We start from the raw sequence: 288358 nt of genomic DNA, 5'->3' as shown, positions 1-288358 counted from the left end.
GGTTCGATCCCCGCCACTGCCTAAACTTTGATAAATAATCAGCATTGGCGGCCGAAGACTTCCGGCATAAGAAGTCAGCCTCATTCTGCCAACGGCCTTGGCAAAGAGGGCGGAGGAGCGGATAGAGGTTCAGGGCACTCTCTTGTCCTAGGGGTGGGAAATTGCCCCTAAAGGCGGAAGAATCAGCAATGATCAACGACATGAGGATGCAGAAGGCAATGGAAACCACTGCATTAAAGACATGTAACGTGTATCCACAGGACATGTGGCCTGTAATTGAAGAAGTGTCATGATGATCTCTCCATTGGCAAAAGATTCCGGAATAGTCCCCCATTCGGATCTCCGGGACATCTGCTAAGACATGAGGGAATGACTTCCATGGTACCAGAGGGAGCTGAAGAGGGCAAAAACTGTAGAGGAAGACAGAGATTGGAATACGTCAAGCAAATAATTGAGGACGTAGGTTGCAAGTGCTACTCTGAGATGAAGAGGTTAGCACAGGAAAGGAATTCGTGGCGGGCCGCATCAAACCAGTCAGTAGACTGATGACCAAAAAAAAAAAAAATTGCGTTTCAAGTAAGAATGAATGATAAGAAAGTGTACTCGGGCAGAAAGGTACTAAAGTAGCGTATCCAACGCGGCGTCGATGCAGTATGTCATCGAAGCGTGCAAAGAATAGGTATGAGGCTGAGAGCAGTTAGGTAGGAGTCAGTGCCTGTGCTACGATACTGAAAGACGCTGACTAGGATTTTAATGTGAATCACTGATTGAGTGACAACGTTTTCTTACCGTTTTTCTTTGTTATTTCGCAACACGTGAAGTGTAAGACGTGCAATGTAGACATCGCGTTGCAAGAGCGATGTCCTCGAGGCTTAGACGTCATAATAATTATTGCTTGTCCGAACTGTCCAAAAGTTATTATACCAAGCAGTACATTCACACAGATCGTATATGACGTCAACCGCCGAATCTCCTACCAATGCGCCTTCTTCGAGTACAGCTAAACGGAACTGTAAAGTTTTGTGCTTTCATGGAATTGCCATAACCGATATTTCAATCGGTCTTTGAGAAACTAGCGGATATAATTTCGACCGCAACGGCAACTGTACGACAGGCCAGCCCTGTGAGGGCACGGCCGAATTCCTTCCCCGTTCTTCCCTAATCCGATGAGACCGATGACCTCGTTGTCTGGTCTCCTTCCCCAAACAACCCAACCAAACCCAACCCAACCCAGTCCTGTGATGGTAGATTGATGGTCAGAGATATCTAAAAGTACAATTTTTTCGTTTGCTCATGTCTGTAACACATTCTAATACATCAAACGCGTTTTTCTCGAAATATTATTTTTCAACACGGAACGCAATATAGATCCAACAATTTTCAATCTTTTTATTTAATAATTTAGCCACGACCTTTAAATAATACTTCAAACCGAACCACGAAGGGGAAATCGATTAGCTAATTTAAGCAACAGTTATTTACAAATAACTATCACTTTTTCTGGTCAAAATTGAACGACTTTATTCAGACGCTCGCCAATTACACATAAATAATTTTTTCTGAAGTCGCCCACAAGGCTCACTAGCTACACCCATGTAGATTGCATACAGCAAATTGGCACCAGTTATAGTGCGTTCCGCACAACGCCTAAAATTCGACGTGGCTCGACAGAAATGCTACAGTGTCTTGATCTTGTAACATTTTCCAACAGCAAGTTTTGTCATGTACTTAAAAATGGTTCAAGTGGATCTGAGCACTATGGGACTTAACATCAGAGGTCCTCAGTCCCCTAGAACCCAGAACTACTTAAACCCAACTAACCAAAAGACATCACACACATCCATGCCCGAGGCAGGATTCGAAACTGCGACAGTAGCGGTCGCGAGGTTCCAAACTGAAGCGCCTAGAACCGCTCGGCCACACCGGCCGGCTAATATACTTACGCTCATGCTAAGTAACTACTCCAAGTATTATTTCCCCACTTCTTTCCCTTCCACCCGAAACATAAATGTAAAGAAAATGCTTTTACAGGCCATTAGAGTCGTTTACCCCTTAAATGTAACCGCGCAAGCTCTGAATTCTCTTATTTTATTACAATTATCATTTCTTGCTATGTAAGCGGGTGTCAACAAAATATTGTCGCATCTGGAGGAAAACTTTGGAGATTCGAATTTCGTGAAATGATCCCGCCGCAACGAAAAACGTCTGTGTTTTAATGACTGCCGCTCCAATTCACGTATCATATCCGTGATAATCTCTCCCATATCTCGAGATAACACAAAACAAACTGCTCCTCTTTGAACTTTTTCGATGTCCTCCGTCAATTCTATCTGTTGAGGATCCCGTACTCCACAGCAGTCCCCTATCAGAGGACGGAAAATCGTAGTGGAGGCAGTCTTTTTTAGTAGATCCGTTGCATAAATTTTCTGCCAATAACATACGGTCTTTGGTTTGCGTTCCCCAGTACATTATATGTGGGATCGTTCCAGTTTATTTTCAATTGTAAACCCCAAATATTTAGTGGATTCACAGCCTTTATATTTCTGTGATTTATCATGTAACTGAAATTTAACAGATTCCTTTTGGTACTCATTGGGATGACCTAACACATTTCATTATTTTCGGTCAATTGACACTTTCCACACCATACAGATATCTTGTCTAAATCATTTTACAGTTGGTTGTGATCTTCTGGTGACTTTCTACACAAAAAATGGCAGTATCATTTGCAAACTATCTAAGATGGCTCCTCAGATTGTCTCTGAAATGGTTCATATACATTCGGAAAAGTAGAGGACCTATTACACTTCCTTTGGGAACGCCAAATACCCCTTATGTTTTATTCGGTGACTTCTGTCAGTTACTACGAGTTGTGATCTTTCCAACAGGAAATCACGAGTCCAGTGGCATAAGTGAGAGGATATTCCACAGGCACGCAACTTGAATATAAATCGCTTCTGTGACACAGTATCAAAGGTATACCAAAAATCTAAAAACACGGAATCAATTTGACATCCCTGTCAATATTAGTCATTACTTCGTGAGAATAAAGAGCTACTTGTGTTTCACAAGAATATTTCCTGAATCCGTGCTGAGTGTATTTCAACGGATCGTTTCCCTCGAGGTAATTCAAAATATTTGAACCCAATATTTGTTCCACAATCCTACTACAAATGGAAGTCAGTGATCCGGATCTATAATTCATATGCTTACTCATACTTCCTTTCTTGGGTAATAGTGTGATCTGTGCAACTTTCCAGTCGTTAGATACAGGTCTTTTGTATATAACTGTTACGTACTGCACTATTACGTTAGCATACTCTGAAACGAATGTAACTGGTGTACGGTCTGTACGTGAGGACTTTCCTTTACTAAGTGATTTAAGCACGTTTGATAAACCGAGGATTTTTACTTCTAAGTTACTCATGTTGGCAGTAGTTCTTGATTAGAATTCTCGAATACTTACTTCGTCTTCTTTGGTGAAGCCATTTCGGAAAACTATATTTAGTAACTTCGTTTAGTGGCTCTGTTATCAGTAACAGTATATTAGTTATCGCAGGATGAAAGTATTAATTATATCCTGGCCCTGGTATCCTTCACATACGACCAGAACCTCTTTGGATATTCAGCCAGATTTGAGACAGAGTTTCGTAGCAGAAACACATTGAAGTTGACTTTAATTTTCGAGCTTCTGTAAAACATCGCCAATCTTGAGAGTTGGTGAGATTATTACAGTAATAAACTTATCATCTGCTTATTGTAACATTTCTCACATGTTGCTGTATGTGAAATGGAAACTTAGCAGCGCAATAAGCTACACAGATACGCTACCTAATTCAAAGTATCCAGACACTTTGACATGTAGGAGACATTAATACGAATTCTGTCCACATTTTTCCTTTATGACGGATTCACCTCTGCTCCAGACACTTCCAGTGAGGTCTCTAAACGTCTTTGGAGGAATGGCAGCGCATTCTTCCTCAACAGCTGAAACCAGAGAAGATAACGATACTGGACGCTGCGGTCTGAAGTCTTATCCCAATGTTTTTCCGTTGAGTTCAGCTCGGTAGTCTGAGCAGGCCACTCCATTCACGAGTGTTACTGCCTATAGATACAACTTCGTGACAGTGTGCATTGACATGGGAATACAAACCATCATCGTCTACGAGCCCTACTCTGCTGCAGGCAGTACACAATACTGTAAAATATGTCCATATCCTTCCACTCTTAGCGTTCCCTTAAGTGCAATAAGGGGATCATACGCTAACGATAAACAGTCTCGCACTGTAACATCACCTTCTGCGTAATTCACTCTTGCCACTACATTTGTTAGCAGGTAACGCTCTCCAGACATAATGCAATCGCTTCCTTCCGATAGCCGCAGCGCATAGCACGATTATCACTCCAAATCTCTTGCTTTCACTTATATACTGTCCAATGGCCTCACTCTTTACACCACCTCACTTGTCACTTAGCACTGACTATTGAATCGTGTTCCTAATAATGAGCAGCTTGATCATTGTATCCCTCCCTGTTTTTAGCTCCTTACACACAGTCACAATATTAGCTGGACTGCTGATGGCACTTTGAAATGCACAAGTGATTACTACTAGTGATTTAATTTTATGTGATTTTTACAACCACCCCCAGAAATGCTCGGAGGAACCTGTGATGTTCGTAGGATGTGCTTGGTCTTGTTTTAGCTATGGTTACTAATTCGCATTTCCATTTCACGGTGGATATGTGCAGAATTGGATGAGTTGACATGTCACTGATGGATTTGCTACTCAAGTGACATCCAACGATAAGTCCACGTTGTAAGTTATTGAGCTCACCTGACCACTCATTTCAGCTGTTATTGCACAACAAAATGATTATCGACACCTCTTGTATTGGCGGGTGGGCACTCGTGACATCTAGTAGCCACCTGTACAATCATTACACAGGCGTATCTGGATATTTTTTATGAGATACTCTGTAAGAAGACCGATTTAGTAATTTCGTGTCTGGATCACGCAAACGTAGAATATGTATTCTAATATAGATACAATGCATGGTACAAAGCACGCAACTAAGAAACACACTATTACAAACTGATAAAGCACAGTAAATTAGAACATATCAGTTCAGTATCAGACTACATGGTGTCCAATTGAGTTTCCCGCTACTTGGTCACTTGTTGGGAGTGTTGGGGCTAGGGGACAGTGTGAAATAGACGTAGTATGCTCTACTAAACTGTTGTCCGCAGCTGTGCTTGCAAATCAGTGGTTGTGTTATGATGAGTGATGGTGAGTGAGTGAGCCATTGTATGTACGATAACATCAGCTGCGCTCATGTGTCTGTCTGCTCAGCTCAGGTAACCACAGCTCATGACATTCGATCCGCGCTCCGCCAACCCCTCCCCTCCCCCCCCCCCCCCCCCACACACACATGCACACCCTTTAGAGCTCTCCCAAAGCACGATGCACCAGCACGTGCAGCGTCACTGGCGAGCAGAGCCTACAGGAGGCGCATGAGGAGCAGTGTGCACCTATGTATCATGCTACTGAAGTACCTATACAGTACACAATGTGTACATTACACGATAAACAATGTGAAAGCGAGACTAAACACGCTGAAGACTGCGTAAACTGCTATTCATTACTTCAAATCGTATCACATAGTAAATATATCAATAAATAAAAACATTTTCCCGAATATGGAAAAGATTAAAAGTCAAAGAGTAAACAAGTCTTTCAAAGAGTCAATATTTATCCCTAATCAAATTAATAATTATCTTGTATTACACACATTCTGAAGCCTATGTTCTTCCTCAGAGTTTAAGGTATCTCCACACCAAATTTCATCGAAATTGGTTTAGCGAGTTCGTTCTGAAAACGTAACAGACAGAGCTACTTTCGAATTTATAATGTCAGTGTGGATAAAACTTTAATTACTGTGCCTTTTTTCCGTGATCCGATTTTGATGAAATAAAGACGGTACCGTGAACCAATATATTCTCAAGTCACGGTATCTTCTTTACGTGTCATCCGATTTTCGTGAATTTAAGCCTGCACAGTGCTCCAATCTATGCTCACGTCACCATGAAAGAGATTAGTTTGTTTAAACAGACAAAGAAGCAGACATCAAATTTTTAGATCACGATATCTTCTTTTTCTATCATCCGATTTTGATGAGAAAATCGCATACCTTGCCCGAAGCTATGCTCAAATTACATGTGAAAATCCCATTAAAATTCCTCTAGTGGTTATAGCAGCGTGTTCAGACAGACAAACAGACAGGCACGACAGTTTTGCAGATTTATTGTAAGTGTACAGATAACACCGCAACCACAAGCATTACTGCTATTAGTCGAAAGGAAACCCTATCTTACTAATCAGTAATTGGTTGTCACCATGCTCGACTTCACTTGGTTGACAGACCTTCACGTCTACTATGGAAGATGAGCCATGATATGCCTCTATGAAATGTAATAAAAATAACCAGAGAAGGCAAAAAATTAGTCACTCCCGAGATCATCACGAAAATACCCTGTAACATCTCCTATGTACTACGTAATGGAGTCAGGTGGGCAAGGCACAGAGTCTACAGGTTTCTTCTGATATGCCATACCCAGATCAAGCCACTATTTAATGACTGTATCCCAAAGAGTGACGTAATTGTTGGGATTCTGACTGCTACGTTTCATCCGTTGTACCAAATGGACCCAGACATTTTATATTGGATTAAGGTACGTTATTTTGCCTGGCAGTTGCAATGTGATCGAACACCTGAGTGTCTGTCAACTGGAAACGTAAGTGTGCAGCCCTGTGAAATAACCTTCCTAGCCCATGTTCACATTATCATGAATGCTATGACTCAAGTCACGAAACGAAACTACCCCCATAATATCACAGAACCAACTCTAGCCTTAACTAGCCCTACATACTTTGGCACATCAATGCACTTGACACCTCGCATTATTTCAAAAGAGAAAGACTCATCTAACCACACTACATGCATCCAGTTAGTACAGTCCAGTTACAGCGTTGTTTTGGCTCGTCAAAGACATGTAGATTTATGTGATACTGTGAGCTTTTCCTTTTGAATGGTAGCCAATTACAAATCCACATTAAATGACGTTTCCTTTGCAATGTTCGCTCGGAATCTGGTGAGACGGACAATCATTCACTGACAGTAGCAATTCCTGTCAGATTTCAATCTGACTACTTTTGACATGACGTGGCAAATGTATCCTGTCCCTGTCAGTTGGGATCCCTTTCTATCCCTACATTTTCATATTGTGTTACGTAGTTGTGAGTGGTACAGCATTCTTTACACATATACTAGACGTTTCCCCATGGTTTCGATCTTGAATCCGTTCGACACACATATGGAACAAACCTCCTCCTGCCCTTTCTGTAACCATCTCTTCCTTCCTCTGGCCATTCAACTCATCCATCCACATCTATCTACATTCTCCTCCCCTCTTTCTCTCCTTTTCGTGTCCTCTTCCCCTCTCTTTGGTCGTTTTCTCCACCCCCTCTCTTTCACCGCACCTTCCTCTCCCTTCCCTCTGACCATATCGTCCTGCTCCCCTCTCTTTCTATCTCTTCCTCCCCCTCTCTTCCTGTCCATCTCTCCACTGCCCCATTACACCGCCTGCCTCATTCATCTCCCCCTCCTCCTCTCTCTCTCTGTCCATTTCCTGCTCTCCATATCCTGTCCATACACCCCTCCATCCATATCAAGCTGTCCCCCAGCAAGCTCATTGGCGTGTGTTTCGTTGCCTTTGCAAACAGTTCAGTGTAAGAGTCTGATACTACCCCAACAACACGCCTTCCAAGCAACGGGAAAAACACTCTTTTGCCCATATATCCGCTTGTATTAGACCTAAGAGGCTATAAACCTCACACTGTAGATACGTGTCAGCCCACTGTTTCTGAGCCAAAATGGGTTGAAATCGATCTAGTTATTAGGGATATCCCAGATATACACATATGCACTCTGTTTTTCTATGTTCGATGACAGAAAAAAGTACCAAAAATAATTAATGTAGAGTAATGAAATTTCGGAAAAACATTTTTTTTTTTTCATCAGTCTTTTTCTCACTGGTTTGATGCGACCCGCGCCGGCCCGAGTGGCCGTGCGGTTCTAGGCACTGCAGTCTGGAACCGAGCGACCGCTACGGTCGCAGGTTCGAATCCTGCCCCGGGTATGGATGTGTATGATGTCCTTAAGTTAGTTAGGTTTAATTAGTTCTAATTTCTAGGCGACTGATGACCTCAGAAGTTAAGTCATGTAGTGCTCAGAGCCATTTGAGCCATTTGATGCCACCCGCCATGAATTCCTCTGTTGAGCCAACCTCTTCATCTCAAACATTTGTATAGGTAACATATTTAAGTGATTAATATTGCAAGGTCATTGGTTAAGTAAGTGTGGGATAAGCCACTGAAAATGTGAAATGCTGGTACATTAATAGACGGTGTAGCCGACAGAATATTGGATGCAAGCATGGAAACATGCATGCATTGTGTTGTACAGGTGCAGGATGTCAGTTTATGGGATGGAGTTCCATGTCTGTTGCACTTTGTGCTCAGTGCAGGGATGGTTAATGCCATTGTGGATGACGCTGGATTGGAGACAGATCCGGTGATCGAGCACGCCAAGACAACATGTCGACAACCTGTAGAGCATGTTGGATTGCAACAGCCGTATGTGGGCGAGCATTATTGTATTGGAACCACTCCCTGAAATGTTGCTCAAGAATGACAGCACAAGAGGTCAAATCACCGGATTGGTGTAAAAGTTTTCAGTCATGGTACGTCAGGTAACCACGAGAGTGCTCCTGCTGTCATACGAAATCGCATCTCAGGCCATAACTCCTGGTGTAAGTCCAGTATGTCTAGCATGCAGGCCGATTGGTTGCAGGTCCTCAACTGGCCTCCATCTAACCAACACATGGCCATCACTGGCACACAGGCAGAACCGGCTTTCATCAGACAACACAACAGACCACTACCCTGTGAGCTCTAGGTTGGTTTTAGGTTAGTGTAATGCATGCTACTGGGGGTCTGGCTCGGAGTTGTCCTTGAAGTAACCGATGTGTAACACATCGTTGTGTGACTGTGGTAACAACCACTGCTCAGATTTCCCCTGCAGATGCAGTATATTGCGCCAGAGTCATGCACCGAAAACGATGGTCTATCCTGTCGGTATTGCAAGTGGCCTTTCGGAGCCTCATCTCCTTGCGACTATACAGCCTCGTGGCCCCCGCTACCAGCCAACATGTACGGTGCCTACTTTACTGCCAAGTGTTTCGGTGCCTACTTTACTGCCAAGTGTTTCTATAATGTCGCAGAAAGAACATTTAGCTCCTCCTGGCCCTATTACACAACTTCGTTCGAACTGTGAGTTGTTGATAATGGCGTCTTTGTCGCCTTACACAATTTCTTGACGCACCATGTCCCGCCTCAAAAGTAACTAATGCTTACGATCGTTACAATGTGTATTTAACCTGAACTTGATTTTCACCCTCATAGTGACGTTGCTAGTGCCACTGTTAAGCGACTGAAGCAAAATTCTAAAATACATAGTCTTTCAGATGAAGAAACACGCCTACCAACTTTCGTTTATGTCCCCCAAGTCCTTCTTGGTGCTGAAATTATTTTCCCGTCATTAGATATGACAGTCTGCTTTGATAGACCACAAACACGATTGTCCCCTTCATCAGACCCCTTGCTGAGCCATCTTACGTCGGCTCTGTACCGCCCGACTTGCATGTGCGTACTACTTCAGTATGGCTTACGTCAGCGACGGAGTGTTATACGAATGCCTACAACCATTTCACACTATCTACAGCTCATCAAAAAGTAGTGCTTTAAGAGGGTGGCTAATAGTTGGTTCCATTAGTTTATTGTAAGTGTAACGTGTTTCTAAACTGAAATTACTAACCCAGATTGACTGCATTTTTCAAATCTGTTTCTCGTCACCTCTAAGAGAACACAGAGGACATGTCGGTGGCCAGTAGTATTTCATATTCGATTTTTTTCACAGTTTTTCCATCGACTGTATGATCATCACTGAGATGAAAAATGCACTTTGTGAGAATCCTATTAATTGATCATATTCATGCTAGGCGATTCAAGATACACTCAGAATTTTAATACTATCTGCTAGCAGTTGTATAAAATTTTGCCGATTTCTCATAACTATGGCCTTTATTTTCTTGTGTCTGGATGAATTTTCTGCTGTGGTCTCTGATTTATGTAATCTCTTCTAAAGTTTTCGACCCAGTACTGGACGTTAACAGCTCCATTGTATCGAATCAATAGATGTTCGAGTGTGCACTTGCATGAACTGATAGGACAATGTAATGTGTATCTATATCCTTTACCTCACCAAGTCCGCCCCCGGTAGCTGAGTGGTCAGTGCGACAGAATGTCAATCCTAAGGGCCCGGGTTAGATTCCCGGCTAGGTCGGAGATTTTCTCCGCTCAGGGACTGGGTGTTGTGATGTACTAATCATCATCATCTCATCCCCATCGACGCGCAATTCGCCGAAATGGCGTCAAAGCGAAAGACTTGCACCCGGCGAACGGTCTATCCGACGGGAGGCATTAGTCACACCTCACCATAACTATCATCTTACAGTCCCCATCATCATAGTTTTATCTCCGTATTGGTGCAACATGTGCTCTCACTGCTCCCAACGTAAATTGTGTAATCGGTAGTGAGCATCCTGTGTGGAGTCCTTGTCTAACAATACTGGGGCGGTGAGGGATTGGTTAATTTTCATTCTGGTAGCAGTAGTAGCAACGCACCTCACGATCCATGATTGTATGTCGTTTTCAAAGCATAAAAATGCAAGTAGTACAAGAAAATTGGCCTTCCTGGCATGGCTGCCACATCACGAAATGTTTCCGTTATATTGGCAATTACAACGTTTTGATAATCATTCAAGTTTCCGTGAATAACTTGTTTTGACTGTGAATTGAGAACATAGATAAAAAGTTGAAATCAGTATTGAGACATATTATTAGATGAAAGTAATTTTTTTTTTTTTAGGTGGGAGAAGGTTGTTTCTCCATTAAGACGATGAAAACTTCCGTGAAATCAAGCGCAACCCACTTCCTCGTAATAGATCGTTTTAAATTTGCGTCAGTTTCGGTCCTGCGAGGATTCCACCAGTACCCGAGGATTTAGTAGGAGGAATTCGTTTCATTGTTGCAGTTTTTTCACATTGATTTATAGTTTACACTAGTTATTGATTATCTAAGTTTGTTTTCACATTCTGGTACGAAGTTTTCGGATAGCCAGGTTGGTACACGAATGTTTGGCGCTGCTGTATTAGTATACAGATCCCAGAAATGTCGTAAAACGTCATCTCCCCTTCGGTGTCGTATTTAAGGTCCTGCGTGTCTGTTAGCCATTTTATGACGCGAAATCGTGCGGAGTGATACTCTTTCATAACATAATGCATCGTGAACTTCTGAAATTTGATCTTATGGCATACACCTTTGTAACGATAGGTGTTAGCTGTGCAATGGTAGCTTTGAACGGTTTAATTCCTGCTATATTTCATTTTGTTTTGTGTATCGTCATAAGGCCCTCTGGCCGCTAACAAATCATTTAAGGAGGAGTGACGTCCCCATTGTATGATTCCTCTTGAAAATTGTTTTAACAGGCGTATAATGGTTGGTGTAACGTAGAACCAATCCTGAAAGTTGGATTAACCCTCAGTTCTGTTCGGGTCTTTATCGGGAATGGTTATGAATTTCGTTTCTTATTATTTAAATATCAAAATAACTTTATGAAAATGCAAGGGCAGTGCGTGGTTAAAAGAGTTTTGAAATATTTTAAGTCATCTGGTCATAAACCGTAAGAGGTACATACATTCGGTTCACAGTGACCCGACATTAATATGATTAATCTAAACTCAAATAGTTCCTGGTTGTCTCATATTTTATAGCAGTAATGACTTTCATTGATCATACTTACTCTCAACATTCAACAAGTCAACAAAGTCACTGCGTTTACAACAATGGGTCTGTCAGTGCGACTTGTCAACTGTTCGAATTATCCATTGTTTCTGCTCAGTTTGTGTTCTCTATCGTTTCTGATCGGTCTGAATTGTGACATTATGGCGATTACGTCATTGACTGACGCTGAGTTGGAGGAATTAGTAAAATAGCTTAACAGACGAAGGATCACTTTCCGAGCTCGAAGATCATATCAGTAATGCATCTGTAAGCGACTGTTCTGATGTCACTGATGACAGTGCACAGCCTGTTAAAAATATTGTACATACTTCTATTTTTAAAAACGAGAACGTAGAATGGCAGTTGCAACCACCAGCACAACACGGCCGCCTACCTACTTCGAACATCGATCAGGAATACCACAGGAGTTAACAGGTATGCAAGCAGCAGAATAAGTGATGTACACAGTTCATTTGAAGTATTGTGTTCTTTAGCACATCAGAATGAAATAAACGAGGTTTCAAACATTGAAGGGAAACGAATTTATGGTAAACAATGGACAAATATTGATGATTCTCTTTTCACGTTTTCTTAGGACTCTTATTCCATGCCGGTATATATCGCCCACGTGGGGAATCCGCAAAAAGTTTGTTGGATAACGATACTGGATGGAACATATTTCGATTAACCACGTCCCTAGATACATTCTGTAAAATATCGTGCGTCTTGCAATTTCATAAGAAACTTACAAGAGAGGAAAGACGACATACTGATAAACTCGCCGCAATTCGCAGTATCTGGGAAAAGTAGTTAGAAGTTCTTCCTAACCTGTATAATCCAGGGGAAAATGTAATCGTCGACGATCAGCTGGTAGCATTTAGAGGCCGCTGTCCATTCAAGCAGTACATCCCAAGGAAACCGGCAAAATATGGGATCAAGATATGGACTCTGTGTGACAGCAAATCTTCATATGTTCTGAAAGCCCAAATTTGTACATAAAAGGAGAGTGTAAAGGCACCAAGAAAAAATGAGGGAGTGAGAGTAGTTGCTGATCCTACCTCTGATGCGTGAGGTCAGAATGTAACATTTGACAATTTTTTTACGTCTTACAATTTGGGACAGTGACCCCGAAAAGGAAACTGACAACGTCTGATACCATACGTAAAAATAAACCATAGTTTCCACGAAATAGGACCAACAAGGAGGTTCATAGCTCTTCATTCTACTTCAGAAATGACACTACGTTGGACAATTATATTCCTAAGACAAATAAGAATTTTGTACTATTGAGCACTCTCTACCATGGTGCGAAATAAGTGACAGGGCTCATAAGAAGCCAAGAATGATTTTAGATTATAATTCACCCGAAGGGGCTGTAGACACACTGATTCAGCTAACGGGTTCATATACATGCAAACGGAAAACCAATAGATGGCCCATGATAGTTTTGTACAGTATTCTTGATGTTCTTGCTTATAAAGCATGTCTTATGGACATCGATTGTCCCTAACTGGAATGCAAGAAAATTGACAAGAAGCAGAATGTTTTTGGAGGAACTTGAAAAGTCACTGGTTTCAGAGCACTTTGCATCAAGAAAGCATTTCCCATGAACAGAAGATTCTTTGAGAATGGTCAGGAGCATACAAGAACCGTAAGGAGTGGCAGGTGCAGCTAAATCAGTAACAAACAAGAAACTCTACTAAACGTGCACGCTGTCAGTTCTGTCGTTCAAGCAATGACAATAAACAAACACGTTCTGTTGAAAGTGTAATAAACACGTACGCAAAATACACGTCACGTACTCCTGTCCCAACCGCAGTGAGTAAGAAGGAAAGAAAGCGGTATGGGCAGACGGACAGATGGGTGTTGAGAATGACTTTTAGGTGGAATCATCTGTTGTTCCTAATATATCCTGCATGAATATTAAAATAATAAATTTTCTTTAGTGAAGTTCTGTGTATTATTGTTATTATTATTATCGCTATGATCATTAACAACAAACTTTAATATAACAACAATGTCGATGGCTTACAACTGTACGAAAAATACGTGAGTGTAGAAGTTTTTTCCAGTATTTTGTTATTACATATATTAACCCAAAAAGTACATTTGTATAGCAAAAGTGAACAGAACAGCAGGGTTAAGAAGCGACAGAATGTCTATAGCTTTACTATATCTGTCGGAAAATGCGTCACTCGTTAAGCACGAAAGACCTCGCGATCTGTATTGTTTTTGTTTGCTTTGCTGCATAAATTATAATAGCAGGAATGGCCAGAACAACGAAACAAGATAATTTAACTATTGAATATGTGAGGTAAAAGGTCAGCCTGCGCTTTCATATGATCAAATCCGCTTGACCTATTATTTTCGACGTAGGTGAACGCCATTTGCATGGGATGGTCCCAATGTTACACGTAGCTGAATTTCTCATCTTTGACCAAGTTGCGTAACTCGAGGCAGTAATTTGAGTTTTAGTATCGTCTGTATATAACGCTGTTGAAGTTCCAGAAAGAGTTATGGATGCTTGCCAGCTGCGGAATAATGGTGCCAGTTGCATTTTAAAAAATTCGTTTCGTTCTAATTTCACACAATCGGGCATAAATTTTTATTATTTTTGTGTGTATATTTCTCACATAAGATTCCTCTTCCTGGTGAAAGTAGAGAAACTGCATTACACTATATTCCTTGTCTGTAGAAAGTACGGTGCCTGCGGTGTCGCCTGTATTTATAATGTAAACATGTTCGTATCCAATAATACAAGCAGCTGTTGGAGACGGTATCTCTTGCAACACAGCTATGTCCACCCCCTTCTTTCATAAATGATTCTTTAATTCTGGTAACTCTGCCGGAAAATGTTTGTTAAAATGTATGGGTGCTAGGTGGCACGTTTGTAGCACTGCACAGTATAATCGTCAGATCAACGCATGCTGGGATAAACATTTGAAATCGTTATTTGCTCATTCTGCGCATCAGTATTAACCTTTTGTAATTTACGGATGAGTGTGGTGGCAATATTATTTGTCAGTTTTGTTTTTGGTCATGACAGCGCTACTTTTTTGTCGTGTTTTCGCTTCGATTATTGTTTGTTTTCGCTGTCTGTATTGATTTTGTCCTGTTGGATGGATAACGTTCTTTTTGCTCTGGTGATGTGGGTGGATTCCTAATCAGGTGTGTGTCGTAGAGTATCGCACACGTTGTGTAGATACTACGCTCGCTTTATGTTTGGCGGATAAGTCACATTTTCGTAAATGATCTATGTTGGTACTTGCTGATCTGTTGTCTCGTTTAGGGTTGTGGCTAAGTCATTCTCGATGAGTTCTACTTCCGTCTGCAATTGCTGAAATGAATCTGGTAATGAGAGTCTCTGTGACTGTGAATACAGCCATTCTCTTAGATGAGGCCTCACATCGAAGCTTCCATTATTAGCCGAGACAGGGTCCCCTATTTCGTTATTGTTTCATATGTTCTACTGGACTTGTTTCAGCTCAATTGGGTGTTTTCATTGATTGAATTTTTCCGTGTGTAACGGTTGTCGCATGAGAGGTCATGGTGAGGATCCTCAGAGAACCTCCCACAGCGTCGGCTAGTTGTAATTAATTAGGTGACTGCCTGTTGTAGACGACAAGAGCGCAGGGCTCTATAACATTTATAGATGACTTGACATGTTTCGCAAGATCAAATCGTACAGAACTAGTTGCTTCAGGTATGTTAAAGTAACCACTCGTTGTCCTCTGTTATTGTAGTACTTGAAACACTTTACCATAATTTTTAGCGCCAATGGAGTCTGTTCATTTGCAATCTCTGTGGGTAACTTGTAAATTCCAACCATAGGGAAACCTAATCCCGCACTCGACACAGCCACACTAACTGCTTAAAAATCTACCTCATCTTCTCTGTTACCCACTATTCTGTGACATATTGTTTCGAAACTACCTACAAATACTTTCCAAGAAATGAAACTGCAATCCTGATACGTTTTCAGAGGTAAGATTCATAGTACTCACAAGCCAGTCAGCTTCGCACAAATTCTTGGTCTACTACAACGGAACGGAAATCCACAACGTACAGGTATTCCTTTCGATGAATGATTCCATGAGTAGCTAAAGTTTGTACTTACAAGCTGTTGTCTTCTGTCGCCGCTCTCTCTCTCTCTTGCCACCTGTACGCTGCCTTCCGCCAGCTGCTAATGAGTGTGCTCGACGCAAACTGCAGTACGCGAACCGGTGCGCAGTATGCTAGCGATGGTCGCTGCACAGTGGATGTGGCTACCATGCTCGTCACGCTATGTAGTTGAGGACATTAACTGCAAAGGAAATGGATACTTGGGTATGCAACATCACGTACTTCATAGCTCAATATCTTTTAACGCAGGTCTTAAACAGGAGGAGATTGTGATCATGAATAAGTTAACAGCAGGCCAGGTCATAAAAAAACTAGACAGAAGACAGCGCTTAAAGTTAATATCTTCTCTGAATAGAGATTGCTGTACATTTTATGATTACATCATGCATTTTTTACTGTAGTGTGTAAAATTCAAGGATAATGAAGTATGAAAACATTACACGAAGAACAAAAAGTTATAAATTATTTCTCCCTTTGGTTGATCCCAACGTTTCAAAAGTATAAAATTTGTAAATGTATTTCTAAGTTTATTTCGCTTTATCAGAGGGATCTAAGTTTGTAGGTCCTGCTTGAGTCAATAATTTAACTTTTTATGGAAAAATCTTTGAATGATACAATCTGCAATCTCATTATATGCATCATAATAAACTGTACAGAAATTAGTTTTACAAATTTTACTATTTTCGACGTTCATGTTCTCCACATAAAGTAACTTCACTTTAACTCATTCTCATGCTTCTGAATAATTTCCTTGTTTGTGTGGTCCATTGGCCGAAGCCATTTGAAACAAAATTTATAAAAATAATGATTATTGGAAAAGAAAAATTGAGGAACTCATTCATCAGACTTGTTTCCCTCTGACTTCAACTTATTCCCATACGTGCAGAAAATGATAGGCTTAAAATATTTTGTTTCCCATTTAAAGTTTTAAATTCCTTAGATGGGTAATTTGCAGACCTTCCTAAATTACACATCAGACATGGAATCTGTATTTATGGCAAAAGCGTTCCATTAAGTAAAGGGAACTAAAATAACCTCGTCAAAAAATAAGTTCTTTCTCAAAACACAGAACTCGTTCTTTTACTGTCAATCGAAGAACACATAACTTGGCATTCGTAGCTGTATGTGTTGACACACTGCTGCGGAAACTTTGAGATTCTCACGAGTTTAGCACCCACTACACGACAATCGAAACGGTGCTTCAGCCTGGGGGCTTCGGTGCTGCTTTTACCCTTTCGTTTTGACTGTCTAAAAATAGCCACAGTGATGATAAGTTAATAAGTGTTGGAGAAGTGTTCGAAATGTGTATTCTAATGCTCAGTAGCAGTTTTGCTCAAAGTAAACGCGAATTTTCAGGAAATAAATCCAAGACAGAGCATACCAGTTCCCTGCGTTATTGCAACAGGTGGAATGCGTTGAAAGCTAACCGTTGACTTTCAACTTTACTTATAGTTATAAACAGATGTACGATTATTTTTGAGGTGAGGCCCTGCGATAACGCTATCAGTCTCGGAGGGTTTTACCAAGCAAGTGCCGAACTTCCGCAAGTGCGACGTAGGTTCCCTAATTTCAGGAAATAAAAGACAGAGCATACCAGTTCCCTGCGCTATTGCAACAGGTGGAATGCGTTGAAAGCTAACCGTTGACTTTCAACTTTACTTATAGTTTTAAACAGATGTACGATTATTTTTGAGGTGAGGCCCTGCGATAGCGCTATCAGTCTCGGAGGATTTTACCAAGCAAGTGCCGAACTTCCGCAAGTGCGACGTAGGTTCCCTAATTTCAGGAAATAAATCCAAGACAGAGCATACCAGTTTCCTGCGCTATTGCAACAGGTGGAATGCGTTGAAAGCTAACCGTTGACTTTCAACTTTACTTATAGTTTTAAACAGATGTACGATTATTTTTGAGGTGAGGCCCTGCGATAACGCTATCAGTCTCGGAGGATTTTACCAAGCAAGTGCCGAACTTCCGCAAGTGCGACGTAGGTTCCCCAATTTCAGGAAATAAATCCAACACAGAGCATACCAGTTCCCTGCGCTATTGCAACAGGTGGAATGCGTTGAAAGCTAACCGTTGACTTTCAACTTTACTTATAGTTTTAAACAGATGTACGATTATTTTTGAGGTGAGGCCCTGCGATAACGTTATCAGCCTCGGGGGATTTTACCAAGCAAGTGCCGAACTTCCGCAAGTGCGACGTAGGTTCCCTTGATGTGTTTTATGAAGAAAAGTAATTCATTAAGCTTCATTTGGAATTCTTCATAGGTAACGAATGCTTAGTGTAATGAGTCCCATCATTTTGAGCAAGACTTGTGCGGTGCAAATCTCTTTGAAATCTTATTGAACCTAAGTATACGAGAAAATGAATTTTTTAGCACTGACAATGCTCGACGAAATTACATAGAAGGCCGATACGAGTTGTAGGTGCCTATGGAATCTGCGTTCAGTAATTAACCGCAACACCAGTGCTTATCGTGAAGCTGAAAATTTTACTTAAAATAGAGCATAGTGCGTGGTATGTTACTGCTCAACCTGGTAACTGCGACGCAGTAATTAATACCAAATCTGAAATATTATACAAATGTGTCTGTTGAGCAAACTCTGTGGAGCAAATTTGGGCTACCGACAGACTACTCCCTCCTAACGATACCGCAGACTTTATCAGACATGCAGCTGTGAGCGTACTGTAAGACTGCTCCATAAAATTATCAATAGCAATACCGCTACCAGGTGTCTAAGTATCGAACCGGAATTTCCCTATAGATGCTGCTAGCCGTCAGTGCAGAGACCGTAAGACAGCGTCTGCAGCGCCATCTGCTTCCTGTAACGGCTGGCGAGGAATGTCAGCCTCTTTCAAACCCGCAAAACATGTCGAGTTTTGTGCCTACGAACTACGATTTGCGGACACCGTTGGTTCTCTTATCATTTGAAGAAAACTGCTGCAGAATCGCATCCAATGCTTGTCGAAGTTTCGGCAAACATGATGTTCCGAAATCACAGCGTTTCGAGTGGAGCGCAGGAAACCATGGAAAACGTTCAAAGACAACGAATTGCATGCATTACTGGATGAAGATGATACTCAGACTCAACAGGAACTAGCGGATCAATTGAATGTGATGCAGAAAGGCGCTTTTCTTCGATTGAAAGCTATGTAAATGGTGCAGAAAGTGGGAAAATGGGTTCCACATTAACTGAATGAAAGATAACAAGCAAATCGAAAGACCCCTTGTGAAATTCTGGTCGCCAGATACAAAAGAAAGTCTTTTCTCCATTGAATAGTGACAGGTGATGAAAAATGGATCCTAAGCGTCGTAAATCATGGGTGAATCCAGGCAAACCATCGACATCCATTCCAAGACCCAATCGCTTTGAGAAGAAGACAATGTTCTGTGTTTGGCGGGATCAGAAGAATGTCATCTATTATGAGCTGGTAAAACCTGGTGAAACAGTTAACACTGATCGCTATCAACAGCAAATGATCGATTTCAGTCGAGCATTACGTGGAAAACTACTGGAATATAAAAAAAGGCAACACAAAGTCATATTTCTCTATGATAACGCCCCGTCAACACAGCAAAACGGATCAGGGAAACTATCGAGGTGTTCAGTTGGGAAATACTGGGGCATGTGGCTTATTCTCCAGACTTGGCTCCATCCGATTATCATCTATTTGCATCACTAGGACACGCTCCAGCCGAATAATGTTTGAATTCGTATGAAAATGTACAGAAATGGATCACTGACTCATTCGCTTCAAAAGAAGAAATCTTTTTCTTTGGCATGGCATTCATATCCCGCCAGAGAAGTAATGGAGATTATTTTGAGTAAAATATTGTTTGTCAGTTTCAAACAACAGACGTGTAGTTACTGCAACGAAATTCCGGTTTCATACTTTTACACCCGGTACACTGAAATCTCAGAGGCCCAGAGGTCGTTTCGAAGTTCTACTTGGGAAGTGCAGTCGACAGAACGTAAACTCACAGATGCCGTGCGTGATGACCTAACGCCTTTCCGCAATTTTTGCAAAGTATTAGCGCTTCTCTTATATCGTATGAAACTATACGGAATGATGTGTTGTGGATACTCTTCAATTTCATCTCGTGTTTCGTACTTCACCTGTGAACTGTGTCATGTAACCATATTGCGCAGAAGGAAAGCATCACTTTTTCAAACCCCCACGATTACCTGAAATTTTGCTCAGAGGTACATACAACCTTTCTCTGTAATGATCCGGCTGCACCCTTGGAGATGGCGAAGCTTCTAACAGCGAGGTGCCGACACATGCAAGAAAAAAGGTCAGAACTCAGTTCACGTGAGCTGTAAAGTGGGTTAGTGACGTCACATTGACATGAAATTTCACCACAATTCTGCTCAGTGCCATCGTGGATGCGTCACACGATAGGAAGTCATCACACCCGCTCTCGCCCACATTTAACCCCTTCTTTTCACGCGATGGCGCTCAGAACCGCCGCATCCAACGCTGAAATCATAGGGTTGTCTTATGAGTGTCAGAGGAAAACATTTAAGACATACCACCGCTCAGAACCAACACGAAAAGCCATGAGGCATAACGGACGTCGCCGAAATCACCCCTCTTCTAGGGGGTGTTAATTCCCACATATTTCGCAGTGCTATGAGCGACATGACGGCGATCCTATCAACGCTCCACAGTGCTGACACACCTCCGAGTACTCAACGCTACTCTAAGAACACCGCAGGACTGCACCCTCATTAAACGTAAACTGACCCCTTAGAAGCGTAGGTCAAAGCAACTATTGCGCTGACGGATACATTTTTAACGCGCTCAGTAATGGTGTGTGAGTGGCACCGAGTTAATTTCTAAATTTGCGTGATATTAGGAGATCCTTACCAGTTTTATTCATGCACTGATCAATGTTGCACCCCTTTGTGACGACGCCATAGGACAACGCGGAACAGGAGGGCTAAAACAGCTTTAACAAATTCTGCTGCTTGGGATAACGTTCAGATTTCGTCGAATGGCTTTGAATGGCAATTAGTGGTGCCACCCTGTATACCAGAACGAAAAATGCAGTCGCAGTACACTCCAGATCAATTTCAGTGGGGATCCAGCCCTACAAAGTCCTTGGAGTAGGGTTGAACAGTCTGGGAGTGTCAGAACTGTCGAAGTACGTCATCCTGTGGCGCATCACAGTTCGAACTATCGCTTTCGACCTCGAAATGTGTGGGAATCAACGGCTCGAGGGAAAGGGTTGTTCCATTGGTACCCGTTGTTACGCGTCCGGAAGACTTTTTGTGTCGATTCTGAGGTGGTGTGTTGATATTTTTCCCTCGTCCACCCATTAAAAAAAACGCGTGATATCAACGCTTGATGTCGCGGTTCTGACCTCCATTGCAGAGACGTCTGAAGTAATGGGTGAAATGTGGCTAAGAAAGGTTGAGGCGACCTCAGAATCGCGTGACGTGTTCACGATGGCGCTGGGCGGAAGTGTGGGGAATTTGGTGCTATTGTGGCTTCATTACCCACCTTACACCGTGTGTGAAGTGTCGCCGAGCCTCAGGGACGGTCGTAGGACGCCACACATTTGCATCATTACACAAGAAGGTTTCGGGTACCTTTTAGCCCAGTTTCAAAATTATGAGTCGCAAAGGCAGACAGTTTACCAGGTTTCGAAAAAGTGATACATTCTTTGCGCAGTATATTACCCGAGGTAAATAGGATAATTCAATCATTGAATATAAGGTGACTGAATTACTGTTCAAGAAGATAAGATAAACTTTTGAAGTAACACTCTATCCGTCTCATTATTTGTAAAATAGCGAGTGATGTTGACATTACGAAAATCCGCTGATAGAATCGTCATATCTAGCATTATCGTGGGAGGAAGGTTGCACTGTGAATAGTGCAGTTACAATATTGTACTCCACTGTCATAATGTGCCGGAAAATAAACCAGAAACTGGCGACCGCGATCTGCGAGTGGATCCAGCCCTGTATTGAGCTGTTAGTCACCCGTGACAGAATGCTGTGGTTGTTGCATTATGAGTGAAATTCGATTCAATGGTTGGAGAGAATACACCACGGTGACTGACACAATGTCCAGCTATTTTTGGTGGGTATCGTACATTAACACGATCTGTCCAGAATGAAAGCGACTAATTATGCAACTTCCCATTAACTAAGTAAAAATGCCTGTTTTCGAGGTGACAAGTATTCAGTTACATGTATAAACTATGTATCAACATTTAACATATTAGTGCAATGTTATTCACATTAACATTAAATGGATCGACTACGATTATTCGTTGATTCATACTATCCACCAACTGAACTAAGCGAGGGACACTAGCATTTACTGATTTAAAGGTTAAATTGAAATCTACACCTGAAAGATAGGACTCAGAGAACCGACAATTACCACACATAGTGTGTGACGTAACCTGAATCATTTTCTACTACAATTCATAGAGGGATTGAACCATACACAAAGTCAAATATAATAGAAAGCGAAATGACGAAACGTTAGAGTTCTTCAAAAATAACTGCACTGCAAAGCTTCTAGAACTTTCATAGTCTCTTTTCTTGTTCTGTCTCTCAAATACATTTAAGAAATACAATCTACCTATTCAAATACACTTTGCAAACTGCTTAAATACACATACCGTGAAATATACCAACGGATTTGGAGCTTGATTAACTTTTTGTCAGTAAGACTTGTACTCACTGTAATATCAGAATATTGACTGTCTTCCGCACATAGTGTATAGGAATTACTTTCAGCCTGATTGTTAAACTGCAGATATACTCTGTCACACGATATGACCTTCAGTAGCAGTTCAGCCAATGGATGAGGTCGTAGCTTAGAACTACGAACATGTATACTTTTGTACGCTGAAACTAGCAATATGATTCAACCTGAAGTAACGATTATGGTGTGTCCCACAAAATTAACAAACAGTATCTGCTATTTCCACCCCTTCCAGACTGATCAAGATGTGGAAAGAAATTAAAACCCAAGGTTTCTCAAATTGTCTAGATATAAAGTGCTCTCGAAACAAAGAATCTCTTGATATCACCACACCCTTAGAACCGGATTAAAATTATATATGTAAAAATACATTTTAATCAAGCTACTGGCTTTAACAAGCTTGATTAATAATTTTCAAATGCACATTCCAATACAGCATCAAGTTCGAGTAACAGTCCTATCTGACAGATTCATTTTTATTTAGTCTTGTATAGAATATGCTTCGCCTTTATTTATCAACAAAAGCCTGGTAAAGCTCTTACAGGTATTGGATTGGGTTACAACGACTCTCTTATGTCTCCACTGCTCGTATTTAAGAGAATACTCAATATTTCCAGTCAATTCGAAAAGTGACATTTCACGACTATAGCGTTTCCAAGAACCATAAGAACGAACCACAGTCGAGATACAGATGTCTTTTATCATTTGAAAGTTTCAAATGTTGAAGTTCTTCTCTTTTAATCAGGAATGGGACAAGAAAGTTTGAGGATATGCTGTACAACATACATGCCCGATTCTGCTCGTCCTACAATGAGGAGATAGGGATTCACACTACTTCATATTGAGTCGACATCTGATCAGAGATCTTCCTCCAAAAGCTGTTATCGATTGTTCAAAACAGAATGGAGCTCTGAAGTGCGCGGGTCAATTGACGGAAAGAAAGATTCTTGTTGAGAGAAACTGTATTCATCTCACTCCACGGAAAGGGAAACATTGTATTAACATGCAATTTTGTCATATGATGACATGATAGAGACAGTGGCTGTTATTTGAAGACAAATGTTGATGGTGTTAGGACAGCAACCAGCCACAAATTTAATTGGCTGGTTGCTGTCGTAACACCATCAACATTGTATTATCAGTCAATGTGGAAGTATCGCCTAGCACACCATTCGCGAGGATGAAGACCGGACTGGTTCGGCAGAGTCTAAGAGGCCTCTGCCATGGCATTTCATTGAATTTCTGTATAGATTAGCCATAGTAGCGTTCCAACCTAGCGTGGTAACGATTTCTTCTATTGGACTTCGATTTTTCGCTATGATGTTGAAGTAACCTCGTGAAGGTTCTCCATTACAGTACGAGAGGTCGGCAAGTCTGGGACAGAAGACAGAGGAAAGGCGACAGTGCTGTAAAAAAACTCAGTATTACTTCTGCTATCAGTTCTCTCCACCAGCGAAAGTTTCTCTGTCGGTAAAATATTTTCTCTTATCTGGTATTAGAACATCCACATTCAAGCCATTTTCGCTACAATAATCAATAATCTTGAAGTTCCTGTAGGCACTGCAGAATAATAAATACGTAATTCATCCTCGTTGAGGCAATGGCATTGTCAAGAGGGCGGAAGAGTGAACAGAGGTTACAGCATTGTCTGGCCCTCGGGGTGCAACACTGCGCATGAAAGGCGAGAGAATCAGTCCACTGGGGACCGAACCGCACAGTAACCCTGGGTTCGGTGTGGGGCGGCGGTGAGGTGTGGGGTTGTGTACCATTGAGGGCTACGGCGGGGACGAAGCCTCTCCGTTGTTTCTAGGACCCCAGTGCAGTACGTACATAAGATCAAATAATGCAGAAGGGATAGATAATAATCCATCAGAATTGCTAAAATCATTTGGGGAAGTGGCAAGGAAACCACTACTCTCGTTGCTGCGTGAATGTATGAAACTGACGGAATTCCATCAGACTTTCGGAAAAACGTCATCCACAGAATTGCAAAGATTGCAAAAGCTGATCAGCGCGAGAATGATCTTACAAGCAGCTTAACAGCTCCTCATCTAAGTTGCTGTCAAAAATAATATACAAAAGAATAGAAAAGGAAGTTGAGGATCTGTTAGATGACAATCATTTTGGCTTTAGCAAAGGTAAAGACACCAGAGAGGTGACATTGTGGTTGCGGGCTCTCAATCAATAATGAATGAAATGATGTGGGCCTCAACCACGTACCCTCCGACTCAGACTTGTAATATTAAAATTTTTGGCTGGTTTCGTTGTCTAGGGGCTGGGATACACAGTTGCCGCATTACAGGCCAAATACTGCTGAGTCTACAGTATGCGATAAGAATACACTGCAGAAGCCATGGAAATCACACAAGAGCACAGGTCGGCACTACGAAATATTTCTGTCCTCCGGACCACGCGCAAACTGCTCCACTGTTCAAGTCTTTCCGCCGACTCTACGTCGCGCCTTCACGTCCAGCACTTTCCGTGCTCTCTGCCGTACCGTCCAGCACTCACAGAACTACCTTCCATCCAGTCTCTCCATTCACGAGCGCTGTGATTGGTGAGAGCGCTCGCGACATATCTTCATACCAACGCACCCGCACAAACGTAATGAAACACATTCTAAGTACTGGATTTACATTTAAGTAACTTGAAATTAAATAAATATTGCTACTGCTGGACCACAAACACGCTCTAACACACATTATTAGATACATAAACAAAAATCAAATAGAGGAAATTCTGGAGTAGGTTTAATAATGAATAAAAAAATAGGAGTGCGGGTGAGCTACTACAAACAGCATAGTGAACGCATCACTGTGGCCAAGATAGACACGAGGCCCACGCATACTACAGTAGTACAAGTTTATATGCCAACTAGCACTGGAGATGACGAAGAGATTGCTGAGATGTATGATGCCATAAAAGAAATTGTTCAGATACTGAAGGGAGACGAAAATTTGATAGTCATGGGTGACTGGAATTAGACAGTAGGAAAAGGAAGAGAAGAAAATGTAGTAGGTGAATATGGATTGAGAGTAAGAAATGAAAGAGGAAGCCGCCTGGTAGAATTTTGCACACAGCATAACTTAATCATAGCTAAAACTTGGTTCAAGAAACATAAAAGAAGGTTAATACATAGAAGATTCCTGGAGATACCGGAAGGTATCAGATAGATGATACAATGATAAGACAGAGATTTAGGAACCAGGTTTTAAATTGTAATACATTTCCAGGGGCAGATGAGGACTCTGATCACAATCTATTGGTTATGAACTGTAGATTAAAACTGAAGAAACTGCAAAAAGATGGGAATTTAAGGAGATGAGACCCGGATAAACTGACTAAACCAGAGGTTGTAGAGTGTTTCAGGGAGAGCATAAGGGAAGGATTGACAGGAATCGGGGAAAGAAATACAGTAGAAGGAGAATGGGTGATGAAGTATGAGTGATGAAGTAGTGAGGGCAGCAGAGGATCAAGTAGGTAAAAAGACGAAGGCTAGTAGAAGAAATATTGAAATTAATTGATGAAAGGAGAAAATATAAAAATGCAGTAAATTAAGCAGGCAAAAAGGAATACAAACGTCTCCAGAATGAGATCGACAGGAAGTACAAAATGGCTAAGGATGTAGAGGCATATATCCCTAGGGGTAAGATAGGTACTGCCTACAGGAAAATTGAAGAGACCTTCGGAGAAAAGAGAACCACTTGTATGAATGTCACTGAAAGACGTAAGTCGAAACAAGGCCCCGGGAGTAGACAATATTCCATTAGAACTACTGACAGCCTTGGGAGAGCCAGTCCTGGCAAAACTCTACCATCTGGTGATCAAGATATATCGAGAAGAATATAATAATTCCAATCCAAAAGAAAGCAGGTGTTGACAGATTTGAAAATTACCGAACTATCAGATTAATAAGTCACAGCTGCAAGATACTAATGCGAATTCTTTACAACGAATGGAAAAACTGGTAGAAACAGGCCTCGGGGTAGATCAGTTTGTATTCCGTAGAAATGTTGGAACACGTGAGGCAATACTGACCCTACGACTTAACTTATAGGATAGATTAAGGAAAGGCAAACCTACGTTTCTAACATTTGTAGACTTAGAGAGAGCTTTTGACAATATTGACTGGAATACTCTATTTCAAATTCTGAAGGTGGCAGGGCTAAACTACAGGGAGCGAAAAGCTATTTACAATTTGTACAGAAATCAGATGGCAGTTATAAGAGTCGAGGGACATGAAAGGGAAGCAGTGGTTGGGAAAGGAGTGAGACAGCATTGTAGCCTATCCCCGATGTTATTCAATCTGTATATTGAGCAAGTAGTAAAGGAAACAAACGAAAAATCCATGGAGAAGAAATAAAAACATTGAGGTTCGTCGATGACATTGTAATTCTGTCACAGACAGCAAAGGATCTGGAAGAGCAGTTGAACGGAATGGACAGTGTCTTGAGAGGAGGATATAAGATGAACATCAACAAAAGCAAAACGAGGACAATGGAACGTAGTCGAATTAAGTCGGGCGATTCTGAGGGAATTAGATTGGAAAATCGTTGCTGGGTGTTACTTGTCTAATTTACAGTCAGATTCTAAAATTTAAACTAATAAAGACATTGAAAATCTGATTACACCATAAGAATCGTAGTGCAAATAATAGCAATGTACATGTTTCCTTTTGAGGTATCATGATTCATCTGGCCACTATTAATTTTTATATGAACTGTGAAATGTCTGTCATGATGGTTTCACAACGTCAGTCATCTTTGGCACTCTCGGCTCACAAGTCTCTCTCATTGACACAGCGTCACCCTGGAATTCCCAGCCATGCGGCTGACGATGCGCTGGGGCTTCCCCTCTCGTCCGGCTTGTCGCGTAATCCCCACCGCACACCCTTTTTACTTTATATGCAGTTTTTATGACATAATATTTTAATTAATTTTATATTGCTTATTGTTGCAAGCACTACTGATAAAATACGATTTTCACTATTAGTTTCTGCAGCTGAAACTATTTTAACTTTATGCACTTTGACCTATCATGTGGGGATACGCACAACACTGAAAGAATTCCTGCTGTGGACGTCCGAACTTTAATTTGCAAACTATTTTTATATAACACTGATCTGACTTGTTACATATGGAACATGGTATCATTACTGTAACTAATTGTGAAAAAAAATGCCCTTCGCTACTTTCATCTCTTGAATGCACAGAAAATTACTCTTATTGCCTGTTCGGAAGTTACAGTACGTTATGTTCACTAAACATAAACGCTGCAGGGGATTTTTTTAAATATATGAAGACTACTAACTGCCCCGACTAACATCAGAGTATGAAACAAAAAAAATGAAATTTAATTATTACGTTATTAGCGAGAACAGGTTTTGCACAGCAGTCTTTGATTACAGACAAGTAAAACCTTATCACTCATGAATTATTTACGAAACTGATAACATAATAGCAGCTGTCCATGTCCACCTTAAAGTGACATAATAAAACCCACAATTTCCCTCTGAAGTCTCCAGGAAGCTGCAAGAGATAATTTTAATGTACCGTTACCTGCCCGCTATATTGCAGGAAAACTGCTTTCATACAATTTAATTTGAATTTGCCGCGGCAGCGGCTCCCGCGATCGCTGCACGGCTCTGCGTCATGAAAAATTCCTAATATGCTGAAAATGGCTAAGAATGTGGAATGAAATCTTGGGCAAGCTAGCAATAAATTATTGTAATAGCTTTAACGATTTCTATATTCAAAAAATCCACTTAAATTGAACGTACACACATTTTACAAATATCAGCCTCCAATGGCGTCTTTCTCGATCAAAGGACAAACGAAGGCTACCTACGCATTCAAGCGAGCGACACAGGCTCTTGTAACTTTAACGGCTACAAGAAGACAGAGAGAGTACTGTTTTAACCTCCACTATTTATAGGCAATTTAATAAGCATCTTTGTAGATATTTTTCATTGTCTGCTTTGATACACACATTCGCCGACCACAGTCGTTATTTGTGAAATATAGATACATAAATATTGCACAAACATAAAAAATGAAAAATTATTACCTTTTATACATAATCTACAACCATTCATACAGCAATGAAATAATAATAATACAGATAAATGTTTATTTTTATTATTTTTTATATTCTACTGTCTTGCCAGGAGACGTCACAATGCCCCCTGGCAGCATATGACTAACATTGGCAAATGTTTGTCAATATGTTACCGTTGACGTCAACACAGTCCCTGTATATCACTTGGTGTTTTGAACATCAAGCTCATTTTGTTCACTATGTTCACACGGTAGTTTGTTTACACTGTCCAATACTATCTCCAGGAATGTATGTTGCTCTTCCACTTTGCGAGCTGACCGTATACCTAGTCCCAGGGTCATTACAGTTTTGGCTCCCCCATCTGGACTATGTACGTTCAGAAAACCTGGGAAACTGCGCCGGAGTCATGGCCATCTCGCTCGATTCGCAGTTTAACACAGTTCTCTCAGTTCACGAATGACGTGCGACGCTTGCCAAGTGTTCACAATTGAAGCACAAAACACAAGATTTATTCGTGAAAAAATGTTACAACACGGTACTTTTCGAGACTGTACGTTTATGAAATTCCACACCTGTGGTAATGCTCAAGTTTATGTTTTGGTGAAAGTACAGTATTGTGCATTAAATAATTCAAAGTAGTGTTATGACTTTGCCACTTAATTGTTGATTATAGAAATCCTACCAGGGCAATTTACGCATGTCAATTTATATTGCTAATACGAACAAAACATCTCACATATGGTGTCTAATAGGTTCACAGTTTGAGTTCATTACTGCAACAAATTAAAGTGTTCGTCACTTGATTTAAGTTCGTATTAGAAAAATCATTCTGATGTTCAGTTCATAAATATTGGAGTTCATGTTCAACGAAATGTTCACAATGACGTTGGACGGTGCGTGCGGTAGAGTGAGGTCAAAGTTGTGTCCCGGAGCGTCGGTTGGAACGCGATGCCTCAGTGACCATCGGAATCGACGCCGCATTGTCGCAGAAGCAGCGACGGTGCGGCGGTAAGTGGCGCCGGCGCAGTCGCGAGCTGAGCCGGCCTGTTCAGCTGTCGTGGCGTACGGCAGATGTTTCGCCCGCGATCAGCTGACTGCAGACCGCTTTGCACTCCCTTGTTGCTCCTCCGCACGGATCTCCGTCAAAATACATATAACAAACATTCCACCGTAGTATACTATCTTTAAGGATACACAATATAAGCTGTGGGAATAGAATGCAATTGGATTAATCAGCGTTTATTGTCCAGCAAGCCGTCGTTTCGCTGGTTTGCACAGAATGTTTTGGTGTGATAACGGTTTTCATGGCATGGCAATCGAACTGCGCTGTGACACTGCTATTAAGAGTTTATCACGCGCAAGTTGCACCACACACTTTTACTTCGTTTTCACGGGTGGTGCAGCGTCTCTCTACACATGAAATCATTTCCGTCCACACACACTGTTTCCGTCAAGCGATGTTTATTGTTATCGTCTCTGAACGGGCTACTACCTATTTCCTTACACACGGTAAGTTTGTTATTGTTTGAGCGCTGCGTTATAACAGTTTATAACTCAGCATTCGATTCACTTCGACGTATATATTGGTGCAGTTCCAACAGTCACTCTCTGTCCCTTCTACACACAATATTCCGTCTGTCTGCAAGGTTGCAGGTGTACACACAGTCTATCTGGAAGGCATGTTGTCCCTTCTTTACACAATTATTTTCACTCATGGTGAGTCCATTACATTTACAGTGTCCATTGCACCTTTCTTAACATTATTACAATGCATAAATGGCTTTTTTGCAATTACATGAAGGTATGTGAGTTTGTACACTAGTTTTTCCTATGTAGCTTGCCAAGTTATCACTCCTCTAGTGAACAGATCTTATCATGTTCATATCAGCTGGACCTGGGCATATTGTTCGATAAATACTTTTTTTTTTGTAGACAAAATTTGCATGAATAATTTGTCCCACAGGACTACAGTGTAGTTTCCGCATAGAATGTGTCAATTCGCATAAAGCGCATTTAATGTTCAAAGTCATGTATGAAATATACTGGCTTCAATTTAAGCACTGGTACGTACACAGGGTACGTCATATAAAATGGGTTCGGTTTAGATTTAATTTATTCAAGTGTCACTCTCATATCATTATTGGTGGTAATACTGTATACCTAATCGTCTTACGACTCAAAGTTACTTTCAATTAAATAAATATCCTCTCGAGGCATTACATTAACCTAATACAATTAAATCTATTATATTACTACATGCAAATTAATCATCAATTATTTATACACACAGTAATGAAAAATGACCCAGAAAATTGTTCAGTGCTTGATGAGCATGAAATAATTTTTACTGACACTAATCTGTTTGTAGGCAAGTCTTTATCTAGCGCATTATTACACTTTCTTGTGAGCCTTGCTCACACCGTAAATATTCTTTACTGTATTGATATTCAGAGATGAATATACACAAATTCATACTTAAAACTAAACACTCTTATATTCTAGGACACAAATGTAAAATTTTCTTACAGCTACTACTTACAAATTATTGTACTAATAAATTCACGTCTTTGCGTGGGTATAGTCCTTTGATTTGTCCCGTTTGTGGATGTGCCAAAAGATAACTACACCCATGTGGCACCTTGACTACTACAAAGGAACCTGAATATATTAATTGCCACTTACTGTTCCGTTTCATTGTGGCTGACGATTTAGGGTGGTTACGAATTAGTACCAAGTCCCTTACATTATATTTCTGGGTGTCCCTCACACCCCGATCACATTTTTGCTTCCTCTTTGCAGCACAGCTGTTTAGGTTGTCCCATACCTTTTTTGCTTTCTCCTCCTTTGTCTCCACTTTAGTGGGTAGTTTCGGGAGAGGCACAAGCCATTCATTTCGCGTCTTATTATCTGCCTTTATTACTTCTATAGGGGGGTATCCTGTACCGGAGTGGGGTGCTAGATTCTGTATTTCTACGAATTTCGGGATCAACTCAACCCATTTTGAGCGTCGATTTAAAATGTAGATCCTGATGAACTTACTTCATTCTTTAAAGGTTCTTTCGACTAAACTACCTTCGGGGTGGAACCCGGCTGCAAGGATATGCTGTATACTTGTTCTCTTAAGTAGTTCTTCCGGGTATGGCCAGTAAAGTAGGACGCATTATTAGTAATCACTGCTTCGTGTTTTCCTACCTGAGGCATGTATCCTTGATTAATACTCCTGACTATGCTCTTAGCTGTGGCTGATTTCATTGGAAAAATTTTCAAATACTTTGAAAGAATATCAAATACTACTAGTACGTATTTCATCCCTCCCCTAGCCATGGGATACGGACCTGCTATAGGATGGAGTTAAAATTTTCTCTGTTATCATGTTTTGCTTTCTGGAAAATAACACAAGCCCTCACTATTGCCTGTACTTGATGTTTTATTTTTGGAAAGTAGCAGTATCTCGCTATGAGCTCCGCACACTTTCCATTTCCTTCCTGTGTGGCCCCATGCCAAGTGCGTGTGCCATATTACTGTTCGGACTGACTGACTGGGTATACATACTGCCCAGCAGTCATCTATTACATTGCGTTTATGATACAAAATGTTATTCGCAATTTTGTAACTTTGCTGACCTTTATTGTTGATACCGGTTTCGATATTGTTAATAATTTCTCCCCACACAGGATCAGATCTTTGTAATTCATGCATTTTCTTGCACATGCATAGGAAATCCTTCCTATGCATGTGGTCCTGCTCTAGAAGCACTTTGTATTCGGCTGATTGTTCTAACATCTCAGCTAACTCCGGCAAGCCCACCGGCAGTCGTGGCAAAACATCTGCTGCTATATTGCCTCGACCTTTTATATACATTATCTTTATCTGAAATTCCTGTAAGGTTAGCATCCATCTCTTTAATCTGGGGTGCAATAACGTGCAGGACATTAAAAAACTTAATGCCTGGTGATCACTGTAAACCTTAATTTTCTTTCCGCATAGAAAACAAACTTTTTTACAGCCCAGACTACCGCGAGCGCTTCCAGTTCTGTCGCTGAGTAAGCTCTCTCGCAGCTAGTTAAAGTTCTACTAGCAAATCCGATAATGTTTATTGTAGCCGGATCGCTTCCTTCCTCCCATTGAAACAGACACGCGCCCAAGCCATAAGAACACGAGTCCGTCGCAAGACAAAAGTTTTTTGACATGTTCGGGTGTTGCAAGATGTTTACATTCACCAGGGCTGTTTTGATAGCTTCAAATGCTTGCTGGCACTTATCAGTCCACACCCACTGCACATTTTTTCGCAGTAAATTTAATAGTGATTCATCATTTAGTAACTGTTATGGGAAAAACCTCCTGAAAAAGGATGTAAGTCAAATAAATGCCTTTAATTGCTTCTTAGATCTTGGTCTCTGGAATTCTCGAAGTGTTTCTAATTTTTTATTGTCTGGGCTGATGCCGTGCGGCATGACATTATGGCCTAGGAATTTAATTCTGTTGCGCCCAATTTCGATTTCTCGAGGTTTGCTGGCACACCTGCCTGTTTAAATCTTTCTAAAACTCTACGAATTAATTGCATATGGTCATCCCAGGTAGCACTTGCTATTACCAAGTCATCAACGTATAATGTAATTCGTTCTAATAGGTCTGGTCCTAGTACCGTGTGTAATGCGGTAATAAACACTCCGGCACTTACATTCAATCCCAAGGGGAGTACTTCGAACTGATAACTTCGCCCTCCGAATACAAATCCTGTGTATTTTCTCGATTCTGGCGTAAGTGGGATCTGCCAGTGCGAACTTCGCAAATCAATCGAGCTTAAATACTGCACACCGTGAAATTTCTGCATTTGCTCATCTAAATTTTCGGGACGTGTTCTTACGGGTACAATAATCTTGTTGATGTCCCGTCCGTCCAAGACCAGACGAATTTTTCTATTGGCTTTCGCCACCGCTACGAGAGGGCTGCTATACGTAGACAGGGTTCGATGATATTCCACTCTAACATTCTTCGGATCCCTTTTGCCACTGCCTCCCTTCTCGACCATGGGATGGAGTAAGACGCTCGACAATAGGTTTTGTGGGGCGTTACTTCGATATGATAGTTATAACCCCTAATTACTCCTGGTCGTTCAGAAAATACCATGTTATATTCTGACAGTAGCTGCGTTAGCTGTTGTTTTTGTATACCATTTAAACTTTCAAAGTCTTGGACTTTATTCTGGAATGTATCTACATTTACTTCAAAATCATTAATTTCTTTATTGGGATAGTAAAGATCTGTCGTTGTTGAATTACTTTGTAAGTGCAGTACACACGGGTTCCGACCATTGATATTTATTCTGTTACAACATGGCACAAGTACCTCTTTCGATCGCATCATTGATAATTCAACCCTTCTGCCTTTATTAAGTACGCTTAGTTTTTCTACGGAGAGGTCGATCACTGCGTCCCTCTCACGGAGAAAATCTTCTCCCAGAATGCAGGTTAACCCCTTAACAACCAGGAACGAGCTCACTACGGCTACGTCCTCTTTACAAACTTCTACCTGCACCTGGCGCTTAATTAACTGTCTCTGTGCGCTTATGGCTCCAGACACCTTGCAGTTATTCACTGGGAAAGTCGGTATATTTCGCCCCTTCCCAAGTGCTTTATACAGTTCTGCACTCGTCGCACTGACCGAGGCACCTGTGTCAATGATTATGTTTATAGCGATATCGTAGACCTTTGCTTCTAGGATTGCTTGTATGTTTTCTTTATTATTCTTTGCGCATTCGTGCGGTTCTGTTGGGAGGTCGTGCTTCGTACTAATCCCGTCATTATAATGCAGCATTTTGATTCCAGGTATACTATCATCTGTGAGGCTCTCACTCAACCCCACGGCCAGCAACGGAGAGCATACCGTGGCCGATTCTAGTTTGCTCAACTATTTTCGTGCGAGGTGCATGGACGGTTGTTGTCCGTGATCTCTATAATATGAACATTTTTGCAGGCCGCCACGGCTGCGCGATAGGCGCGTTTTGCTGCGGTGGACTGTTGATATCGTACCTCTCGTTATTTTGTCGGTCTTGGTTCGGTCGGTGATTATTATTCCCGGCACGATTGTTTTCATTGTAAGGTCGTTTCATTGACCTCGTGCATTTTTTTAGCGGTTTGTCCGGAATCATATCTATCGTCAAATCTACGTATTCTATTATTTGACGGGTGACCATAACTATTTTGATTTCGGTTGTTGCTAGTACTCGGCTGATATTAATGCCTTTTATCACCACCCCCACCATTTCCATGGTTGTGGTTCGGTGCATTACCATTTCTACCTTGTATGCATCCTGAACCATTATTTCTTGCGTGTTCGCACACTGACTTCACGTCTCTCTGTATTAGGTCAATCGAATCTAGTACTGACAGGAAATGTTCCATGTCGTTTTCGGGAACGTTAATTAGATTTTGCTTAATGTGGGTAGGTAAATGTGATTTAAGTAGCATAATAAAGTCTCTCCACGATATAGGCTTGTCCCAGTAGCGCGTCTTGTTAATGTATTTTTCAAAATATCGTCTCAGATTTCCAAAATGTGTTGAATAAGGTTCAGGAATATAGACCTCCTTCCTAAACCACCCTTGGATGCAAGCCAACCGATATTTTGCTAAAAATGCCTTCTCAAATGGTGCGTATGTCATGCAGGTGTCCGCTACTTCAGTAGCCCATAATGCTGCGTCATCCTGAATATAGGACATGACATATTGTATTTTCTGCGCTTCATTCCATGCGCTTTGCAAGATTTTTCTGAAGCTTTTCATAAACACTACCGGATGTACTGACTTTCTTTAGGTAGTGAATGTCTGGAATTTTCTGTGCTTAATTAGAGTTTCTTCGACCAATATTTTTGAATTGTACGCATTTGCCCTTGGTGCATAGGCTGCCTGCTCTGATCTGGAGCTGCGGCTCTTGAAGGCATTGCCGCACGAAGACTCCTCATTATTGCGTCGCGCATACGTCAGTGCGTTACCAAAAACATTGGTTACTAGCGGCACACTTTCATTTTCGGCACATTTGCTACTATCGGCTAAACCTTTTTCCAAGTCTGATATCTGCCAATGCGGAATATCATCACTTAGTATTTGTTTGATAGTTTGAACATCACTCTGTACCTGACTGTTTCTTACAGCACTAAGTCCTTATCCTCAAAAGCTGCTTTTACCTTTGAATCAGTCTTTTTCTCGATTTCATTGTGTTTCGATTCTAACCAGGAATTAAACTGAGCCTCAGTTGTAGTAGCTTGTTCGTCCAGTTTGTGTTCGACAAGCTATGTAGAATCTAGTTCTAATTTTTCGATTCGGTTAGCTAAAATGCCCATTTCATCTACAGTGGTAGTATTCGCTAACTGCAGATTAATTACCTGCGCAGTTAACTCCTGTACAGCTTTAGGTACTGATTCATAGGTTTGTTTCATATTTGCTATCTCCTTTTGCACGGTTTCTAAGGACTGAACTACTTGTTGGTCACGCTCAGCTTTCTGGCGGTCCCGCTCAGCTTGCTGTGCAATGAAACTTCCGAATTTTTCATCCTTTTCCGACTGCTGGCGGTCCCACTCAGCTTGTTGGCAGAAAAAGGCTCCCAACTGCTTGTCCTTTTCTACTTGCTGTTGCGCTAACTTCGCCTGATAATTTAGCATGCTCTCTAACATAACCTGAAACGAATATCCACCAGGCTGGTTACCAATATTTGATTCCTGCTCTGCTGGTGGTTGTACTACTTCTTTTTCTATGTCTGCTTGGGCACTGGTGGATGGTGGCAACAGTTCCTGTGCCCCCGCCCCCACAGTTTCACAGGGTGTTTCCCCAAACAGATTGCTTGTATTCTCTAAAGCATTTGCTTCTATATTTACTGCACTGGTTAACTGATGTTCCTCAGTATCCATGTTGCCCGTGCGTCGCCTACGCAGTTTGACCGTATTTATGACTTCTAAGTTGGAAACAATATCTGTCGTCTTACTCGTTGCACACAAAATATATGAACTGGTGCACAATACACTACACAATGAAAAATTCTATCTACATTCAAACTCTGTCCCGTCGCAAACAACTATCTTTAAACTACACACACACCACTAGTGACATGAGATGACTTCACTGAAATTCATACTCTACTGACAGGACAACAGGCAAATTAACTTACCGTTAATTTGCATGGTTCTGATTTCGGCTGCTCCAGGCTATGTTGTTGCAATTCCTCTGTAGAATCAGTCTCTACTCGTTCAGTTTGCTCGCATTGGTGTAATTTTCATGCATTACTGCATGTATGATTCTTTCATGAAAACTACACCACTGCGAGCAAACTGAACGTGGCCAGTGCTCATTCGGGCCCCGCGCTTATGGGCGCCAAATTGTCGCGTAATCCCCACCGCACACCCTTTTTACTTTATATGCAGTTTATATGGCATAGTATTTCAATTAATTTTACAAGGTGTACGAAAAGTCTTTCCCTGATTACACATATTGATAACTCAGGCTAGAAGTAAGATACAAATGTGAAACTGGTGTCTAATTGTTTACAAACTATCAAAGTTTTTTTCACACATCAGTCAACTTCCACATGAGCACCCTTGGTAGCACGTAGCACATCTAGGCGATATTCAATTTCCGTCCACACATTAGCAAACATCACTGGAGGGATCGATTCAAGGACTGTGGTTATCCGTTACCGCATGGTTTCAAGATCTGGTACATGATTTCGGTAGACCCCGTCCTTGACATAACCCCATAAAAAGGAGTCTAATGGGGTTATGTCAGGAGAGCGTGGAGGCCAAACCGTTGGCCCATCACGACCAATCCATCGCCCTGGAAAGGTCATATCGAGATAGGCACGGACGTCCAAACCCCAATGAGGCAGTGCACCGTCTTGCTGAAACAAGACATCGGGGTGATACTGAAGCAGCTGAGGAACAGCATACAGTTGCAACATGTCCAGATACACTGCAGATGTGATGGTAGCCTCAGCGAAGAAGAATGGCCCGATAATTCTGTCGCTGGAGCTTCGAATTTGCCCTGCGTTGCACGATCCTCGTATGGCTTCATTCGAAGGACGGGGACCGTATCTTTGATCTTTCGTCGTCTTGTGTCGGGGTCCAAATCTTCAACCTCAGAAGTAACATCAGATAAATGTCTTACAACCCTATAAGGTCCATCTACATCTACATGATTACTCTGCAATTCACATTTAAGTGCTTGGCAGAGGGTTCATCGACCCACAATCATACTATCTCTCTACCATTCCACTCCCGAATAGCGCGCGGGAAAAACGAACACCTAAACCTTTCTGTTCGAGCTCTGATTTCTCTTATTTTATTTTGATGATAATTCCTACCTATGTAGGTTGGGCTCAACAAAATATTTTCGCATTTGGAAGAGAAAGTTGGTGACTGAAATTTCGTAAATAGATCTCGCCGCGACGAAAAACGTCTCTGCTTTAATGAGTTCATCCCAACTCGCGTATCATATCTGCCACACTCTCTCCCCTATTACGTGATAATACAAAACGAGCTGTCCTTTTTTGCACCCTTTCGATGTTCTCCGTCAATCCCACCTGGTAAGGATCCCACACCGCGCCGCAATATTCTAACAGAGGACGAACGAGTGTAGTGTATGCTGTCTCTTTAGTGGACTTGTTGCATCTTCTAAGTGCCCTGCCAATGAAACGCAACCTTTGGCTCGCCTTCCCCACAATATTATCTATGTGGTCTTTCCAACTGAAGTTGTTCGTAATTTTAACACCCAGGTACTTAGTGGAATTGACAGCCTTGAGAATTGTGCTATTTATCGATTGATGGAATTCCAACGGATTTCTTTTGCAACTCATGTGGATCACCTCGCACTTTTCGTTATTTAGTGTCAACTGCCACCTGCCACACCATACAGCAATCTTTTCTAAATCGCTTTGCAACTGATAGTGGTCTTCGGATGACGTTACTAGACGGTAAATTACAACACCATCTGCGAACAACCTAAGAGAACTGCTCAGATTGTCACCCAGGTCATTTATATAGATCAGGAACAGCAGAGGTCCCAGGACGCTTCCCTGGGGAACACCTGATATCACTTCAGCTTTACTCATTGATTTGCCGTCTATTACTACGAACGGCGACCATCCTGACAGGAAATCATGAATCCAGTAGCACAGCTGAGACGATACCCCATAGGCCCGCAGCTTGATTAGAAGTCGCTTGTGAGGAACGGTGTCAAAAGCTTTCCGGAAATCTAGAAACACGGAATCAACTTGAGATCCCCTGTCGATAGCGGGCATTACTTCGTGCGAATAAAGAGCTAGCTGCGTTGCACAAGAACAACGTTTTCTGATCCCATGCTGATTACGTATCAATAGATCGTTCCCTTCGAGGTGATTCATAATGTTTGAATACAGTATATGCTCGAAAACCCTCCTGCAAACTGACGTCAATGATATAGGTCTGTAGTTCGATGGATTACTCCTACTACCCTTCTTAAACACTGGTGCGACCTGCGCAACTTTCCAATCTGTAGGTACATATCTATTGGTGAGCGAGCGGTTGTATATGATTGTTAAGTAGCGCCTGAGGAGCTTCTCAGAGAGACAAACCTTCCGAACAGGAGTGAAGATCCAGACGAGGTCACCAGCCTGGTAGACAACAGGGCGATGGCTCGCGTCATACCTTTGGTGATCGTTTTCTTGAGCCTGTGTCATAGGCACAGTGTCGTACTTAAAATGCACTATTAGACACATTGTCTAAGGGTCAATATTGACCCATAGACAATGTGTGTAATAGTGTATTTTAAATACGACAGTATGCTATCTTAGGCACTGTATAACATTAAAACACTTGATAATGGCACTTTGAAACCGAAATCATGATCGTGTAAATGTAGCATTGCAAATAAAAACCAGTCTGACTTTAAAGATATGTATTATGACTGTGGCCCCACATCATGAAAAAAATTATTACAGTGTCCATCGTCGTAGTCGCCTCACTCGCATGCACCGGAAAAATGGCGTAAATCCTGTGGTGTCTTGTTTGGCGGTGTTGTAGGCAAACGGCACGAAAGGTGCCTCATCCCAGTTGCTCTGCTCAACATTGACGAACATTGATAGCATGTCGGGCAAAGTCTTATTAAGGCGTTCAGTAAGCCAGTTGGTTTGCGGATGGTAGGCAGTCGTCATGTGATGAGTAATGTTGCACCGACGGTTTATCTCTGTCGCAAGATTGGATCGAAAAGTTTTCCCTCGATCCGTAATTAACGACCGTGGGGCACCGTGTTTTAGTGCAATGTCTTCCACGATGAATTTGGCTATCTCGGATAATTCGGCTGTTTTCACGGCTTTTGTAATGGCATAGCATGTCAGATTGTCAGTGCAAACAATAACCCATCTATTGCCACTATCAGACGTTGCAAATCTTCCTAGGAGGTCAATCCCAACACGCTGAAAAGGCGTTTCGGCTGGTGGAATTTGTATGAGTCGGCCAGGTGGTTTCTGAGGAACTGCCTTTCTCCTCTGGCACTCTCATGAGTGCGACACATAGTGACGGACACTCCTAAATAAACCTGGCCAGAAAAATCTATTGCGGATTCTGTCGTAGATCTTAACAAAACCTAAGTGTCCGGCCTCAGGTGTGTCATGGAATTTCTGTAGAACATCTAAGTGCATGTGTTTAGGAATCACTGGTAGCCACCTCTTTCCATACGGATCAAAGTTTTCCTTGTAAAGTAATCCAATAACTAAAATTGTCCTTTCACATCTTCTGACCGATTTAAGGCATGCATAATTTGAGATATCTTGGGGTCCTTCTTCTGCTCAGCAGAGAGATCGTCGAGTGCAGCGAGACAGTCATTACCTTGATCAAAATCTTGATGCTCTTGCACAGGGTTTCTTGAGAGACAGTCGGCATCTTGGTGTTTTCTTCCACTTTTGTACACTACGGTAATGTCATACTCATGAAGACGTAGTGCCGACCTGCTGAGTCGTCCTGTTGGATCCTTAAGGCCTGTCAACCAACAAAGTGAATGATGGTCTGTAACAGCTGTGAATGGCCTTCGATAGAGACACTGTCGAAATTTGAACATGGCCCAGAGAATGGACCACTTAATACCTTCAGAAGAAGTTTGTCTCTGCGTCGTTTAATAGTTAACCGTATTATATGTTTTTCACTATTTTTGCATCAACCAAAAGCATCAGCGGAAACACACTCAACATTAAGGTGGGCTCCACTGTACTCCAGTACTTCGGATCAAGTTTTCTTCATTGTCAAGAATTCACCCTTCTTATATAAAGGAAAATGTATGAACTCCTCTGTCATGAGCTGTCATGTCTTAGTTATAAATTCTGAAACTTTTCATTTCAATAACGATGCCAGTCATCTACAATTAAAGACTATCACCGTAACCAATTCATTTGTATGGGTCTGTGTATCGCAAAGTGAAGACCCCTTCAAAACCACAACTTTGATGGGTTGTAACAGGCATTACCGTTTTGTCGTAACTAAACTTAAAATTTAGAAACTGTTGATTCGAGGAAGCGTAGTACACATTTTGTTTCGTTTTGTGTCATATTCAATATCAAATTGTAGTAAATTAAGTTGTGCTGGCTCTCTTGAAAACATATGCAATAATTACACTTAAATGTCGTAATGGAAAAATATGAGCATGTGTATCCTGACGTTAGTAGTTACAATTAACAGTTAGATTGGTAGTATTATGTTCGGTAGTGGAAACGGCGGCTCATCTAACGTCTGGTCAAAACGAAATACACTGCGGTGACGGAAGTCACGGGATACCGATATGCACAAATACAGATGGCGGCAGTATCGCATATACAAAGTATAACAGGGCCGAATATTGGCGGAGCTGTCATTTGGATTCAAATGGCTCGTGTGGAAAGGTGTCCGACGTGATCATGGCAGGACGGCGGGGATTTAACAGACTCCGGACGCCGAGCAGTAGTTGGAGCCAGGCACAAGAGGTGTTCCATTTCGGAGATCGTTAGGGAATTCAATATTTCGAGGTCCACAGTAAGGCGAGAATACCAAATTTCAGTCATTACCGCACGTCACGGACAACGCAGCGGCCGACGGCCTTCAGCAAATGGCTGAGCGCAGCGCCGTTTTCGTAGAATGGTCATTACTAACAGAGAAACAACACTGCCTGAAATCATCACAGAAATCAATGTGGGACGTATCCGTTACTGCACTGCGGGAAAATCGGCATTAATGGGCTATGGCAGCAGACGGCCGACGCGAGTGAGCCTTTGCTAACGGCACATCGCCTTCAGCACCTCTCCGGAGTTCGTGACCATGTCGGTTATACGCCAGACAACTATATAAGGGTGGCACGGTCAGATGAGTTCCGATTTCAGTTGATAAGAGCTGATGGAATGTGTGTATGAAATCTTACAAACTACTTAATCTAAATCTTACAAACTACTTAACCTAAATTATCCTACGGACAAACACACACACCCATGGCCAATGGAGGACTCTAACCTGCCCTGGGACCAGCCGCACAATCCATGACTGCAGCGCCTGAGACCGCTCGGCTAATACCGCGCGGCAGAGCTGATGGAGCTCGAGCGTGGCGTAGATCTCATGAAGCCGTGGACTCATGTTGTCAACAAGGCACTGTGCAAGCTGTTGGTGGCTCCATAATGGTGTGGGCTGTCCTCTTTCCAACTGAACCGATCATTGACTAGACATCGTTGTATTCGACTACTTGGGGACGATTCGCAGCCATTTGTGGACTTCATGTTCCCAAACAACGATAGAATTTTTACGGATGACAATGGGTCATCTCACCGGGCCACAATTGTTCGCCACTGGTTTGAACATTCTGGCGAATGATTTAGCCACCCAATCGCCTAATAAGTGAATCTCATGGAAAATTTGTGGGGCATAATCGAGAGGTGAGTTTGTGCACAAAATCCTGCACCGGGAACGCTTTTTCAATTATGCACGGCTATAGAGGCGGCGCGGCTCAGTATTTCTGCAGGGGACTTCCAACGACTTGTTGGGTCCATGCCACCTCGAGTTGCTGCACTACGCTGGTCAAAAGAAGGTCCGACACGATAATTGGAGGTGTCCCATAATTTTTGTCAATTCATGTGCTTGACGGTAACCTAATATGCTATGCCTAACTACAGGGTGGCGCACGAAATGTTTTACCAATTGTTTCTTTGACAATTTACGACGCTCATTAGATATCCCACTGGGATCTCTACAGCAGTACCAGCAGAGCTTGGAAAAACAAATCAGTTACGAAATGACGCGTAATTCACGATACTGCCGCTAGGAGACTGGTAAGCAGCAATGGCTGACAATGGAAGACTGAAGGCACAGCAACGATCGGGAATTGTGTTACTTTTTCATGAAACGAAAAGCCTTGTTGTGACTCAGAGGCGTTTTCGACAACAGTTTAACACACGATGGGTCCCTTGCAAGAAGACCATCCACAGGTTGTACGATATATATGCACAGGATGGAACAGTATTGGAAGCGAAGCGACCTCGGCCTAAGCCTGTTTGTTCGCCGGAGAATATTGAAGCGGTACGAGTTGCTGTACAGAGAAGTCCCGGGAAATCGTGTAGAAAGGCACCAGTGCAACTGGGAATATCCAGACACTCCGTTCAACGCAATCTTAAAAGTGACCTCCATATGTACTCATACAAGATGACCTGTGCACAGAAGCTCACTGAAGAACACAAGCAGCAGAGACTACCGTTTGCTCAGTGGGTGGAAGATAGGGAAGAAACTCTCAACAACGTTTGGTTTTCAGATGAGGCGCATTTTCATTTAGACGGTGTGGTTAACAAAGTGTACGCTTTTGGGCCACTGAAAACCCCCAACTGCTTCATGAACGACAACATTATGCTCCGAGGGTTACAGCATTGGCAGCAATTTCCAATCACGGAATTATTGGACCCTTTTTCTTTGAAGAAACTGTGAACAGCGAGCGTTATTTGAGCATCCTTCGCAATTGCTTCAGTCTACAGCTTCTTGGTACTGCTTTGCCCTTCAACACGCAGTGGTTCATGCAAGATGGAGCAAGGCCACATACTGCAAACACTGTGTTGGAGTTTTTACAGGAGCATTTCGACATGAGGATCATTTCACTCAGGTTTCCAGGTCGTTTGAATGACGGACAAAATTGGCCCCCCAATAGTCCAGACCTCAATCAATGTGACTTTTTTCTTTGGGGGTACCTAAAGGGAAAAATTTTCCCGAAACGTCCACATGATTTAATGGAGCTCTTCAAGCTGTTCAAGCTTGCAGTGAAATTACGGAAGACGTGTGCCGTAGCGTAATCACCAACTTCAGTGTTCGTTTGAGGGAAGTTAGGAAACGAAATGATGGACATATTGAGCATGTGCTGAGTTAGAACAAACCTCCATGGACGGCTCTTCATTGTAGTATATGTTCCTTTCTGATTTTATTGACAATAAAGTTTATATTTAAAAACAAAATGGTAACACGTTTCATGCGCCACCATGTATGATACCAAGCAACTGTGACTGGAAATATAAAAGTAGTGATCTGATAAACAGACGGCGTATTCTCGTGGAAGGCAGGCATCATTTGCTATGTAGAACGACGCGTCACGCACCCGTAATGTCAACACCACGCTTATGTATCCGGATTTAATAATAATTTACCTCTGTTTAATAACTGATTCCCCTTGGAACATTCCAGAAACTGGTACAGTTTGTTTGTCCATTTATAGAGAGAAAGCATCGTTTTTAAAAAAATACATAATTCCGTGTGATTTCAGTTTTTCACAGAGAGAGCGTTTTGATAAAACGAATGTGCAAAATATTTGTTGTCACCCTTGTAATGAAACTGAGTATACGATGGTTTACATCTTGAAATCAGCGCCATTACACGAGATGTGACGAAAGAAGCCAGAGGTGCTGGGTATTACATAAAGTAGCTGTATCGAGCCAGGAGGTGAAATGAGGTTTTTGTTTGAACTATCAGAACTTAAGGCCAGGATTTTGTATCGAAACTAAAGCAACTTTCTGGTACCGACGGATTAATTAACCTACTGCAAAACAAGTGTTGAATTCTGAGAGCATAAGAAACTCATCAGCTTAATTGCGATCGTGTCAGTGCAAAATGGAAGGAAAAAAGTTTGTTTTGTGAATGAAGTTAAAGTGTCTAACAAACTCTTAACTGAAGTTGCTTTTAGCACTCAGCTGTTGAGAGTGTAATTGGGAGGCAGTAAACGCTATTAAAGAAAAGAAATAAATCTGCTCAATTTCTAAATTTAAAACTACCACAGAAAAGTTCGAGACTTAAATATAATATGCATGTATTTGAATCATACCAAATAATAGCAGCATTTCATGTTAATGTGTAGTTAAAATAACTGATTATGTTATGTACAATGTCTATACGTGTACAAATGTTGCTTCAGAAGATCACAGGACATCCTTCGATTGACGGTAGGTTAATCTCTTAGTGAAGATCAAATAAATTTTAAGCTGTCGTTTATGGGTCATGTGCATCAATGCAGAACGCTGATCTTAGCAGGAAACGGGCCTTAGCCAAACAGTAGTTAATTAAAGTTCGAGTTCTAAGCCATCAGCGTAGCTTATCGATTCCAATTTACATGAGAGTTCAGGTACATGGACATAAATTTCGAAATGTTTGAACTGTTACTGTATACCGAGTGGCAATGAAAAGACGCTCGTCGTACCTAGGAGCATCAACTTCCTACGGCGACACACCCACATTTCATTTTCCTTTCTGCAGCTTAGCAACGTCTCCGATAAACATGGGGTCTTCGTCTTGAGGTTGTTCGTGATGGAAGATGTGAAAAGCACCGTATTTTGACGATACCAGGCAGAGAGGGTTAGTAACACTATACCAAAAACTACATTTGCTTTGATACGTTCTCTAAGCAAAGACTACTTAAACGTATTGGAGGAGTTCAAGTTTCATGTGTACTACATTCGAAGTTTCCGGCACTAGGACCGCTTGAATCTCGTATAAATCGTGTGCCATAGTTTCTTTACCAAAATGCAAACGTGAAAACGTACCTTTGACGGGGAGAGTAGTTATAGCAGCAATACGCTCCCTGCGTAGCGTTTTGGGGAGGGGGAAGGAATCGGGGGCAGGTAAGAAAGAACGTAAGCTATACATTGATATCTATTGATTAAAGTTCATTCCGCATATCTCTCCACCCAGCTTAAAAATCTTTCATTATCGATAATTCTCATAAAATAATTTTCCTTAAAAATGATAGCAGCATATGGCGATGACATTTTTGTTTTCAGTCTTCTTCTTGTTGAGAAGGTGTTGTGGTGGCCATTCGAATTGTGGTGTTCCAAATTTATACGGACACCAGCTTATCAGCGAAGCTGACTGAATGTATGGTGAATCTCGTTTATTTGTGTCGATTTTATTGATGAAACTGCATATGCATTGTGCTTATTATTAGAATTGTTTATGTGTAAGTTACTACGAAAAAGTATGTCGTTTCCCTGTTTCATATGTCCAGACGACGTGGGCAAGGCTTGGCAGATCGCGGAACGAGCCGAGCTGCGTGCGCCGGCCGCGGTGGCCGTGCGGTTCTGGCGCTGCAGTCCGGAACCGCGGGACTGCTACGGTCGCAGGTTCGAATCCTGCCTCGGGCATGGGTGTGTGTGATGTCCTTAGGTTAGTTAGGTTTAAGTAGTTCTAAGTTCTAGGGGACTTATGACCTAAGATGTTGAGTCCCATAGTGCTCAGAGCCATTTGAACCATTTGAACCGAGCTGCGTGCGTCTGGCCGCCAGTCACTGCGAAGCGGCAGCCGTGGCCATTCCGAGTCGCGCAAGCGTTGTCCACGGAACTCAAGCAAGCTATTATGCAAATAATTCTACACGTCGACTTTCAGTCGACATCTAACGTCGGTGTCACTAGCCTTCAAGTTATCAGATGTGCAATAAATAGGAGAGGGTGTGGGAATCACGGACGGTAGGTAATTGCTGTGTTAGAGGAGGATGGAAGATATTCCCAACAGCGCAGTCGTGAGTCGGACCTCACCTCTTCGCCGAACGAACAGTTGTGAATTGATGACGCTCTCGCTGTACTGCGTACGTTTACTTCAGAATTTTTTTAAAAATTTCGTGCAACGTATGAGTAAATTTGAATGGGTGTGTAATATTTTAGGTATGACACAGAAAAGCGTTATTCAGCAACCCTTTTAAGTAGTCGCCACGTGCATAATGCGATTGTAACCTCAAATAAAAATATTGCTTTCCTTTATCGTATGTGTTGGGTAAGCTCGGACGTTTGGGTGGTGTAATCCTGACCTTCCATAATTACCCCTACACAATTAATTACATCTGTTTTACATGTCAAGAAATTACCAAAGAAGACCGCACTGAGTAGCCGAGTGGTCTAGGGCGCCTTGCTGCGGTTCGCACGTCTTCCCCCATCGGAGGTTCGAGTCCTCCCTCGGGCATGAGTGTGACTGCTGTCCTTACCGTAAGTTAGTTTAAGTTAGATTAAGTGGTATGTCAGCCTTCGGACCGATGACCTCGGAAGTTTGGTGCCATAGGACCTTACCACCACCATCACTACCCAAAAAAGACGGAGACCAAATACTGATTAGACTACTCAGAGAGAGCCATTAAGGATGTCAAGAACAAAACACATTCACTAGGAGAAGCAACTGCTAGTTACAATCTCCCAAAAAGTACTATACAAGAACATCTCAAGAAAGAAGTTACACAGCAACCAAAACCTGGACGTAAGGCTATATTTTCGGAATAACAAGAAAGGGAATTAGAAGAACATATCTTAAAATGCTGTATACTCTTTGATGGGTTAACCACAGAGATGGAGCGGAGACTATCTTTCGAATTTGGTGACTTAAATAATATGAAGTATAATTCTGACAAAATGTCCTAAATGGCAGGGAAAGACTACTTCTACAGATTTAAAAGACGGATTCCTAATATTTCGCTACGGTAACCCGAGTATACTTCTATCAACAGAATTACAGCTTATAATGAAACGGAAGTGAAAATGTTCATCAGCAACTTGCAAGCTTTGCAAGAAAACACTACTTTGGTACTAGTAGTATTTACAATGGCGACGAGACGGCATTTCTAATGTTCAAAGAAATACAAGGATTTTGGCATCAAGGGACAGAAACAAGGGGCCATAGCAAGTGGTGAAAGAGACACTAAAACAACCCAGTAACCCCTGTAACTGTTTTAGACAAATCAATTCCACTTGAAGACATTGTTAGGTCTAATGTTCCCAAACTGCCACATCCGAAACGTAAAGAACATGTCAGAAAACAACATTTAGCTGTAATAACCAGTTCTCCTGTGAAAGATATTTTGGAGAAAAAGAAGAAAGAAAACAGTAAGGAGCAGATGAAAGAAAATGAACAGACAGTAGGTTCCACTAATGATAGGATAGACGTGCACAATATTCAAGCATTTGCATGTGATAAAATTTAGATGAGAATTCTAGAAAAGTATATTCCACTCAAGAAGAAAAAGGTCAATGAAGAAGCTGCAATGATGAATTAGTATTATTGCATATTTGTGAAGAAAAGTATGAAGATTCTCCCACTGAAGATCGGATAAAACGCTGATAATGTAATTTATGTGCCCGCGAAAACTGCACGATTGGTGAAAGTACGTCACGAGTACTTCAGCGATGATTAGACTACGTGCGAGATTACCTACACACCAACCGTAACTACCCCATGCTCTGTAGGTAACCCCGGAAACCAATATTTTGTTTTTCTGTTGACATCTGATTTTGTACTGAAAATTTATCTACGCTGATTATGCAAAATTAAGATTGATTGTTTTTAGTAAAGTTGTAGTAATAAATAGTATTCGTAATTTTATTTGGTTTCACTTTATTTCAGTCTCCATTAAGTGTTTGCGGTTGCTACGATGGACATTATTTGCAGAGTTCGAATGGTTCAAGTAGCTCTAAGCACTATGGGACTTAACATCTGAGGTCATCGGTCCCCTAGACTTAGAACTACTTAAACCTACCTAACCTAAGGATATCACACACATCCATGACCGAGGCAGGATTCGAACCTCCGACCGCAGCAGCAGAGAGGTTCCGGACTGAAGCGCCTACAACCGCTCGGTCACAGCGGCCGGCTTTTCAGAGTTCTTACTTTTAATAAGGTGCAATTGTAATTTGAGCTTTATTTTAAGTATCCACGGAGGCAGACAATTTTTTGATTCAAGTCTTCTCTGACTGGTTTGATGTGGTCCGCCACGGGTTTCTCTAATATGTTAACACTTTCATTCCAAAGTAGCAATTGCACTCTACCTCTTTGTTTATTTTCTGGGTGTATTACCTATCTCTGTCTTCCTCTGCCACTCCCTGTAGTACCAAGGACGCTGTTCCCTGATGTCTTAACAGAGGTCGCATGATCTAGTCAGTGTTTTCCTTGCACTCCTTTTCTCGCCGATTCTGCGGAGAACCTCCTCACTCCTTACCTTATCAGTTCATCCAATTTTCAGCATTCTTCTGTAACACCACATCTTAAGTGCTTCAGTTCTTTCCTGTCCCGTTTTTCCCAGTCAGTGTTTCACTACCACACTATACTATGCTCCAAACGTATGTTCTCATAAATTTCTTCATCATGTTTGATACTAGTAGATTTCTCTTAGCTCTCCGTCCATCATGGGTTATCTTTCTGCCTAGTTACCAGAATTCCGTAACTTAGTTTATTTCGTGATCCCAATTCTGATGTGCAATTTCTCGCTGTTCTCGTTTCTGCTACTTATTACTTTCGTCTTTCTTCGATGTATGTTCTGTAAACATTAGGACGCTATTTACATTTAACACATCCTGCAATTCTTCTTCACTTTCGCTAGTGATACCAACCTCATCCGCGGATGTTATCACTGATATTCTTTAACAATGCATTTTAATCCCACTATTGAATTTTCTTTTATTTCTATAGTTGTTTCTTTGTGGTATATATTGAAACGAAGGTGGTGAAAGGCTACATCCCTCCATTACACCCTCTTTAGTCCGAGCACGGTGCTCTTGATCTTCCGGTCATACTGTTTCTATTCGGTTCTTGTACATATTGTGAACTACTTCTCTTTCCTTATAGCTTACCCCAATTTTTCCCAGATTTTCGAACATCTTGCACCATCTGCCATTGTCGTTCACTTTTTACAAGTCTCAAATCCTATGAACGGGTCTTGCTTTTTCTTCTCTTGCTTCCATTATCAACCATGTGAGGTAACGGGGCCCTGGAAATATTGTATGTTCGGAGTTGGGGTGGCCGCACAGAACGCTCGTCAAAGCCGTGGCCCGGCAGCAAGCACGGGGTGGCGAACGTTAACCTGTGACGTCTCCTGGCAAGACAAACAAAATCGGTAGAATGTAAAATAATAATAAAAATAAACATTTATCTGTATTATAATTATTATTCTTATTATTATTTCATTACTGTATGAATGGTTGTAGATTATGTATAAAAGGAAATAATTTTTCATTTTTTATGTTTGTGCAATATTTATGTATCTATATTTCACAAATAACGACTGTGGTCGGCGAATATATGCATCAAAGCCGATAATGAAAAATAATTGCAAAGATGCTTATTAAATTGCCTATAAATAGTGGAGGTTAAAACAGTACTCTGTCTTCTTGTAGCCGTTGAAGTTGCAAGAGCCTGTGACGCTCGCTTGAATGCGTAGGTAGCCTTCGTCTGTCCTTTGATCGAGAAAGACGCCATTGGACGCTGATATTTGTAAAAGGAGTGTACATTCAATTTATGTTGATTTTTTGAATATAGAAATCGTTTAAGTTATTACCTGTAATAATTTATTGCTAGCTTGCCCAAGATTTCATTCCACATTCTTAGCCGTTTTCAGCATATTAGCAATTTTTCATGACGCAGGGCCGTGCAGCGATCGCGAGAGCCGCTGCCGCGGCAAATTCAAAATAAATTGAATGAAAGCAGTTTTCCCGCAACATAGCGGGCAGGTAACGGTACATTAAAATTATCTCTTTGAGCTTCCTGGAGACTTCAGAGGGAAATTGTGGGTTTTATTATGTCATTTTCAGGTGGACATGGGCAGCTGCTATTATGTAATCAGTTTCGTAAATAATTCATGAGTGATAAGGTTTTACTTGTGTGTAAACAAAGACTGCTGTGCAAAACCTGTTTTCGCTAGTAACATAATAATTAAATTTCATTTTTTTTTGTTTCATACTCTCATGTTAGTCGGGGCAGTTAATAGTCTTCATATATTTAAAAAAAATCCACTGCAGCGTTTATGTTTAGTGAACATAACATACTGTAACTTCCGTACAGGCAATAAGAGTAATTTTCAATGCATTTTTTTTTTCATATTTAGTTACAGTAATGATACCATGTTCCATATCTAACAAGCCAGATCAGTGTTATATAAAAATAGTTTGCAAATTAAAGATCGTACGTCCACAGCAGGAAATCTTTCAGTGTTGTGCGTATCCTCACATGATAGGTCAAAGTGCATAAAGTGACAATATTTTCAACTGCAGAAACTGATAGTGAAAATGGTTTATCAGTCGTGCTTGCAACAATAAGAAATATATAGGCTGTCCCAAAAAAACTTTCCCTGATTACGTAAATTGATAACTCGGGCTAGAAGTAAGATACAAATATGTAACTTGTGTCGAATTGTTTACAACTGTCAAAGATTTTTTCTGTTTTAGGTTCGCAGTACGTAAGTAGTGGATGAGGTGCAATGCCCAAGAAGCCATGTTAACCAATCAGGAGAAGGCACAGTGTGTCCTGTGGTACCATGAGACACGATCACCAACCACAGTGCAGAGACACTTCCAGACAACATTTGGAAGGAATCCACCTGATGCCAAGAGCATTAAAGCCTGGTATGAGAAGTTCAAGAACGCAGGATCGGTTGCTCACCTTCCGAGGTCTGGTCGACCAAGAACCTCAGCAGACAGGGTGGAAGCTGTAAGGCAGTCTTTTCTGCGAAGTCCGGAGAAATCGGTGCGCAGGGCCTCACGTGAATTACAGATGAGAAAAAGCTCTCTCCATGACATTTTACTCAAACGTTTATTGTTTCGTGCATACAAAGTGAAAATCGTTCAGGCCTTGTTGCCCAATGACAGCACACGTCGATATGACTTTGCGATCGAAATGCTATCACGTATTGAGGACGATGATGGTTATCTCAAACGAATTGCCTTTTCCGACGAAGCGATCTTTTTTGTCAGTGGAGTAGTGAATCGCCATAATGTTCGCATTTGGGGTTCACAACCCCCTGGCGAGGTCATGGAGTGCACCAGAGGCAGTCCAAACGTGAATGTTTGGCGGAAAGGTGACGAAGAAAGTCGCAGCAAAAGAAGTTCTAAGAAGGTCAACGCCAGGGCGAGCATCAGTCATCGGGGGTCGGTGTATGCAGGACCGATGACTCGTTCCCGGACTAGGAGGACGTAACACCGAGACGCTGGTGTCTTAAGGAGGGAGCAAGGTCGTTGAACAAGCTGAGTAACACCGTGGTGTAGTGGTTATGACACTGAACTGTTGCATGGAGGGTAGTGAGTTCAGTCACCTACACTGTACAATTTTATTTCTATATTCGGTTCGAGTACATTCTAGAAGTATCCATAAATTCAAGAATCGTTGTACTGGAATTTTCTATAGTTGTATATATACTGTATGTATTCTGGCCAGAGGCAATTCGCCCCACACTCTTGTATGTGCAGTTGCTGAATAAACCTTAGCTAAGCGAAGTTAATCTTCGTTATTCATCTAATTACACCTTCTTCTGCGTGAAAATATAAACTGTCGAATCTTACCTTGATCCACCCTCGATAGATAGTTCCACTCATTGTGAAGCTTGCCTGCTCGTTCCTTGTTGGCTGTGATAGCCGTTTGCTGTAGCTCTCAGCTTACCTTGAATTTCTGACAATTGTATATTTTCTGAAGGTCATTGTCAACATTTCTCCTAATCTGTACCAGTTCGGGAGCTACGTTTAAATTGCATGTACTCCCAACATATCTTGTAGTTTAGACAACTGTCTAGACCAGTTGGGAGCTACGTTTAAATTGGATGTATTCCCAAATTATCTTGTATTTTACACAATTGTATTTTTGTTGAAGAATCATTTTCACTGTTTTTTGGAATGTACCGGTTGGAATTTATATTTAAATTTTATACCTTCCCACTTGATCTGTTTAGAGGGACTTTGTGTTGTTTTGCTTAAGGGATTTTTTTATTAAGGTTTATGCGTTGTTAAGCAGCCTTGCAACAGCCACAATCAGTGGCGTAACTTGTGATTCTTTTCTGTAATTGCATGGGTGTTATTCAATTGTGTAATGGTTGACTAAATCTGGAAATGGTTAGTACATTTAACGACTGCCATTGCAATTCACTTTGTTGGTAAAACTGTTTGTTGAACCTGCTTGCAGCCATACCCACTTGGAGTGACTTTACTAGTTTTTTGGGACCCGTATACTTCCGGTACCAAACCTGCTCTTAGTGGTATAATTTGTTAAGAATTTTTTCAATGAATTGAGCCTGTTCAAGTTTCTAAGATTCTGAGAATTGTGATGCTTTCAAAAAGTTTTTTTTAAAATTGTAATGACAATATTTGTGTTAAGTAATAAAGTGTATTCCATGAAACAACAGATGTCGAAAGATGAGAGACCACCTTCCATGTGTTTTCTTTAAAACCATCTCAGTCCTAGTTGTGAGGTACCAAATAGAAGTTGTTAATTTCTAATAAGGAAGTATTAAAACTTCCGTTAAATACACCATACATTATTTATAAGGAAGAGACACGTGGAACGGAGTCTCGCGAATCCATTTCCCCCCTTTTATACAGGCTGTGCAAATTAATGATCAGCTTCTATGGAAAATAAAAACTAGATATACATTGTACAAAGTCAACAGAGTTCCGTGACTGCCGATCGTTGATATTTGAAACATATTGAAATGTGACGTAAATCTTCTATGCATAAATTATGAGTTATTATACACATAATACGTTGTTCTTTAACAGTGCAAGATACCAACATACGGCATTGGTTACTCAAACAGCGGCTTTAACATACGTATGAACGTTTAAGTTGATCATAGACTCGAAATCTGGTGCAACTTGTGAAATAATGTTATTCTTGGTATAAGAAGTAGAATCATTAATTCAACTAAAGTTGCCTTGTGTTAGGATTGGTAAATTAACACAGAAACACCAAATGTGTCACGCTTTATTCAACAGTACCTATGTATAACGTTTTGGATAACAGTTTCAGAAAAGTATCACTGTTTCATATGTGTCCCAGCGATGTTTGGATCATGCAGCATTACGATGTCGTCAAATTAGCATGTCGTAAAAGTATCACATAGAGGTCTACGTTGATAATTAAGAATACTAAAGATTACGATCTTTTTGAGCCTATTGAAATAAAAACAGGTATTCTCAGCAAAGTGACAAAGTGAGTTACGTAAACACTGATGAAGTAATGAGCCATCTCCACAAAAACAAGACATTATACACTGACATGAGTTGACTAATAGGCGACAGCCTGTAAAATGTAAAATCAAGCCTACCTTCGCTTTTGGAATACAAGTGAAGATCTTTTGTAATATCTTGCTATATGGCTATTTCGCCATAAACTAGTGTTTATCTAAATGACAAAAGAAACTTTGACAGGCTGTGAAACGTGCTTTTATGTAACATCTTTTACACGGATAAACTTGAAGCAATATGTTACTAAAAAAATGACTGTGGTCCCAATAAACCAATGACGAAATTCTTTGGCGTAAGTTTTTACCAGGCTTGTATTTCTTTTAAGACTGTTGCAATGGCGATTACTCACTTTTAATCAGTAGCGTTTTATATTCAGTAAGTACCTCTAAGAAGGATTGGTTACAATTCTGATGCCTGAGAAGAGAAATACTATGATCAGGAAATTTGAAATGATGATTACAACACAAATAAAAAAATAAGGTTATTAAGGTGGCCTTTGTTGAAACCTTACAGATAGAGCTGTCTTCCAGTCCATGCTGCTGTTTGAAACACAGCAGACGAATTCATTCCAGGAGAGTTATGGAGTCAATAGTGCGACACATAGTGACGCGCACTCCTAAATAAACCTGACCAGAAAAATCTCTCGTGGATTCTATCATATGTCTTATTAATTCCTAAATGTCCGGCCTCAGGTGTGTCATGTAATTTCTGTAGAACATTTAAGAGCATGTGTTTAGGAATCACTGGTAGCCACCTCTTTCCAAACGGATCAAAGTTTTTCGTGCAAAGTAATCCGTTAACTACTTTAAATTGTCCTTTCAAATCCTCTGACTGATCTAAGGCAAGCATAATTTGAGATATCTTGGGGTCCTTCCTCTGCTCAGCAGAGAGATCCTGGAGTGCTGCGAGACAGTCAAAGTCTTGATGGTCTTGCATAAGGTTTCTTGAGAGACAGTCGGCATCTGGGTGTTTTCTTCCACTTTTGTGCACTGTGGTAATGTCATACTCTAGAAGACGTATTGCCCACCTGGCGAGTCGTCCTGTTGGATCCTTAAGACCTATCAGCCAACAAAGTGAATGATGGTCTGCAACAACTGTGAATGGCCTTCCATAGAGATACTGTCGAAATTTGCACATGGCCCAGATCACAGGAAGACTTTCTCTTTCTGTAGTTGAGTAGTTTCTCTCGGCTTTTGTAAGTGTCCTAGATGCATAGCCTATAACCCTTTCTATTTCATCCGAAATGTGAACCAGAACAGCACCGATCCCATACCTGCTGGCATATGCGTGTAGTTCTATAGGTGCTCTTTCATCATACAGACCGAGTACAGGGTCAGTCGTCAGAGCTTTTCGCAGCACATCGAAAGAATATTGTTGAGCACAACCCCAGATGAATTTAGCATCAGTTAACAAACCTTAGAGTGGCCTGACTTTGATAAAAACTCTTTGATAAAACGACGGTAATAAGAACATAATCTGAGGAAGCTTCCCACATCTCTAATACTTTTACGAATAGGAAATTCCGCTACAGATCTCACCTTTTCTGGGTATGGCCGCATATCTTCGTTTGACACAAGGTGTCCTAGTATTTTGATGTCTTTTGCTCCAAAGAGACACTTACTTGGATTAAGTTTCAGTCCACCTTGTTGGAGAAACTTACGAATGACCCTCAGCCTTTTTATATGTCCATCAAATGTCTCAGAGAACACTATAATGTCATATAAATAACAAAGACATATCGTCCACTTCATATGACGTAGAAGACTATCCATCATCCTTTCAAAAGTTGCTGGTGCATTACACAAACCAAGCGGCATTACCTTAAACTCACACGGGCACTCAGGGGTGATGAAAGCAGTTTTCTCACGATCAGTCTCATCTACTTCGATTTGCCAGTATTCCATGGTTGAGGAAAACTTAGGCCCCTTCAGATAATCTGGTGTATCGTCAATTCGTTGAAGCGGCTAAACGTACCTTACTAAGCTTCCTGTAATCTACACAAAAGCGCCAACTGCTATCCTTCTTCCTGACGAGGACCACAGGTGACGACCATGGGCTCTGCGAACGCTGAATGACGTCATTCTTCATCATTTCCTCTACTTCGTCGCTAATTATTCGACGTTCCGTTGCTGACACACGGTATGCTCTCTGGCTTATTGGTTGATGGTCTCCAGTGCTAATCCGGTGCTTCGCCGTCGATTTGTCTAATTTGCTCTTCACATCAGAAACTCTTGAAGAATGGCAAGTAGCTTCTTCTGTTGTTCCTTAGCGAGATCTGGTGATAGTGGAGCTAGAAGATCTTGTCTCGTAGTGGTAGGTCTAATTTCGCCCACAGACTCGGCATGGGAGGTTTCTATGACGCTCAGCTGTTCTTCAATGAACGTCTCAGCGTTTGCTACGCACATGCGTCTTGGAAGGATCTGCGTTCCTTGGCGACAGTAAACCATCCACAATTCACCGAATCCGTTCTTAAACGAGCCGACAGAGGCTGGGATGACCAAGTTATTCTTCAGTGGTATGATTCTCTTGCATTGCACCACAAGATCCATGGGTTGTTACATGGCATGACACTTGACAGTTACCTTTCTAGCGCTGACTGCAGGAATGATCACTTCATTCATCACACATAGTCTCCACACACTCGGATGCGCATCTTCCTGTCCACAGTATCTCGTCTAGCATAATCTTCGAGCGACCAAAATCTATAATTGCCTCAGAATCTTTCAAAAAGTCCCATCCGAGAATGACGTCATGACTATAATCTTTTAAGACGATGAATTCTAAGGGCTGTGTATGTCCACTTATACCCAAACGAATAGTACATCTTCCTGTAGGTTTTACATATTTTCCATTAGCCACCATCACGAGAGACATTATGCTGTCGACGAATACGGTTTGCTGCAACTGGCGACGGGACTTCTCCGAAATGACTGAATATGATGCTCCAGAGTCCACAAGAGTTTGGGCTGGTCGACCATCCATTAGCATATCAACGCAGTTTCCTATCATTTTTGTAGTGATTGATGGCGGAGAATTTTTCCCTTCGGCGGCCTCACCTCCAAGGAAGGTCGCACCCTTTAGTTTTCCTGGTTGCGGCTGCTAGGTGATTGGCTGGAGCTTCTAAACGGCGATGGAGACGTTGATCGGCGTGTTTGGGTGCGTCCCCTCCAGCGGCTAGCTTGCGGCGATAGTGACCTACGTCGTCCTGCACCCCCATCTTCTTATTCATCTTCGTCGTCCCACAGTTGGCGTCGGCTAAGATCGGTATGCTGTCTTCGGGTGCGGGCGTCATCAAATATTCGCCGCCTTTCTCGACAATAGCGCATCACATGTCCCGGTCGTCCGCAGTGGAAACATACTGATTGGTTATCCTGGGTCTTCCAGTCGTCAGTCTTCCTTGGTGCTCAAACAGGTTCCTCATTCGGTTTTGTAGGAACGTAACTTCACCTGGGTCTCGACTTTTTCACTGTTTTAAAGGGAAATGAAGGACGAGAGATTGAGTTCAATGTCTGTTCCACTTCCTCCCTTATGACCTCTTGAAGTGTCCCGTTCTTTTTTGCTCGCCGTGCAATTCAAGTGCCTTCTGGACTTCCTCCCTCACTATCTGACGAAGAACACCTTTGAAATCAGTTGCTTCCTCCATCACAGACATCGATACGACGTTTGGAAGCCGTTCAAACTTTTTGTGTGTAATTCTTTTTTGATGCATTGTCTTGATATCCTGGTACCATTTTATGAAGTCGTCTGCTGTCAAAACCTCCTTCGGGAATAAGGCTTGATACATGTCCTCAGCAACACCCTTCATGAGATTGCAACCTTAGCGTCCTCCTTCATTCTACGATCCACTATTTTACACGGTTCCAAGACGTCTTGAATGTAGGATGCTGTAGTTTCTCCCGGACGCTGTGCCCTGCACTTTAATTTACCTTCAGCCTTACACTTCTGTCGTCGTGTATTGCCAAAATACTTGCCCAGTTCCGCCTGGAATACTTCCCAGCTTGTGAACTTCTCCTCGATGTTCTCATACCACTGCTTGGCAGTGCCCTCCAAGTAGAAAAATATGAGTACGTGAGCCAAACACATGGTGTCCTCCTATTTGTTAAATTTGAATATACGCTCATACACCTTCAGCTGCTTGTTTGGATCTTGACAACCGTCACCAGAGAACCGGAAGGATGTCTTATGTGGTGGCACACAGTTGCTGTCATCGTAAGGTCCTGTTCTTCTTCTGTCTCCGGTAGACTGCGATCTGGATCGAACTCGGGTTTCTCGCCACTTAAACGGCGGCTCTGTCGTGGCCTGATGGGAGCCACTGTGTCGTCGATAATGTTCCAGTACCCAGCGTCTCCACCAGAATAATGTCACGTAGAAGAAGGTGTAATTAGATGAATGACGAACACTAACTTCACTTAACGAAGGTTTATTCAGCACTTGCAGATACAAGACCGCGGAGCGAACTGCCTCAGGTCAGAACACATGCAGTATACAGGGTGAGTCACCTAACAGTACCGCTGGATATATTTCGTAAACCCACATGGTAATGTACATGTGCATCAGTGAAAAAGACCAATAAAAAGGTGTTAGCATGTGGATGTAATGTGCTGTTCCAGTCTCTTCTGTACCTAAGGTCCATCATCGTTCCCTTTGCATTGGTACGTAATTCGGTGCTCTCCGATACATACGATCGATCACCGGAGGAGTGGTTCTCAAGCGTCAAATTTAGGTTACAATATCGCCAGACGTAATTAACATTTTACAATGCAACAAACGGCACTGAGTACGTATTTGTTTATATGTTCAGATGTGCTAACAAAACTAATGGGGTTCCATTTAAAAAAACGTAGATTTGTGTTAAAAACATACTTCCGTGCATTTTTTTATGGTTTGTATTAAACAATTACACTAGCCCCTCTCCTCACGTTCGGTCTGTGGAATCGATTCGTCAGTATTTGATGTGGTTTACGAAATATATCCAGCGGTAACGTTAGGTGACTCACCCTGTATATACAGCTATAGCGCATTCCAGTAGAATGATTCTTGATGTTTATGGATATTTCTCGAATGTACTCGAACCGAATATAGAAATCAAAACTGTAGAACCCAGGTGAGTTTTGAACTCATGACCCTCCATGCAATAGTTCAGTATCATAACCACTACACCACGGTGCTACTCATCTTCTTTGCGACAATGTTGATAACAGGCCTTAAACTTCAGGCTGGCTGAGCTTGGTGATATCAACGACCTTCCCCGAGTCCAGCTCCGGGCTGCACCAGTCTTGCTATCGCAGCGATGCATGCTGTGACGTAGCGTTGGAATGCCCTTCCTTCTGCCGCGGGTGGCTGGCGGCGCCCGGCTGGCTGTCCGGCTCGGCGGACAGCAGGCCACTGCGCATGGGAGGCTCCGCGTTGGAGTCTTGGTGCTGTCGGCACGAGAAGCATTCTCGTAGTGCAGAGTGCACTCTCTCCCACCTCGTCTTCTTCCCTGCTCTTCCTGGTGGCTCGCCCGCGGGGGACGGGCGGAACGGGCTGCAATCTCCCAGTGTCGTCGGCTCATCCGGTTGTGAAGGCAGATGCACAGGGCCTAGGCCCCGCACGGTCTCGACAACGGGTCACTGATGTGGTCAGCATTGGCAGCGAGTGAGTCTGCCGCGATGTCTGCTAATCCTGGGATGATGATTGACGGCGGCAGCAGAGAGGACCAGAGCTGGTACTGTCCCCTCACGTCTGCTGCTGGATGGGCCGCCCTTACTGCAACATCTACTTAACAAAGATTAACATGTCGATCACCAAGCTGAGCGCTACACAGTACACATCTAACTGCAAGTCTAACTGCGAATGCCCTGTTGGTAACAAAGCTGTCGTACTTAAAGGAAGCACGAGCGACGTCCTGTCGTCATGCTCCTTTGTAATGAACGCATTCGTTCCACTTATACTGCTGACTTATCTGTCGTACTCGCCCCTTAGGTGTTCTTTTTTTTTTTTTTTTATTTATTTATTGTTCCGTGGGACCACATTTAGGAGAAGTCTCCATGGTCATGGAACGAGTCAATACATGAAATTATAACACGATTGTAGAAACAGATAAAATGAAATATAAGAAACATATTCAGGCGACAAGTCGTTAGTTTAAATAAAGAAAATCAAGAATGTAACACTGGAATTTGCTTAATTTTTTATCTCTTCCAGGAGCTCCTCGACAGAATAGAAGGAGTGAGCCATGAGGAAACTCTTCAGTTTAGACTTAAAAGTGTTTGGGCTACTGCTAAGATTTTTGAGTTCTTGTGGTAGCTTATTGAAAATGGATGCAGCAGAATACTGCACTCCTTTCTGCACAAGAGTCAAGGAAGTGCATTCCACATGCAGATTTGATTTCTGCCTAGTATTAACTGAGTGAAAGCTGCTAACTCTTGGGAATAAGCTAATGTTGCTAACAACAAACGACATTAACGAAAATACATACTGCGAGGGCAATGTCAAAATTCCCAGACTATTGAATAGGGGTCGACAAGAGGTTTTCGAACTTACACCATACATAGCTCGAACAGCCCGTTTTTGAGCCAAAAATACCCTTTTTGAATCAGAAGAATTACCCCAAAAAATAATACCATATGACATAAGCGTATGAAAATATGCGAAGTATACTACTTTTCGTGTTGAAATGTCACTTATTTCAGATACTGTTCTAATGGTAAATAAAGCGGCATTTAGTTTCTGAACAAGATCCTGAACATGGGCTTTCCACAACAGCTTACTATCTATCCGTACGCCTAGGAACTTGAACTGTTCCGTTTCGCTTATAACATGCCCATTCTGTCTGATTAAAATGTCAGTTCTTGTTGAATTGTGGGTTAGAAACTGTAAAAACTGAGTCTTACTGTGATTTAGCATCAAATTATTTTCCACAAGCCACGAACTTATATCATGAACTACATTATTTGATAATGTTTCAATATTACACACAAGATCCTTCACTACCAAGGTGGTGTCATCAGCAAACAGAAATATTTTTGAATCACCTGTAATACTAGAAGGCATATCATTTACATAAATAAGGAACAGCAGTGGCCCCAGCACCGACCCTTGGGGAACGCCCCATTTAACAGTGCCCCATTGGGACTGAACATCATTACCACTCTCAATATTGCGGAGGATTACCTTCTGCTTTCTGTTCTTAAAGTAGGAGGCGAACCAATTGTAAGCTACTCCCCTTACTCCATAATGTTCCAACTTCTGCAGTAATATTTTGTGGTCAACACAGTCAAAAGCCTTCGTTAAATCAAAGAAAACACCTAACGTTCGCAACCTTTTATTTAATCCGTCCAAAACCTCACAGAGAAAAGAGACTATAGCATTTTCAGTTGTTAAGCCATTTCTAAAACCAAACTGTACATTTGACAGCAAATTATGTGAATTTAAATGCTGCAGTAACCTTGTATATACAACCCTCTCGATAATTTTAGCAAACACCGATGGCATAGAAATAGGTCTATAATTGTCAACATTATCCCTGTCTCCCTTTTTATAAATTGGCTTCACTAACGAGTACTTTAATCGGTCAGGAAACCGACCACTCCTAAAGGAAAAGTTACAGATATGGCTAAGTACTGAGCTAACATACGTGGAACAATACTTCAGTATTCTGCTAGATACCCCGTCATATCCATGAGAGTTCTTGGTCTTTAGTGATTTAATTATTAACTCAATCTCCCTCTTGTCAGTATCATGGAGGAGCATTTCAGGTAACAGTCTCGGAACACTTTTTTCTAAGAGCGCTATATGATTCCCTGTTGGGACTAGGTTTCTATTTAGTTCACCTGCTATATTCAGAAAGTGATTATTAAGTACTGTACATATATGCGACTTATCAGTAACACGGACATCCCCACTACGCACTGATTCTATATTCTCGACCTGTCTCTGCAGACCAGCCACTTCCTTTACGACTGACCATATGGTTTTAATTTTATCCTGAGACTTAGCTATTCTATCTGCATACCACATACTTTTTGCCTTCCTAATAACTTTTTTAAGCACCTTACAATACTGTTTGTAATGGGCTGTTGCATTTAGATTTTGACTGTTTCTAACGTTTTGATATAATTGCCACTTTGTTCTACAAGATATTCTTATCCCTTTAGTCAGCCACCCAGGCTGCCTGTTTGTGCTAGTACCCTGTTTTGAACGTTCTAACGGAAAACAACTTTCAAAGAGCACGAGAAAAGTCTTGAGGAAAGCATTATATTTATCGTCTACTGTATCAGCACTATAAACATCTTGCCACTCTTGTTCCTTGATAAGGTTTACAAAAGTCTGTACAGCAACTGGATCAGCTTTCCTAAAAAGTTGGTAACTATATTTAACATGTGTTGCAGCACAAAAATCTTTTAGACTCTGTCTTGTGACAGAGTTACGTGTTCGTGCGGCAGACTTTCGCTAAGTTGTGAAATGCAGTACAGCTGACGCTATACCTCTCTCTTACACTCTACGAAAGTCTCCGTTTAACACAAACCCGCATGCTAAGCAATTCTCTCTCACCTGTTGTGTGTAACCAGGCCATTGCCCCTGCGTGACGACACATTCCAGTACATGTGCAATCCTCTTACCTCTTGGCTAACCTACTGCCTCTGGCTCTCAGCATAGGCAACAAAACTTGACAATATTCCACGTTTCCGACTCTACTATTCCGCGACACTACAGTAGTAACAAGGGTGCAAGAGTGTAAGGTCTACAAGAGGTGTTAAACAGATGCACTGAGGAAGAACTTCAGTCTTGCCAAACACGCCTTATACCTCTTTGCTTTATTAAATTCACTAATAAAACAGACTACAGGTTCACGCTTAATCGGCGACAGTTCCACGTGGCATGCATCAGACACTTTACTTAACTTGAGCCACCAGGACGTGGCTGGTAGAGGCACCAGATTGCCGGCCAATCCAGACGCCGCGCTACGACGAAAGTACCGTCGCGACAAAAAGCAAACAAGCCCCTGCTTCGGGCCCAGGGAACGGGCACGTGCCGTCTGCCACCCAAGCTACCCTGCCAATGCACATCAAAGGGAACAGCAATCTGTGCGAATACGGCTACACCCGAGAATGTCTAAGGACTAGAAACTCTGAACAAATCGCACAATTTCCAAGTTTAAAACTCCTTAAAATTCAGATGCTAAAATATCAGCACCTTGTGATGCAGTAACTCAAGCATACTCATCCACAAGGTTTGCTTTGCGACCCACTCAAATTATATTACATTTTAATTCTGTCATCGGAGCTTGTACACTTTCACGGAATATGGCCTCGAAAACAAACTGCGATCAGCAACACTGACGGATGATTATACACTAAATCACTCGTAGATGTATTAATATAACAGGTTCTATTCCACATAACACAGCCGTGGCCTTACAATACCAAGTATTCGAACGTAAGAAAACAAAACTTAAATCCACTCATATGTTAAAACGCCGTGACTTGCAGGATTCGAACCAGGGTATTATTGCGATCAATTCGTACTGGCGGTCGTCGAGGTGCGGTAAAATTTAAGTCTGCAGAGTAGGTGGGGAACTTGCCCACCAGGTTGCCCACAACGATCATAGGTCTTCCAGCAGCTCGCCACTACCAGTCGGTACGCAAGCCGGCGGGGCTTGCCCCCCGATTGATTTAACCATTCGCGTTTCTCAGGACATGCAACTGACAGCTGGAGTCTCCCAAAAGCAAAAACTTGCCAACCATAAGCCCTCCAGCCACCTGATTCTCCAGGCCCCGCCAAATCAACAACACACGCACCTCGACCAAGGATCTTAGCTTGCGACTCAGGATCAAATCAATATAGGCCACCCAAGCAGTTGGTAGCGCCAATGGAATGCCATGCCGCCCAAACTAGAACGGCCACGGATCAGTATTATCCTTAATCTTGTGGGGTATGAAGTAAGCTGTAAACTGTGCAGTTACACGGTCCAGTCACATTAATGTGACCACCACCTATGTTCGACGACTACATGCAATAACCACTCAGAGACGGTAGATGGCAGCACTAGCACTAGTTGTGGAGGGTATGTAAAGCACTTCAGGGGCGGAGGGTAGGGGGCAGAGTGGGCGGCGGGGGGGGGGGGGGTCGCGTAAAACAGTGCAGTCGTTGTCATAATGCGGAAATGGGGCGATTTATCTGGACCGAAATGGCATGATCGTAGGCTTTCGAGCCAACGGTGGAAGCATTTCAGAAACGGCTGTGTTTTTCAAATGCTGCAAATGGCTCTGAGCATTATACGACTTAACTTCTAAGGTCATCAGTCGCCTAGAACGTAGAGCTAATTAAACTTAACCAACCTAAGGGCACCACACACACCCATGCCCGAGGCAGGATTCGAACCTGCGACCGTAACGGTGGTTCGGTTCCAGCCTAGAACCGCACGGCCACTCTGGCCGGGATGCGTTTTTAAACTGATCGTATGCCACTGTGCTTAAGGTATACTGCGCATGACAAAATGGTATTGTCCAAAATCAGCGCCTGGGCAACTGTCATCTTCTACAGGCCACAGATGAGAAAGGTGAACCACAGCTGAGGAGATGTGTACGGCAGAGTAGAGGTGCAACTGTTGAGCAACTAACAGCCCAGATGAAGCAAGGGCTATTAATCGTATCTCCTCAACGACAGTTCTGCGACTATTGTTGTGCATGGACCACCGCAGCCGGCGACTGGTTCCTGCACCCATACTGACTGCATTTCATCGGAGCGGTAGGCTGCAGTTTGCACGCCAGTACCGCAATTGGACGGGCACCAAGTGATAAAAGACGTGCTTTGCAGATGGTGGATGGCCGTTAGCAGTTACAACGAGAAGCGTATGAAAGCAAACACACTGCTACAATCATTGGAAAGCTTTAGGTCACGGGAGGGAGAGTTGTTGCCTGGGGAATGTTCACGTGGTATTCTCTCGGTGATCTCGTTATTCTGGAAGGCACAGTAAATCAACAGATTTATGCTTGCGGACCAAGTCAACGCCCAAGTGCAGTTTGTTTTCCCTCGACACGATGTCATCAAACAGCAGGACAATGCAACGTTTCACACAGCTCGCAGTGTACGTCCGTGTTCCGGAGAGCACCCAGATGAGTCAACCGTACTCTCCTGGCCACCAAACTCCAAGAAGTTAAACTCAATAGAGAGTCCGGCAGACCACCTCGATCGGGCTGTATGTTGCACGGACCCTCAACCGACAAACCTCGCACAGTTGGCCACGTCAGTGGAGTCGGCCTGGCTTAATATACCCGTCATTACCGTTCAGAACCTCACTGACACTCTTCAAGCACGTCTTAACGCTGGAAAAGGTGGTTATTAAGGCTTTTGACAGGGGGTCCCATTAATGTGACTGTACAGTATAATACGGCTGCTTGTAGCAATGACTGGACTGCTCGATATCAATAGTTAGCAACATTGATGGTTGCAGTTACAAAAGTGATAATGAATGGACATCGATAAAAGAAGGATATGTTACAATAGTAGTAGCCTCAACCTAGGAACAGCGTCATGTGTGTTGTTTCGTAGATTTGCAAAATCAAACAAAATTTGTGCTATGCGGTATGGAGTTTCTTTAGTATTCGGAGAGCAGCGTTAACTACTTTACGATCATTGTCTGTGTCGTAATGTTGCTTGCTCCAGCGCAAGTAGGTTAAGCAAGCGTGCGACAGACATTGGTGTGAAAGCTAAGTTCAACTCTCAAACGACAGCAGTTTAAACGTCTGTCTCTCTGGTGGACACTAATTATTTTTCGCAACAGGGCCTTAATCAGGAATTGTAGTCTTTCCATATGTTAGACTGTTCTTTGCATTAAATGGTAGCGACGTCCTTCCTTTTCTTCACAAACCGCTTGTCTCTCAAGAGTACTGCTGTCACTCATCACAGAAGTTAAGATTTGATCTCCTTTTCTCTCAGACTTGTTATCGCACTCAGACTTTGGCGTACCAAGGTGTTCATTGCTGTGTATGCGTAAAAGAAATGTCAAGACCTACGATAACGGGGTCAGTTCATCATGAAACTGGGATGAATCACCATTTAAAAATAAAAATCAGATGCAGCCAATCCAGAAAGGCATTCGTGTCTTTTCTGTAGTAGTTGAAACTTTTAAATATTAATTTTTTAACTTAAACTGAAATAACTGAGTGAAACTGAGTGCAAGTGAACCTTCTAAAGCTGTTGAGTGAAACTGAACATATTGTCACTTTGCTTGTCTTTATAGTTTGAACATTGACCTACAGAATTTTCCCTGACAATTACAGCTCATACTTATTCTACTCATTAATGACCTACAATATACAAACGCAACTCTATTTCACTATTAATTAACACAAAAGAATGGCTCTGAATTAGAATGAATCCTAACAATAACCCATACATTTCATAAGTCACTTACCTCACAGAAAATCTTCATGAGACGAACTACAGCAAATACACTCCTGGAAATTGAAATAAGAACACCGTGAACTCATTGTCCCAGGAAGGGGAAACTTTACTGACACATTCCTGGGGTCAGATACATCACATGATCACACTGACAGAACCACAGGCACATAGACACAGGCAACAGAGCATGCACAATGTCGGCACTAGTACAGTGTATATCCACCTTTCGCAGCAATGCAGGCTGCTATTCTCCCATGGAGACGATCGTAGAGATGCTGGATGTAGTCCTGTGGAACGGCTTGCCATGCCATTTCCACCTGGCGCCTCAGTTGGACCAGCGTTCGTGCTGGACGTGCAGACCGCATGAGACGACGCTTCATCCAGTCCCAAACATGCTCAATGGGGGACAGATCCGGAGATCTTGCTGGCCAGGGTAGTTGACTTACACCTTCTAGAGCACGTTGGGTGGCACGGGATACATGCGGACGTGCATTTTCCTGTTGGAACAGCAAGTTCCCTTGCCGGTCTAGGAATGGTAGAACGATGGGTTCGATGACGGTTTGGATGTACCGTGCACTATTCAGTGTCCCCTCGACGATCACCAGTGGTGTACGGCCAGTGTAGGAGATCGCTCCCCACACCATGATGCCGGGTGTTGGCCCTGTGTGCCTCGGTCGTATGCAGTCCTGATTATGGCGCTCACCTGCACGGCGCCAAACACGCATACGACCATCATTGGCACCAAAGCAGAAGCGACACTCATCGCTGAAGACGACACGTCTCCATTCGTCCCTCCATTCACGCCTGTCGCGACACCACTGGAGGCGGGCTGCACGATGTTGGGGCGTGAGCGGAAGACGGCCTAACGGTGTGCGGGACTGTAGCCCAGCTTCATGGAGACGGTTGCGAATGGTCCTCGCCGACACCCCAGGAGCAACAGTGTCCCTAATTTGCTGGGAAGTGGCGGTGCGGTCCCCTACGGCACTGCGTAGGATCCTACGGTCTTGGCGTGCATCCGTGCGTCGCTGCGGTCCGGTCCCAGGTCGACGGGCACGTGCACCTTCCGCCGACCACTGGCGACAACATCGATGTACTGTGGAGACCTCACGCCCCACGTGTTGAGCAATTCGGCGGTACGTCCACCCGGCCTCCCGCATGCCCACTATACGCCCTCGCTCAAAGTCCGTCAACTGCACATACGGTTCACGTCCACGCTGTCGCGGCATGCTACCAGTGTTAAAGACTGCGATGGAGCTCCGTATGCCACGGCAAACTGGCTGACACTGACGGCGGCGGTGCACAAATGCTGCGCAGCTAGCGCCATTCGACGGCCAACACCGCGGTTCCTGGTGTGTCCGCTGTGCCGTGCGTGTGATCATTGCTTGTACAGCCCTCTCGCAGTGTCCGGAGCAAGTATGGTGGGTCTGACACACCGGTGTCAATGTGTTCTTTTTTCCATTTCCAGGAGTGTACAACAAGTATACAGCCAGCTAAATAATAAGATTCCAACTACTGTAGGCTCTAACTACTAATAGGCACGTGGTTAGCAAAAGAAAAATTTTGTTGCAGAGCAAACAATGAATTTAGCAGATTTTACCTTAATCATGTGACATCCAGTTCCAAAAATTATGTAATCGTTAATAATTCCATTACCCACATTTTATAATCCATGTCCAACCAATATTATATCTCCATGACGAAAACATCCAGACCGTCCGCTCGCGCTTAAACTTCAGACCTCTAACCTCCATCACTGTTAACTATTAACTTCTAACTGCAAATCCGACGAGCCACAGAGTCTCTTACAGAGGGCACACAGCGTTGTCAGTGATAGTAATGCAGAGCGCTGCCAACATAGAAACATATAAACAGGCTACTTTCATAGCCCACCTGCTCCCCTCAAAAAATTTCTGCAGTGACAAAGACTAATTTGTTAAAATTTTTATATTAACAATATCAAACAGATCAGATGCCCACAATTAGTAATATCCTGTTGGTCAATAAAGCAAAACTCTCCTCCCAATCCCTAAAGACAGTCCTAGTCATTCATCAGAAGAGAAGACTATGACAGCTTTATGCACAAAGTCTGAGCAGTAAAAGAACATGGATACATAAGTAGTGGACCTCCATGCAGTCTTGAAGAAGTAGTGTTGTCCTCCCAACGGAAACACAGTGCTGACTCTTGATGTGAAGGCATGAAGATTGGTAATGGGCCACAACAGAGGAGAACCACAGCAGACTCAGTCAAAGTTGTGATAAATATTGGTAGAATTGGTAGGTCACCACAGAGCAGACCTACGGTATTCCTTGTAGAGATTGTGGTAGTAATGTGCTACAAAAGGTGCAGATCCACTGTTGTCCTTGTAGAGATTGTGGCAGTAATGGGCACCACAGGTGCAGAACCACTGTAGTCCTTGTAGAGATGGGCAGTAGCCATCCATTGCGACTGTGCGGGTGCAACAGTCACAATTGAAGAGTCTTGAGGATATTATAGCAAGCATCACCACTTGTGCACTCACAGATTTTTTGTAATATCCTTAGAACCAGCAATGCTGTTAACCAGTCCCTTGCTGAATTATCAACATACGTGCGAACACTAAGACAGTCGTATAACCTATGAGATTTTATGCATATAGTATGACCAACAGAAAAATGTGTGCCGTGAAATGAATCCCTACCATTTACTAACTTTGAAGAACAGGCGTCTATACAACTACAATTTTACAGCATAAGAATACAATTACAAATGTAAAGAAAACATCATTACAGTAAAGAACATGATATTACAAATAACATTTGTAGTAACACAGCCTTTACAAAAGAATAGAAATAAGCATATACATGAGTATTACAGGAAGTACGATATGAGTAAATAAATGAAAAATGAGAATATCCTTAGAAACATTAATTTTACACATGAGCATTAAAAGAAAACATAACAGAATAAATAATGTCTGAACATCTTCCCAAACTAAAGAATATGTTACAAAAACAGATTAGATTTCAGGATAACAGTATGCCTCATCATAGTGAATGCAATTTAGTATTAGAAGGAAAATAATTGTACCAAATTTATCTTATCAGGTAAATACACAGAGACAGGAAGGACATAAACACACAAGGGTACACATAATAATAGAGGAATAACACAAAAGGAAAGGACGGGGTCTGTTTTAAATGTAACACTTGGTGCTGCAGTTCTTGTTGTGAGCATGTATATCTCTTTTTCATTTTTCTCCTTTCAATAACGTCCTTCATGCCCATTCCTCTATAACTTTCAGCCAAAACTACTTCATTTAATTTTCGGAGATCTCGCTTAGTTGAACATTTGTTCCCAAAAAAGATTCCTATCTATCTGTATTTATACTTTTATATATTTCTTACCTCATCACTTATTTCCAAGATAATCCTACTTAAACCTGTTGTCACTATACCCTACTTATCTGTTCATTTCCTTTTTCAAAATAATTGTTCCTCATTGTACAATACTCTTTGGCCAAACCTTTTTCTTATAGCTTCTCGATGCACTTCTTCCCAACTCATCATAACTAATTTTCTTGTATAGCATACCCCTCTTAAATTAACTTAAATCTACTGAGCTCAGATAAATAAACTAGAGAACGAGGAAATCAGCAGCACAAAACAATTAACACAAACAACCATGACAAAAACGCAAATTTCCAAAGCAAGCAGCAGTATATCTAAATTAGCAAAGAAAATGCAACATTACAACTAGTATAAGGCAATATGGAGCAAACACGAAAAATAAATCAGTGGTAAGACTGGTTTAACACAGTAATACAATGTAAAATTCAGTGGGACAATGCCTGACAAATAGCAGCAGAAAATGCAATTACTTATACCTAGACATGACAAAGCACATATTACAGAGAATACAGCAATACAGATAAGGTAAATGTCTATTCTCATCCTAATGTCTGTGTCACATCTTAATGTCTGTGTCACAGCTTAAAAGGAGAGTGGTGCAACAAAACAACTTATTCCACCAAAAAAGTACCAAGTCCTTGAAAAGAAAATTATGTATGCAATTACTATTACTAATCCCTTCTGCTTCTTATTGTTCTTTCCTTTCCAAGTGCTTGTTTTTGAAGAATGTGGATCAAAAATTATTATTTAATGGATCTGTTGACAGAATGTGTGTACATTAGCATATGTATTAAACTTTATTTTATAAAACCAATGCTGCAGCGCTCCTATCAACTAGATATCAAATAAAATAAGCAAACAACTACAAAGCCAAGCATAAAAACATCATTCACCAGCCATATGGCATTTCAGAAGTCAGTAAAAACTCTCTCAACTCTCATATAAAGACACTTGGCATAATATGTGTGTAGATGTAAGAATATTTCTCATCACTTCATGCGCATTTCAGCAAGTAGTACAAATTACAAACTCCAACGTGTAATCATGTTTCCAAATAACAGTGTGCCACGTTTCTGGTGCGTTCTGCAAAGAAATGTCGATAGCGAGTTCAAGGGCTTATCTTTTCTACCGCCGCACGCACTTGCAGGAGTGCGGTGTGCTTCACAGCGGCCTAAGCGACACCATTTAAAGTTGAGAGGCAACTCAACAATGAGTTTTTCCAGGCGGGTAGCGCGCAGCAGGGCGAAGCAGAGAATTACATCAATGTCACATGTACTCTTTACCAAGATATTTACGACAGCAGTTCGCTACAGTGACAGTTTGATACAAATAAAAAGTTTCACAGGTTGAAAAATTACAGGATAAGTTTGTAGAAACGAAATCTCTTAAATAACAGTATCCAAAAATTTCCGGCAGCATTTTGGTATTAGCATTCACATATATACTCACTTTTCATAATCATCATAACCATATCTCGACATCATAACACACATCATCACCGTAAAATTATTGTCACAACACATCAATCAGATCTCAAAATTGTCGTAGCTTTCTCCAATAATATCAAAACCTTAAAAAAAATTGCTCTCTTACTGGTTTCAATAGTGACATCTACCTCAAAAATACTTCAAAACCCATGACCCTACACATAATGCATCTCTAAAAGCTCTCACAGTTTCACAATGATTCTGAAACTATATGTGAACAGTTTTCAAAATGTAGACAAAGTACAATTTCATAAATGCAAAGTAATCCAAATGTGTCATTATGTAAACATGTGTCAATGACGTAGTGAAATGTTTATTTCTCTCAGTCAAATGACCAGATAGCTGTGTGATTCTGTGTTAGAGAATATGGTACCTATGTATAAACTTGTATAACCAAATACCATATTGGCTAGGGCTCCTTGCGCTTGCCACACCCATGGTACGCAAAGTTGGTGTACCCCCACGAGGGATAATGTAATTATACCTCATATGTTGCAGATTCAAACTGTTAGATGAAAAGTACCTCCGAAAACCTTTTCTGTATCACTGTAGGTCAAAAATATTGCTAAAATGTTTCAAGTACAGAAAGCAATCACTCAAATGTGTGTCATGTAGCACTAAATTGTGCATCTTACTCCAGAACGAGATTTTCACTCTGCAGCGGAGTGTGCGCTGATATGAAACTACCTGGCAGATTAAAACTGTGTGCTGGACCGAGACTCGAACTCGGGACCATTGTCTTTCGCGGGAAAGTGCTCTGCCATCTGAGCTACCCAAGCACGGCTCACGCCCCTTCCTCACAGCTTTACTTTCGCCAATACCTCCTCTCCTACCTTCCAAACTTTACATAAGCTCTCCTGCGAGGAGGGCAGGAGAACTTCTGTAAAGCTTCTGCAAGACAGTTTCCATTTAAGTTCCGCCAGAGAGAGGCGTATTTCTTTTGTGGTCATGTTGATAACAAAAGGGTCTATAAAGTACGAGCAGTCCACAATTCGTTGCTGGAGCTGGTTGATGCACAGAAACTACCGCCACTGAAAAGGTTTGTTAAGTCATTAGGAGCTAGAACCGCAAAGCGATGTCATTACCGATATATTATGTACGACTTACCTAATTTAGTATCAAATAAAGCTAATGGATCAGGAGCCAGTGAAGCAAATGCCATAAAGATTGTTGCCTCCAAAAATGAAGGAACGGAAAAAGATTATATATCAGTTATTGCAGCAAGGGTTTATTGGACCCTCTAATTCAATTTATGCTTAGCCCATGTTTCTGGTTTATAAATCCGGAGGGGCAGATTTTAGACTAGTCGTGGACTACAGACAGCTAGACAAGAAGGTTATTTCACAGTCAGTACGTGTTTAGCCTGGTTTAAGGGGACCAAGTATTTCACTTATACCAAGCGTAATACCAGATTACCTTGACTGTCGAAAGCAGTCACTGATTTCACCATTGATGACATCTTTTTTAATTCCGCAAGGTTCCTTTTGGATTGGTAATAACAGCTGCTGTTCTTCCCCAGTTATTAGATTCCGTGTTAAATGGCTTAGAATTTAAAGTTTATGTATTTACTTAGATAACGCCATTGTTCGCAGTGCTTCTTTAGAAGAACACTTAGATTATGTAAATCAGGCGTTACTATCTTTAAGAAAAGCAAGCCTTACTGTGAAACCGTGAAGCGTTAGTTGAGCACACTCCCAGGTATCAGTATTAGGTCATATCATCTCAGAAAAGGGGAGCAGACTGATCAGGACCGAACGCACGCCATTTGTAGATTTCTTCCAGCTGAAACAGCTAAAGGTGTTGGCAAGTTTGTATGAATGGGAAAAAAAAATTTCTTGGCAAATTTATATCCAACTATCACCAACAAGCAGCGCCAATCAGTGAATTTTAGGTACAAGACCAGAAATTAAGTTAAATTTTCACAACAAGCCACATTTCAAGGGTTGAGGATCAGACTCATGAACGGTCCACTGTTGTCGGATTTTGAAAAACATTTTATGTGTTACATTCACCGGAAGGGGTCTTGTTCTTGTCCAAGAAGAGAGTGGGGAACGTAGACCGATAGAATACCTCCCCGGGATATTGTCTGGATTAGAAACCCTTTGTTTAGTGTATGGATCGGAAATTCTAGCAATATTATTTGCGATAGGAAAGTTCCATTTCTATCTGGACCAGAAATATTTTACGCTGGAAACTGACAATCAGGTGCTGAGTTGGGTGCCGGTGCTCCAACGTAAAACTGGAGGAATTACACGGCGGCCAGTACATATATCAGCATTTCAATTAAATGTTAAACACGTAAGAAGACGTGACAACGATACTTCCGACGGTTTGTCACTGTTCCAAGAGGAATCTGGAGAAAATCAGGAAGAAGAAAACGGTAGAATCAGAAGAGCACAAAGAAAATGTAGAGTTAAATAGTACATTGGTGAATTTACCGGACCTTTTTAATAACTTTGGTGCATGTCAGAATAACGGTAGTGAATTAAGCGTTATTAAAAGACAATAGGAGAAGAACCGAAAGGTAAATGGGTATTTTATTAAGAATTGTGTGTTGTGTTACCGAACACCTAATGATGATAGGGAGAAAATAGTGTTACCCTACGGAGCTGCTGGCACCAGTATTTGGGTATTTTGATGAATCTGTCGTCGGTGGGCTCTTAGATATATACAAGACACGGATGAAAACAAGCAGTGTTTTATATGAGGAGGAATGGAACAGGATATACGGGAATTAGTAAAACAATGGAAAGTTTCTAAAGTCAGTAAAGCAAGTAATGACAGAACACAGGGGTGGCTAACATCGGACAGAGATCAGACTCTGATGGGTGTTTATGGCACAAAATGCTGGTGAGCGATATTTTCCCTGCATTTCTGCAATTTTGTTTTTGTCGCGCCACCATATCCTATTATCCGCAGCCGTCGTTTTTGTAAAGGGTGAACCATAATCACAAGGCTGCGTTGAATGCATATACCCTTAATATCAACCGATATTGGATCAGTCTGTTCCACGACTAAGCTATGCTGTCAGTACCGCTAATCATGACAGTTGCATACCTTTCCCTTAAGTTGATGCTGGCATATATTATTAATTCAACCTCATCTAAACTTCGAGTGACTGATGATTTACTGTCTGACAAAAATCATCCTTTGATTATCTAAGAAAACTGGTGCAGGGCAAGGGCCAGCGTATAAGCCAACTTGTAAGCCGCACATCATAGAGAAGCTGACAGGTATAAGCAGCGATAGGGTCCTCCAGGGTAAAAATTGAGGAGAAGGTTTCTATCAGGTTTTTTGGATTACTTTCAAGAGGGCTCAGGTTTGTGGGTACACGTAAATTCATTAAAACGGAAACCCTGGTTTATCTCTTGTTACACGATGTAGCACGAGGAAAGGTTCTGAATTGTCATGCACCATAGATGAAGTCTGAATCACCCCCGGAGGAGTGAGGGGGGGAGGGGGTGGTTTGGGTTGAAAGGAGAGGAGAATTAACCATGCCATATGATCGATTATTTTTTGATCTTATCTGAGACTATCGAACGACATTCTCCTGAAGGAATTTTATGTGGAATGCGGAATATAATCGCTGTATTAAGGCACGAACGAGTGGAGCGGTCAGTCAGTACTGGTTGGAGAGTGGCCTCTGGTCAGCTACGGCGAATCTCGCTGCGCACAACGAGAGATCAGTGTGGAGTGAGGCTGCAGGCGAGGTGGAGCAGGCGAGACAGTGCCTGGACTCTCTGTGGGAGCCTACAACGAGTCCGTGTTGTGGCAAGGAAGGCACACGGATCAACAGTCAGCGTCTTGGATGAAGGAGATGGGCTGTGGTTCTTGATTACGATGGACAGATATACGGTATGTCGAGCATGTCGACCTTCGAACTTTTAAGGCATCGTGGCCGTTCAAATAGAGCTTTCAGGATTTAAGTCTCGCTAAGGGAAGACGTTATGTAGAAAAGCGTGTTACAACTGAATTACGAACGCGTTCCTGTTGCAAGTCTGACGGGATATTCAGAAAACGATTGCCTAAGGACTCCTGGAGGTGGTGTTTCAAGTAACTAATGTATTCATTTACACAGCTTTTAACCTGATCACATTTTGCGGAACGGCGAGCCGTCTTGCATCTTGCGGCGTATAGGTAGAGGTATCGTTCTGTCGAAATAATCAACAACGAGTTGCACTAGAGAAATTTTATTCCTTTATCAGTTTCAGGCCTTTGATGCCCTTCTTCAGAGGGTTATAATTGTCACATTATTTGGGAGCATCAAAAATAACCTAAGTGAGGTTAGTAGAGTGCTGGCAGGTGCCAGTCAGGAAGTTTGCTGCAGGACCTGTCGTGGGGCCGGCGGCAGTGTCTGGGGACCACAGCAGTATACTACAAACAGCTACTTATTTCTGATGCTCTCAAGTAGTAATAAAATTATAACACTCTGTAGAAGGACACTAGGTGTTTGAAACCAGTAAACGTATAATATTTCTTTTGTGCAACCTGTTGCTGGTTATACCAACTAACAGAAATACGGTTGCTAAAGGTAGAGAGAGCATTATATTTATCTTGATGTTGATGCCAAAAGAGGAGGACATGAGTACTTTACGGAACTAATCAGCCAAAGGCAAGGATAAGTGTAACTAACTATTTGTTTGCCACAGGTAGAATGCAATAACTGTAGCAGAACATAAGAAAAAGAATTAAGGAGCTATGTATGTAATTGTGTATTAATTCACTGTGCAACAATTCTCAAACTAGTGTTTGTTTGTAATGAAAGCTACCTTATTTGACTAATTTTTCCCAAATTATGATCAATAGGTGTTTACTTGAAGAGCACACGGAAAGAAGGAGTTAAGAATATTTCACAGATTTCTTAGGAGAGCCATTTTAAAGTTTAAAACGTTACAGTTTCATTGGTTACTGAAATATGCTTTTGTAATTTATACAGTACATTCAACGATCTTTTCCTCAGGATTCCTTAAAAGTGGAAAAAATTTTATTAAGAATAGGACTCTGTACGTCTTTTTATTTGAATGTCGATCTTTCAATTTCTTTGTATAATGCACTAATTAGATTGTAAAAGTCAAATTTTAATCTGATAATGGGATGATACTTCACTATAAGACTTCCCTGCAACTCACTTGACAAAGATCTATTCATCTTCGAGTCTAGTCATTATCGTACAGGATGTTCATGACTAATCAGGTTTTAGGAACAATACTGTTTATCAATTTTGTGTTTTTATTTTCATTCATCTCAAGTAAATTATAATGATTAATAAGCCCATGTCTCAACTTTTGTATCTTTAAATCACTTGATATACAACCACCAACAATTATACAATAAGTGGTTACAACACATACATTAAAAATGTAGTTAATAGGACGTAATTTCAGTTATCATCATAAATGACAGTCTTCATTTCTCACTTTTTACTTATTACAAACAAAATTCACTGCCAGAAAGGAATATTTGTGTAGTACCCTTGGGCTCCTGTGTCACAGAACATCTTCAGTTCTTGCAGATCACGATATTTTTCCTTGGTGATAGGTATCAGTCCTGAAACATTGGACATGCGATCTCTTATTAGCATGGTATCTCAATATGTTTGCTTTAATAAAGCAGGACCTGCTATTTCCCACACTGATATGATCTAGTTTCATTTAATTACTGTGGCTATTGTCTTTACCAGCCTACCTTCGTAACAGGATGAAGGGTACAAAAACTCTACTTCTGCAAGTTCTGTTTCCTCTTCCGTTCGTCCAGCAGGAGCTGTAACAACTGATGTGATCCAAGATCCATTGTAAGTGTCATGATGTATGATAAGCCTTGGATGGTAACTTTCTATCTTCATGTCCTCAATAATTTGCGATGGGAATGGACATTTTGGTTGGTATCCTGGTTGCAAGAAATCGGTCCAGTCACGTATCATTGAGCCATCAACTTCAACAACCTGAAAAGGAGTGGGTTTCGCGCGCGCGTCTTTAATTACGTCTCTCCAGTCCTTTGGATGCTCAGCTTTTGTTTTACGTTTGATGAGGTCCATGACTTTGTCATTTTCCAGGTATGAATGTCCTCTCACTGGGAATGTCACACGAATTGATACAAATTGCTTTGCATGATGGACAAGATAATGGATGAACCTGAAAAGGGTGTAGAGTTTGTTTTGACCACCCATGAGTCACACAAGATTAACAAGTTTTTAATCTCAGGATCCAGAAACGAAGTAACATAATGATGCAGCAAATAAACTACTTCATTTGATCCATGCTTCCCTGTAATTTCAGGATAAACACAAAACACTGCATTACTGCCTGAGAGTAGACGTATCTTAAATAGATATAGAAAAAGCTGTCGTTATAATAGACAATGTTGGTGCTGATGTTCGGACATGGGATATTTCGTTGGAAATCGACACATATCGATTCTGTGTTTGTAAACTTTCTGCTTCTCTGTCTAGATTGTTTTTTACGCTGGTAGAATGTATCAGCTTTAGGGCGGTGCAGTTCATATTCAATCTTCTCTCTCTTCATATAACTTTGAACATCTGATCTTTCCTTTTCATCTGTTGCATGTGTGAGTTGTGCCTCTAGAGCTTTGAAAGTTATAACTTATAACAAGGCCTGCGTGTATCACTTAGAGGGAAACCGAGTGAGATATTAAATTTTACGATAAGTTTCATATGATATGGAACAAGTTGAATCTGCCTCTTGAAACATCTTGAACACTTTCTTAATTGTGAGTTCTTGAGGTAAATAGAGTTTCTGTGTTTTATTTATGCTGTCATGACTGGACCGTCCTTTAAAAGACTTGATGTGAGGGCAAACGTTCTGCTCTGTTTCTGTTGAAAGTTTATGAACTTGGTTTCCGTGGTTCCCTCATTTATCGACTGACGCCGTGCCTTCATTTTCTAAGGAATTCCTGATAGTTTCTAATCTTTTCTTTGAAATACCATGCAGTATTTTTGACAAACAGACAATTCAGTCGCAGTATTGTCTCTCATTATTGTTACCTTATAATGAAGTGTGTGATCACTCAAAGTAGCTTCTGGCTCATCTCTGCAAGGCCTCCGGTGTTGCACATTGTCAACATAAATCAGTCCTGTCAGGTGACAAGTTTCCTCATTCCAGTCCTTCAGCAAATTGAAATTGGATATTAATGTGGACTTCTCTGCAACAGTTAGCAAATCAGTACAACTCTTCTCGCAGCTACAATGCTCTCCTACATCATGCTACGTTGTTCTAAGCTTTTTAGATACTACTATAGCTCTGTCTTTTTTTAGACTTGCCACCGCAGCTTGACTCTAAATATTCCATCACCAGTTGGAACACAGACCTCAGGTGGTTTTTACACGAAATTCAATTCTATCTATCACACCACAAAGCGCTGAAGTGATTGTCAAGGCTGCTCTGTGTTGGCACAAATCATGGCACAAAATTCAATTCTACCACAGCACAAAGAAAAGAAGCTATTGTCAAATCTGCTTCGTGTTAGCTTCGACAATACATAAGAAAGATCTAAATGACATAGCATTTAACAACGTCAACAATGAGACTTCCATAAAAGCAGACAAAAAAATCAATACAGCTCAGCAATCTGTAACTGCTGGTCTTCACCCCTTGTGACGGTGTACTGGACGGACTTGACCCGTCTTCTCCATAGATACCATATTTTAATCTGGCTACAGTTCCGTGATATACCCATTACATTCATTTAAGTTCGCCCAAATGAAAGTACATCTGATAAATTTCGTAATGAGACCACTAACTCATTTTCGTGAGATTTAGGCTTAACCCCTTCTTTCCGTGAGGTCTTTTTTTTGTAGCTTTTAAAGATTAAAATTATTTATGTCATTTTATAAGCTTAAAAATTTTAACCATACAAGGTGCTACGGACATTGTCAGCAAATTTCAATGCCTTTAGGTGGGTAGAAGAATTAGTCATATTTCCATTTATTAAAAAAAAATTTATTTCCTGAAAATTATTTACATTTTGGCGGTCAAATTAGTCAAATGTTCCATAGGGCCTTTTAGTTTATTTTGGGAAGTTTTAAAATAAAAGTATGGTTATGCGATATTAATTTAAAGTGTGATTATTAGTTCTGTTGCTAGACCATGGTGTGTCTGTACAGCTGGTGTTTCTGTGTGTTGCGCTAATGAGTGTCAATATAGTGTTAAAGTTTCATCTAGTTTTCAATATACCACTAGTTCACTCCCCACAAATCCTTTTCCTCTACTCTGTTCAGTTAGTAGTTCGCTATTATAAGTTATTTTCTATCAAGCGGGTTGCTTGGCTCCTCATTATGTTTATTCAACGGGGGAGGGGTTCTTTTCAAGTTATTTTATTGATATGCTAATTAAGTCTTGAGCCTTGATCTGAGTGAGTTTTGTTTCAATGCACATTCTCCTGTAAATAATAATTATTTTCTGGAGTATTGTTTCTGGATTGGTTAATATATTCTGAAGAACTTGACTGAGCGTTGGGTCTGGGTTATAATATCCAAACCTGGCAGGTGATGGAAGAAAGTTAATAGCCACAGACGCATGTTAATTAGATACGATTTGTACCGTTCTTTCTTGACTAATGCTAATATTGTTTGTTTTTACAGATGACCATAGCTACACTCCTGGAAATGGAAAAAAGAACACATTGACACCGGTGTGTCAGACCCACCATACTTGCTCCGGACACTGCGAGAGGGCTGTACAAGCAATGATCACACGCACGGCACAGCGGACACACCAGGAACCGCGGTGTTGGCCGTCGAATGGCGCTAGCTGCGCAGCATTTGTGCACCGCCGCCGTCAGTGTCAGCCAGTTTGCCGTGGCATACGGAGCTCCATCGCAGTCTTTAACACTGGTAGCATGCCGCGACAGCGTGGACGTGAACCGTATGTGCAGTTGACGGACTTTGAGCGAGGGCGTATAGTGGGCATGCGGGAGGCCGGGTGGACGTACCGCCGAATTGCTCAACACGTGGGGCGTGAGGTCTCCACAGTACATCGATGTTGTCGCCAGTGGTCGGCGGAAGGTGCACGTGCCCGTCGACCTGGGACCGGACCGCAGCGACGCACGGATGCACGCCAAGACCGTAGGATCCTACGCAGTGCCGTAGGGGACCGCACCGCCACTTCCCAGCAAATTAGGGACACTGTTGCTCCTGGGGTGTCGGCGAGGACCATTCGCAACCGTCTCCATGAAGCTGGGCTACAGTCCCGCACACCGTTAGGCCGTCTTCCGCTCACGCCCCAACATCGTGCAGCCCGCCTCCAGTGGTGTCGCGACAGGCGTGAATGGAGGGACGAATGGAGACGTGTCGTCTTCAGCGATGAGAGTCGCTTCTGCCTTGGTGCCAATGATGGTCGTATGCGTGTTTGGCGCCGTGCAGGTGAGCGCCACAATCAGGACTGCATACGACCGAGGCACACAGGGCCAACACCCGGCATCATGGTGTGGGGAGCGATCTCCTACACTGGCCGTACACCACTGGTGATCGTCGAGGGGACACTGAATAGTGCACGGTACATCCAAACCGTCATCGAACCCATCGTTCTACCATTCCTAGACCGGCAAGGGAACTTGCTGTTCCAACAGGACAATGCACGTCCGCATGTATCCCGTGCCACCCAACGTGCTCTAGAAGGTGTACGTCAACTACCCTGGCCAGCAAGATCTCCGGATCTGTCCCCCATTGAGCATGTTTGGGACTGGATGAAGCGTCGTCTCACGCGGTCTGCACGTCCAGCACGAACGCTGGTCCAACTGAGGCGCCAGGTGGAAATGGCATGGCAAGCCGTTCCACAGGACTACATCCAGCATCTCTACGATCGTCTCCATGGGAGAATAGCAGCCTGCATTGCTGCGAAAGGTGGATATACACTGTACTAGTGCCGACATTGTGCATGCTCTGTTGCCTGTGTCTATGTGCCTGTGGTTCTGTCAGTGTGATCATGTGATGTATCTGACCCCAGGAATGTGTCAATAAAGTTTCCCCTTCCTGGGACAATGAATTCACGGTGTTCTTATTTCAATTTCCAGGAGTGTATTTTCATTATAATTTGCAATTGGCTGGAAGTATGGAACTTAAGTACTGATGTCTTGTATCCTGTGGTTGTGTCCTCCATCTAAGTAGCTACCGCTGCCCCTTATTATATTATTGTACGAGTATTTGTGTAAATTGTTTGCCTTCGTTACTGTCAGATTGTTCATACAACGTAGGCTTTCACGGTCGGTATTGTCTTCGCTTAAAACTTCCCGGTTGATTGGCCGTGGTCGAAGTATAAAACTCTCCCCTCACGTTTCGTCTCCGACTGCGGGAGACATCCTCGCAGGTACAGCGGCGAACTGCGAAGAGAACTCGAGGAAGCGCTGATTATATAGGCAGTACAGAGGACGCCACTATCGATCACGTGGCGTCGGCTATTAGACCGTCGCTGGTGATGCCAACACTCTCGATTGAAAGTAATCGATCGTCACGCTTACGGTGCAGCACTGACATCCAAATTTTATCCAGTTTAACACCTTCATCTTTCCTGTTCAAATTATTACGATGTTTGGTTCAAATGGCTCTGAGCACTATGGGACTTAACAGCTGAGGTCATCAGCCCCCTAGAACTTACAACTACTTAAACCTAACTAACCTAAGGACATAACACACATCCATGCCCGAGGCAGGATTCGAACCTGCGACCGTAGCTGTCGCGCGGCTCCAGACTGAAGCGCCAAGAACCGCTCGGTCACTCCGGCCGGCATTACGATGTTGATCAATCCCGATAGCCTCTCTATACATGCGTGCATAATAATGCAAGGTTTTTGGTATGACGCTCGTCTCGCTGAATTTTATTTCATGATCACCTTCCTGGTAAACATGTTCCGCTACGGTCGATTTATTCGTGTGACCCAGGCGGCAATTCCTGTTACGTTCAACAAGACAGGTGTTCACACTTCTCTTTGTGGTACCGATATAAACCTGTCCATAACTGCAAGGAATTTTATATACACCCGGTGTAGCCAAAGGCTGTCGTGCATCTTTTGCCGATCTAAAATATTCTTTCATTTTCCTGGTGAGCCTGAAAATAGTTTCCACCCCATGCTTGCTTAAAACTTTCGCAATGCGATCTGTGACCTTACTAATGAATGGAAGAAAAATTTTGCACTTGGGCGACTGTTATTCGTCGTTGCTCCTGATTCTTTGCCTAGAGCGAAGTGCTCGATCCATATCCTTGCTAGAATAGCCATTCTTCACCAGAATTGACCGTTAAATAAACAGGTTCACAACAGTGGCGCCCTTTGTACTACCTATATAATAAGCGCTTCCTCGAGTTTTCTTCGCAGTTCGCCGCTGTACCTCCGAGGATGTCTCCCGCAGTCGGAGACGAAAAGTGAGGGGAGAGTTTTATACTTCGACCACGGCCTATCAGCCCGGAAGTTTTAAGTTCCAGATTGTCACTGGAAGTAATATACTTATTTTACGTTTTTTCTTTAATCTGATGTATATTTGTTGAAGTAATTATTCGGTTTCTTGCAGTCTAACCTATCACTTTAATTCTTGTATATTGTAAGTCTTTTAATTGTATTTCGAAGTGTGGTTGTTTCTTAATTTTACCTGTGACTGTTCTATTGAATGTAATTGTCTGTTTGGTACCTGCAGTAATTAAAACTACTGATTTACATGCTACTAGGGCAAGGCATGTCTGGAATATCTGTCGTGTGCTCTAGCAAGTCATTGTGGTTTAGAATGGGCAGTGGCATGATATACTTGACATTTCATACCTCCAGGTACATTTTGCTCACGGGGCTGAATAGCAGCAGCTGAGGATGTATTCCAATCTCTGCCTTCCTCTACAATTTTTGCTCTCCACAGTCCCTCTAGTACCATGGAACTCATTCCCTGATGTCCTAACAGATGTCCTATCATCCTGCCCCTTCTTGATGTCAGTGTTTTCCACATATTCCTTTCCTCTCCGAGTCGGCGCAGAACCTCCTCATTCCTTACCTTAATCAATCCGCCCAATTTCCGTCACCCATCTGTAGCACCACACCTCAAATGCTACGATTCTCTCTCTTTTTCCTAAAGTCCATGTTTCACTACCGTAGAATCCTGTGCTCCAAACGTACATTCCCAGAAATTTGTTTCCTCAAATTAAGGCCTGTGTTTGATACTAGTAGACTTCTCTTAGCCAGGTATGCCCTTTTTGCCAGTGCTAGTCTGCTTTTTATGTCCGTGCTCCGTCCCTCATTGGTTAGTTTGCTGCGCAGTTATTAGAACTCCTTAACTTCATCTACTTCGTGATAGTCAAGTTTATCTCTGTTCTCAATTCTGATACCTCTCAGTACATTCGTCTTTCTTCGATTTACTCTTCCGTTCTGCACACCCCGTAATTCTTCTTCTCTTTGTTTTAATCCAACTCCAGGACCTTTCTTTTACTTCCATTATTGTTTCTTCGATCTACAGACTGAACAGTGGAGAGTAGGGGCGAAAGACTACATCCCTGTCTTCCACTCGCCGAGCGCTTCGTTCTTGATAGTCCACTGTCCGAATTTCGTGCATCTGGCACCATTTTAGGTGTCGAACGCTTTTTCCAGGTCGATAAATCCTGTCAACGTGTATTGAGTTTTGTTTAGTCTTTCTTCCATTACCAAGCGCGACGTCAGAATTGCCTTTCTGGTGCCTTTACCTTTGCTAAAGCTAAGCTGACAGCCATCTAATACATCATCAGTTTTCTTTCCCATTCTTCTGTATATTACTCTTGTCAGCAACTTGGGTGCGTTAGCTGTTAAGCTAATTGTGTGATAATTCTCTCACATATCAGCTCTTTTAGTCTTCGGAAATGTGTTCCGAATGGTATGTCACCAGACTCATACATTCTACATAACAACATGAACAATCGTTTTGTTGCCGCTTCCCTCAATAATTTTAGAAATTCTGAGGGAATGTTATCAATCCCTTCTGCTTTGTTTGATCGTAAGTCCTCCAACGCTCTCTTGAATTCTGATTATAGTACTAGATCCCCTATCTCTTCTAAATCGACTCCTGTTTCTTCTTCTATCACATCAGATAAATACTCCCCCTCATAGAAGCCTGCATTGTACTCTTTCCACTGGGCCCCTCTCTCCTCCGCATTTAACAGTGGAATTCTCGTTGCACTCTTAATGTTATTCCCCTTGCTTTTAATTTCACCGAAGTTTGTTTGGACTATCCTATATGCTGCGTCAGTCTTTCCGACGATCACATATTTTTCGGTTTCTTCGTATTTTTCGCTTTCTTCATACTTTTCGATCTCTTCATATTTTTTATGCATCGATTTCGTTTTAGCTTCTCTGCACTTCCTACTTATTCCATTTCTCAGCGACTTTTATTTCCGTATTCCTGAATTTCCCTAACATTTTTTATACTGCCTTCTTTCATCGATCAACTGAAGAATTTCTTCTTTAACGTGGGGTTTATTCAGTTACCTTCTTTGTTCCTATGTTTTTCTTTCCAAACTTCTGTGATTGCCCTGAATAATCTCTTAAATGTCAACCTACTCTTCATCACTTCTACATATTGATCTGAGTCTACATCTGCTCCTGGGTATGCTTTACAATCCATTATCTGATTGCGGAATATCGGACTGACCATGATGACGTGTAACTGAAATCTTCCCGTATCATACGGCATTTTCCTATTATACGTTCTCCTTTTGTAATTCTTGAACAGAAAATTCGTTATTACAAGCTAAAATTTACTACAGAACTCACTTAGTATTTTCCCTCATTCATTCCTTCTTTCAAGCCCATATTCTCTTGTAATCGTTTTCTCTGCTCCTCCCCCTACAATTGCCCTGCAGTTTCCCATGATTATTATATTTTCATCTCTCTTTACGTACTGTATTACTCTTTCAATATCCTCATATGCTTTCTGTATCTCTTCATCTTCAGCTTGCGACGTCGGCATGTATACCTGAACTATCGTTGTCAGTGCTGGTTTTCATTCATTTCTTTAAGCACAACCCTATCAATCAACTGTTCACAGTAACACGCTCTCTGTCCTACCTTCCTGTTCACAACGAATCCTACTCCCGTTACACCATCTTCTGCTGTTGCTGATATTGCCCTATATTCAACTGACCAGGAATCCTTCTTTCCATTTCACTTCACTGACTTCTACTGCATATAAATCGAGCCTTTCCATGTCCCTTTTCAGATTTTATAGCTTTGCTACCACGATCAAGCTTCTGACATTCCACGCCCCGGCTCGTAGAATGTCATCCTTTTGTTGGTTATTCAGTCTTTTTCTCATGGTTCTCTCCCTCTTGTCAGTCCCTTGCAGGAGGTCCGAATTGGGGACTATTCCGGAATCGTTTTCCAATGCAAAGATCATGACACTTTTTCAATTACGGGCCACATGTCCTGTCGATAAACGTTATGTGTCTTTAATGCAGTGGTTTCCATTGCCTTCTGCATACTCATGCCGTTGATCATTCTTCCGCCTATAGCGGCAGTTTCCCACCCCAAGGACAAGAGAATACCCTGAAACCCTGTCCTTTCTCCCGTCCTCTTTGACTAGGCCTTTGGCACAATGAAGGTGACTTCTTATACCGGAAGGCTTCGACCGCCGACTGTGATGATGTATGAACCAAAATAAAGTACTGATAATGTAGTGGCGTGGCAAGACAGCCAAGCGACTCGGAGGTAGCTGAAAGGCACGCGTTAAGCTCACGCAGATTGGCGTGAGGTCTGGAACAAGGTAAAGTAACTATCCTATAAAGAAAAGAACGTAGTTCTTGGAATACTTAACTTTAATCCACAATTGGAGAACATCTCTCTTGACTGTACATGCTTCACCATATAAATATCAAATGCTATGGCGCCTTGCTAGGTCGTAGCAAATGACGTAGCTGAAGGCTATGCTAACTATCGTCTCGGCAAATGAGAGCGTATTTGTCAGTGTAGTATCGCTAGCAAAGTCGGCTGTACAACTGGGGCGAGTGCCAGGGCGTCTCTCTAGACCTGCCGTGTGGTGGCGCTCGGTCTGCAATCACTGACAGTGGCGACACGCGGGTCCGGCGTATACTAATGGACCACGGCCGATTTAAAGGCTACCACCTAGCAAGTGTGGTGTCTGGCGGTGACACCCCAGATAACATTTCTCAGTATACATGGTGTGAAACAGAAGCTGGAAGAGGTGCAAATGAAATCGCATCTGCACTACAATATTTGGAAAATACTACTAGAGATATTGGTTAGAGAGGACTGAAACGTGAGCTCTTCTCAGACTCTTGCTCCACCCAGAACAAGAATCTTATAATCTTGTATATTATGGCATATTTTATGGAACACACTAAAGTGTTCTCTGAACCTACCCAGTATTTGACTATTTGTGGACATAGCTTCTTGCCACCAGATCGTGTATTTGGCAGAGCTGAGAAGGATTATCGGAAGAGAGAACAATTCATATTACCTTGTGAATACATGCTGAGAAGGATTATCGGAAGAGAGAACGATTCATATTATCTTGTGAATACAGGAACGTTTTGGCGAAGTCTGGAAAGGTGCTGGCGAGAGAAGAAGTCTATCTTCCCTATCAAAATGATTGATGTACGTGCAATAACACACACAGAAACCAATGGTAAGATACAAAGTGCTGTTAAAAGGGCGTGTTTTACTGGATCTGAAGTGTGTTGCGATGTTCTGAAGAAGAACTTTCTTTCCTTCAAAGTTGCAATGAAGTTAATGCGTTTCCTTCCGATTCCTAAGGGTGCAGCAAGTTTCTACGACATACTCTTTGCATATGGTAAGGGGTATAAAAATCATGACAGTTCACGGAGAATTCATGAGGATGAAGATTTCTCTGAAGTTCTGTAGAAAAAAAGGAGTATTATTTTAAAACTGTGATGTAAAAAGCAGAAATTTAATATTCAGCTATTACTGATCTAGTTTCAGCATGAAAAAGAATATTGTTTTTCTACTCCCAGCAGTTGATAAACTCTCAAAATTTTATTTGTATGCAAAGAGTATCGTAAAACATATTCAGAACTGTACGAAACTTGCTAATTGTAAAAAAATTTCTCTCTGAACCTTCTTGTTAATTAAAAAGACGTGTGTCCTGAAAAATTCTATTTTTGCCTAAAGCGAGTTTTGCAAAAATGGTCCTCAACTACGGAAACGGTAACAAAAGTGTAACCTCAGCTCCCCTCACCACGAAATTAAGTCTACGAATGATATTTTTGTCATTATAAAAAGATATGTCAATTATATTATGGAAGGCACCTTTGCAGATTTCAAAAGTGGTTCAAATGGCTCTGAGCACTGTGGAACTTAACTTCTGAGGTCATCAGTCCCCTAGACTTAGAACTACTTAAACCTAACTAACCTGAGGACATCACACACATCCATGCCCGAGGCAGGATTCGAACCTGCGACCGTAGCGGTCGAGCGGTTCCACGCCCCTGAAGCGCCTAGAACCGCTCGGTCACAGTGGCCGGCTACAGGATGAGATAGATAGAATTTTTGTTTCGTGAGATGAATGGCAGCTTGCTCTAACTGTAGAAAAAATGTTAGTTAATATTGATGACTAGGAGGAACAGTCTTGCATTATGGTATCACTGGTCTACTGCTTGACACAAACACGTTAGTTAAATACTAGGCGTAATATCGCAAACCGATGTGAAAGATAACGATCACGCAATGTCAGTAGCGGGGAAAGTGGTCGACTTCAATTTATTGGGAAACTTCTAGGGAAGTTCTGGCGTAGCGCCTTACATCGTGCCTAATGACATCGCAACAACAGTCAACAGACGTGTAGTATGAGTCACGCGCAGAACAGGTGGCGTGAGATACCGGTTTGTATGTAGTTTCGATTTGATCTGGTAGAGGTCACTAGCTGACGGACACTATTGGAGCTGCAGTCAAGATACTGTCATTTTTACTTGCAGTTCTGTTTTCTAATTGTTTTTCAATTACTACTACGAATGTGCTTAGTTATGAGAGTGAATAGCGGTGTGAATATGAAATGATGTTTTATGTACAGTTTTTATACCAGACACCGAAGTAACTGGTCCATTGAGGAATGATCGAGAATGCTGTGTGTGTTTGTCATTCTTACCGGGGAATATTTCTCCAGTTTATGATTTCGATAAAGTAGTTTCGTTAAGAAGGAATTAATTTTATGTCTGTGGGTTTTCAAAATTTATCTATGTTAATTTACTGTTCCTATTCAGAAACAAATTTTGATTGGTTCTGTATACATGCGGGAGATTGTGCGGGCTTGATGCTGCATTCCGATTGGCTGTAATTTTTCTCTACCAATCAGAAATTAGCATATCCGCGTATATTTTGGGAAATAGAAACTTCTTTTGTGCAGCGATATGAGTAGATTCGGGGCTTGGATGTCGTAGTGATCAGACCTACTGATATGTGCTCCGATGAATATTATTAATATTGTGATAGTTTGATATCAGAGTGTTTAAGAAGTGCTGAAAAGTGATCAAGAGATTTCGGTTTAATGCACGGTGTGAAATACCGAACTTCTGGTGTCTTTTTAAATAACTAAATTCCGCGTGGCGTGTTGCTTAACCTCGAATGTGAACTTTTTGTCCCGTGAGACTGATTACAGCAACATTGGAGCGAGCTACTCTGAAAGAAACAACCCATTTGTAAACTTTCGATTATGAATGATGTGTGCTTACAGTAAGGCCTGGTAGTGACTGTTGTATGCAAGCGTATCGTAATAGAGTGAAATTTTACGCACATAAATACTTTCATTTAACTATTCCTTCCACCGACAAAACAATTTTTAGTGAGACTCGTGGATACGAGGTGTACAGGTGTTTTTTCTACAGGTTTTTCCGACTGAGAACTGCATTTCAGTAACTTCAAGGGCGCGTGCGTGTGAGCAGAGATTCACCACGAGGTGAGGAACTTTGCAACACACCACGCCGCCACAAAGTGTAGCTCATCTAGGAAGGAGGACGTTTGTAGAACACTACAGGGTGGTCCAAAAGTCCGGAAACACCCTCATGAAATTCAAATGGAGTAGCAAACAAGGAAACAGAGTCCCTACACACGAGGAACGGGAAGGGGGAAACTTTATAGGCTATGCCACTAACATGGCGACGATCTTGAAAGCCGCCGTCTTGGAGTCAACTCCAAAATTTCAGATGGGAATGTGGTCATGTGACATATCAAACAGATAGAGAATTTTACCAGAAAAACAATGCCGTTGTTATTTTAAACATAGCTTTATTTATTCTCGGGCTATAGCCAATTACATGTGGCAGCGGTGGGACGCTCGGCAGCGTATTACATACTGAGCAGTCGTAAAATGGAGTCTGAAACGGTACAAAGTGACTATCCCATGCCTGATATGTTACATGTGTTTAACTGTTGGGTATCACTTACTCATGCTAACGTTTTAATCATTGTTTCCTTATTTACACATGAAGAGCGCATTGAAATCATCTTGATATCAGGAGAAAGAAGCACACGCGTCATTGCTGAGGATTTCAACAGTCTTCACCCAACTGGACAGCCCATCACTCACAGCGCAGTTGCCAAGCTTTTGGCCAAATTCCGAGCAACAGGTTCTGTCGCAGATAAACCTAAGGCTGGAAGACCAAAATCCGCCACCGACGAAGCAACAACAGCGGGCGTGTTGGCATCATTTAGCAAGAGTCCGCAACGGAGTTCTCGTCGCCTGTCACAAGAATGTGGGGTTAGCCATACCTCCACACTGCGAATTTTATCGCATCACAAATGACACCCGTACAAAATTCAGCTGCTCCAACACATGAACGAGGATGACCCAGACCGTCGGGTACAGTTCGCAGAATGGGTGACGCAGCAGCTGCAGATAAACCCACGTTTCCCCTGTCAGTTGCTGTTCAGCGATGAAGCCAATTTCTTTATCAATGGTGAAGTGAGCAAGCAGAATTACAGATACTCGTCCGACACAAATCCGCACTGGATTGATGTTTCCAAAACGGTCGACTCACAAAAAGTGATGGTATGGTGTGGTGTGTGGGGTACCAAGGTCATTGGACCTTTTTTTATTGATGGTACGTTAACAGCCTACGGTTATGTGAGGTTATTGAATGAAGAAGTGTTTCCCTCGTTGTTAACGGAGGACGGGATATTTCCGGAATTCTTCCTGCATGATGGAGCCCCACCAAATTATGGGCACAATGTGCGAGCATACCTGGATGTGCAGTTCCCTCGAAAGTACATTGGTCGTAGGGGTGCTGTGGAGTGGCCACCACGTTCACCAGATTTGACTCCTTTGGATTTTTATCTTTGGGGGTCATATCAAAGCACTGGTTTATTCTGTGAAAATACGGGATTTGCATCATCTAAAGCAGCGCATTGTTGATGCGCGTGGGCCAGTTCAGCCAGATGTATTGGTCAAAGTTCATCAAGACTGGGTTCGGAGGATAGCATTAACAATCCAACAAAATGGGCAACATATCGAGCCATTCCTATGACTGTTGGTGGTCTCACGGAACTGTGTAACAATGGCGTAATGTATCTTCGGCACATAACACACATGCTGCCGAGCGTCCCACCGCTGCCACATGTAACTGGCTATAACCCGAGAATGAATAAAGCTATGTTTAAAATAACAACGGCATTGTTTTTCTGGTGAAATTCTCTATCTGTCTGATATGTCACATGACCACATTGCCGTTTGAAATTTTGAAGTTGAATCCAAGATGGCGGCTTTCAAGATGTTGGTGGCATAGCCTATAAAGTTTCCCCTTTCCCGTTCCTCGTGTGTAGGGTCTCAGTTTCATTGTTTGCTACTCCATTTGAATTTTATGAGGGTGTTTCCAGACTTCTGGACCACCCTGTAGTGCCAGGTTATCTTCATATTTGGGATCCCCGCCAGGTCGGATTGAAGAAAGACATCAAAACTATTCAGAAGCGCGTTGTTAGGTTAGTTCCCAGTAAATTCGTTCAGCATGTGAGTATAACGGAAATGCTCCGCGGACTCAAATGAGAATTCCTAGTGGGGTGGCGACGTTCTTTTCGTGAAACGCTACTGAGAAAATCTAGAGAACTGATATTTGCGGCTGACCGCTGATAGAGTGCACTGCCACCGACGTACACTTCTCATGAGGACCGCGAGGCAAGACAGAGAACAGAGCAAGGATGGAAACATATACCGAGTCGTCTTTCGCTAGCTCCACATGCGAGTGGGCAGGAAAGAGAAAGAGCAGTAATGGTCCGAATGCACATCCGCCATGCACCCTATGGTAGGTTGTGCTGTGTGTATGTAGATTTAGAGGAACAAACATCTCTTCGTGAGCGAATTCAAGCACTCCCGAGAGTACTGATACGAACTGATGAGAAACTTTTGGATATTCATCAGTGCCATCATGCATCGAGACGACAGGGACAAGATCGAGAGCAACATTCATAATGGTATGCAGAACGAAATCAAACCCTGCACCGAGCGAAAGAAGAGAGTGTTTGAAAAATGTCGAAGGCAGATCGACAAGTCTCTTCCTGACATGCTACGATTAGTGGTTAACCAAAGTCAACGTCCACTGAATTCAAAGGAACCGTCTGCCCTTCCATAAGGACACAATATCGCTATCATCCGCAGAACTTTACCTATGGAGACTATCGTTGCTGAAAGTCGCACTGAAACTACGAAGATACTATGTGGAGGGAAACCAGCAGCATACAACTTGAAAAGGAACAGTTACAAGCTATCAAGAGGCTTAATGACATTAACAGCATATTGATATTCCCCTGCCGAAAATGGCGAGGCGACCGTTGTAATAAAGACCTGAGTTTACGAGCATAAATGGGTGACTTGTCAGAAACACCGACGTGGCAAAAGCTAAGCTGACATGCGACGCAGTGGATTGTACAGAATACGTACCAGTTGACCAAAGCATCTTCCCCCTCAGTAGACCTGCGGAGGATCCTACGCACACACTAACTCTATCATCAAAATTACTTAAAGGTGATGTACCATTAAGAACGGCTGTTACTGCTCCTTGCTCACTGGCGTGCAAACTGGCTAGTCACTTGGTCTTCCTGGTTTCGCAACATGTGGCACAGACCAACACCATACATGAAGGACATCTCACTCAAAAGCTAAAGAAACTAAAACTTGGAACAAACGATATCTTGTTCAAGCACTTTTGGAACATGACTGCCAACAGTCGTTAAGTAATGTATAAAATGCATATTTGAACCCTCAGCTGGTTTTATTTTAAACCCATATTATACCAGTTTCGGTCTTATACCATCTTCACGGATGAGAGGTTAAAATGCAGTACTGCGTTGCTCTGTATACATTTAAAATTTGAGTGTTTGCTTTTAAAAGTTCTGTATCATATATTTACGTTCGTGGCATGCACTACACATTTTACTAATGCAATATGGGGGATTAAACCATTTTAACCCTTCACATCTGTAGGTGATCCAAGACCGAAACCGGTAGAATTTGGATTTAAAATAAAGAGAGCTGATGGTTCAAATATTCATTTTATACATATTGTTCAGCTTTGAAGTTCTTTCTGTGTTTAATAAGGTGCCATTCAGCATAAGGGAACCGTTTTGCTGGAGGACATCGCCAAGTTCTTTTATCCTTATCTTACAAAGAGCTACTGTAAATACAACCGATCAAGGAATCTGTGTGCGTCTCAGATCGGCAAAGGCCAAAAGGAGCCCGCTGGCAATGTCCGCAGGATACCTCGTATCATTCTGTGGTGATTTACTGGATCACTGAATATAGACAGTATTCAAGTTTGGCTAGATGAAAAACTCAGTCGTGACGGAGTACGCACTACGTGAAACCGGCCACACTAAAAAATTCGACGAAACAGAGATACTCGCTGCAGAAAAGAGCTACTGAGCCTGATAGTTCAGTGAAGCCATAGGCATTGACTAATATGACAGCAGTTTCAACAAGAAAGAAGCAAGCCCCAAGGTAAACAGATCCTGGATTCCCGTGATGCAGCGAACGATCGTTGTAAGAAATAAGTGAAGTACCACAGCGGTGATATTCTGGGAAAAACCGTCAGGCGTTGGAGCGACAGGAACATATAACCACCTGCCACCAGTAATGAATTGTGAACCTTTGACAATGCTAAATGGTCGTGCTGGCCACACGTTGGGAAACTCATTAAACAAACGTTGACCGAAGATTCCAGCACAGAAGCCCACTTGCAAAACTTCAATAAGGAGCCTTCTACACGTCAACTATTGAAAAGCTGCTGGAATCAAGCTGTTTCTGGTTTTATTTTCTGATTAAGGTAATGTTTTAAGTTCTTCGATGACTTCAAAGGTTACCATTTCTACAAAAGATACGATATTTCGCTACCATTTTTAATCATCTCTATGTCGAGTACGCTTACATACCTTGCCATCATATTGTCGGCGCCTCTCAGGCACCCACAGTTGACATTTTCAGTATAGTATCGCTCCTTGGGTAGTTTTTCTGAAATGAGATTCTTCTTTACATGTTAAACAAGTTTATTATACCGCTGGAAGACAGTTTTCACATGTGTCTTTCAGTTTGCAGAAGCGACGGACTCAAATGTTGTAACTCTGTATGGCTCTGATCCCATTTTCCCACGAAAAAATCTTTTCTCCCAACTGAGTCCTTTAGCTTTTCCACATTCTGACAGTACCTTTACAAGGTATCTATCGTCGTAATCCGATAGTGCATTAAAATGATCTACTTGTAGTATTTCAAACTCGGCTGCAGCAGTCGTAATGGTGCTAACACTCCCATCACGATTTGTCTGTTTCAGTCTCCAAGACTGCAGACTTCCCATATTTTCTTCCTTTTTCAAATACACATACACTGATAAGAGACAACATTATTACCAATCCCACCCCGACATTTTCCTACATCCATCTGATCACTCTGCAATTCACAGTTAATTGCCTGGCAAAGGGTTCATCGAACCACTTTCAAGCTAGCTATTTCTCTAACGTTACACTCTCGAACGGCGCAGGAGGAACAAACGAGCGCTTAAATCCTTCTTCGCGAGCTCTGATTTCTCTTATTTCATCATGACGATCATTCCTCTCTGTGCAGGTGGGCACCAACAAAATATTTTCGCAGTCTGAGGGGAAATTTCACGAGGAGATCGTAACGCAACGGAAAACTCCTATTCTTTAATTAAATGGATTCCACCCGGCGGCGTTGCAGACACATGATGTGGCAAAGTCGCCCCCCTTGGGACGTGAAAACGCATGTTGATGAGAAGCTGGTGACGTCGCACCTTGGAATTCTGGGCCCATGAGAAATGCGGGCCCTTCCAACGAACTCGTGACGTCACACTAGTTGCCTCGCCCACCACACACTGAGGTGGCAAAAGTTATGGGATACCTCCTGATATCCTGTCCGACCACCTTTTGCCCAATGTAGTGCAGCATTTCGTCGTGGTATGGTCTCAAAAAGTCGTTTGAAATACCCTGAAGAAATGTTGATCCATGCTGCCTCTGTGGCCAACCACAATTACGACAGTGGTGCCGGTGCAGGATTTTGTGCACGAACTGACCTCTCGATTATGTTCCACAATACTCAGTGGGATTTCTGTTTGGGGCTTGGGTGGCCGAATCATTCGCTCGACCTGCCCAGAATCATTTTCAAAACAGTCGTGAACAATTGTGGCCCAATGGCATGGCGCATTGTCATATGTAAAAACTCCACCGTTGTTTGGTAGCATAAAGTTTATGAATGGCTGCAAATGGACTTCAAGTAGCCGAACAAAATTATTTCGTTTCAATGATCAGTTCCGTTGGAACAGGAAACGCGATCAGTTCCATGTAAACACGCCCAGACCACTATGGAGCCACCACAAGCTTTCACAGTGCCTCGTTGACAACCTGAGTCCATGATTTCATGGGGTCTGCTCGTTCCCTACCTTCAGGAACTACGATCAGGGCTCATCTGACTGGGCCACAGTTTTCTAGTTGCTTGCGATCCAACCAATAAGGTCGCGAGCCCAGGTGAGGCGCTGCAGGCGATATCGTGCTGTCACCAAAGGCAGGCCGGTCGGTGTGGCCAAGCCGTTCTAGGCGCTTCCGTCTGGAACCGCGTGACCGCTACGGTCGCAGGATCGAATCCTGCCTCGGGCATGGATGTGTGTGATGTCCTTAGGTTAGTTAGATTTATGTAGTTCTAAGTTCTAGGGGACTGATGACCTCAGATGTTAAGTCCCATAGTGCTCAGAGCCATTTGAATCATTTGAACCAACGGCAGTCGAGCCTGTCGTCTGCAGCCGTGGCTCATTAACGGCCAATTTCACCGCGGTATCCTAACGAACAAGTTCGTCACACGTCCCACACCGATTGCTGCCGTTATTTCACGCAGCGTTGCTTATATGTTAGCAATGATAACTCTACGCAAAACCCACTTCAGTGGGTCGTTAAACGAAGAAGGTCGGCCGCTGCGTAGTCCGTGATGAGAGATAATGCATGAAATCTGGTATTCTCCTCACACTCTTGACACTGTGTATCCCGGAATACTGAATTCCCTAACGATTTATGAAACTGAATGTGCCATAACTCTATTTCCAACTACCGTCCCGCGTTCAAAGTCCTTTAATTCCCGTTTTGTGATATTACCTCCATGTGTATATGTGCATATCGGTATCCCATGACAATGTCACCTCAGTGTACATAGCGAACAGTCAGCTCCCTGCCGGGCCCAGGGGAAATCCATATGTCAATGAAAGAAACCCACCAACGGTCTTAATTTTGTCGTGTATTATAGAGTGCTTCCCTGTATTTAACCGTGCTGCTGTTAGAGATATTATTAAACTCGTCTAAAGTAGTAATTCGCTGCCATTTGGGCCTGCTGGCACACGTTAGACGCACAGGGTCACATGCCCGCAAGACCCGTATATATTATTGGCGCCGGTGGAATTTCACGAATGAAGAATCTCGCTTGTCAGATTTTTGCCTCGTGGAGAGGACCGTGGCCATTGATACGCGATATCGTTTTACGTCACAAGCAAAACATACGAGTTGGCATATTGTATTGCGTTAAACATCGCATTTGGTGGATTTTCTTTCTCATAGAGTACGTGGTAGGAATGAAAACTGTTTCAAAGCTTTAGAAAATTGAGAATCTCTCGAAAACGCTTCCTTTAGGTACGATTTGTTATAGTAAACTGCGTATCCGTCAGTAAAGGCTTTCTGTAGTTGTTTTTAGTATTATAACTTGGGTGCTACGAAAGAACGCCGTTTCAGTGCTATGCACAATAAAGTCTGGCAAATTCGTCTTTTTGGTATAATCTGCTTATTAAATACTAAATACGTAGTCCACGCGTTAGACGTAGAACTGGCTGTATTGTCGAAGTCCTACCGAAGCTGATAGCCTCATTTGAGGTGAGCTATCAGGAGAGGTTAGCACATTCGTGTCCATATTCTTCCAATCTTTTTTCACCTTATTCTTCTAAAAGATCTGGATATTTCTTATTCATTTAGTAGAAGTATTATCACGAAAGTCGATGTGTTATTTATTATAAATGATGTACTTGCTGCAATTCTCGACGCAAAGGCCAACTACTGAAATGTTTCCCCAGTGACCAGAAATATTAACGTGACTAACAGTCTGTCAGACAGTGAATACAATCTACATACTGAAAGTTTTTGCTATCATGAAACTTTCTTTGAAATATATACGGCTATCTCTTTGATTATGAACGGCTCATGTTGTATTTTGCGTTTGTATCTTGGGCGTCTATATGTTTTTCAGTGATGATGAAAAGCTTCGAAATAATGCAACATGAAAATATGGTTATCATGCACATAAAACTGATGTGAGACACTGTAATTTAACCATATTGTATTTAAAACCGAAGATGGGACGACAATTCAATAGAGTTAATTAATAACTTCTGATGGCATGTATCTCAGATCGTTTTACAGAATAATATAGTGTACCTCAACCAGCTATTCGCTGTTTAAGTCATGGACGAGTCTAGAATCTACGACACGATATTCTCTGCTCTTCTTCGACAATCGCTAACAGAGTTAACGCAGGTATTTAACGCGGGTCCATTTTCGTACAGAAACTGTGAGGGTTGAGAGCCAAATAAAGCCGACAAAGGCTGATGGAGAGCAATGAGTGCGCAAATCACGTTAACCAGCTCGACCCGTGTGCCTATGACGCTATCTCTCGAGGAGCCGAACGTCCCATAAGCGTCCACGTCAGGGTTAGCTGTCTCGTCCCGCAGGAGGACGCCTTCGGGGATGTACGAGTATATAAGCTGAATACGGATGGATGGACAATCATTACAGGGACGATACGGAGCCGCAAATAGGGAAATACATTATAAACCGCTTTAACAGGGGTCATATTGTTGTGGCCTGCCCATTGAGAACGATCATCTTAGAAACGATGGAACTGGCCAGCTGTTCGCACGTCACTGTCGTGAGCGACTGTGGAAAGTGTTTGAGGGATGATTGCTCTCCTCACCACAGAACTTGGAAATCAGAGGCTTGTCCGCTCTGTAAACAACAACAGGCGGCGATCTCTGACAGATCTGAAGACAGATTACAAGGCTGGTGCAGGAGTAAACGTTTTGGAGCACATCGTTAATCTCACGTTATTAAACTCGCAGTTCTGTAGCAGACAACCGTTACGTGTTCCCATATTGGCCCATAAAAGTCGTCAGCAGCGACTTAATTGGTACAAGGAGATACGGAAGGCTTTCAGTTAGATTGATCGTGGTCAGACAGAGATTCGAAAATCAGATACTGCACTGCAAGACACACGCAGGACACGATACAGACTCAAACCAGAATTTAGCAATGATAAAGAGCAGGCCGAAGTTCAAGAGACTAATCAGGAAGAATCAGTGCGCAAAGACGTGGAATATGAAAGTACTGACGATCGAAGAGACACACTTGATGATCCCTGAGGCTATAGATACTGCGGTAAGCAACAGTTCAGCAGGCAATTCAGCTGAAGAGGAAAGGACATCTCTAAAAAGGGCAGTCACAGAAGTTGGAAAGAAAAAAATAGGTACAAAGAAGGTAACTGCCAAACAATCATGGGTAACAGCAGAAATACTTCATTTGATCGATGAAAGAAGGGAATAAATGCTCAAGGAAATTCAAAAACACAGGAATACAAGTCATTAGGAATGAAATATATTGGAAGTGCAAGAAAGCTAAGGCGAAATGCCTGCATGAAAAAATCTGGATAAATCTAAAAAGAAATGATTGTCGGAAAGACTGACTCAGATTGTAGGAAAGTCAAAACAACATTCACTGAAATTAGAAGCAAGGGTGGGAAAGCCCGCCGTGCCGGTCCCCGGCACGAATCCGCCCGGTGGATTAATGTCAAGGTCCGGTGTGCCGGCAAGTCTGCGAATGGTTTATAAGGCGGTTTTCCATCTATCTCGGCGAATGCGGGCTGGTTAACCTTATTCCGCCTCAGTTACACAATGTCGGCGATTGCTGCGCAAACGCTGTCTTCACGTACACGTACATCATGATTACTCTACCACGCGAACGTTTGGGGCTGCACTCATCTGGTATGAGACGTTCCCGGGTGGGGGCCGCTGGGGCCGAACCGCAAAATAACCCTTGGTTCGGTGTGAGGCGGCGGAGGGGTGGTTGGACTGCTGTGGTCTGTTGTGGGGTTGTGAATCACTGAGTGCTACGGCGGGACGAAGCCTCTCCGTCGTTTCTAGGTCCCCGGTTTAAATGCACAATACACAGTACCCAAGGGTGTGAACATTAAGAGTGCAACAGGAATTCCGCTGTTATATGCAGAGGAGGAGTGAGAAGATGGAAAGACTACACTGAAGGCCTCTATGAGGGATAAGACTTGTCTGAGACAAGATAGAAGAAGAAGCAGGAGTCGATATGAAAGAGAGAGAGGATTCAGTACTAGAATCAGAATTTGAAAGAGCTTTGAAGGACTTACGAACAAATACGACAGAAGGGATACATAACATTCCATCAGAATTTCTAAAATCATTGGAGTAAGTGGCAACAAAACGACTATTCGCTTTAGTGCGTAGAATATATGAGTCTGGTGATATATCAACTGACTTTCGGAGAAACGTAATCCACACAATTCCCATGATTGTAAGAGCCGGCAAGTGCGAGAATTATCGCACAACAGTAATTCTGACGTTTCGGTTGATAATGGAAGAAGGAGTAAAGAAAAAAGAAGACACGTACATAGGATTTGCTGGCCTGCAAAAAAAGTTCAGAAATTTGAAATGATGCAAGATGTTCGAAATTCTGAGAAAAATAGGGGTGAATTGTAGGTAAAGATGGGGGATATACAGTATCTACAAGAAACAAAAGGGAAAGATTAGACTGGAAGTCCAAGAATTAAAAAGGGAGTAAGACAGCGACGAAGTCTTTTGCCCCTACTATATAATCTATACATCGAAGAAACAAGAACAGAAATAAAAGAAAGATTCAAGAGTGAAATTAAATTTCAGTCTGAGAAGATATCAATGATAAGATTCACTGATGGCATCGCTGTCCTCAGTGAAGGTGAAGAAGAATAACAGGATCTGCTTAATGGAATGAAAAGTCTAACGAGCACAGAATACGGCCTGAGACTACATCGAATAGAGAAGAAAATAATGAGAACTAACGGAACAGAGAACAGCAAGAGAAAAAAGAAAAACAGGACTCATGATCACGAAGTAGTTGAAGTCGAGGAATTCTGCTACCTAGGCAGCAAAATAACCAATGACAGACGGAGCAAGGAAGACAGAAGAGCTGACTATCACCGACAAAAAGGGCGTTCCTGACTAAGAGAAGTCTTTTAGTATCAAACATAGGCCTTAATTTGAGGAAGAAATTACTGAGAAAGTACGTTTGGAGCACAGCATTGTATGGTAGTGAAACATGAACCATGAGGAAACTGGAAAAGAAGTCAATCGAAACATTTTAGATGGGATAATGCGGAAGCATGTTGAAAATTAGGTGAACAAATGAGGAAAGGAATGAGGAGTTTCTCCGCAGAATAGGTGAGGAAAGGAATATCTGGAAAACACTGATAAGAAGAACGGACAGGACGGTAGGACATTCGTTAAGGGGAGACGGTGGCAGTCTTGCACTGATATTTTTGTAAATCCACATCTTTGCCATTTTTTGTTCAACCTCATTGAAATTTTTCACACTTATGTACAGAGATCTAACACAATTTTTAAAAAAAATCAGAAATTTTAATAACAATCTGATACAGTGAGATAATTTTGAATTTTTTACTGTATTATTATTTTAAGGTACACTTTTTCATAATTTCGAGGCAAATTTGGCAAATTTTTAATGGTAAAATAATCTACACTAATAGGTGTACGATTAAGTGCAGTAACTTCTTGGTAAATTAATGCTATTATTTTCTGCGATATTTTGGATTCGAATATTTTTTACAAGCAAACTTTTCAATATATTATCAACCACAAAACTGCGTATAATATCTCAATTAAAATTTTGTTCCACTTAAATATTGCTTCAAAGTAAAAGAATAGGTGTGCCTAATTTCATAGCAGTCCTTCCAGTAGTTTCTGATGTATGTGTTCCTGAAAGCAGAAAACCTTAAGTCGCAGAAAAATCATTTTAAAGTTTGGATGAAATGTAATGTTGAGTGGTACTTAAGATAAGTAAATAAATTAGTGAAATCAAAGTGAAGTAGAAATTAGAAAATAAATGAAAAACTTGGTTTAGTTTAGAAGAATTACACACTGGCAAACAGCAGGGAGAGCAGCAGAGCAGAAGAGACAATGACCGTGAAGTCAGCAAGTTCAGAAGCCATCGCCCTCCCCACATAAGCGGACGCTGTCGATTCAGCCGTCAGGGCATTGCCCGACCGGCTCACGTGTTTCTCAGTTGTCCCATGTGAGCAAATGCCCTCGCTTACATTCCAAGAGCCAACAACTGACATTAAGAAGATTCTTCGAGAAGCTCTTCAACGTGACAGATGAGGCAATGAGCAGCTCACGTGTTTCTCAGTCGTCACATGTGATCAAAGGCCCTCGCCTACATTCCAAGAGCCAATGACCGACGTTCAGAAGATTCTTCGAGAAGCTTTTCAACGTGACAGAAGAGGCAATAACCAGCTCACGTTTTTCTCAGTCGTCACATGTGAGCAAAGGCCCTCGCCTACATTCCAAGAGCCAATGACCGACGTTAAGCAGATTCTTCAAGAAGTTTTTCAACGTGACAGAAGAGGCAATGATCGTGAAGTCGTTAACCTCCAGTGAACTGAAGTGAATAAATACGTGAGACGCAGTGGCCCCGACAAAAGAACAGAGAAGAGAGTAGCAGTAGTTTTCAGTCAGTTTCGGTGCTGAAGACCGTCATGCAAGAAGAGACTACATCGTACACAGACGCACCAAGTCCGCCGCTGTAATGGAATAGCAAGCAGCAGTGAAGACAGAAGTTAAAAGGTATTTGAAGTCTGATTTTTACATACCCGGGTGACTCGTGAGGACGGGAAGGAGACGGCCTCACATCAGCAGTCACCTGTGAGCTGGAATGAAGATCTGACGGCCGGAGACTGGCAAGCGGGAGTCCGTTGTTCGAATCCGGGACACTGGCCTTCCCCCGCCGCGCCGCTCCGCTGGCCGACGCACAACACACGCGGCCGCTTAGAGAAGAGAAACACTGGGACGCCACATCCAAAGTATCACCATCCGATGCACGACTTCGCTTGCAAGAATTAAATGGGCCACCTCGCGCTGCGCGTCTCCAGTCAACTAGGCGAGACGGCGACACGAGATACACACTGCCACGCGTAATCAGACGCCGCCGCTGCCGCAGCAGAAGGTTTCGCAAACGACACAGCTGCCGCTCTCCGAGCCAGAACATCGAGTAAGGAAATAGTTGTACAAAACGTTCAATAAAAGTTATCTTATGTAAAAATGCTGTTTCATTCTACCTCATACCCGAGGCAAGGAAGAACCCACCCTACCCACATGTTGTTAAGAGAGAAAAATTAATTAATTTAGTATTTTCACCCTGACAGAATGCTTTAGAATCAAATGCCCTTTGCAGTAATGCTCATCCTGGCAATTTACTAGCATCAATAAGGAAAACCCAGTTACATTTAGTGTCAGAACTGTTACAGTAAAAACGAAAAAAAAAAATCTGTCATACCTTAGCTAAAACTTCTCATATCCATATTCCATTTCTTCCTCATCATCCTCTACAGCTCTTTTAGCTTCTCTGCTCCTTTGCCTACCAATTTTTTGTATGTTCTAGACTGAAGTCTCCGCCTTCGCGATTCTTTGCTTATCAATGATCTGCAGTATCTGCTCAGTGAAGACTCCAGATGTAAAGCCCAACTTGCTGAGGATGTGAAGTCTTGCCACGTTCCCATCATTAAACACTGCTGCAGCTTCCAAAGCAGAAATCTTCACCACCAAATTGGAAACAAACACAGTCTTTGGACATCTTTTCCAAATAAGAGCATTGAAACTTTCATTTGGGCTCTGTGTTTTCCCTTGCAGACATTTTTCTAGCAGTTCTGGTGAAGCCAGTGCTCTTAAAGTTGGTTTAATGGCCATTGAAACCTCATAAGGAAGGTTATTTTTATGGGTATAAGCTTCTAGAACAGAGGCCATGTTGAGGTGTAGTGTCTGTCGACAAGTAATGAAACCAAATGGCCCACACTGCTTTCCTCATACTGTCCAAGCTTGTGAGATTACATCTAATTGCAGCACCATAATAGATTTGTAGGCTTCCTATCCTCTAGTAGCTTGCCTTTATTGTCTGCAACAAGTCTTCAGAGTCGTCCATCCATCCTCTTCTGAATATGGCATATGAACTCTAGTTTCACAATAGTGCAATCTTTTCCATAGGGCTGACTTTCAACTACATTCTTGAAAGCAAAGCACTAGAGTCTCCATCTCCTAAATACTGTATGTATCTTACTCCATACTTTTGCAAAGATCTATGGAAAATGAATTTCATACCTGCAGCTTCCATCCCACCACTGGGGCCTGCATAATTTCTGCTACAAACAGCTTTATGGGCTTCTTGCCAGTCTGTCTCTTTACCTGCATCAATATATTTCTTGTGCAAGGAACATGTAGAACAATATTTAGACATCACCTCTAAGTCTAATACTTTTCCAGTGTCGACACTAATGATTATTGAAACTCCATGCAGTGAAGTATGCTCCCTCTTCGTCCAGGACCTGTCACAGGAAACTGCTGTTTCGTTGCTATTAGTTGCTTCACAGTTTTCTTGAATTGCCACCAGGACTGCCACTTTCATGCTCTCTTCACTTACTTCTGCAACTGCATTGAGGAGAGCAGTACTCATTGCAGAAAATTTTAGGGGAGGACGAGGCATGTTCATAATACCACATAAAAGGTTTCTACCATCTCTTCCAATCCCTATACATCTTAGTCCATAAGCAAATCTCATATTGGCTTCATAGATTCTATTACTGATCTTTGATGTCTTGAAGGGTCTGTCAGCATCACAGTTTTTACACAAAATATGCAATGTGCAAACCAAACCTTCTCTCTCTTCATCACCAACCAAATCCACATTTCCTCCACAAGCAGAGCACTTGCAGACTTTTCTAAGTGCTTCTGCCACCAATTCCAGATCCACAATTCTGAAACCTGTATTTCTGTGACGATTTGTTTCTTCTGACACAATCCTTGTCCCAAGTTTTATTTTAGATGCACTTGGAGACAAGCTAATGTTTGCATCTGCAGGCCTGACTCTAACCTCAATGTCAGATTTTCGCTTTATATTGTAAATATGGGACTTACTATATTTTTAAACACTTTACCAGGCCTAGGCATTGTAAAAAGGGATCAACAGATTCAACCTTGCACAAAGAATGGCACAATAAATCAAGCATCACTCGAATTCCACTGAACAGCACAAAGCTTGTTTACAATACCCCACAGCCTTCTATACCACACTGATTGAACCAGAAAATGGCTCCACAGCCTTCTTTAGAACACTGCTGTTATGTATACAAAAAATCACAGCCTTCTAAAGCTATATTTTCTAGGTTCACAGGCCAAATTCTGCGATAAAATTTTTCCTCCATTTGGTACATTGAAAAGCGGGCTTGGCGCATTACGCTGTTTAGGGTTATAATTTTTTTTATGCCATTTGTAGTTCGAATTTCAAGGAAAAAATTGGGGATAAGAATCTCAGTTACATTTACTATCAAATAAGAAAATAAAAATAATTTGTAAATTTTTCATTATTTCTGCCACCATCTCCCCGTAAGACATGATTAAATATCTTCCACCGTGCTAGAGTGAGCTGTAGAGGGTAAAAGCTGTAGATGAAAGCAGAGTTTCGGATATATCCAGAAAATAATTAAGGAGATAGGGTGCAAGTACACTCTGAGCTGAAAATGTTGCCACAGGAGAGGAATTCGTGGCGTGCCGTATCAAGTCAGTCAGAAGAGTGATGACTTAAGAAATGGGTACAGGATCGTCGAGATTGCACCGTGCATTATTGGAAATCACGTTTATTACTACGCCATGTCGATGGCGGTCCCCAAATAGGCCGTCATCCAGGCGAAAGACTACATAAAACACACTGCGCCAAGGACGCTGATTGTGCTATGCTGCAGGCGATAATTACCTTGTCTTCCGTGAGACCTTTGGTAGCAGTCGAATGTACCATGACAGCTGTGGACCGCGTGAACATTATCGAGGTCGACCCACATCCCTTACTCTTGCTTTCACGACGTCGATGGCATCTTCCAGCAGGATAAATGAACATGAACCACGTCCTGAATCACGCTACAGTGGTTAAGGAGCGTGATAGAGAACTCGTGTTTAGTCTTTTGCCACCAGTTTCGTCTGATCTGAGCCCGATGGAACATTTCGGCGGAACAGTGTCTCGCCAGCTCGTCACCTACCCCATAATTTATAGGAATTGTGTAACTTTTGCATAGTCCTATGGCGCCACGTATCTCCGGAGATACCACGGACTTGCAGAATCCATGGCACGCAGAATCTCTGTTGTATCGCGTTCCATAGGAGTACCAACTATTTAACAGGTGCTGATGTTTGCAGTCATCAGAGCTTTTTACCTTTTGCATTTTAAGTTTCAGCTCACTGAGAAAGCACTGTAGTAATTTCAATCCGGATGGTTGTACTGCCCCATCACGATACTACTGCACTTGGTTTCCCATTGCCGTAATCGAAAAAAAAGTGACCTTCCAGTAAACAAGTACTGTGGTGACTAAGACTGGTTGATTGGTTGGCTGATTCGGGGGAGGGGACCAAACAGCGACGTCATAGGCCCCATTGGATTAGGGAATGATGGGGAAGGAAGTCGGCCGTTCCCTTTCACGGAAACCATCCCTGCGTTTATGTGAAGCGATTTAGGGAAATTATGGAAAACTTAAATCAAGATGGCCGGACGCTGGTTTGAACCGTCGTCCTCCCAAATGAGAGTCCACTGGGCCACATCGCTCCGTCGTGACTAAGGAAAGCGTGAGGCACTATGATTTCAAGGTAGCAGTGCAAATTCTACTGAGTGTTTCACTGTATCCATGTATCTTCGCTGAAGGGGTCCTGAGTGAACAGCTTTTGGTACCTGTCAAGTAATATTTTGCTGCTGCCGGTCAGACCCTGGATGTACTGGGTACGGCAACCCCTTGGGATGTTTTTCCTTGAGATCCCTTTCACAAGATCGATAAATCTACCATACTCATCTGGTCGAGGAGGGATTTCCTCAATCTCTTCGTCCAATTGCTCTTTAAATTTCTGCCAGTCTGCCTTTTTGAAATGAAACCGTCTTCGGAAAGGCACCTCCTCTGGTTTAACCATGGCATTCACAACACAAATGACAGGTCTGTGTTGTGTACTTGGGATAGGTTCTTCAGCAAGCTTCATGCAGTGTGCCGCCAACTTCCTACTGACAAAGATGTTGTCAGGATTATATCCCCTTCTCCGTCTTCTGCTGTTGAACGATGCTGGCTGTTTTGGGTCATGAATGAGTTGTAGGTCTTTACTGTCAGCCCAGGATTCAAGCTCTACACCATTCTCAAATCAGTCTCATTATATCCCCATGCTTCATCATGGCAGTTGAAATTGCCCATGACAAAATTAATATGGTCATATGTAAAATTGTTTGGTTCATGGAAAACAAAGTCCACATCTGGTGGTTTGTACACAGACGTCACAGAGAACTTCTGGGCGCGAATGGTAAGTACTTCAATGTTATTTACTTCTGTCATTGCGGCTGATGTTACGTTGAGCCCGGGTCTGATGAAAATCGCACTCCCATACTTGTCGTGAGGTCCTTCAATGGCCAAATCCATTCCTGCTATTTTAAGTCTGTGGCTGGTGGCTCCCCGGTGTGTTTCCTGCACCAACAATACGTCGCATTTATGCGTATAGCACATGTCTGCTAATAAAACACTCTTATGACTAGAGGATCCCTCAATATTGATCGAGATCGTCACAAGGGGTGGTCTTGATAAAGGCCGTTGCATCTTGATGTTAATTTGGTTTTGGACTTTAACTTGATCTGGTGTTAGAAAGATTAGCCGGTGAAATCTTTCACCGTTTCCAGGGTACGCCCGATTGTGTCTGTCTTCAGTCTTTAGGCTCGCAATCTTCTAGAAGGCTCCTTCGTTTTACCGACGTGAAATATAATGATAAAAGCTCTCGATAAGCCGACCGGAGCGCCCTCACTCCCAGATGCAACAGTATCGTCGTCGACAGATGCGTTGCGTTAGTTGTGGTAGAAACTTGTTTACAAGGACTTTCATACAGAGCGAGTTAGATGAAGAGAATCTGTGCAAATGCGCAAAAATATGAGGCGACAGATGATTTACAAGTCGGATGCACTGCACGTAGCAAACGGACGCATTCACTAAACCCTACACAATCTCGCTGCTAGATTTTGATTTCAAAACAAACAGTGTGAGTAACGATTTTCATGAAACTTCCTGGCAGATTAAAACTGTGTGTCGGACCGAGACTCGGACTTGGGACCCTTTTTGTCGCCGGCAAGTGCTCTACCAACTGAGCTACCCAAACAGGTCTCACGTCCCATCCTCACAGCTTCTATTCTTGCCGTGCCTCGTCTCCTACCTTCCAAACGTCACAGAAGCTCTTCTGCGAAATGGCAAAGGTACCGAGTTCGAGTCTCGGCACGGCACACAGTTTTAATCCGCCAGGAAGTTTCATATCAGCGCACACTCAGCTGCAGAGTGAAAATCTCATTCTGGAAGGATTTTCATGTCTGCAGTGTTCACTGTAATGTAAGAGGCACTATACTTTATAACCACAAACAGACAACGACAGTGCAATAGATGCAAAGAAACACACTTGCAAACATGACACATAATACTCAAATAAATATTTGCACTTGACAGTGAGAATAAATTCTCGAAACGCGTTGTGCTAAGCACACAAAACACGTAGTGGTGCAGTCTTTCATTACTTAAAACTTTGTTGGCGCAGTTGCAGGCTCTCCAAACACGTCGATTGTGGTGAATGAACTTAAGTAGCTGATTTATATTTGAAATAAATTATGAAAACAATTTCAGGATACCATATGCGCCGCTAGTATTATTGCCACTCCGAGTAGAAAAAAAAATCATCCAAATTTAGCATATAAACTATGGGCCAGGGAATTCTAGTGCTAACTACGAATTAGTGCTGGTTTTAAAAAACCCATATTAGTATGTACAAACTGTAAAAAATAAGTGTAAAAAAAGAAATCTTCTAATTATTATCATATGTTGTTGTTGTTGTTGTTGTGGTCTTGAGTCCTGAGACTGGTTTGATGCAGCTCTCCATGCTACTCTATCCCGTGCGAGCTTCTTCATCTCCCAGTACCTACTGCAACCTACATCCTTCTGAATCTGTTTAGTGTATTCATCTCTTGATCTCCCTCTACTATTTTTACCCTCCACGCTGCCCTCCAATACTAAACTGGTGATCCCTTGATGCCTCAGAACATATCCTGCCAACCCATCCCTTCTTCTAGTCAAGTTGTGCCACAAACTTCTCTTCTCCCCAGTCCTATTCAATACCTCCTCATTAGTTATATGCTCTACCCATCTAATCTTCAGCATTCTTCTGTAACACCACATTTCGAAAGCTTCTATTCTCTTCTTGTCCAAACTATTTATCGTCCATGTTTCACTTCCATACATGGCTACGCTCCATACAAATACTTTCAGAAACGACTTCCTGACACTTAAACCAATACTCGATGTTAACAAATTTCTCTTCTTCAGAAACGATTTCCTTGCCATTGCCAGTCTACATTTTATATCCTCTCTACTTCGACCATCATCAGTTATTTTGCTTCCCAAATATCAAAACTCCTTTACTACTTAAAGTGTCTCATTTCGTAATCCAATTCCCTCAGCATCGCCCGACTTAATTCGACTACATTCCATTATCCTCGTTTTGCTTTTGTTGATGTTCATCTTATACCATCCTTTCATGACCCTGTCCATTCCGTTCAACTGCTCTTCCAAGACATTTGCTGTCTCTGACAAAATTTACAATGTCATCGGGGAACCTCAAAGTTTTTATATCTTCTCCATGGATTTTAATACCTACCCCGAATTTTTCTTTTGTTTCCTTCACTGCTTGCTCAATATACAGATTGAATAACATCGGGGAGATGCTACAACCCTGTCTCACTCCCTTCCCAACCACTGCTTCTCTTTCATGGCCCTCGACTCTTATAACTGCCATCTTGTTTCTGTACAAATTGTAAATAGCCTTTCACTCTCTGTATTTTACCCCTGCCCCCTTCAGATTTTGAAAGAGAGTATTCCAGTCTACATTGTCAAAAGCTTTCTCTAAGTCTACAAATGCTAGAAACGTAGGTTTTCCTTTCCTTAATCTAGCTTCTAAGATAAGTCGTAGGGTCAGTATTGCCTCACGTGTTCCAATATTTCTACGGAATCCAAACTGATCTTCCCCGAGGTCCGCTTCTACCAGTTTTTCCATTCGTCTGTAAAGAATTCGCGTTAGTACTTTGCAGCTGTGACTTATTAAACTGATAGTTCGGTAATTTTCACATCTGTCAGCACCTGCTTTCTTTGGGATTGGAATTATTATATTCTTCTTGAAGTCAGAGGGTATTTCGCCTGTCTCATAGATCTTGCTCACCAGATGGTAGAGCTTTGTCAGGACTGGCTCTCCCACGGCCGTCAGTAGTTCTAATGGAATGTTGTCTACTCCCGGGGCCTTGTTTCGGCTCAGGTCTTTCAGTGCTCTGTCAAACTCTTCACGCAGTATCGTATCTCCCATTTCATCTTCCTCTACATCGTCTTCCATTTCCATAATATTGTCCTCAAGAACATTGCCCTTGTATAGACCCTCTATATACTCCTTCCATCTTTCTGCTTTCCTTTCTTTGCTTAAAACTGGGTTTCCATCTGAGCTCTTGATATTCATACAAGTGGCGCTCTTTTTTCCAAAGGTCTCCTTAATTTTCCTGTAGGCTGTATCTATCTTACCCCTAGTGAGATAAGCTTCTACATCCTTACATTTGTCCTCTAGCCATCCCTGCTTAGCCAATTTGCACTTCCCGTCGATCTCATTTTTGAGACGTTTGTATTCCTTTTTGCCTGCTTCATTTAGTGCGTCTGTATATTTTCTCCTTTCATCAATTAAATTCAATATTTCTTCTGTTACCCAAGGATTTCTACTGGCCCTCGTTTTTTTACCTACTAAATCCTCTGCTGCCTTCACTACTTCATCTCTCAAAGCTACCTATTCTTCTTCTACTGTATTTCTTTCCCCCATTCCTATCAATTGTTCCCTTATGCTCTCCCTGAAACTCTCTACAACCTCTTGTTTTAGTCAGTTTATCCAGGTCCCAGCACCCTAAATTCCCACCTTTTTGCAGTTTCTTCAGTTTTAATCTACAGTTCATAACCAATAGACTGTGGTCAGAGTCCACATCTGCCCCTGGAAATGTCTTACAATTTAAAACCTGGTTCCTAAATCTCTGTCTTACCATTATATAATCTATCTGAAACCTGTCAGTATCTCCAGGCTTCTTCCATGTATACAACCTTCTTTTATGATTCTTGAACCAAGTATTAGCTATGATTAAGTTGTGCTCTGTGCAAAATTCTATCATGCGGCTTCCTCTTTCATTTCTTAGCCCCAATCCATATTCACGTATTACGTTTCCTTCTCTCCCTTTTCCTACTACCGAATTCCAGTCACCCATGACTATTAAATTTTCGTCTCCCTTCCCTATCTGAATAATTTCTTTTATTTCATCATACACTTCTTCGATTTCTTCGTCATCTGCAGAGCTAGTTGGCATATAAACTTGTACTACTGTAGTTGGCGTGGACTTCGTGTCTATCTTGGCCACAATAATGCGTTCGCTATGTTGTTTGTAGTAGCTTACCCGCACTCCTATTTTTTTTATTCACTATTGAACCAACTCCTGCATTACCCCTACCTGACTTTGTATTTATGACCCTGTATTCGCTTGATCGAAAGTGCTGTTCCTCCTGCCAGCGAACTTCACTAATTCCCACTATATCTAACTTTAACCTATCCATTTCCCTTTTTAAATTTTCTAACCTACTTGCCCGATTAAGGGATCTGACATTCCATGCTCCGATCCGTAGAACGCCAGTTTTCTTTCTCCTGATAACGACGTCCTCCTGAGCAGTCCCCGCCCGGAGATCCGAATGGGGGACTATTTTACCTCCGGAATATTTTACCCAAGAGGAGGCTATCATCATTTAACCATACAGTAAAGCTACATGCCCTCGGGAAAAATTACTGCTGTAGTTTCCCCTTGCTTTCAGCCGTTCGCAGTACCAGCACAGCAAGGCCGTTTTGGTTAGTGTTACAAGGCCAGATCAGTCAATCATCAATCATCCATACTGTTGCCCCTGCAACTGCTGAAAAGGCTGCTGCCCCTCTTCAGGAACCACACGTTTGTCTGGCCGCTCAACAGATACCCCTCCGTTGTGGTTGCACATACGGTACGGCTATCTGTATCGCTGAGGCACGCAAGCCTCCCCACCAACGGCAAGGTCCATGGTTCTTGGGGGGGGGGGGGTATTATGATATAGTACAGCTAAATTAAAGACAGTAAAGAAAAAAAAGGGGAGGTAGCGCTTCATGTTAAACTGCGACTGAGAAGAAAGATTGTGAGACTGCACGTTTCATTCTAAGAATGTAATCATGGTCAGTATGAAAAATACTTGATATATGATTCTGTGGTACTGGGTTCAAATCAGTGTACACATAAAGTATGTGATTAGGAGAAATTTAATAGAAGAAGCGAAGAAGTAAGTGCATCATAGAAAAAGTGGGAAGATTAGTATAACAAATACTAAAGCGTTTAGTTCCATGAAGTATAGCGCGAAGGGATCAGAAAACGAAGAGAAATTCAGAGTAGTTCCAAGACTGTCAAAAAACAGACATATCCAAAAATGGAGGCCCTCTTATATTATTTTACCCACCAACGGCAAAAAAATACCTTCTTCGGCTATTTTACACGATTACTACTAGCGATGAAGAACTATACATTAGTCAGTATGCCATAACAGTTATAGTAATAAATAGCATATGGCATAAAAGTTATTGTAATAAATAGCGATGTGAGAGTTTGTAGAACCAAAGACACGTGGAGTCACATAATACTGCACCTTCTTATATGCTTATTGGAGACCGTACAATGGCTTCGCCACGAGGTGTTAGGGAAAACTTAAAAAGTATGTATCTGTCGGTGCCTGATTATCTGTTTAATGATAACAATATGTCTATAAGATGAAGAAGTGACATCGATGAGAAACGTTTGAATATTTTCGTGCAACACTTTGCAACAGCATGATGTGAAAGCAATACCATTAAAGTTATTCCAAGCCCGAAAGATGGTATGAAAACCGCAGTGCGTTACTGGGCAAAGTTGTATTGAAGATAATATGGCCTTGACCTCCTCCGACTTTTGGACTGACTTACCCAAGATGGAGTTACAGTTTAACGCGAATTCCGAAGAACGTGCAACGTCTCATTTTAATTGTACCAAATCGTTGCTGACGGTCAAAGGAACGATAAGTAAATAAAATTTCCTAGAATCAGACGGTCATCTAACTCTTGACAACATCAATAAAAACACTATTTCGCCCTAATCTTACTGGTCCAACAAGTTAGTGACGTTAATTGTTACAAGAAGTTAAATTGCGGAAACGAAACAATACCTATTCGGACTGCATGTAACCGCTTTGTGCAATTGTCACCAGTCGTATACCTTTGATCAGATAACAAGCTTTTAGCTACTGTGAGATTATGGTAACATTTAATTCTTGACAAAATGTGCACTTTTGCCTGAGCTAACTGATCATCTTCGCTCATTCAAATTTTAAACAACCCCAGCGGTACTTTGCGCTTGACAGTCCTTTGTAGAATTTTTACAAATGCAGTTCAATTATGTTGGATAGAGAAGGATAAAAATTTCATTATAATCTGCACTCTTCTAACATAAGTCACTGGAAATTTCACGTGATACACGCTTACATCTAGCCACGTGGGTAAAGGGTTTCGTTTAGCATTTTAATTTGTAATGGAATTTTACTCTGAGAGTGAGACTTTTATGGCTGCCTGCTACGCTTGGTTTGAATTACGATAAATTGTACGAGTAAAAATATAGCGACTGACAAAGTCCAGGCTCAATGGCTGGAGATTAGTAAATGCCGTCCTCCTCGCTTAACTGACACCGATTAGCTAATGGACCATTAATGATGTAAACGTAAATGCAATGCTTTTACGCTCGTTGGGGTTGGCTGGGAATGCCGTAGCTCTGTATTTGACATTACTTTGTTCGTGCCCACTCATTACGCACGAATCAGGCATTCAGTTCAGGAATAAACGTGTGCTGAGTATTTCATGGTGCATTTTCGGTGACCCATCAGAGTCTGAAAGCTGTACCGCAGAGTTCATTCTGCGGTCATAGCATTAGCGGAGTGACTGCACACTACATTACATTGCTTTGGAGTAATATCTGAAACAGCTGGAAACCATGAGAAATACACAGATGACAAGCAGGGAGATAATATCAAATAAGAGCCTCTTATTAAGCTATCACAGTAAATATTAGCCAGCGACGCACATTTTAATTACACTAGGCAACAGTGGTTTTGGTACAAAGTACACATAAAACTTAATTCTAAATTGTAATGTGACGTAAAATGTGAAATCAGAAAGTGCCCATCACTTCAGGATTACACGTTATGACATGCAAGTTACATAACGTAGCTGAATGTACTGTATAATTTTTGAGTCCTTTGTGTTGGAAAGGAATGTGATAAAAGTTATTGCAGTGACCTTTTTTGTTCTTAACTTTAATATGGACTACTTTCTAAATCTAATATGTAACATTAAATCATCCAGTCACATACATTTGCCTACTCTTCCTTCTTTATTATCCATGTCTTTGAATTTTTCTAGTCTTTTTCAGGAATTGATCTGGCTAAGTACATTCGATAGAAAGGTGTTTTGTAGGCATTGAAAATACAACATGAAGAAATTAAAACGTGGATGTACAAACCAACAGATAAAAGAGCACTTACGATTTGGCATACCAATGATCTGGCGAGGCTTCAAAATCATGTTCATGGTTGCTATTTCTGTTTTACTAACGTAACTGGCTTTTTATCAAAGAATAAGAAGAATATTAAGTACCCTAATCTGCCTTCAGCAATTAGACCTGTTCCCCACGGTGAAGACATGCCACTTTCAACTCCTTCACTAGTGTGGGAAGAAGTTCCTAATTCTGATCATGTATCTACAAACGCTGAGGAAGCACAATGTCAGTCAAGTGAAGAGGTGCACATTCCAGAGCAAAGACCACATTTAATTACACAAGCGGGCTCGAATGACCTAGTTCGTCATTTATACTTATCCAAGGACGATGCAGAAACGTTATCTTCACGTCTTATGGAATGGAAGTTACTTCATGAAGAAACAAGATCTACTTACTTTAGGCAAAGTAATAAAGATCTGATGACATAGTACCGTATAGTGGGCAACGTTTGTGCTTGTAGTGATGTAGTAGGATTAATGAAACAGTTAAACATTTCATACGACTCTGCTGAGTGGCGCTTGTTTACTGACGCTTCCGAGACAAGTCTGAGGGCAGTACTATTGCATAATAGTAATACGTTTCCATCTGTACCTGTAGGGTACTCTGTGACTATGAAAGAGAACTACGTAAATTTGTCACTTGAAGCTCTTAAATATAAGGAAGAAAACAGGAAAACATGTGGTGATCTTACGGTGATTGGTTTACTAACTGGTCCCCAAAGTCATTTCACAAAATATTGCTGTTTCCTTCGTCTTTGGGACAGCCATGCAACTGATTAACATTATACAGTTAAACAGTGGCCACCACGAGAGAAACTGGCTCCAGGGGGAGAAAATATGAAGTATGTAGCTTTGGTGACTTCTCAAAATGTTTTCCTTCCCCCACTGCATATTAAGCTTGACCCTATGGAGAAGTTTGTCAAGGGAATGGATGAAGATGCTAATGGTTTCATGTATCTACGTTCCCTGAATTAATTGACCCCAAGCTGAAAGAGGGGACTTTTATTGGACAACAAATTACGAAGTTAATGCATATTAAGAACTTTGATGAAAAACTAAGTCAGTTAGAATTTGTAGTCTGGCGTTCTTTTAAGGATGTTGTTGAAGGTTTCTTAGGGAATACAAGAGCAGGAAACAGTGACATATTAGTGGAACTCTATTAGACAACTATAAAAATCTGGGATGCAGAATGTCACTTTAAATGCACTTGCTTCATTCTCATTTAGATTTCTTCCCTACCAGTTTGGGAGCGGTTACTGATGAACACGGAGAAGGGTTCCATCAGGACATTTTGCGAATGGAAAGCAAATGAAAGTTGCAATTTTTCTTGTAAGAATGTACATTAGGCCCACGACACTAGAGTAAGATAGTTTTATGGCATTAAGTTTATTGCCTAAATTTCGTGTACACCACCCTAGTCTCTGTTTTTAGATATAATCATTTAAAACGCTCCTTAACATAAAACTGGAGGGTGATGGCGAAGTTAAAACTGCATTTTCAGATTCAGCAAGTCCAAATTAGTTATGTCCACCATGTTTTATCTCTAAATCTGAAAAGAAGATTTTTGTTGTATAGTATTATCAGAAATGAAAGAATTCTAGTAACGAACTGAAACATTGCTTTGTAACTTGCCTAACGCAAATCTGTATTTATTGATCTTTTACTTTACTTCTTTACTTCTTAGGTATTTAGTTTACTCATGTTATCCACTCTCTCCAACATCAACACCCTCACCCCCTCCCCTGAATTGCAAACATCTCATTTCGGCTTTCTGTAAATTCAAGAAAGCTATAAACATTTTTTATTTACTCCTTTCCTCCTTACAGTACAAATGCCGGGACGGTTCCTTTGAAAAGTCCATGTCCTATTTTCGCCGCCATACTTCCAAAACCCAGGCATGTACTTCGTCTGTAATGACATTAATCTCTAATCTTCCTTCCTTCGTTCACATTACAAAAGGCAAATGCAGAATTGTATCTATTGCACCATTTTGTTCTGTGCAACCAAACCTACCCTTATCTACAACTTCTTCGATTTTGCTCTCCATCGTAATTTTTGTTTTTCTTCCCAGCAGGGTAATCATGTGGTAGCGTTCACATTTATTTTTTCGTAAAACTATACATTATGGTGATTATTTTTTCCTTGACTTTTGATTGTCCATATAATAGTGGAATTCTTCCTAGGTATTTCTGTAACGCGGATTGTATATTGCTTTTGTCAGAGCCCTACTCATTTACTGACCTGTCAAGCTCTGGCTGCATCACTTGTAACGCCGGAAATGCATATCCTCCTATTTCCATCTATTGTACTATTATTTTTTTCCTTGTTTTGTTACCTCAAGATATGACATTTCTGTCTCTTTATATATTGTAATTGTTTTACTGTTTGTATATATATATTTCTGCACTTATGTCGATGTATAATTGGTTTGTTTCGTAAATATTATTTGTATTTTTACGCTGGGTCTTGCCTAGGGAAAACTGCTATCGAACGATTACATCGATAGGTCGTGTGAAGAATCAAAGTGTGTAGGATCTTTGGAGTGTTAACTCTGCCGCGTGGAGCGCGGGCTGGGCAGTCGGAGTCTGGCGGGAGTAGCGAGTGGAGCAGGTGTGTTGTGTGACGCTCCCGCGAGTTGCCGCGCTTTCGGGGTTTGGCAGCATGTAATTGCGCTCGACTCGCGATGATAGTTTCTGACATGGTGTCGCGGACGGGAAGCATTAGCTGGCGCACATCAAGAGCCCGTTTCGCCTGGTGACCGTGTCGAGAAGAAGGCGCGCCAACATCCAGCTTCTGCAACAGCGACGGCCGACAATGAGTGACTGTCGCCACCTCCTCGATCGACGGCTTCAAACCTTCAATCAACCAACAAGGAAGACTAAAAGCACGTAAAGTTTCAGAACTGTATGGCAGACCTCAGCTTTTCAAATTGTTCCATTTGTCTCGCAAAATTACAGCAACTTAGCATGAACCTTTGTTGCTCATTGTCCCAATTTCATTGCCAAGCAGGGTCCCTTCCTTTTCCGAAATGAACCCGAGTGTCGTTGAAATTCAAACGCCAGCATAATTCCATTTCACTGCTTTAATTTCAAAGTTCAGTTAAAGTCTCAGAGCTGGCTACAATATTCAGATTACACAAGCACGAATTAAGAGTGCGAGCTTTGTTACCGTATTTTAGCTTACCTGTGACTGCAGCTCAGCTTGGTACGTACTACATTTTACTATTGTTAATTGTTCAGAATCATTTAATTCAAGATCAAAGTTAAATCTCTTATTTCTAAATTGCGTAGATTCAAGTAGCTTTTGAAACGATTGTTGAGGTAGTCCAAGACTAGCTGTATTTTACTGAATTTCGATGTGCTTCAGAAAGAAAGCTCACTATTAACTTCAGTCACTAAATTAACTTTCGATTTTCCGGTTTTATTAATTCTTTTGCTAAATTAAGTCAGGGTGTAGCGAAATTTATCACTTCTGACAAACTTTCAGTTTTCACACTACACGTGTCAACCTTCAGTTGCCACGCTTCTAGTGCTAATTATATGTGTAATAATCTTTCTTTTTCAGTTACTATAGTAATTGTCCTTAGGACTGGCGACCGTGATTTCCCCAAATCTCAAATACCTAATTACCGCTAGTTAATTGTTAATGTAACGGCTGCACATTTACTTTCTTTATTAACTTTACCCCTTTTCAAAATTAATTTCCACCAGTTTCATTAGCACATTTCCTTTCATTTAGATGTAACCCTTTCCTCCCTCTTTACCGACTGGTTAACTTCGGTGACGATTGCTTTTCCAAAACTCCCATTAGGTACACGCGGTTTCATTTTTCACTGTCATTAAGGTCGGTAAGTGAGGGGGGAGGTTACACGTGGCGACCGTGACAGGACAATCTTCAGATTTGAGGTTGTTCTGGACACGAATTTTCTTTGGTGCAAATGTCGTAACAAAGTACTGGTTACGTACAGGCCGTTACGTCAGCGAGAATAAGTAGTGGGAGTAATCCTAATTACATTTGAGATTTGTCATTTATATTGAAAATTATTGAAATGAGTGAAGGCAACAATTACCAAAATTTGGTAGACTGGGATACGGAACAATCGGTCGAACAGTGGGAAACGCGCACGGCGGTTCCCATTGTTCAGGGGCAGGCGGCTAGCATGAAAGACGCGACCGCCGAAACGCAACAAAGAGCAGAAATGGAATTCCAAACTTTAGAAAATGTTTCGGAATCGGAAGCGAAAATCAAATCTGTACCCCTTGATGATGAATACGGGGGAACATATGTAGAGGAACCAGCTACGGAAGTAAAACCGGTAGTCTCCGGGAATTTAACTGATTTATTGAATGTTTTGATTAATGAAATCAAGAGTCAATCGGCAGAAATTATAGCTCTGTCTGCCAAGCAAGAAGCTCAGTCTGAAAAAATTGAACGAAAGCTAGACAATCAGAACAAAGCTATTAATGTTGTTAACAACAATGTTGGAGTTGTTAATACAAAAGTTGATAAAATCAAAGAAGATATTATTGTAATTAATACCGAAATCGGTAATCTTAAACAGGAAATGATAGGCGTTCAGGCGGAAATTGCGAGCATAAATACTCGTTTTGATTCTGAAATTAGCAGAATCGAGAAAAGTGTAGGAGAAGCAGTTGCTCCGATCATCGAGAATAAGGTGACGGAACAAATTCAATTAATGAAAAAAGAGGATCAAAAGAAGGTGGAAACTTTAAAGGCTTTAGTGTCCGAAGTAGACACTAAAGTGAGGGAGCAGGCTAATACCTGCGAAGAGAAAAAGAGGGAAGTGGAAACGCTTGCGACAACCACTTGCCAAGTAATTACGAGAGTGTCGGAATTAGAAAAGAAACTTGATGAAAAACAGAGCTATGTGCCAATCTGTGCACATAGTTCGGAATTGTTGACGAAAGAGGAGCGGTTCGACCCCTTGAAAAAAGGCGGTATACACGCGACGGATTTCATTAAGAATTGTGAAAGAGTTTTACCCAGATCATGGACTAATGAGAGAAAAATTAATGCGGTTATTGATGTGCTGGCTGGTGATGCCAAGCGTTGGGGCTTAAACCTCAACATTACGAACCTGACTTTTGACGAGTTTAAAAATTTGTTTCTGGCTGAATACTGGTCGGAGCAAAAACAGCGAAGTGTCTGGCGCGAATTTGTCGTATCGAGGCCTTTCGATGCGAATTCGCGCGGTTCGATGAGGGAGTTTTGTGAGGGCTGGATCCGCAAGTTGGAATATTTGCGTGATCGCCGCACGGAATCCGAAATAGTCTGGGAACTCTACAAGAAGCTTCCAGATGATACAAAACGCTACGTAGGAAGCAATTACAGGACAATCAGTGATTTCCTGGAAAGAGTTGAGGACGAGGACAATTGGCGCAATAATCGCGACAGTGGTAGAGACCGTGGTAACAACAACGGGTACCACCCCAACCATAACAACGATAACCATGGGAATAATGCATACCGCAGCAATAACAATAATGGTTCGGGCCGTAATAACAATCGGTACAATGCAAATGATAACAGGAATGACAGAAACCAGTATCATACTAACGTGATACGGGCCTCACAGAATAGTAATAACGCCAGAGGGTGTGATGAACCGCCTCAGCAGCATCCGGGGAGCGTATCTGCTGGGACGAGACAGGGAAACCATTAGCCGCGCCGGTGAGGGGCCGAGCGGGCGTGGAGAAATTTTGGCGGCCCAATAACAGGAGAAAACCCAGGTATCGTCATTATGAAAATTCCGTGTGGAATAATCAACGGCGGGAGAGTGTGCCAGTGTTAAGAGAAAAGAGTGCGCCCACAAGTAGTAGATCAGCTGTATACACGGCAGTAGAAAATACATTCGCTGTCAGTGAGAACAATTTAAGTAGTGTTCCGGAAATCGATCATAAAGTGGCAGCTGTAATACCCGCAGCGGAACTGGAGATTGAGTTTAAGAATGATTCGCAATTGTTGAGAGAAGATCAGATGTCGGATAACACGTCCGTCATCGAGCGAGGGGATGCAGAGAGGGATGAGGTCTGGTTAAGGCAGTTCGGTCGCTTATACGACGAACTAAGAGATTATAGGGGTCTGTATGGGAGAAGTGTTTATGGGGAGCGCGTGCAGGATTTGCCACGTCTCGTCCCGCAAGAAGATAGTGTTTGTGAAATGATAGAAAGTTCTGGCCCTAATCGGCAGACTTTACTAGAAATAGTTGATGTTAAGGGGGAGCACGAGCAAGATTCGTCGTGTCTCGTCCCACAGGAGTTAGATGTTGAAGTAGTAACGGAAAGTTCTGGCCCTAACCGGCAGACTTTACCGAAAGTTATAGTGGTAGAAGTAGCCGACCCATCCGACGCAAACCTCCAGTTTAAACATTGCGAGAGTATTAAGGAGAAAGATTACGAAAATTTTAGTGATAGCCGGACACGATTGGTAGAAAAGCACATAGATTTCAGCGTGTATGAGGTTAGAGCTGACGTTGTGCGGTCAGACGGTAGCAGTGTGGGTTGCGCAGATCCAGAGGAAGTAATTTCAGATGCTACTGGGCACATTCCTCCAGGTAGATTGGCAGATGAGATCAATCTGACCAAAGTGGAATCAACGAAGGCGACAATTAGTGAATTGATAGCAAAGCAACACTCACTAGTTGACGAGTTACAGGAAAAGGTTTCGGTATTGGAGGCGAAGCTAGAGACTAAGCCTCAGGACAAACGTGTTGAAATTAAAACTGTATGTGAACAGAGGCTGAAAAAGCCGCCAGATAAACCGGATTTAGGATCAAAGCCGGATGGTTTTTTCTGGAATGACCTGGATATAGACGAGGATTTACTGTGGGAAAATAAAGAAACAGTCGAGGACAAGTGTAGACAGATAGTAGTGTCTGTTAATATGCCCGACCTACAACTAAACGTGTTGATTGACACCGGTGCAGAATTGAGTGCTGTATCTGGGAAAATATTTGAGTTACTGAAAGACAGACCTGGCATCGTAGTTATGCCAGTAACAGGAGTGAAAATTATCGGTGCTACTGGGAAGGCCAGTAAACCGGTCACAAAACAGATTTTTGTCCACTTCGAGATATGTGGGGCACGATTTGAACAAGAGTTTGTCGTCGTGCCAGACTTAACTACGGAAGTAATTATTGGGTTAGATTGGCTATTAAAGTACCGTGCAGTGATTAACTGCGAAAGCAAAACTTTGACATGTACGTCACAAGATAAAACAATAGTAGTTGGTTTTGACGAGGCAGGAGACGGTGTGCATAGGCAATACCAGCCTATACACATTGTTAACTGGCCGGATGCTATTGACGTAGGTATGAATTTGGACTACTGTAATGTGAGGAATCTCGGAATTGACAATAGTGTAGAAAGTGGATTGGCAAGTATTGCAGACGGTGTGTCAAACGTAACACACGAACAAAGACGAGGCCGAATTTGCCGTACCTATTGCCATCACAACCATAGGCCATGGGGCAGATATGTAGCAGAATTTGAGAGAATTGTGGACACTTTGAGACATGAATCTACGGGGTTTTCTCGAGAGGAAATCCTGTTGGATGACAGAAGTAAAAGTTTAGTGGAAGAGATAATCAAATTCCCTCCACGGATTGACATTAGTATTGGTGTGAAAAAAGATCGTTTGCGAGAAGTAATGAAGCTAAAAGCCGATGCTCGCATACGTCTTCATGACGCTAAAACGCGTTTTGCTAAGTTTGCAATCGGAGACTTAGTACTTGTAAAAGCTCATGAGAAATCGAGCGAGATAGACAATGAAATCTCTAAATCTAAGTTTGTTTATAATGGACCATATAAAGTCATTGGTATACCTCACACAAATGCTTATTGCTTAGAGTATCCAAGCTCTGGAAAGCTATTAGGTATACGAAATATAGTAGATTTGAAATTGTACCAACCTAGGATCGATTAATACCACACAATGGGTAATTTGTACAATATGTAAATATAGAGTGTAAGATTTAAGGTTTGCTAGATTGCCATGCTTTTGACTGACCAAGGTCATTAAAGAAGTTGTAATTAATAAGTAATTAATTTTGATTAATCAATTTAATTTTAATCAATTTAATCATGATCTAATCAACTGAAAAATCCAAGCTGCTAGTTTAAGTTTTCAGCTGAGTCACAGTAGATTAAGCAATGTAAATATGATTTTGTAACTAGCTGTCAGATTTCATGAATGTGTGTTTTATTAGTCATTGCCGATGTACTTAGACGCTGTTTTAAGTTTCAGGCTAGTACATGTGTGTGATGATGGACAGTGTTGAGTTATCCACTGTGATAGTATTAATGGACTCCTTGAGATTACTCGGGAGTGAGTTTTTCCGAAAGAATTCAGTGAAACGGACGTTCTGGAAACGCCGTCACAAGGGCGAGTGAGATCAAGCGTGCCGCACAGGCGGGCGCAACAATACTGGCGGGGCGAGCCGCTGTCGGCTCTTGTGCCGCCGTAGGCTCTCCGTGCCGCTGTCAGCATTCTTTGTACTTGCGAGTACGGAAGGCGGAATTGTTTTTCTTCCTGGACAGCTGAAAGAATTGTACTGTCAATATTTATGGTTTTTTCGATCTGCTGAATATTATTTTCTTGTTTAACATTAAGTGGACTCTCATGGCAAGAGTATTAATTACGAAAAGGTTATATAAAATGTGTATTCTATGTAATTAATAATTAATTTGCGTATTTTGATCTACCTGTTTTTATGACCATGTACTCGGATTAATTTTGTAAATAGTATTCCATTTCTTGATAGTGTCACGGATTTTGACGATTTTGGAATAGCTAAACCATTTTCTATATTTTCTATGAATTTTAATATGTGTCAACCTATTTTATTTTGTGCAAGATGACACAGTGGAATAAGATTAGGAGTGTCTCCACTCAATTATTATGGTCTAAAAAATTGATTTATGGTTAATTAGACGAATGCTAAATTTTGTTGATGTTTTGAGCATATGCATTTCCGTTGTTTCTTTTGGGACATTTTCTGAGTCTGTTTACGTTACACGAACATCCTCAGACAATGTGGGGCACGTGTAAAGCCGGAAATGCATATCCTCCTATTTCCATCTATTGTACTATTATTTTTTTCCTTGTTTTGTTACCTCAAGATATGACATTTCTGTCTCTTTATATATTGTAATTGTTTTACTGTTTGTATATATATATTTCTGCACTTATGTCGATGTATAATTGGTTTGTTTCGTAAATATTATTTGTATTTTTACGCTGGGTCTTGCCTAGGGAAAACTGCTATCGAACGATTACATCGATAGGTCGTGTGAAGAATCAAAGTGTGTAGGATCTTTGGAGTGTTAACTCTGCCGCGTGGAGCGCGGGCTGGGCAGTCGGAGTCTGGCGGGAGTAGCGAGTGGAGCAGGTGTGTTGTGTGACGCTCCCGCGAGTTGCCGCGCTTTCGGGGTTTGGCAGCATGTAATTGCGCTCGACTCGCGATGATAGTTTCTGACATGGTGTCGCGGACGGGAAGCATTAGCTGGCGCACATCAAGAGCCCGTTTCGCCTGGTGACCGTGTCGAGAAGAAGGCGCGCCAACATCCAGCTTCTGCAACAGCGACGGCCGACAATGAGTGACTGTCGCCACCTCCTCGATCGACGGCTTCAAACCTTCAATCAACCAACAAGGAAGACTAAAAGCACGTAAAGTTTCAGAACTGTATGGCAGACCTCAGCTTTTCAAATTGTTCCATTTGTCTCGCAAAATTACAGCAACTTAGCATGAACCTTTGTTGCTCATTGTCCCAATTTCATTGCCAAGCAGGGTCCCTTCCTTTTCCGAAATGAACCCGAGTGTCGTTGAAATTCAAACGCCAGCATAATTCCATTTCACTGCTTTAATTTCAAAGTTCAGTTAAAGTCTCAGAGCTGGCTACAATATTCAGATTACACAAGCACGAATTAAGAGTGCGAGCTTTGTTACCGTATTTTAGCTTACCTGTGACTGCAGCTCAGCTTGGTACGTACTACATTTTACTATTGTTAATTGTTCAGAATCATTTAATTCAAGATCAAAGTTAAATCTCTTATTTCTAAATTGCGTAGATTCAAGTAGCTTTTGAAACGATTGTTGAGGTAGTCCAAGACTAACTGTATTTTACTGAATTTCGATGTGCTTCAGAAAGAAAGCTCACTATTAACTTCAGTCACTAAATTAACTTTCGATTTTCCGGTTTTATTAATTCTTTTGCTAAATTAAGTCAGGGTGTAGCGAAATTTATTACTTCTGACAAACTTTCAGTTTTCACACTACACGTGTCAACCTTCAGTTGCCACGCTTCTAGTGCTAATTATATGTGTAATAATCTTTCTTTTTCAGTTACTATAGTAATTGTCCTTAGGACTGGCGACCGTGATTTCCCCAAATCTCAAATACCTAATTACCGCTAGTTAATTGTTAATGTAACGGCTGCACATTTACTTTCTTTATTAACTTTACCCCTTTTCAAAATTAATTTCCACCAGTTTCATTAGCACATTTCCTTTCATTTAGATGTAACCCTTTCCTCCCTCTTTACCGACTGGTTAACTTCGGTGACGATTGCTTTTCCAAAACTCCCATTAGGTACACGCGGTTTCATTTTTCACTGTCATTAAGGTCGGTAAGTGAGGGGGGAGGTTACACACTGTCTCATTACTTTTTCCTCTTCAGCTTGCTTTCTCCTTTGGGACACTTTATCTCGACCGTACCGCTCTTTGATATACTTCATACATATAGTGGAGACTTTTTCTTCTTTGATGATTCTCTTTGACGCACCGGATTCTATCTCTACCGATTTTTACTTCTCCGAAATATAAAATGCAGTACCTTCTTCTTATGACATACAGTATCTAGACGCCTGTTAATGTTACACCTATTCATTCTATCGTAATGTCTCTGCACTTTCTGTTGTAACCAACACATTAAGTTTGTGTCATGATGAACTATTTTCCACGATAATTTCAACAACATATTACTGGTTTCACCAGTCACAGGCTACCTTCTGATCATAAGAAGGAAGCTGTAGTTCAGCGCCAAGCAGTTTATGATAATCATACTGACAATGTAATTCTTTCGTAGTTCTTAGGAAGAGCTAACCTCATCGTGATGAAGAATAATGACTCTACAGAACTGTAAATAGATTAGATATTCATTTACACTATTCAAGTTGTTTATCTTTTGCTTGTTGCAACGTAGCGAATCCCTTAAGCCAAAACATGGATCATCTTTTTCTTATTTTTAACGCATTTCCATTGGGAACTGTGAAATGTAACCAGTTTCATTTGTTGTACAAAACTTTTTATTTGTAGTTGTCCAGCAGTTGATACCTCTGTTCTATGTAAATTGAGGTGGTGTTTACAGTTAATTTTTATTTCATGTACCCTGCGGATATATCCGCTTGATGAAACGACTGGCTGCAAACAGCACTTTCGTTTTGTGGCCATACAGTTTTAAATTACACACTTTGCGTTCTATCGTGTTTGTTTTCGTGTTATACGTCATTTAGAACATTTATTAGTCGGTTCAGCATTGGTTTCCTCAATTCTAACTGAAGTGTTATAATGAGACAATCAGCTCGGTTTTCCTGTTATCATTTTCTAGTTTATGTTTTCAACTTTTTGTCTCATACATTTATGCTATCCCTCTTTCTATTGTGAGTTGGAGCACGTGGGCAAGCGTCTATCTCTCTATCTCTCTCTCTCTCTCTCTCTCTCTCTCTCTCTCTCTCTCTCTTTTTCAGTTGTTCCAATATCTGTGTCGTTATCTCTCGGTGTGTGTGTGTGTGTGTGTGTGTGTGTGTGTGTGTGTGTGTGTGTGTCTCGATATGAGAAAAGAAAGAGAGCATATACGTTCTGTACTGCATCAAATATATGAAATATTTTGTAGTGAATCTTAATGTTATTTACCTGATTTTATGTTCGAACTATAATTTGAAAAGTATTTGATTCTAATTTCAGGTTAGTCGCTTTTAATTTTTTTAGCAAGTCTGTGTTGTCCAAAGGCTTACAGAGCTTGTGGTAGTGTGTTAACAGTTATATAAATGAAGTTACTTAGAAGAAGTCTGTGAATGCTACATATTTCAAAAAGTATAAAACATTTTGTCTAAAATAAAGGACACTTACGTACTTCTTTGATATTTTTACCTACCAAACACCTCAAAACAAATTTTTTGGGTCACCTGTTTTCCTGAACTTTCAAGTGGAAGACCTGTAGATCTTCCTCTTCCAAGCAATCGTCCCCACTCACAAAATTTCATTAATGTGGCACAGTGTCTTCCTGTTGTTAGACCACGGTAAAATTATACTCGACCACTGTCTTACTCTGAGAAGTTAATGTTGCAGTTTGTGTTTACACCAATGAGTATATAATACTGCATCAGCAAGATTTTAATTCAAATATTTATTTTTGGCATCCATATATATCTTCAAAATTGTTGATGATCCCAAACAAGAGTTTCACCGCCTTTTCCGATATAAGTCATTCCAAAACCTCTAATTAGGAAGCTGTAAACACTATCTGCTTAATTCTACTCCAAAATACTGGGTTTTATGCGGAGAATAATTAGAACCTTGTTTAAAAATAGTCACTACCCTTGGTGGTCTTTGACTTCTCGCGTAAAGGACCTTTTTACAAAAACTTACCGTGTTTATACTTTTCATTTTAGTTCTCTGCTCATACAGTAAATATTTGGTGTGTTTCATGCATATTAGCTGCTGGTTTCACCCTTTTTTCAGTGTTTGTATGAGACTGTAAAGAGTAAAAATGGTTCAAATGGCTCTGAGCACTATGACACTTAACATCTGAGGTCATCAGTCCCCTAGAACTTAGAACTACTTAAACCTAACTAACCTAAGGACATCACAACATGCATGCCCGAGGCAGGATTCGAACCTGCGACCGTAGTGGTCGTGCGGCTCCAGACTGAAGCGCCTAGAACCGCTCGGCCCCAACGGCCGGTTGTGAAGAGTAATCAAAGAGTGTGAAATCTTATTATTCTGTCTTTTTACATTACCGGAGAACAGATAGCATTATAGTATCAGTATTTAAGACAATATATGTTTTCTGTTCTCTTCGACATTCTCAATTATCTTTGTATGTATATATTTTTCTTTTTTAATAATGGCATACAAAAATTCTAATCCTATTATGCGGTTCTACCGACAGTGGTTTCTTAACCAAGTCTTAATGAGTTTCGGTGATGAGAAAGATCTTTCTATTGTTGCAGTTGTCACAGTAAGAGAAGGAAGGATTAACATTAAAGATCTAATGGAACGGAAAATATCTGGAGTGCAAAAGTGCAAACTGCATACCCTGGTAGAGTTTTGCTTTCATCTTCCCTTTTCCACTCTGTCTCCCATAATCTTTTTTTCTGCATTCATATTACAAATGCAGTCACTTTCTTCCTACCCAATTACCTTGTAGCCAAAGTTTCTGCACCTCCAGTCACTGACCCTGAGTGGGGTCTGTCAGATCCCTCTCATATCTTTGTACGTGTATGGCGTCGTACACAACGGTGAGGAGAGAAGGGCTGCTGGGTTAGTGCGGCAACTGTTGCCATAAGAAAGCTGCTTAGGAGCAGAAATGATTAACGAAGAAGTTAACACGGTAAACTGAAGATCTACTTGACTCGCATTTCTCCAAGTGAATGAAGACTCATTACAAATAATGCAGCAAGGAACAAAGTCCAGCTGTTTCAGTGTCAACAACGACGAGGCTCCCTGAAGTAAGCACGAGTGATGGAGTTGGAGCTACGACTGGGCGGCACCTGTGTAAAGTCCCACAGTGAAGTGGCTCTAAGCGCAAATGGACTGAATGGCTGCCGCCGGTCGCAGCAGAGAGCGTTCGTAGTCCAGAGCTGATGAGGGCGTGGCCCAGTGGGCGTGCACCACTGGGTCTGCCACATCCCGCACGACCGCTATCGGCGTCAGCCAGAAACCTGCAATTCCGTTGCTGCGACGCCTGTGGTGTCGTTCGGTACGTGGTACCATACTTTCATAAACTGTTCGTAGGCTTTTGCTATTTGTTAAATAACTGCGAATATAACCAAAGTCTCAGAAGGAAGTGTGCCATTGAATTCCTTAGGTTTGCATGTTTGGTGAATGATAATCTGGGTACGTAATCCTGACTTCCTTCCTGATCCAGCTGATATGAAAATCCCATCCAACAAAAGGTAAAGAACTCTTTGTTTAATAAAAGGAACATGGCAGGATTCTGACATTTGTCCCATTAGTTGAGACATCCACTTGTTGTGATTAAAACTCGGTTAATATTGGTTTCGACAAGTAATTTGAGTGTGAGCCTAGAAAGAGCAGAAATAATTGGACTCACCCTAGTAATTAGCCACTTTTAATAGAATTTGATATTCGTCTTAACAGGTCAGCGAACAAGCAGGTCAGATCTTACTGAATAATATTTTTTCATTTGTATGAGGTAATGTTCGGATGGCCGACTTTTATTCGCGACTTGTGTGTCTCATAGGGCAGAGCGGCGGTCTCTTCTGTGTCTCAGTTAATGCAGAACCTTCGCATAAAGTATTCAGAGGAGGCTCTTCTTTGAACATACACTTTTCAAACGTCTCAGTGATCCGTCACGCCAGGATTCTAGAGGAATGTGCTGTGGTGGAGAGTCTTCCGATTATCGGTGAGGTATGCCTTTTGCAGACGCAATAGCAGCAGTCTAAATTAGACAGCTGAAAAAATGACGACTGTTTGCGCCTCCAAGCGACTTGCTGGCGTCAGTCGTAAGTTGACAGTCTTCTTATTCATTAGGAAGTTACGTCCACTGCATATATACCGACGGCAAAGTTGTTTACCAAAATTGTGGGAAGAGCGAATACACTTTCGAAAAATAAGCGGATTGGTAGGAGATAAATGTGAATTTGCTCGTCTCATTGACTAAAGCGACGACTAGAGATCTCACTGCGCCCTCGTATGTGGCGTGGTTCCTTCTGAGGCTCATAAGACGAGAGGAGGGGAGTCGTGTGGAAAACTCTCTCCCTTCTGAGAAGTAAAATAAACAAGCACGAGCTCTGCTTGGCTGACGCGGGGTTTGGTGGAATTATTTTTGGTGACATTCCGTGGTTAATGAAACGAAAAGGGCAGGGAGAATTCGGTTTCGGAGAGCAAAAGAGAGAAGATTCTGTTCTGGAGAGTGGTGGAGAAAACATTCTGCTTCGGAGAGTAGCAGAGAGCAGAAGCTTTCCGATTCTGAGACCGATGGAGAGCAGCTGGTATTGGTTCTGGATCCGAGGCAGCAGCCACGATGGTGAGTATTGTGGTCCTCTTTAACTTGCTCGCTACATGTATTAATTCTGATGCATGTCTAACCTCTCCCTAATACCGTGGCTATTTGCAGTTATTTCTGGCATATCATTTAAAGTCGAATCAGTCACGATATCTTGAAGTAACGTCTCTTTTGCACTGTATTTCCCAGTACTTTGCAGACCCACCATACGTGCTTTACTTATAACTGAAACAGTTAATACCTGAAGTACATCCCGTTATTTTTGAACGAAGATGATGTTTAGCTTTTTCCATATGTGTACATGTTTGTAAAATAAATGTGTAATAATCGAATCCCTCTTAATATTATCTCGATAGTTAACTAATTTCATGTCACTTGAATCTGAATTACTCAAGGCCATCAGCCATTCAGCCATATATATATATATATATATATATATATATATATATATATATATATATATATATATGGGGGCCAGTGCTGCTAATGACAAGTCCGTTGTGCAAATCTTCTTTTGAATAACAAATAGCTTTTGTTTAGCCTATAGGCCATAGGATGTTTTCCTTTATTTTGTATTAATAATTTCAAAACTGATAAAGTATCGGGTAAGAACTTAATTGCTTTGCTAACATCTATAACCCCTTTTTGGAACAACCTACTGAAAAGTAATGTTTAGCTGAGCGCGTAAACAGAGCATATTGGACTTACGATGAATTCTCCATTACTGACTGCGAAATTTTCTCAAGGGATGACACGTTTCTCTTGAATGTTTTGTAGAAAGCAGGCTATAGACAGATGTCGTCCTACCTACATTGTTTCGCAGATGGAGACTAGCTGGTTACCTACGTACTTTATGAGCATAGCACTTTCTTCCGAAGCTGTAAAGAAAGAGACAAATTCTTTAACGATCCCGGTTGAGTTTCACACTAACTGCTCTCAGAAATACATAATATTAAATGAAGACTAAAATAATGGATTCGTTCAGCTTTATTACATCCTTTCTTTATTATAGTTACTGCTCCCACAACCTCGGAACTCATGACAAAGCAGTCATCTGTTGCAATACCATTGCATTTGCTAAGATCGAGATTACTGCTTGTCATAGTATTTAACACAGTTTTACTTCATGTTACTGCAGTCATTCGGGGATCTTTATCCTCTCCATCTACTTTTTCTTTGTTACAGATATTGGCATCTTTGTCATCTTCAAATGACTCCTGTTCATCACTGTTATTTTCAGAAGTTGAAAATAAATCTTCGTTTCCCTTAGGCTGTAGTGAACTATAAGAGCTTCTTTCCACGGGTTTTTTCTAGCTTACGCGGATTAATAAAACCTATTAAATCTTCTCTGATCTTGGCAAATTTATCACAGAAAAATTGTCATCTGAATTTAGTGACTAATATCAGTGATCAGTTCAAACCCGAAACTGCACAATCCGTTTTCTTGTGTTTTGTGCAGTACTTGCGATATCATTTTTTCGCTACAGCATTCACTCAAGTCATTTTGCACAATATTATTAAGAAATGTACCTCTTTTACTGTTGTTGTGGTCCTCAGTCCAGAGGCTGGTTTCATGCAGCCCTCCATGCTACTCTATCCTGTGCAAGCTTCTTCATCTCCAAGTAATTATTGCAACCTACATCCTTGTGAATCTGCTTAGTGTATTCATCTCTTGGTCTCCCTCTACGATTTTTAACCTCCACGCTGCCCTCCAATACTAAATTGGTGATCTCTTGATGCCTCAGAACATGTCCTAACAACTGATCCCTTCTTCTAGTCAAACTGTGTCACAAATTCGTCTTCTCGCCAATTCTATTCAGTACCTCCTCATTATTTACGTGGTCTAGCTACCTGATCTTCAGCATTCTTCTGTAGCACCACATTTCGAAAACTTCTATTCTCTGCTTGTCTAAACTAGTTACTGTCCATGTTTCACTTCCATACGTGGCTATACTCCATGCAAATACATTCAGAAAAGACTTCCTGACACTTAAATCAGGAAATCTGCCTTTCAAGCCACTGTCCATTCCATTCAACTGCTTTTCCGGGTCCTTTAATGTCTTTGACATAATTATAATGTCACCGGCAAACCTTAAAGTTTTTATTTCTTGTCCATGGATTTTAATTTCTACTTCAATTTTTTCTTTTGTTTCCTGTACTGCCTGCTGAATATACAGATTCAATAACTGCCTTCCCAACCACTGCTTCCCTTTTCATGCCCTCGACTCTTATAACTGCTCAAAATGGCTCTGAGCGCTATGGGACTTAACAGCTATGGTCATCAGTCCCCTAGAACTTAGAACTACTTAAACCTAACTAACCTAAGGACATCACACAACACTCAGTCATCACGAGGCAGAGAAAATCCCTGACCCCGCCGGGAATCGAACCCGGGAACCCGGGCGCGGGAAGCGAGAACGCTACCGCACGACCACGAGCTGCGGACTCTTATAACTGCCATCTGGTTTCTGTAAAAATCTAAATAGTCTTCCGCTCCCTGTATTTGATCCCCGCCACGTTCAGAATTAGAAAGAGAGTATTCCAATCAACATTTTCAAAACCCTTCTCTACGTCTACAAATGCTAGAAACATAGGTTTGTTTTTCCTTATCTATCTTCTAAGATAAGTCGTAGGGTCAGTATTGCCTCACGTGTTCCAACATTTCCACGGAATCGAAACTGATCCTCCCCGAGGTCGGCAGTTTTTCTATTCGTCTGTAAAGAATTCGTGTTAGTATTATGCAGTCTTGACATATTGAACTGATAGTTCGGTAATTTTGACACCTTTCAACACCTGCTTTCTTTGGGATTGGAATTATTATTTTCTCCTTGAAGTCTGAGGATATATCGCCTGTCTCATACAGCTTGCTCACCAGATGGTAGAGTTTTGTCAGGGCTGGCTCTCCCAAGGCTATCAGTGGCTCTAATGGAATGTTGTCTGCTCCTGGGGCCTTGTTTCGACTTATCAGCCCAGCAAGCCTCTTTAACTATAAGAGCTGTACTACGTCGCTAATTCAGTATCTCCACATTCTTCCACACCAAATTTAATCAGTTGCTTAACGTTAACTTCGTTTGATAGTCGGGGTTCTTTTGAGGTGGCTTCTAATAGGTATGCTCCGTCTCCCATGAAATACAAAGTTTTGCAAATAAAATGAAATTTTTTTTCGGTTTCATTTTCCTCTTCTACGTCTGTACGTGTCCACCTAATTTGCGATGGATTTAGAGTATTTTTGTATTAACCATAAAATTATTAACACGTTCTAAAGTTGTGGCATTCTAAGTCACCATCTTTTCCTGGTAACTTTGAGAAATTTGCTAGGGATGCGATCTCTAATCTGTTTAGCATCAGTCCTCCATGACGACCATCCGTAAGATCAGGCCCAAGAAACTACATACTTTGTAAAGTAGGCCATGTTTTGGTTGTGACAAAGCTAACAATAATTTGTATTTGTAGGTGCTCTTCTTTTATAACATAGTTTTTCAGCCTACTTTCCCTTATTGCGATTAAAATGTGAAATTTATGTTCAGTAGGGGTTTCGAGTAACTTTGCAGTATGGTGGCAAGTACTCTGTCCGAAGGCTTAGCCCCAACATGTAGACCAAAGTCGTTTCCGTAATTAATGCTGAAGCATAATCTTTAGGTAATAAAGCTAAATAGCAGCTGAGCTGACCAGCTAGGACCTGCGATGTATCGCTTATTGGACGCTCTGAATCCTTAAGATGTTCATCTGGTCTGGAACCTGCAAAGCATATGTAGCACTAAAATGATAAACGTTATGTGTTTAACCGTTAGTTAGTTACGTATTCCATTGATCAATAGCACGGAAAAACCGTTATGATGTGAAATGTATCAAATGCACAAGAAATGCGCACAGCAAATAAGTGTTTTTTTTTTTTTTTACATTATAATGTTATACCTAAATATTTCTGCTTCTATCCCATTCCCTTAATGGCACAAAATGCATATATTATATGTCGAGATTTATTTACTTATATTCAAGAATTCATCTATGTTATAGAAGGAGTTGTCAAGCAGGTATGATTTCAATTTGCTTTTGAAACTATTACTGCTGTCTGTCAGACATTTTATTTCATTTGGTAGTTTATCAAAAAGTTTTATAGCAGCATATTTTACCCCTTTCTGTGCCAAAGATAGGTTAAGTAAAGGATAGTGTAGGTCTTTCCTTTTTATGGTATTGTAATCATGAATGTCGCTGTTGATTTTAACTTTCTGTGCCAAAGATAGGTTAAGTAAAGGATAGTGTAGGTCTTTCTTTTTTATGGTATTGTAATCATGAATGTCGCTGTTGATTTTAAACTGGTCCATGGTGTCGAGAAAAAATTTCATTACTGAATAAATGTAGTGTGAAGCAGTTGTAAGAATTCCTAACCTTTTAAACAGATTCCTACAAGATGTGCTACTACGAACCCCACACATTGTTCTAACTACTTTCTTTTGAGCAGTGAATACCTTTTGCCTAAGTGTTGAGTTGCTCCAGAATATTATTCCGTATGACATGAGAGAGTGGAAGTATGCAAAGTGTGTTAGCTTACTAATTTCTACATCCTACATCTGATTGCAAAAGTTGCTGAACCTGTCACTTTAGGAGATCCAAAATATGACTTTTCCAGTTAAGATTCTCATCTATATGTACACCCAAAAACTTAGTATGCTCTACCCTGGCTACTGACTTCTTTTGATGTGTTATATTTATTGAGGGAATTATACTTTTTGCAGCTGAAAATTGGATGTACTGTGTTTTTTCAAAGTTCAGAGCAAGACCATTCACAGAATGCACGCAGGCATTCATGTGCAGAAAAGTTAGCACGCCCAACTAGCTATTAGCATGAATGAACGCTTAGCTGATCGGACAGCTGAAAGGCTACCGCCCAGCATATCGGCCCGCAGTTTACTACTATTGATAAAGGACCACCCGCACTACTTGCTGCGGGTGAGGTTAAAAAACTGCGCTCTGTACCTTGTGCCTTACAGTTGCTGTAAAAAGAATAACTGGATACTCAAGGTGTCTGTTTAGGATAAAAAGCACTACAAGAAGTGGCTTTGCTTTGAATTCGAATTAAAATTGTGGATAATCTAGTTAATCAAGGCCTACTGTAAGCAACGATAATTATGTTTATCCAATTAGTCAGAGCGGTCTATATTAGGAAGTGCCTATCCAGGAACAAGGTTCCAATTCCAAGCTTCCATTTGTTTTCCTATAATCGCCTAGATATTGGCCGAATTCAGAAACTTACAATGCTGTTTTAATGTTCTCATTGCGCGGAAAATCGCATCTTAAAAGTTTCACACGGTGTTACAAATATTACAGTTGGAAACTGTGTGTTTGTCCTGATGCAGCGTAACTAACACCGCGCAAATAATACGCCTGTACCAGTTGAGAATGAGAGAACTTAGCGACTCGCAAGAAACTTTATACGAAATACGAAACTTTTCCTAACTGACACCCCCCCCCCCCCCCCCTCAGAAATATGAAGCAGTAAAACTTCAGCATCAGATATGACGTTGTAAAACTTCTTTACTATTGGCTGTATTCACAACACTGTTTGCAGAATATCCATTTCTGCCATTGAACGCAGACATACGCTTCAGGAGATATGACGTCATATACAATTAGATGCGTGAAAAGCTAGTTTATGCTTAAAATGGGGCGCAAATAACCCATACTACTCTCATCCAGCGTTTCATATACAGAACACTCAATGAGTTACATAAAACTTTCAGAATAATTCCAGAACTCTTCTAAATCTTCCTTCCCTACATGCTTAACACATTTTTCATATAACTTACCGGAGTACAGCCGGTTGACGTCGTCGATAAGCGCAGATATTTCGGCAGGTGCACAATCTGCCATTTTCAAGGCCAAACATCAGCAAACAAGTGCTACGCAAGGGAATCTAAAATCTCGGTTTGCAGAGCAATTCCAGAAAGAATACACACACACACACACACACACACACACACACACACAACACACACTGTAAACACTAGCGCCACGAGACAACCAAAGCTGACCGACGTCATAACCTATGGATAGTGAAAATTAATAAACACCAGGTGAAATAGCATTGCGCTGACTCTCCGTTTTTTGACAAAGGAGACAGAACAGGATTCCACTCAGAATTTAATTAAAATGTTCCCTCTCTGTTTATAAGGTGGCTTGCTAATTTAATTTCAGCTGCTTCCTTAATAACACTATCCCAATAGCTGGAAATGTATACTAGAACCTCCGTGTTCTTATATTCTGCAGGAGGACCGTTGCAAAAACAGTTTTATGAAATAGCAGATTTGCTCGCCTCTTGTACGCTTATGTGACGCTTACGCTCAGTACGCCGTTCTTCCACATCCCTGATAGAAGGACCAGTATATGATATGCTACAACTTCAAGCAATACGATAGACACCCGCCTTACGCAAGTCAAGATCATCCTTTACGGACCCTAGAAGACGACGTCGAGGAATGTACCATCAGGTCAGCGGCTTTGAAACCTGGGTGTGTTTTCAGGTATGTAGAAGATCATTTTCGTGTTTCGTTTCATGACATTAAGAATTCGAAAGGCTTTTAGAACACCTGAATTCATTTAAATATTCGTTTGTCGATGGATGTTGAAAAGGATGGCTGCTTTCCACTCCTTGGTGTATTTGGTGAGGACAAATGTTGATCATACGTCGGAGCTTGTCGTTCATAGGAAGCCTGTTCACGCCGACTTGTTTCTAGTCGTCACTATCCAGCTCAGCGTGAAGGGATACTTTGTACCTTGGTGCATAGGGCCCACGTCAGCTGAGCTAGCTTCTTTCCAGTTCACAATTCGTCTCACTCGTTATAGTGAAAAATAGAACAGACGTGTGTTGCGCTATTGACCAACCGTACACTGGGTGAGTGATGACTATACCAACAGAAGTGTACTGGCTTTTGGCCTTACGGGGTGGGTCCTACTTTGCGATAATATGACGCGAAAAGTATTTTTGACCACCATCTAAGATCTAGGAAATCTTCCGTCGCCTCCGTCGTAATTGGGAACGAAGTAGTATTGTCGTGCGAGGCAAGCCATGCGGGAATTAGGAACAACGAAACGGATGGTGCACCACTTACGGACGCCTCGATTATACTTCAAGTGGCTAAATGTGAGGTTCTGCTACATGCAGTGGAGGCACAAGGACATATATTGACGAGAAGACGAGTAGTTTGAATTAATCGCCTCTAAGCTGCAGTTAGTGAAAGTCCCTCACTTCTGGATTGGAAAAAGTACTATGGCGACAAGAGCCACCATTATGTTGTGTTTGTAGCGTGCCGTGCATGGCACACAATATTTTAAGCCATTATATTTTATTTGCTGACGAATACACACACCCACAATTGATTACAGTCTGGGTGTTAATTTTACTTGACAGGTAGAAGCGCGTTTAAAAATTTGCGTACCATCGGAAGCAGTCCTTAAGCTATGAGGGAGCGTGGTTGGACTCTCTGTATGAAAATAAATAGCTACTGTTCTCTTGATTCACTCGTAAGAAAGACTGCGGGCTCTGGGTCCATGAGCCCTTCAGTGGTGGTATTTTCTAGACGTTTTTGCTGGTTACTGAGGAGCCTTCGTAATGGCCCGAGGCACCAGAATCCTGTGCTAATGAGCCGGCCGAAGTGGCCGAGCGGTTCTAGGCGCTACAGTCTGGAACCGCGCAACCGCTACGGTCGCAGGTTCGAATCCTGCCTCGGGCATGGATGTGTGTGATGTCCTTAGGTTAGTTAGGTTTCAGTAGTTCTGAGTTCTAGGGGACTGATGACCTCAGAAGTTAAGTCCCATAGTGCTCAGAACCATTTGAACCAACCTGTGCTAATGTTGCGCGGAATAGATCCGAGTAGTCCAGATGGCCAATGGTCGGACGGGGATTTTCGATGGTGTTCAGGAGCTTAGGCGTAGACTTTCTGATGGTTTCCTGGATGTGGTCCATGTCAAATTCTTGATTAAGGTCCCCTATCGGGGCCCATCAAGGCCCTTTGACATTGCGAGCTACTACGGACGAGAAATACCCATTTGCGAGCTTCGTTGGGTCGAGAAAACCATTTGCGACATGCTATGGTTTCTCTCTAAGCGCGAGATAGGGAGAAACACACTGGTTGCCCTGGGTGATCACAATAATTTTAGTTCAAAGTCAGTTGTCTTGTAAAACTAGATGGCTTCTGCACGAAAAAAAAATTATCACCCAAGCACCTACATAGCATGCATGTGGTTGCACTTATTAACTAAATTGGCTACGTTAGGTCTGAGGGGTGCCAACCACATCCGCTGCTCTATCCCCAGTAATTTTAAATTAATGTCAAGTTCATAAAACAAATGTTAGCAGGCAGGAATAATTTTTAGTGAACACAACACAGTTTTAACTAACTGGAATTTATTTTAACTTGTTCAGGACCGATTTGACTGAAATATTGTTAAGTGTTAAGTCCATAAACCGCTTGGCAAAAATAGGTGACAATGGACTTTCATCGCAAATCTATCTGTCTTAACATAGGTCATTGAATAAAATGTAAGTGACATTCAGCACGAACAAGAACTATACAAGCACATTTCTTGATGCGATTTGTGGTAGGAGAAACACTCGAACACTGGAACAACATTTTCATCACAACACCTAAACAAAAACGACTGGTAAAACACTAATGTGAATGTAAAAGAAGACTTGCGCTGTTGTAAATGATATGAGCATAAAATTCCTATATGCCAAGCGTAAAGTGGGTATCCAGTCACACGTGCGCCACAAAATTTCGACACAGATGTGGAATAAAAGGAAATTTATTTTACTTAATTATGTGCAGCTGTATTTATAACTGTTACGTTTTGCTGTAAATATCTAGCTGATATTAAAACCGCAAGTTTGAATTTAACAAGGAACATGTGTGGTACCGTTAAATTCCGCTATATTGGACCTTCAGAAGCCCAAAAAACTGATATTTTGAAGAAAACCCGCCGTTATATAGATGTTTTTGAAAGGCTCCAGGAGTTTAGATACTACCTCTAAGTGTCGATGGTCATGGACAAAAACACTTTATATCGAAGATACCTGCATGTACCTAAGTCTCTCATATGATACCTCTGTATATCTAAGTGCTCATAAATAGGGGAATTCCAGTCCCTCCCCTCCCTCTGCATCGCGTTGCAGTTCCCATGCCCTCCATGAAGGTGTCACTTGAGGCAGTGCTTGTTTTGACTGAGTGTGAGCTGTAACTGTCGGCCAAGGGCCCTAAGAGTAAATGTGTAACAGTCGCTTTAGAAGCAGAAGTTAATTGACGAAGTGATAGGAGGAGTGAAGAAAAAGAAAGTTGTAGTTGCAGAGTTTTGAATTTCAGTAACCAAACTGTCGATAGTAACCAAGGGCGCAGACGGTGTGAGAGGTGGCATGCCTTTACAATGCACACAGTGACTTGCCCCCTCTCATATTTATATCTTACTCTGAATAATTCGATTTGGGGAAGTATTGCCGAGTATTGTCATTACAAGGCTAGTATTGAGAACTCAGAATCTTTTCCTCTCTAATTGCATGCGATAAAAAGTTTCTATTCCTTCACACGCGGACTTCCCACCCAGTGTCTCTCATCACCCGGGTTGTCCGGTGACAGGCAGATTGTGCTGATCTTGAAAGGGCTATGCCGACGGGTGCGAGGGAGTAAAGTGGATGCTGTCCAGACGCCGACATTGCCATAAAAGCGGGGGCGACACTCCCACAGGGGCCTGAAGAAGCGGCTGGGGTTAGAGATTCCGTTACTTCGCAGAAACTTAGTGAAAACGCTTTCTGACGGGCTTCCAGCGAGGCGTGGGAATGACTTGTGTTCCCAGGCAGCCTTGGCGGGCAAATTCCCGCATTTTCTGCAAAATCATAACTGTGATTGGCTTGCTCAGGGGATAGCTCCGTGACGTAGCAAAATCGGCGCAGCAATTGGAGCCAAGTATCTCCATTGGTGGAATAGTAGCGCTTCGGCAATAGAGTGGAATTTTCCGCCGGTTTTCGAGTTGCTGAGTGGCACGCTTAACCACGGCCACTGTGGTGGGGGCGGTAATGTTCTGTGTTCGGCTTGTACGGGTGCTCTTGAGAGAGTCGGCTGTCGCCTTTCGGTTGGAGTAGGTTACAAGACTGAGCTCTCACTGCTCTGGACAGCCTACCTTCCGTTGGCTGTCTAATATACTTTCATTTAATTGTAACTGTTTGACGAAGTTGCTGAAGTTTCGACTTCAACGTAACTTTCCGAGTACAGTTGGCAATTGAGCGTTCTGCATACAAGCGGCCTATGTTGTCTGTCTTGAGCAGTTTTGGTTAAAGTTGACTGTATCGGAGTAACTGTGGACTTCGCTTGTTAAAATCAATCACTGTACCATCAGTGATTGTGTAGCGAGTCTTCTTCGTCTCCCCCAGAGGCGCATTTGTATTGCTAGGAAATCCTTAGGCTGGAACAACCTGACCAGGATAATTTGATTCGGGCTATACTCGCGACATTATCATCACCACGACGGGACGTAGAAGCAACCAGCCATCGCCTCCGGTGCGGCTGATCATGTCCTTGCAGTTAAGAGATAGCTTGGTAATGTATGTCCGCAGCACCGGCAGATAGGGAATTTTGCTATGTGATAATCAGAGTTCAGCAGAGAGCGCCTGTTCCCGTTTTTTCTAACGTGGTTCTGTCTTGGGTATTCATTGTCTGAGTTCTCACTACTGTAGCAGCAATTAATGTTGCATTGGCTGTGTGTTTCTCTTAAGATTTGAGTTGCAAGAAATTGGCTCCACATACCACTTGGTCATAAATGTCAAAAGCTAGTTTATGGATAACTTTACTTTGACAGCATTTATTTGAGTATCCAATTTGACGCATTGTACATATATCATGTGTTTTGGTTATTATTGCGAGTTTAGTCATAATAAATTAAATTGTTGTTTTGGACAGAACTTTCATTCTGTAGATCGGTAGAGCAATACTTTCATTTCTCACTACGTTAATGAAACTTTCCTTTATCAAATTAATTTCTATCAAATTAAATTATTGCAGGTGCCAAACTCTTTCCTATTCCACTTGCAGGGTCGATTACAGTCAGTTCGTGTCTCTTCTTAATCCATGTGCAGCAGAAAAAGTCGGAGTTAGAAAAGGGGGTCTTACAGCATCATTTCCATATGAAGATTCTAGAAGAATTTAGTGTTAAATACACTGCTAGCCCCGGAACCTCGCACGTGTGATTACCACAGATAAATGGACAGATTGGAAACGACAACGAAAGGCTTAGTTTCCAAGAATAGATGAGTGTTTAGTGGAGTGGTTCCGACAACACAAAGTTAATAATTCGAACATTGGTAGACTTCTCTTAAGAGAAAAGCAGATTATTTAGCAGTAGCGTTCCGATACGATACGTTTCATGCGAACAACGAGTGGTTAGAGAATGTCAGGAAAAGACACGGCATAGTTTTTCGACAAGTTAGCGGGCAAAGTGTCTAGTGCCTGTGTTCATAACAAAATTTGTGATGTGCGGAAGTTAGAAATGCACAGGATCCTTCAATATTACGAACCAGATAATGAAACTTCCTGGCAGATTAAAACTGTGTGCCCGACCGAGACTCGAACTCGGGACCTTTGCCTTTCGCGGGCAAGTGCTCTACCATCTGAGCCACCGAAGCACGACTCATGCCCGGTACTCACAGCTTTACTTCTGCCAGTACCCCGTCTCCTACCTTCCAAACTTTACAGAAGCTCTCCTGCGAACCTTGCAGAACTAGCACTCCTGAAAGAAGGAAGTTTCATATCAGCGCACACTCCACTGCAGAGTGAAAATCTCATTCTGGAAACATCCCCCAGGCTGTGGCTAAGCCATGTCTCCGCAATATCCTTTCTTTCAGGAGTGCTAGTTCTGCAAGGTTCGCAGGAGAGCTTCTGTAAAGTTTGGAAGGTAGGAGACGGGGTACTGGCAGAAGTAAAGCTGTGAGTACCGGGCGTGAGTCGTGCTCCGGTTGCTCAGATGGTAGAGCACTTGCCCACGAAAGGCAAAGGTCCCGAGTTCGAGTCTCGGTCGGGCACACAGTTTTAATCTGCCAGAAAGTTTCATATCAGCGCACACTCCGCTGCAGAGTGAAAGTGTTTTTAAAGCAGACGAACTTAGATTTTTAAACAAATGTCTTGTAGATAAAGCTTTGACTTTCCAAGGAAGAAAAAGTCGCGGAGGTAAGAAAAGCAGAAATCGTATTACAGTTCTGTTAGCAGCAAATATGATCGGCAGAGAAAAACTCAAGCAGCTTATGACTAGAAAATAAGAAACCGCGATGTCTTCCGGGGTGTAAGTCGTTTCCTGTGGAGTACACTGCGAACGAGAAAGTATAGGTGACTTCAGAAGTGTTTTCCAACTGGTTAAAGGTTTGTCATAGGGAAATGACAAGTGAAAATCGAAAAGTGGAGTTGTTTGTGGACAACTGTAATGCGCATAATGCTATCCCTCTGTTACAAAATCCGCGACACTGCAATTTTTACCACCTAACACCACGTTGAAACTGCAACCTTTAGATCAAGGAATAATCACGAACCTCAAAGAAAACTACAGGTACGATGCTATCCGAATGATAGTCGACAATATTGACGATGACAACCCTACAATTGTCAACATGCTGGATAAAGCTTGAAGAGACGTGAAGGAGCGACCGATGGTCAGTTGCTTCCGAACATGTGGACTTCGGAAGACAGATGAAAATGAGCCGCTGGTGGAGAGCCATGGCCTGCTCTCTCCTTGAATTTCGCCCCGCGCGCCTGGCGTATGTCACTTCTCGCGACTCGGAGCTTGTGACAACAGGGGGCGTGGTGGGGCCGCACTGGGTGGCGAGGGTGGCAACGGATCACACGGCAGTCGGTGCTTTGAAGCCGTTCAGGGATTGGCAGCCCTTCAGACGCTTTGTCTATTTAATATTTGTGGGCAGGGTGCTATTAAAAGGCGTAACAATGGTGTGGTCTTGGCTATTTGAATTTGCTGTTGGTTCTTCTCGGTGGACGTTCCGTTATACAAGGAGCTTTCTGATCCTATAATTGCCTTATTTGGGACGTTTCACGTGACCGGATACCTTGTGGCGTTGCCTTGCAAGGGATTAGCCTAACGTGTAGCAACAGAAGACACTTGTTATTGCAAATTCAATTTCCCACGTTCAGCAATGGATTCGATGATTTGGTAATCCTGCACATTGTTGTTTTACCACGTTTAGCCATAGGCCATGTTTTTGAAGAGGATCATCTGAAGCTTCCATTGATTTGCACAAGTACTGAGGTCACGGAGTTATATTAAGTGAGAATAACTGTGGACTTTAGACACTCCCTTAGTCTGTTCCAGTTTTCTGCTGTTGTGGCATTCTTTGAATGTCTTGGATCTGGACCAGTTCGTGCTCATCCTATTGCGGCTGTTAACGATGTCTTCATGGAATGCACCGCCGCTGTCTACCCTTGGGCGGTGTCAATCAACTTCTGTAAACCAATTTTTGAAATTTGTTCTAAAATTGTCTCATTTTGATGTTTGGGGTTTTGTTCAGAAAAGTGCTTTTGTTGGACATAGCGTAGAGCCGCACATGTTGGTCGATTGTATATGGATCGCATGTGTATTGAGATGTCAAAGGACTTGTGAAAATATAGCCCATTTACGGTAACTAACAGGTACATTTGAGGCTGATGGGTGTTAAAAGCAAAAAGGTGTAAAAGTATTAAGTTTTACTATGCACTGAATGTTTCTTATGTGTTCTTTTGCTAGCCATTCGTGAGCTGAAAAGTGAAATCAATTTGTTTCCTGTGTCATGGCTAGTTGCAGCTTACTAGATTCAATTTTTCAACCATTTGTTGTTTAAATGTATTCATAGGGAGACCTTTTCTCGTCCTTTATTTATTTGTATATTTAACTCTTGCTACAAGTTGGTTCTGAGTACTAATTATTGGTTCTTTTCCTTTTTAAATGGCATTCTTGACCCACTGTTAATGTACATTCACTTACTGAATCACTTAAGTGTTTTCTAGGGTGTACCTTACGAAAATTTTCGCATTCTGTCTGAAGGCAGTTGTATCAATCTGTGCACACTATCGTTCCCTTATTAATTACTTAACTGCTCATTGGGGCGAGGTTTAAGGAGTCTTGCTCTGTCTGCCTGAAGGCAGTTCTATACATTTATGCACCTGTTTACTTTATTAAATTATCTAGATGCCCTTGGAGGTGTATTTTAAGAATTTCTCTTTCCTTCTTCTCGCGAGACAATTATAAGTTACTCTGTCTTCCGGTATTAAATTTTTAACCTTCTGAGATGAATTATGCTTCTGTGTTGTCTTAAAGAGCCATCTGTTTCCAAATGTTAATCATTTGTTCATTTGTTGAAGGATTTTCTGTGTTGTGGTTCGTAAAGGTGGAAATTTTGAGTCTAAAATCTAAGACCCACTGTCAGACATAGCTATTGTCTTTAATTATTGCCTTATTTAAATTGCCACCGAACTAAGATGTGTAACTTCTTAAATTTGAAAATTTCAGAGAGTCGTTTTTAATCCTGTTAGTCTGTCTGATTTTAGTTATGTTTCTTAAATAAATATGGTATAACAAAAAAATAGTGAATTTTCTGAGTCCCAATCCATCCAGTCCTTCCACTTCATATCCTGTTTACTTGCTGGAGGTTTGAGGTGAGTTTAATATTTAAGCACACAAAATGTTAGTTAGATTCTGATATTGGTTTATGGGAATTTTGATTAAAGTTTTTATTTTATACAGTACTTACAGGAAACAGCCCTGTCAGTATCCTCGAGTCCGTATCGACGATAGTGGTGACTCACTTTATCACTGCACACATTAGTTTTGAAGATTTCGTGGATGTGGGCGACGATGTCGACACCAACAAGATCACTAACATAAGCCGAGATTGATGACTCCGGGAAGACAGCGAACGAAAAAGAAGGCCGCAACAAAGGCGAAGACGAAGGGAAAGAGGGGCAGGGGGAGTTTCAAGAAGCACCGCCAGTGACAAGCAGGCAGGCCAGAGCGGCTCTCGAGACAATCAGAGCGTACAAGGAGAAGTGTAAGAAGGTTTTCAGTCATCATGATCATAGGCAATGAAACTGACTCGCAGGTGATCAAAAGTGTAAAGCAAGTCAAAATTACGGATTACTTTTAAAGTCAATGATTTCTCGAAATTGTTATGTACATCCTGCATATTCTTTTACTGAATTTAACTTTTTTATGACGAAAGTATTTTATTTTAAATTCATAAGTTATCATATTGGAATTTTGTGCTCAGTTTCCTTGCTTGTAGAAAAATGATAATTAATTAAGGTCGGGTCCCCTCTTTTGCGAATACACAAATTATTGTTTTGTTTTATCACCCAAACATGTTTCACCACAGTTGTGGCATTCGCTGTGGTTTTTTTATTATTTTCCTGAAATTCATACATGCAGGTTATTTTTATCTCAAGAAATATGATACATCAGATTTTCTTTGTCATTTAATTTGTATGTGCAGTTAACCTTTTATTTTGCACAGTATGTGTGTTTTCACTACGAATTAAAATCAGTCACAGTTCTAAATTAGGATACCACGTCATCTGCAAACATGAGGGATGGACTGTGTTTTGTGTTTTGACAGCGTTTACTCACTTTTTCTCTAATTCGTTTGTAAGTACTACATGCTGTTACGTTGCCGAGGCAAGGGCATACGTTTTACTGCACAAATCTGTCTCTGATGAGCTTATGGCTGTCGTTTGTTTACTGTTATGTTTTGGTGTCATATTTACCATGTTTATTCATTACGTTTCCTATTCCGTGTATTATTTTGTTGTCAAATATCATGGTGTGCCATATCTTCTTGTTGTTTATGTTCTCTTATCTACTGAGCCTCGTGTGTTCTCTATTGTGTGTATGTTGCTAGTGTGTTGTGTTGTGATACTATTGTGTGAGTTCTGTGTCGGTTGCGATCTATATTTTATAGTTTAGTTTGTGAACAACGTTTATTTTGTAACTATTTTCTGTGGAAATCCGTCTGATTGTGTTTAGTTCCCGTGTGTGGCTATCTTTATCCATTGTAATTTTACTCACTCTCTGCAGCCAGAATCTGCGATTGGTCTGCTTGTGGGCTGTCAGGTGGGTTGCTCTGCTGTGAGTAACTGTACTGGTTGATGTGGTTTTCTGTATATTGAGTACCGGTGCTGGTGGTTTTCGTTTTCTGTTTTGATGTCTAGGAAGTCTATTTTCTTCTCTCTCCTTCAGCTCTAGGGGTGAAGTATGTTTCTGGGTGAACAGTGCTGATGTCTCTGTGTTTCATCTACCAAACAAATTGTGCTACCAACATAACGGTACCAATATTTTAATTTGTACTGTTTTCTTTCTAGTATGTCTTCAGAGACTTCGTTTCGAAGGTGGTTAAGGAAGTCATCAGCCAGCAGGCTACTTACGGCGAGCCAATGGAAAGTCCTTCGTGTTGGATGTAGAATTCATATTAGAATATGAAATAATTTTGTACTGTGAATAGCTTCAAAATAGTGATAAAACAAAACAATAATTTGTGTACTTGCAGAAGGACTAATCCGTAACTATCACTTATGAATTGTTGTTCATTTCAGAGAAATAAAACAATATTCATAACAATCTACCTTGATTTTTTTATATTACCAAAACAAGACAGAGACCTGTATCGAACACAAACGCGAAAGAAATCACAGATCAGTAATGAAAAATCGTTGCTTGTAAACAATTTCATTTTCGGAAACGCACTTTTATTCATCCCTCGATATATCGAATGAATTTTGCCTTCCCTAGAGATTCGATATACCAAGGTTTTACTGCAACTGTGATAAGTGCAGTGCATACACCTCCTAGCCCTTCTGCAAAGAAAGAAGACTGCCGTGTTTATGAAGTAAGTGTACAAAGTGACTTGATTGTGGTGTTCGGTATTTGGTTTAAGTACTGAAACAATTGTTGTCTTCGTGTTGGTGCGGTAACATGGAAGTTGCACAAGCAAGGGAAGGAGTGGTGTCACAATCATAAATTGTCTGTCTATATGTTTATTGGAATTAAGGCTCTAAAGTTATGTGCCTATGATCGCTGTCATAACATTTAAAACTGGATGCAGTGGTAAACTAAGAATACTTGAGAAGCCAGGCGTGAATCTGCAGAAACATACAGTGAAAGTAATAATTCCGGTTCCAAAGAAAGTAGATGGTGACAGGTGTGAAATTACTGGACTATAAGTTCAATAAGTCAAGGTTACAAAATACTGACACGAATATTTACAGAAGAATGAAAAAACTAGTAGCAGCCCTATCTCGAGGAAGATCACTTTGGGTTCCTGAGAAAAATAGAAACTCGTGAGGCAATACTGACACTATCTTAGGAGATAGGATAAGAAAGACAAACCTATGGTTATGGCATTTGCAGATTTTGAGAAAGCTTTTGACAACGCTTACAGGAATACACTCTTCAAAATTCTGAAGGCAGCAGAATAATATACAGGGATCGAAAGTTTATTTACAATTGACAACTTTACAGAAATGGGACAGCAGCTATAAAAGTCTAAGGGCATGGGAGGGCTGTAGAGGTTTGGAAGGGAGTAAGGCAGGATTTTAGTGCGTTTCCGATAGTGATCTATATGTATCTTGAGCTAGCAGTAAAGGAAACCAAAGATGAATTGGAGAGGGAATTAAAGTTCAGGGAAATGAAGTAAGAACTTTGAGGTTTGTCGATGATTGTAGCTCTGTTGAAGACAGCAAAGGACTTGGAAGAGCACTTTAACGGAACAGACAGTACATTGAAATGAATATATAACACGAACGTCAACAAAAGCAAAACAAGGAAAGTGTACTGTAGATGAGTTAAATCATATAAAACTCAGGAAATTAGATCAGGAAATGAGACAATAAACGTAGTAGACAAGTTTTGCTATTTGGTGAGTAAAGTAACTGCTGATTGTCGAAACAGAGAGAATATACAATGTAGAATTTCAAGTCAAGAAAAGTGTTTCTAAAGTAGAGAAATTTGTGAACGTCGAATATAAAGTGTTCGGATGTCTTTTCTGAAGATGTTTCTCTTGACTGTAGCCTTGTGTGGAAGTGAAACGTGGACGATAAGCAGTTTAGACAAGAAGAGAATAGAAGACTTCGAAATGTGGTGCTACGGAAGAATGCTGAACATAATTTTGGTAGATGGCGCAACTAATAAAGAGATACTCTATAGCACCAAGTAAGAAAGAAAATTGTGCCACAACTTGACTAGAAGAAGTGATTGGTTGATAGGACACACTCTGAGATATCAAGGCGTTGTCAGTTAACTATTTTAGAGAGAAAGATCGAGAGATGAATACAGTAGGAAGGTTGAAATGGATTCAGGGTTGCGTGAAACCAGTCTTTCGACTGAAGACCACAACGACAACCACAGTATAAGCGCTTCATGGAACGGACACCGCGAGATAAAGGAAAGAATGTTACTAAAGTTTTAAAAACATATTTCTCGGTTTGCAAATTTCTAACTAAAACGCCCCATTTCCTCAGAAACTATTGAATTTATTGTTCTGAAAGTGTTACATGTGTCTCTGTAACCATCCGCAAAGTAGTGGATGAATACTCATTAATACACGTTCATCTGAGTTTCTGTAACGTGTATTTATGTTGTCCAAAGTGTCACAAAAACGTAGTCGATGAGTAGATTAATTAGAAAACCTAAGACATTATTGCAAATCCCTTCACTGTAGATAAAAAGCAATAAGTAAACTGCATTTATACATGGAAGAAATTTTGAAATCGTTTCTTTGAGATCCCGGGTCGTAAATATCGCAGATTTAACATGGACAAAATAGGGAGAGAAGGCGGTATGCTAGTGATAGGTTCTACTTTCTCTCTCTTTTGACTCTCATTGTAATAAACAAGAGGAACTCGACGCTGCACTGTACGCATGTACCACAGATGTCTACAGTTTATACTTGACGTTTGCAACACGACAGTCACACCTTTCCATGGATGTAATAGATAGAGAAACATCATGTTGTCAGTCCTGAATTGTTTACTGATTCGCAACAAAAATTTAAGTACTAAATTTTTCTCATAAAACAATCATGTACGCATAACAGTTAAAGACAAAACCCGGAACTGAAACCTAAATCACTTAATAACTTAATTATTTCGCTATTTAATCATGGGGTGGCTACTTATTACAACTTATTAAATAGTTTATAGAGGAATCCGACGAAAATAAACTAATATCACCGTAGTCAAGCTCACAACAAATGATTTGGCTCACTGAAGTGGTTGCTTATCTAGTTTGCAAAAGACTTGGCACGAGATAGTGTATTTCCTTTCAGCTGTCTGTTCAGGAAATTTATTACCTGCCTCTTTCTCCATAAAACAAGGCACTGTTTTTACGAGACAGTTTGCCTTCGAAATTTCCTTCGTCTGTTATTACGGTGTTGGCAACAAAGTGAGCCTAGGGCGTGCGCGACGTGCGATCGTAACGGAGACAAGTCGTTAAATTTTAGAGGGCACCACCGGCGCCTCCCGCCCAGCCATTAACTTCCGCGTCGCGTGGATGCAATTAGTAAATTGCTGTAACGACGCCCGCGTCTGTTGTGAAGCCAGAGAAGGCGGAGACAGCCGGCCGATAAAACGATCAGAGCACGCTTCGCCGTCCCTCCTGCGCTCCACGGCTGGAGGTTTTTACACCGATTATACAGTCACGGTATTCTTCAGAGTACTTTGCTACTAAGTTGGGACTGTAATTACCGTTTTGAATTGTTTCCGAACGTTGTGGTTTTCAGCGAATTACTTCCCAGTGTCTTTTCGTAGCAGCATGAGTTTCGCAGCCTGGTACCAGGGGAGGGAGAAGGAATGAGAGCTAATTTGAAGAAGACGGGATAAAAGAAGTTCCTACATAGAATTCGGTTATAAATTATGTAAAGTAACTTTAAATTATTTAATGAAAAAACTTAAAATACCATTAATACTCAATATGTGAAAATATGACAGACGGTCAATAAGTATTGCAACACATTTTTCTCTCGGCCTATTTCGGTTGAAAAAAATTAGGAATTTGTTGCGGGACATGGTAGAATATTTCCGCTACAGACCTTGTAGTTTCGTGAAGTTCCGATAGATAGCGGCGCTGTGCCTAGTCTTCAAAACGGCACCTGTACGGGAGGTGCAGTCCAAGCAGAGAACTGTCTTTGACTTTCCTTTGACTGAAAACCAGCAGACTTACGGAATCTCTACGGAGACGTCGCAGTGAACAAAAGCACTGCGGGTCATCGGGCGGGGTGTCAGTCATTGTGGCAACAGGGTCACTCAAAATGGCCGATTTCCAACGTGGCGGCCGGGCTCACACAACTGTGACTCCTGCAATGTTGGAACGCATAGGCACTCCCATGCAAACTAATTTCCCCTTTCCATGACAATCCAAGGCCTCACACTAGTCTATACATCTAAGAAAAGCTCACGAAAATTCATTGGACTATTGTTCTTCATCCACCCTACAGCCCGGATCTCGCACCTTCCGATTTCCGTCTTTCTGGCCCTCTGCGGGAAGCAGTACCCATGATGAAGAGTTTACTGATGCGACAAGACATTGGCTCCGTCGTGACCAGTGGAGTGGTACGATGCAGCCATAGAGGCCCTCCCAGTAACGTGGCGTAAGGCCGTCGCATTGCACAGACATTACGTTGAATCACAGGCTTTTGTAGCCAAAAGAGTGGGAAATCGTCTGATGTAGTGGAGTGCTGAATAAAACCAACCCGCTTTTCGAAGAAGTGTATTTCATTTCTTATTCAGTGCACCTCTTATGTGTGGAAAAATTTTGTTTACTCTGACGTTGTTCAGAAAGGACTTAGAAATACGTACTATTATGTACAACGTAAACTCGCAATTGTGAAGGCATACGGTTGTAGGAAACACATTGCCGGCCATCAGCTTTGCTACACAAGAATGGATAGCACATAACGATATTTTTGTTATTGTGCCTGTAAGGCATAGTAGGATGAACACACAATTAGGTTGCTGAAAACAATGAGAAACTACTGCCGTTATATCTCCCGAGTGATGGCAGCTGTACTGTATCGGTTACTGATGTTGAAACCTTCTGGGGTAAAATATATCAAAGATAAATTAGTCCCACATTCTAGGATTGGGACTACTCAGGAGGATGATGTCATCAGGGGAAACAAAACTCACGCTCTAGAAATCGCAGCGTGGAATGTCATGTGCGTCAACCTGACAGGTAGGTCAGAGAACTTAAAAAGATATAGTTGGAACTAGTGAAGCACTTTTACAGGAAGAACAGGACTTCAGATCAGATCAGACAGCGTTATCAAAAAAACTCAGATAGGGCTAATGCAGGAGTAGATCTAATAACGAATAAGAAAATATGAATTCGAGTAAGCAAGTCAAAACACCAGAGTAAATACGTTTATTTAATCAACGTAGATGCAAAAGGACGACAAGCACGAGCGCAGCACAAGTTTATATGCCAACACGCTCCGCATATGATAAACAGATGCAAAGAATATGCGATGACGTAAAGACATTATTCTGATAATCGCAGACGGGAGTGCAATTCGATACTAAGGAAAGAGTGAGGGCGAAAACTAACTGCGCAACAAAATTCAAGGGTCTCTTTTTTTAAACCCTCTTTGTGGTCTCAACCGGGACGCAGAAATTTGCCTCAAAGGTGCATAAAGTCTACCTGTGTAATGCTGAAAAGCGTGGTGCCCTGCGACGTCACCCCCAGGCTCAGCGATGCTTCAGACAACCATGTGTTGACAAATGTGAAAGAAAGGCGAGAACTCGGAAGTTCATGTGAAGTGTAAGGAGTTTTTATGATGCCACATTGGCACCAAATTCCAACTCAATTCTGCAGAACGCCACCGTGGGCGTGTGACACTATCACACAGTCGCAATATCCCATCTTCCCCACATTTCATCCCTTCTCTTGACTCCTCTGAGATGGGAGTGGAAAAAGGAATGCCCAGCGTTTAAATCACGCGAATTTCTTGTGGATGGCAGAAGAAAACATTTAAGTTACATCAGCGCTCCAAACAGTCACGAAAAGATCTCAGAGGCGCGATAAATGGCGTCAATGAAACCACGCCTTTCCTTGGGGAGTTGTGTCCCACATAATATGCGGTCAAAACGACGGTTTGAAGTGCGATGAGCAGCAAGAGGACGTTCTAGATAACCTTCGACTCTGCTGACATACCCCGCACTATTAAAGTCTTCTCTAAGGGCTAGTGGTCTTATAACCCCACTCAAAGTGATCTTGTGAAGTGTAGCGCGGCTACCAGTTTTGCTCTGGATACAGGGTGGAGCTACCAGTGCCCGTTCAACCTCATTCGATGAAATTAGATTAGATTAGATTTAGTTTCATTCCAATTGATCCGTAGTGAGGAGGTCCTCCACGACGTGGAACATGTCAGAAAAACAACAATACATGACAAATATTTACAACTAAAACAAATAAGCTAATGTAGCATTCCACAGGTCCCAAGTGGAATGATCGTCACTTTTTAATGAACAATGAAAGTCATTTTACAAATACTGATGCACTGAATTTAAAATAAAAAAGTTTGTTATTTATTTATAAGGTAATAAACATGTAATACAACTACTATAATACTTATTTACAATGAACACATTACTGCACTGAAATGGTGCAAAAGTTAGATTGTACTTACACACACACACACACACATTTACAATGAACACATTACTGCACTGAAATTGCGCAGAAGTTATATTGTACATATATATATATATATATATATATATATATATATATATATATATATATATATATACAAATCAGTTGGTTTTACTGAGTAATTCATCAATGGAGTGGAAAGAGTTGGCCACCATTAAATCCTTTAGGCATCTCTTAAACTGAATTTCATTGGTTGTTAAGCTTTTTATGGCTGCTGGCAAGTTATTGGAAATGTGTGTTCCTGAATAATGTACACCTTTTTGTACAAGACCAAGTGACTTTAAATCCTTGTGAAGATTATTCTTATTTCTAGTATTGATTCCAAGAATTGAGCTGTTGGTTTGGAAAAGTGATATATTTTAATGACAAATTTCATTAAGGAATAAATATATTAGGAAGCAGTAGTTAGTATCCCTAGTTCCTTAAACAGGCTTCTGCAGGATGTCCTTGAGTTCACACCACATATAACTCTTACTGCACGTTTTTGTGCCCAGAAAACTTTAGCTTGGCTTGATGAATTACCCCAAAAAATAATCCCATATGGCATTGTGGAATGAAAATAAGCATAGTATGCCAGCTTTTTCATTTTTATATTCCCTATGTCTGACAAAATTCGCATTGCAAACAGAGATTTGTTAAGACGCTTCAGCAGTTCTGTGCTGTGCTCCTCCCAGTTGAATTTATTATCAAGCTGTAATCCCAAGAATTTAACACTGTCCACTTCTTCTATCTTCTTGTCATCGTATGTTAGACGTATACTCGTGGGACACCCGTTACAAGTTCTGAACTGCATGTAGTGTGGTTTTTCAAAGTTTAGTGACAAAGAATTGGCTAGGAACCAGTGATTAATGTCCACAAATATTTTATTAGCTGATCTTTCTAAGACTACACTTGATTTGCTATTTATTGCAATGTTTGTATCATCGGCAAACAAAACGAGCCTGGCATCTGGTAATGTTACTGATGAAAGGTCATTGATATACACAAGAAAAAGTAAGGGCCCCAAAATGGAACCTTGTGGGACCCCACATGTAATTAGTTCCCAGTTCGATGATGCCTGATAGCTTGATACATGTCTCTTTCCTAATAACACCCTTTGTTTCCTGCCAGAGATATAAGATTTGAACCATTTTGCAGCATTTCCTGTTACACTATAATACTCTAATTTACTTAAAAGGATATTGTGATTTACACAGTCAAATGCCTTTGACAGATCACAAAATATACCAGTTGCCTGCAATTTTTTGTCTAATGAATTAATCACATTTGCACTGTAAGTGTAGATAGCCTTCTGAAATCCGAACTGTGACTTTGACAGTATGTTATTTGAGATAAGATGGTTATAAAGCCGACTGTACATTACTTTTTCGAACATTTTTGAGAATGCTGGCAACAGTGAAATTGGACGGAAATTTGATGCTATTTCTTTATCTCCCTTCTTAAACAATGGCTTAACTTCAGCATATTTCAGGCATGCAGGAAATATTCCACTGATAAATGACTGGTTACACAGATAGCTTAATATGTTACTTAGCTCAGAATCACATTCTTTAATTAATTTTGTTGATATTTCATCATACCCACTAGATGTTTTTGATTTTAAAGATTTTGTGATGGACATTACTTCTGTTGGGGTAGTGAGGGTCAAATTCATATTATGGAAGTTGCTTGAAATTTCTGGTCTGAGGTATTTCATAGCAGGATCTACCGAACCTGACAACCCCATATTTTCGGTAACAGTTATAAAATGTTTATTAAAAAGTTCTGCAACACTATACACATCTGTCACCAATGTATCATTTACTCTTAATGCTATTTGTTCCTCTTAATGTCTGGTTCTTCCGGTCTCCTCCCTCACTATATCCCAACTTGATCCAACTTGGTTAAGGGTGTTAATTCTTTTTCAGCCCTCCTCATTCGCGCTCCCTTCTGTGGCAGCACCTTCGGCACTACCCGCATACCTATGCAGGGCTCGCTGACAACAGTATTTGATTGAATGAGACAGGGGAAAGGAATACAATACAAGAAGAACGGGTAGCTTTCCGAGATGAAATAGTCGAAAAGACAAGGACCATTAAAAACACATGGACATTTAATTCAAAGATGGAAACATAAAAACGCAGCAAATGAAGCGCTCATAACGGAATACATGCGCGTAAAACTTAGATTGACAGAAAGTGCAAAATGGCTAACTAGTAATTGCTAGACGAGAAATACAAGTCAGCAAACGCACGACTGGCCCAGGACAAGTTAAAAGCCAGCTATAACAACTCCGTCCGAACGGGCCATGAAGGCCCAACGGTAACGACCGGCCGCCGTTTCATCCTCAGCCCACAGGCGTCATCGATTGCGGATGTGGAGGGTCATGTGATCAGCACACCGTTCCCCTGGCCGTATGTCAGTTTACGAGACCGGATCTGGTAGGTCTCAATCAAGTGGCTCCTCAGTTGGCGTCACAAGTGCACTCTGCTTGCCAACAGCGCTCGGCAGGCTAGATGGTCAGCCATCCAAGTTCTAAACCAGCCCGACAGCGCTTAACTCCGGTGATCCGACGGAAACCTGTGGCACTACCGTGGCGAGGCCTTTAGCTAAAAGAAGAAAAAAGAAAAGAAACAAGCATGAAGACACATTACAGCAAGAGAAAGGGAATTAGTTGAGTAAGAGATGGCGAATACGACACGGCGACAAGAATTTGACAGAGCGTTGAAAGTCCTAAGTCGTAACAAGGCCCATGGAGCAGACGAAATTCCCTCACACTTATTATTGAGTTCCTTGGGATAGCCAGTACGACAAAATTATTGCACCTGGTATACAAGATATATGAGACAGCCGGAATACCCTCAGACATCAAAAGTAATGAAATAATTATTTCAGTTCGATATAAGGTAGGTGCTGCCTCATGTTAATACTACCGAACTATTAGTTGCTGAATAGAGGCTGGAATTATTGCAGATGAATGCAGAAACTAAAACAAGTCCTTGGGGATTATCGATTGGGATTCCGGAGAAATACAGGATCACATGGTCATTGATCTTGCCAATTATTTTAGACTGAAGGAAGGCAACGATACGTTCATAGCGTCTGTGGATCTAGACAAAGCTTTTGACAACTTGACCGTAAACAATTTTTGATTCAGAGGATAGCAGAGTGTGAAAACATACGTACAGCCTGTAGAGTTGTCAGACTGCCAATAAGAGTTGAAGGACGTGAAAGGGAAGAAGGTTTTCAGAAGGAAGTAAGACAAGATTTTAATCCTGTATAGTAAGTGAACTTAGCAAGCAGGAAAGGAAAATACGGTGAAATTCGGTAAAAGGGTTCAAGTTGTGGGAGAAGGAGAAAATGCCGTCTGCAAAGGACTTGGGAAGTAAGTTTAACGGAATAGACAGGGTCTTAAAAAGGGTTACAAGATGAACATCAAGGTAAAACAAGGATAAAGGAATGTAGTCGAATTAAATCTGGTGATATTAACCGAATTAGATTATGAAATGATACCTAAAAGAAGTTGATGAGTTTTGTTATTTTCAGCAGCAAAATAACTAACCATCGCCGATATAAAAAGGGTGTAATATAGGGACTGGCAACAACAAGAAAATAGTTTCTGAATATGAGATACTTTTTAATAAAGAATGTGGTTTCAGATGTCTGGAAGTCTTTTCAGAAAGTATTTGTATGGACCATCAAGGTTTTTACATTATTGAGACGCGGATAATAAACGGTTCTGAAATACAAGCTTTTGAAATGTGGAGCTACAGAAGGATACTGAAGAAAAGTTTCACTAATGAGGACGTACTGATTCGAACAGGGGGAAAATTAAGTTTGTGATACAACTGGACGAAAAGAAGGGATCGATTGATAGGACACAACACGAGGAGTAAAGGAATCGACAATTTGGTAGAGGAAGAAAGCGTGGAGAGTAAAAATTTTAGTGGGAGGTCAAGGATTAAATATATAAAACTTGTTCAAATGGAGGCAGGATGCTGTAATTACGCGAAGATGAAGATGCTTCCAGAGAATAGACTAGTGCGGAATACTGCATCAAACCATTGGTAGTACCGAGGAACACAACCACAGCAACATTTGTGGTTGATTTATGGTTTTCAGGATGCAAAATTAAGTACACTGCCCCAACAGTGTCCCTAACGAGACTGATTTTGAAATATATATCCGAGCACAGACTTTGTGCCTCCAGCGCTAACGTGTATACACTTATACACTTTTAGTATATACTGATTAAGCAGAGCTGCGCGGGATTAGCCGAGCGGTCTTGGGCGCTGCAGTCATGGACTGTGCGGCTGGTCCCGGCGGATGTTCGATTGCTCCCTCTGGCATGGGTGTGTGTGTTTGTCTTAGGATAATTTAGGTTAAGTAGTGTGTAAGCTTAGGGACTGATGACCTTAGCAGTTAAGTCCCATAAGATTTCGCAAACATTTGAACATTTTTGATTAATCAGAGCTATTTTCTTTGCGCCAGAATGGCTGTGGTTTCCCTACGTATCGTGAGCTGGTGTACTGTATTGCTCACCGTTAGCCTCAGCAGCTCACCCCACCGTCTACCGGCAAAACCGGACGGTCCAGGGGCTACTTCAGTCAGCATGGGAACTCCCTGCTACGCGTTCTGCAGTGCTTCCTGAGCTTATTGAATGCTAATGACATCTGCAGCCGCAATATGAGATGCAAATCTGAAAAATAAGGAAAAAAAATCTAATTTAAAAATAAAGGTTACCTTACAAGTAGGGGAATGCTTCAATTTGGGGTAAGTGAACCTGGTCCGGAAACGACTGAGTCGACAGTGAAAATGATTCCCATACCTCTTACAATGGAATAAAAGAACCTGTACAGTTGTTGCTAAGATTGTATGGCATGCAACTTTCAGAGGTATTACGGGTAAAAACAAGAAAACTACGTTCAGTAAATATGGGCTCTAATATTCATGCAGTAAGAGTTATTGGCACTTGTTAAGTAGAACAGATTTGTTTCACATTAGTGAAGTGAATAAGGGCTCATACCACTTAATGCGTACGTTTCAGAGCCCGTATTCACTGGAAATTGTTATCTTGTTTTGGTCCGTACTACCTCCCCCAAAATATGAAAAGTAAGGAACTTACAAGAGGTCCACTGTCATAGGTATCAGAAAAATTTTCGGTTATAACATTCGACTCGGTTGTTTCCGGGACAGAGTCCGTAACATCTAAGTGATACTCTACTAGCGTGTTTCAGAGCCTTGGAGTGTATGTGGACAAATGATACAAACGTCCATTTCTCTTGAATCCGCTACCATAAAAGATGAACAAATGCAGTAGGTGCAGTTCGCCAGAAGAGTAAAGGTACGCCAAAAACTGAAAACAAATCGCCGAGAGGTGAGATGGAATTTGGATAAAGATACAATGAGATGATTTGGGAGTGGCGTGACAAAGGAGATGTATGTATGTTGACGCATGCCATACAGCCGCAACGAAATCAGCTGCGAAAATGGTCCGCCGAACTAATATCGAAAATTTTAGACCAAAATACTTGTTGGAATACGAGTCTGTGGGTGCAGCTGAGACGGAACTGATTGTTCTGCCCCATTACAATTCCTCAAAGTACTCGGTGTTCTTTGTTATCAATGGCACATTGTTCATCTTCATAGTTTTACTCAAGCACCGAGGCCCATAACAAAAGGATGGACACGATTGCGTTATTATTTTATGACGCACATTCTTTTTCCATACCATGTACGTACAGCCATGTATAGGTTGCATAATTATTGATTATCTAATCTTGAAGCATAAGGCCAATTTAAAAAAAGTGACCATCATTCAGTGGAACGTAAAATTTACATTTCCTATACTTTCTGGAGTAGTGGTGAAGAGAAGAGGACACAACATGTTGACCAGCCTTAGACCATAAGGTATGAATTGGATAGTTTAAAGGAAGATACAATTAAGTACTTAGACCAACAGCGACTGGAAAACAAGTGCAGGGCGAACAGTGGAAGAGGAATATGAGCGTATAAAGGAGGCCATAAATGAACCTGTGAAAGAAGCCCTTGGAGAAAATTAGAAGAAGATGAAACCAGTTGGTGAAATAGCGGAGGTGACTGGAAACAAAAAGAAAGCTTATTCGACGTTCCTGAACATGAATGACTGTCAATATAGGAATAGATATGGAACAATAAATATAGAAGTAAAACGAGAAGTGTTAAAAAGGAAGAAATGGCATGGTAAGAAAGATGTGAATATGTGGAAAATATAATTGGTGGGGCTAGTAGTGCTGAGGCATGGAGAACAATCAAGTCAGTACGAGTGTCAACTACTGAAAAGTTACATCATTACAGTATTAGCCATGATCAATGGGTAACGTATTTTAAGGATTTATTCTAGGACAATCGGCCTGAATTCTCACATAGTTGTGACGCGTGGTGAAACAGGACGATTTATGACGTTTAGATATAAAAACTCTTCAGCAGGCTGTGAGGAACTGTATGTTAAAGAAGGCAGCTTGATGCATATCACTATATCCAAAGCTGGTGAAGTTAGGTCCACTGAAATTAATATAGATGCAATGCAAGGCCTCACACTAGTCTATACTTCCGAGAAGAGCTCACAAAACTTCATTGGACTATTCTTCTTCATCCACCTTACAGCCCGCATCTCGCACCTTCCGATTTCCGTCTTTCCAGCATTCTGCGGGAAGCAGTACCCATGATGAAGAGTTTACTGATGCAACAAGACGTTGGCTCCGTCGTGACCAGTAGAGTGGTACGATGCAGCCATAGAGGCTCTACCAGTAACGTGGCGTAAGGCCTCGTATTATACAGACATTACGTTGAATCACAGGCTTTTGTAGCCAAAAGAGTGGGAAATCGTATGATGTAGCGGAGTACTGAATAAAATCAATCTGCTTTTCGAAGAAGTGTATTTCAAATGGATCAAATGCCTGTGAGCACTATGCGACTTAACTTCTGAGGTCATCAGTCGCCTAGAACTAAGAACTAATTAAACCTAATTAACCTAAAGACATCACACATATCCATGCCCGAGGCAGGATTCGAACCTGCGACCGTAGCGGTCGCGCGATTCCAGACTGTAGCGCCTAGAACCGCACGGCCACTCCGGCCAGCAAGTGTATTTCATTTCTTATTCAGAGCACCTCTTATGTGGGGAAAAATTTTGTTTACTTCGACGTGGTTCAGAAAGAACTTAAAAGTACGTACTATTACACTCCTGGAAATTGAAATAAGAACACCGTAAATTCATTGTCCCAGGAAGGGGAAACTTTATTGACACATTCCTGGGGTCAGATACATCACATGATCACACTGACAGAACCACAGGCACATAGACACATGCAACAGAGCATGCACAATGTCGGCACTAGTACAGTGTATATCCACCTTTCGCAGCAATGCAGGCTGCTATTCTCCCATGGAGACGATCGTAGAGATGCTGGATGTAGTCCTGTGGAACGGCTTGCCATGCCATTTCCACCTGGCGCCTCAGTTGGACCAGCGTTCGTGCTGGACGTGCAGACCGCGTGAGACGACGCTTCATCCAGTCCCAAACATGCTCAATGGGGGACAGATCCGGAGATCTTGCTGGCCAGGGTAGTTGACTTACACCTTCTACAGCACGTTGGGTGGCACGGGATACATGCGGACGTGCATTGTCCTGTTGGAACAGCAAGTTCCCTTGCCGGTCTAGGAATGGTAGAACGATGGGTTCGATGACGGTTTGGATGTACTGTGCACTATTCAGTGTCCCCTCGACGATCACCAGTGGTGTACGGCCAGTGTAGGAGATCGCTCCCCACACCATGATGCCGGGTGTTGGCCCTGTGTGCCTCGATCGTATGCAGTCCTGATTGTGGCGCTCACCTGCACGGCGCCAAACACGCATACGACCATCATTGGCACCAAGACAGAAGCGACCCTCATCGCTGAAGACGACACGTCTCCATTCGTCCCTCCATTCACGCCTGTCGGGACACCACTGGAGGCGGGCTGCATGACGTTGGGGCGTGAGCGGAAGACGGCCTAACGGTGTGCGGGACCGTAGCCCAGCTTCATGGAGACGGTTGCGAATGGTCCTCGCCGATACCCCAGGAGCAACAGTGTCCCCAATTTGCTGGGAAGTGGCGGTGCGGTCCCCTACGGCACTGCGTAGGATCCTACGGTCTTGGCGTGCATCTGTGCGTCGCTGCGGTCCGGTCCCAGGTCGACGGGCACGTGCACCTTCCGCCGACCACTGGCGACAACATCGATGTACTGTGGAGACCTCACGCCCCACGTGTTGAGCAATTCGGCGGTACGTCCACCCGGCCTCCCGCATGCCCACTATACGCCCTCGCTCAAAGTCCGTCAACTGCACATACGGTTCACGTCCACGCTGTCGCGGCATGCTACCAGTGTTAAAGACTGCGATGGAGCTCCGTATGCCACGGCAAACTGGCTGACACTGACGGCGGCGGTGCACAAATGCTGCGCAGCTAGCGCCATTCGACGGCCAACACCGCGGTTCCTGGTGTGTCCGCTGTGCCGTGCGTGTGATCATTGCTTGTACAGCCCTCTCGCAGTGTCCGGAGCAAGTATGGTGGGTCTGACACACCAGTGTCAATGTGTTCTTTTTTCCATTTCCAGGAGTGTATGTGCAACGTAAACTCGCAATTGTGAAGGCATACGGTTGTAGGAAATACATTGCTGGCCATCAGCTTTGCTACACAGGAATAAACAGCACATAACGATATTTTTGTTATTGTGTCTGTACGGCATAGTTGGATGAACACACAATTACGCTGCTGAAAACAATAGGAAACTACAGCCGTTATATTTCCCGAGGGATGGCAGCTCTACTGTATTGGTTACTGATGATGAAACCTTCTGAGGTAAAATATATCAAAGATAAATGAATCCCACATTCTACGATTGGGACTACTCAGGAAGATGATGTCATCAGGAGAAACAAAAGTCACGATCTCCAAGTCGAAGCGTGGAATGTCATGTGCTTCAACCAGACATGCAGGTCAGAGATCGATGGATAGGTTGGATATAGTGGGAACTAGTGAAGCGCGTTTAGAGGAAGAACAAGACTTCAGATCAGATCAGACAACGTTATCAACAAAACTCAGATAGGGCTAATGCAGATCTAATGACGAATAGAAAAATATGAATTCGAATAATCAAGTGTAAACACCATTGTAAATACATTTATTTAATCAACTGTAGATGAAAAGACGACAACCATGAGAGTGAAACAAGTTCCTATGCCAACAGGCTTTGCATATGCTGAACAGATGAAACGTATGTGCGACGAGGTAAACGACATTATTCTGATAGTCAACGGAGATGAAAATTTTGTAGGGACACGGGAGTGTAATTCGATACTAAGGAAAGAGTGAGGTTGAAAACTAACTGCGCAGCACAATTCAAGGGTCAGTTTATGAACCCTCTCTATGGTCTTCCTCTGCGATGGAAGTCGAAAAAGCAACCCCATGCATTTAAATCACGCGAATTTCTTGTGGGTGGCAAAAGTAAACATTTCAGTTACATCAGCGCTCAAAACACACACGAAAAAATCTCAGGGGCGGGATAAATGGCGTCAATGAAACCACGCCTTTCCTTGGGGCGTTGAGTCCCACACAATATGTGGTCAAAACGACGGTTTGAAGTGCGATGAGCAGCAAGACGACGTTCTAGACAACTTTTGTCTCTGCTGACATACTCCGCACGATTAAAGACTTCTCTAAGGACCAGTGGTCCTGTAACCCCAGTCAGAGTGATCTCACTCTCTTGGAGTGTAGCGCGACTGCCATTTTCGCTCTGGGTACAGGGTGGAGCTACCAGTGCGCAAGGGATATGTTTTAATTATATGGAAAATCGTAGTTGATTCACATTAAATTCTGTATAAAACCTGACAGAGACACCATCGAGCCCTTGTCTCTTACTCAGTTTTAGCGCTTTTAGCTGATTTCAACACCATTAATACTAATTATCATGTAATTATTACCAATTATCATGTAATTATCATAGCAGCAGTACGGCTGTTGAATGACAGTAACACTCTTTGATTCCCGTCTACGCAGGAGCCTTTGAAGACAAAAGCTCAATATATCAGTTTTTGTTTTACTAACTTCTATTTCTGTTTCTGTCTGCTCACAAGTGTGTAGACGCTGATTTAGTTCTGATATCCAAACTTTCTTATGGTTTTTGAGACGATTATAAACAGAAGTTCAGCAATTCAGCTCCTGTCTTTCTTGTGTTGTATTTCGGTTGCCGTCTCGTTCAGGAGTATCAGACACTGATTTTCTGTCACTTAGCACGTGACCAAAATTCCTTGGGTTTTTGAGACAGATCTTCTGGCAAACATTTTTCTACGTTAATTATTAATTATAGAAGGCTTCATTTAATGATCTAGTGGTAACCAGAGACATTTTAGTAAACATCCGTCTGTGTGCTGATTTACAGTTTTTTGTATCTCTGTGCAGCAGGCGTTTCTTCTTAAGAAGCTGCAAGAGTCACTATTTACAAAAGGGAATTCTACCATAGTTAGTCAAATAGCCACTATTTACAAAGGGAAATCCTACCGTAGTTAATCAGCTGCATATTTTTCTAGATTTTGCTACACTTTCCACCATAGTTCCTCATGCATTACTGGCTGAATTGTCCGCCCCCGGTAGCTGAGTGGTGTGCTGTACGGTTGGTGGACTAGTTAGAGTTTTGCCAGCACGGTAGCTCAGCGTGTTCGGTCAGAAGCTAAGCTGCCCTCTGTAATAAAAAAACTGAGTTAACCGATCAACGACGTCCGCCCCGAGCAGATGCAACGAACGAAAGCGAACAAAATGAAACTAAAAAAAAAAACAAGTGGTCAGAGCTACAGAACGTCAATCGTAAGGGCCCGGGTTCGATTCCCGGCTGGGTTGGAGATTTTATCCGCTCAGGGACTGGGTGTTGTGTCATCATTTCATCCCCATCGACGCGCAAGTCGCCGTAGTGGCGTCAAATCGAAAGACTTGCACCCGGCGAACGGTCTACCCGACGGGAGGCCCTAGTCACACGACATTTATTTTTATTTACTGCCTGAATCAAATAATTCTAATTCCTGTATGAGAAATGACATAACAGCCCCTTCCTCACTTCGCTGAAAATGCCAATTCTTATGGTTACATCGCTACCTTTCTGCAGCCTGTACTCAACCGCATGGGGTCCACTTATCCCTATCTTCCCTGTGTCAATGTGAACATACTCAAATAGGTCAGGCTTTTTTTATATCTTATTTAGGGTGCCAAACCACAAACACCTGCTCTAGGGATTCTCGAAGACGTTTGGTCTCGTCGGAGATACAACACGCTATAAAATTTTCAGTCAGTTGTGAGTCATTGAAATCTTCTTCAACTATTATAGAGCTTGCTGTATATATGTTACTTTTTCAGCTGTGCCTGGTGTAAATTGGAGGACTGAACCATATATTTTATTTCATTAGTGCTACTTAGTCGTTACCATTCAAGTTCGCGTGCATATTGGTACTGACGAGAGCTGAATTTGCTTGCTATATTGTGTGCGAGTCGGCTGGATGATGACGTCATGCGGCCGTCCCGTGCGTGTGCAGGTGAAGAGACGACCTCCAAGGAAGTACGGGATGACCTACAGTCTTAATCTTGTCCCGTTATTCCTGTTTTCTTCCCACTAAAAGCATTTGCATCGAAGATGACAGTTTCAGGCTTTAGCTAACCGTGACTGCCGAGTACTGTGTCGAACTCGACATTGTTTTATCAGTGATTCAAACTTCGGCCGTAGCTTTCAGTTCTTAGGACAATTGCCGCTTACCATCAGCATATGGAATAAGAATATTGCCTCTGCAACTCGCCGCACAGTGGTTTGCAGAGAACCATGTATAAAAGAACAGAAATTACTGTAAAAATAAATGTTGCTGAAATTAATAGTTTACGCAGTGATATCTGCAATATGTTGAGCACTTTTAATAATCTAAAATCACTACATAACCTCCGAGCATCAAAATGAAAACAGACTAAAACAGAATATAGTAAAACCGTCACCTGTCACAGTTGGTCTTACCTGAATATTCGTGGACCCAAAAGATTATGAAAGATATTTCCACTCCACGGTCGTTGTCAGTCTTCCATCGACAGTTTCTGTAGGAACATTACGCCTCAGAAGTAAGAAATCGGAAGCCTTTATCAGATGTGTGTGGAATTCGTCAACGGATTCCCCGAGTGAGGAAAAAAAGTCTGAAAACACAGAAAACTGCGTATATTAAACCACCAAAACTGCGAGAGGATGGTGCTGGCTGGAAAACGAAATGAAGCGAATGAATAATGTATACCGCCACCCAACTGGCTAACTCTAAATTAGAAACAGGAACCGATGGCGCGGAGGGAAGTTGACCCAGATGGCGCACGCGCAGGCAGAGGAGGAAACAAACTGCTCTTTCTTTCCCCGTTATCGGTGTTACATCGAACTTCCACAATACTGATCTTTACACTATCTCGATGTAGAACTCTGAAACTTCGGCATGCCTGAAGATCCTTGCCATCAGCATAGTCCGTCATGTTGTAGTTAGACAAAGCAATTTCCATGAACTTTATAATAACCTGCTACGAAAAAGGTTGTTGTGGGACGAGAATTGGAGAGTATCTTCATTTTATGTTATCGTGACATTTTGTGGCAGCCGCGTTGTAATTAGGCAAGAAAATAAATACGAGCAACTTCAGCCGGCACGCTCAGAAAGCTCGAGTTCGACGCCCAGACAGTATAGAGATTTTTATAAGACATCATATATACGTCAGTGACTGTAACACTTTCATTATTTCACGATTGCAATTTCGGCTTTAGGCCATTCTCAAGTAAAGCTGAAAATACAGAATGTTTTTACATTATTTAGCAAAATCGTTGTGTCTCTTGATGTTCTGCCGATTACACAGGATAAAAATGTAATTGCGTAAGCATGTTACTTAGATATTATGGCTATAAGGCCATGTTAACCTAAAATGAGCTCACACATTTATATGTCTTTTTACACAGGATAAAAATGTAATTGCGTAACCATGTTGCTTAGATGTTATGGCTATAAGGACATGTCAGCCTAAAATGAGCTGACATATTCATATGTCTTTTTTTTCTTTACTGTATTTCAGTTCCCCATCGGGGCGGGCTGGCAGCAGCATACGCTCTGCTCTTCAGCCGAAAGATGTAGAACATACAATAGAAGACTTTTAAAAATAACAGAAATGATAAAATATGGTGTACACTGATATTAAAAAAGGGGGGACAATATGGAAGACAATAGACAAAAAGGGGCAACTGTAAAATGGAAATAAAAACTTTAAAAATGTAGCACACACAAAAAACCACACACTGGGACAATTACAAGAACACAAGGCAAAGTATGACCAGAGCATAAAAGTATCGACGGACTGCATAGCATATAACAATCAATGACAGTAACACTATGTACAAGTCCAGTACACAATTAAAATCACGCCTCTCGACCCACAGGAGAACACCACCATACACAACACTGATGTAGTACACTGATGATGATGAGCAACACAGAGAATCTGCCAGGCGCAAGGAGATGAGGAAGAAGGGAAGAAGGGAGGGAAGGGAAGAGAGGGGGGAAATAGGCAGCGAGGGAAGGACATGGGAGGGAAAGAGGCGAGGATGGGGTACAGGGTTTCTGGGGAGGGGAAGGGGGAAAGGAGGAAAATCTGCTCTGGGAGAAGGAGGGTAGAGGAAAATGGGGGCTCTGGGGAGGGGAGGGGGAACAAGACCAGGTTACCGTTGGAAGGAAGGGTATATGTCATGGCAAAGTTCAACATCCAGGAGAGGGAGGTGCTGGAAATTGCCCTGATGAAGGAGATGGAGGGCATGGAGGCGGACAGAGGGAGGGATATAGCAATAAAGGCACAGCAACAGGCAGGGGGTGGAGAGGAAGGAGAAAACCAGAGGGAGGGGGATATCAAGCCTGTGGACAGTGTAAGGGACGTGGAGATGTCGAGGAAAAGGATGGAGGAGGAGATGAGATTGTACATGAGCTGTGTGGGGGAAGGAAGGAGGATTGGGAAGGCAAGGCGGAGCGCATGGCGTTTGAGGATTTGGAGGGCCTTGTAAAAGTGGGTGGGTGCTGAGATCCAGGCAATAACGGCATAACAGAGGATAGGACGGATGAGGGAAGATGGAGGATGGTGGAAGGATGCAGTCCCCATATCTGGCCAGACAGCAGTTTCAGGAGGCAGAGGCGAGAATGGGCTATCTGCTGGATGCTCAGGAGGTGAGGGGTCCAGGTGAGGTGATGGTCAAGGGGAGGCCAAGGTATCTCAGGGTTGGGGTGAGCTGGATGGGACGACCATATAGGGGGAGGTAGGAATCACGGAGACAGAAGGAGTGGATGGTCCTGCCTATGATGATTGCCTGGGTTTTGGATGGGTTGAGATGAAGGAACCACTGGTTACACCAAGTGGTGAACTGATCAAGGTGGGTTTGGAGAGTGTGCTGGGACTGTTGAAGGGTAGGACAGAGAGCGAGGAAGGTTGTGTCATCAGCATATTGGAGAAGGTGTACATGTGGGAGTGTCTTGGACGTATCAGACGTGTATAATAGATAAAGGAGAGGGGAGAGGACAGAGCCCTGGGGAACACCAGCAGTGGGATAAAAGATACGGGAGTTGGTGTTGTGGAGGGTGACATAGGAAGGATGGCATGAGAGGAAGGAAGCGGCCAGACAGACAAAACTGATAGGCAGGGCGTAGGGCGAGTTTAAAGAGGAGACCGGGATGCCATACATGGTGATAGGCATTTCGGAGGTCGAGGGAGTGACGTGAGTTAAGCTGGAGGGAGAGAAGGTGAATGAGGTAATGAGGTTAAGGATTTGGTCTTTGGCCGAGAAGGAGGGTTGGAAGCCACACTGGGTAAGGGGGGGGGGGGGTGGTTGACAAGTGGGTCAGCACCACAAACAGAAAAGTCCAATTGCGCAGCGAGGTGTTTCATTGTGATCCGTCGATCACCTCGATCACCTCCAGCGTTACAGGAACCACATCTGTGTGCGGCCGACCAGTACGCAGGTATCACACAAGTTTAAGCGACCTTGTTGCGATGATGAAAGACGCCTCATCCAATGACTCACCATGGTTTTGTTCACTTCCAGGTCCCCAAAGACATTCTGCAAGTGCCTGTGAAAATCTGCGATGCTGTGGTTTTCCAACAAAAGAAATTCAGTGGCAGCTCTGTGCTTGGAACGCAGCTTCATTACAGACGCCATTTGGAAGACTTCGTATAGCGCCGCTTTGTATCGGAACTTCATGAAACTGTAGGGGCTGAAACAGGAATATTCCTCAATGCCCCACAACAAATTACGAATTTTTTCATTTGTAACTGTCCAATAAAAAATTGTATTGCCATACTTATTGAGTTCCTCTCGCACTATAAACAACAGTACCATTAAAAGGGACTGATTCTGACGTCACCTTGTGTCCAATGGAGAGACCAAGATTCTTCTAAATTTAGTATAACACTCTTTTCACTCAACGCTTTGCCATCTCCTTCAGGTATTCTACTCAAATACGGGATCCTATTTCCTACAGTCTCGCTCCCATTCCGAAGTGATCAGTTGGTCCGAAATGGTAATGGCGACCCTACTACGAGGCTTACACGCACTCTTCCTGATGATTTCTTTATTAACGATTTTAATAAACTCTGTGTTATAACCATTGGTATAAGCAATGTACTGAATGACTTTTAATTCCTTATTGAAAGCTTCATAGCTAAGTGGTACACTGTGCACCCTGCGGAGCAACGACCAAAAGGCAGCCGTCTTACAGGAGAAGGGATGCTTCGGATCATTGTGGTTGACCAAATCAGTAGTGGACTCTTTTTCGTAACGGCTCATGAAGAAAAGGAACTATCTGAATGATACAGAAATCGGTAGATGTGATATCCATGTACAGATCTCAATTGGGGGTAGATCCTATGACCTTGTTGGCCAAGGTAGAGTTTGGCAAGCACGCAGACAACCAGTAGAAACTCTTGCCATGTACGGACGAGCATTATCTAGCTGAAATGTAAGCCCAGGACGCTCATTTCGAAGCCTGACTCATCACCAAAGACAATTCTACTTCTGTCAATGAGATTCCATGCCCCGATGAGTAGTTAAGGTGTGTCTGGAGATGTCCCGGACAGCAGTGCGATACCAACATGACTGCCATCCGTTGTACGGCCCGCCAAGCGGGAGTGATGGTCTGGGGTGCCATTTCGTTGTCATCTTCGGCACCCTTACGAAACACGAGTACGACGACGATATTCCACGCACCGTTTTGTTGCCCTAGATAGCAATCCATCTTGGGCTTACATTTCAGCTGTATAACGCCCGCCCGCACACGGGGAGAGTTTCTAACGCTTGTCTTCTTACTTGCCATACCCTACCTTGGCGATAGAGGTCACCGGATCTCTCACCAGTTTAGGACGTTTGGAGCATTATGGGGCGAGGGCCCTCCAACTAGTTGGGATTTTGGCGAGCCATTGGGCTAATTTGACAAAATTTGGTACGATATCCCTCCGGAGAACACCGAGCAACTGTGACAATTAATGCCAAACCGAGTAACTTCTTGCACAAGGGCCAGAGGTGGATCAACGCATTTGTGAAACTCTTTCTCTTTCAGAGTTCATCTAATTCTTCCGAAATTGTAATTGGTCGTTTTCCTGTAGGTACATGTACGTCATACCTACCGATTTCCGTCCCATTCGGATAATCCTTTCGTGATGGGTTGTTTTTTGTGTGTTAAAGTGTATATCGAACCTAATTTGGATCCCGTTTAATGTAACAAGGGAATCAAGGTAAGGGAGCTGAATATATGAGTGTTATGTATTTACAGCTTCTACATTTGGCGTACAGTTCCTCTTGCTATCCGCCTAGGGCAATAGCACGTCAACACGTAGCACTTCCAGCTTATTGTTTTATCGGCGAATTCGAGGAAGCTGTGTCTTTATCTGATTTACGTATTCGTGTAGTACGTAAAGAAATATGAATGTTTTAGTTGGACCACTTTTTTCGCTTTGTGATAGATTGCGCTGTAATGTCACAAACATATAGCTCACAATTTTAGACGAACAGTTGGTAACAGGTAGGTTTTTTAAATTAAAATACAGAACGTAGGTACGTTTGAACATTTTATTTCGATTGTTCCTTTGTGAACTTATAATTTCTGAGAACGCATGCTGTTACAGCGTGATTACCTGTAAATACCACATTAATGCGATGAATGCTTAACATGATGTCCGTCAATCCTAATGCATTTGGCAATACGTGTAACAACATTCCCCTCAACAGCGAGTAGGTCGCCTTCCGTAATGTTCGCACATGCATTGACAATGCGCTGACTCATGTTTTCAGGCGTTGTCGGTGGATCACGATAGCAAATATCCCTCAACTTTCCCCACAGAAAGAAATCCGGGGACGTCAGGTCCGGTGAAATTGCGACGACCAATCCACCTGCCATGAAATACGCTATTCAATACCGCTTGGACCGCACGCGTGCTATGTGCCGGATATCTATCATGGAAATACATCGCCATTCTGTCATGCAGTGAAACATCTTGTAGTAACATCGGTAGAACATTACGTAGGAAAGCAGGTTACATTGGAACATTTAGATTGCCATCGATATAATGGGGGCCAATTATCCTTCCTCCCATAATGCTGCACCATACATTAACCCGCCAAGGTCGCTGATGTTCCACTTGTCGCAGCCATCGTGGATTTTCCGTTGTCCAGTAGTGCATATTATGCCGGTTTACGTTACCGCTGTTGGTGAATGACGCTTCGTCGCCAAATAGAACACGTGCAAATGATCTGTCATCGTCCCGTAATTTCTCTTGTGCCAGAACTGTACACGACGTTCAAAGTCGTCGCCATGCAATTCCTGGTGCATAGAAATACTGTACGGGTGCAATAGATGTTGATGTAGCATTCTCAACACCGACGTTTTTGAGATTCCCGATTCTCGCGCAATTTGTCTGCTACTGATGTGCGGATTAGCCGCGACAGCAGCTGAAACACCTACTTGGGCATCATCATTTGTGGCAGGTCGTGATTGACGTTTCACATGTGACTGAACATTTCCTGTTTCCTTAAATAACGTAACTATCCGGCGAACGGTCCGAACACTTGGATGATGTCGTCCAGGATACCGAGCAGCATACATAGCAAACGCCCGTTGGGCATTTTGATCACAATAGCCATACATCATCACGATATTTATCTTTTCCGCAATTGGTAAACGGTCCATTTTAACACGGGTAATGTATCACCAAACAAATACTGTCCGCACTGGCGGAATGTTACGTGATACCACGTACTTATACGTTTGTGACTATCACAGTGCCATTTATCACGAAGCGAAAAAAGTGGTCCAACTAAAACATTCATATTTCTTTACGTACTACACGAATATGTAATAAAAATGGGGGTTCCTATTTAAAAAAAACGCAGCTGATATCCGTTTGAGTTATGGCAGCGCCATCTAGCGGGCCAACCATAGCGCCATCAAGTTTCCCCCTTCAAGCTAGACAAGTTCCGTTCTTTGTAGTTTTTTCGTTTGACGCTTATTTCGTGAGATATTTGGCCTGGTCACGATCAATGGACCACCCTGTATAATGAACTCGCCGTGATTAATTCGACCTAGCATATGACGACACAAGTTGAAAGTTTGAACGGCGCCTAGTGCACAGCCAATAATAATTGACTAAGCCGTTCACGGCATTCTATCATCTCGTTGAGTTTTACTGGTATGCGAGCGGTCCTTTGAAGACTCTTTGGATTGATGTAAACAAATGATTGCGAAAGTGTTACGTTGAGATGTACTTATTACTATGCTCTGTGTGCCAGACAACGGAATTACCAACAAAAATGTAAATAAATGCACTGTCACTTAATGTACACACTGTAACATATTCATCTACCTGAACAGGCGTCATTTTCGACACATAACCCCACTGTCACACACAGCAAAGATATGTAAACTCACTTCATTTTAATAAGAATGAAAAAGTAATAATAAATGCATAAGATTATGGAAGCATCTTGCCGACACGTGTCATGCTAGTAAAATATTAATAACAAGTGACTGTTGCTATATATTATTTCATAAAAATCTTCAAATCCAGTCGCAGTAATCAAAGAACATCCATATAACATGGATAAATTTAAATTTAAATCCAATTAACTAAAAATTTATCTTCATTGCGCCCTGCAAGTACTGTTAAAATGTAGATTCTTGAGAGCACTGAAGCTATAAACATGCGAATATTTAACTTGTTCTGACAGTGGTATAAAACTGAAATAAATGCAGCAGTGAAACGGATATCTCAGCATCACAACACGTTGTCACCCTGAGATAGACTGAGGCTTTACGACGCTGTAAACGTAAGATTGCAAGTTTTTAATTTAACCGAATATATAACAGAACGTCTATGAAATGGGAAGCTTACACAGAAAGCACAGAGGCCGAAAAAAGGTATTAACTAGGCTCACAGAGGATAAAGAACACATATCAGCGAAAGCGTTTGAAATGGAAAAGCAAGAGAGACAGAAAGAGAGCGGAAGGGGGATTTGTCTTCATCTGCCGAGGCTGAGAGCTCTCCTCCAAGGGATAAACCATTCTGCCTGTTCCGACTGCGATTTTCTTTCTGAGTTGTAACAAAAAATTATTAAATTGAAATATTATACGAGAAACTCATTAGCGGAAGAAATAACTGTTAACTTTTATATAAAAGATACCTAAATCTGAATTATGTTGTTGCTACCGCATGGTAAAGTGCTTAAAATTGAGGATCAAAGTAACTTTCGATTTAAATGCTATATACGGCTATATGTTGGTCATAAGTTTACAGTCCATCGTGGTAAGTAACGTGTAGGGCAGATGTATACGTGCGCTGTACATGACAATATTCCTCTTCATAATGAGTCTGAAAGCTTAGTAAACGTCGTCCTTTGAATATGAAACTGAAAACGGGGTTGTATTTAGATATGAGATATGTAACTGATTACATAAAATAAAATTTTGCTTACGCCCACTCAACAAGCCTTTCGAGTATCAATCCATTGCAGATGAAGGATGGACATTAAATTACATCCCGGTTGATGTTACAGTTCCATTATCAAATGAAAATTTATTTTCCTTGACGCAAATGTATTGTACCAACATAAACGAGAACATTCCTCATTTGCAGTAAATTTTAGATAAAGTATATCTCAGATTCAGTACTCAGTCATCATCAATAGTTTAACGTGGTTGTAAAAATATTTATGAGACGAATACTTCATCTGCAGCCACAGACGCCAAATGTTGAGAGACAGTCTGTGAAAACTTCACTTAGTGGAGAAGGGTGATGTTAACATCAGCTGGGGTGGGAGTAGGGACGAGGGTTTGAGTGGAGGAACTTACCGTAGCAGTTTGAGAAATGACAGTCGAAGACATCAAACAATACTGACATTTATTGTAATCCTTTACTGGTAGCAATTGTCTGAAATAAACAATTTGCCTAGAACTGTTATTACAAACGTCGACAGGTTTTTAATGGAATAATCTGGTATTTGATGCACTAGATCGGTACAAGGAAATAATTTGCGCCTAGGACACTATGCACCCTACTCATCCCGTGACCAACTGAGGACTGTTACGATTGATGGAGAAAACGAATAATATTACATTTTAAGTATAATTCAAAACATGCGGAATATAAATAATTACAGGCTATCAGTCATGAAGTGAAAATCGGATCCTCACAGCACGAAATGTGTTTTGCAGAGTAGTTCTGACAACTGAAATATAATCCTCGAGTCGTTTCAAGACGCTCTATAAAATTACCAAATGCAGACATACTAAATGCACTTTAGTTATAATAAAATGAACTGCTTGATATACATGAAGCTCTAATGAATTGTATTACACTTTTCTTGGCAATATACCCACAATATTGTGTAACATGTTTAAAATACATAATGCTGCAACTCGTCTAAATATAATGCAGTTCTTAAAGAAAGGTTTGACGTATTAATATAATTTAGCATGGTAGCTGTAAGTTAAAGACGAGCAAATCAAATAACTAACTTAGAAACAGAAGAAAAATGGGACTGATGACCGTCGCAGTCTGGTCCCTTGAATCCCCCAAACCAACCAATCAACCAGAAAGAAATCCTAAAATTCAAACAGTGCACTACATTTCTTGTCAATCTGAAAAAGAATTGTAAAACCACGACTCTTCAGCAGAAGTGAACATATTCCATAATGTTCTGTATATTGAAATGGTATTACAACTATCAGTAAATCGAAAACTCGTAGAGTAAAATATGTCGTTCGCATAATAAAATTAATGAATTGTAGAGTCAAAAAAATAATCGTTACTGATTCACTACAGCACTATATCGAAAGAAACACTAGAAAAAAAAAGTGTTCATCAGAACAATTACTGCAACTGCAGCAAACAATTTTTATAAATATTTAAGATATCTCTGGTTGAACGGGTGTTTCAAAACAACAATATTATTTACACTGCACACTCATACAAATGAAATGTTTCACTTCATCAAATTTCAGTTAAATATTTCACAGAGTTTCACAAGGTAATTTAGAGACAGTAGATTTTCATATTGCTTTTTAACTAATCAATGAAGTACCAAAATATGATCAATGATGAGAGTTACGTAATCATCCTTATATCACAGTACAAGAAATGTGTCAGAATAATTATTGTGAGCAAAGAAATCATTCTTACTTGCAGTGCAAGTACATCACGAACAAAGTGTGCTACATTTACAATATTTGTTTGTTCGACATGAAATGAAATTCAACATTATGTAAAAAAGAGAATAATCTTTTGACTACTAAGTATAAAATTATGACGAAAGTTACATTATTCTGTAGTACATGGATACAAATAAGTCACAGTCAGCTAAGTAAACATGGCTAAGCAAACTTTACGAACAATCTGACACATATTACATTGTTGTCCTATTGTCAGCTGCTGTATACAAAACAGTCTTCTCGAAAAGAAAGAAAAAAAAACTGATACACTTCGATGCATTTCATACTACAGCACTTTCCTCATTAAGCTCTGACTTTTTCTTTACAGAAGCACTTTAAGTGTTGTGAGTATGGCAATGACACCGAGGTTACAACGCCAGCGAGCTGCTGGATATATCCGTTGTTATATAGAACCTATAAAGAGCATGATCGCAGTTTCTAGGCAGATGAGGGGGTATGGCCAGTCGATGGCTGCCCTGACGAAGTATACCCTAGTGGACAGCGCTGCCTGCTAATCGGCAACAGACGAGCGTTGCTACGAGAAAGGGGAGGGGGCGGAGGGATTCCTTTCCATTGGTGTCAGATAGTGCAATTTTGCGCGTGAAATCACCTCGCCACACACTCTCTCTTCAGACTCTATAGACCAACATGTAGTGTCCTTCTGCTGTTCTGTCGTGGTTTTATAATTTTTTTTTTCGAATTGCCACGAAATGTAAAATGTAGTACATTATTCATACAACACATTCTGAAATCTATCATTTATGCTACTCATTAGTGTCAGCGGTGCTATTCGTTACTAAACTGCAAAATTCCCAACATGAAATACTGTTGGAGATAAATCTTTAATCCTCTTTATCACTTTTATGATTCGTTGTCTGAATGTTGTATCATTACTGTAACTGTTTGATATAACAGCGTCTCAACTTGTTGAAGGCATAATGTTTACTAGAATTTGCATGAACAGTTTCTAAGGTGTTCTGGTTTTCTACTTTACGAGTTACAAAAGACCGGTTGCTATAATAATAGTATTTCGTCTGTCTCATCGCTCGTGTTTGACTGTTTCTTTTGAACTGTAATTAGAACTCAAGCGCAACATCGTATGTTGCTGCCTGTGTCATCTTGTACGACTCCATCCACTCTTCGTTCCCAGTTCCATGGAAGCATAAGTGTAGCCATAACCTTTTCCTCCTCCGGAGACTCCACCACTAGGCGAAATCTCAGTATTTTCCCGATATAAGTTGCCTTGGGGTCTCAAATTCGTCTTCCATCATTCTCACAGAAGGACTATTCACGAATTTTCTGTCGATCATAGGAATCAGTTTCTTATTCTGCACCAACCAGAGGTAATGGTTCTCTTCAGCTAGACAATGGGCAAGCAATTGCTCCTAAAGAGTGCACCGTAATGATTTGACAAATATCGCTCCGACATGACGTTGCGGGACAAGTGCCGTCGATAGTACCATGCTCCCATCAGTTCTGGCACAGCCATCCCGTAAATTCCTTACAACTTACAATTCAAATTTAGGTCAGCATGTGGCTCTTCCAGAACTTTTGGACCTCATGGCCTACCGAGTTTTTCCAAGCAATCTACGTATTTTCTGAGACAGATCTGTTCTTAGCCAGTGACGTACTTCATTTCCGGGACATTTCTGGGTTTCAGTTCGATTTTTAGCTTATGATCTACTTACTTTCTGCGACACTGTTTTCAGCCCATTGATGTCACAAAAGTGGGGGGGGGGGGGGGGGGGAGGAAATTTTACATGTTGTCAAACATACATTGATACTTCTGACGAGATTGCAGCAACGAAGGAATTACTATGTTATCATCAGCGCACTGGTCCAGCAGCTCTTAAAGCAAAAGCTAGGGAGTAAGCTAACTAGTAAATCAATAAAAACATTACTGTTGAAGCCATGTAAATAGCACTGGACACCGGCTCCAGCAAGTCTGGGGTAATGCTGATCAAAGCCGGGTTTTCTTGACCACAGAGACTAAGATGTATTTATCTGTCGTTTGATTCAAAATTTCAAGTTTTCAGATAGGTACGTTCTGTCTGAGTAGTCAGTTTTCTTAAGTGATTCTCCACTATACAAAATACACCTGAAGCTATATTTTACAAAAACCTCACCTCTATTATACCGTTGTCGACTGTGGTGAAGCAGTCTCCTATCAAACCAATGCCAAAGTTCTGGCTCTTCCTCACGACCATAATCATATCCTCGATCTGATATCCTCTTCTCTGCAACTCTTGGCTTGATTCAGGCTTCCTCCAGTCCATTTACACCTGACTTTCTCTAGAAACGTAAAACACGCGATTTCATCAGAGACCGCAGTTTTTCTTGGTGCAGACCCCTCCGACGTCCGCTCAGTACTTACAGACAGCAGCACTGTGTTCGTTTATTTTGGTAGCATTCTTAAGAAATTCCTCGTTAGTCCCTTTAAGTTTCCTTCTCTGTACTGAGTCTAAGTAATTCAACGCCCTCCTCGAAATTCTGCTGAGTAGTGGCATGATTAGCAGCTAAACTTGATTGGCTACTTTCAGAGAGGGAAGTGAAATTTCATCATTATCTTTAGAGTGCTCTTCTCATTAGGCATTCAAATTCTTCTACAAGGTCTTTTCTGATTCTCTACTACTTTGCTTGTCTCATTTCGACTTTATTCAGTTGCAGTAAGCTTATTTTCATCAGTGGTAGCTGTCCCATCATATTCATGGCGTAGCTCTCCCATAATCTGACTAATCTGACTAATTTGTGTGAAATGTCATCCCAAATTTACGCATCCTTACTTTCAAAATTCTGGATTTATGCCTTCAATTCGTTCGTTAGAGTCTAATTTTTCTCTTTGCTTTACTGCAATTATTTTTGAACGCCTAACAAACATTCGTCTGTTGTGTTCTTATTCGTATATCTTCTTTTCTCTTAATTCCCGTGTTCTACCTCTCCTCTTCTCTGAACTTATTCAAAATCTGCAATACGGACTGACTAACGTTAACCTGACGTATTGAAGCGATCAACGTTATCACGGCATGTGGTAGGGGAAACATATTTACGACTAGGCAACATGTAATTATTGTCAGTGGAATCGAACAAAACATTCGGTTCAAAGCCACATTCGTTTGCCACAACAATGATACCACTTGTTTCCTCAAGCGTACTATTTACACCTAACTTTTCATTTCCCTAACAGAAACATGAGAGTCAATGCCCCAACAACCTTGAGCTACTGATGAAAACATATCTTATTTGCATTTGACTGTAGTAGGCACAAAGGAGTTGCTTAAGGTTTTCTACATAAGTTGCATTCTAAGAAACAGGTTTTTAGCGCAAGCATCATTGCCACACTTTCGAAAAGCTTAAAGCCTGTAAAGCAATCTGACGATGACGTGTCATTGATGAAATTCTCATAGTCAAGTTGTGGTTGGTTAATGATTGTGCTCTCAAAACCAGTATCAACATAGATACTACAAACACCTCCCCACTTTCATTAACGGATATAATTGAACTATTGCAGTAGCGATAACAAGTTACGTAAACAACACAGCACGCTCATTGGTGAGTGCGGTTATCACGGAGGTGTCATAAGAAGCATACCGAAACGAGAACAGGTAAGTAGAAACTTTGGCACTTTTAAAACCTCAAAGCACGTAAATCGTCTGACGATGAGTATGTTAGCAACAGAAATTGTCGTAACAAAGCTGTGGCCGGCTAACGGTAGTACTATAAGTTGACGAACAGTAGCAGCAGTGAAATCGCAAGAGACAGCGATCCATTAGACAGAAATTGAAAGTTTAACTGCAGGGTCCTCAAGACAGTCATCTTTGCCACCTTATATGTAACAACGCAATATTTTCGAGATGAGAGACAAAATGATGTATTGGCGACAAACCACTGAAATAGACCAAGACACATCCTGGTGGATAACAATTTGGCACAGACATACCTCTCAAAATCTTTACCTGGTGGGCTCTATAATAGCTGCAATGTTTATGATAGGATACATTACTTCTTCATAAAAGATGTACTTTCCCGTGAATCCAGAGATCCAATTTCTAGTAACCTACGTTCTGACTAATGTCATTTTTTTTTCTTTTTACGCACACAATGCCATGACTATTGTCTATCATAGGAAATGCTACCATGTCAACATTGCAGACAGAACTGTCAACAAAACAAAACGCTGAAATTGGAATAGTACAAAACAGCACTAAGTTTCATAGACAATTTCAAATACAGCAAAAACTTTTTTATGGAAAGGTATTGCTTTCCTGTGCATGGAGTTCGGTCCATAATCTTTCAGTCAATCATTAAGCGTGTGTGTGCATTAGCCCACCTTAGAGTGATATCAAACTCAGTGCAGTTTTTTATTACAGAGATATAAACTCCACAATATGCAAACATTCGTATTTTTGTAGACTGTGCTTTCTCAAAACAGTAGTGGACGTCACATTGTTTTTAGTCCATATATGAAACTGAAATGAGTTGCAAGCTGCGTTTTTCCCTAACATGAATCTTACTCACCAGAATTTCTACCTACTAAAAAGTCTATTTGAACACTAAGAACCATACACATAATATTGTTACTGATCCAGAGAGTGAAGAAGAACACATCTGACAATATCCAAACAGAGAGCTATACTTGAAAACTGAAAAACTAACTGATGTAATGAGGAAGAGAAGACTACAGTTTTTGAATATATATTCAGAATAGATAAGAACAGACTAACCAACCGGATATTCACATTACTCAATAGCTACAAATCCAAGACCGCATGGTTCATAGAGACGGAAAAGGACATGGAAAACTCTGGAATTACAATAGGCACAATAGAAAACTGAACACATTTCAGAAAGGCAGTTGAGAAGGCCGAATTTCAGGAGAGAAAGGAAACAACTAGACGAGAGTGGACCCAAGAAGAAAGAGAACAGCACTCTAAAAGGATGAAGGAAATTTGGAAACTAGTTAAATCTAATACAATGAAGAGCAGCCAAAGTTGATTCATCGTACCCTCCAAAGTAGAAGAAGAAACAACTCGTCCTCATAATATCCTGAACAAATTACTAAGTCCCTCAAATTTAATTCGCCTTTGCATGAAATGTGACTATTCAGAAACTGAAACTTCCTGGCAGATTAAAACTGTGTGTCCAACCGAGACTCGAAGTCGGGACCTTTGCCTTTCGCGGGCAAGTGCTCTACCATCTGAGCTACCGAAGCACGACTCACGCCCGGTACTCACAACTTTACTTCTGCCAGTATCTCGTCTCCTACCTTCCAAACTTTACAGAAGCTCTACTGCGAACCTTGCAGAACTAGCACTCCTGAAAGGAAGGATATAGCGGAGACATGGCTTAGCCACAGCCTGGGGGAGATTTTCACTCTGCAGCGGAGTGTGCGCTGATATGAAACTTCCTGGCAACAGTTTTAATCTGGCGGGCGTGAGTCGTGCTTCGGTAGCTCAGATGGTAGAACACTTGCCCGCGAAAGGCAAAGGTCCCGAGTTTGAGTCTCGGTCGGGCACACAGTTTTAATCTGCCAGGAAGTTTCAATTCAGCGCACACTCCGCTGCAGAGTGAAAATCTCATTCTGGAAATATTCAGAAACTGCCTGTATCTACACTCCTGGAAATTGAAATAAGAACACCGTGAATTCATTGTCCTAGGAAGGGGAAACTTTATTGACACATTCCTGGGGTCAGATACATCACATGATCACACTGACACAACCACAGGCACATAGACACAGGCAACAGAGCATGCACAATGTCGGCACTAGTACAGTGTATATCCACCTTTCGCAGCAATGCAGGCTGCTATTCTCCCATGGAGACGATCGTAGAGATGCTGGATGTAGTCCTGTGGAACGGCTTGCCATGCCATTTCCACCTGGCGCCTCAGTTGGACCAGCGTTCGTGCTGGACGTGCAGACCGCGTGACACAACGCTTCATCCAGTCCCAAACATGCTCAATGGGGGACAGATCCGGAGATCTTGCTGGCCAGGGTAGTTGACTTACACCTTCTAGAGCACGTTGGGTGGCACGGGATACATGCGGACGTGCATTGTCCTGTTGGAACAGCAAGTTCCCTTGCCGGTCTAGGAATGGTAGAACGATGGGTTCGATGACGGTTTGGATGTACCGTGCACTATTCAGTGTCCCCTCGACGATCACCAGTGGTGTACGGCCAGTGTAGGAGATCGCTCCCCACACCATGATGCCGGGTGTTGGCCCTGTGTGCCTCGGTCGTATGCAGTCCTGATTGTGGCGCTCACCTGCACGGCGCCAAACACGCATACGACCATCATTGGCACCAAGGCAGAAGCGACTCTCATCGCTAAAGACGACACGTCTCCATTCGTCCCTCCATTCACACCTGTCGCGACACCACTGGAGGCGGGCTGCACGATGTTGGGGCGTGAGCGGAAGACGGCCTAACGGTGTGCGGGACCGTAGCCCAGCTTCATGGAGACGGTTGCGAATGGTCCTCGCCGATACCCCACGAGCAACAGTGTCCCTAATTTGCTGGGAAGTGGCGGTGCGGTCCCCTACGGCACTGCGTAGGATCCTACGGTCTTGGCGTGCATCCGTGCGTCGCTGCGGTCCGGTCCCAGGTCGACGGGCACGTGCACCTTCCGCCGACCACTGGCGACAACATCGATGTACTGTGGAGACCTCACGCCCCACGTGTTGAGCAATTCGGCGGTACGTCCACCCGGCCTCCCGCATGCCCACTATACGCCCTCTCTCAAAGACCGTCAACTGCACATACGGTTCACGTCCACGCTGTCGCGGCATGCTACCAGTGTTAAAGACTGCGATGGAGCTCCGTATGCCACGGCAAACTGGCTGACACTGACGGCGGCGGTGCACAAATGCTGCGCAGCTAGCGCCATTCGACGGCCAACACCGCGGTTCCTGGTCTGTCCGCTGTGCCGTGCGTGTGATCATTGCTTGTACAGCCCTCTCGCAGTGTCCGGAGCAAGTATGGTGGGTCTGACACACCGGTGTAAATGTGTTCTTTTTTCCATTTCCAGGAGTGTATTTTAATCTTCTCTTGCAACACGATTCATCTGCAGTCGTAACTATAAAAGTACCCCTTCTTCCCCTCTTTTGTTTTTTTCTTGGACTGTCTTTCAGCTTTACCAAGGCCTTCACCTATCTGAGATCTGTGTTCCACAAACAACGTGCTTAATATTATTTATCTGGTCCTGAATGTCAAGTCGTATAAGGTTCCATCGATATTAATTGACTAATAGACCTAGTCTCTATCCTAAGGAGAAAAGTACTGTGCAACGGAAATTGAATTAGTGAACTGCAGAACGACCTATCAGGATTTACACTTAACTAAACATTTCAGTTAGTTTTCTCTCACAGGGTACAAGAGGTCACTGATTACAAGGGGAGGGCAAAAATACAGGTTTGCATGTTGCAGCGAAGTTTAACCAGTTAAGTAACTGCATAATGAACATTTCTTTATCAGATGGATCGTACTTCTCAGACTGCATTTATCGGGAACACACATAAATATACTAATCCTTTGGTTCAATACCAGCAAATGATAATAACGTAGCGGCCATCGTTGCTCAACAACACTTTCTGATCTAATGCAATGCAATACGGCTACGCAATTCCTCGTACATATGATTCAAACTCACCGCCTAATCGAAAGCCAAGTTCACCACTTTCCTTTAATAAATAAATAATCATAGCCAGCTCCTGACGCACAGCAAAAGAAACGTGAAAATTAACTGGGAACACTATTCATGAAGTGACTTGTTGCAACTAAGGACTGAGTTTTGTTCCATATGAATTGACAAAAATGATTGCTTGAAGTCATCGTTCACGAGAATTTCGCACTGCTTCTAGTGATGGAGATTTATCATTGTAGAGAATTCTAATTCAAAGCTTAACTAACTCCCGTCCAATAACCAGAAGCAACGTGTGTGCAGAAACGGCACATCATAGTTGATTGACAACGCAGGAGCGACTGATCCTGCGACCCGATTCCTCCGTGTCCTAGTAAGTTCATTCTAAAATCTTCACTGCCTCGCCTCTGTTTGCAGAGACCTAGCGATCCTGGTGGGGGAGCACTAATCAGTCACCAAGATGTGTTTGCCATTAAGAGTAAGTATCTCCTCCAATCAGGAGAGACAGCGCCTGTTCTTTCGGCCTACATTTTTACACGCGGTTCAGTAGCTGAAATTTTGGAGATGGTGTCCCAACCGTTCGATTTGAAAGGCCCAGTGGGATGGCCCCATGTCGAGGGTTACACAGCCGAGTGTGGGGACAGAATGTAGCGACGGACTTGTTGCCAACACAGTGGGCTTCAAAGATTAAATTCAACTGGTTTCCCAGGCTTTTACTGCAAAGCTAAAACATTATCTTCCACCTGAATTTCCATGGTTGCCTGTGTTCATAATTGCAGCCAAATTCGTTGAAACGAGCCATAATATGTTCGGTATAGGTGGTTATAGGCATATGCTGTATTGCCTATCACCTGAAATTAAGATAAGAATAAATACATATAATTTAGGATTTCAGCGTGATCTTCCTTCCTAGTTTACCAAATAAGAGCTTCCTCCCTGACATGAACACATGAGCAATTGCAGGCAAATATACTATGACGAACTCGATCGGTAAAGCAAAACCAGAAAATTGTATGAGAGGCAGATTGATTGACGTCTTTCACTTCTTATTTCTTCCCACGCAGGTTAGAAACACCGGATCTCTTACTACAATGTTATGAGAGGACCAAGTGTTCCTTTCTTTTTGCATATTTATTATCATCATTTCCTCATAAGATACAGAGTGTGACACAAAAAGAAGGAATCTCCAGCTATTGTGTTGTACACTGAAATATTATCAACTTCTATCTATCAAAAATATAATTTACGGCAATATTGGTCCATTTGACTCGTGATACACCTATTGTTATGAAGCATAAACATAACAGATGCGGGTATGTGTTTATGAGGGTATGCTGAGAAGTAATGCCCCGAATTTTTATGTGGAAACATTTAAACCTTTTAAAAACCAACATTATTAGCGTTGCACATCTTCATTCTTCATATCCACATCTTTGCAGCTCTCTGCCACTAGAGGGCACCGAACTGCAATGTCTAACATGACGGTGCATAACGTGAGTACGTCGACGCGCGAGAAACAGAGTTTTGTATTCGAGTTTCGAATTCGAAGAATTGGTCCTATCATAGAGCATCCTTTCTTTCAGCACGACAATACCAGGCTCTATACGAGCGCCGCGACATCTTCAACAATCTGATACTCTGAGTTCGCTGTCTTTGATCATCCTCCATACAGTCCCCACTTGGCCCCATCCGATTTTTATCTGTTTCCAGAACTTACAGAATACCTTCGAGGCTGGTGATGAAGCGGTGCAAGCAGAGGTGAGGTTGTGTCACTGTCACCAGCATCTCCTCGCAAGGGGGAGAAATGCGTTCGTCACCACGGGCACTATGTTGCAAAATCAGTATGTAGACATGAAGAACAAAGATACAGTGTTTTAATAAGGTTTCTTTTATTTAAAGACTTTAAGAGTTTTCAGGTTAAAAATTCGTAGGCACGCTTTTCAGCACGCCCTCGTATGTCTCATGAATGTATATTTCACAACAGTGATGTCATATCACGGGTAAAAGTATAAAGATATTAAGAGGTAGATACTAAAGTATCGTCCTCACTCGTATGTTCCGTTAAAGCAACTAAATTTTACGTTTGCTTGTGTGGTTAATTTCCACAGCAGCTGTTAAAATCTGCTACTATTGGTTATCCGTCTTGAGGTGAATGCAATTTAATCAAAAAAAAATTACACTAGACGCGTTTCGCTTTTATTTATAAAGCATCTTCAGTGGTTGTTCTGCAAATTGGATACATATGCTTATACATTTTTGGTTCTTTTAGGTTGAAATCAGCATTTGCTTATAAACTTGGTGTGCAAGTTACTTACGGTGTTCCTTTATACATTATGCTCCTTCCCTCCTTGCTAGGAAGATGCTTCATAACTAAAAGCGAAACGCGTCTGGTGTAATTCTTTTTAATTAAACTACAGTCACGTCACCACGGATAGCCGATAGTAACTCTCTCTCTCTCTCTCTCTCTCTCTCTCTCTCTGTCCGAACAGGCCTTGGAAAGCCCAACAGTACCGACAGGCGGCCGTGTCATCCTCAGCCCACAGGCGTCACTGGATGCGGATATGGAAGGGCATGTGGTCAGCACACCGCTCTCCCGGCCTCAATGTCAGCTTACGACACCACAGCCGCTACTTCTTCATCAAGTAGCTCCTCGGTTTGTCTCACAAGGGCTGAGTGCACCCTGTTTGCCAACAGCGCTCGGCGGACCGGATGGTCGCCCATCCTAGTGCTAGCCCAGCCCGACAGCACTTACCTTCGGTGATCTGAGGAACCGGTGTTACCACTAGGGCAAGGCCGTTGGCCTAACCAATAGTAACGGATAAATAAAATTTCCTTCCTGAAATAAAAATATCAATAATATTCTAAAAAACGTAAAAATGTGTCAATGTGTATGTCACACGAGTAGAAGGTGTCACGACAATGGTGTCACACCCGAAATACTAAGAAATTAATAATTATGAACTTCAGTATTATCCTCGGTAGGACGCACATAGTCATCTAAATGCTTGTTGGACCAGAAATAGAAAACCTAGCACAAAACATAATCCTCACACGATCAGATTTGGTGAAAGACAAAGGTCTACTATACAGATATACACAAGGAAAAAAATAACCTTTTACATATGAGGTATCACGCAGTGTATGGACGAAACATTTCACTACTTTATTTGCCACATGGAAGGAAGTCATGTGCTTTGGGTGGCAATAACACAGTTCGTGCAAGTCTGTTTGTTTGCTCTCATGGCATCACACATTCGCCAAGGATCCAAGGATGCGATGAGGAGTAAATTGTCAGAGGACCCTTACGCTTACGCCAGAACATCACACCAAGGCCACCTGAAGATGTGCACCTGCGTTATCAATCAACCAACGCTCTTCGATTGTACTGTGCTTCACCGTGCTTATTCTCGGTCATGAGAGACTCTCACGTAATGAGTTACCGTTTGCTTTCGGTACAGGACATAGTCCAATCGAAATAATCCTTAGTAATAATTATAACTGTACTGTTCTCTCCCGGTGGTCGGAAATTCAGCTACTTCTTCAGATCTTAACTCTCCCTGTAATCATAACATATCGACACAACTGGAATATAGAAACCCAAAAAGGCTCAAGGGCCAAAAGATAGATACAAAACCACAAGTCATTTCTCAATACAAAAGGACAGAAGTATCTCACATAGACGACGGTAAAATGGCACAAGCCATCCTACACGTCATGTAGCAAACCATACTGTTCAGCAAATAAGCACATCTGTTCAGATGTTGCAGCCGGAAACTCACAACAATCGAAAAAGGAATCGTTATCCTCCATCCACTCACTCAATTATACAACATACAGATACTTCCAATACCACTACATCAAAATTTTCAGCGCAAACATGTGAGGAAGCAACTGCGATACCTCAATACCACATACTTTTCGTCTGCCTCCTTAGCTGAGTGGAAAGTCTGGATGGCTGGCATGTGGCGGACCCGGGTTCCATTTTCGGCGCATCCAAGGAATTCTCTTTGGTGTGTGGACCGGCACGGAGTATACTCAGCCTCTTGATTCCAACTGACGAGTTACTCCATCCAGTAGTGACGGCATCACGGTCTGGAAACTCTGCAAAACGTCCAGGAGAGCGGTGTACTGACTACATGCTCCTTCATGCCTCATCCCCATGACGCCGTAAGGCAGAATGTGACACGGCGCCCGGTAGACATGGGCCTTCATGTTTATAAAAAAAAAAAAAAAAAAAAAAAAAAACGGAAAAAAACTATTTTATGTCTGGACGCTCTATACCATGAAAAATCACTGTACACTCCTTTACCAACATTCACCTTTAAGAAAACCAAATCCGTCACCCCATACTGCAATCATATATTACAACTGTTTCAACGTGTAACGGTTGTCTCATAAATACACAAGACATCTTGAAAACACGTCCCCAAGAGAACCCATACATTCATGCTACATTAAACCACATGGAAAATATACTCAAATGTCTACGAAAGCTTCGTAACCCGTCACACATGAAAGCTCTATTCCAGAGAAACACAGCTGCAAAAATCCTAGTCAACAAAGACATCCAAAACTGCATAGCACATAAAACACATGTCAAGCCTATATCAAGAATAACCCACGTGAAAACTCTATTACAATCTCACAAAATGCCTAATACATAAAACTCATGGAAAATCCACTCAAACGAAAGCATGAAATGTTTAACACAAGGAATATACGAACCTTTACTCCGGCGAGAATCAACAAACTACCTGCTACATGAAAACACAAGACAGTCTATTCATCTAACACACAGTACACTTCACGAAACAACGACGCTGATCAGTTTTCAAAGATACTAACTAGTAAGTATATATTTACATAAATACTATTCAGTGAATACCTGAGGTTGGAAGTACGTCACCTCCATATCTGTTGACAGTATATGAAAGCTCTAGTCCAGGGGAGGCAAATGAACACGTAATACATCTGAACACATGTAAGCTCTATTCAACAAACACACATGGAAAAACTACTCCAATGAACACACAAATTGTCTGACACGAGAAATAAATCAATTCACAAGTGCACACAAATTGCTTAACACATCACACATGAAAAATCCATCATATAAACCGCCTGCCTCCGTTAAAACACACGTTAAATCTGCTTAAACGAACTCGCAAACTACCTGGCACATGATACCTACACAAAGAGTGTGGCACGCCAAAGCACGTGTACAACCTGCTAAGCTAACCTAGTAGATCAGAAGACATGGCAAACGTGGCCAAATATACACATTTAAACTACCTGGCACGCAAAAACTGCACTTATTCTGGCCAGTTATTCAAGCAGACTAACCTAGAACATAGTTACAGAGACAATAAACACTACTCGGTGAAACTACGACGCCATAAAGTACCTCACATACATAACTCCTGTTTCTGAGTTCTGCTCTAAACAAATTCTAAAGCTCTGTTTATATGTTATTTTTCACCAACTGCGCTCTAAATCTTTTACATGTTGTACCACATGAACCGCAATATGCTGCAGTGTCTGTGGAAAATCTCTCACCAACAATTCAGTGATTCCTAGCCAAGCAAAGATTTCTCTTCTTTTGTTAGAGACATCACAGCGTAGATCTGTCACCTTCCTAATCTTATCACATAACAGTGACCGATATACTTTAATCTCTAGCAGTGGCATGATATATCTGAAACTCTTACTTCGCATCGGCACAGCATTCACATAACCTAACACAGTCTCGACACAAGGAGCCACAGTGGTGGTGAGCTCATTCCTCAGTCAGTCCCGATTCACTAACTCCTTCCTCATAACAGATACTGTGAGCTCGGCAGGTGCATCTACAAATTTCCCCGAAAGAGCTGTTACCTCACCCGAACCAGTTGCACCGGTTCGCAAGGTGCCATCTGAACTCTGCTCAGCATTACCGATTAGCTGTTCCGCAGTAGTACTAAATGCTACGTTTGCATTGCTCATTGTGCTATTGGTTACTCGTTTCTAATACTGTACAAACTTAATTCCTCCTTTGTTTGCTGACTTTAATATCGCCATCCACTTGAATGTCATCTGCTTCGCTCTTTTCAACTATCTTTTTTAAATGGTCGTTTTGCACACAAAACTTCGTTCCCAAGTCAGTATAGTCCTTTCATTTCAGTTCTTAAAACAGTTATAAAATTTTGCAGTATAACATGGTAGAAATCGGACGAAGACGATGTTTGGGCTGCGAGCATGGTTTGTGTGCTTCTAGGTCAGCGGCCTGATTAGCCATACTCGTGGTAATGAATGTCTTTCTGCTCGCTGTTACACTTACGTCTATTGCCGTGTCGGAGGCAGTTCCATTGCGAATATCTCGGAACGCGAGCAACCCTTGTTAAAACTGTGTGTTCCTCCATACTGTGTTCACTCTGCTAAAGGACGATCGTTTCAAATTATCCCATTCAGCATGCAGGACTTCAGCCCATTCCAGCTGACGCCCGTGCATCTCAGACTTTCGTTCCAATGTTTCCAAACTGAAACTGATACAAGCCTCAAACCTTATTCTGTTGTTTCTCACAACACAGACTATAACACACACAGGAAAGGTCTATTGATATTTCCAACGAACCTGAACACTTGATAAGTACACGGCAAATGTTATTATTCAGAGTTAAAATTACTGTCCCTCCAACAACACTTTGAAAATTTCGAGAATGTGAAGCTGATATTATGATGGAAATCGACGCTGTGACCTCTTTTTGTGGCTCAGAAACTGCAATATTCGGGTAAGAGAAAATATCAAACTAAGAACGTCCTATCTGACGCTTCCCACTAGTACTTGTGTATAAAATATCCTGGCAGACATCCGCAGATAAATGTAGTCTCCCCCCCCCCCCCCTGCCGCCTGTTTTGTTTTGTTGTGGGACTGCTTTCCGTCTTATACCAAGAACGAATCGTAGCCGACAGCTATCTGTTACACAAGAAACGTCCTTAACATTATTTACCTGCCCCTGAGTGCCAAATCGTCCGACGTTCCATGAATATTAATTGATTGTGAGTCCTATACTCTATCCTAAGGTGAAATCTGTGCGATGGAATTTTTATTAGTGAACTCTAGAACGACCGATCTGGGTTTATACATTTCAATCAATTTTCTCTCATGGGGTACACGAGATCATAGGTTACAGGAGGAGGGCGAGCATGCCGGTTTGCAGGCTCTGTCGAAGTTTAACGAACTGAGTAACTACGCAATGAACATTTATTTAACAGGTATTTACATGCAACACACGTAGAAATACTCATGCTACGGTGCCATACGAGCAAACGATAATAACATTCCTATCATTTTTTGCCAGAAAGAATTTATGGACTAAGGAAATGCATGACGTACATGCAGTTCCTCTGGCACAAAATGTCAAATTCACTCAGTAATCGAAAGCAAGGTTCACAACTTTTTTTCCGTTAATAAATAAATCATCAAAGCCAGTTCGTCACTCACAGCTAAAAGAATCAGGGAAATTAACTGGGCACACTATACGTGAAGCAGTCCGGACTGGTTAAGGACCGAGTTCTGTTCGATATGAATTCACGGAAAACGGTACTGAAATCATCTCTCGGACAACTTCAAGGATGGAGTTCAGTCGTTATAAAGAATTCTAACACAAAACTGTAACAACTCCCATGCAAAAATCACTGCTCACGTGTGCACAGAGACAGCACATTACTGATGCTGCAGCTCGACTCGCCCGCTCCCAGGCAATTTCTCTCTAAAATCTAAACTGCTGGACTTTGCGTACTGAGACCAAGTAAACATGATGGGGGCCCACTGAACAATCACCAAGGTGAGATCGCCAGTAAGAGCAGGAGTCTCATCCAGTCAGAAGACGGAAGAGACAAAGTCTCGTTCTTTTGGTGTAAAAAGTTCCCCTCTGTATAACGACTGAAATTTTGAACATGGTGGCCCAACGCTTGGATTCGAAACCCTGCGTCCCATGGCCTCACGTCCTATATACATTGGAAACTGCAAAACACACGAATTCAAAGTGCACCTTATACGCTCAACTTGCAGTCACATATCACAGCCTAATAAATTATTCCTATTGATGAAGGCTATAAATTTGTCATTGGAGAGCTGCATCGACATTGAACTTAATGCACAAAATCACTTTCAAGGAATAAATTCTCAGGGCATTTTCAATGTTATTCTTACGCAAATTGCAGCGTATTCAATAGATTCGTTGTCGCATGGGAGCAAGTTTTGGAATTCCAACGTAGAATTGGTAAACAAAAATCAGGAAAAGTGGCGTGAGATAGTGAACATCTACACACACGTTAAATCGAAATCCCATTTAAATTTCATTATACTAATTTAATATTCAGCTCAAACTATTCACTTTATTATGAAGGTCTGGTGACTGACATCCACATCTGACCTGCACACATCCAGTACAGGAGGCTATGTTCCTCACATGTCTTCGAAATTTCCTAAGTACTATTAACTAAATAATAAGACGCTTCTACAGCCTCATATGCGCCTAGAGCACTGACCTTATCAATTTTGGTTCTGCATGAAATCAAAGTTTCTTCTGGCAGTAAGCCCAACTCTTCAAAACAGCGCTTTCCTCGATTGTTAAGCATAAGGTACGAAAAAATGAGCTTCTTCTTTTCTGGCGTGTTTGTTTCTGTTTGTCAGAAGCTTTTTAGCCTCAGTTACTCACTGCAAGTATCATTTTTCAAGGAGCCAAAACCTAAATTAAAGGATGAACGAAAAAAAGGATAACACAACGAATACCGACGTTTGTCTGATTTTTTTTAGTTATCTTTAGAAACTATTTATCCAATTTGGGTACAGTTAATGAGCTGATAAATATTTTCTTCTAGGTGTATTTTTCATACCATAGTGACTCTGACGACATATGAACTACGTGATATGATCCTCTATTGCCTCTTTAGGCAAGTTCATCTTCTCAGTCACTCGAGAGCCACCTCTTCTCTCCTTTTTAATCACTTTAGCAGAACACTCAACTTTGGATCATCCTCTGTGTAAACTTCCAATAAAATCTTGTTTACACGTTCACGGGTCCCTTTTGTGTTTGAACAGCGTAGAAGGTGATATATGAATGATTTACTTTTGATTTTCTGAAGGCACTTGCCCGCGAAAGGCAAAGGTCCCGAGTTCGAGTCTCGGTCGGGCACACAGTTTTAATCTGCCAGGAAGTTTCATATCAGCGCACAATCCGCTGCAGAGTGATAATCTCATTCTGGAAACATCCCCCAAGCTGTGGCTAAACCATGTCTCCGCTATATCCTTTCTTTCAGGAGTGCTAGTTCTGCAAGGTTCGCAGGAGAGCTTCTGTAAAGTTTGGAAGGTAGGAGACGAGATACTGGCAGAAGTAAAGCTGTGAGTACCTGGCTTGAGTCGTGCTTCGGTAGCTCAGATGGTAGAGCACTTGCCCGCGAAAGGCAAAGGTCCCGAGTTCGAGTTTCGGTCGGGCACACAGTTTTAATCTGCCAGGAAGTTTCAATCCGACATATGTTCAACAATAGATACAACTTTTTCCAACCAACACCAGAATCTGATTACTTTAAATTACAAACATATCCGCTTGTGGAATGGTCATCTCCTGAGGATTTAGTTCAAAAATTAAAAAACAGGTTTCTAAATTAATGTTGTTTTGTCCGACAGTTAGAACAGAAAACGATGGATTCCGCCACAGAAACTAAATAGCATGATATGGAAAGAAAATTACCTTGCACATCGCTAAAAATAGCAGGTTTCGGAAAAAATTAATTTTAGTTACTAGTTTTAATATTATGTGGTGGCAACTGGCGAGATTCTGACACTCTGAAATGGTTGAAATGTCTCTGAGAACTATTGGACTTAACATCTGTAGTCATCATCCCCTAGAACTTAGAACTACTTAAACCTAACTAACCTAAGGACATCACACACATCCATGCCAGAGGCAGGATTCGAACCTGCGACCTTAGCGGTCACCCGGTTCCAGACTGACGCGCCTAGAACCGCACGGCCACACCGGCCAGCTCTGACACTCTCCCCATTGAGTTAAAAAGGTGCGAATGCACAGAGTAGCGTTGATAGACAAAGTTGGCCACTTCCAAAAATAGCTGGTTTTAGAAGAAAGCTGTGTAATTTAATTTGTCTATGGAAATTCATTGTCTTACATCACATTTCCCGATTTTTATGAGTTCTAGTTTACTTGATATGGTCAGTGCTCTGGTTAAGGATGGGTGTAATCTGACGATTTTCTGGGAATGCTGAGATGGTAATATTAGCAACAGTAACGTGTCACCATTTCTTACACAAAATTGTAACAAACCGACATTGTTACGGTAAAACGAAATTGTTGCACAAAATTGTAACAAATTTCCCCCTCTTTTTACAGCTATGTCAATTTTTGTTATTATTTCCATCACAGCTCATCTTCATTAGATAAACTATAAAGTATTTATAGCAATTTGGAAGTGGATTTGATGAAAGTCTTACATCCCTTGTAGAGAATGGTCTCAATTTGAGTGAAATGGGGTAATATACATTCTGGAACCAGTACGTTGCATGGTTCTGACCTGCTGCAAGAGTCCAGTGACTGTTTTGGCATTGCTTGATAGTGTCACGTACACTGTAATAAACAGTAATGGTCTTTAATGGAGCTAGAGGAAACCTCAGCTTAAATTACTACCACAGTATATGATTGGACTCCAACTGTGCTGATCAGATCTCTAGTAATGAAATGCCGCATCAGAATAGTGCTAAGCATAAGCTACCGTTTGGACTGTGTGGTGAGTACCCAGATTAAGCAATGTGCTCGAAGGCAGCCAACTCCCACAACTTCAACTCGGAGGTAGATGAAAGTGTCAACATGTGAAGCCCCAAAATTGTTTAAGATCAGTCGGTCTGACAAATACTTTAAGTGCTAGAGTGCCATTGCAAAATCAGAGGTTGACGGAAAAACCCGAGCTCGTTGATCCACAGAGGCATCACTTCATAGGCGCAGGTTCAGTCCTCTAAATAGCGAAGGTTTCGGAGCTCAAAGATACATACTGTCGCGCTGCCATTCTATTAGTGTCACGAGAACAAGAGAGAATTACGGTCTCCTGAATTTCAGTGAAACCGACGAATGTCTGCCTACTACCTGCTTGCCTACATCAACATGGATATGCAGCCAACGTGATGCAGACCACAGCCGTGATCTGCCGCTGCTGTCTACTGGGACATCGCGGATGAGGAGAAGACTGCTGTGCGGCCAGCCCTCCTCCAACAGAAGACACCACCGATGATCTGCAAGTTATCTCCACACCAACCAGACGTGGTGCATTCGTGCAACCCACCCTGGCCGACTTGCGAACCTCTGCTGCAGTCTTGGTCGATCCATGGCGGATGACCATACTCTAGTCTTCACCGCAACTGACATCCTGGGCCACAGTCTGCTGTCCTCTCGTGAGCGTGTGCGAAGGGTTGTCTTCGAGAGCACTCAAGTGGGAGCCGCACTCTACGGCAGAACGTCTCGACAGGGGACACTTCTCGTCCTCCCTCCCTCCCCCTCCCCACTGCTGCCCTTTTTCTCTAACTAGAATTAAACATGCACCAAACTGTATTTCTGTCTGTACTCACATTCGAGATACAATGTACATCTTTCTGTAATCTCTACAGAGACTTTCCCTGCCATTTACGTGAGTGTAAACTGTTTAAAGTGTAAGTCAAACTACGACTTGTGCGTAAACGTACACAATTTATTGTATGCTTATAGTCACAGTTAATATGTAACCAAAATATTTGACACCACCACATCTGACTTCATTCATTACTTATTTGTACTTGAAAATTGTTGGAAAAAAAAGTTCACCGAGTTAAAGTACGCATGACACTCAAGCAGTGACAAATATTTCTCTTAAGGCACGAAATAACTTCGCAAACATATTACTGTCCAATGGGTGATTATAGCTAAAAAAAATTAAATTGTAGTTACATCAGGAAATGGTATCTGGTTACATTTCAGTCAACAAATTATGCCGGTGGGATTCATCATCTTTAAGTGGTTTTCTAAGGAAATAACATTCAGAGTATAAATTCATGGCACTAAGATACATTAATGGTAAATATTTAAGCCAGGGATCAACGTTTTAAGATTTCTGTTTATATAAGACTTTCATTTTAATTCAGCAGATAAATTACAAGGGTAGGGCTACAATGAGCGGACCAATTTTTCTGGCAATCTGATACGTTTCAACTGTACATTGCTTTCTATTCAGACCATACGTAACTCTCTAAACTAAAACCCAACACAACTCAACGCACATCTATTAGATGCAGCGACAAACATGCCACAATATGGCAATACTCACAAAATCTACTTAATACAATAAACTGTGCTTTACTTTCAACATTGCAGGGATCGTAAAGTTTCACTCTAAAATGTAAACACGACGTCGAAGCGTACCTGTTCTGATCAAACACAGTACTAACAATTCCTGATGATATTTTCGTTCTGTTGTTGCAACTAGAAGAAAATGCGTGTATCTTTTTTTTCGTCAGACGCGTTTCGCTGTATAGAGGTAAAGCGAAACACGCCTGATGGAAAGAAAACACACATCTTCTTATAGTTTTTCACGTGACGCATTTCGCTTTATTGAGGTAAAGCGAAACATGTTTGATGAAAAACAAATCCTTCTTCTTGTAGCTGCAACGGCAGAACGAATATAAACTCAGGAATTGTAAAGCAACTACGGACAATATGACCATACGAACGAAGAATTTAGGGACAGTGTTAATAATTCTAATAATTTACAGTGAACACAAAACAGACAGCATGCACCAGAATAAATTGCGCTGAGAAAGCTGTTTCGATTTCCTTGTATTAGCAAAACATAGATAACAGTGCACGAAATACACTCCTGGAAATTGAAATAAGAACACCGTGAATTCATTGTCCCAGGAAGGGGAAACTTTATTGACACATTCCTGGGGTCAGATACATCACATGATCACACTGACAGAACCACAGGCACACAGACACAGGCAACAGAGCATGCACAATGTCGGCACTAGTACAGTGTATATCCACCTTTCGCAGCAATGCAGGCTGCTATTCTTCCATGGAGACGATCGTAGAGATGCTGGATGTAGTCCTGTGGAAAGGCTTGCCATGCCATTTCCACCTGGCGCCTCAGTTGGACCAGCGTTCGTGCTGGACGTGCAGACCGCGTGAGACGACGCTTCATCCAGTCCCAAACATGCTCAATGGGGGACAGATCCGGAGATCTTGCTGGCCAGGGTAGTTGACTTACACCTTCTAGAGCACGTTGGGTGGCACGGGATACATGCGGACGTGCATTGTCCTGTTGGAACAGCAAGTTCCCTTGCCGGTCTAGGAATGATAGAACGATGGGTTCGATGACGGTTTGAATGTACCGTGCACTATTCAGTGTCCCCTCGACGATCACCAGTGGTGTACGGCCAGTGTAGGAGATCGCTCCCCACACCATGATGCCGGGTGTTGGCCCTGTGTGCCTCGGTCGTATGCAGTCCTGATTGTGGCGCTCACCTGCACGGCGCCAAACACGCATACGACCATCATTGGCACCAAGGCAGAAGCGACTCTCATCGCTGAAGACGACACGTCTCCATTCGTCCCTCCATTCACGCCTGTCGCGACACCACTGGAGGCGGGCTGCACGATGTTGGGGCGTGAGAGGAAGACGGCCTAACGGTGTGCGGGACCGTAGCCCAGCTTCATGGAGACGGTTGCGAATGGTCCTCGCCGATACCCCAGAAGCAACAGTGTCCCTAATTTGCTGGGAAGTGGCGGTGCGGTCCCCTACGGCACTGCGTAGGATCCTACGGTCTTGGCGTGCATCCGTGCGTCGCTGCGGTCCGGTCCCAGGTCGACGGGCACGCGCACCTTCCGCCGACCACTGGCGACAACAATGATGTACTGTGGAGACCTCACGCCCCACGTGTTGAGCAATTCGGCGGTACGTCCACCCGGCCTCCCGCATGCCCACTATACGCCCTCGCTCAAAGTCCGTCAACTGCACATACGGTTCACGTCCACGCTGTCGCGGCATGCTACCAGTGTTAAAGACTGCGATGGAGCTCCGTATGCCACGGCAAACTGGCTGACACTGACGGCGGCGGTGCACAAATGCTGCGCAGCTAGCGCCATTCGACGGCCAACACCGCGGTTCCTGGTGTGTCCGCTGTGCCGTGCGTGTGATCATTACTTGTACAGCCCTCTCGCAGTGTCCGGAGCAAGTATGGTGGGTCTGACACACCGGTGTCAATGTGTTCTTTTTTCCATTTCCAGGAGTGTATAAATAGCAAGCTATTGCTAACTGATTACTGGCTGATCACGCGAAGTGTTCAAAAATGTCAAAGAACGTTTTTATCAATTCTTTTCTTCTTTCCCACATACGAATTCACACACTCCTCTGTGAGAAAATTAAAATCCAGAAATTACAATGACATAAGTCAGTTTGTCCTCAGCAACAAATAAAAATAATTACGATGGCACTTAGTTGAGAAGTAAGCAACAAGTGTTTCTATTAATTTTAGGTCTTATTCAGAACACCCCCCCCCCCCTCATGTTGTCTAGGGGTACTGCATTTGATTAGTAATCAAAACACCATCGGTCCCGGATTCGGAACCCACCAACGCTTAAACTTCGATTAATAGTCAGCATTGGCAGCCGGAAACTTCCGGCATGAGAAATCACCCTCACTCTGCTAACGGCCTTGTCAAAGAGGGTGGAGGGGCGGACAGAAGTTCAGAGCACTCTCTTGTCCTTGGGGCGGGAAACTGATATGGAAGAATCAGCTATGATCAACGGCATGAGGATACAGAAGGCAATGGAAACCACTGCATTAAAGATACATAACATGTATCCACATGACATGTGGCCTGTAGCTGAAAAAGTGTCATGATGATCTCTCCACTGGCAAAAGATTCTGGAGTAGTTCCCCATTCGGATGTCTGGAAGGAGACTGCTAATGGAGAGGTAATCACGAGAAAAAGATTCAATAACCAACGAGAGGATAATATTCTACGTGCCGTGATGTGGAATGTCAGAAGCTTGAACATGAATGGAAAGCTAGAAAATTTGGAAAGGAAAATGCAAGGCTCAGTCTAGATGTAGTAGGGGTCAGTGAAGTTAAACGGAAAGAAGACAAGGATTTCTGGTCAGATGAGTATAGGATGATCAGCAGCAGCAGAAAACGGCTTAACAGGAGTTGGATTCGTTATGAATAGGAAGGTAGGGCAGAGATCGTGCTACTGTGAACAGTTCAGTGATACGGTTGTTCTTATCAGAGTCGTCCGCCCCTATAGCTGAGTGATCAGTGTGACGGACTGCCGTTCTACGGGTCCGGGTTCGATTCCCGGCTGGGTCGGGGATTTTCTCCGCTCAGAGACTGGGTGTCGTGTTGTCTTCATCACCATTTCATCCCCATCTGGTGCGCAGGTCACCCAATGTGGCGTCGAATGTAGTAAGACCTGTTCTAGGCGCTTCAGTCTGGAACCGGGCGACCGCTACGCTCGCAGGTTCGATTCCTGCCTCGGGCATGAATGTGTGTGATGTCCTTAGATTAGTTAGGTTAAGTAGTTCTAAATTCTAGAGGACTGATGACCTCAGATGTTAAATCCCATAGTGCTCAGAGCCATTTGAACCATCTGAACCTGATACGCAGAATCAGTTATGTATTTCGTTCCAGAGACGGACAAGCTAAGACATTTAAGCAGGTGGTCGTACTGTTTGGGCTCATAAGTATGACGGGGTTTTATCCCAACGTATATAGTCTCTAGGGAACCATCAATGAGACGATGCGGAACAAAAACGGTCTAATAAGCTTACGTCCGGAAATGCATGGTTTCCATGATAGACACATTTATTCAATAATACATTGTTACAGTGACTGCGGTCTAATATGCGCTGTACCATGCAGCCATAGTTAAGGTATGCACAGTTTCCTCCTAGAGGGTGGCACTGTTCCTCATATGTCATGCCCTAGCGCCCTCTCCTGCATAGTAATTGGTAATCTTGTGTCTGATTCATTTTCTTGCTGACTCACCTTGTAGTGGATGTGATACAGCGTTGTACACAATGGTCCCGTACGCTAATCGAGAGCTTGACGACATGGTGTTATCGTACTGAAAGGCAAATGGCAATGGGCGGTGGCAGCAGGGTTGTATCAGTAGACCTATCCCCTGCGACAACAGCAGCAGCGTTCAATGTCTGCAAAAGTGTTTCGCGTTTGTCTGAGACAGAGTCGCTTAAGGAAGCAAGAAATCAAGAAGGACGATCCCATAATGTTCGGTGACCAGACCTGGAGGAAAATGTGATTAACGCTGTGGAAGGCGACCGCCGTTTCAGTACCATACAGTTGGCCTTCCAGTACAATATAAGTCAGACGACCGTGTGTAACGTTCTCCATGACAACTGTTACTACCCTCATCACTTACAGCGTGTGTTGGGCTTACTATCGGCAGACTTGCCACATAGCGGACAATTTTGTCACTGGTTTCTTCACCAGGCAACCACGTTTTCAGGATCTGTGTCATCCATCCTATTTAGAGATGAGGCCACTTTTAAGCCAAAGGTATTTTCAACTTTCATAAATCATCTGTTGGATAGTATGCAGAATCCCTATGGTATGGTGACAGCAAATCATCAGCTGGAATGTGTAGGCCGGGATAATTGGGGACCGCAATTTGGGACCAGTATTCCTTCCGCATCACCTAACAGGCTCGAACTATCGGGATTCCTTGTGTGTGACTTTGTATCCCCTGCTAGAAGAAGTGTCACTGATGATTCGAAGGGATATGTGGCTGCTATATGATGGCGCTCTAGTCAACTTCGTCATTAACGTCTCGACGTACCTCAGTAGTGTCTTACCTCCTTGATGGATTAGAAAAGGAGCCATTTGCATGGCCTGCTCGTTCACCAGATCTCAACCCATCCGATTTCTGGTTATTGGGCATCTCAAAAGTATCGTGTATGCAGAGCCCATTCTGGATGTGGAGACAATGAAGAAGTGTATTCTTGCTGTTTTTGAGACTGTTCAGATGCATCCTGGCAAAAGTGAACATGTGAGACAGAACATGCAACAGCATGTACACGCATGCATTGAAGCACATGGAAACCATTTTCAACACATATTGCAATTGTGGTTGCATGGTACAGTGCGTACCAGACTGCAGTCTCTGTAACATGTATGATTGAATGAATGGTCTCTACCATGGAACCCATGAATTTCCAGAAATAAGTACGTTAGACTTTGTTTGTTCCGTATCCTTTCGCCGATCAGTCCCTAGAGTTTGTACACGGTGGAAAAAATCACCCAGTATATGTATAATTTACATGTGTGGTGAAGCAGAGGTTATTGACACAGCAAGAAGTTGGGTCCCACATTGACGAGAAGAGACGTGTCATGTGGGAATACATGCCCAATGGAGTGAGGCCGTCGCATTGAACGGAAATTAGGTTGAAGAATAGGGTTTGTAGCCAAAAGTGTTAAATCCAGCCTAGTCGTCCAATATTTGGGGTCTAGGAAGCCTGCCTTATCTGTTCGCCAGACAAATCGTATGAACGAGTTTTATTATAAAATGAAAACATACAATACTTCACTTTGTGTAACACAGATGTAGCGCAAGCAATGGCCGACATACGAAATAATAAATCTTCTCTAATGTAAATAATCACAAATCGCTGCTGCATGGAAAGTACAAGCAAAGTGAATAGAGCTGATGCCTCTATACAAGTGCCTCTTCTTGAAGCTACAATTCAACTGAGCCGCGACCAGTTAGGCACGGCGCTTATGTCCTCTTCGCATAGGGGCCGTTGCTGTTGCTTTGTCGTCCTAGAAAGGGGTTGGTCAGCGTGCGATTAACTGACGTTTTCTCACCACCGTCTCTTCTCTATCGTTTCCGACAGCCGTGCCAGGGCTTGACTTTATGCAGTAACATTCCTCGTCCCCAAAGCGACGGACCGTCGTCGTATATGGAGCGCGACAACGGTGGGGGAGATAAGAGCGTGGACTCCCTGTTGGACCGGAAGCTGTGGCTGCAGGGGACGGCAGACTTCCTATCATACCCCGCCATTTGGCCTGCGCTCTGTGGAAACTTCCGCCAGATAACGCCCAGAAAGGTACACATACACCTCCTGTAGCCCACAGCAAGATATAGAAGGCATCAGCTGCTGAGGCGTGGGCGGGTCCAGCTCCATTGGTAGGACGAGAGGAGGTGGAGGAGGCAAAAGCTCCATCTCCATGGGGTCGTCCAGCGGTGTGGTGATGACACCCGAAAGCGCCTGCTGTGGCCGCAATGTCCTTGGGATCTATGAACCTTGGTGAAGAGATACAGAAGAATAAATGTGCGCATGACAGTGGCGACTTTGATTGTGATGTCAGCGCTGCAAAAGGCAAACCCAAATATTTAATGAAGCCCAAAGGAGTATTCACAACCCACACTTTTGAGACCCTTCATCTAGTAGTATTTGAAGATATGCGTCACATAAATCAATTTTTGAAAAGTAGCGACCAGCGCCTAATCTGCCCATGAGATCCTCCAGGTGTTGCAGTGTATAAGTATCAAGCACAGTCTGTGGTTTGACCTTATGCTTAAAGTCACCACAGAGGTGAATGCGACCTGAAGGTTTGGGGTGCAAAACCAGTGGCCTTGCCCACTGACTAGCTTTTAAGAGCGCAATAATTCTGCTATCTTGCAGTTCTTTAAGTTCAGCAGCGACTTTGTCCCATAACGCAATGGGAACAGTTTTGGCCTGGCAAAATTTGAGCTGACCATTGTCTTTCATTGCAATATGTGCAATAAAATTGCTAGTCTTACCTAAACCTTCAGAAAAGTACAAACAAACACAAGTCGCCGCTACATAGAAACTACAAACAAAGTGAATAGAGTTGACACTGCTATACAAGTGCCTATTCTTGAAGCTATAATTCAACTAGGCCGCGACCAGTCGGGCGTAGCGCTTATGTCCTCTTCACATAGAGGCCGCTGCTGACGCGTTGTCGTCCTGGAGAGGGGTCGGTCGGCGAGCGATAGGCTGACGTCTTCTCACAGCCATGTCTTCTTTATCGTTCCCGACTGGCGTACTGGCGCTTACCTTTACACCTTAACAAAAGGAGTGGGCAGTAATATAGTGTACTCGAATTCTGAATAAAACCAACCTGATTCCAGAAAAAAAGTTTTGCATTACTTATTGAACACCCCTAGTCATCACGATTTCTAACTATTTCTCCATGCAGTGTCTACAACAATGATGAGCTGCTGGATTCGACTCCCAGTCAGAGGGAGAACGTTCATCGTATCAATTCAGTTTTACACTTAATAGTAGCAACTGACGAAGAAAAATTAGATACGTCTCTGATGTGTTGCCAATAATAATGATGCGTGCAAGTCAGACTCGATTCAGCATACAATTTTTCGTAACTTAGTAAGTTTAAATATATGCAAATATCACTACTAGTTAAATAAAACAACAGTTACATCTATTCGTGGATAGAAAACAACAACGATAAATACAGGATTCGTATCATAGTAAGACAAAAATTTCACTTCTCGTCATTCCAGTTTCAATCATTTCGTTATGGTGAAAAATTTCGACATCCAACATCTGATTGTGCTTAGTTATCAATCGATTAGGATCTGGGTTCGAGTCCCCGTCCAACACAAAAGTGTACACGGCGCCATTTCAAGTTTGCTTGTGAATGAAATCATGTCTGGTATCTTGTATGGTCAGTTAACAGAGACAACAGTTGCTGGTTAGGAAACGTGTATCCCAGTGCTGCACAAAAATTTTCGTCAGATAATTTAAGCTTGAACTTCTTTCTGAATGTTCGTTTGCTATAATTAGTTGGTGTTACAGCCTTCGAAGACTGTGTCATTTCTAATAACTTGTTCTTTATATTTGAATTACCGAAATATTAATTTCCGTCGGGACTGGTAGTCGTACAGAGGAATGTATCTCGTGATGTCTTGTAGTAACCATTTCGTATTGTCAAACGATTGTACCGAAAAGAGATAAGAAAAGAATTTACATTACGTGGTTCTGCATACAAATCTGGCATAGCGCATTTAGTTCGTTTAGTAGCATGAGCATGGCGATTCAAAAAGAATACCACAACTTTAAAAATATGTATTTAATGAAAGAAACATAATATAACCTTCTGTTATACATCATTACAAAGAGTATTTAAAAAGGTTTTTTTTCACTCAAAAACAAGTTCAGAGATGTTCAATATGGCCCCCTCCAGACACACGAGCAATATCAACCCGATACTCCAACTCGTTCCACACTCTCTGTAGCATATCAGGCGTAACAGTTTGGATAGCTGCTGTTATTTCTCGTTTCAAATCATCAATGGTGGCTGGGAGAGGTGGCCGAAACACCATGTCCTTAACATACCCCCATAAGTACAAATCGCAGGGGGTAAGATCAGGGCTTCTTGGAGGCCAGTGATGAAGTGCTCTGTCACGGGCTGCCTGGCGGCCGATCCATCGCCTCGGGTAGTTGACGTTCAGGTAGTTACGGACAGATAAGTGCCAATGTGGTGGCGCTCCATCCTGCTGAAATATGAATTGTTGTGCTTCTTGTTCGAGCTGAGGGAACAGCCAATTCTCTAACATCTCCAGATACTGTAGTCCAGTTACAGTAGCACCTTCGAAGAAAAAGGGACCAAAAACTTTATTGGCTGAAATGGCACAGAAAACGTTCACCTTAGGCGAGTCACGTTCATACTGAGTTGTTTCCCGTGGATTCTCAGTGCCCCATATACAGACATTGTGACGGTTGACTTTCCCGTTAGTGTGGAAAGTTGCTTCATCACTAAACACAATCTTTGAAACGAAAGATTCATCTGTTTCCATTTGGGCAAGGATAAAATCACAGAAATCGATTCTTTTAATCTTATCAGCTGCAGACAGTGCTTGAACCAATTTCAGACGATAAGGTTTCATAACTAACCTTTTTCGTAGGACTCTCCACACAGTTGATTGTGGAATTTGCAGCTCTCTGCTAGCTCTGCGAGTCGATTTTCCTGGGCTGCGAACAAATGCTTGCTGGATGCGTGCTACATTTTCATCACTCGTTCTCGGCCGTCCAGAACTTTTCCCTTTGCACAAACACCCATTCTCTGTAAACTGTTTATACCAACGTTTAATACACCACCTATGAGGAGGTTTAACACCATACTTCGTTCGAAATGCACACTGAACAACTGTCGTCGATTCACTTCTGCCGTACTCAATAACACAAAAAGCTTTCTGTTGAGCGGTCGCCATCTTAGCATCAACTGACGCTGACGCCTAGTCAACAGCGCCTCAAGCGAACAAATGTACAACTAAATGAAACTTTATAGCTCCATTAATTCGCCGACAGATAGTGCTTAGCTCTGCCTTTTGTCGTTGCAGAGTTTTAAATTCCTAAAGTTGTGGTATTCTTTTTGAACCACCCTGTATATTCCAGGACAAAGCGACGTGGAATTATTGTAAATATATGTAAGTGTACAAGTCTCTTTTCTATCGTTGTTGTGATGTAGCTTTTATAGAGGTCTCTGAAAGAGATGTCTTCCCCAGCGAAAATCGTTTGTAATATGTGCTTCCGGAGTTATTTACTTATTACTCAACTATTCGCCGCTAATTCCTGACACACGTAGCTTCTTACGGTTGAACATTACATTCAATTATGTTACAGGAAAGGGAAGTGATAGGCTTTACGGGAAGTTTAGTGTTCGAAGTGGCAAACTCCTGCGTTAATGGTCTGGTAATCTTCTGTTAGTAACATTGTGAAGATTCACAATCGAGTTGATAAGCTACAGTTTATTTATGATAAGTAAAAAGCTGTCCTACAGCCAAAGCGATTGTCACTTTTTATCATCGATCCCGGTCGACGCTTTCAACAATCAAATAACGCGCGATACGTCATGAGCAGTTGCCTGGCACCATTGCGATACGTACTCGCGACGAGTGAACTCATTCTGAGTGGCTTCTTGTGCTATTTGAGTAACATCGTATAGAGATACTTGCTTTCGAAGAGTGTCTGAACTTTCTCAAAAGTTCTCACAAGAGGACAGAAAGCCAGTATCAGACAGGATTCTGAAGAGGAACAAGTAAGTGAGCAGTCAGCATCATTTCTCAGTCTTCCCATATCCACACAATGATGTTCTGAAGTGGGCATGCATTATACTCTACTACTGCTGAAAGCTGTGATGTCAGTTGTTGAATTGAAAGTATAAACTTTTTTTGGTGGTTCTGTCCTCCATTTCACCGTGTACACCCATTCTTTCTAGTGATCCATTTAAAGCACAAGCTACGAGACTAGTTTCACAACACGGTCTGATTTCTTCCTTTTTTAATGGACAAATATGTACTTTGTAATTTTTTGAACATTAGCACATACTACGTTTTCTTAGCTTTCTATGCACTCAAATGGATTTCTTTTTATTTTCACTTATATTTGTGGGCCATTGTGTTATTCTAAAACTGAATCAGGTTTGTAGCACATATTATGTCAGTTACTATTATTCATTTTATAGAAATGTAAGTTTTTCGTGCTACATGGCTTATCAGTTGTGGTGATGTATTAATAAGCCAAAAGGTTATGACCACTGCCCATCCCGATAAAGGATGCCAGCTGGTGGCATTGCGGGCACATAAGGGGTAACAGAAGTGCTGGGTGGGTCAAACAAAAGTGCCCCATACGATTGGATTCATTTTGAAACCACTTGTGGCAGTAAAACGGAGGAACAAGTGGCCAACAGTTACTTTCAAGATGATTGAGCAACTGCTTACACAGCCGGTCAATCCTTGGAGCACATTTACACAATCTTCTGATTGAGTTGTTATCAGAGGTCAGTCAGATCATGGCTCTAGTTGGCCACCCGGGACCCAGGTTACCTGATCTGTCAGTGTGCGATTACTTTGCGTTGGGAGCCCTCAGGTATAAATTATATCGCAACAGTCCTCATAGTCTTCAAGAACGGTAACAGAACGTTTCAGATAAGATTGCAGCAATTCCAGCAGTCCAGCTTCGATGCGCCATCAGCAAATTGCTGATCATGGCTCAACAGCGCCAAGACTGAATGGTGGTCACTTTCAACATCTGCTATAGTCAGGTTACTACTGTATTTCCTTTCCTCTGCTGACTTTCTTTGTTCCCCGGGTCACTTTATTTGCCCCATCGGAATGTAAGCGCAGTAGACACTGACCGCGGATACCCTACTGAAAAAATGGGTTGCAAATTGGATAATCCATTTAGATTAATAACTTCGACAAAGAGCAGACTATTATCACACAGAACCTCTGAACGAGTATCACGAAAACATCGAATATGGTCCAATGTTGACGTGCTACTGTCGTGAGCATCTACGGAAAGAGGTAGAAGTGCAGTGAAACTACCACTAGGCGCTAAATGGTTGGACGTCCACGACTCTTCACAGAGCCTGGTGTTGAGAGGCTTCTCTGCTCCGTACGGTAAGACAGATGGTGATCTGTGGCATCTCTGACGAAAGTACACAATGCTGGTGCAAGCGTGTTTCCGAGCACACCGTTCATCGTACAGTGTTGAATATGAAGCTCTGCAGCATACCAACCCTACGTGTTTACTTGATGACCCAACGAAATAGTCAATTACAACTGGAATGGGCGCGGAACCATCGGGATTCGACCTTCGATCAATTGAAACGTATCGGCGCTTCGATTGAATCGCATTTTTGCTACACCAGGTCGCTGGGCGGCATCTAAAATGCCGTCATCGAGTGGACGGCAGCTCAAAACGTGCTGCGCGCCATGGACGCAGGCTCGTGGGAGCAATATTACATTACGGGAGACATTGTCCTGCGCTTTTATCGGACTTAGGGTAGTAATCGAAGACACACTAACAACTGCAAAATACCTGCATCCCTTCATGTTTGATGTCTTCCCGATGGCGATGTCACCTATCAGCAGTACAATGGTCCTCATCTCCGAGCGGAAACCGTGCTGCGTTGGTTTCAGGATCAGTATAGTGAACTCACGCTGATGTATCGGCGACCGAATTCGCGTGATGTAAAGTCTATGGGAACCTATCTGGGTCGCTATCTAGCGCTATCCTTGCGTACGCAAATCAGCGGCCCACTGTTTAAGCAAATTACATGACCTGTGCGTAGACATCTATTCCCACATATTTTCACAAACCTACCAACAAACTCTCGGGTTGCCGCGCGGGATCATCCGAGCGGTCTTGGGCGCTTCAAAAATGTGTGTGAAATCCTATGGGGCTTAACTGCTAAGGTCATCAGTCCCTAAGCTTACACACTACTTAACCTAAATTATCCTAAGGACAAACACACACACCCATGCCGGAGGGAGGACTTCAACCTCCGCCGGGACCAGCCGCACAGTCCATGACTGCTAAGGCGCTTCAGTCATGGACTGTGCAACTGGTCCCGGCGGAGGTTCAAGTCCTCCCTCCGGCATGGGTGTGTGTGTTTGTCCTTAGGATAATTTAGGTTAAGTAGTGTGTAAGCTTAGGGACTGATGACCTTAGCAGTTAAGCCCCATAAGATTTCACACACCTTTGAATTTTTGAAACTCTCGGATTCCTGATACGCAGACGGACAAGCGAGGTAATAAGCAGGTGATCATAAATCTTTTCCTCAGAAATCTATATTCATAATTTGTAAATGTGGTAACTTACTCTGTAACTGTGATTTCACACATCGTTGTATGTGCTACGTTATAACAATAAGCTGAAAGTTAAACATATATTCAACAGATGGTCAACAGTGGGTAAATTTTCGATTATTTTTCAAAAATGAATCTGTCGCTCTGTATCGATGTGTTTGTTGTGACAGAACTCCAGCCAAGTTGGAACTGTCACCAAAGAATGCACTCGAACGAGTGCTGTGTCTTATGCCGGCGACGCTGTTGCCAACTGGTCTGTCAGAGTATTCTCCTTGCTGAACTTAATGCTTAAATTTCACCCTTCCTCGCTCCAACATTTCGTTGCAGGTAGAAGATTTTATTTTCGTTTCTATGCTTTTTCCGCAAATGACCTTTACTCGCTGTCATCATCAAAAGGCAAAGGCATGGGTTCTAACATGGAGTACAAAGTTATAATTTATCTGCAGTAGCACAAACAGCCATCAACATCCGCATGATTACTCTGCAATTCACAGTTTAGTGCCTGGCAGAGGGTTCGTCCAACCATGCAGTTCCACTCTCTAACAGCGCGCTTAAAAAACGAACACTTAAATATTTCCGTGCGAGCTCCGATTTCCTTTATTTTATAATGATAATCATTCTTCCCTTCGCAGGTACAGGCCAACAAAATATTTTCACTCTCTTAGGAGAAAGTTGGTCATTAATATCTCAAGATAAGATAATGCTGCAACAAAAACCGCCTTTGTTTTAATGATGGCCAACCAAACTATCATATCCCTGGCGCAGTCTCCCCTATTTCACACTAGTACAAAATGAGCTGCCTTTATTTGAACTTTTATGATGCCCTCGGTCGATTTTAGTTGATGCGGATCCTACACTGCGCAGCAATACTCCAGAAATGGAGGTACAATCGTGGTGTAGGTAGTCTCTCTAGCAGAAATGTTGAATTTTGTCAGTGTTCTGCCAATAAAGCATTATCCTTGGTTCGCTTTACCCACAACATTATCTATGTATAGCTCCAACTTCAGTTATTCGTAATTGTAATTCCTACATATTTAGCTGACTTTACAGTCCTTAGATATGTGTATCTTGTAACTGAAATTTAACGGATTTCTTTTCGTACTCATGTGGATGACCTCATACTTCTCATTATTTAGAGTCAACTGAGACCTAGTCCACACAAACGCCGATTAGAAATCGTTTTTTGATGGAACTGTGTCGAAAAATCAAAAAAATTTGTATTTCATTTGACATCCCTTGTTAACAAAACACATTACTTCATTTACAAGAACAATATTATCTGAACCCGTGTCTTCTGCTTGTCGATAACTAGTTTTCTTCGAAATAACTCATAATATTCGAACACAGTGTATGTTCCAAAATCCTGCTGCAAACTGACGTTAGCGATATGGGTCTGTAATTTAGGGGATTACTCGTATTTCCTTTTTTTTTTTTTTTTTTTGGTATTGTGGTGACCTGCGCAACTTTTCAGTCCTTAGATACGGATCTTTCAATGACTGATCGGTTGTATCTGACTGCTAAATACAGAGCTTTGTAACAGCATTTTCCGAGAGGAACTTGACTGGTATACAGTCAGGGCAAAAGGCCTTGCCTTTATTAAGTGAATTTAATAGCTTTGCTATGTCGAAAATGTCTATTTCTGAGTTAATCGCGTTGGAAGTTGTTCTTGGTTCGGGATCTATAATATTTACTTCGTCTTGTTTGGTGAAAGGATTTCGGAAAACCGTATTTAGTAATTCTGCTTTATTGGCACTATCATCAGTAACATCACCACTGTTATCGCGCGGTGAAGGTATTGATTGTGTCTTTCCACTAGTGTACTTTACATAGGAGCAGAGTCTCCTTCGATTTCCTGCCAGATTTCGAGACAGAGTTTCGATGTAGCAAGTATTAAAACCAAGTCAGATTAAAGTCTGTGCTACGTTTCGAGCTTCTGTACAACTTCACCAATCTTGAGGGTTTTGAGTTCTTTTAAATTTAGTTTGTTTTTTCGATATTTCTGCAATTGAGTTCTGACATTTTTGGGGACCATGGGGGATAAGTACTAACTCTCTTTAATTCGTTTGGTTTACGTCCCTCGATAGATTCAAATGGCTCTGAGCACTATGCGACTTAACTTCTGAGGTCATTAGTCGCCTAGAACTTAGAACTAATTAAAACTAACTAACCTAAGGACATCACACACATCCAAGCCCGTGGCAGGATTCGAACCTGCGACCGTAGCGGTCGCTCGGTTCCAGACTGTAGCGCCTAGAACCGCACGGCCACTCCGGCCGGCCCCTCGCTAGGCATCGACACTTTTTCTTTGGATTTATACATCATCTCGTCTACTCTTACATTTCAGACACGAAGGAGAGGAGACAGTCTCTTGGGAAGGCCTCAAGATAAATTTTATCTCCTTTGCTTTTATTTTTGGAATGTTTGGAGGTTAAGGTTTTCATTCTCGCTACAACAATCTTTTGGTCACTAGTCCCTGTATCCGTCATGATCCTCCCTATTTGCTCGGAATTATTTGTTGCTAAGAGGTCAAGTATGTTTTTGCAAGCATTTACACTTAGAGTGGACTCCTGAACTATTTTTTCAAAACGTTTACTCTGGAAACGCTTTCCGAACGATTTCGAACGACGTTTTATGCCTACCTCCGATTTTAAACATTTATTTTTGCCAAGATATAGAGCATAGACAGAAGTACCCTTCAACTATAACTGTATGCGTGGGGCAGCTGTTTGAAAGGACTCAAGTTTTGTTAGAGCTGCTCAGCGACAGTATCATCTTAGTCGAGATATCGGTAAAATGAAACACTTATTAGTTCATTCTGGTTGTCAGGTGTACGTTCTACGCTTAACTCACATGAACTATCTACTTCAATTTCATTACATGATGAACTACTTCTGACAGCAATAAATATTCCACCACCAAGTATATTTAATCTGTCATTTCTGAACATGGATAGATGCTTTGCAAAATTTACGGCTGAACTTACGTCTAGCTATAACCAGCTTTCCATACCTGTAACGGTTTGAGCATCAGTGCTTTCTACTAGTACTTGGAGCTCTTGTTCTTTTCTACCAAAGCTATGACAATTTACAACTACAATACCGATTGTTTGTATGTCTACTTGTGTTTGTCCTAGACCGTATTAGACTGACTTCCTATCTGTAGTTTCACGAGACCATCCAACCTAAACAACCGCCCAGTCCCCTCCACAAGGCCCCCACTACCCGCGTAGTCACTGTCTGTATTTAGTTGACATTTGACCTATTAAGCAGAACCAAAAAACCCACCACCCTACCCCGCATGTTTAGAAATCTGCAGCATTCACTGTCGCAGAACCCTCTGAGCCTCTTATTCAGGCCTTCCACTCGCCTCTGTACCAAAGGACCACAGTCGGCTCTGTCGACGATCCTACTTATTGCAAGCTCCAACATCATCTCGCCAAGCAAGACTGCCAGTCTTTACTACCTCAGGTACCCGCCTGCAACCAGAATGAACCTCTTCCGATCCAAAGCGATAGGTATCAATATTTCCGACATGAGCCACCCCATGAAGCTGCCTGCACCCTGTGGTCGTTATGGCATTTAGAAGACCCTTTCCGCATCCGGAATGACTCCTCCCAATATGCACCCAGAGTACACACTGGACTCATTCTCCTCCTTGGCAGCCATATGCCTAACGGGCCAATTACGCGCATAACCTTACCGGCCGAGGGCTTCCTCTGGAACTGGAATTTCTTCGTCGCAGACAGCGCCCGAAACCTGTTCGACAAACGAACCGGGAAGGCCCTCCGATCGGCCTTTCACTGGCTGCCTCTCCTTGGAGCGACCTCCCACTTGACCACAGATAATGGGTTAACTTCGGTGCGGGTAGTACAAGGGGACACTTGGGACGTGCTGGACGTCCCCTAGATACCCAAGTGTGCGTCCCCACAGTGACGCCCGCTGACAACAGCCTTAAGCTGTGTGACCAAAGACAACATCACGTGGAGCTGTGCGTGAGGAGTCACAAACTCAGCTCACATCAGAACACAGCAGTCACAGTTCCTACCAAGACAAATAACAGCAAAATTGTCCAGAACACAGTTACTAGAACGCTACATGGTGGCTGGAAGGCACAAAGACACACAGGAAATTAAGAAAACTGAAAATAAGTCATTCGTGTTTAAATCCCGTAAATATAACTCGCAAAGAAACGTTGTACTTACATTAGATGCAGCAGGAACCACTTTTTGAAAGCGTGAATATTTATTCGCGCTAAATTCAGTGCTGTGAAGTCAGCTTTGAACTAACAGAGAATTTTGATGTAGTGCAACGCTTTTTCACAGCCTTATCTATCACATTGGGAGTACTGTTTCCAATGAAGATACATATGTTTATTTACAGGGAGAATCGAAGGATAATCGTTTAATGTGATTCCTCACATCCTCTCTTCCTTTTTTCTTTTTTTCGCAGCTGCACTTTACGTGTAGACATTAGCGGATATGAGGTGAAAATCAACACCAGGTACGAGCTCTCTTAAGTTTCAGCGAATCTGAGGGACCTCCATGCTTGTACTGTTTCAGGAAGGTTTCGTTGTTTTAGCTGTGAATCAGGTATTACTTAACAGGCTTTGAGACAGACAGACTCATTTATTAATGAAGTTACTACTGGCCATTAAAATTGCTACACCAAGAAGAAATGCAGATGATAAATGGGTATTCATTGGACAAATATATTATACGAGTACTAGAACTGACTTGTGATTACATTTTCACGCAATTTGGGAGCATAGATCCTGAGAAATCAGTACCCAGAACAACCACCTCTGGCCGTAATAACGGCCTCGATACGCCTGGGCATTCAGTCAAACAGAGCTTGGATGACGTGTACAGGTGCAGCTGCCCAGGCAGCTTCAACACGATACCACAGTTTATCAAGAGTAGTGACTGGGGTATTGTGACGAGCCAGTTGCTCGGCCACCATTGACCAGACGTTTTCAATTGGTGAGAGATCTGGAGAATGTGCTGGCCAGGGCAGCAGTCGAACATTTTCAGTATCCAGAAAGGCCCGTACAGGACCAGCAACATGCGGTGTTGCATTATCCTGCTGAAATGTAGGGTTTCGCAGGTATCGAATGAAGGGTAGAGTCACGAGTCGTAACACATCTGAAATGTAACGTCCACTGTTCAAAGTGCCGTCAATGCGAACAAGAGGTGACCGAGACGTGTAACCAATGACACCCCATACCATCACACCGGGTGATATGCCATTATGGCGATGACGAATACATGCTTCCAGTGTGCGTTCACCACGATGTCGCCAAACACGGATGCAACCATCATGATGTTGTAAACAGGACCTGGATTCATCTGGAAAAATGACGTTTTGCCATTCGTGCACCCAGGTTCGTCGTTGAGTACACCATTGCAGGAGCTCCTGTCTGTGATGCAGGGTCAAGGGTAACCGCAGCCATGGTCTCCGAGCTGATAGTCCATGCTGCTGCAAACGTCATCGAACTGTTCGTGCAGATATTTGTTGTCTTGCAAACGTCCCCATCTGTTGACTCAGGGGTCGAGATATGGCTGCACGATCCGTTACAGCCATGCGGATAAGATGCTTGTCATCTCGACTGCTAGTGATACGAGGCCGTTGGGATCCAGCACGGCGTTCCATATTACTCTCCTGAACTAACCGATATCATATTCTGCTAACAGTCATTGAATCTGGACCAACGCGAGCAGCAATGTCGCGATACGATAAACCGCAATCGCTATAGGCTACAGTCCGACCTTTATCAAAGTCGTAAACGTGACGGTATGCGTTTCTCCTCCTTACACGAGAAATCACAACATTTCACCAGGGAACGCCGGTCAACTACTGTTTGTGTATGAGAAATCGGTTGGAAACTTTCCACATGTCAGCACGTTGTAGGTGTGGCCAGCGGCGCCAGCCTTATGTGAATGCTCTGAAAAGCTAATCATTTGCATATCACAGCAGCTTCTTCCTGTAGGTTAAATTTCGCTTCTGTAGCACGCCATCTTCATGGTGTAGCAATTTTAATGGCCAGTAGTGTACTTCAGGGTGTTCGTCCGAGTTGTTTCCATTTTATGCATAAAATGGAAACAAAATCTCGGACGTAAAATGAGAGGCAAAACGATTGCCCGGTCCGAATAATTTAGAGTCCAAAAAGAGAGCATTACGCATGCCCAAGTTCAAAAGTGCCATTGTTCACATCTCTAGCGGTCTGTCGAGCTTTAGCTTGGTATATACATGGTCAAATAGTAAGGATACAGTATATATCGAGATTCATAGCAAATTTAACTCATCGGATCATTTCTTTTGAAAATGATTATTCGAGCACGTAGGGACAGTTGAAATATAGTAACTCCACGTCGGTAGAGTTTACGACAGTACAGGACGAGCGTAGAATCTGACTGGAGTTAGTTGTCATTTCCTTTATTTAGAACTGTGCGGGTAACATCTTAAACTTTAAGTCTCCACGTTCTTTCAAAAGATTATATTTTATAATAGTCTGATCTTTAAAGAAGCAGACAAATGGTCCCAGCATAAATATTGAAGATGGAAGTATTTATTTGTAATTACTTCGATCGCCACTTCATCTGTCTGTAGTTTCCAGCTAAGAGGAACGTATCTGCTGATCTACATCTACATCTATACTCCGCGAGCCACCTTACGGTGTGTGGCGGAGGGTACTTATTGTACCACTATCTGATCCCCCCTTCCCTGTTCCATTCACGAATTGTGCGTGGGAAGAACGACTGCTTGTAAGTCTCCGTATTTGCTCTAATTTCTCGGATCTTTTCGTTGTGATCATTACGCGAGATATATGTGGGCGGTAGTAATATGTTGCCCATCTCTTCCCGGAATGTGCTCTCTCGTAATTTCGATAATAAACCTCTCCGTATTGCGTAACGCCTTTCTTGAAGTGTCCGCCACTGGAGCTTGTTCAGCATCTCCGTAACGCTCTCGCGCTGACTAAATGTCCCCATGACGAATCGCGCTGCTTTTCGCTGGATCATGTCTATCTCTTCTATTAATCCAACCTGGTAAGGGTCCCATACTGATGAGCAATACTCAAGAATCGGACGAACAAGCGTTTTGTAAGCTACTTCTTTCGTCGATGAGTCACATTTTCTTAGAATTCTTCCTATGAATCTCAACCTGGCGCCTGCTTTTCCCACTATTTGTTTTATGTGATCATTCCACTTCAGATCGCTCCGGATAGTAACTCCTAAGTATTTTACGGTCGTTACCGCTTCCAATGATTTACCACCTATGGCATAATCGTACTGGAATGGATTTCTGCCCCTATGTATGCGCATTATATTACATTTATCTACGTTTAGGGAAAGCTGCCAGCTGTCGCACCATGCATTAATCCTCTGCAGGTCCTCCTGGAGTACGTACGAGTCTTCTGATGTTGCTACTTTCTTGTAGACAACCGTGTCATCTGCAAATAGCCTCACGGAGCTACCGATGTTGTCAACTAAGTCATTTATGTATATTGTAAACAATATACATATTTTTCATTATCCTTACGTGCGTCTTACATAAGCGAGTGGATGTGCCTTCCAATACCTGTAGCTTCCAGTTTAATGTTCGTTCTTCGACTACGGGAGGCCTATTTGACCACTAGAAGAAAAACAAAAGGTCGGTAGCTACATGGTAGAGTGTCAGTTTACTGAATTCTTAGTTGCTGCCTGGGTGTGATTTGATCTCCCCGCCGCTTATTTTTCATCGCGTGATGGATGATTATGTTGGTAAATGAGACGTCATTTGGGGTACCGAAGTCGGGCTCTGGGGATGATTACATTTTCAAGGAAATGTTCGTAGCAAGTCTGGCTTTAGCTGCCTCTTAGATGCTCTTATGCACTCGTCAGAGAAAATGGCTTTCCTCCGATCAACATATTCCCAGAAACTCACAACTGCTAGTCTGTCAATGGCTTGTTCGTCAGACAACTGCTCTTCGACAAGAGCACGACGGGACTTGATTCCTTGGTCCTTTAATGTGCTGAAAGCAGTTCTGTTTGGTTCCCGGATTACCGAGGAAGGGGCAGTCTAGGCCACCCTGACCAATTCATCTTTTATCCGTGTAGAGACTCGTGGTCTTCCAGACACTGGACGTGTCACTAACTCATCATTATCGCTAAATCGATTAGTCCATCTCCTTTCTGCCGAAGCATCAACATCATAACGACGTCTTGCGTCAGATATACTACCATCGTTTTCAAAGAGAGCAGTCATTCCCTCGCGAAAATTCATATCACAAATTTTGATGCAGACCTGTGAGTAAGCCAATATATTAGCTGTAAAGCAATCATTACAGATAAATACATCCATTTTCAATATTTTCACTATGAACGTTCATCAGTTAGTTTAAAGATTACACTATTACAAAATGGAATCTTTTGAAAGAATTATGAACCTAAAAAGGCCTATATTTCCACAATTTATAGCGAATTAAGTTTAAAATATTACCGGCACAGGTCTAAATAAAAAGAAGTCACAATTGACTCCAGTTAGATGCGAAAGCTCGTCCTATACGTTCGCAAGACATCAGCCTGCCCACTCAGCCTCTGAAACAGATGTGAAAAGTTCGTCATTCTAGTAATTCTACAGACGTGGATTTCTTATGTTTCAGCCGTTTCTACGTGCTCGAATAATCATTTTCAAAAGAAATGATACGATGAGTTAAATTGCAACGAATCTAGACATATACTGTATCATAACTATTACATTGCTTCTGTTTGACGACGCCAACACCAAGATAGAGCTCCAAGACAGCTAGATTTGTGAACACTGGCACTTCTGAACTTGGGCATGTGCAGTGCTCTGTTCTTGGGGCCAGGCAATCTTTCTGCCTCTCATTGCACATGCAGAAGCACACCAGTACACAATCAAGCCGAGGAAATCTCATTCAAAACGGAAAGGCATGTTAGAAAAGTCGCATCAAGAGCATGTTGCATTTCACCTGACGACTGATAGGAGCTACACTGCGTGAAATTAATTTCACTAGTACACAGCATAGATGAAGTTACCAAAACATTGGGAATTTTTAGTTCCTGACATTCCGTATCTTGTGTCTGGAACATTCACCTACCAACTTTTATTTATAGCGAAGAAATAATTTACTTGTCCATTTGTTAATCCGAAATTCTCTGATCTGCGACCACACTAGACATGCTGCTCTCCGTATACAATACGCTGATAGATGTCAATTTACCAAGTGTTAACAATGCTAATATTCCAAATAATCATATAAGGCAATTCAGAACGAAAATTTCTAGGTGCAGGTCACATGTAACTGTAGGACTACGTTAGTGGTGGAAGTAACTTCCTTTTAAAGAGTTTTTTTTCTGTAACTATGAACGAATTTCTCTGTTTGCCACAAGCAAATTGTATGTGATTCACCAAGAAGAGGAACTATAAGGGCAGGTAGCTTTCAGATGCAAGTGACCGGAATACTAATATTGAAATAAAAATGAGATAAATTTATAAAACAGTAGTCATATTTCTCTATTCGCACGTTACAGCAACAGGATGTTTAGCCAAAGGTCATTAGGAACAAAACATAATAAGCAACTGAATCAAAATAATATCTACTGGTTAAATTCTCACTATATCTTAGCATCATTTGCGGTAAGTGCGAGATTACTTAAGTTTTATCATTTATCTGATGTATTTCAAGAATTTGACATTAGATTCGTAACGTCACTGAATTTTTTTCTGGTAGCTGTACAGGCGTCGAGATACCTTCGTTGACTAATCTGAGATCTTACTAGCAATATAACGATCTCATCGTCAACTGGGCCACCTTTCTTTCTTTTGTAGTACTTTCAGCGTAGGTAACAGATATGAAAACATAATAAACATTATAAAAAGATTATTTTCATGTTACTATCAGCACAACATTTAATATTTCCCTGACAAAAATATAAATCAACAGATACTTTGTTGCAGGGACACCAGACATCATTGTTGTGGTACTTTTCGAAATAACGTTGTTTTTCCATGATAAGGGCGTCGAAGGCAGCATTCACTGACTCTTGATCGTTTGAGTGGTAAGCGAATATGTTTTGGCATTATTGGTACGGCAGTGAGAGCTCATGGCCATCCAGTATAGTTGCATAAAAAGGAAAGCTAAACGTGGGCCACTTACACTCAAACAGTCGTCCAAATGAAATAATTGGTGCAATACCGAAGCTTTCCCACGTCTGACCAGGTGAATACTGGGCCGCTACTCTTGTCCCGTCTCAGTTAAACTATTCGCAGACCTTTCGAAAAGAAAGCATTCTCACACTGTCCCACATGAGATAAGACTAGATGCTAGAGTGGTTGCACAATTTCCGTTTCAGGGGGGTGGGGCCAAGACGTGGCGGTGGGAAGGGCAACAATCCTCCCCTTCCCCCCCCCCCCCCCCCCCCCCCCGCCTTCCTCTCCGCCAAACACTCATATAGCCATATTCAGATTAGGGTTAATATGCTGATCCCGTAAAAATTCGAACAACCTTGATTTCGAATTCAAAAAATTGCTGTTGCGTTTTTGAAGATTTGTCGGAACTTCAGGCTAATCGTCAAAGCTCGAGAAAGTAGTGATGGAAACTGGCTTGTACGTTACATCCATGGTCGGACTAGACAACGAAGTGAATCGGCCATATAATTTTTGAACACAACTCCAACTTCATCAGACACACGTGTCGTAACCACTTTACCACGCCACTCTCCGTTCTGTCTCATTCGTAACACAAGAAATCCCCTATAACGTTGTCCCAAATCATTATGAAGACGGACGTGTATAACGAGAAATAAGGAATACTCGTCGTTTACAGGTAAACTACCCATATTGAATTTACGTGTTGGAGTTTATGCGCACTGTAGAGCCGAACAGTAATGAATCACTCCATTTTGTGATGAACAGCAACCAAATATGTTTTGGCATTATTGGTACGGCAGTGAGAGCTCATGGCCATCCAGTATACTTGCATAAAAAGGGAAGCTAAACGTGGGCCATTTACACTCAAACAGTCGTCCAAATGAAATAATTGGTGCAATACCGAACAGTAATGAATCACTCCATTTTGTGATGAACAGCAACCAAATATGTTTTGGCATTATTGTTACGGCAGTGAGAGCTCATGGCCATCCAGTATACTTGCATAAAAAGGGAAGCTAAACGTGGGCCATTTACACTCAAACAGTCGTCCAAATGAAATAATTGGTGCAATACCGAAGCTTTTCCCACGTCTGACCAGGTGAATACTGGGCCGCTACTCTTGTCCCGTCTCAGTTAAATTATTCGCAGACCTTTCGAAGAGAAAGCATTCTCACACTGTCCCACATGAGATAAGACTAGATGCTATAGTGGTTACACAATTTCCGTTTCAGGGGGTGGGGCCAAGACTAGGCGGTTGGAAGGGCAACAATCCTCCCCCTCCCCCCCCCCCCCCCCCCGGCCCCCTCTTCCTCAAACACTCATATTGCCATATTCAGATTAGGGTTAATATGCTGATCCCGTAAAAATTCGAACAACCTTGATTTCGAATTCAAAAAATTGCTGTTGCGATTTTGAAGATTTGTCGGAACTTCAGGCTAATCGTCAAAGCTCTAGAAAGTAGTGATGGAAACTGGCTTGTACGTTACGTCCATGGTCGGACTAGACAACGAAGTGAGTCGGCCATATAATTTTTGAACATAACTCCAACTTCATCAGACACACGCGTCGTAACCACTTTACCACGCCACTCTCCGTTCTGTCTCATTCGTAACACAAGAAATCCCCTATAACGTTGTCCCAAACCATTATGAAGACGGACGTGTATAACGAGAAATAAGTAATACTCGTCGTTTACAGGTAAACTACCCATACTGAATTTACGTGTTGGAGTTTCTGCGCACTGTAGAGCCGAACAGTAATGAATCACTCCATTTCGTGATTAAAAACAACCAAAGATGTGATCTGTTCTTTGTCGCTGTGGTATAATTCAATGTGAGAATTCTTACTTTGAGAAAAAGTGATATAATATAGTCTTCTGCGCTCCACGATACATATACAGTTCGTACAGTATTTCTAAACCAACAGTTTAACACACTCTTCTTAAGTGATTTATTACAACAACAAGTTGAATATCGTTTGGTTTCACAGTCTACTCGCCATTGTAAGTGATGTATTGAGTCAGCTTCATGTATTGATTTCCATCTTCAATCATTTACAGGAAACCTGTAAAATTTTTCTGCTAAACGCCGTTTCTTCTTTCGGAGCTCTAAACGTGGTATTTGTGAGCTAGCACTTAAAGTTGACAAAAATACTAGATTACCAGAACTTTTGTAATTTTCTGAGCGTTAGTTGTCATGTTGATGAGGCGTGGAAGTTCTCGTATAACGCAGTCTCAGTACCCACCCCAAACCCTTCCGACTGCTTAGAAGTCCTAATCCGAGCCGCTGCCGCTCTCTTACACTAATGTACGTGTTGAGGCCAACTCTTGATGTTATTTTTTATCTTCGCAGATGTTCCGCAGAGCCCTCGCCTTCTTCGGTCTCCCTTGTGGGCGGGAGACAGAAAGCGAAGATCTTCGTGTCATAGGGGTCACCGATGAGGATGATGACCCTGTAGTGCTGGACCCACAGGTGAGCAACGCCGAAGAGTATGCAGAATATAACACTCGGGCTTAAGGGTAAGCACTTTCTGCGTATAATGCGTCATTAACCACCACGCCACATTGGATGTTACCTTGAGAACGCTTGAATTTTCCAAAGTTGACATAGTTACCTGTAGCTCTAAGCATCCATCGGTTACTGACAGGTGTATTGATCTCCTCTCCAGCAGGCGAGGACTAGTTTTTATTGCCTTACCGTCCAGCACCATAAAGCCGCGTGGCCAGCTCGACTGACTGATATACCGCGGATCCGGGATCGATTACGGAAAACTGGAACCGAGAGCACTGAGCCTCGTGAGGCCTATTTAGGAGCTACTTGTTTGAGAAGTAGGGGCAACAGGTCACGTAAACTGACAGCAGCCGGGAGTGCGATGTGCTGTCCGCACGCCCCACGATACCCCGTGTAACGTCATTGCGGAATAGGTTGGTCCGTGAGGAGAGCCAGTGCACGATGTTTTTTTTTTTCACTATATTACCCCTCTGTTGGCTCTGAGTGATGTCAGAAGTGATAGAGGTACCTCTCGCCCCATATAAACCCTGGGGGCTGCCGTTTGCTGTCTGGTCTACGTACACTTCCAACGAGTACACTTTTTCCCTGATACAGTCATTACTCATATACTCAACACTGGTCTCCTATCCTCGATTTTTCCATTCCCACATTCTATCACACTTCAGTCAGGCTACTGCCTGATGTCAATAATTCGAGATGGTGTATGGTATGAAAGCACGGATGATGATCTTACTGTGTAGGACTTGATCGCAAACTAAGCAAATAAGCGAACATCCATTACTTCACACAGACTATTTATTGTCTGTGACGATTTCCTTTCAGTTCTGATGCAAATGAAGTGGTAAATATTTCCACACTTCCTGAAACGTGGACTGAATTTGTTGCTACATAAATGTGTAAATCGTCCAATCACGTAGGCGACGATTTCGGTCTGCCCAATATTGTACTGCTCGAGTGGGGGTTTTGAACGCGTTACACTACTATCTGACTCAAATTACAATACTGTAAACATTTTGGTTGGTGGACATATGAATCTGCTATTGTAAAACGTGCATGTATTCGATTATGATTAAAGACTTGGAAATTAATAAAAGAAATACGACAAAGGGAAAAATGACGATGAAAATAAACCTCTCACAGGAATACAACGTGGTACGACTGTAGTTCCGTTTGGGCCCTGGTCAACAGGAAGGTGTTCCTCCGAGCGCACATAAGTCGCCGATGTTAACTGATGCTATGGACATAAGCCTCGAGGAGTGACTTGGGCTACAGGACACGCTACAGGAGAAGCGGATCATTGGAGAGGTAAGACAGCGTTATGATTATCAGGGAGGGCAATGTGTATGCAACTACTTGAACAGGTAGGCCACTCAAATTCCAAATGTAACGTTGTGCACGTTGTGGAGTCAGCCATTCATCATTCCACGGTCCCGTTGCGGAACACTGTTTCCGATATGTACAGAAGTACCTCGCAGTTGTTTAGAGCCTTGCAGTTTAATGTATTATTTATTACAAATGATATCGTAAATTTACGATTTTTTACTTTTATTTATGTTTTCGGGATATAAAATTTAAGTTCTCGCCAATCATGTAGCAACTCTATTAGTGGACTAGTAGTTTCCGCTCACAGTGTCCAGGAATACGAAAAATTAAAATTGAAGGAGAAAATGTAATAAAATCCACTACACATGAAAGTGCAGGAGAGGCCGGAGATAGAGCGTTACCTCGCTCCCTCTATCGCGTAGTCACAATGGAATCACGGTACACCACTCATTGGAAACACACCTCGTTCTTTTCCAAGATAACTTTTTGGAAACATTAGAAACAGGGAATATCACACATTTTCATATGGGAAAATGAATGGAATCTCTCTTTGAGCGAAATTAAATGTATGATAACGCACACAGCCTACGGAAACCATAACACAGTTGTAAACATCTGCAGACGTATAATACACTGAGATTAATACTAAAAGGTTTTTGCCATTTTACTCTAGAATCCAACTTTCCGCTTTTAGACGAGTACTCTAATTTCAAGCAGAAATTCAACAGTATCCTGATGCACCAACCGCTGTAGATCCTAAATGACCTTCTTCCCGACCACTTTCTAAGTTGCAACTGCACAAAATTTCTCGTTCAGGATCAGTGAAGCTACGAGATTTACAATTCCAGTCCTTTTTTTTCAGATGAACGATGTGGCGTCCGCCGTGGCGCCCTCCAGCCCAGACGGTGAGGCTTCCAGCGTAGAGGAGGCGCCGCCCGCAGCTCGCCGCAGACGCGGCTGCCGCTGTTGCTGGGCGGAACGGCTGGGCAGCAGAGTGGTGGTGCGGCCCCAGGGTCGCCAGGGATACCGCCTCAACAGGGGATAAGACTGTCTCCTGAGGAAGAGGACGTAAATTCCTGCAGAAGCTACAATCATTTGGCACCCGTAATACATAAATCCAGTACACGCGGCAAGGTTGTGGTTTCAGAATATCAGTGAGGAACGGAGCTACTGAAGCTTTCCGAGGAATAATATGGAAGATAAACATTCGACAGGACTATAAGGCAAGTAAATTTCAAAGTTTGGTAGTGAACATAGTTCTATGTGGAGTTGAGACGTGTCTTCAACAGGGGCAGTTTGGGAGAAAATAAGAACAATGGAAATGGACTACATAGGAACAATCTGCTGGTAACGTGACGTCGTAGGATACGAAATGAGTTACGGAGGCGAATAGAGATAATGTGTTCGACAGCAAACGCTTTGAAGACTAGAGTGCATCTGCGGTATTGGGCGTGTGCCGAGGATATGCAGCAACTGGTGCCCAAGGTAGAAAATAAACTGGGTGCCCCCTGAAGGACGAAGAGGAAACCCAGCTCTAAGGTGGGAAAAATACGTACGGAAAGCAGTGGAAGACAAAGTTTAGGACCGAATTATTGGAGCCGAAGCAGCCTTTGGAGGTCGAAATCGTCTAATCGTTAGAGTGAAAAGCTGAAGAAGAATAGAACCTCTTCGTGTGCACAGTTTCGACTTATTTTGCGAGTACTTTCTAACTGTGCAGCTGAAAAAGTAACTGACAGAATAGAATGTGATTTTTCCACCTCTGTTCCTAACGAGTGGATTCCGTTAATGTTGGTAGTCAAGACTTTACACGCAACCAGAAATGGAAGACTTTGAATCTGAATACCAATGTGATAGGATTGAGTTGTGTGCGCATTGAGCTATATTTGTGCTAGTACGTAGCTGACCTTGGACGTGTCAAACGAACAGTTTAACGACGTTAAATTATTACAGTGGAGCGTCCGATGTTACTGAAAAGAATCCTAGAATTTTTTGTTTTCATGCCAGTTTCGGAGGAGTCATGTGAATCGGTGTCACTAAAGTCAATGTTGTGTATCTCAATGAACCTCCCGCCTATCACACAATCAAATTACATTGAAGTAATCACATAAAAGATTGTTGTTTTTGTTAAAGTATTTACTGAGTTTTACGCTTTTGCTTACTTATTAAAAAGTGGTTCTGCGGAGTATTTTTTATGTTGACACTGGCTGAAAATTCGTTCACCGACAGAGCCTGTTAGGTAGGTAGATAGGTACTGATGATAGACTCCGACAAAGGGAAATATAGAAATTATTGAACCGCTAATCAATTCTCCACACCCAAACAGTGTAAGTTATAGTAGAAACTTTCACCGACTTTGAAATCTATCACAAACCACATGGAGGTGTAGAATGAAGGTTATCAAAAGATACAAGATAGCTTTGTATTCTGTCAGCACAAACGCGAAAATCCACTATGTGTAAATGAAAGTGATGCATTTAATTTCTCCAAGCTATCGCAGAGGTATGATACTGTTACTATATGGCGTCGATAAGAGACAATGAGTACGTGTGGTGCAAATTGTGGATCAGGAATCAAATTACACAAATTAAACATACGAACAACAAAGACGGTTCTCCATACTCCACGATGTCTATTGATAGTGTGCAGAAACTACGTCTATAAAAAACTCAAGTAAACTTCTTAGTTTTTACGTTGGAATCACCTCCTAAGACATTCAAATCCCACCCACCATGAAATCCCTTCCATTCCCTCACGCCCTACACAAACACACCCACCAACAAACAAGTACACGTATTATACAGGAACTTCTACGTTGCAAACATTAATTCTACATGCGGAATTTAAAACAGACAATTCTGAACCATCAATATGCTCCAAGAAATATTCAGTTATACTGTATGTTGAGCAGATGACGATATACCTATCAGATTAGTATAAGAAAGTTCACTATCGTTATAATGTAAGTGAACCGAATTTTCGAGGTCTAAGTTACTCAAACGGCTTTGAATGCCAAGCTGATTATTTTTGGAGATTGGACCTCTGGTTGGAAACTAATGTTTCCAGGTTGTGCTAGGGTGACACGATTTTCTCCTGGCTTCTTTACAAAGCAGTGGAACGTGAGGGAAGTCTGAGTAACTTATATTGCAAAACTCAGTGATTCAGTGAGTCAGAGGGACATAGAAGCAGTACCCGACATTGTGGATTTGTATGAGCACTGGTACACACTACTGGCTTTGGGTTGCCTGGAAGTGCAAGGATCGGGCAAAATAAGGACTGAACATGATTCGTCTCAAGATTTTTATTGAAACTCCTCAGGAAAAGTAAATTTACCAATTAGGTCAAGAGGACCTTGAAGATCACACGCTGGGGAAGCGAACCAATCACAGTTATCACGGTCACCGTGGGGAGCAACGTCTTTATGATTGCCGCGTGCTTTCGCCACCGAAGCAACGAACTAGAAGTGGCTCACCGAGCATCCAGAGCCGCTGTGCGGTGTCCGGAAGATGCTCAGTCAGATAAACTCGGGCGTAACACGGGCGGCAGAACAAGCACCGGCGCTGTCCGCGCTGCTTCACTCACAGCTTTTGCTAGCGAACGGCTTCAACGCCACTCGCGGTGAACGTGCCAATCCCCTTCCTGTTCAGGAAACTTGGAGCGAGCTACTGATCGCGCAACAGTTCACAAAAAATAGAAATAAATTTAATTAAAGTTTGCCCGCACAGTTTCCGAAACACCAATAAAAGTTTTAAAAAGAAAGGAATTACGCAAGTGTCCGTGAAACCACGTCCTCAATCAAGCAAGTAATTTCTAGGAGATTCTTTATCACAATTTTTACAATGAAAATGAACTTTACTATATTCCCAACGCCTTGGATGATTTATAAGTGTACACGGACAGAGCTCGTCGAGTTCTATCAGAACATAGTAGCGCAATTTTTACGAACGTTGTATAATTTAAACCACACGCCAAAATTTATATTTCGAACACTAAAATGTGAATTTTTAGGAAAATAGTTGACAATATAATCAATTTCGACTTAGGTATTTATGTAGATCTATATTTTGCTGATATCTGTTTCTGATTTATCAGCGACAAAATGGCCCAAAGTAGTGTTTACATCAATTAGGACAATAAGTTTGCTTCCGTCATTTTGCAGTAGAATTGGGGTGAAGGTCATAGGTATTTGTAAACATTATGCCATACTTTAACTCGAAATCTGCGGCTGTGACTTGCCAAATCGTGTGTAAGACCTACGGTAACGCACGTATTAGGTAAAGAACTTGTTGATAATGATTTCAGCGATTCAATAACTGTGATTTTGACGTCGAGGACTGGTATGGTGGTGGAAGAGAGATGGCTTTCGAAGTTACTGAAACCGACGGAAAAAAATTGGAGGAGATAGTTATGCAAGCAATTGGTGCTTTTGATCCGAGCGCTGGAAGACAAACGGCCACCATAAAGATACAGCGATAGATATAGAAAAGTGATCTTGTAGCGTGACAATGTTCGATCCCATGTCGCAATACCCCTCACGACATACTTGAAAACCTTGAAATGGAATGCCTTACCCCACCCAACGAATTCTCCAGACGTTGCTCCCTCCGGCAACCACCTTTTTGGATCAGTAGCCTGGCTGACAAACACTCCCGGTCATATGACAAAGTGGGAAATTTGATCGATTTGTGGATCTCCTCAAAAGACGCAAAGTTCTTCCGCCTCGGGATTCTTATGCTGCCCGAAAGATGGGAGGAAGCAATGGCCGGTAGTTTCAATCGTAAATATTTTGTAAGTTTCTCACAAATGAGATCGAACATCGAGAAAAAACGACGGAAGCAAAGTTGAAGACGTAATATAAAAGTGATTGTTACGGAAGTTAGAAAATTCAGTCCGACAGTGAAAAAGTGATATAATTTCCATTTCATTTGATAATCATGCTATGGTTTAAGTAAGATTAATTGTTTTTAAGTAGGTTTAGAAATGGAAGTATGCGAATTTTCGTAACGGCTTTATGAGGGCATAAATGGCTGGTGGCCATTTTGTTCGAAACTAGTAATGTACGAAAACTGGAGCAGCGAACATGCGTGAATGTGTTGATCAGCGGCGACAGGGCCCCTTTTTCGAGGTATCGACCTGCGATATTCTCGAGTGTCGATCGACGACATTTAGAAAACTGTCATGCACTCTTGTGGATTTAGGAATATTCTGGTAAGGTAGCAAGAGTACGGACTCGCTCTAGGTGAAGGATGGGTGAAAATTTTTTTGAGGATTGAGAGCGCTTCGAGCTTGTGGTTTTAGCTAGTTTGCAGTGTGCAGTGTGAAACCTTAATTTTGAACATTCGTGGTGGAACTTAAAACAGTTTTCAGTATCGGGACTCTCCGACAGTTCACATGGTGTACCGGTGTGGTTTCTGGTATTTTAAAACTTCAGCACAGTCGTCAATTGATTCGAATTACAAAAGGAGATATTAAACACTGTTTTGTATTTAAATCAGAGCAGCAGAGAGTTGTAAGCATTATTTTTCATCGCATAGTCCAATCAGTCCTCTATATGTTTGAACTATAGAAATTAGGTCTGACTAGTCAGGGTGGTGCGACAAATGCGTTTTGTTGGCCTAGACATTAAGGCAGGCACGCAGTTAAAGCAAGGCCTACCGAAAGCCATACGCCGTGTGGCGCCCCGGTCGTGCCATTACCTAGCGCTTCAACCGCAGCGTTGAGTTGTGCTGAGGGGTGAGGAGGAAGAGGCAAGGCTGCAACCGGACGCTGCTGGAAGGATCCACCCGTCTTCCAGTAAACCCCTTGAGTGCGAGTGTGGCGAAACAAGCGCTGTATCGTGTGTGAGATAGAGGGGCGACCGAGTGTGCCGGGACTTGCCCCAGTTCACTACTAGTAGCGCCACTTCACCCTACCGCGTCTGTGCGTAGCACACAAGTATTCAACCACAAATAAGAATAGAATTAAAAGTTAAGGTTGCTTTTCAAACTTTGTCAACATATGCTTTAGTGTAATAATGTTTAAACTGTCAAGTATCAGATTTATCAGGTGAATATTTGACCCAAATACATAGTTTTAAGAAAAAAATAGGTGGTGCTAAATAATAAAGCTAGGAAGCCAGAAATGGTCATAATGTGCAGATGTATGTCAAAATTAACTGGTACATTCTCAACGTCATTAAAGCAGTATTTTGGTCAGAATCGAAGTTTATAAGAAAAAAAAATGGTTCAAATGGCTCTGAGCACTATGGGACTTAACTTTTGAGGTCATCTGTCCCCTAAAACTTAGAACTACTTAAACCTAACTAACCTAAGGACATCACACACACACCCATGCCAGAGGCAGGTTTCGAACCTGCGACCGTAGCGGTCGCGCGATTCTAGACTGTAGCGCCCAGAACCGCGCGGCCACCCCGGCCGGCTTTTAAGAAAAATTTAATGCGCTAAATATTAAACTTAGAAATGTGAAAATTTGTATGTCGCTTCAGTTCAACATAAAAATAATAACTACACGACCCCATCAAGCTACCTCTAATAGTTCTCGAGTAATTTACTGAAAACTAAATTTGTAACGAAAACGTTCTTATTTGTAATAGATTAAGTATCTGTTATATTGCTGATAGAAACTTTTGATTTCAGCACGTGATGAAACCTATTAAATAATGCTGCTATACCAAGTTTTAGGACCTTGATGTTAAAAACAACCAATACAAGGTCTCTTAAAGGTGTCGATCAGAGGTCATGTTCTGCAGTTAGTTCAGTTCTAAAAATTCTAGAAGGCGAAGTTTTAATGCAGGCGAGCTAAAACTTTTTCTGTGATTTTAACCGACTTACCTTCATTCATACAAAAATTGCGAAGATTCAAAATCGATTCATAACATTGTTATTAAATATTGTGTGTCCAAGAAAGCTGCCGTTTATAGACTGCTACCGTGTGCATAGGGCGGATAACAGCAGGTCCCCTGCGTCACATACATGGACTTACTAAATAAAAATTAGACCGCGCATTGGCGCTAGTGTCGCGTCCCCACATTAAACGTGACAGAAGCCGCCATTTGCAGGGTAACAGTGCGTAAACATGGTTCGTTCGTGTGCTGTTTTTAATTGTAACAGTATAATGGAAGCAAAGACGAAGACGGAAACTTACATTTCACATTTCTGGTTGTTTGTTACTTTCCATTACTTGTATATAGTATTTTCATTGAGAAATAATACATCATGAGCGTTTCTTTTTTTTTTTTTTTTTTTTGTTTAGGTTTCCCCTTACAAATGATTTTCTAAATGGGAAATGGATAGTTGCTACTCGGAGAGAAAACTTCCAACCGACAGCAAATTATTTGCTGTGCTCTCTTCATTTTGAAGAGAATTGTTACACGGAAAATTATGTAAATAGATGTCAACTGAATGACGATGCTGTACCGACAGTATTTGGATTTCCAACTCATTTGAAGAAGGTATAGTGTCCTGGAAATCGTGCAATATAGGCCTTGGTTAAATAGTGTGGAAATGCTGTCAGTATGTATAATTTTGAACATTCTTTTCCAGGTTACCAAGGCAATCAAATATATATTAAGTATGAATCACTTTCAGAGGTGCTATCAGTGTTAAAAACTAATGTGCGAATGAATTTCCTACGGTATTTAAAGTGATATGGGTTATTACAATTAATCATACCAAAATTCGAGTGTAAACAATACTATGCTAAACAAAAGAAAAGCGTGCAAAATGTACACTGTAATCGGAAAAAGCAAACACGACCCGACAGGAAAATTGCGTGAATTAAATAATAATCGTACTGTCTGCTTCAACCCGCGTCCGGCCATCCTGATTTAGGTTTTCCGTGATTGGGATGGTTCCTTTGAAAGGGCACGGCCGACTTCGTTTCCCGTCCTTCCCTAATCCGATGAGACCGATGACCTCGCTGTCTGGTCTCCTTACCAAAACAACCCAAACCAACCGTACTGTCTGCTACTTTAAAAGTTTCATGTAATAATCAAATGCGAAAAACTCGATGTAAACTCGCTCCACCTTGTCAGGAAAGAGCCTTACATTCTCTATGCAGACGTATTTCAGAAATTAGGAAACTTCATTCATTTAAGTATACTTTTAAAATAGACTCGAATACTCAGTACTGTTTTAAACAAACATTTGTTTAATTTGTGCTTCAATTTGCTCTTGTTGCGTCTCATATACTTCAAATCACAACCCCAGCACTAAGGATTCATCCCTGCAAATGGCGGCGATCAGCTGCTTCAATTGGGGGACAGTTGTCTCGCTTCTCCGCTACGGCGTGGTAGGGGCTTGGTCACTTATATGAATACAGCCAGAGAGGCAAGACTAGACTTCACTTCGCACATAGCCCCAATAAGATCCGTGTCAGTCAAACGCCGGAGAGCGCGCTGCCTCGGGTGACGACAGAGACAGGCTTTTACAAGACGCTTATTTTCAGCAATAATAGAAAGTGAACTCAGGTAAATTGTACACTGTCCTGGATCGCCTAGATTTAGAAAAGAGGTTAATAACTCCGCGTGGCAAGTGGTGACGATTATTTTCCAATTTTGTGGCGAGGAATTGTTTTGGTTATCAGTAGTCAAGGCGAAAGACAATTTAGTAGAAACTCACCGCAGAGGTCGCCTCTGAACTCCTCATAGTGCTGTTTAGGATAAAGAGATTTACTATCAGTATCAACATGATAACTATTATAATGTTGTGTGTGTGAAACTTTACCAAATATAAGTATTAATCAGAACTCAAAATCTTCTTTTGCAATCATAGTCCTGATATCGCTGAGGAAATAGAGAACAGAAACATTTTTTTCAGTGGGCTCGACAAGTATATGGACTTGCAGCTTGGAAACTATGTTTAATATGTTCTCCATCGCTTTCTGGCTGACCACAGAAATAATTTCAAGGCTCTCTTAAAAGCCCCCGAACAATATATACAACAATTTCAATTTCCTCCTATGACTAATGATTTATTACTATGAAACCAACCAGCCGCCCCACACGAGGTCGCTAAAGGGCAATGATGTTCGACGCCTTCACATATTGTCTACCATGCAACCGTAATATTGGCTGCTAACGGCAGTAGGGGACATGACTGGAAGTATCCAATGGTGAGAAGAGCAAGAGGCTACAGAACGTGGTTGAAGTATTTAGTCGACGAGTTGCTAATAACAGTGCTACGGTGCTAGTGATTTTGAAACAAAGCAGATCAAAGGCACCGATAAAGAACTCAAACACTGGATTACGTAAACAGCAACAGTTGCTCAAGTTGACATTGCGTCAGAGAGGACCCAAAGAATTTCGCAGGGTGAGACAGAAGTGGCACATGAAATAAAAAACTTTCTGCAAATGTGTCAGCGGAATTTGTGGTGTCGTATACGTTCGGTTGTGCGGACAGTGTGCTTGCGGAATACAGTGATGGCGATACGTGCTTAACAAGTGAAAATGATACTGAAATAGATGTCGAGACATGGAGTTCACCATCCTTGTCGGACAGGAAGCAACAAATCCCGTCTCTTGTGAAACGCAGTAAAGGATAATTGTTGTCTAAGGAGCAAGTAGTAAACACAGTTATGTACATGGAAGATCACCCGCAGCATAGTAAAAAAACAATGATGAACTGATTTTGAATAAGTCCGCAGCAATATTTCCTTGTAGTACATAAGGAAAACAACGGATATTCAAGGGAGGACAAGACGCACCTGTTACAAAAACTGGCGTTTGCGCGTTTCAAGAATGCTGGAAACAGTTTACAGGATGTGCATTGTAGTGACCAACTACGTGGTGCTCATGAAGCTTACGTGCGACGTAGATTACAGTGACTCTAAGGGGACCAGCGGATAGTTGCATAACTGCAGACGGTACTACAGAATTGGAAGAAGTAAGATAATGAAACCTCAATTAAAACGTCAAGTAGACTTTTATGCCCCTACGTAATGAAATATGATTGTAAAATTTCGGCTGTGAGTACCAGCGATGGTGCGCTACCGTACTTTGATAGGACAACGTTCTCTGCTCTGACGACAACGCTTTTTGCTGAAAAATAGAGGAGAATCTATGTTTTCTTGTAATTGTAGGAGATAATATTGCATGTAGAAGTAATTTGAAGTGCAGAGGTCAACATGTAATCGCAATTATCAAGATTAAAAATTGAATCTGTGGAGAAAAGAAGGTAAATATCGTTTACGAACCTTCATAAAAACTAATAGTGCGCTTAGCAATACAGTGCATAATGATTTCTTAGCGAATTAACGATACTGAGCGAATCTGCAACGATCACGGTCCGAACGACGTGCAATATTTGGCCGCCAGCTTGCATGTTCAAGACGTTCCCTAAGCGACCAGTTTGTTAGCCAGAAGATATCATACTGCCACTGTTGTTCAACCTTCTCATTCTGAAAGTGTTTCCAGAAAAGAAAATCTTACGGCGACTGTTAATATTGTAGCTGCTAAGGGAGACGGCGTCTTCATCGCGAGTTGTAGCAGTTTTCTCCGACTTTGCCTGGGGTTCTCTGAGAACTGGAGAAACATAAACCTCCATTCGCCAACTCATCCTGTACCTAACCCGTTCTCGCCTTACAGCAGCCACGAAGAAAACACATTCATCTGCCGGCCAGGGTGGCCGAGCGGTTCTAGGCGCTACAGTCTGGAACCGCGCGACCGCTACGGCCGCAGGTTCGAATCCTGCCTCGGGCATGGATGTGTGTGATGTCCTTAGGTTAGTTAGGTTTAAGTAGTTCTAAGTTCTAGGGGACTGATGACCTAAGAAGTTAAGTCCCATAGTGCTCAGAGCCATTTGAACCACATTCATCTATACTCAAATTTTTTCACAGATTCTATTAGACAGGCAAAAAAATTTATAATATGTACATCTAGGCAAAAAAATTAAGAAAAGAGTTTTTTTAGTGCAGTAACTGTTTTATCTTTGTCAGAGACAGAAGTCAAAGACCAAGTTAAATAATTAATTTTTTTTTTACGAAGTAGAAGAGTTTCATTTTAAGACGATGCACAGAAAACGGCGGAATCGGGCCGAAAAATTGTAGATCAGATAATTTTTTCCACCATTCAGCAAGGAATTGGTGTCCGACTACAAGGAATAGGAATTCGAAGAGCAAATGCACGTGAAGTGAACCCTGGAAATTACAGGTACCAAGGGAGTTGTACCAAAATCAACTAACAGCAATGCCCTAACGTATTCGTATACGTTTATGCCGACTTTTAATGTTTATAGCAAACACATGATAAAATCCTGTTTATAAAATTATGGTCCAGCAATCCAATGGCAAACAAAGATAGAACTTCTGAATCCCAAAACAGATAATTATGCCCTTCAACAAGAGGAAAGAATCATAACATTCTTTAATGGATAGCAAAATCGTGAAATCCAACTGAAGTTGTTTCAGCAAAAAAAGTCCTTAGTTCTTTGTTTTGAAAACAAAATCCGCACTCCAGCAAACACCTACAAAATATTTTGCAGTTGCACTTCACCGGAGAAGTACTGGCGATCAAACAAACCACAAAGTTTCTAAGTCCTGCAAGAGTAGAAGCTCGAGGTAAAATCTTGGTTCTATCTTGTCGACGAAGAAAAGAGAACAGTGGAAATTTACCTAGTGCCAACCAACATATCGTCGATCACACTCAGTTCACACAAAGGCAGAGTTATTTGTTTATGTGTGTAGTATGTTACTGTATCTTACCAAGTGAAGAACATAGTGTGCAACTGCTAATCAGACATATATATTGTTACGTATGGTCAAATTAGGCAAACTGTTAGAATCGCTAGTGAGGAAAGGCATGTCTGAACAAATTACTTGTAGTGTTTCTTTTTACAGATGTAATGGAATTAACTTTTTTTAAATATTGGTATGTATTTGAACCGTTTGAACATGCAACACTATAATATAATGTAATGCTTCGCTGGATGCTCTACTTCTGCAGAACATAATATGAAACAGATAAATTTTTTGATTGTCTTACTGCCTTATTTAATATTGATGATTTCTGCACTCTAGCTGTATCACTGCCTTAGATCAACTAGGTTGCTGTATGGCTATATTGTTATGTGGCTAAGACCGTTCTGAAACATTACGCCTTTCGCATGTTAACATAGCCTGTAGTGATACGATTTACAAATTTCACAAATGATGTAATTGTCTTTGGTAAAATGGTTCATTCGCGTTTAGAAAAGGCGAATATATACGTAATAAATTATATGCATGAACTACAGGCAGAGCACGTTTGGCGCGGTCTGATGTAAATTCGGTGAAACTATGTACGTAGCTAATCAGGCCCAACAGCTGATTTCACTTGCCGATCCTTTTCCGCAAGTCGACGAACTCTGTGGCTCTGTGGGCAGCTAACAAGGTGGCAAGCGCTCGGTCATGGAGAGAGGGGGGGGGGAGGGGGGGTCGGTTCTTGACCCGCGCTCCCCCTCTTCCCAGACACATGACTACCGGCCGTTCGTGTTCTCTCGAATGCATGCGAAGTTCAAAATGGCAGTACCAGTGATGAAAAAATATTTAACAAACCAAAGCTGCCCTGAGGAAAGACTTGATTAAGCACAGAGAGTAAAATCTTGACTCACTCGATTTAAAATCTGAACTGGTCTACAAACACTAATACCAAAACACAGATCTAGTGAATACTAAAGTTCCGAAAGACATTTGCACATAATGCAATAGTGGACACAAAATTGTCGGAATGCGCAATGGAAATAAATGGATGCAGGTGATCAAACTGGACGCTTACCTACGCATCACCTGCCAGAGTTGTATCTAGACGTATCAGGGGTCCCATATCACACCGACTGTACATGCCCCCCCACCTCATTACAGAGCATTCACCAGCTTGAACAGTCTCCTGCTGACATGCAGAGACCATGGACTCATGAGGTTGTCACCATACCCATACACGCTCGTCCACTCAGTTCAATCTGAAACCAGACTCGTCTGACCAGGCAACATGTTTCCAGTCATCAACAGTCCGATGTCGGTGTTGACGGACCCATGCGAGATATAAAGCTTTCTGTTGTGCAGTCATCAAACGTACACGAGTAGGCCATCGGCTCCAAACGCTCATATTGATGATGTTTCGTTGAATTGTGACACTTTTTGATGGAGCAGCATTGAAGAAAGATGCAGCAGTTCGCGGAAGGGTTGTACTTCTGTCACGTTGAACGATTCTCTTCAGTCGTCGCTGGTCCAGTTCTTGCAGGATCTTTTTCCGGCCGCAGCGATGTCGAAGATTTGTTGTTTTACCGGATTCCTGATTTTCACGGTACACTTGTGAAATGGTCGTACTGGAAAATCCCCATTTCATTCCTTCCTAGGATACACTGAGTCCCACCGCGCACGCACCAACTATAACTCTGCGTTGAAACACACATAAATCTAGACAACCTGTTATTGCTAACCGATCTAACAACTGCGTCATACACCTGTTGTCTTATATAGGCGTTGCCGACAGCAGCGCTGTATTCTGCCTGTTTATTTGAATACGCATGCCTATACCACTTTCTATGGCGCTTCAGTGTAAATAATATGTAAGAGAATATTCCTTGCTGGTAGGGTAAACTGAAGTCAAACCAGATGCATTTTTGCCTGACATTCTATTTTATATGTGTACAGTATTTTCATAATGGTCTATTTAGTATTAGTTTTAATGGTTTTTCCGGGAAGTAAATGGTTGTCATTGAAAGCACAGTGACTGAAAGAGAACGAACATGATGTACATGTAAACGTTAGGCCAGGAATTAGGCGAGCTATGCTGCGCTTTACTTTGGCTCATACCTTTTTGCTACATGCGGTTTTGGTGTGTTTCTTTTTTGCTAACCCAAGTTTTGTTTTGTTTGTTTGGTGTTTCCGCTCATCTGATTCGTGCCTAGGGTAGAACAGTTTTGTATAGAAGAGGTAATATGATAGTAACCCAGGTAACAGCATCAGTGTCATGAAATGGAAAAGTAACTTATCTATAAGCATCAGACTAGTGGGCAGAGCACAGCCATGTACTACATGAGCGGCACAACTTTTTCCTTTGTAACCAACATCATCTTCTGTAAATAACACCACTTGTAAATAACATAAATGTAAACTGCACTTTGTATACTACGATAAAAATAAACATGTTTCAGGGAACACGTGAACTTTTAGTCGGCACAAAAAATATGTTTAGTTGCGAGTGTCTGTATGAATATTAGGAGCGATATTAACTGCTGAACAGTCATCGCAAATGACACAATACAACGCTCAAGTTGGTGGTGTTGTGAAATTAGTGTGTATAGTGTTACCTAGTATTTCACTTGAAGCAAACAATGTTTCATGGGACTCACCATGGTTGGGCTGGATTCCAGGAGACACAGTGGAAAGCTTGAGTGGAAACCTGCTGTCTTCAGTGAGAGCTTACGTGTTGTAATATACACATACACGCACATGTATGCACCTTTGTAAACACATATGGCTAAATGGTGATACTGGCGAGGATACACCAACTCAATAGGCACCTTGTCAGTATACGAACATAATGTATCCACACAGATGATTGTTGACATGTGGTGACTCTATAACTATGTGCCAAGTGTGGTTTCTAACGCAACCGTAATTAGCAGTGATTCTGCAGTGACATTATTCAAATGAATGTGGTGAACACTACTGTGCTTAACGAGTGTAGCTACGTTGATAAACACAGTGTGTAAAATCTTGACTCACTCCCTTTAGAATCGGAACTGGTCTACGGACAGTAATGCCAACACAAATCTAGTGAAAACTAATAGTCCCCATCTGATATATATCGCAAAGACATTTACACATACTCTGAAGCGCCAACGAAACTGGTAAAGGCATGTGTATTCAAATACAGGCATATGTAAACAGGCAGAATACGGCGCTGCGGTCGGCAATGCCTCTATAAGACAACAAGTGTCTGTTGCAGATGTTAGATCTATTAGCAATAGCACGTGGTCAAGAAGTGAGTTTCACAGCGGTGTTATAGTCGACGCATGAGCGGTGGGACTCAGTGTCTCCTACGAAGGCATGAAATGGGGATTTTCCCGTACGACCATTTCACGGGTGTACCGTGAATATCAGGAATCCGGTAAAACAACAAATCTCCGGGATCGCTGCGACCGGAAAAAGATCCTGAAACAACGGGACCAACAATGACTGAAGACCATCGTCCTACGTGACACAAGTACATCCTTTCCGCAAATTTCTGCAGATTTCAATGTTTGGCCATAAAAAAGAGGCAGCGTCAACGAAACATCATTGATATGGGCTTTCAGATTGGTTGGTTGGTTTGGGGGATTAAAGGGGCCAGACTGCCATGGTCATCGGTCCCTTTGTCCAAAGACAAAGAACACCCACAGAGAATAAAAACGAGGAACAGAAGAGATCACAGACGATACAGAACAAGAGAAACTGAGATAAGGACAAGACAAAACAAACTAAAACCACACAGAGTGTGACGGTGGTTGGCTGACCATAGAAAGAAATAAGGAAAAGCCAACCACTTAGAAACACATTAAAAAATCAGTGTAAAATCATAGGCCAAAGGCCAGAATCAACACAGAACGATAAAATAAAACAGAAACGCTCAGAGTAAATGATAAAATCCCCCTGCCCGAATAAAACGTAAAACTAAGTCAGCCATAGTGGAGTCGTCTGTTAAAAGGGCAGGGAGCGTAGCAGGCAGCGCAAATGTCTGCCTGACCACAGCTAAAAGGGGGCAGGCCAGCAAAATGTGGGCCACTGTCAAAGCTGCCCCACAGCGACATAGAGGAGGGTCCTCCCGGCGCAGTAAATAACTGTGTGTCAGCCGGGAGTGGCCAATGCGGAGCCGGCAAAGAACTACTGAGTCCCTGCGAGTGGCTCGCAGGGATGACCGCCACACAGCCGTCGTCTCCTTGACAGCACGGAGTTTATTGGACATTGTCAGTTCGCGCCATTCATCGTCCCATAGCGCCAAGATTTTGCGGCGGAAGACTGCCCGCAAATCAGTCTCTGGGAGGCCAAGGTCCAGAGATGGCTTGCTGGTGGCCTCTTTCGCCAGGCGGTCAACATGTTCGTTACCCGGGATACCGACATGACCGGGGGTCCACACAAAGACCACAGAGCGGCCGCAACAGGCAAGAGTATGCAGAGACTCGTGGATAGCCATCACCAGACGAGAACGAGGGAAACACTGGTCGAGAGCTCGTAAACCGCTCAGGGAATCGCTACAGATAACGAAGGACTCACCTGAGCAGGAGCGGATATACTCGAGGGCTCGAAAGATGGCGACGAGCTCAGCAGTGTAAACGCTGCAGCCAGCCGCCAAGGACCGTTGTTCGGAATGGTCCCCTAGAGTGAGTGCATACCCGACACGACCAGCAACCATCGAACCGTCGGTGTAAACAATTCCAGAGCCCTGATACGTGGCAAGGATGGAATAAAAGCGGCGGCGGAAGGCCTCTGGAGGGACCGAGTCCTTCGAGCCCTGTGCCAAGTCGAGCCGAAGGCAAGGGCGAGGAACACACCACGGGGGTGGTCGCAGAGGCGCCTGGAAAGGAGGCGGAACAGGGAAAAACCCAAGCCGGCAGAGAAGCTCCTTGACGCGTACGGCGATCGGACAACCCGACTGGGGCCGACGGTCCGGCAGATGGACGACCGACTGTGGGAACAGGACACGGTAATTTGGATGCCCGGGCAAACTAAAAACATGGGCAGCATAAGCAGCCAGTAATTGTTGGCGTCGTACCCGCAGTGGAGGTACACCTGCCTCCACGAGTACGCTGTCCACAGGGCTGGTTCGGAAAGCACCAGTGGCAAGACGTATCCCGCTGTGGAGAATTGAGTCCAGCACCTGCAACGCGGACGGGGATGCTGAGCCATATGCCAAGCACCCATAATCCAGACGGGACTGGATTAACGCCTGGTAGAGCCGCAACAGGGTAAAGCGGTCGGCGCCCCAGCGGGTGCACTCTTCATGACTGCATGACGCTAAGCTTTACGCCTCGCCTGGGCCCATGACCACCGAAATTTTACTGTTGATGATTGCAGACATGTTGCCTCGTCAGACGAGTCTCGTTGCAAATCGTTTTGAGTGGATGGACGTGTATAGGTATGGACACAACCCCATGAATCCATGGGTGCTGCATGTCAGCAGTGGACTGTTCAAGCTGGTTGAGGCTCTGCAATGGTGTGGAACGTGTGCAGTTGGAGTGATATGGGACCCTGATACATCTAGATGCGACTCTCATAGATGACACGTAGGTAAGCATCCTGTCTGATCACCCCCATCCATTCATGTCCATTGTGCGTTCCGACGTACTAGGGCAATTCCAACATAACAATGCGACACCCCACACGTCCAACTACATAGTGGCTCTAGCAACACTTCTCTGGGTTTAAACACTTCCGCTGGCCTCCAAACTCCCCAAATATGAACATTATTGAGCATATCTGAGATGCCTTGCAAAGTACTGTTCAGAAGAGATCTCCACCTCCTCGTACTCTTACGGATTTATGGACAACCCTGCAGTATTTGTGGTAGGATTCCCTTTAGCACTACTTCAGACATTAGTTGAGTCCATGCCACGCCGTATTGCTCGCGGGGACCCTACACGATACTAGGCAGGTGTACCAGTTTCTTTGGCTCTTTAGTGTAATACAATTACGGGTGTTGATATCGTCATTTTGAATTTTGCATTCTTCCGAGTGAACGTGAAGCCAAGACGTCAACCTGCAGCAACAGGCGATTGTCACGTGTTCGTAATATACACTCCTGGAAATTGAAATAAGAACACCGTGAATTCATTGTCCCAGGAAGGGGAAACTTTATTGACACGTTCCTGGGGTCAGATACATCACATGATCACACTGACAGAACCACAGGCACATAGACACAGGCAACAGAGGATGCACAATGTCGGCACTAGTACAGTGTATATCCACCTTTCGCAGCAATGCAGGCTGCTATTCTCCCATGGAGACGATCGTAGAGATGCTGGATGTAGTCCTGTGGAACGGCTTGCCATGCCATTTCCACCTGGCGCCTCAGTTGGACCAGCGTTCGTGCTGGACGTGCAGACCGCGTGAGACGACGCTTCATCTAGTCCCAAACATGCTCAATGGGGGACAGATCCGGAGATCTTGCTGGCCAGGGTAGTTGACTTACACCTTCTAGAGCACGTTGGGTGGCACGGGATACATGCGGACGTGCATTGTCCTGTTGGAACAGCAAGTTCCCTTGCCGGTCTAGGAATGGTAGAACGATGGGTTCGATGACGGTTTGGATGTACCGTGCACTATTCAGTGTCCCCTCGACGATCACCAGTGGTGTACGGCCAGTGTAGGAGATCGCTCCCCACACCATGATGCCGGGTGTTGGCACTGTGTGCCTCGGTCGTATGCAGTCCTGATTGTGGCGCTCACCTGCACGGCGCCAAACACGCATACGACCATCATTGGCACCAAGGCAGGAGCGACTCTCATCGCTGAAGACGACACGTCTCCATTCGTCCCTCCATTCACGCCTGTCGCGACACCACTGGAGGCGGGCTGCACGATGTTGGGGCGTGAGCGGAAGACGGCCTAACGGTGTGCGGGACCGTAGCCCAGCTTCATGGAGACGGTTGCGAATGGTCCTCGCCGATACCCCAGGAGCAACAGTGTCCCTAATTTGCTGGGAAGTGGCGGTGCGGTCCCCTACGGCACTGCGTAGGATCCTACGGTCTTGGCGTGCATCCGTGCGTCGCTGCGGTCCGGTCCCAGGTCGACGGGCACGTGCACCTTCCGCCGACCACTGGCGACAACATCGATGTACTGTGGAGACCTCACGCCCCACGTGTTGAGCAATTCGGCGGTACGTCCACCCGGCCTCCCGCATGCCCACTATGCGCCCTCGCTCAAAGTCCGTCAACTGCACATACGGTTCACGTCCACGCTGTCGCGGCATGCTACCAGTGTTAAAGACTGCGATGGAGCTCCGTATGCCACGGCAAACTGGCTGACACTGACGGCGGCGGTGCACAAATGCTGCGCAGCTAGCGCCATTCGACGGCCAACACCGCGGTTCCTGGTGTGTCCGCTGTGCCGTGCGTGTGATCATTGCTTGTACAGCCCTCTCGCAGTGTCCGGAGCAAGTATGATGGGTCTGATACACCGGTGTCAATGTGTTCTTTTTTCCATTTCCAGGAGTGTAAAATAAATAAATAAAATAAAATATTAGTTATTAATTATGTTTGATAGTGATTGGTTGTAATTAATATTTGCTTATCTGGAACGTGGACGTTTAATTATTTGGTATCAGACGCTTGACAATAGCTTTTTCGTAAATGCAATGTTATTCGTAGTTGACCGTGAAATAAGATTCAAATAATCGGACTTTAAATTGTTTCCAAAGACTGCTGCGGTAGGTGCGGACTCAAAATCTAAATTTCAATATTAGAATGATTTGCCAGCCATGTCAATACGTCGTACAGAGGTGACTGTCTACTAAACAAAAAAAAAGTTTACACTGTTAGTTAAATCAGATATATTCAACGAATAAGCCTACAGTTAAATAATTCTCCTTACTTTCATAAATATAAATTCTTTACAGAATCGAGTGCCTAGTAAGATTGCAACTCGCAGTGTTCTTATCTAACACCACATATGGCGGTGTGACAGTTCATAAAATATACTTGCTTCCCGCACCAGCTATTCTACTCGACCTCCTTCTTCTTAATGAAACATAAGAGTGTCCTAATTGTATTTTGTTTTATCAGCGGCATAGCGCTGCAGTTCTGTGCCATAGGCTTTGGTTATTTGTCAGAGATTAATTATTTAATTAAGATTTCGCGTTTCCGAGGAAACTCACGCACGGCATGCAAATGTGCCTTTATATTGCCCCCTGAATTGCGAGGCGAAAGGACACACCTGCAGGCGAGCAATTCACCTAAAGGCACAAGAAAATCTAAGTTATCTACAACTATTTACCTGACATACATTATGCAGTATATTATATACAAAATTTGAATGACGCGCGTGCGCCGTAAAAGTTCTTATGTTGGCAAAATAGAGTGCGCGCATCCGCAGAAGCGTCTATGTGACTCCGGCACTGCCGTTATATCGTTAATTTAGATCACGCGGCACAGTATTGCAGTTCATATTGTTCGTGTGAGCACGCATTTCTTAGTCGTTGCATAAAGAAAATATTCCACCAAGATTACATATGAAGAGTACATTCTATGACAGGTAACTTAATTTTAAACTTACAATATTTGTTACAATACAATACAACTTTAGATTGTTGAATGTTGTTAGTTACATAGTATTGCATTGAAATGCTTCAAAGAAAAATGTCCTCTTGTTTCAGGTGCGTTGACCTATACATATCGTGTCGTTATTACAGTTTATATTCATCTGCTGCACAGTAATGTTTCACAGGCTAGTGTCGTCGTGGTAAAGCTTTTTGATCACAGTAACATTGCTGTATAACAACGTAATTGATACGTAAGCATGCCCATTTCCTTTTTCCATTATACTCGTTGTGATGCAGTTCGTTGCGAGAAAAAGCATTGTTTATTACAGATCGGACGTGACCCGTCGAGTAATTGGTCCATATCCAGTTCGTTTCGATATTCCGTGGAAGCTTGTTTGCAGATCCTCGGACGGCACATAGCTGGCGTCGATCCTTGGATAGTCCAGGTAAGTGTGTCCGTCACATTTCGAGAACATTCCATTCCCTGAAGTTCAAACCAAAATTCTTCCACTCGTCGTGTTGTTTTCTGGACAGGCACGTTGTGACCATTTAATCCAGTTAACATCTTGAAGTTAGGTACTGTAGTAATGTCACTAGACGATGCACGAATTATGCACTTCACATTTTCAGTTTTTCTTTTAAAATATAGCTCACCTAAATGTTCGTAGTTACTTATCAAAGAAATCGTTCATCGCGTTTACAAAGATACGATGCATGATGAATATCATTAATAGTTTCTTTCACATACGTTTCTGCGTAGTTGCAGACTTATTAATGTACGTTAATGTCCGTGAACAGTCGTTCACTATGCAATTTTTTTAAAAAGTTTTTCACATTTTGGCACTCGTTATCGTTCAAATTTTCACATAGTAACAGTTACATTATACATCATTTTTTTAAAAAAATAAGTAATCATACATATACACGTCACATATTTTCTTAGCATAAACATAATACAGTTACACATAAACATGTTTACATCATCATTACATAGGTATAAATTATCCATTCTGTCACATTTGATTACATGAATTGCAGATATTTACATTCTCTTTAACGGTTTTGCTGGGATTTTATCGATGTTTTTTGTGATTTCATCTGAAATTAAGATAGGTTAGACACAACATTCATTACATCAGTAGGCAAGACCAGGCGTTTTCACTACTCAATAAATATTAAAATAATAATAGACGGAAAACTGTTAGATTCCTTGCGTTTTGTGCGTGTGTGTATAGTGTCTGTGTGGCCTTGGCTACTGGTAGATGCTTTTCTTGCTGAGAGATGTGCGTCTAATCTATTTCTCGAAGTAAAAGATCGCGTCACAGATGACGTCTGTCGGTTCGTCAGGTGTCATACCAAGTCAGTAGTACCTACAGCCACAAATATTCCGTGAAAAATTAATATACCATTCACTGCTATGTAATCATAAATTTTACCTTAATATTAAGTCTTCTTGGTAGTGCCGCGGCGTTGAAAGAAAAGTTCTTCTGTCTTCAACTGCGTCACTGGAACAGCTGAAATGAACATTTCTATACTACTTATTATCTATGTTGTAGCAAACAGAGTTTTGCGAGTTGCTTAGCAATGTTTTCATGGATATGACTTTGACGTTATTTAGCATGAAATGCTCTAAGATCTCTGTGTGCGTATAGCCCAATAATTTTGTTGGTTCTAGGATGTTGTAACAGATACGCACCAGGATGCGGTATGTTAACAATAATATAAGGTCCTTCATATATCAGACGCCACTTAGCATTGCGTCGCTTGAGTGCTATAGATTTATGACGAGTACGAAGTAGTACAAGCATTCCTGCCTTGAATTTTTGTTTCCTTTTTATTATGTTCGTGTGATGTGTCAGTGCAGCCAATACTTCTCTTATTTTCTGTTCAGGTGTGATTTCCTTGTCTGACAACTTAGGTAATGGTTCTATGATTTTCCAGTCTAACATTTGCTTTAGTTCTTGCCACACAGCAGGTCGTTGAGATAACGGTACGTTACATGTCTTGTGGAAGAAGATCTTGTGAGGTTTAACTTCAACCTTGTAACCATGCGTATTGATAACACCTAATAGTTTGGTAAAAACTAGTAAATATTTGGATAACAATTCCTGTACTTTCATACGTTCATGTACACTGAGAGCTGTAGCTTCATTTATCTTATGATCAATCGATGTTTTCAAGTCCATTAGCTCTGTGTCAGATGAGTGTGTGTGCGTGTCTTGAATGTCTTTGTCAAGTACTAACTGAACCTTGTACCCTATACAGTGTTTGTCATGCTTTAGAGTTCTCCTGTCCAAATCAATAATAATTACACTGCCTTTATCATTTAAAATACATTTACCTTTGGAGAAGTCTGTAATGCAGTCCTCACTCATAATATCTAATCCTACTATGCAATTTGTCAAAAGGTTTTGTACAGCCAGGAATGGCCATTCTACGGTTCCATTACCTATTTTAATGTTTACAAAAACTTGCCTCTTAACCCTACATGACTTATTACCTAGAGCAGTAGTTATTTTACAGTTTTGGGCAGGAAACTCAGGCACAGGCTCCAATTCACACATCTTTTTATAGAAATTAAAAGACAAAACGCTCACAGCTGCACCTGTATCTAAGATAATAGTAGTTGGAATCCCAGCTACTACACAAGTAGTAGAGGCTAAAACAATTTCATTTGTGTTTGACTGACATTGTGTACTGTCTTGCAAAAGTTCATCTGATATATTCTCATTGTGGTTGTATCTTATAAATAATACAGGTAGTTTTTGTTTACAAATATTAGGCATATCAATATTTTGTTTTTCAATGGTGGTGTCAAATAACTGATTAACATTGAAGTCGCCCCCCAAGAATTCTTCAGCCATGACCCGGGGCATAGAAGTGACTGTTTCTAGTTTGTTGGATTAGCATTTGTGTTAGGTACTGACACAGATTGAGGTTGCGTATCCGGTGTCACTTCTATTATATTCACATTCGGATATTGCCTGTTGCGATCTCCAAACTTTTGCGGTTGTTGTTGCAGTTGCGCATTATGACTTACCTGCCGGTCGTAAGGTATGCTCCAATTTTGTCCTGGTGGCTGCTGTGGTATAGCAGTGTTTGACTGAAAGTATTGATCGCTACGAGTCCAGCCATGATGCTGTCCTGGCTCGTAGTTATTATTGTTTCTGTTTCTGTTTTTGTTGTTATATTTGTATCCGTTGTTGTTGTAGTTATTTCCGCGGTGCCTTTAGTATGGATTGCCGCATGAAGTGTTATTACTGTTGTAACTGTTGTTTGTATTGGAATACGCGTGTTGATTTTGATTTCCGTATTGAGACGGCATGTGAGTTCGCTGTTTTTGCTGTACCGCGTATCCAACTGTAGGCGCGCCAGAATTGAGTTGGCAAGCCTGCATGTTTTGCATACCACTAGTATAAACATTGTGGCTGCTGTTTTGCCGCGCGAAGCGCTGATCTTCTAGTAACATGTCAACCTAATCTAAAGCTGTTAAAAAATAATCTGGATCGTCATCCGGAATATGTAAGAGTTTTTCTTTAATGTTGAAAGGCAATTTGGCCTTCAACGCACGGAGTATATCACGTGTTGCGACTGGTTCGTCCAAAAAATGTCCCATGTTCAAGTATTTTTCAAAATATCTGGGTAAGTTACCATTTTTACTGTTAAAAGTTTCAGGTTCTAAAATTTGCCTTCTGAGTCGCTCCTGCACGGACTGCGACCAGAATTTGTTCAGAAAGGTACGCTCAAACTCACTGTACGTGGTACATATGTCAGCCTGACTGTATGCCCAAACAGCCGCATCGCCTTGGATGCAGCCGATAATATATGAGATCTTTTTCCGTTCACTCCAAGTGCGTGGAAATGCGTTACTAAAAAGATTTAAAAAAAATCACCGGATGAATGGTTCGTTTTTCTGGGATAAAAGTCTGAAATTGCCTGTGTTTTATTAAGCTTTCTTCTTCCTTTGCATTATGATATGGATTTGTTCCACTATAATTACCGTAATGTTCAGATGGCGAGTAATTACGATAATGTTGCTGTGGTTTACCATGATAATAGCTTGTGTTTGTGTTTGCACGACGTGGTATGTGTTGTTGTCGTGGTGTGTTTTGTTCTTGTGTGTTTGTTGTGTGCGGTATGTGTGCGTCATACTCGTATGTATATTGGTTTCTGAACTGTACATTTTGACTGATATTTTCGTTACATTCAGACTGTGGTTGATCGGTGAATTGTGTCATTGGTACAGTGACAGACTGTACTGCGTCACTAATCAGCTGTCTGTTATTAGTGATGTATTCCGCTACGGAGTCGTGCACAATTGTTGGTAAGTTTTCACGTACGCATCTATCAAAATGTTTGTCTTTGTTCTCTACCCAATCACGAAATTCTTTATTAATATTTTGAAAATGAGCTGTGGCATCAGAATGTAATCTGTCAGTCAGGTGTTGTTCAACATCGTCAAATTTATTCTGCACGTCAGTAATTCGTTTTTCAAGGTTGTCATGTACTGAAGGATATGTTTGAATTTGTTCAGTAAGAGCTTCACACGTGACATTAAGGTTTTTTACTTGTGTCTGTAAAAGTGCTACGTCATTTGTAGTCTTTTCTTGTATCGTATTAAGCTTGGAAAATTTCGCACTGAGTTCAGTCATCTGTTTGGTCGGTGTGGCGTCTATAAGTTCCACACGTTTACATAAAGTGTCATTACATGTCTTGATTGCTATAAGGTCAGATTTAATTTCGTCATTTTGTGTCTTTAACGTTGCCATATTTTCTGCGTTTTGTTTCATTAGCATTTGTAACATGTTGGCAATGTTTACTGTTTGCAAGGTCAATGCCCCCGCCGCGTCATTAGACGTGACGTCATGTATTAACATGGGCTCTGACTGAGACTTTGAAATTTTTGTGGTGGACGGCCTATTGTCAAAATTTCCGTTAACACTTGCGTCAATATTTGATGAATCGTCACTTCTGGTTGCTGTCGTAAAGTCATTTTCAAACATTTGTCTCGCGTCCGAATCGGATTGCGTCTGAATAGTATGTCTTTGCTGTTCCATCTTTGCTTATTGTTTGCTAGTTATGACCATGCCACACGTAATACATGTTTCAAGAAAATAAAGTTTGACACTGGTTTTAAAATAAAATGCAGTTGAACATTAATCGCTCGTAGCAACAATGGCTGTTTGTTAATTTAAAAATGTAAACTGAATATGGGATTATTGCTAATGGCTGTTGACCATGTTACAACGTATCGTACAGAAGTCGGCCATATTGTACACTCGTGTATTGGTATTGTTGCAGAAGTTATTGTCTAAGGAAAAGCACTGAGAATGAAATTTATCACTGAAAACTGCTACGCGCGAAAGAAATACTACAGAATCTACTGAAGAGCTAATACACTGAATTATGCGTCTGGTCAAGCCTGCCAATGCAAAGACGCTGCGTCTTACCTTAGTTTGCTGGAAGCTTCCTTGCGTCTTCCCGCAAAATTTTAGAATTGGAAAATATCTTCAGATTTTTGTTATTTCTCATATATTCAAGTCCAGGTCCAGAAAGTCGATTTTTCACATGAAACAAAGAGAACAATGTAACAAATGACAAAATTACAAGTCCGACACGCAGTCGCCAATACAAAATAAATAAATAAATAAATAAAATATTAATTATTAATTATGGATGATAGTGATTGGTTGTAATTAATATTTGCTTATCTGGAACGTGGACGTTTAATTATTTGGTATCAGACGCTTGACAATAGCTTTTTCGTAAATGCAATGTTATTCGTAGTTGACCGTGAAATAAGACTCAAATAATCGGACTTCGTATTTAAATTGTTTGCAAAGACTGCTGCGGTAGGTGCGGGCTCAAAATCTAAATTTCAATATTAGAATGATTTGCCAGCCATGTCAATACGTCGTACAGAGGTGACTGTCTACTAAAAAAAAAAAAAAAAAAGTTTACACAGTTAGTTAAATCAGATATATTCAACGAATAAGCCTACAGTTAAATAATTCTACTTACTTTCATAAATATAAATTCTTTACAGAATCGAGTGCCTAGTAAGATTGCAACTCGCAGTGTTCTTACCTAACACTACATATGTCGGTGTGCCAGTTAATAAAATATACGTGCTTCCCGCACCAGCTATTCTACTCGACCTCCTTCTTCTTAATGAAACATAAGAGTGTCCTAATTGTATTTTGTTTTATCAGCGGCATAGCGCTGCAGTTCTGTGCCATAGGCTTTATTTATTTGTCAGAGATTAATTATTTAGTTAAGATTTCGCGTTTCCGAGGAAACTCACGCACGGCATGCAAATGTGCCTTTATAGTAACCAGCGGGAATAGGTGGGTCAAGAAGCCGACATCGCCATTACGTTCACCGCGCCCCTGCCCCCCCCCCCCCCCCCCCCCCCCCCCGCCTTTTCTCCGCTACCAAGCTATATGAGTTCGTTGACCTGCCGACAGCGGCCGGCAAGCGAAATTAGCAGTTGGTTTTGCATGGTTACCTATGCAAACAGTTTCTCCGCATTTACATCAGGCCGCGCCAAAAGTGATCAGCCTGCAGTTCATGTATCTCATTTACTGCAGGTACGTTCGTCGATCACTCTCATGGGCGCAGTTTAACATTTTCGATGAACAATAAAAGAACAAACATATAAAGTTTTTGAACTCAATAAAATAACTCATTTAATATCCATTTTCTAAGCAACAATGAACAATCTTAACAAAGGGAATTACATTTTTTGTAAAATTTGTAAATCTACTCATTGAGAGACAACATAATAATGGTGAAGTGTAAAACATTTCTTGAACTGTGTTACGAAAGGACACAGACTAAACATGAATTTCATTACTTTGATTATCACATTACTTTAACAAAATACTTTGCTAAATACTCTACGTTTGAACACTTTTTACGTATTTAGTGGACACAAGGAAGTCAAGTATTCAAGGGGGTGGTGAAGTATTACTCATGTAAGGACAAGGGACGAAAATATACTCAAACTTAGAGGATATTCTTTGAGCATGACAAATAATTCATTTTTTTCTCTGCGTCCGTAAATACGTAAAATAATATGAAACGCTGTCTAAGATGAAAATCTAATTGTATGTTAACGACTCATCTTTGAAAATCAATGATATGCAATTAATTTTTGCTCTGTATGGAATATTTTATTCTGCAGAAGCAGAGCATCCAGCCAAACATTATATTAAATTATAGTATTTATTGTTTAAACAGTTCAAATTCATACTAATATTTAAAAAAATAAATTCCATTAAATCTCTAAAATGAAACACTGTAAGTACTTTGTACTAACCCGACCATACCTAACATAATTGTATGTCTGACCAGCAGTTGCACTCAATAGTCTTCAGTTGGTAATATACAATAACGTAATATACACATAAGTAAATAACGTTACCCTTGTGTGAACTAAAATCTTTCTGTATTAGAACACATCACAAGTAATCTCTTCTACAATCACTATTAAAACCACACGAAACCAGAAGTACACGAGCAACTGCCCTTACCTTGTACGCTAAATTCATGTTTTACTCTTCCTTCTTACGGGGATCTTTCAAACACTGAGATCTTTTTGTTGTCAGGTTCGTGTGTATCTTACAACATTCTCTTCTTTACATATTTATTCTCACGTGGTTTGCATGTAAAAAGCATACAATTCAATTAAGATACAACTACAAATACAATAATGAAAATTAGCTCTATAATTTATTCAAACTCCCGCATTATTGGGCGTCAGTTTTTAATGTGCCTGTACTTTGATTAAATTGCGTTTTATATATATTTTTTTAAATGTGTCAATACTTCAGTTTGTTAGTATTATGTTAATTAAATATTGCTGTTATTATTTCAGTGAAATTGTATGTGGCATAATATTGCTGCAATTGATAAAACACTAAAGAAAGTCTAGCAAGGCTATGAAAATTATAAGCCACTTACCATCAATACGTTACAAACACATTAAAACACAACCAAAAAGAACTTGGTAACTATACGCGAAAATAAACATTCTTTTAGCTGACACTTTGTTTTTCAACTTGCTAGGTCAAATACAATGTTAACTTTTTGTAGTGAAAGTCGTCCTTCCTTAGGCGTAGTACAGCCCATGCATTAATGCCATACAACAGCTTTCAATGCCTGGCAAATTATTCGTAAAACTAGCTGGTCCAGTACTTCAGCTTTTCTAGAAGAAAAATCATTAAATAATCTCCGTTGATAGAAACGCGTCTCTAAAACGAAGTATGTTTCAAATGCGCCGCGTATTGGTGGCGGACTGCAGCGCTCCAGCGATGCTGTTTTCTCTCCGCTACAGACAATGCTGTAATTCTGAAAAATGGGATTATTTGACATTGGTTTAACATTTTTACAGATAAAGCTCAGTTCACTCTTCAGTTTATTGTCTATTTGACATCAGCTCAGTAAGTTATATCACATGACATTACAGACGTGGATATGCGTTACACCTAATAACGCTTCAGTGGACAACCAGAAAGAGAGAGCGAGAGAGAGAATCTTTACAAACACACATCGGTTGAAGACCGCAGACGAACACTTATCAGTACATCGATAAAATCTATTATTCAAATACATCAATACTGTCTTGCTTTTTTAAACTATTATTTTCGTAATTGTTCGCATAAAACACTTCCTTTAAGTAGTTCATAGTCACAACAACTTTTTATAGATTTTCTGCGTCTCATTTATTATTATTACGTTTTGGTACAGGGACGCAATTGTCTCGTGTACCGACAGCTTAATTGTGATTGACGACGTGCTGGCTGGCACTAGGTAAAATTTCCACGGTTTTGTTTTCTTCACCGACAAGATAGAGCCAAGATTTTACTTGCAGGACTCAGGAATTTTGTGTACTGTTTGATCGACAGTACTTCTCCAGCGAAGTACGACTGTAAGGTATTTTGAAAGTGTTTTGTTTCCTCTACTTGAGCAGGAGCAGGAGTGTGGACTTAGTTTTAGAAACAAAGAACTGAGGGCTTTTTCATTCTCTCCCTCTTTTTTTTCTGCTTTTTGTTAAATGAGCTTTAGTCGGATTTCAAGATTTTGCTGTCCGTTAAAGACTGGTTTGATTCTTTCCACATGTTGAAGTCCTTAATTATCTGTTTTGGGATTCAGGAACTTTCACTTCGTTTCTCATTGGACTGTTGCATCGTATTTTTATAAACAGGACTTTGTCACGTGTTTGCCATCCAAATTAACAGTCGGTATAATTGCATAAGAATCCGTAAGGGCATTAATGTTTAGCTGAACTTGATACAACTCTTGGTAGCTCTAATTTCCAGGATTCCTTTCTCGTGGATTTGCTCTTCGAATCCCGATTGGTCGTACTTGGAAACAAATTCCTTGCTGAACGGTGGGATAAGTTACTCTCATCTAAAAATTTTCAGCCCGATGCCGCTGTGAACTGTGCATCGCCAAGTTCAGCTCTAATTGAAGTTTCATAATCTCACGTCTTCCAGTCCTGTAGAACTGTCTGCAGTTATGCGACCACCCACTGCTTTCCTTGAAGTCACTGTAACCTACGTCGCATGCAGTTTCATATGCATAACTTAGTGGATTACTATCATGCACATCCTGTAAACTGTTTCGAGCATTCTTGAAACGCGCAACACCGGTTTTTATAACAAGTGCTGACACAATACAAAGCTATCTTGTATCTTTTGATAACCTTTATTCTATACCTCCATGTGGTTTGTGATGGATTTGAAAGTCGCTCAAAGCTTTAACTATAACTTACACAGATTTGGGATAGTGAATTGATTAGCGGTTCACTAATTTCTATATTTCCCTTTGTCGGAGTCTATCATCAGCATCTATCTACCTACCTAACAGGGTCTGTCTGTGAACGAATTTTCAGCCAGTGCCAACACACAAAATACTCTACAGCAGCACATTTTCATAAGTAAGCAATAGTGTAAAACTCAATAAATACGTTAACGAAAACAACAATCTTTTATGTGATATCTTCATTGAAATTTTATTGTGTGATAAGCGGGAGGTTTATTGAGATACACAACATTGACTTTAGTGACACCGATTCATATGACTCCACCGAAAGTGACACGAAAACAAAAATGACGAGGATTCTTTTCACTAATATCGGACGCTCCACTGCAGTAGTTAAACGTCGTTAAACTGTTCGTTTGACACGCCCAAGCTCAACTACGTACTGGCCCAAATATAACTCACTGCACACACAACACCATCCTATTAAATTTCTATTCAGATTCAAAGTCATGCATTTCTGGTTACGTAGAAAGTCTTCACTACCAACATTAAGGCAGTGCACTCGTTAGAAACACAGGGGGGAAAATCACATTCTGTTCTGTCAGTTACTTTTTTAGCTGCACAGCTAGAAAGTACTCGTAAAATAAGACGAAACTGAGCACACGAAGAGGTTCTATTCTTCTTCAGCGTTTTCACTATCTCTTTGCTTGTTATTGCTCGCGTAACATCTAATATATTGATAAATGTATAAGATTAATATGTTGCTACTAAAGGAGCTCTGAAATACTTTTTAAGCATGCTGTACTGTGACTTTCTTTGCATCATTTATTTTCAACAAAACAAAACTATTATGATCTTATTATTCTGGATCTGGCTTTCTATTAAAGGAACATTGCTTCGTTACTGTAACTCGCTATAAAGTTCAACATATCTTCCTTACTTTACAGTGAGTGAAAAGGTTACTGAAAATTATTTCGTTATCAATACTGATGTTACAGTCGCAAGTCTTGTTCAACATCAAAATTTTGCAGTGGATTTTTGCTAACAGTAAAACACCAATAGGTACCACAACTAACACGAGAACATGAGACTATTATCAGAGAAAAAGATGTTTTTACTGTAATGTTTGCCAGACCAGAACTACGCACAGCAAGATTTATTTTATGTCATGAAGGTAAATTATCTTTTCGCACTGTTAATAATATATCATCTGCAGCCCGCGTCCACCTGTAAAACACATCATAAAATCTGCTGCTCTGCCCTGCAATTCCGAAAGCTGACAGAAATAATTTTAGTTAACTATTACCTGTCCGCTTCTTTGCGGTATGATTGGTTTCATTCAATGCAGTTTGAATGCGCCGCGGCAGCGGCTCGTTCGGTTGTAGCGCAACTCTGCACCACGAATAATATTTAAATAACTGAAAATGTCTTAAAACGATGGGATAAAATACCAGGCAAGCTTATTACAAATCATAATGCAAGTTTTCACTAAGTAACTCTATTCAAAACATTTAGACAGATTAAATTCTTACACACCTTTACAAATCAATATCTAATGGCGTCCTCAATCTTGACAAAAGAATGCTACACAAGCATACAATATAGTGTCCCAGGCTCTTCCTACTCGCGTCACTCCAAGAAGACGACAGAGAAATTAATGCTCGGTCACTACTATTTATACTCGTTGTGACATATTCTCATCTTTGTTTGATATTTAATAAATATCGTCTGAGGCGGTTTCAGTACTTGCCGACACAGATATTATCTTTATAAAAAATCGGTACATAATTCTATACAAGTATAAAACATGACACCTAATGATTTCTCTTTATTACATAAAGTTGACACAATAGTTGTCCACGCATTTACAATCACCCAGTTCAATTATTCTTTTCTCCTTTTTTACCGCAGGTATTATGTGTTTTGCTAGGAGACGTTACACGTTTCACTCCAAGAATTAGGCGATTTCGACCTCCAAAGGCTGCTTCGGCTCCAATAATTCGGTCCTAAACTTTGTTTTTCACTGCTTTCCGTACGTGTTTTTCCCACCTTAGAGCGGGGTTTCCTCTTCGTCTTTCAGGCGGCTCCCAGCTAATTTTCTTCCTTAGCCACCAGTTGCTGCACATCCTCTGCACATGCCCAATACCATTGATGCACTCTAGTCTTCAACGCTTTTGCTGTCGAACTCATTATCTCTGTTCGTCTTCATAACTCAATACGTATCCTACGTTGCCACGTTACCAGCAAGTTCTTCCCATATATTCCATTTCCACTTTTCTTATTTTCTCCCAAACTGACCCTCTTTGAAGACACGGCTGAACTCCACAAAGAACTTTGTCCACCACCAAACTTTGAAATTTACGTGCGTTATAGTCCTGTCGAATGTTTATCTTCCATATTATTCCACGGTAGGATTCAATAGATCTGTTCCTCACTGGTATTCTGAAACCGCAACCTTGCCACGTGTACTGGATTTATCTATTACTGGTGCCAAATGTTTGTAGCTTCTGCAGGAATTTACGTCTTCTTCCTCAGGAGACAGTCTTATCCCCTGTTGAGGCGGTATCCCTGGCGACCCTGGGGCCGCACCACCACTCTGCTGCCGAGCCGTTCCGCCCAGCAATGGCGGCAGCCGCGTCTGCGGCGAGCTGCAGGCGGCGCCTCCTCTGTACTAAGAAGCCTCACCGTCTGGGCTGGAGGGCGCCACGGCGGCCGTCGAGATTAACGCGGCATCGTTCATCTGAAAGAAACAATAGTCAAACTGTAATGGTTATAGCTTCACTGATCCTGAACGAGAAATTTTGTGCAGTTGCAACTTAAAAAGTGGTCGGGAAGAAGGTCATTTAGGATCTACAGTGGTTGGTACATCAGGATACTGCTGAATTTGTACTTGAAATAAGCAGTTAAAATTTCTCTAAAAGCGAAAGTATTGAATTTAGAATAAAATTTGAAAACCTTGTATTATTACTCTCAAGTTGCAGAAATTTACATCTGTCCAATAGTTTCCATAGGCTGTGTGCTTTATCATGTTTTTAAATTCACTCTAAGAGAGCTGTCATTTAGTCACCATATGAAAGTGGTGAAATATGACCTGTTTCTAATGTTTGCAAAAACTTTGATTCCGTTTTGACTCTACGAGAGAGAGTATTTAATAACAATGTAAGACATGCACGTTTTACAATAGCAGCTTCGTAAATCCACAAACCAACATGTTTACGAAAATTGAATTTGTATCAAATAGTATTGTACCGTGTCCAAAGCCCCCACTCGAGCAGTACAATATTGGGCATACCGAAATCGTCGCCTACGCGACTGGACGATTTACCCATTTATCCAGAAACAAATTCAGGCCACGTTTCAGGAAGTGTGGAAACATTTACCACTTAATTTACATCTGAACTGAAAGGAAATTATCACAGACAATAAATACTCGGTGTGAAGTAAAGGATGTTTGCTTAGTTTGCGATCAAGTCCTACACAGAAAGATCATCACCCCTGCTTTCATACAATAGGCCATCTCGAATTAGTGACATCAGACAGTAGCCTGACTGAAGTGTGATAGCATGTGGGAATGTAAAAATAGAGGCTAGGAGAGCAATATTCAGGACAGACATAAATAGTGATTGTATCGCGGAAAAAAGTGTACACGTTGGAAGTGTATGTAGACCAGACAGCAGACGGCAGTCCCTATAATATAATAAAATAATGGAATAAACGATGATAAAATGTTGAAATGCGTGGCGTTTTAAAATGTATTGAATTAATGAGATTAATTTTTCGGCATGAATGACAAGCACAATAAGCTGAACTATGCCTGGAAATAAGTTTGTATTAGTTCATATTATTTTGCAGGGCGAAGTAGTTTCTTTCTCCGCTGTAGATTTGTGCTTACCATTCTTTATAATGCTAGTTTTGGTCGCCGTGTTCACCTTTGAAGTCTTGACCGTGTTCCCATTAAGCTTATCGGATCTTCGTAATTTTCCAAAGTACACAGGTGGGCTTCAGTTCTTGTATTTATCGTACTACTTGAAATAACAACTCACACGACCTTTCTGTTAATAAAACAATACTGTATTTTTCTAAACGGTGCACATATGAAATACATACCCCTCACTTATTCGTAGCGACTTTCGCTCCGTGTCTCTTTTCTATTTACTTTGCTTTGTTTTATTGTTATTATTACTCGCGTAACAACTCATATACGAAAAGAGCCGCGAAATACCTTTTAGTAATGCTGTGCCGTGAAGTTCTGTATAATCATTAATTTTCGACAAAACAGAATATATTGTGTTCTTATTGTTCTGTATCTGACTTTCTACTAAAGGAACATTTTTCGTGACTGTAACTCACTATAAAATTCAACATATCCTCCCTACTTTATAGTTATTGAAAATGAAAATTACTTTGTTATGAATACTGATGTTACAGTTCGTAATAATTGTTCAACAACAAAATTTTGCAGTGGATTTTTTTGTTAACAGTAAAACACCAATAATTTCCACGACTAGCACAAGAACATGAGATTATTATCGGAGAAAAAGACGTTTTTACTGTAAGGTTTGCCAGACCAGAACTAAGCACAGCAAGATTCCTATTATGTTACGAAGGTAAATTATCTTTTTGTACTGTTAGTAATCTATTATCAGCAGCCCGCGTCAACCTGCAAAACACATCATAAAATCTGCTGCTCTGCTCTGCAAGTCCGAAAGCTGAACGGAATAATTTTATTTCACTATTACCTTCCCGCTTCTTGGCGGTATGATAGATTTCATTTAATGCGGTTTGAATGCGCCGCGGCAGCGGCTCGTCCGTTCGTAGCGCAGCTCTGCACCACGGATAATATTTAAATAACTGAAAATGTCTTAAAGGGATGGGATAATATGCCAAGCAAGCTATTACAAATAGTAATGCAAGGTTTCATTAAATAACTCTATTCAAAACATTTAAATATGTTAATTATTACACACTTTTAAAATGAGTACGTAATGGCGTACATCTCTCAGTCTGGACAAAAGAAGGCTACGCTAGCGTACAATACAACGTCACAGGCTATCCTACTCGCGTAACTCCAAGAAGAAGACAGAGAAATTAATGTTCGCTCTGCATTATTTATACTAGTTGCATATTCTCATCTTTGTTTGATATTTATCGTCTGTGGCGGTTTCAGTACTCGCCGACACAGATATTATCTAAAATAAATAATTAAAAAAGTACATAATTCCATACAAGACCAAAACATGGTACACAATGTTTTTTCTTTATTATATAATATGTTTTTTTCTAAGAGACGTTACACGACCCCAAAATGGCGGTCTACAATTACTCGCTAAAAATGGCGAGCTTCTCACTCGTTCACTAGCTGAGCGCAAATCCTCCCTTCCTCCTACTGGTACCAGAAAAAATCCTCTGTTTTTTAACAGCTGAAAGTGAAAAATACATGACGGTGGGCATAGGCTGTATGATGGGCTACCGCTTCATATTCTCTCTTTGTCTTTAAAGAAGACAAAAACATAAAGGAAATGCAAAAGGTTTATCACATCCCCCAGAATTTACTTGGGGCGAGAGGCATCGCAATCACCTCTAACATACCTCAGGGCCAACATAGGGGTAATATAGTAAAAACAAACTTCGTACACTGGCTCTCCACACGGACCCACCAACACCGACCGACTGCCGTGTCATCCTCTGCTAATGACGCTGCGGCATGGGGCATGATGGGGCGAGAGGACAGCACACCGCTCTCTTTTGTGACCTGAAGCCCCCACTTCTCAGTCAAGTAGCTCCTCAATAGGCCTCACGATGCTCTGTGCGCTCAGTTCCCATCTTCCCGAAATCGAACCCAGATCCTCCACACGGCAGTCAGAAGAAATGGCCGGCCGCACAGCTATGGTGCTGGACAGTATGGCAGTAATCCAATAAAAACTAGTTCTAGCCTGCTAGAGTGAAGATTCACAAAACCAACAATAACTAAAGGCATGCTTAGTGCTACAGGTAACTATGACAACTTTGGAAAAAACAAAAATTCTCAATGTAATTTGCAATGTGACATGGTGGTTACTGACCATTATACGTAGAATCTGGGTACCCTTAAGCCTGAGTGTTACACTCCTGGAAATGGAAAAAAGAACACATTGACACCGGTGTGTCAGACCCACCATACTTGCTCCGGACACTGCGAGAGGGCTGTACAAGCAATGATCACACGCACGGCTCAGCGGACACACCAGGAACCGCGATGTTGGCCGTCGAATGGCGCTAGCTGCGCAGCATTTGTGCACCGCCGCCGTCAGTGTCAGCCAGTTTGCCGTGGCATACGGAGCTCCATCGCAGTCTTTAACACTGGTAGCATGCCGCGACAGCGTGGACGTGAACCGTATGTGCAGTTGACGGACTTTGAGCGAGGGCGTATAGTGGGCATGCGGGAGGCCGGGTGGACGTACCGCCGAATTGCTCAACACGTGGGGCGTGAGGTCTCCACAGTACATCGATGTTGTCGCCAGTGGTCGGCGGAAGGTGCACGTGCCCGTCGACCTGGGACCGGACCACAGCGACGCACGGATGCACGCCAAGACCGTAGGATCCTACGCAGTGCCGTAGAGGACCGCACCGCCACTTCCCAGCAAATTAGGGACACTGTTGCTCCTGGGGTATCGGCGAGGACCATTCGCAACCGTCTCCATGAAGCTGGGCTACGGTCCCGCACACCGTTAGGCCGTCTTCCGCTCACGCCCCAACATCGTGCAGCCCGCCTCCAGTGGTGTCGCGACAGGCGTGAATGGAGGGACGAATGGAGACGTGTCGTCTTCAGCGATGAGAGTCGCTTCTGCCTTGGTGCCAATGATGGTCGTATGCGTGTTTGGCGCCGTGCAGGTGAGCGCCACAATCAGGACTGCATACGACCGAGGCACACAGGGCCAACACCCGGCATCATGGTGTGGGGAGCTATCTCCTACACTGGCCGTACACCACTGGTGATCGTCGAGGGGAAACTGAATAGTGCACGGTACATCCAAACCGTCATCGAACCCATCGTTCTACCATTCCTAGACCGGCAAGGGAACTTGCTGTTTCAACAGGACAATGCACGTCCGCATGTATGCCGTGCCACCCAACGTGCTCTAGAAGGTGTAAGTCAACTACCCTGGCCAGCAAGATCTCCGGATCTGTCCCCCATTGAGCATGTTTGGGACTGGATGAAGCGTCGTCTCACGCGGTCTGCACGTCCAGCACGAACGCTGGTCCAACTGAGGCGCCAGGTGGAAATGGCATGGCAAGCCGTTCCACAGGACTACATCCAGCATCTCTACGATCGTCTCCATGGGAGAATAGCTGCCTGCATTGCTGCGAAAGGTGGATATACACTGTACTAGTGCCGACATTGTGCATGCTCTGTTGCCTGTGTCTATGTGCCTGTGGTTCTGTCAGTGTGATCATGTGATGTATCTGACCCCAGGAATGTGTCAATAAAGTTTCCCCTTCCTGGGACAATGAATTCACGGTGTTCTTATTTCAATTTCCAGGAGTGTATATTCTGCATACTCGTCGGCGTTGCTCACCTGTGGGTCCAGCACTACAGGGTCATCATCCTCATCGGTGACCACTATGACTCGAAGATCTTCACTTTCTGTCTCCCACCCACAAGGGAGACAGAAGAAGGCGAGGGATCTGCGGAACATATGCGAAGATAAAAATTAACACCAAGTATTGGCCTCAAATAGTACATTAGTGTAAGAGAACGAGAGCTGCCCGGATGAGGACTGCTAAGCAGTCGGAAAGTTTGGGGTGGGTACTGAGACAGCCTCATCGTAATCTTGTATTTTCGTCAACTTTAAGTGCTAGCTCACAAATACCACGTTTAGAGCTCCGAAACAAGCAAAGGCGTTTAGTAGCAAAATTTTACGTGTTTCTTGTAAATAATTGAAAATGGAAATCAATACAACACGCAGAGTAGAATCGGAAACCAAACAATTTTCAACTTGTTATTCTAATAAATCACTTAAGGAGAGTGTGTTAAACGGTTCGTTTAGAAATACTGTACGAACTGTATATGTATCGTGGAGCGCAGAAGACTATATTATATCACTTTTTCTCAAAGTAAGAATTCTCACATTGAATTATACCACAGCGACAAAGAACAGATCACATCTTTGGTTGTTTTTAATCACGAAATGGAGTGATTCATTACTGTTCGGCTCTACAGTGCGCAGAAACTCCAACACGTAAATTCAGTATGGGTAGTTTACCTGTAAACGACGAGTATTACTTATTTCTCGTTATACACGTCCGTCTTCATAATGGTTTGGGACAACGTTATAGGGGATTTCTTGTGTTACGAATGAGACAGAACGGAGAGTGGCGTGGTAAAGTGGTTACGACGCGTGTGTCTGATGAAGTTGGAGTTATGTTCAAAAATTATATGGCCGACTCACTTCGTTGTCTAGTCCGACCATGGACGTAACGTACAAGCCAGTTTCCATCACTACTTTCTAGAGCTTTGACGATTAGCCTGAAGTTCCGACAAATCTTCAAAATCGCAACAGCAATTTTTTGAATTCGAAATCAAGGTTGTTCGAATTTTTACGGGATCAGCATATTAACCCTAATCTGAATATGGCAATATGAGTGTTTGAGGAAGAGGGGGCCGGGGGGGGGGGGGAGGGGGAGGATTGTTGCCCTTCCAACCGCCTAGTCTTGGCCCCACCCCCTGAAACGGAAATTGTGTAACCACTATAGCATCTAGTCTTATCTCATGTGGGACAGTGTGAGAATGCTTTCTCTTCGAAAGGTCTGCGAATAATTTAACTGAGACGGGACAAGAGTAGCGGCCCAGTATTCACCTGGTCAGACGTGGGAAAAGCTTCGGTATTGCACCAATTATTTCATTTGGACGACTGTTTGAGTGTAAATGGCCCACGTTTAGCTTCCCTTTTTATGCAAGTATACTGGATGGCCATGAGCTCTCACTGCCGTAACAATAATGCCAAAACATATTTGGTTGCTGTTCATCACAAAATGGAGTGATTCATTACTGTTCGGTATTGCACCAATTATTTCATTTGGACGACTGTTTGAGTGTAAATGGCCCACGTTTAGCTTCCCTTTTTATGCAAGTATACTGGATGGCCATGAGCTCTCACTGCCGTACCAATAATGCCAAAACATATTTGGTTGCTGTTCATCACAAAATGGAGTGATTCATTACTGTTCGGCTCTACAGTGCGCATAAACTTCAACATGTAAATTCAATATGTGTAGTTTATCCGTAAACGACGAATATACGCCGGCCGCGGTGGTCTAGCCGTTCTAGGCGCTCCGTCCGGAACCGCGCGACTGCTACGGTCGCAGGTTCGAATGCTGCCTCGGGCATGGATGTGTGTGATGTCCTTAGGTTAGTTAGGTTTAAGTAGTTCTAAGTTCTAGGGGACTCATGACCGCAGATGTTAAGTCCCATAGTGCTCAGAGCCATTTTGACGAATATACCTTATTTCTTGTTATACACGTACGTCTTCTTAATTGCTTGGGGCCACGTTATAAGGGATTTCTTGTGTTACGAATGTGACAGAGCGGAGAGTGGCGTGGTAAAGTAATCACGAAGCGTGTGTTTTCGTAAGTTGGAGTTGTGTTCAAAAACTATATGACCCATTTACCGTCACTTCGTTGTTCAGTCCGACCATGGACGTTATGTTCAAGCCAGTTTCCGTCACTACTCTCTAGAGCTTTGAGGATTACCCTGAAGTTCCGACAAATCTTCAGAAACGCAGCAGCAGTTTTTTGAAATCGTAATCAAGGTTGTCCGAATTTTTACAGGGTCAGCATATTAACCCTACTCTGATTATGGCAAAATGAGTGTTTGAGGTAGGGGGGGGGGGGGGGGGGTCGTCGGAGGATTGTTGCCTTTCCAACAGCCACGACTTGCCCCCACCCCCCTTGAAACGGAATTTGTGTACTCACCTGTGGCATCTAGTCTTATCTTGTGTGGGAATGTGTGAGAATTCTTTCTTTTCGGAAGGTCTGCAAATCATGTAACTGAGACGGGACAATGGTAGCAGCCCATTGCATATTGCAACAATTATTTCATTTGGAGAACTGTTCGTGGGAATGCCTTACAGGGCAAGTGGCCCACGTTTAGTTTCCCTGTCTATCCAACTAATTGGATTTCCAAGAGCTCTCATTGACGTACCAATAACGCCAAAACATATTCGCTTACTAGACAACCGATGAAGACACAGTGGATACAGCCTTTGACACCATTATCATGGACAAACAATCCTTTTTCGAAAATTACGACAACGATGACGTCTGGCAGCCCTCCAACACAATATCTCTTGATTTATCTTTTTGTCAGAGCAAGGTATTAAATTTTGTACGGATAGTAATACGAAAGTAATGTTTTTACAATGTTTATTACGCTCTCATATCCGCTACCTACGCTGAAAGTTCTACAAAAGGAAGAAAGGTGGACCCATTGACGATGAAATCATCGTATCGTTAGTGAGATCTCAGATTAGTCAACGAAGGTATCTTGACGGCTATACTGCTACCAGAAAAAATTCAGTATCTGAACTATTTTAGAGACGTTACAAAACTAATTAACGTGAAATTCTCGAAGTATATCGGGTAAATAATAAGATTTACGAAACCTCGTACTTCCTGCAAATGATGGTAAAATATAGTTTTAATTTAACCATTACATGTTATTATGATTCAGTTGTTCGATGTGTTTAGTTCCTACTAAGTTTTGACTAAACAACTAGTTGCTATTACGCGTGAATAGAGACACATGACTTTACTGATTTGGAGATATCTCTCACTTTTATTTACATATTAGTATTCCGTTCACTTGGTTCAAATGGTTCAAGTGGCTCTGAGCACTATAGCACTTAACATCTGAGGTCATCAGTCCCCTAGAACTTAGAACTACTTAAACCTAACTAACCTAACGACATCACACACATCCATGCCCGAGGCAGGATTCGAACCTGCGACCGTAGCGGTCGCTCGGTTCCAGACTGTGGAGACCAGAACCGCACGGCCACTCCGGCCGGCCAGATGGAAGCTGTATAATAGTTATCATGCAGTATATGTCTAGATTCACTGTAATTTAACTAATTCTGTCACTTCTTTCGAAAATGATTATTCGAGCACTTAAAAACAGTAGAAATCTAAGAAATCCACGTCGGTAGAATCACTATAACGACGAGCGTTTCACATGTGATCCAAGTACTGAGTTTATAGGCTGATGGGTTACGAACGTAAAGGACAAGCGTTCACATCTAACTGGAGTCAACAGTGACTTCTTTTTATTTAGACCTGTGGAAGTAATATTTAAAATCTAAATTCACTACAAATTGTGCTGTTGTAGACTTCTTATGCACCACAAGCTTTCAAGAGATCCATTTCTTAGTAGTCTAACCTTTAAAAAACAATGAGATGAATGGTCGAGGTAAAAATTTTAAAAATGGATGTTTTATCTGTAATTACTTCGACCGCTAGCTGGTGTCTCTATAGTTTTCAGCTAATAAATTGACATACATCATAGGTCTGCTTCAAAATGATCGGCAGATAGGCACAGAAGGGCAACGATACAACGCGTGCTTCGTGGCTACAGGCACTATAAGCAGACACATAGGCGTTGGGCTGGTTGACTTAGATAGTTACAGGCACATTAGAACGTATCAAAGGCCAGTTCAATTCAGCATGTTGCGAACATTTCTTAGAAAATTTAATCATCCATGTGGCTCAACTACAGTAACCCCCCCCCCCCCCCCCCCGATCGATCACAACACGGAATTAGGATACAGAACTGGTTGCAAAGGTGGAGAATATTATTCAGTGCCTTCCGTGACCTCCAAAGTCACCTTATCTCAGTTCCATAGAGCACGTATCGGCGCAACTCAAGAAGACTCTGCGCTACAATTGGCCAGACGCTCCTCCGCGAACTGTGAATGCCCAATGGGATTTGCATCAAATTTCATGGGAGGGAATTGCCATGAATTAGGACTTTTTTCATAGACTTGTAAATTCTGTGCCTCGAAGAATCCAAGCAGTTCTTGATGTCAGTGGCATGTGGACAAAATACTGAAACTATACGTAACGTACTCCTAATTTTATTTACTTCATTGTTCCGTAAAAGGCCTACGTAGTTATTACACCAACAATATAATTTCAAAATAAAAATCTGCTTTCTGCTACATTATTTGTATTTTTGTGGGATATCAAATAAATATCACCCTCCAAGGAGATTAATTTTAGACATCAAATTAACCAACCATAATTAGTTATTTGCTAAAGAGAATACTGAAAAAAGCAAAAAATAAAATTTTATAACAAAAAGTAATTAAAGTGCGAAACATTTGCTACACGATAAAAAGAAAAGCTGCAGAGAGATTCGATCAGACACATGCTACAGCTACAGTACGAGTACACAAGCTAACACGCTACCAAGAAGCCATCGACCTCATGTTTTTAGCACAACTGTCGAATGTGACTACCGTAGTCGAAGAACAAATGTTCAACTGGAAACAACAATACTGGGAGGCATAACCACTCGCTCGTGTAAACCGCATGTAAGGACATTGAGAAATATTCTAATCATCTGATATAGGCTTCTCGTAGCTGGAAACTATAGAGACACCCGGTGGCGGTCCAAGTAATTACAAATAAATACTTCCATATATAATATTTTTACTGTGACCATTTGTCTGTTTCTTTAAAGATTAGACTAGTACAAAATGGAATATTTTGAAAGAATGTGGACTCTAGAGAAACCTGCTACTGTACACTTTGTGGCGAATTAAAGCGTAAAGTATTACCTGATCAGGTCTAAGTAAGGGAAATGACAACTAACTCCAGTCAGATTCGAACGCTCGTCCTTTACGGGCGTAAAATCTACTGACGTGGAGTTATTGTATTTCAACTGTCCCTACGTGCTCAAATAACCATCTTCAAAAGAGATTGTTCAAATTGCTCTCAGCACTATGGAACTTAACATCTGAGTTCACCAGTCCCCTAGACTTAGAACTACTAAAACGTAACTAACCTCAGGACATCACACACATCCATGCCCGAGGCAGGATTCGAACCTGCGACCGTAGCAGCAGCGCGGTTCCGGACTGAAGCGCCTAGAACCGCTCGGCCACAACGGCCGGTTTAATCATCTTCAAAAGAAATGATACGATGAGTTAAACTGCAATGAATCTAGACATAAAATATATCATAACAATTATATTCCTTCCATTTGACAATGTAAACACCAAGCCGAAGCTCGGAAGATCTCTCTATAATTGTGAACAGTGGCACTTCTGAACTTGGGCTTGCACAATGCTGCGTTCTTGGACTCTAAAATTATTCGGAACGGGCAATCATTTTGCCTCTCAATGTACGTCCGAGCTATTGTTTCCATTTTATGCATAACATGGAAACAACTCGGATAAACACCCTGAAGTACATCATTAATAAATGAGTTTGTCTGTCTCAAATCATGTTAAATAATACGTGATTCGCAGATAAAACTACGAAACCTCTCTGAAAGAGTACAGGCATGGAGGTTCCTTAGATTCACTGGAACTTAAGAGAGCTGCGGTCAAGTGGGCAGTCACTCCAAGGAGAGGCAGGCAGTGAAAGATTTCCCGTGAGGCCTATCGGAGGACCATCCCGGTTCCTCTGACGAGCGGGTTTCAGGCGCTGTCTGCGGGTAAAGAGTTTCCTGAGTTAGATGAAGTTGCTCGTCCTGTTCCAGAGGAAGCCTCCCGGCCGGAGAGATTAGGTGCCTAATGGGGACCCATAGGCATATGTCTGCCCAGTAGGGGAAGGAATGCAATATGTAACTCTGCGTGCATACTGGGATGAGTTATCCTGGATGCGTAAAGGGTGATTCTGCATGCCATGAAGAACACAGGGTACAGGCAACAGCATGTGATGGCTCATGTCGGAACTAACGACATGCATCGCTTTGATCGGAAGAGTTTCTCTCTGGTTTCAGGCGGCTGACTGTAGTAGTAAATACTGCCAGTCTTGCTTGGCGAGATGACGGTGGAGCTTGCAATATGTAGCATCGTCGACAGCGCCAATTGTGGTCCTTTGCTACTGAGCCGAGTGGAAGATCTGAAACAGAGATTCAGAGGTTTCTACGACAGTGCAGGCTGCAAATTCCTGGACAAGCGCCATAGGATGGTGCGTTTCTGGGTTCTTCTTAGTAGGTCAGAGGTCCACTATACACAGGAAGATGATGACGATGATGCTGATTATGTTTGGTTATTGGGGTGCTTAACTCCGCAGTCATCAGCGTCCATGCAAAGTCCCAGTTGTTACACAGTCCAATTTTTCACAGTACACCCTAGCCACTGTCACAAATGATGATGATGATGATGATGAAATGATGAGGACAACAAAGACATCCAGTCCCAGGGGAGGAAAAAAATCCCCAACCCGGTCGGGAATCGAACCCGGTACCCCGTGATCGGGAGGCAGTAACGCTAGCCACTAGACCACGAGCTGCGGCCTACACACAGCAAGAAGGGACTACACGGGAATTTTGGGCTTTGTGGAGGGGACTGTGCGGTTTTTTAGATTAGAAAGTCTCGGCAAAGTACAGAAAAGAAGTCAGTCTAAAAGGGTGCAAGACAAAGACAGAAAAGTAAACCTAGAACAATCGGTACTGTAGCTGTAAATTGACGTAGCTGTGTTGGAAAAGTCCTAGAGCCCCAATCACTAATAGAAAACACTGCAGCTCAGATGGTTACAGCTATGGAGAGCTGGCTAAAACTGGATGTAAGTTCAGCCGTAAATTTTGCAAAGCATCTAGCCGTGTGCAGAAAGAACAGGTTAAATGTACTTCATGGTGGAATGTTTATTGCTGTCAGAAGTAGTTCACGTTGTAGTGAAGTCGAAGTAGATATTACCTGTGAGTTAGTATGTGTAAAGGTTATACTTTACAAGTGGAATTAATTATTAAAGGTTTCATTTTACCGAGACCTCGCCTAAGATGACACCGCTGCTGAACTGCTCAAAGAAAACTTGAGTCTCATTTCAAACAGGTGCCACATGCATAGTTGATGGAGACTTTATCTATTCTGTATATGTTGGTAATAAGACGTGTTTAAACTCGGAGGTAGGCATAAAATGTTGTCCGAAATCGTTCGGAAATCGTTTCCTGAATAAATGTTTTGAACAAATAGTTCAGGCGCCCACTCAAAGTGTAAATGAACATACTTGACCTCTTAGCAACAAATAATCACGGGCCAATAGGGAGCGTCATAAGGGATACGGGGACTAGTAACCAAAAGTTTGTAGCGAGACTGAAAACCGTATCCTCGAAAAACACCAAAACTAAAAGCAAAATACATGTATTTGAAAAAAGCAGATAAAAATTCGCTTGAGGCCTTCCTAAGACAGAGTCTCCACTCCTTCCAGTCTGAATATGAAACAGCAGACAAGATGTTGTATAAATCCGGAGAAACAGTATCGATGCCTGTTGAGAGACGTATACCAATTATATTAATAAGAGATGGTACTTATCCACCATGGTACACTAAACAGGTCAGAATTCTGATGCACAAACAACAAAAAACATGCTAAGTTTAAAAGAACTCAAAACGCTCAATATTGGCGAAGTTGTACACAAGCTTTAAACGCAGCGCAGACTTTAATGTGGGATGCTTTTAATACTTTCTACATCGAAACTCTGTCGCGAAATCTGGCAGGAAATCCAGACAAACTCTGCTCACATGTAGTGTATACCAGCGGAAAGACTCAATCAGTACCTTCACTACGAGATAACAATGGTGATGTTAGTGATTGTAGTCCCAGTAATGTAGAGTTACTAACCAACATGATTAACTTAGAAGTAGACATCCTAGGTTTAGCAAAGCAATTCAATTCATTTAATAAAGGCAAGATCTTCTGCCCTGACTATATACCAGTCAAGTTCCTCTCAGAATATGCTATTTCGATAGCTTTATATTTAGCAATCAGACACAACCGATCAGAAGTTGTAAGATCCATACCTAAAGACTGGAAAGTTTCCCAAGTCACAACAACACCCGCGAAAGAAAGTAAGAGTGAGTAATCCTCTAAATTACAGACGCTAACATCGGTTTGCAGCAGGATCTTTAACATATACTGTGTTCGAAAAATTATGAGTTATTTCGAAGAAAACAATTTGTTGACAAATTGCGAACACGGGTTCAGATAACATCGTTGTTGTAAAAAAACATCTAGCTCCTTATTCCGATGAGGTTGTTAACTCGTGATGTCAAATTGATTCCCTGTTTTTAGATTTCCAGAAGGCTTTTGACACCTTTCCTGTAAAGCTGCTTCTAATCAAACTGAGTGCTTGTGTACTACATCTCAGTTCAATCTAAATACTGAAAAGTATGAAGTCACCCACATGAGTACGAAATCCGTTAAATTTCGTTTATACAATAAACCACACATATCTGAAGGCTGTAAATTCAGGAATATATTTATGAATTACAGTTATGAATAATTTAAGTTGGAACTATCACATGGATAATGTTGTGGCTAAAGCGAACCAAGGACTACGATTTATTGGCAGAACACAGAAAATCTAACGTGGCTACTAGAAAGACTACCTACGAGGGGCGTTTGAGAAGTCCGTGCAAAGTCCGAGAGATGGCACCACCGGCGCGCATCGAGACCATGTTTAGTTAGTACCATCTTTGGAAAGAATGCACACATGGTTTCAGCCATAGTGGTCTATTTCTTTGTGTTTAGTATTCGTGTGAATCAAGGAAGTCGAGTGATTGTCAAAAAATGGACGAAAAAGAATTTTGTGTGGTGATTAAACATTACTTTATGAAAGGCATAACGCCTCAGGAGACTAAAGAGAAGCTGATAAACATTATGGTGACTCTGCATCTCCGGCGGTAATTCGAAAGGATAACGTCCTTCGATTCTGCCATTCCAGCACTAATCGAAGCGTTAGGGTTTCAGGTGCCAGCCAGCCAGCCAGCCAGCCACCCAGCCAGCCAGCCAGCCAGCTAGCCACCCGAGCAGCAGCGGTCCAGCCGAGTAGCAGCAGCAGCGGTAGTAGCCGTCGCAGCAGTCCCTGCCAGCAGCAGCGGTCCAGTCAGCAGCAGCGGTCCAGCCTGCAGCAGCGGTCCAGCCAGCCCTCCAGCAGCAGCAGCAGCGGCCCCGGCCCCGTCCGCGGCAGCAGCAGCTGCGGCGTTCCTGCCAGCCGTCGCCAGCGCCAGCAGCGTGGGACTCAGGTCCTCGTCTTCGTCCGTCCCCGGTTTCTTCCTCTCCTTTTCGTCCTGTGCTGTTTTAGTTCATCCCTGTCATCATGTCAGTCCCACCACCACTGCCACTACTACCACCACTGCCATAGTGTATACTTCGCCCTCCGCCGCCACCCTCACCATTACATGGTGTGCCCAGTCACCCCTCCTCTTTCCATCCCTTCTCTTCTAACTCTCCCATCGCCCTCGCTCTTTGTCGCCTCCTCCCCAGCTTCTTCCTCCCGCTCCTCTCCCTCTGATCCTTTCCCCCCACTCCCCCAGCCTGTCACTGCAGCTCCAGCTAGGGTGGTGGCCCGTCGGGCCACTGCCCATGCCCAGCTCTCCCCATCGCCTTCGCCATCACCGCCACCACCATCTCCGTCGCCGTCGCCGTCGTCGTCGCCTTCACTGTTACCATCTCCACCGCCGACTACTGCGTCCACGCCTGGACCTGGCACATCCCGCCATCTCCCTATAGCTCCCATCCCTCATGTCACCACCCACCCTTCTGCCGCCGTTAAACGCCCTAGTGGCACCACCACCTCTTCCGCTCCCAAAAAGGCCCCGCCTCCTTCCCCCCCCCCAGGATACCATGGATGTCTCCCCACCTGGCCCTGCTCCCTCCGCCTCCTCCTCCTCCTCCTCCCCCCCTCTGTATACAAATACCTCCTCTCCCATCCCGATCCTTGCCTTCTCAAGGTCCGGAACCTCTCCCTCCTCCTCCACCAACACTTCCCTGGTGCCCCCATCTCACTCCTCACTTCCAGACGGGATTCAGTTCTCATCTCCTCCCCCAGTCCCACCCTCCATACTGACATCCTCTCCCACCTCCCGTCACCCGGTTTGGCCCCAACGCCTCCCTCACCCCTGCTCCTTCTCCATCTCCTACCCGACAACCCCAAACCCCACGTTGTCCGCCGACCCTCACCGCCGTGATCACCTGGCTTAGTCTGACGATCACAGAGGAGGAGGTGTTGGCGGAGCTCAAGGCACATCCCTCGCTGGAGATGCGGGCGGTCCGCCGCATTTTTAACTCAGCCAGCCCCATTCCGACTTATGCGGGTTTTCTCCGAGGACGCCCCCTCCATTGACCGTCTCCTGAAGGAGGGTGCCCTTCTCTTCAACCAGCGATATAAGGTCGACCCCTCCCATTCCCTTCCTCAGTCCCTTCACTGCCAGAGGTGTCTGTGCTACAACGCGCACCCAACAGCTGAGTGCCGTGAGGCCCCCACCTGCCCGCATTGTAGGCAAGCGCACTTCCTCCAGCAGTGCCCTAACCATCAATCCCCTCCCTCCGGTAATACCTGCAATCTCCCCCATCCCACCTACTCCCAAAAGTGTGAAGCCCGACCCCCTTCGACCACTCCTGAACTCACCGTCCCTGGCAGTTCCATTTGCCCCCCCCCCCCCCACCGCTGAGGACATCATCAGGTTCCTTACCATTGTCCTGCAAAACTTCCACCCTTTCCAGCGCTCTCACACCCTCCAACAGGTCTCCCTCGCTGCCCGTTCTGTTTTCCACCTAAAAATGTATGCCACCTACTCCCACAACCAGGCCCATTTCACCTTCTCCCATCTCGACACCCTTGTCTAAATCCCTGTCATGGCGCAACAGCACCATATCCTGTTCAACAACATCCATTCCCTTCCCGCCAACAAGAACCTCTTCATACACACCCTTGCAACCTACCACGTGGATGCCTTCCTCATCAATGAAACCTCCCTCCATCCCCACCACACCATCCACACTTCGCCCTACCTTCTCCACCATTCCGATAATCGCCTCCCGATTGCGCGTGGTGGAGTTGCCATTGGTCTCCACTCCAGATCCCAGTTCGGCTCCAACCTCTCCTTCCCGACCCCACCAAACACCTGATCCTTAGTCTCCTCTTCCCCGGCCTTACCATCACCTGGGCCACCATCTATGTCCGCTCTAACGCCCCTACTGCTTTCGACTTCGTCTGCCACATTGATCGTACCTTCTCCTCCTACGTGATCGCCGCCAACCTCAACATCCGTAGTCATTCCGCCACCCAGTTACGGCGGTGGCATCAGTTCCTCTCCACCCTCCAAGCTGACCTCATCCCCATTCCCCAGCACACCTGCCCCAATTCCAACTCCACTCCTGATGTCATCCTCTCCTCCCCCAACCTCCTTGGCCGCATAGCGGTGGATGTCCTGGACCCCATTGGTAGCGACCATCTCCCTGTCCTCCTCACCATTTCAGACGGTCGTCGCCCCCGCCACGACCCTCATAATGACCCTCCCCGAAGTATGTCCATGAGTATTCCCGTGCCAACTGGAATGCCTACCGGATACCCTCTCCACCCAGGTCGAAGGCCACCCCTTAACCTACCACCACCCTGACAATGTTACCCATGCTGCCTCCTTTCTCCAGCAGCCCTTGTCTGTGGCCATGGAGACCCACGTCCCTACTGTTGCCATCCACCCCAACCGTCCTACCTTACCCCCACAGGCCGTCCTCCTCCTCCGTGAATCCCGCCATCTCTACCATGCCTTCCTCCACACAAGTGACCTGGACACACTACGACGCCACCAGCAACTCCAGCGACACATCCGAAACTTGCTTGCGGCTAAGAAACGCCGGGACTGGCGACAGACATGCACCCATTTAAATGCTACCCTACCTATAAACTCGTCCAAGTTCTGGTCAGCCTTCTGTCGCCTTACCGGAACTAAACCCTACCCCTACTATCCTCTTCTCCATGATGATCACCTCTTCCTTGCACCCTTAGTAAGGCCAATCACTTTGCCTCCTACCTTTCTGATGTCTTTTCCATCCCCGACGATCCCCAGTTCGATTACTCCCTCTTCCCGGATGTCCGCGATCGAAGTGACACCTCTGTCCCTCCTCTCGCACCTGGTTTCCAGTACTTGGACAACACTGCACACACAGAACTCAATGCCCCTATCACTACACAGGATCTCATTGCTACGCACCGTACAAAACGCAACACCGCTCCTGGTCATGATCATATCAACTACCGCCACCTTCGTGAAGCTCCTGTCTCTTTCCTCTCCACCCTGGCCAGGCTCTACAATGTAGTCCTGTGCACCAGCTACTACCCCGATCTGTGGAAAACCTCCTGTATCCTGATGTTCCTTAAACCCGGTAAACCACCGTCCGCCGTCTCCTCCTACCATCCTATCAGCCTTACCTCGGTCTTCAGCAAGGTCCTGGAGTCCATCCTCACCTGACGCATCCACCATCATCTCCACCAGCACCGCCTCCTTTCCGTTACCCAGTGTGGCTTTCGGCCATCCTGCTCTTCCTATGATCTTCTCCTCCACCTCACTCATCTCCTTTCCGAACAGCTTAATTCCCACCGCTCCGCAATCTTCCTCTCCCTAGACCTCGAACATGCCTATGACTGCGTATGGCATTCCGGTCTCCTCTTCAAGCTCCAAACCTTCGCCCTTCCCATTAACTACATCCGTATGATCGGCTCTTTTCTCTCCCACCGTCCTTCCTACGTCACCATCCATGGATTCCTACACCTTTTTTCCCTCCGCCAGTGTGCCCCAAGGCTCCGTCCTCTCCCCCCTTCTGTACCTTTTGTATTTGGCAGACATGCCGCCGCCGTCACCCCCTCCCCCCCATCCACCTTCTCCAGTTTGCCGATGACACCATCTTCCTTGCCCTCGCCCCCACACTGCAGTATTCCCAACACCTTCTCCAATCCCATCTTGACCACTTCACCGCTTGGTGCAACGAGTGGTTGCTCAAGGTCAATCCCTCCAAAACCCAGGCGATCATTGTAGGCAAAATCACCCCTTCCTTCCGCCTCCTTGATTTCTATCTCACCATCTGTGGCCGTCCTATCGCCCTCACCCCCACCCTTAAGTACCTTGGCGTCACCCTCGACAGTCGCCCCTCCTGGACCCTCCATCTCCAGACAATCCAAGCCAAGGCACGCTCCCGACTCTGTCTCCTCAAGCTCCTTTCCGGCCATATGTGGGGTCTGGACCCCTCCACCACCCTCCACACCTACACCTCCCTCATCCACCCTATCCTCTGTTACACCCATCCTGCCTGTATCTCTGCCCCCCCCCCTACCTTTTACAAGTCCCTTCAGATCCTTGAACGCCATGTTCTCCACCTCACCTATCGCATCTGTTTCCCGTCCCTCACGCGGATCCTGTATGACCTCATTCCGTTCCCCCACCTTCTCCTTTTCCTTGAAAGGATATGGATCCTCTACACCTCCCGTAAACTCGATCCTCCTCACCCGCTTGTCTCCCCCATCCTCTCCCACCCTTGCCCATTGCTGCGACTGTATTCCCATGTCCCACCTGCTCTGCATCTCTCCACCCTCCTTACCCTCTCCCAAGGTGGCTCCCGCCAGCTCCCCCTCCCTGATGATGTCTCCTCCCCTCCATATACCCCTCCTACCAACTTTGCTCCTCCCTCCATCTTCCAGTGTTTGCACCTTTGGGCATCTTCCCTCCCATCTCTCCCCCTTCCCTCCCTCATCCATTTCTCCCCATTCCTCCCCTGGGCTTCCCTCCCCTGTACCTCTATTCCTCCTCCCATCTCCTCAGCCATTGGCATCTTTGTTCTCCCCTCTCCCTTCTTCCCCTCTTGGCAGGTCCCCGGACTCGCATATGCTACATGGACATTCGTGCGCCGGAGATCATTGCCATCAGTGTCTCTTGTGTGCCGTCGTGTTTAGTGTTCAGTGTTCACCGTCGCACTCCATCGTTCACCTGTGCCATCGACATCTTCAGCGTTTGTGCGTCGTGTCAACAGTTTGTAGTGTGGATTTTCGTCGAGTGTGAACGCCTCCATGTTTGCATTTATGTGTCTACTGTTTTATTACCCACCGTTATGTAAATTCTGTGTATTCTTTCTGTTGTTTCTTTGTCTATTCTATGGCTGAAGAGCAGCGTAACATGCTGCTGACAGCCTGCCTGTTGTACGGGTTTAAAAATAACAATAAAGAAAAATATGTATATATATGGTGACTCTGCACCTTGGGTTAGAACAGTTTATAAGTGGTTTCAAAATTTTCAGTGGGGCTCAGTAAGGTCTTCGACACCATCCTCTCTCACTGTATTCACCACCACCTTAACCTTACCCAATGCGGCTTCCGGCCTTCCTTCTCCACTGACGACCAGCTCTGTAACCTTACCAATCTTCTTTCCCTCCAACTTAACTCCTGTCACTCCATTATCTTTGTTTCCCTTGATCTGCAGAACGCCTGTGAGCGTGTCTGGCACCCTGGGGTCCTCTTTAAACTCCAGACCTATGCTCTCCCCATTAACTTCGTCCATCTCGTTGCTTCCTCTCCCATCGTCCCTCCTATGTCAGTATCCACAATTCCAACTCCCATACTTTCTATCCCACTGCAGGCCTGCCCCAAGGTTCTGTCCTTTCCCCTCTTCTCTATCTCCTGTACACTGCTGACTTGCCCAAACGTCCCCCACCTGTTCATCTTCTCTAGTTTGCTGATGACACCGCCTTCCTAGCCCTTGATCCTACTCTTCAACGGTCCCAAAGTACCCTCCAAACCCACCTTAACCAATTCACCGCTTGGTGCAACCAGTGGTTCCTCCGTATCAATCCCTCCAAGACCCAGGCGATCATCATAGACCCCACCACCCGCTCCTTCCCCCTCCTTGATTTCTACCTCAACATTTATGGCCGTCCTATCCACCTCACTCCTACCCTCAAATACCTTGGCCTCACACTCGACCGCCACCTCACCTGGACTCCCCATCTCCTTACCATCCAAAACAAAGCTCACAACCGCCTCCACCTCCTGAAACTCTTGTCCGGCTGGACGTGGGGTCTGCATCCTTTCACCATCCTTCACACCTACAAATACCTGATCCACCCCATCCTCTGTTATGCCAGCGTAGCTCGGATTTCCGCCCCTCCCCAGTTCTATAAAGCCCTCCAAATCCTTGAACGCCATGCGCTCTGCCTCACCTTCCGCATCTGCTTTCCGTCCCCTACATGCATCCTCTATGACCTCATCCCCTTCCCCCACCTTCTCCTTTTTCTTGAGCACATCCGCACACTATATATTGTCTGCCGCCTTGATCCTCCTCATCCCCTGGTGTCTGCCTTCCTCTCCACCCCCAACCAGTTGCTACGCCTTTACCGTTGTGTCCCACCCTCTCTCCAGCTCCACACCCTCCATCTCCTTTCCCAACGCGACTTCCACCATCTACCCCTCCCGGATGATGAGCTTCACCCTGACATCTACCCTTCCTACCAGCTCTAACTCCATCTTCCTGCTTCCTTCTCAGGGCTCCCTCTCCTCCCCCTCCCTCCACCTGAGCGGCTTCCCCCTCCTACTCCCCCTCCCTCTCTTGTTCCCCCTTTCAGTGTCTCTGCACTCCCTCCTGCCTTGTCTCCCCTCTCCTGCCTCTTCACGTACCCACTGACGCCCCTATGCTCCTCATCCCGCCGCTTCCCCTGCTGCCCCTTGCTCTCCCCTCCATTTCCATCCTCTCTGACCTTTCCCTCGGCAGGTCCCACCTGGCATTTTTATTCTTCGTCGTGTGTGCTACAAGTGGGTTTTAAGTGTGTTGTTCTGGAGTGTTTTTAATACTGTGGCCGACATTTAACCTGTGCATGTCCATTCAGTGTCTTCTCAGTGTTTTAAGAATCGCCAACTGTGTTTTTCAACTTTCTGGTGACTTTTTTAACTGTCCCCCATGAACGTCTCCATGTCAGTCTATTTTTACCTCCATTTTCTCCCATTACTCTGTTTTATGTTCCCCTTTTTTATCGCCTTATGTATGTAACATTTTATTCTTATTTTAGTTGTCATGTCACTCGGCTGAAGAGCGGGGGATTGTGCCGCTTACAGCCCTCCCCTGCCCATATGGGGCAGGGGAATGAAATCACAATAAAGAACAAAAACCGGAGTGGCCCTATGGGTACAAGTGATACTGAACGTTCTGGACGCCCTGTGGAGGTTACAACTCCAGAAATCATTCATAAAATCCATGAAATGGTGATGGATGACAGAAGAGTTAATGTGTGTGAGATTGCTATTGCTGTGGGCATCTCGAATGAACAGGTACATAATATTTTGCATAAACATTTGGACATGAGAAATCTGTCCGCAAGATGGATTCTACGATTGCTCACGCTTGACCAAAAACGGAATCGAGCGAAGTGTTGCATGAATGGTTTGCAGTTGTTCAGGAAGAATCCGCAGGACTTTAAGCGTCGTTGTGTCACCGTGGATGAAACATGGATACATTACTATACTCCTGAGACCAAACAACAATCTAAGCAATGGGTTACCAAGGGAGAATCTGCACCAAAAGAGGCGAAGACCATTCCTTCGGCCCGAAAGTTTATGGCGACTGTCTTTTGGGATTCGCAAGGGATAATCCTCAACGACTATCTGGAAAAGGGTAAAACGATTACAGGTGCATATTATTCATCGTTATTGGACCATTTGAAAACTGAACTGCAAGAAAAACGCCTGCGATTGAACCGCAAGACAGTTCTTTTCCATCACGACAATGCCAAAGCACACACCTCAGCAATTGTGGTCGCACAAAATTAATGGAAATAGGATTCCAACTCGTTTCACATCACCCATATTCTCCAAACTTGGCTCCCTCGGACTACTGTTTGTTCCCCAATTTGAAGAAATGGCTGGCGGGACAAAGATTTTTTTCAAATGAGGAGGTGATTCCAGCAACTAATAGCTATTTTGCAGACTTGGACAATTCCTATTATTCGAAAGGGATCAACAAATTAGAACAGCGTTGGACGAAGTTTATAAGTCTAAAAGGAGACCATGTCGGAAAAGAAAAAAGGTTACCATAAACAATTAAGTAGTTTTTACTTTTGCACCGACTTTTCAAACGCCCCTCGTACAATACGCTTGTACCTCCTCTTCTAAAGTACTGCTGTGCAGTTTGGGATCCGCATCATCTAAGATCGACCGAGAACGTCACAAAAGTTGAAAGAAAAGCAGCTCGTTTCATGCTACCCTGAAATAGTGGAGAGTGCGCCACGGATATGGTAGTTTGGATGGCAATCATTAAAACAAAGGCGTTTTTCGTTGGGGCAGGATCATATCATGAGATATGAATGTTCAGCTCTCTTCTACGAGAGCGAAAATATTTTACTGGCGTCTACCTGCGAAGTGAAGAGTGATTACCACTATAAAATAAAGGAGATAGGAGCTCGCACAGAAAAATTTAAGTATTCTTTTTTTCCGCGTACTGTTAGAGAGTGGAACTGCACGGTTGGACAAACCCTCTGCCAGACACTAAACTGTTAATTGCAGATTAATCATATGGATGTAGATGTCGCACGTCTACAAAAGCATTCAACGATTTCTGTTACTGCCAGGCTGCCAGACAAATTAAAACTTTGTACTCCATATTAGAATCCGTGTCTTTGCGTTTTGATGACGACGGCGAGTGAAAATCGTTTTGGGAAAGAGCATAGAAGCGAAAATAAAATCTTCTATCTGCGACGAAATTTTGGAGTGAGGAACGGTGAAATTTAAGCATTAAGTTCGCAAGGAGACTACACTGACTGGTCAATTGGCAACAGCGTCACCGGCGTAAGACAGCCTGCGTTTCGCGTCCATCTTTTGCTCACAGTTTCAACTTGGCTGGAGTTCTATCACAACAAACACATCGATACAGATTCGTTCTTGAAAGATAATCGCAAATTTATGCACTGTTGACTATCTGTTGCATATATGTTTAACTTTCTGCTTATTGTTATCACGTAGCACGGAAAACGATGTGTGAAATCACAGTAACAGAGTCAGTTACCACGTATGCAAATTATACTTATACACTTATGATGAAAAACATAATGACCACCTGCTTAATACCTTGCTTGTTCGTCTTCGAAACAAAATACATCACTGATTCTGCGTATCAGGGATCCTACAGTTTGTTGATAGGTTTGTGAAGACATGTAGCGTTAGATGTCTACGCACAGGCTATGTAATTCGCGTAAAAAATAGGCTGCTGACTTGCGTACGCAGTGATGGCGCCTGATAGCGAGCCAGATAGGTTCCCATACAATTTAAGTCAGGCGAAACTGGTCCCCGAGACATCAACGTGATTGACTATGATGCTCCTGAAACCAGTGCAGCACGGTTCTCCTCCGAGGTGCGGACCATTATATTGCTGAAAGATGACATCGCCATCGGGGAAGACATCAAGCATGAAGGTATGCAGCTGTCAGTATGTCTTCGATTACTATCTCAAGTCCGATGCTAGCACAGGAGAATGTCTCCCATTGCGTAATACTGCTCCCACCAGCCTGCGTCCATGACTCGCCACACTTTCGAGCTGCCGTTTACCGCGATGAAGGCGTTTGTGTAACGACCGGCGACCTAGTATAGCAAAAATGTGATTCAACCGTAGAACGGACACGTTTCTGTTGATATACTGTCGAATGCCGATGCTCTCGTCAACATGTGAACGCGTGGGATTTGTCTGCTACAACAACAACGTGCAATGAACGCTGTGCTCCGAAGCACTTCTGCGTGTACCAGTGTTGTGCTCTTTCGGCAGAGATGCCACAGATCACTATCTGTCTTACTTTTAAAGAGCAGACAAGCCTCTGAACACCACGCTCTGTGAATGATTGTGGACGTCCAACCATTTAGCGCCTAGTGGTAGTCTCGCTGTCCTTCTACCTCTTTCCGTAAATGCTCACGACAGTAGCACGTGACATTGTATCAGATATCCGCCTCCGTAGCGTAGCGGTAGTGTTTCCGCCCACCACGCGAGGGGGGGGGGGGAGGGCGGGTTCGATTCCCGGCAGGGGACTGGGTGTTGTGTGTCTTTCATCATTATTGACCTGCAACTCGCCGAAGTGGCGACAACTAAAAAGGACTTGCAATACGGCAGCCGAACTGCCCCGGAAGGGGCCTCCCGGCCAACAATACCATACGCTCATTTCATTTTTTTCATTGGACTAGATTCGATGTTTTCGTGATACTCGTCCATAGGCTCTGCTTAATAATAATCTGATCTTTGTCAAAGTCGCTAATCTCCATGAATTTCCCCATTTGCAATCCATATCTTTACTAGCAGATCCCCCGTCCGTGTCTGCTGCACTTACATACAGGATGAGGCAAATAAATGTGGCCCGGAGAACAAAGAAACCCAGCAGAGGAAAGGAAATACAGCAGTAACCTGTTGAAAGTGTAACCTATTGAAAGTGACCACCACTCATCTCTTAGCGCTATTGGGACCTAATCAGTAAGTTGATGAAGGAGCATCGAGGCTGGACTGCTACAATTGTTGGAGTCTCATCTGAAATGTTCTGTGGCAGTTCTTGAAGACTACGAGGATTGTTGCGATACACTATACTTCAGAGGTCCCCACACAAAGTAATCTCACACTGACAGATCAGGTAACCTGGATGGCCAGCTAGGGCCGCGACCAGACTGACCTCTGCTGACAATGGTGTCAGGCAGTTGCTCAATCGTATTGGAAGTAAGTGTTGGCCATTTCTTCCTCCGGTAATGCGGCCACAAGTGGTTTCAAAATGTATCCACTCGTACGGAGCACTTTTGCTTGTCCCACCCTGTACTTTTGTTACCGCCTCATGTACCCGCAACGCCACCAGCTGGCATCCTTTATCGAGGTGGGCAGTGGTCATAACGTTTTGGCTTATTAATACATCGCTACAACTGATAAGCCATGTAGCACACAAAACTTACATTTCTACAAAACGAGTGATAGTAATTGGCATAATATGTGCTACAAACCTGATTCAGTTTTACAGTAGCACAATGGCCCACAAATATACTTGAAAATAAAAAGAAATCCATCTGAATGCATAGCACGCTAAGAAAACGTAGTATCTACTAATGTTCAAATAATTACAAAGTACATATTTAGCCATTAAATAAGGACGAAATCAGACAGTTGTGTAAAACTAGTCTCGTAGCTTGTACTTTAACAGGAATGACTAGAAGGAATCGGTTTAATCGGTGAAATGGAGTTGAAAGGACAGAACCACAAAAAAAAAGATTATTCTTTCGATTGAACAACTGACATCACAGTTCTTGCCAGTAATAGACTATAATGCATGCCCACTTCAGAACACCATTGTGTGGATATGAAAAGACTGGTGGCTGCTCACTTACTTGTTCCTCTAAAGAATCCCGTCCGGTGCTGGCTTTCTGTCCTCTTGTTAGAACTCGAGAAAGTTCAGACACACTTCGAAAGCAAGTATCTCTATACGATGTTACTTAAATAGCATGCAACACGTATTACAGCACAAGAAGGCACTCAGAATGAGTTCACTCGTCGCGAGTAAGTATCGCACTGGTGCCAGGCAACTGCTAGTGACGTATCGCGCGATACTTGATTGTTGAGAGTGTCGTCCGCAACCGATGATAAAAAGTGACAATCGCTTTGGCTGTATGATAGCTTTTTACTTATCATACGTAACCTGTAGCTTATTTACCTCGATTCTGAATCTTCAGAATATTACTAACAGAAGATTACCAGAGCATTAACGCAGGAGTTTGCAACTCAAGCACTAAACTTCCCCTAAAGCCTATAACTTCCCTTTCCCTTAACATAATGAGATGAATATAATGTTAAACCGTTAGAAGTTATGTGTGTCAGGAATTACCGGCGAAGGATTGAGTAATAAGTACATAACTCGGAAGCACATTACAAACAATTTTCGCTGGAAAGACATCTCTTTCAGCGACATCTTTAAAAACTACTTGACAACAACGATAGAAAAGAGACTTGCAGACTTACATATATTTACAATAATTGCACGTCGCTTTGTCCTGGAATATACTACCATGCTAATTGCTACCGAACGAACTAAATGCGCTATGCCAGGTTTGTATGCAGAAGCACGTAATGCAAATTCTTTTCTTATCTCTTTCCGGTACAGTCGTTTGACAATGCGAAATGGTTACTGCAAGAGATCACAAGATACATTCCTCTGTACGGCTACCAGTCCCGACGGAAATTAATTTTCGGTAATTCAGATATCAAGAAACAAGTTATTGGAAATGCCACAGTCTTCGAAGGCTGTAAAACCAACTAATTATAGTAAACGAAAATTCAGAAAGAAACTTCAAGCTTAAATCATCTGACGAAAATTTTTGTGCAGCACTGGGATACACGTTTCCTAACCAGCAACTATTGTCCCTGTTAACTAACCACGTAAGATACTTGACATTCATAAGTAAACTTAAAATGGCGTGGTGTCGACTTTTGTGTTGGACGCGGATTCGAACCCGAACAATTCGTTTGATAACTAAGCACAATCAGATGTTGGGTGTCGAAATTCTTCACCATACCGAGATGACTGAAACTGAAATGACGAGAAGGAAAAGATTTGTCTCATCAGGATACGAACCCAGCATTTATCACCGTTGCTTTCTATCCACGAATAGACGTTAACTGTCGGTTAATTTAAGTAGTAATGTTATGTTCATGTGTTTAAACTCACTAAGTTACGAAAATGTTTTATGCTGAGCTCGAGTCTGACTTGCACATACACTACTGGCCATGAAAATTGCTACACCAAGAAGAAATGCAGATGATAAACGGGTATTCATTGGACAAATATATTATACTAGAACTGACATGTGATTAAATTTTCACGCAGTTTGGATGCATAGATCCTGACAAATCAGTACCCAGAACAACCACCTCTGGCAATAATAACGGCCTTAATACGCCTGGGCATTGAGTCAAACAGAGCTTGGATGGCGTGTACAGGTACAGCTGCCCATGCAGCTTCAACACGATACCACAATCATCAAGAGTAGTGACTGGCGTATTGTGACGAGCCAGTTGCTCGGCCACCATTTCAATTGGTGAGAGATCTGGAGAATCTGCTGGCCAGGGTAGCAGTCGAACATTTTCTGCATCCAGAAAGTCCCGTACAGGGCCTGCAACATGTGGTCGTGCATTATCCTGCTGAAATGTAGGGTTTCGAGGGGGTCAAATGAAGGGTAGAGCCACGGTCGTAACACATCTGAAATGTAACGTCCACTGTTCAAAGTGCCGTCAATGCGAACAAGAGGTGACCGAGACATGTAACCAATGGCACCCCATACCATCACGCCGGGTGATACGCCAGTATGGCGATGACGTATACACGCTTCCAATGTGCGTTCACCGCGATGTCGCCAAACACGGATGCGGCCTTCGTGATGCTGTAAACAGAACCTGGATTCATCCGAAAAAATGACGTTTTGCCATTCGTGCACCCAGGTTCGTCGTTGAGTACACCATCGCAGGCGCTCCTGTCTGTGATGCAGCGTCAGGGGTAACCGCAGCCATGGTCTCCGAGCTGATAGTCCATGCTGCTGCAAACGTCGTCGAACTGTTTGTGTGGATGGTTGTTGTCTTGCAAACGTCCCCATCTGTTGACTCAGGGCTGCTCGATCCGTTACAGCCATTCGGATAAGATGCCTGTCATCTCGACTGCTACCGATACGAGGCCGTTGGGATCCAGCACAGCGTTCCGTATTATCCTCCTGAACTCACCGATTCCATATTCTGCTAATAGTCATTGGATCTCGACCAAAGCGCGTAGCAATGTCGCGACACGATAAAGCGCAATCGCGACAGGCTACAATCCGACCTTTGTCAAAGTCGGAAACGTGATGGTACGCATTTCTCCTCCTTACACGAGGTATCACAACAATGTTTCACCAGGCAACGCCGGTCAACTGCTGTTTGTGTATGAGAAATCGGTTGGAAACTTTCCTCATGTCAGCACGTTGTAGGTACCGCCACCAGCGCCAACCTTGTGTGAATGCTCTGAAAAACTAATCAATTGCATATCACAGCACCTTCTTCCTGTCGGTTAAATTTAGCGTCTGTAGCACGTCATCTTCGTGGTGCAGCAATTTTAATGGCCAGTAGTGTATTATTATTGATTACACATCAGGAGAAGTTAAGTATCTAATTTTTCTTCGTTAGTTGCTAGTATTAAGTATAAAACTGAAGTGATACAGTGAAAGTTCTCCCTCTGACTGGGAATCGATACCGGCGTTGTTGTAGACAACGCATGGAGAGAAAGTTAGAAATCATGATTAGTGGGGGCGTTCAATAAGTAGTGCAACACTTTTTTTTCTGAGAGCAGTTTGGTTTTATTCAGGATTCGATTACACCATATTATTTCCCACTGTTTTGGCAACAAAACCCTATTTTTCAAAATTACCTCCTGTTCAACGCGACAGGCTTACGCCTCCTTACTAAGAAGGCCATTTGCCCACATGACATCTCTCTATTTGTCAACAGTCGGAATAGTGTGTCAGCACTACCCCCTGCAACATCCAGTTGAGCAGCAAACTGTTGATTGCGATCTGTCGATAACCTTGAAACAATGTGTGCCCACCATCCAACATTGCAGGTGTCCCAATTGCCAACGGCTGGTGGACACGCGAGAGCTCAGAGAGGACAGAAGACTCACTCAAGGACTCAACGTCCTTTTTTTCACTGCTATGTCTCCGTAGACATTCTGCAAACACCCATGAATATCTAGGATGCTCTGGTTTTTCCACCAAAAGGAAATCAATGACAGTTCCTTGCCTGGAACGCATCTCCGTTACAGATGCCATGTTGAAAGCTGTGTATAGCGCCGCCACCTGTCGAAATTTAATGTAACTATGGGAGCTGAAGCGGGAGTATTCCAAGATATCCACAGAAAGTTACACCTTTTTTCAACCGCAACTGGCCGAGAAAGAAAATTTGTTGCCTTACATACTGAATGCTCGTCGATTTTTCACCTGAAGTTTGGTGCTTATGCTGCAGTTCGAAATGACATGATGAGAATGTTGTTTACCACGCAAAAGGCTAATTTAACAAGATGGAAAACGTTACTGTAAAACCAAAATTTCTTTGTGACCCGAATAAACTTCATCATGTCTTGAATAACACAAAATATCGTATTAAAATAAGAACAAATAAGTGCAAATAATTCAATCTGCCACCACACAGGCCAACTAAATACGCCCTAACACTCTACAGTACATACACTATGTGATCAAAAGTATCCGGTTACCTTCAGAAACGTACGGTGTTCATATTAGGTGCACTGTACTGCCACCTGCTGCCAGGTACTCCATATCAGCGAACTCAGTAGTCATTACACATTGTGAGAGAGCAGAATAGGGCGCTCCGCGGAACTCACGGACGTCGAACGTGGTCAGGTGATTGGGTTTCACATGTGTCATACGTCTGTAAGCGAGATTTCCACACTCCTAAACATCCCTAGGTCCACTCTTTCCGATGTGACAGTGAAGTACAGCACAAAAAAGTACAGGCCGACCTCGTCTGTTGACTGACAGAGACCGCCGACAGTTGAAGAGGGTCGTAATGTGTAGTAGGCAGACATCTGTCCAGACCATCACACACGAATTCCAAACTGTATCACTATCCACTGCATGTACTATGACAGTTAGGTGGGAGGTGAAAAAACTTGGATTTCATGGTTGAGCGGCTGCTCATATGCCACGTATCACGCCGTTAAATACTAAACGAGGCCTCGCTCGGTGTAAGGAGCGTAAACATTGGACGACTGAACAGTGTAAAAACTTAGTGTGGAGTGACAAATCACGGTACACAATTTGGCGATCCGATGGCAGGGTGTGGGTATGGCGAATACCCGGTGAACGTCATCTGCCAGCGTGTGTAGTGCAAACAGTAAAATTCGGAGGCGGTGGTGTTATAGTGTGTTCGTGGTTTTTATGGAGGGGGCTTGCACCGCTTGTTGTTTTGCGTAGCACTATCACAGCACAGGCCTACATTGATGTTTTAAGCACCTTCTTGCTTCCTACTGTTGAAGATCAATTCGGGGATGGCGACTGTATTTTTCAACACGATCGAGCACCTGTTCATAATGCATGGCCTGTGGCGGAGTGGTTACACGACAATAACATCCCTGTAATGGACTGGCCTGCACAGAGTCCTGACCTGAATCCTATAGAACACTTTTGGGATGTTTTGGAACGCCGACTTCATGCCAGGCCTCACCGTCCGACACCGATATCTCTCCTCAGCGCAGCACTCAGTGAAGAATGGGCTGCCATACTCCAAGAAAACGTCCAGCCCCTGATCGGACATATGCGTGCGAGCGTGGAAGTTGTCATCAAGGCTGAGGGTGGACCGATATCGTATTCAGTTCCAGCATTACCAATGGAGGGCACCATGAACTCGTAAGCCATTTTCTTCCAGGTGTCCGGATACTTTTTATCACATAGTGCAGCTTTTGATCTTTAATAAATGTGGCAGTAGTCACTTATTACACCAGAAAATATTCACTTATTTACAAAATCCACTAGACATCAACTACAGTTAACTACTCAACTACCAACGCTTACGTCTGAATGATCATTAACCCAATTGTACCGCCTTCCACGGCTAGAAATTCATGATTTATCAAGGCCTTGAGATTCCAAACGTTTTTGAAATTTAAATTGGCGATAAGTTCCTATGAGAGCAAACTGCTGAGGTCATCGGTCCTTAGGCTTACACACTAGGCTTAAACTAACTTACGCTAAGGACAACACACACACCCATGCCCGAGGGAGGACTCGAACCTCCGACGGGGGGAGTCGTGCGAACCGTGGAAAGACGCCCTAGACCGCACGGCTACCCTGCGCGGCCTACAAACGTTTTCTGACAATTTCCAACAGCTGTACAACTGATGTCAGAAGTGTGCTATAGCTAACAGTGATTACTCTGAGGGCTAGGGAAGGCATTTCGTTTATTTTCTGAGACCATTTCCGAAGTTTTTAGATACGTCTTGTATAAAGATTTCATTCATACGAGAGAATATGATAATTTGCAATACACGTGAATGAACCAGAGGTTCAATAACAGTATTCGTACTGAAACAACATTACAACTGCTGACAAAGGAACCTCCCCATCGCACCCCCCTCAGATTTAGTTATAAGTTGGCGCAGTGGATAGGCCTTGAGAAACTGAACACAGATCAATCGAGAAAACAGGAAGTTGTGTGGAACTATGAAAAAAATAAGCAAAATATACAAACTGAGTAGTCCATGCTCAAGATAGGCCACATTAAGGAGAGTACCAGCTCAATAGCGCTGTGGTCCTATGGCTAGCGTGAGCAGCTGTGGAACGAAAGGTTCTAGGTTCAAGTCTTCCCTTGAGTGGAGATTTTCATTTTTTATTTTCAGACAATTATCAAAGTTCAGGCGCACACACACAGTCAACTTCGCTCTCCAAAGTTCCAGGACATGTTCAGATTTGCTTGGACATATGCAGGATTTGACGGTGTACATACGGAAAAATTTGAAAACGTTAAAAACATATGTTTTGACAGAGCACAGGGAAAACTGTGCGACTGTGAAACTGTTGCATTCATTTGTTGCAGTTTATGAGACAAACTCTTGTGATGTCATCACCTTTTTTGGAGTGATTATCACATCCACAAGAAAACCTAAATCGGGCAAGGTAGAAGAATCTTTTCACCCATTAGCCAAGTTTACAAGTTAGGTGGGTCGACAACATATTCCTGTCATTTGTCGTATTGAATATATCAGACGTGTTTTCCTGTGGAGGAATCGGTTGACCTATGACCTTGCGATCAAATGTTTTCGGTTCCCATTGGAAAGGCACGTCCTTTCGTCTACTAATCGCACGGTTTTGCGGTGCGGTCGCAACACATAGACACTAAACTTATTACAGTGAACAGAGACGTCAATGAACGAACGGACAGATCATAACTTTGCGAAAATAAAGAATGTAAACTTTTCACTCGAGGGAAGACTATCCTTGATGTTGCATATCTTTGGCATGTACTACTCAGTTTGCATATTTTACTTATTTATTTCATAGTTCTACACAACTTCTTCCTGTTTTCTCGATTGTTCTGTGTTCAGTTTTTCAAGGCTTATCCACTGTGCCAACTTATAACTAAATCTGAGGGGGGTGCGATGGGGAGGTTCCCTTGTGAGCACAAAATAGATCCACAGTTGTAACAAGATTTTAAATGACATTTAATTTTTGCAGTCACACACTCTGCGCATACTGCTGTAATTCGATTTGGTTTAAGGCACAATATTTACTTTACCATGGCCTGCGTGCAGTACACAATATTCCCTTAGAACAGCCCCACGTGCAGTAGCCACGACAAGCCATAACTCTACGCTCACAACTCCCGTACGATTGGCTTCAAATAAAGCACTATTGCACATAACATTTACTCATTTTGAGGGCTAGAATATGTGGATCCCAACATTATCTTCAGAAGGAATCTGACTGTGCTCTTTGCTACCTGCTGAAGCAATTCTTCGCTCTCTTGTAATGCTGTGAGTGCGATCGGAGTAAAACACCAACTGCTCGAACGGCTTGTTTGTCCACAAGTCAGGGCCACTGATGCTGATCATGTTCATCCCATATCGATGAGCCCACCAGTTAGGTCAGCGTCCTAGACTTGGCTTCTGGCAAAACTGCTTTTCTTGGTACCTCTCCAGACCACCCCTGACCGTCCATCTCCAAGCACAGGCAAACCTCCAGCCTCAGCTGCCGTCATAGCACTCCGTGCCCCGTGAAATGAAATGATCATATGGCATGACGGCCGGGAGACCCCATCTGGTGAAGTTCGGCAACCGGGTTGCAGTCCTTTTCAGTTGATGCCCTATTGGGCGACTTGCGCCTCGATGATGGTGAAATGATGACGAGGGCAACACAACACCCAGTCTCTGAGCGCAAACATCCCCAACCCAGACACAAATCAAACCCGGGACTGCCGCGTGGCAGTCAAACGTGCTGACCACTCAGCCAAGGGGGAGGGCTGCACGGCCCTTGTCGACTCTCAAGCAATCGCCGCGGGCCCCGACCACAGACCCGGCGCTTGCTTCCAGGAGGCGTATCCGTTCTACTCGACTCTCCGCTGACTGCCGCCTGTGTCTGCGCCTCTCAGCATCACGGCCACGGCGGCGCTTCCAGCGGTCATACGTCTCAAATGGGGCACATGGTGGGACCAGTACCATAGAGCCCAGAATAAGATCGCTGGCGCCGGCCAATATAACCGTGCGTTCGAAACGGCGCAGCGAAACGAAGCTAGAATCATTTCAACAGACCACTTAAGTACATGTGTGACAGGCTCATGATTTTCTCATAACGGAGGGTGCGTGTGACTGGCTCATGATTTTGTCATATTGGAGGATGCCGCCACAGGATGAAAATTCTGAATTCCAGCATGTAGGCTAGAACCCGTTCAGTATCTTTATTTCCTTGTTCAACCACATTAGCATCCACCAACTGCCTCATCTACCCAATGTCGACTTCTAACTTGATTTTCTAATCACTGAAACAAGATGACATAACGGCCATCTGCATGCACTGGCAGTACTGTAGGGACACAATATTCCTCAGGAAGTGCTGTCTTCCACGCGAAGTGTTCTGGTGCTGTATCTGCTCATGGTCCAGTAGTATACGTCATGCAGTGTAAATGCAAAGTCCACTTTGAGACCAATCATTATTTTATTTTTTAAACTTAATCTCGTCTCTCTCCTGGGAGTTAAAAGATAACTTACTTCACTCCTAACCCTCTAGTAACATAAAAATTTCCAAAAATATTTCCGCGAAAGCGCACGTGGTCGTTTGGCTGTATCAGGATGATTCCTGCGTGAGAGTTTGCTCTGGATGCAGCTGTCTGACGCTAGCAGCCGGCGGCCATCCCGATGCCGGCCGGCCAGCGTCACCCCACGTGATCGCCACATTCTTCGCGCGTGAAGGCAGCAGCTGCAGCTCGATCAACTGTGCCGAGTATGGGGCGTGTGCTGTCAAGGCAGTCAGCTCAGAAAATTGTTTTCTCATTTCAGGTAGGGCAGTTTTCATGGGAATTACTCATCATTCGGGAAGAACACAGATTTTAATGAAGCTGTCTTTAAGATTAACGCTTTCGTCCATTCAGTACACCTGATAACTGCTAAATGTGATGACCACGACAACTTAACCTTAATGCAAAATTTGCATTCAATGGGTGAGGCTCGAAAGTTAGTTTAAGGGTACTACCTGCCGTAATTCAAAAACCAAGGAATTACGCCATCCTTTAAATTCGAGTTCAGTCTTATCCTTTCTGTTAAGTTGCCTGAACAATTCGCACGTAAGACACAAAAATTTGGGTTTAGATTGCAGAAAGTTAATTTATGTGCAAATTACAGTTTCCCATCAACGTAATCTCGCTACATATATACCAGGTATCCCGTTTCCTGTAGTTAATGCAGGTTTATCTGTAGGTTCTCAATATTCTGAAGTGCTGGCATACTTCTTGCCAGCTTTTTCTTCCTTTTACAGTTCAACTGAAATCAACCACAACGAAATCTTAAGAGCGTCGCTGCGTTCGTGCTCCAATTTGTTGTAAAATATAAAAACACCATTTGATAATTATCAGCTCTCTGGTGCTACGTTGCAACTTACAAAAATTCATACCATTTGTGTATTATTAATTCGTTCATACGACCTTCTCTGCAGCTCAAGATCTACCTCGAAGAACGCAAGCATTGGATGCTCGTTACCCAGAATACTAAATTACGACGTGAGGTCTTTGGGTACGATGGGACACAGCACGTGGTGATTAACTTCGACTATGTGTTAATTTCACAAGACGAATATTTGGGATCCATAGGGACTGGGTGAGTTTTGTTCCTGATGCAGAAGTAATGCGTGAACCACATGTCCCATGCGAAAGTATGGAGTGGCATCAGCAGTTTTCGACTAACGCGAGACGGGTTTTGTAAACTTGTGTAGAATCTCATCTACAAGTACTGCTGGCTGACCGGTATTAATGATTTTCAAAAAGGACTGTTTGGAGACTTAGAAGAGGCTGGTGTTGTTACTCGAAGGGAACCTTGTTGAGAAAATAGCTTACGGTGGGAGGTTTTGCTCCAATAAACGGACTTTGCGAATCTTGTGAAAGAGACATTTACCCATACGGTTCTGAAGGAACTGACGTGTTTCATTTCCTGTGACTTGC

Source organism: Schistocerca serialis, chromosome 4 (genome assembly GCF_023864345.2).
Source record: "Schistocerca serialis cubense isolate TAMUIC-IGC-003099 chromosome 4, iqSchSeri2.2, whole genome shotgun sequence".
NCBI lineage: Eukaryota > Metazoa > Arthropoda > Insecta > Orthoptera > Acrididae > Schistocerca > Schistocerca serialis.
This window is presented reverse-complemented; position numbering follows the sequence as displayed.